We start from the raw sequence: 288,358 nt of genomic DNA on the forward strand, positions 1-288,358 counted from the left end.
GGCTCAGGTCCTATCTGCTCTGGATCCCTGAGACTGGATGGTAGCGTTGGACTTGCAAGGCGCATATTTCCACATTCCCGTCTTGCCGTCCGACAGACGTTACCTACGATTCGTGGTAGGTCACGAGCACTTTCAGTTTACCGTGCTTCCCTTTGGCCTTACCAGTGCCCCTCGGGTGTTCACAAAGGTGATGGTAGTGGTGGCAGCTCATCTGTGCAGCTTAGGGGTCCCAGTCTTCCCCTACCTCGACGATTGGCTGTTGAAGGCGAACTCGCCCCAGACAGTCTTCTCCCACCTCCAGACTACAGCAAAGCTTTTGCATTCGCTCAGGTTCACTATCAACGTGCCGAAGTCACACCTGACTCCTTCTTCGACGCTCCCTTTTATTGGATACAGTGCAGTTTCGGGTTGTATCCTCCCAAAAAGCGAGTCCAGGATATTCAGGCTATGATACCGATGTTTCAGCCTCCGTCCTGGATTTCAGTGAGAATGACTCTGAGGCTGCTGGGCCTCATGCCCTCTTGCATCCTGCTGGTTCAAAATGCCGGATGGAATATGCGGGCTCTGCAGTGAGACCTGAAGCTCCAGTGGGCTCAGCATCGGGGAAATCTCTCCGACATGGTCCAGATCTCGGAAGGGACTGCGAAAGACCTGCAGCGATGGTTAACGAATCAGCAGTGGGTCAAGGGCAGATCCCTCTCCTTTCCCCAACCAGATCTTATGTTTGTCACAGATGTGTCACTCTTGGGATGGGGTGGCCACATGGAAGAGGCAGAGATCAGAAGCCTTGGTCTCTGGCCGAAACCGGGCTCCACATCAATCACCTGGAGCTACGAGCGATTCGACTAGCATTGAAAAATGTCTTCCCTCCCTCATAGGAAAGCAGTACAAGTGTTCACAGACAGCACCACCGCCATGTGGTATTGCAACAAACAAGGTGGAGTGGGGTCGTGGACCCTTTGTCAAGAGGCCCTTTGTCTCTGGACTTGGCTTGAACATCAGGGCATTTACCTGGTGGTTCAATACCTGGCAGGCTCCTTGAATGCCATGGCAGACAAACTCAGCCGACGATGCATTGTCGACCACGAATGGCGTCTCCATCCGAAGGTGGTGCAAGGTCTCTTCCTGCAGTGGGGAGAACCTTGGTTAGACTTGGTCGCCTCCGTAGAGAATGCTGTGATGCTAATAATGGAGTTTGACCAATTACTTTGTGTTTCACCACTGCGCATATTAGTTGCTCAATGTTCACCAGTAGCACATTGTATGTTTTGTTCAGCCTAGCCGCCTATTGGCTTTGAAAGGGCATTAGCCATTACTTTCTGTATCCAGTTTAGCCGCCTACTGGCTTTGACATTGCATTAACCATTACATTCTGTATTCTGCCTATTGGCTTTGACAGGCTGTATTCAGTTCAGCTGCCTATTGGCTTTGACATGATATAACCCAGATCTGTGACTGGGGGTGAATGTTTGATTGGTTCCGTATTCCGTCCATCCAGTTACGCTATCCCACAGCGTTTGTGTTTTGCTTTGCTTTTGCCGCTCTAAGTGCGCCGGGTATGCCCAGACGTGGGTCCCGGGCTCACTGTGCCACTGGATTCAAGCTAGCCTGGCTGATGAGGGGTGAAACCCCGAAACCGGTCCCAGGATGCTTGTTTCCGGTCCAGGGAGAACCTGGCCTGGCAGTTCGGGCTGGACTGTTCCAATGAGGAACAGGGTCAAGACTGATTTGCATATGGCTGGGTTCAAACTGGGGTGGCATGGTGAGCAAAATAATGGATGGATTAAACCCAGATCTGTGACTGGGGGTGAATGTTTGATTGGTTCCGCATTCCGTCCATCCAGTTACGCTATCCCACAGCGTTTGTGTTTTGCTTTGCTTTTGCCGCTCTAAGTGCGCCGGGTATGCCCAGACGTGGGTCCCGGGCTCACTGTGCCACTGGATTCAAGCTAGCCTGGCTGATGAGGGGTAAAACCCCGAAACCGGTCCCAGGATGCTTGTTTCCAGTCCAGGGAGAACCTGGCCTGGCAGTTCGGGCTGGACTGTTCCAATGAGGAACAGGGTCAAGACTGATTTGCATATGGCTGGGTTCAAACTGGGGTGGCATGGTGAGCAAAATAATGGATGGATTAAACCCAGTTCTGTGACTGGGGGTGAATGTTTGATTGGTTCCGCATTCCGTCCATCCAGTTACGCTATCCCGCAGCGTTTGTGTTTTGCTTTGCTTTTGACATGATATTAGACATTGCATTCTGTATTCAGCTCAGCTGCCTATTGGCTTTGACATGATATTAGACCTTACATTTTGTATTCAGCTCAGCTGCCTATTAGCTTTGACATGACATTAGACATTGCATTTGATATTTAGGTTAGCTGCCTATTGCCTTTAACGTGGAGTTAGACATTGCAATTGAGAATCCAAGCTGTATTTTTCCAAGCTGTGTTTTGCCACAAGATGAACCAAGCTGTTTTCTTCTCACACCTGATAAGAGAGGGTACATTGGGTGTTTTTCCTTCCTGCTCAAGCTTGGGAAGAGGAGCAGTCTAGGAGATCTGGCCAGTCTCCAAAGGCTTGCGTAGTTTTCCCGGGTCTGAGAGGAGGGGGAACGCTTTTGTAACGGATGACACGGGCTTCAGAGAATTAGATTCGAATCTGCCTGACTTCGGACTGGAACTTGGCGCCAGTTGCCAGTCTCCCGTGTGGGTAGATAATCTCTTTCTCGCAGTTGACTGGAGTCATCAACTTGCAGACCCCAGAAAGATGAAGCTGTAAATAGTTTCTCACACGGAGAAGTATTTGTTTTGCTTTGCATTCAATATCTTATATATATAACCTGCTGTGTACATTGCAAATATATTTTGTTTTCATTGAACGTGTGCTTGAAATCTATTAATTCGTCTCTTACGAACTTGTGGGTGGGGAAGAATTAACAACAATAAAAGTCTTCTTTGAACTCAGAAGTGCATTCTTGATATGTTCTGTAAACTCTGATTACGAGATAAGTAGGAAAGCAGAACAAATGCGCAATGTCAGCTGTTTTGCGTGTTGGAGTTTCCAAGGCGGCACTCGCTCGGCAATGCTTTTTGTTGCAAGTGGAATTCAGGCCTCCTGTACGCCTTCCTGCCAATACCACTTCTGCCCTGAGTTCTGAAGAATATCAGGCAAGACCGGGCCCAAATAATGCTGGTGGCTCCGGACTGGGCACGAAGAGTCTGATATCCCGAGCTTTTGAACATGGCCATAGCTCCTCCGACAGACTGCCCCTTCGGGAGGATCTTCTGTCACAGCAGCAGGGGAAGGTCCTCCACCCGAACCTGTCAACTCTGCGACTTCATGAGTGGAGATTGAGCAGCAACAGTTGACGTCTTTTGACTTGCCATCCGAAGTCTGTGATGTTATCTTGGCAGCCAGGTGTGCCTCAACCAAAACTGTGTACGCCTGTCATTGGAAGAAATTTGTGGCATGGTGCATCGACAATTCTGTTGATCCTCTATCTGCTCCTCACTCTCAAGTTCTTCTCTTTATTCTTTCCCTTGCCCGGCAGGGTTCAAACTCTGGGCACTCTTAAGGGATATCTCTCTGCTATCCCTGCTTTCTTGAGGTTACCTGATTACCCTTCCTTATATAAATCCCCCATAGTTGGGAGGTTTCTTAAAGGCCTCACACATCTCTTTCCTCCTATCCCATTCATCATGCCCCAATGGGATCTCAACCTGGTCTTAACTTACCTTATGCGTACCCCGTTTGAAATGCTTCAAAACTGTCCTCTAAGGCGCTTAACTATAAAGACTATCTTTTTAGTTGCCATCTCTTCTGCCCGCAGAGTTAGTGAACTCCAGGCTCTGTCATCCAAGCCACCTTTTCTTGCCATACATCCTGACAAAGTGTTGTTTCACTCGAGGGCTTCTTTTTACCTAATGTAGTGACACCCTTCCATGTTGGACAGTCCATCACCTTGCCTACTTTTTATGTACCCCCACATCCCTCTCATGAGGAGGAGAGACCCCACCGTCTGGACCCAAAAAGAGCGTTGGTGTTCTATCTTGATCATACCAAAGACTTCTGGGTGGTCAATCAACTCTTTCTGGGATATGTGGGTGCAAAGAAGTGGAAGGCGGTGCAGAAGAGGACCATTTCAAGATGGGTACTCTTATGCATCAAAATGTGCTACGCTCTGGCTAAAAAGCAACCTCCTGAAGGTTTGCAAGCTCACTCCACCAGAGCTACTGCTGTTGCCACTGCGCTAGCACAGGGCGTTCCAGTCCGGGATATTTGTCAAGCAGCAACGTGGGCATCTCTGCACACTTTTTCCAAGCAATACTGCCTGGACAATCAGGTCCGAAGGGACGGCTACTTTGGCGGTTTGTTCCTGCAGGACATTTTGGTGTGATCCTGGTTCGCAGGTCCAACACCGGGGATGGTATTGCTCGGGTATCTATTCAAAGGGAAGGAATCTGCAAAAAGAAGTCTCTATCAGATGTACAAGTTACTTACCTTCGGTAACAAAATATCTGGTGGAGACATATTCTAGTTGCAGATTCCTTACCGACCCGCCCATCCTCCCCCCACTGTGAACTGATTTCTAGGGACAGGAACTTTCCCTTGAGGGCCCTAGTCTTGGTGCCACCACTCTCAGTGTTCTTCATGCTCTGCAGTACTGGCGTGGAAAGTCGTGAAAAGAAACTGATGTCAGCGTGCCGGGGTAGGGCCTGTATATGACCGTGGCATTATCACAGCGAGCACGACGCCAACCAAGCCTGTGGAGTCGACCGACCCCACCTGATGGCGCGCAGAGGTGCGGCTCGAAGAAAAATCTCCAGACGCAGTCTGACGCCTGGGTAAATTCAAAGGTAAGGAATCTGCAAACAAGAATATGTCTCTATCAGATATTTTGTTACCGAAGGTAAGTAACTTGTACTATTGGCACAGAAATGCTCACACCCCTCACTGTAATTTACAAACCAGTTTATACGACAATGTAGGAAGTTGGCTCTGAATATACTACCTCAAAGTAAGAGATAGTGTGCACAGAGTCCAAGGGTTCCCCTTAGAGGTTGATAGTGGCAAAATTAGATAATACTAATGCTCTATTTTGTGGTAGTGTGGTCGAGCAGTAGGCTTATCAGAGGGTAGTGTTAAGCATTTGTTGTACACACACAGGCAATAAATGAGAAACACACACTCAAAGACTTAACTCCAGGCCAATAGGTTTTTATTTAGAAAAATATATTTTCTCTCGTAGGGTATTTCCATGTATAGTCATAAGCTGTGAATATTCCCCACCCGTCTGTGGGGACCCTGGAGCACTTTTTCCAATATAACTTCTTAAGTGTCAATGTTCACCTTACTTCAGAAAGGCCTGCCAAGTCACTTAAGAAGGTTCATATGCAGCCTAGGGGAAAGGTTACAGTGTCTGAAATTCTTTATCCAGTCTATCTTTAAAAGGGTCAAATTTGAGATATCTAAATGCCTGAATGAATGGCAAATTTTGCAGAAAGATTCCTTCACAAACATTTTCTATATTGTAAAACACTGATGAAGAATTGCAGGGCAATGTAACCCATAGGCTGCCATAGTAATGAAGAAAAAGGTGACTTTGCCTTTAAGAGCAGCCAGTCCTCCAGTGTCCCATCATGCCTAGAGAGAGACAGTTACCTCAGTTCTTTTTTCCGGCTCCTGCTGACAGGACCCTGGAGCATTGAGCTCGACCTATTTATGTTTTTTCTTCAGAAATACAGTTTATATTTCGAAAATAACTGCTACATTCAACGTCTTTTGACTTTCTCTCTAGATTTTTGTCGTTTTCTGACTGGACTTAAGGCTTCTTTACCACAAAAATGCCTTCTCTATTTGACAAATGTCCAAAATGTAGCAGGAAAAAGGCCAAAACAGACCCCCCACAAGGTCTGCATCATCTGTCTGCCGCCTTCTCATATACCTGCCTCCTGTAACATCTGTAAGACATTTTCCAGGTGCACTCTGCGTGACAGGGAGAAGATTCGCCTTCAAGGGAAAGCAGAGAGATAACACCAGGAAACCAGTTGGACCTCTGAGCGAAGGGAAGGTAAGTCTTCCACCAGGGCTCTTAGCTCAGCCTCCAGTGGTCATGGGAGGTCTGAGAGGCTTTCTTCTACCAGAAAACGCTTTAGGTCCCGGTCGACGTCGAGGAGATCGCCGTCAAGGAGGTCAACTCAAGGAGATCGACGTCAAGAGGAGGTACAGCGCCTACATGCTCGCCGTCGAAGCCTGGCTCGACGTCGCATAAGCGTCGCCGTTCGACGTCAAGACACTGCACGATGTCGAAGACTCCACGTCACACAGCATGTCGGCGTCATTGGAATCGACGTCGAGATGAAAACGCAGGCGTGATTCAACATTGAGGTCCCGCTCAACGTCTACGTTAAGACGTATTTAAACACTAGTGGGCGTGTGTCCTGTAATTACCGCCATCTGAAGAAGGCACTTCGCCGAAACGCGTCATGCTGGGGTGAGGAAGTGGAATCCAAGAGTGCCCCTGGCTCTGTAGTGGAGCTGCTTGGTTTGGACATTAATTACGTACAGTGCTGCTTGCATGAAGGATGCACCCACCTGATAGAGTTCGGTAACAATGAGCAGCATTTGGGTGATCATCCGAAAGCAAAATCCAATAAAGACACTTACTCTGGATTGCAGAGGAGATCTAAGTTTATTGCACCCAGTTCAAAACACTTTTCGCCCTACGTACAGACTTGATCACATAACTTTTCTCCATGTTGCAGTAACATATAAATGTGAAAAAAACACAGAACTAAACATAGGACTCGCCTGATATCGAGTCTGTCACAATGGCGGCAATCTTAGAATTTAGTAAATCTCATCTACACGTTCCTGAGTACTAGACTCTACTTTTCCCCGTACACATATAATGTTAATGATTAGCTATTAAATGCAAAATAAATCCCACCATGAATACATGCCATTCTGAGACAGCATGGTGAAATGTGACAACATGTCAGCAAATCCCCTGATGCTCGATATAAATACCAAGCAATCAACAGGTCACAGATGAAACTTGTAGGAAAACCAACTCTTTGTACGGCATCTAACATCTATCCAAATACATGCAACCTGTAAACGAGTAAACTATCAATACACAGAAATGTCCATGCTGTAATCAGGGTTCAATCCTACATAACCCATAGGCTCCACATTATTCTGCCCCAAATCCTAGGAACATAGATAAACTGCTTAGTGCGGGTAGAGCAGAAAAACAGGGGGTGGGGGGAGACCAATAAAAGTAATGGGGAAAATAGGGGGCCCTATCTGACAGTGCTGATTGAAAAGCCAGTGAGTCAAAGGGAAGGGAGGGTCCATCTTGCAAGTAGACTTCATGCATTCTTGTGGATCCCTTCCTTTATTCCTGAAACAAACCTAATAATTATAATAATGAAAAAGAACAGTGCAATAACAAAATACCCATGCAGAATGAAATCACATAATCATAAAGTTCATTAAAAATATATTCAATCCATTACATCATGTCTACCTCATCCTAACTCTGTATCGTAGACACTGAGACAAAGAAGGCAACCTATCTCTTAATCCTCGTATAAATGTATTCCTAATGCCTCATCTGAATTCAGGCCTGTCGGGGCTTAGTCTCAAATTCAAGTATGTATTTCGATTCCTGTTTTCTCAAATGTAGGGTCCTGTTTTCTCCTTTTGTCCTTTGTGTTATGTATTCCATGGCATAAAAGGACAGAAGTGCACCGTTTTCCTTCTGTTTTTTCATTAAAATGTCTTGCTAGTAGATAATGTAGATCCACTTTCGTAATTACCCTCATATGCTCCATTACTCTCATTTTGATCATCTGTGTATGTAGCATATATATCTCATTTGGCATGGGCATTCTAGTACGTATATCACAAAGGTGGCACTACAAGTAAGAAATTGTTTAATTACCCATTCCCCACCTCCGTTGGGTCTGATCATTTTTGTACCATTTTGCTGTTTCTACTTACCTTGCAATGTCCACAGGGGAAACAAACCCTGTGATGTATGGTCCCTCATGCTTTTCGTTATAGTGATATCACTGCACATTAGCATATCCTTAAAGCTGCACCCTTTCTTGTAGGTAATTTTAGGTGATTCTCCTACCTTTCTGACAATATTAGGATCACTTTTTTTTGTATATCCCAATGTTTGCAAACAATGCCCTGAATCTCTCTGGCCTCATTATTAAAAAGTCATTATAGCCAGTGTATTCTCTTGTTTGTCATTGTTAGCTGTATTTTCCTTTCCAGCTAAAGTCTCCTTTCTTTCAATTTTCCTGACTTTTTTGCAGGCTTCTTCCAGATTCCACATTGGATATCCTCTCTCTTTGAACCTGTGGATCATAATATTTTCCTCCCTTAAATAGGAGCCTTCATTTCTACAGTTTCTCTTGGCTCTCAATGGTTCCCCAAAATAAATTTTCCATTTCAGGTTTGTCGGATGACCACTAGGAGCGTGTAATAAGCTGTTGCCTGCTGGGATTTCCTATGGAGTCTAGTCTCAACTTGCTTAGTCACTACTTCTACCTCAACATTCAAGTAAATCACACTTTTCTTGCTGATGCTTTGTGTGAATACCAGGTTGTGTGGATTATTATTTAATTTTAGTATGAACGCTTCAGCCTCCTCAGTTCTGTAACGTTATTATCACAGCTACAGATATTTCCACTGGGAGTTGTGGGCAGGGCCATTGATGTCCTCCTACCTATTGGCAAGAGCAACAAGGGGGATGCAGATTATTGCAAAACACAGAGCTTAAACATATAGGAAGAGGGGGCACCCCAAATTGTCCGGTGGGGGAAGACAATGATAATACACTACATTGATAATCATAAGAACTGAATAGATTAGCTAGCTCATCCCCAAAAACTCAAGCGACGGAAGAGATACATTTTTTTTACTATATTTAAGTGAATAGATTTCTTAGAGAGGCTTGCTGCACTTAGGCATCTGTGTTCACATCTGAATCAAGACAATAGTGTCTTGTAAAGGCATGAACAGCTTTGCAAATTTCAGAAATTGGAATATTTATAAGTAAAGCATCTACAAAAAAGCAGCAGTAACTGCTTTACCTCTGGTTGAATGGTCTTTAGGCTTCCCAGATAAGGTTTTGTTGGGTTTCTGGTACCGCAGGATTATACTAAAGACAATCAATCTAGACACAGATTATTTTGAAGTAGCAAATTCTATTTGTAAAGGACCATTGTTTACAAAAAGTTGTTTAAACTTCCTCAAATGTTTAGTCTTATCCAGATAAAACTTCAACACCCTCCTAGCATCAAGACTACAAAGAGACCTTTCTGCAGGAGATGATGACTTTTAAAAAAAGATAGGTAAGCAGATAGTCTGATTGACATGAACATCTAACTACGATATGGAGGAATTTATGATGGGTCTTCATCACCACCCTATTACTATGAAATATATTGTTTGTTGTATACAGGACCCGTATCTCACTAACTCTAGATGCCAAGGTCATGGCGACAAAAAAGGAAGTCTTCGAGGATTGGTTTTGAAAGGAGTCTTTGTGTATAGGCTTGAAAGGAGAACCCAGAGGGTGAAAAAAGACAACATTTAACTGCCTGGGGGAGAAGGACTCCCAAGAAGAGGATATATCTTCCTAATGTATTTGAGGAAATACTTGACCACTTGCATTTTGAAAAAAGACACTTCGATAGGATAGTTTTGAAAGGCTGTGATTGTTGCAAGATGTACTTTAACAGAAGAAAATTACATCTTTGAAATGGCCAAATGAAGAAGTATTGAAATCTTTCTAAGCACACCAGATGGAGGTTCTTTTCCATTTAAAAGAATTAGATTTTCAAGTAGATGGTCGCCTGGCTTCTTTCAAAAACATCCATGCACTCCAGAGGGTGGGTCAGGTAGGCATATTGTATGTGCTTAACTGCCAAATTCAAAGATTAAAGGTTGGGTTGTTGAATTTGGCCTCCGAACGTGTGATGAAAGTGTTGCCTGCACTGAAGCCTCCCATGTGGAAGTTCTCGGTGGTGAAGGAGATCCATAAACCACTATTTTCTGATGGATACAACTACCTGTGGATTCCTCACCTCATGAATACTCCCATGGCGCCAGCATTCGACGGAAATCTTCTTACTAGTCTCTGCACGTCGACGAGGACGTCACTGTCTCGCACGCGACGCCGTCTGACGTCATACAGGCAATAAGAGGTCCTCGACGACGTGCGGACATCAGTTCCCTTTTTTCCGTGCATTCGAAACGGTTATCTTCGAGGGAGCAACTGTTACTCTTGCGGTTACAGTGTATATCTTGCTGCGTACTCTTTCTCTGTGGAAATAATGTCGCAGAGAAAGTCTGGATTCAAGCCTTGTCGTGAGTGTGGAGGCAAGATGTCGGTGACGGATCCTCATTCCGATTGCCTTTGGTGTTTGAGCTCCGACCACGACGTCTCGACTTGTGATTCGTGTCAGCACATGAATCCGAAGGCCATTAAAGAACGCGAGGCGAAGCTGTTTATGGCCAAGTCAAAGGAGAAGCATCACAAGAAAAAGTCTTCTCCAAGACATCGGCGTCATCGAGACTCCCGGCGCCGTAGAGAATCTCGGCGTCATTCAAGGGAGGCTCGTTCCAGGTCTCCGGATCGGCGCCGGAGGACATGGGAGGTCAGCCCCACGGTGACGCCGCATCCTTCGACGCCGTTGCTCTCTCCGACGTCTCCAACTTCGCCTGGACAGGCGTCGGTGATTGAGGTATTGGAGCCTCAGGTGTTTTCTCCGGCGCAGACGCCGAGGCCGGCGTCGGGGTCGCCTCCGAGTCAGGCACCCCAGTATCCGGCTTTTCCCACCCCTGGAGCCGATAGTTCCGCATTCTTGAATGCGATGTATGCCATCTTCCAACAGATGGCTCCAGGGGGTGCTCCGGCTGGGCCTTTGGCTTTTTCTTTGGGTGATCCTGCGCCTCTTCGGCCGGCACCCTTTATGCCCTTTCTCCCTTTTGGGAACGTGGGCTCGGCGCCAGTGTCGGCGCCGGTGGCCGCTCCGATGGCTTCGGAGGGATTGGCCCCAGGGATTTCCATCCCGTCGACGTCGAGATTTCGGCCTGTGACTCCGGTGGGTCCATCCGTTTCATCTGCTCTTCAGTTGGCGCCTAAGTTACCTGTGGCGCCGGATGCGGCGTCGGTGGCTTCGGAAGATCGGCGCCGATCTCCGACTTCGGCGGAGGTGTTGTCGACTCCGCGGATTGAGCAACGACTGCATTCAAGGAGGCGTGCTCTCCGGGTACTAGAGGAGCAGGAGTACCAACGAGCCCTAGAGGAAGGAGAGCTAGAGGACTCGGGTGATGGGCTGCGTGGACTGGAGTCGGCCAGTGGGCTGGACACTTCCCCTGAGTGGGACCTTTCGTCCCCGGGGGAATATACCGAGGAAGCTGCTTCCTTTCATACAGTGGTACGGAAGGCAGCTAGTTTTTTGGACCTGCCTTTGCCGGTGGTGGAGGCGAAACAAAACCTTTTGACAGAGGTGTTGCATCCGGCCTCAGCCGCGGCGGAGCCTCTATTACCTTTTAATGACGCTCTGCTGGATCCGGTTTTAGAGGTGTGGAAGAAGCCGGCATCTTCCCCAGCAGTTCACAGAGCCGTGGCCAGGAGGTATCGGACGGCTCCAACTGATCCTGGTTTCCAATCTAGGCACCCTACGCCGGAGAGCTTGGTTGTGCAGGCCTCCTGTTCGTCCAAATCAGCGCCTGGTTCTTTCCCGACGGTGCCTGGGGACAGAGACTCAAAAAAGCTAGAGGCGCAGTCGAAGAAGATTTTTTCGTCCTGCAGTCTGGCGTTAAAAGCCACTAATGCGACCTGTATCCTGGGGAGGTATATTCATGCTCTGATGGATGACATCTCCTCTTCGTTTACAGAGCTTCCCCAGGGTCTTTTGGATCTTGTCTCTGATGCCCAGGCTGCTGCGACCCAAATTATCCAGACGGGACTGGATACCACCGACTCGGTAGCCAGAGCAATGGGCACAACTGTGGTGGAAAGGAGACAGGCCTGGCTACGTAACTCGGGCTTTTCGGCAGATGTACAGTCCACATTGTTGGATCTCCCGTTTGATGGGGACAAACTGTTTGGGGCTAAGGCTGATTCGGCCTTGGAACGTTTTAAGGAGAGCAGGGCCACGGCTAAGTCGTTGGGACTCCAAGCTCCTTCTTCCACGGCCTCTTCCAGATTCTTCAGGAGGTTTCGTGGATTTGGGCGTGGCTCTTCCTCCTCTTCCTTTCGGGGAAGATATCAGCAACCTGCCTCTTCCCATCCCTATAGATCTTTTAGGGGGAGGGGTAGGGTCCGCACCAGGGGAGCCTCTCAGCAGCACTCTGCCTCTTCCTCATCCTCTGGCGGGGTGCAGCAGGGGAAGCAGCCTTAGGCTTCCACCATTTCCCACTCACTCCTCTCCTGTAGGGGGAAGATTACAGCATTTTCTCACCAAATGGGAGACTGTTACGTCGGACACTTGGGTTCTCAGTGTTGTGGGAAAAGGCTACACCCTTCCCTTTCGGGAGTTTCCGCCCCTCATCCCGCCCCGCCCTTCGTATTGTTCACAAGAACACCTCCTGTTGCTAGAACAGGAGGTAGAAGTCCTCCTTTTAAAGGGCGCGGTGGAGTTGGTCCTGGAGCAGGAAAGGGGTCAAGGAGTTTACTCAAGGTATTTCCTGATTCCCAAGAAGGATGGTCGTTTGAGACCAATTCTGGACCTGAGGATCTTGAATTGGTTCCTCAAGCAGGAAAAGTTCAAGATGCTGACCCTAGCACAGGTGCTTTTGGCGTTGAACATGGAAGACTGGATGGTGTCTGTCGACTTGCAGGATGCTTACTTTCATATCCCGATACTCAAGTCACACAGGAAGTATCTCCGGTTTGTGGTGGGATCGCAACACTACCAGTTTGCGGTCCTTCCGTTTGGTCTTACTTCAGCACCTCGAGTCTTCACGAAGGTGATGTCGGTGGTTGCGGCAGAGCTCAGAAGGAAGGGGATAGCAGTATTCCCTTACTTGGACGATTGGTTGATCAAAGCCAAGTCCCCGGAGCTTGTGTTGCGTCATCTGCAGTCAACAACCCAGTTGTTGTTCGACCTGGGCTTTTCGGTGAACGAGCCCAAATCTCACCTGGAGCCCTCTCAGCGCCTCCTGTTCATAGGGGCAGTACTGGATACGACATTGGGTCGGGCCTTTCCTCCGCCTCAGCGGATTCAAGATATTCAGGATTTGGTTCCAATGTTTCGAAATGGAGCGGTAGTTCCAGTCCTCAAGGTCCTTCGTCTGCTCGGTCTTTTTGCCTCCTGCATTCTGTTGGTCACGCATGCTCGCTGGCACATGAGGGCTCTTCAGTGGTGCCTCCGAAGGCAGTGGTCTCAACACAGAGGGGATCTAGAGGGTACTGTCAAGATCTCCAGAGATGCTGCTGTGGATTTGAAATGGTGGATTGCAAGCAACAATCTTTCACAAGGAAAACCGTTCCAGCAGTCGCCACCAGTGGCCACAGTCATAACGGATGCTTCCACTCTAGGGTGGGGAGCTCATCTGGGGGATCTGGAGATCAAAGGTCTTTGGTCTCCAGAGGAACAGATTTTTCACATCAATCTGTTAGAGCTACGGGCTGTACGTCTGGCTCTCAAGGCCTTCCTCCCTTCCCTTCGTGGTCAGTCGGTACAGGTCCTAACGGACAATACTACCACGATGTGGTACATAAACAAGCAGGGAGGAGTGGGGTCGTACCTTCTCTGCAGAGAAGCTCTTCGACTATGGTCCTGGGCAAAGGACCATCGGATTTGCTTGATAGCAAACCATCTGGCCGGAGTCTTGAACGTGCGTGCGGACAGTCTCAGTCGCCACTTCTCGGCAGACCACGAGTGGCGTCTCCATCCAGATCAAGTCCATTTAATCTTCCAGAAGTGGGGGTTTCCTCGGGTAGATCTGTTCGCCACTCGAGAGAACGCGCATTGTCCGTTGTTCTGCAGCCTTCAGTATCCGATGCAGGAAGCGTTGGGGGACGCGTTTCAAATGACCTGGTGCGGCCAGTTGCTTTACACGTTTCCTCCCATACCCTTGATTCCTCGAGTATTGAGGAAGATTCGCCAAGACCGGGCTCTAGTAATCGTAATAGCTCCAGATTGGCCAAGGAGGGTGTGGTACTCCGACCTTCTCCAACTCTCAACGTGCCCGCCGCTCCGTCTCCCTTTCAGGGCAGACCTCCTCTCGCAGTCGCAGGGGCAGGTTCTACACCCCAACCTCCAGAGTCTGCACCTACATGCCTGGAGATTGAACGGCGCAACCTGAGTTCCTTCTCTCTCCCGCCTGAGGTAGTGGATGTTATATTAGCGGCCAGGCGACACTCCACTAAATCTATCTACGCTAATAGGTGGTCTAAATTTGTTGCGTGGTGTGGAGAGAGGCAGATTGATCCTTTACAAGCTCATCTATCGGACGTTTTGTCTTTTGCTCTATCTCTGGCGCAGAAAGGTTGTGCAGTGGCTACCATTAAAGGTTATTTATCGGCCTTGTCAGCCTTCATATGTCTTCCAGACCAACCATCTTTATTTAAATCCCCTATTGTTATCAGATTCTTGAAAGGTCTTCTAAATCAATATCCTCCAAAGCCATTCGTTATGCCGCAATGGGATTTGTCCTTAGTCCTGACTTTCCTTATGGGGTCCCCTATTGAACCTATGCATTCTTGCCCCTTGAGGTATTTGTTTTTAAAAACAGTCTTCCTGATAGCTATAACATCAGCAAGGAGAGTGAGTGAGTTGCAGGCCTTATCAGTAAAACCCCCTTATACAACTTTTTATGGGGATAAGGTGGTGTTGAGGACAAAGGCTGCTTTCCTCCCGAAGGTTGTTTCACCCTTCCATTTGGCTCAGGCAATTACTTTGTCCACGTTCTATCCTCCGCCTCATCCTTCCAAAGAGGAAGAAAGACTGCACCGTCTGGATCCAAAGAGAGCGTTGAGCTTCTTTATCGATAGAACAAAGGATTTCAGGCTGGAGGATCAGCTGTTTATTGGATACGTGGGCAAGAGGAGAGGAAAGGCAGTCCACAAGAGAACACTATCCAGGTGGGTTGTTCTTTGCATTAAAATATGTTACTCTTTGGCAAAGAAGGATCCTCCTGAGGGCATTAGAGCTCATTCCACCAGAGCTAAGTCGGCCACTTCGGCCTTAGCCAGAGGTGTTCCTGTGGTCGACATCTGCAAGGCCGCAACTTGGTCGTCCCTTCACACTTTTGCAAAACATTACTGTTTAGATTCTGAGGTTAGAAGGGACGGCCATTTTGCACGGTCAGTGCTGCAGGATTTCTTGGTTTGACCATTTAGGCACCCACCGCCGGGCGTGGTACTGCTTTGGGACTCTATTCATGAGGTGAGGAATCCACAGGTAGTTGTATCCATCAGAAGAACGAGTTACTTACCTTCGGTAACGACTTTTCTGGTGGATACATTAGCTACCTGTGGATTCCTCACGGTCCCACCCGCCTCCCCGTTGCCTTTATGGTCTTGCCAAGTAATCCTTGAGTGCGCTCCTCTTGATCTTTGAGGGTGCAATAGATGTATATATATAATATATTTATATATATATAGGTATATGTGTATATATCTTTATGTATATACTTGGTGTGTGTATATATTTTAAAAGAAAGAGTTTTATATATATATATATATATATGTACATAAAAAAGATTTACAGTTATTCATACAATGTGGTGTATTTTTACAATATAATGGATGTTGCTTTGTTCTTTCATTGCATTGCCTGATTGTTCTCATGCACGTAAAAAATGATTGGTACTGACGTCCGCACGTCGTCGAGGACCTCTTATTGCCTGTATGACGTCAGACGGCGTCGCGTGCGAGACAGTGACGTCCTCGTCGACGTGCAGAGACTAGTAAGAAGATTTCCGTCGAATGCTGGCGCCATGGGAGTATTCATGAGGTGAGGAATCCACAGGTAGCTAATGTATCCACCAGAAAAGTCGTTACCGAAGGTAAGTAACTCGTTCGTCTGAGCCATTCCAGAATCATTGTGGCCTTTGAGTGTGACAGCTTGATATGATCACTGTTGGCAGCAGGGAAATTAGAGGAAGGCATAAAGAAATTTCCCTGACCAGTAGATCCAAGAGTATTCCCTAATGTGCGTAGTGGGTGGAAGTTCGAGACAAAGGGGGTCATTCCGACGGGCCGGGGATGCGGGAGCACCGCCAACAGGCTGGCGGTGCCCCGCAGGGCATTCTGACCGCGGCGGTTTGGCCGCGGTCAGACCAGGAAAACCGACAGTCTCCTGACGGTTTTCCGCTGCCCTGGGAATCCCCCAAGCTGCGCCGCCATGGGGGATTCCGACCCCCTCACCGCCATCCTGTTCCTGGCGGTTCCGACCGCCAGGAACAGGATGGTGGTGAGGGGTGTCGTGGGGCCCCTGGGGGCCCCTGCAGTGCCCATGCCAATGGCATGGGCACTGCAGGGGCCCCCATAAGTGTGCTTTGCAGACACTGGAATTCGTGACGGGTGCCACTGCACCCGTCGCACATCCTCCACTCTGCCGGCTCCATTCGGAGCCGGCTTCCTCGTGGGGAGGGGTTTCCCGCTGGGCTGGCGGGCGGCCTTCTGGCGGTCACCCGCCAGCCCAGCGGGAAAGCCAGAATGGCCTCCGCGGTCTTTCGACCGCGGAGCGGCCATATGGCGGCTCCCTCCAGGCGGGCGGCTCCCGCCGCCCGCCGGGGTCAGAATGACCCCCAAAGTCTGGGCAGTTTGTGTTTTCGCTGTGAAAAGAACAACTTGAGGGAAACCTCAGTTGCAAAGATGTCTTAAAGGGCAGAGGCGGTCATTCTGACCTCTGCGGTAAAAGGCGCTTACCGCCGGCCAGGAGACCGCCATAACACCGCCGTGGCCGCGGTAAACCGCCACGGTCATTCTGACCCGCAACTGGCAAACCGCCAAAAACCCGACATCCACAAAAGTCCGCCACACTAAAGGGCAGCGAAAAAAAGGCGATGACCAAACCTCCACCGTCATGCCAACAGAAATACGCCCATACCATTACGACCCACAAATCCACGCGGCGGTCTTTCAAACGCGGTATTCCATTGGCGGTACACACCGCCACGCTCAAAATACACACACCCTTACAAAACACAACCACATTGGACAATTTGAAATACACACACCTGAGACACATACACACACCACCCCCACACACCCAATACAATATAAAACACACACCCACATTACCCACAAATCCTTACTTCCACAATTGCGAATCAAGGACTGAGAGAGACAGCACTGCTTAGAGTAGACCATCACACAGAGGCTAATCACAACATCACCCACACAATTACAACGCACAAAACACCATACACCACCACACTCACCACAGTCCACAACACATACAACATCCCTCACCTCATCCACACCACCCCATGGCACCCCAAAGACACCCCAGGTTCTCTGACGCAGAACTCAGGGTCATGGTGGAGGAAATAGTACGTGTAGAGCCCCAGCTCTTCGGGGCACAGGTGCAGCATACAAGAATTGCTAGGAAGATGGAGCTATGGCAAAGGATAGTCAACAGGGTCAACGCGGTGGGACAGCATCCACGCAATCGGGAGGACATCAGGAAGAGATGGAACGACCTACGGGGGAAGGTGCGTTCCATGGTATCAAGGCACAACATTGCGGTGCAGAAGACTGGCGGCGGACCCCCACCTACTCCCCCCGAATTCACAGCATGGGAGGAGGAAGTCTTGCACATCCTGCATCCTGAGGGCCTCGCAGGAGTAGCTGGAGGAATGGACTCTGGTAAGTCAAATCTTAACTACTACTTCCCACCCCCACCCCATCTGCATGCCAGCACATAGCCTCACCCTCACCCCCACCCCCATCACACCAACTCCTTCCAAATGTCCCACCATCACAACCCACCCATCCCAACACCTAGACCTGCATGCGACCACAAAGCATGGACACCCATCACCAAAGCATGCCCACTGCACATAACCATCTCCCCCACAAGCCACCCTCACAAAAGCCCCCACACGGGAATGCCTGTACTTGGGTACACGGACACCCATCCATCCCACGAAAAGCCACACACAGAACCAATAACCATACCCTTATACCCCTGCAGGACCCGAACGCCACCACACCGCCACGGAGGGTCCAGAGATGTCCATCCCACCCCCAGAAGAGGCCCCCAGCGATGACAGCAGCTCTGTCGACCTGGACCCTGATGACCAGCCCGGCCCATCGGGGACCTCTGGACAGTCGGTTCCCCACAGACAGCCACAGGCTACACCAGACCTAACCCCCTCTGGGAACACCAGCACAGCTCCCACCCAGCGGGCCCATGCCTCTGTCTCCAGGACACGTCAATCAGCGGTGTGTCCGCCACTACAGGGCACCCAGGTTGACCCACCACCCCAACAACAACAGGGACCTGGGGGCAGTGGTAGTGGGCACACCGTCCAGGGGACAGAGGCCCAGGGAAACAGGGGAACTGGGAGGGCTGCTGTGCGACAGGGGGGGACAGGCCCAGGGAACCGACTCTCCAAGAGGCCCTCACCACCATCATGGGAGCATACCACCACTCCCAGGAGACGATGGCGACGGTACTGGCCAGGTTCCAGGAGATCCAGGCACAGCAGGAGGAACGGTACATGGGGTTCAGAGAGAAACTGAGGAACATCAGTTCCGCAATGGGGACCATCGTCCTGGCCCTTAACAAGATAGTCACCACATTGCGGGACCATGTGGCACCCCAAAGGGGCCCTGTCACTAGCCCAGGCCAGGAACAGCCTACCACCTCCGCCGGCGCTAGTGGACAGGAGGCCCCCACACAACGTCAGGCCACCAGAACCCCACCTCCTGCTGAAGAACAACCACCCCGCAAGCGGAACCTGAGATCACACAAGAAGACAGAGTAGGATTGCAAGACCCCCGCCAGCATAAAATACCCCCTGATGTCATCCCAGTGTCCCACATTGTCACCCTGTCCAACCTTGAACTGCCCCTGCTCCATCCTTCCACAGGCATATGGACAATGCACCTGTGCGACTGAGAACTGGACTCTGCCATGGACATTTCTCCACCCCCACCCATCACCGTTTTACTATCATGTACCTATATGTAGCACTTATAATAAATCACCTATTGCACTTACAATTTCAGGAGTCTGCTTTTATTTTACTATTATGTTTCACACATAACGGTGCAATTATGTTCTGTTACATTGTAATGACAACATACCAATGACAACAAGCTGTAGTCCATGGGCAAACAAAGCAGAAGTCACGCAGTTGGTCAAACAGCTCTGAAAAGTGAAGGGAAAGTCACAATTCAGCTAAAAGGAAATGGTGGGAAACACAGAAAGTAGAGACGCAGGAGGCCTCAAGTAAATGTAAAATGGCGTGGGTGAATCTTACCTGTGTGCTACTGAAAATACTGTTGTATAACTGTATCCCTGTTGTCCGTGTCGTACCCGTCGTCTTCCTCCTCTTCACTCTCCACAGGCTCCACAGCTGCTACAACACCACCATCTGGACCATCCTCCTGCAGGAAAGGCACCTGGCGTCGCAATGCAAGATTGTGAAGCATACAGCAGGCCACGATGATATGGCACACCTTCTTTGGTGAGTACATTAGGGATCCACCTGTCATATGCAGGCACCTAAACCTGGCCTTCAGGACCCCGAAGGTCCTTTCAATTATCCTCCTAGTTCGCCCATGGGCCTCATTGTAGCGTTCCTCTGCCCTTGTCCTGGGATTCCTCACTGGGGTCAATAGCCAGGAGAGGTTGGGGTAACCAGAGTCACCTAATAACCACACACGGTGTCTCTGTAGCTGTTCCATCACATAGGGGACGCTGCTATTTCGCATAACATACGCGTCATGCACTGACCCAGGGAACTTGGCATTCACATGGGAGATGTACTGGTCTGCCAAACAGACCACCTGGACATTCATAGAATGATAACTCTTTCTATTTCTGTACACCTGCTCACTGCCTTTGGGGGGTACCAAAGCCACATGGGTCCCATCAATGGCACCAATGATGTTGGGGATATGTCCAAGGGCATAGAAATCACCCTTCACTGTAGCCAATTCATCTCCTCAGGGAAAACAATGTATCTCCGCATGTATTTCATCAGGGCAGACAACACTCTGGACAAAACCTTAGAAAACATAGGCTGAGACATCCCTGATGACATGGCCACTGTTGTCTGAAAAGACCCACTTGCCAAAAAATGGAGTACTGACAGAACCTGCACCAGAGGGGGAATCCCTGTGGGTTGGCGGATGGGGGACATCAGGTCTGGCTCCAGCTGGGCACACAGTTCATGAATAGTGGCTCTGTCAAGTCTGTAACGAAGTATAATATGTCGTTCTTCCATTGTCGACAGGTCCACCAGCGGTCGGTACACGGGAGGATTCATCCTTCTCCTCGCAAGTCCCAGCGGACGGTGCCTAGGAAGGACAACATGGAGTACAGAGTCAAGCAACCCACAGGTTCGTTCAAACAGCTTGCACAGTAAAAGAATCGCAATGCAGTGAAAGGCGTGTATGAGTCGCAATGCACGGCCTAGGCTTGTGTGACGCAGTAGAAATTAAGCCATGTGGGCCTTTGAAATGGCGGCTGCCTGACCTGTGAAGTGTGACAATGGGATGTGAGGTCAATGCGCTGGCGTGGCACACCGTGGCGGTAGGCGGTCGGAGACCGCGGTGCGATGCCGCATTGGTTAACATTGAACCCTATGGGTCTCAGTAGCCAATGACGATGTGCGCCGGCGGTCGCGGTACGCACCGCGGCGGTACGCACTGCCGCGGGCGTGACCGCCATTTTCTATCTGCTTAATCACTCGAGACCTGATCACCCACAGGAGAGGACCTATACTGCAAGTGCTGCTGTGACCTCGGTCTGGGAGATACTATGGCTGCTGCGACTGGGGAAAGGGCCCCTGCCTTCACTTCAGAAGAGTTGGAGAAACTTGTTGATGGGGTCCTCCCCCAGTATGCGCTACTCTACGGTCCTCCAGACCAACAGGTGACTACACTGGGTGCACGTTGAATGGGCTATGCCTGTGTTGAGGGGGTGTATGGAAGATGGTGGGGAGGGGGAGCGAATGAGGACTGCAACGCACGACAGATGAGAGCATGTGCCACATGCCAAGGTTGGGGAGGGGGGGCCACTCACATCTACCATGCAGAAAAGTGATGATATTTTGTTTCCCACCCTGTACATGTCACATAGGTCAGCGCCCATCAGAAGATTGAGATTTGGCGTACCATCGCCAAGGACGTCCGGGCCCTGGGGGTCCACAACAGACGGGGCACCCACTGCCGAAAGAGGTGGGAGGACATCCGCCGCGGGACCAGGAAGACCGCCGAGTCTCTGCTCGGGATGGCCTCCCAACGTAGGAGGGGTGCCAGCCGCCAATTGACCCCCCTGATGTCCCGGATCCTGGCGGTGGCCTACCCCGATTTGGATGGGCGCGTGGGGACATCACAGCAGACACAAGGGGGTGAGTATCAGCACATTCTGCTATCTTTGCGCGCAGTGGAGGTGTCTGGGTTGGGGAGGAGGGCTGTGGGTGACTTTAGGCCAGGGCGCTTTCTGTAGGCTAGTCCCCTCCTTTGGGCATGGCCCTGTGCCCCCGCCCCCCACCTCTGTAGGGTGCCAAGTCGAGCTATCCATGGTCCTGCATCACCCATGTGTGCATTTGTTGACCATAAACCTGTAGGCCTAGTCACAAGTACTGAGTAGTGTACCCCGATTGCGCGGCGTAGTGCAGGGGGCTTCTGTGTCTGTCCTCTCTGCCAACGGTGTTGCCAATGCATGCACTCAACCTGTCTTTATTTCTCCCCCCACCCATTTTCTTTATCTTCCTGTGCATGTGTGCATTAGCATCATCAGGCGGAGGAGAATTGGCATCGGAGCACGAGGGAGCTGCAACTCACATGGCCCCGGAGGGCCATGCTACAGACACCGAGTTCACCAGTGAGACGGAGGGCGAGGGGAGCTCCACAACGGGGACCCGTGGAGACGTCAGCGACACCGACACGTCCTCAGAAGGGAGCTCCCTTGCGGTGGCGGCAACATCCGTGCCCACTGCCACAACAGGTACAGCCGCCACCCAGCGCACCAGCCCCGCCCTCCCAGCAGCCCCTCGGCCTTCGCTCCGTGCCCGCTCGCCCAGTAAGGCGGGCATCTCCTTCGCCCCAGGCACCTCAGGCCCTGCCCCAGTTACCCCTGCTGCCCTCAGTGAGGAGGTCATTGACCTCCTCAGGACACTCATTGTTGGGCAGTCTACCCTCTTGAATGCCATCCAGGGTGTAGAAAGGGAGGTGCATCGGAGCAATGCATACCTGGAGGGCATTCATTCGGGTCAGGCTGCCCATCAACGATCGTTCAATGCTCTGGCCTCAGCACTGACGGCAGCCAATGTCCCGGTTTCCAGCTTCCCTCTTCTAACTGACTCCACCCAGTCCCAGTCTCCTGTTCCTCTGCCTATCCCATCCACACCATCAGACCAGCCTGCACACACCTCAACACCCAAGGGCAGCTCATCCAGACATAAGCACCACAGATCCCACAAGCATTCACACAAACCACATCCAGATGCAGACATGGCAACAGTCACTACCACCTCTGTGTCCCCCTCCTCCTCGTCTCCCTCCTCCCTCCCTGTGACGTCTCCACTCACACCTGCATGCACACCACCATCAGCCAGTACTTCCATCACCAGCACACCCTCCAGTACAGTCCGCACACGTGCAGTCACCACCCCCACTGCCATTTACACGTCCCCTGTGTCCTCTCCCAGTGTGTCTGTCACCCCCTCTTCCAAACCACACAAACGCAGGCAGCCACCCACCCAACAGCCATCCACCTCACCACAGCCTACGTCACAAGCACCTGCACCCAAAGACAGCACACTTGACTCTCCTACAACCACATCCTCTTCCTCCACTCCCATACCCACTGCATCTACCATTCCCATTGCTCCTAAAAAACTTTTCCTCTCCAAAGTTAACCTCTTTGAATCACCTGACCCACCCCCTCCATCTGGTAAGAGTCCTAAGAGCACCTCAGCCACCACCAGCCCTGCATCGAGGGCGACCATTGTGCACAGGTTTTGGAGTCCACCTTTCCCGAGTGCAGATACATCGGCCAGCAGCAAGGGGACAGCCAGCCCACCCCCTGGGAAGAGAACCCGAAAAACAAAGGGCCGGCGCGAGAAGGCTGAGACGGCTGCCACCAAGGAGCGTAGTCGTGGCCCGTCACCTGCCACAACATCAAGGGGAGGCAAGGGCCAGAGAGCTTCATCGAAGGAGGCCAAGGGCAGCAGGGCGGAGAAGTCAGCCAGCAGGCGCGCGGACCAGGAGGGCCCCACCAGCCCCATACCGGGTGTGACGGAGGACACCCACGGGCCCAGGACTCCATCACAGGAGGGGCCACCAACCGCACGGTCTGAGGGCGACTGAGCGGGGAGTCCTGGCCAGGTCTGGCTCCCTTGAAAGACAGGACAAGCACCGCTGAAGAGGGCCCCGCCAAGACAGGCACCGCTGAAGAGGGCCCCGCCGTGAAGAGCACCGCTGAAGAGGGCCCTGCCAAGACAGGCACCGCTGAAGAGGGCCCCGCCAAGACAGGCACCGCTGAAGAGGGCCCCGCCGTGAAGAGCACCGCTGAAGAGGGCCCCGCCAAGACAGGCACCGCTGAAGAGGGCCCCGCCGTGAAGAGCACCGCTGAAGAGGGCCCTGCCAAGACAGGCACCGCTGAAGAGGGCCCCGCCATGAAGAGCACCGCTGAAGAGGGCCCCGCCAAGACAGGCACCGCTGAAGAGGGCCCCGCCAAGACAGGCACCGTTGAAGAGGGCCCCGCCGTGAAGAGCACCGCTGAAGAGGGCCCCGCCAAGACAGGCACCGCTGAAGAGGGCCCCGCCGTGAAGAGCACCGCTGAAGAGGGCCCCGCCAAGACAGGCACCGCTGAAGAGGGCCCCGCCAAGACAGGCACCGCTGAAGAGGGCCCGCCATCTCAAGCACCGCTCCGCTGGGCCCTTCCTGTCAAGCACCGATCCGCTGGGCCCTTCCTGTCAAGCACCGCTCCGCTGGGCCCTTCCTGTCAAGCACTGCTCCGCCGGGCCCCGCCGTCTCAAGCACCGCTCCGCTGGGCCCTTCATCTCAAGCACCGCTCCGCTGGGCCCTTCATCTCAAGCACCGCTCCGCTGGGCCCTTCCTGTCAGGCACCGCTCCGCTGGGCCCCGCCGTCTCAAGCACCGCTCCGCTGGGCCCTTCAACTCTAGCACCGCTCCGCTGGGCCCTTCATCTCAAGCACCGCTCCGCTGGGCCCTTCCTGTTAAGCACCGCTCCGCTGGGCCCCGCCGTCTCAAGCACCGCTCCGCTGGGCCCTTCATCTCAAGCACCGCTCCGCTGGGCCCTTCCTGTCAAGCACCGCTCCGCTGGGCCCTTCATCTCAAGCACCGCTCCACTGGGCCCTTCATCTCAAGCACTGCTCCGCTGGGCCCTTCCTGTCAAGCACCGCTCCGCTGGGCCCTTCATCTCAAGCACCGCTCCGCTGGGCCCTTCATCTCAAGCACCGCTCCGCTGGGCCCTTCCTGTCAGGCACCGCTCCGCTGGGCCCCGCCGTCTCAAGCACCGCTCCGCTGGGCCCTTCAACTCTAGCACCGCTCCGCTGGGCCCTTCCTGTCAAGCACCGCTCCGCTGGGCCATTCATCTCAAGCACTGCTCCGCTGGGCCCCGCCGTCTCAAGCACCGCTCCGCTGGGCCCTTCAACTCTAGCACCACTCCGCTGGGCCCTTCCTGTCAGGCACCGCTCCGCTGGGCCCCGCCGTCTCAAGCACCGCTGGCCCATTGACAGTGCCGGTTCTGTGTCGAGCTGGTGTTCACGCTGCACTCTGAGCACCCTGCCTCCTCCAATACCAGTGGAGTCGGTTATCCATCTGATGGACTGTGGCTTTGAACTCCCCAGGATGGCACAGTGGGCAACCCACCCACTGTAGAGACTTGAGAGACTGTGGCTTTGCACTCCCCAGGATGGCACAGTGGCCATGGAGGCCCCTCGTGGATCTGGCGTCGTGGACTCCTGTGGCTGAGGTGCCCCCCCTTCCCTTCCCCCTGAGGTGCCTGTAGTTTTATCATCTGATGCCCCAGCAGTGTTCTCTCCAACGGTATCTGGTCTCCTGTGTGGGCTTTGCCCATGTGTTTGTGGACATTGGCCCACGGACTGTGGAACTTTAACAAAATGAGCTGGACTTCTTGCCTATGTATTTAGATTTAGCACTGTTCATTTGTCTTTTTTAAATATTTGAAATAGATGATTTGCCATGACTTCAATGAACCTCTGAGTTGTTGCTCTGCATTGGTGTGTAGATTGTTTGGGGGGGGGTGTATGGCGTATGTGTGTGCCCGTAAGCTTTCCTCCTCCCCCCTCCCCTGTGTCGTCGGTGCAGTACTCACCGTTGTCGTCTGCGCCGGCGTTCGTACTCGTGGTAGATGAGCAGGTAGACAATAGCTGGTATGATGTTTAATTCGGGTTCCATGCTGTCCTCCGTCCTCGTGGAGTGTGTAGAGGTGAGCGTTTTCCCGTTCGTAGTCTGTTTCCGCCGTGTTTTTATCAGCGGGGCTCCCGCCCCGGAAAAGGTGGCGGATTGGTGAGTTGTGATAGGGTGGGCGGTACATTGTCTGCCGCCTGCCTGTTGGCGGTGACCGCCGCGCTGTTTGTCTGTCCCGCCGTGGCGGTCGGAGTGTTAAAGTGGCGGGCTGTGTTGGCGGTTCCCGCCAGGGTCAGAATTCCTTTTTTTTAACCGCCTGCCTGTTGGCGGGTTGGCCGCCGCTTTATCACCGACCGCCAGGGTTGGAATGACCCCCAGAGTCCTTTAATACCCATTTTTGATTCTCTTGGATGGCTCTGCTGAGAGTATCCACTGGAATATTATGGATTCCTGGAAAAATGACTGCTGTGACCCTGAGATTCCTGGAGGCTAACCATTTCCAGACTGTTGATCCGTCTAGAAACAGATGTCTGGATCTCGTTCCTCCCTGCTTCCTCAGATAATGCATGGTTGTTGTATTGTCTATTTGAACAAGGAGGGAGTTAATCTTTAAGGGTGGGAGAAAAGCCTTCAGGGCTAAGTGCACTGCTCTCAACTCCAGTAGGTTGATATAGTATGACTGTTCTATAGGAGAAAACATGCCTTGAATTTGAAAGTATTCTATGAGAGTGCCCCATTCAGAGAGGGAAGCATCCTTCTCTATGGTTTGAGTTTGGATGTTGTATTGAAATTCATGCCTTTCAGAAGGTTCTCCAAGTGACACAGTTGAATGATTATTTAGTATGAGTTGTTAGTATCACCTCGTCCTCCCATATTTCTCAGAGTTGATCTATTAGTTCTCCTGACTGTTGCAGCAGCTTCATGCACAGGTGTGTATTCAGGACCAGAAAAAGACATAGGGCCTCATTCTGCGCCCGCCAAAGTACCGCCGTCAGAAGACCGCTGCGCGGTCAAAAGACCGCCGTGGTAATTCTGAGTTTCCCGCTGGGCTGGCGGGCGACCGCCAGAAGGCCGCCCCCCAGCCCAGCGGGAAACCCCCTTCCATGAGGATGCCGGCTCCGAATGGAGCCGGCGGAGTGGAAGGGGTGCGATGGGTGCAGTTGCACCCGTCGCGATTTTCCATGTCTGCTTGGCAGACACTGAAAATCCTGTTGGGGCCCTGTTAGGGGGCCCCTGCAGTGCCCATGCCAATGGCATGGGCACTGCAGGGGCCCCCAGGGGCCCCACGACACCCGTTCCCGCCAGCCTGGTTCTGGCGGTGAAAACCGCCAGAACCAGGCTGGCTGGAAGGGGGTCGGAATCCCCATGGCGGCGCTGCATGCCTGGCCGCCATGGAGGATTCCCTGGGGCAGGGGAAAACCGGCGGGAAACCGCTGGTTCCCCTTTTCTGACCGCGGCTTTACCGCTGCGGTCAGAATGCCCCGGAAGCACCGCCAGCCTGTTGGCGGTGCTTCCTCTGCCCTCTGCCTTGGCGGTGAGACACCGCCATGGTCAGAATGAGGGCCATAATGCCATTGATCCTAGAAGAGAGAATACTAGTCTCGCCGATGGATGGATGTTGTCTTCGGAGAGCAACATTTCGGAAAAATAGATAATCCTCTTTCCTCCAAAGGAAACACTGTTATGTGCACTGTGTCTAGGACTGCTGCCAGATAGTGAAGGGATTGATCTGGCACTGAAATATAATTTTCATTATTAACATGCAGTCTCAGTTGTTGGAGTTGAGGGTAGATGTGATGGAGAGCCAGCTTTCTAAACCTTTCTTTGCCTTTGCAAACCCACTTGCACACACCTCTTAGGTAAAAAATGGGTGTGTACTAATTTTTGGTCCCTTATTTTTCATGAGAAAGTAACAGAAATAAATAGCCATTCCTTTAAGAGGAGTTGGGACCCATTCAACTGCAAAAGTATGGAGACTTCCTGCCATAGTTCTTCCCGGTGGAAGAGGGATGAGATCTTTGGTGGCATAGCTGGGGAGAGGGAAAACCTGAATCTGAGACAGTATCCATTTTATACAATATTCAGAAGCCATCTGTTGTTGGTTATATTTCTCCACTCTTCCAGATAGGATGTTATGCTTCCCCCTACTGGAGTGGGTAACAGAGGAGGGGGAAGAAGGCACTCATTGCTTGCCACTAGTGGTTGATTTGGTGGCTTGGGCAGATGGTTGCCGACCTCCTGTGAAGGACATTTTTTAAATGTTACTTTTACTTATTTTTAGTGACTTTTAAAGGCTGGATGTTCTTTTCTCTATCATTTAGAGTAAATCAGCGGAATTGGCAATATAGCCTGCCTTAGGGCTGCACTTATTTACTTTATTGTCACATAAACCTCCTGGCCTTCCTGAAGTAAGATGAATAATCTATGAAACTGTGACTTTAAAGGAACTGCTCCGGGGTCCCTGCATGTGAATGGGACTATTCATTTATTTATTAGTTTGGAACAATATCTCCAGATGTAGAGTCTTGCTGCCCATTTCTATCCCACATCTCCAACATTTATCTTTAAACTCTGGGTATATTATTCATAGTTTCTGCAGAATTAGATACTAATGAAATGTACATTTATAAGAGTTTTTTTGTGTTGGATACTTCTACCCACTTGTAGGATATCTCACCATAGGTATTCCTACTCATCTTCCTTATTTCTCTGCTCAGTGCATGGTCCCTGAACTCATGATAGGGCCACATCTGATGCCTCCCTTGCGCTTTCAGATTTGCTACATTAGACACATTAGATGGAGAATCTATGCACCCCCCTCCCCCCTACCAGGACACTATCAGAACCTGACCACCAACTGTAAAAAAGAAAAACAAGACAGTGGGCCTTTCTTTTTCATCCAGACACCCAAGCTCTGGAGCAATATCCCATATCCATTAAGACTGGCCTAACATTGCTTCAGTTTAGGAAAGAGTTGAAGACTTACCTCTGTTACGAGCACTGTATCACAATGCATTAACCATTCAAAACCCAGCTTACTCTATTCTTTCTCATTGACTTTATGCTTGTCTTTGACCATGTACGGCACTCTTCTGCCTTTTGGCTAGGTTAATGCTGTAGAAATACCATATACATACAAAAAATCATACAATCCCTTAACTTAGTCAGTCCAATTCTCTAATCTGCTATTCTTTTTAACATGGAGCAAAGGGCCTATTGTTTCATTTAAGAAACATATATTTTATGATACAGCAGTTGACTTCCTTCCGCTTCAAAACAGCTGGCCTCCACATTCTGATGTAATTTTGGGGTTCTTGTGAATTTGCATTGCGTAATGAGACAGTTGTCAGGCTCAAGCCAGTGAACAGTGCTTTCCATGTCTATGTCATTGTTTTTGTGAGGACATTGGCACGTAGGCTGTTAGGTCTGGACATCTGGGGTGCCCAGAGAAGTTCCCACAGTGTCCTGTCCGCCACCATCCTGTCCATGTGGATTCATCTTTTATCCGTTTCTCTCATCACGCACACTTGTAATAACCTTAGTTATGCCACCTGGCAGTACCGTAAGAGGTACAGGCTAGTCAGTCCTCCCTTAGAATAAGGAACCATCACGATTTTCCTGGAGACTCTTGCTCAAGACCCTCTCCAGATAAGGTCATCCAGTTGATTCCCCAAATAAAGTTAGCTTGTAGATCTACAGTTGTCTTATTTCTTTCCTTGAGATAAGGATCAGCATTGTTTGAAATAAATATAAGAGTTTGGGCAGGATATTAACAGGTAATAGCCCTCTCCAGGAGTTATATTGTTGTCTCCAAGTAAAAGTGGCTTAATTTGTGTCGGACAGGAAAGACTGTGTTCCCTCCTAGATGTGTGTTTCATTGCCTTTTCTGTTAAATGGATCAATAAATATGTATTTCTTCAGTTTTCATCTAGATCTGCCATTCTTGGGTCCCTTCCCTCTGGTTCCAAACGTGCATGGGCATAATAAGCAATTGTACCTATCTCAGTGTCCTGAACCCTTCCCAGCATATTGTTGCTAACAAATAGCTAACTAATGCACGTATACATTCTGTGGACTGTGAAAAGTAAAATAAATCTTTGTCCATTGATTGAAGACGGTGTAAATATTTACTTGTCCTGATCTTGTTTGCCATCTGCCCCGACCACCCCCAGAGGGTTGCACCTGTCCCAACCCGGAACCTACATCAGGTTTAGGTTAGCACCTATCACAATGGTGCCCTCGAAAGGTTGACTTAGAACAGATAGTGTACCGAAGATGTATGTGTGTTGGCCTTGATCCAGAGCATATATTATGTGCAATGTCAGTATTTTATCTAGTTGAATTTGACCAGAATGTACCTGCATTTCCCATCTTTACTAGATATAGAACATTGTAAGAGGGGCCACTCCTGTCTAGGATTGCCGCTCCTGTCTTTTTTGAGGATTGTGATGGGAAAAAAATGATCTGAATTTTAGGCAGTGTTGGCTATGTATTTTTATGAGGATGATATCTGGATTTTTTAAACATACATACTGCCATGGCCTCTGACACTTGCTTGGCGAATTGAGGTCTCTAACATTTAAAGTATTAGCCTAAAGATTGTGCAAATTACAGTGTCTCTTTGTAGTATATGATAGTTCTTTGCAGTGTGCCTACCTCAATGCAATCCCGCTTCTTCCTTTTAACCCCACCGTAATTCCCATCATATAAAATAAATTTGCCAATATTACATTCAGCAGTAAAGAAATCAATGGATAGCTAGAAGGGTGTAGTAACCTAGACCTAGCAATGCACCCCTGCCTTCCTCCTGCTTGGGTGTATTACACATGCCTTTTGACTGTGGTAGGATGCAAGATAAGAGCCACAACCCTGGTACCCAATAAAAGTATGGCTTCATAGTAATATCACTCTACTGCAGTCTCCCACAGGGATGCTCATGTAAGAACTGGGTTGTTGGTTAACTGGGGTGTGAGCCATGGTCCAGCAGTAACCACAACCCTTGTCAGGGTGAGGCACAAGCCAACCCTAAATTAACCTGTGCTCAAGCCTTTGGTAGCTTGGCACAGAGCAGTCAAGCTTAACTTGGAGGCACTGTGTAAAGCAGGTGTCTCCAACCAGTCGATCATGAGCTACCAGTAGCTTGCAGAAACCTTCAGAGTAGCTCCCAACCACTAGTTCATTTTTAAACTAAGAAATACAATAAATAAGTGTTGTGTTTTCCTTGTAAGGTTAAATAAAAGATATGTCTATTTTACATTATCAGGCTGCAGATAGCAGAGGCTGATAATGAGCAGTGCTCCGCTCAGATTCATGACCCTTGTGGGTCACAGAGGTTCAGTACTGAATCAAAGAGGTATTTAACTTTTAAATAAAATTCACCATCAACTCAATATTGGATTGTGAGAAGTAAGCATTATTTTGGAATGCTTTTAACTAAGAAAAAATCAAAATGAAGTGTTATTAATTTAACTCTTCATTTTAATTTTCTTCAATTTCAAAGTGTTGCAGTTACAAACAGCAGGAATCCTATGCCTAGTGGCTGGTATACACAGTGCTGTATTTACAATCCAAAAACACAGTATTTTTTATGGGAGAAAAATGTTTCTATGAAACATTAAGGGCCTGATTTAGACATTGGTGGATGGGTTACTTTGTCACAACGGTGACAGATATCCCGTCAGCCGAAATCTAAATCCCATTATTTCTCATGGCATTTAAATTTCAGCGGAGGAATTTCTATCACTGTTGTGACAGAGTAACCCATCCACCAATATCTAAATCAGGCCCCCAGTATTAATGTTTCTGATGGATACAACTACCTGTGGATTCCTCACCTAATGAATACTCCCATGGCGCCAGCATTCGATGGAAATCTTCTTCCTAGTCTCTGCACGTCGACGAGGACGTCACTCTAGCCCACGCGACGCTGTCTGACGTCATACAGGCAATAAGAGGTCCTCGCCGACGTGCCGACGTCAGTTCCCTTTTTTCCGTGCATTCGAAACGGTTATCTTCGAGGGAGCTACTGTTGCTTTCGAAGTTACAGTGTGTTTTTCTGCGTGATTTTTATCTGAGAGTTACTATGTCTCAGAGGAAGTCTGGTTTCAAGCCCTGTCGGGAGTGTGGGGGCAAGATGTCCGTGACGGACCCACACTCGGACTGTTTATGGTGCTTAAGCTCCGACCACGACGTCGCAACATGTGATTCATGCCAACACATGAATCCCAAGGCCCTAAAAGAGCGAGAGGCTAAACTCTTCATGGCAAAGTCGAAGAGGAAGGAGAAGAAGCATCATAGGAAGTCCTCCTCGCCGAAGACTCATCGGCGCCATCGAGATTCCCGGCGCCGTAGGGATTCACGGCACCATTCCAGCCAGAGGTCTCGATCGAGGTCGCCTTCGGCTCGGCGTCGTAAGACTTGGGAGGTCAGTCCCACAGTCACTCCACATCCATCGACGCCGTTGCCTTCTCCGGCTTCGCCGACTTCGCCTGGGCAGACATCTTCGGTGATTGAAGTGACGCAGCCTCAGGTGCTCTCTCCGGCGTCGCAGACGTCGAGGCTGGCGTCGGGGTCGCCTTCGATCCAGGCACCCCAGTATCCGGCTTTTCCTGTCCCTGGAGCCGATAATAACGCATTTTTGAATGCGATGTATACCATCTTTCAGCAGATGGCTCCAGGAGGTGCTCCAACTGGTCCTTCGGGGCCGTTGGCTTTCACTTTGGGTGCTCCGGTGCCGCTACGGCCAGCACCCTTCATGCCCTTTCTCCCCTTAGGGAATGTGGGCTCGGCGCCGGTGTCGACTCCGGTGTCCGCTCCGGTGGCCCCAGAGGTTTCGGCCCCGGAGGTTTCCATTACGTTGACTTCGGGGTTTCGACCAGTGACTCCAACAGGACCATCGGAGGCTCTGAGACGCGCCTCTCTGCATCCGGCGCCTACCTCGGCGTCGAAGCTGCCTGTGGCGCCGGACATGGCGTCGGATGGATCCGGCGATCGGCGTCGTTCCTCGAATTCGGCGGATGCCATGTCGACGCCGCGTATTGAAGAGAGGCTACATTCTAGGAGGTGTGCTCTCCGTCTCCTAGAGGAGCAGGAATACCAACGGGTCTTGGAGGAAGGAGAGATAGAGGATTCTGGCTAGGGTCTTCATGGACTGGATACAGCTAGTGGGCTGGATACTTCCCCTGAGTTGGACTTGTCATCTCCAGGGGAGTATACTGAGGAAGCAGCCACTTTTCACGCTGTGGTAAGAAAGGCAGCTAACTTTCTTGAATTGCCTTTACCTGTAGCGGAGGCGAAGCAGAATTTGTTGACTGAGATCCTGCATCCGGCCTCTACTGCAGCGGAGCCTCTTTTACCATTCAATGAGGCTTTGCTTGATCCGGTGTTGGAGGTGTGGAAGAAGCCGGTATCTTCCTCGGCTGTTCATAGGGCTGTGGCCAGGAGGTATCGGGCTGCACCATCTGACCCTGGCTTTCTGTCCAGACACCCACGCCGGAGAGCTTGGTGGTCCAGGCCTCCTGTTCTTCTAGATCTGCGCCTGGATCTTTTCCGATGGTGCCGGGGGATAGAGACTCCAAGAAGTTGGACTCACAGTCCAAGAAAATATTCTCATCCTGCAGCATGGCGTTGAAGTCCACCAACGTGTCATGTATCTTGGGGAGGTACATCTATGCTCTTATGGACGAAATAACATCTTCACATACGGAGCTTCCCCAAGGGCTTTTGAATATCGTCTCCGATGCCCAGGCTGCTGCAACCCAGGTTATCCAATCTGGGTTGGATACGACTGACTCAGTGGCTAGGGCGATGGGCACGGCTGTGGTTGCGAGGAGACAGGCTTGGCTTCGCAACTCAGGGTTCTCTGCGGACGTGCAGTCGACCCTGTTGGACCTCCCGTTTGATGGGGACAAACTGTTTGGGGCCAAGGCGGATTCAGCCCTGGAGAGGTTCAAAGAAAGCAGGGCCACAGCCAAATCATTAGGACTACAAGCCCCTTCTTCTACCTCCTCCAGATTTTTTAGGAGGTTTCGTGGATTTGGACGTGGCTCTTCCTCCTCTTCCTTTCGGGGGAAATTCCAGCAACCCGCCTCTTCTCACCCCTATAGATCATTTAGAGGGAGAGGTAGGGCCCGCACCAGAGGAGCCTCTCAGCAGCACTCTGCCTCTTCCTCGTCCTCTGGAGGGGTGCAGCAGGGAAAGCAGCCTTAGGCTTCCACCATTTCCCACTCACTCCTCTCCTGTAGGGGGAAGATTATGGCATTTTCTCCACAAGTGGGAGACTATTACAACGGACACTTGGGTTATCAGTATTGTGGAGAAAGGCTACACCCTTCCCTTTCGGGAGTTTCCGCCCCCCCTCCCGCCCCGCCCATCTTATTGTTCAAAAGAACACCTCCTGTTGCTAGAACAGGAGGTTCAAGTCCTCCTTTCAAAGGGCGCAGTGGAGTTGGTTCCAGAGCAGGAAAGGGGTCGAGGTTGTTACTCAAGGAAACTTCCTGATTCCCAAGAAAGATGGTCGGTTGAGACGGATCCTGGATCTGAGGATCTTGAATTGGTTCCTCAATCAGGAAAAGTTCAAGATGCTGACCCTAGCACAGGTGCTTTTGGCGTTGAACAAAGAAGATTGGATGGTGTCTGTCGACTTGCAGGATGCTTATTTTCATATCCCGATACTCAAGTCGCACAGGAAGTATCTCCGGTTTGTGGTAGGGTCGCAGCACTATCAGTTTGCGGTCCTCCCGTTTAGTCTAACTTCAGCACCTCGAGTCTTCACGAAGGTGATGTCAGTGGTTGCGGCAGAGCTCAGAAGGAAGGGGATAGCAGTATTCCCTTACTTGGACGACTGGTTGATCAAAGCCAAGTCCCCGGAGCTTGTGTCGTATCATCTGCAGTCAACAACCCAGTTGTTGTTCGACCTGGGCTTTTCGGTGAACGTGCCCAAATTTCACCTGGAGCCCTCTCAGCGCCTCCTGTTCATAGGGGCAGTACTGGATACAACATTGAATCGAGCCTTTCCTCCGCCTCAGCGGGTTCAAGATATTCAGGAATTGGTTCCAATGTTTCGAAATGGAGCGGTAGTTCCAGTCCTCAAGGTCCTTCGTCTGCTCGGTCTGTTTGCCTCCTGCATACTGTTGGTCACGCATGCTCGCTGGCACATGAGGGCTCTTCAGTGGTGCCTCCGAAGGCAGTGGTCTCAACACAAGGGAGATCTAGAAGGTGCGGTCAAGATCTCGAGAGATGCTGCTGTGGACTTGAAGTGGTGGATTGCGAGCAACAATCTTTCGCAAGGAAAGCCGTTTGCGCAGGCGCCACCAGTGGCCACGGTCATAACGGATGCTTCCACTCTAGGGTGGGGAGCTCATCTGGGGGATCTGGAGATCAAAGGACTTTGGTCTCCAGAGGAACAGATGTTTCACATCAATCTGTTAGAGTTACGGGCTGTACGTCTGGCTCTCAAGGCCTTCCTCCCTTCCCTTCGTGGTCAGTCGGTACAGGTCCTGACGGACAATACTACCACAATGTGGTACATAAACAAACAGGGAGGAGTAGGGTCGTACCTTCTCTGCAGAGAAGCTCTTCGACTATGGTCCTGGGCAAAGGACCATCAGATTTGCTTGGTAGCAAATCATTTGGCCGGGGTCTTGAATTTACGTGCGGACAGTCTCAGTCGCCAATTCTCGGCTGACCACGAGTGGCGTCTCCATCCAGATCAAGTCCGTCTAATCTTCCAGATGTGGGGGTTTCCTCGGATAGATCTGTTTGCCACTTGGGAGAACGCGCATTGTCCGTTATTCTGCAGCCTCCAGTATCCGGTGCAGGGAGCATTGGGGGACGCGTTTCTGATAACCTGGTGCGACCAGTTGCTTTACGCGTTTCCCCCCATACCCTTGATTCCTCGAGTGTTGAGGAAGATTCACCAAGACCGGGCCCAAGTCATCTTAATAGCTCCGGATTGGCCAAGGAGGGTGTGGTACTCCGACCTTCTCCAACTCTCGCTGTGCCCTCCGCTCCGTCTCCCTCTCAGGGCAGACCTCCTCTCGCAGTCGCAGGGGCAGGTTTTACACCCCAACCTCCAGAGTCTACACCTACATGCCTGGAGATTGAACGGGGAAACCTGAGTTCCTTCTCTCTCCCGCCTGATGTAGTGGATGTTATCTTAGCGGCCAGACGACACTCCACTAAATCTATCTACGCTAATAGGTGGTCTAAATTTGTTATGTGGTGTGGAGAGAGACAGATTGATCCCTTACATGCTCATCTGTCAGATGTTTTGTCTTTTGCTCTGTCTCTAGCGCAGAAAGGTTGTGCAGTGGCTACCATTAAAGGTTATTTGTCTGCCCTGTCAGCCTTCATTTGTCTTCCAGATCAACCATCGTTATTTAAATCCCCTATTGTTCTCAGATTCTTGAAAGGTCTTCTAAATAAATATCCTCCAAAACCATTCGTTATGCCTCAATGGGATTTGTCCTTGGTCCTCACTTTCCTTATGGGGTCCCCTTTTGAGCCTATGCATTCTTGCCCCTTAAGGTATTTGGTTATTAAAGCAGTCTTCCTGGTGGCTATAACATCTGCAAGGAGAGTGAGTGAGTTGCAAGCCTTATCGGTTACAACTTTTTATGGGGATAAGGTGGTGTTGAGGACCAAGGCTGCTTTCCTCCCGAAGGTTGTTTCACCCTTCCATTTGGCCCAGACGATTACTTTGTCCACGTTCTATCCTCCGCCTCATCCTTCAAAGGAGGAAGAGAGACTACATCGATTGGACCCAAAGAGGGCGTTAAGCTTCTACATTGATAGAACGAAGGACTTCAGGCTGGAGGATCAGCTGTTCATCGGATACTTGGGCAGGAGGAGAGGAAAGGCAGTCCACAAGAGAACACTCTCCAGGTGGGTTGTTCTTTGCATTAAAATCTGTTACTCTTTGGCAAAGAAGGATCCTCCTGATGGCATTAGAGCTCATTCCACCAGAGCTAAGTCGGCCACTTCGGCCTTGGCCAGGGGTGTTCCTGTGGTCGACATCTGCAAGGCCGCAACTTGGTCGTCCCTTCACACTTTTGCGAAACATTACTGTTTGGACTCTGAGGTCAGAAGGGACGGCCATTTTGCACGGTCAGTGCTGCAGGATTTCTTGGTTTGACCATTTCGGCACCCACCACCGGGAGTGGTACTGCTTTGGGACTCTATTCATTAGGTGAGGAATCCACAGGTAGTTGTATCCATCAGAAGAACGAGTTACTTACCTTCGGTAACGACTTTTCTGGTGGATACATTAGCTACCTGTGGATTCCTCACGGTCCCACCCGCCTCCCCGTTGCCTTTCTGGTCTTACCAAGTAATCCTTTTGGTCTTCAAGGTTGCAATAGATGTTGTATATATGGATACTTGTATATATTTATATGTATATATATATGTATATATCTTTGTGTATATACATGATTTGCATATATTTGTTGTTTTAAAAAAAAAAAGAGTTATATTAAATCTACAGCCATTTTATTGCAATGTTGTGTATTTTACAATGTTATGGGATGTTTCCTTGCTCTTTCATTGCATTGGGTTGTTGTTCTCATGCACGTAAAAAAATGTTGGTACTGACGTCGGCACGTCGGCGAGGACCTCTTATTGCCTGTATGACGTCAGACGGCGTCGCGTGGGCTAGAGTGACGTCCTCGTCGACGTGCAGAGACTAGGAAGAAGATTTCCGTCGAATGCTGGCGCCATGGGAGTACTCATTAGGTGAGGAATCCACAGGTAGCTAATGTATCCACCAGAAAAGTCGTTACCGAAGGTAAGTAACTCGTTCTTTTCAGTTAAGACAATTGAGTCTTAGGCCTATACTTATACTTTTTTAGTGCCTCATTTGTGTCATTTTTTGATGCCAAAGCAGCGCAAACGTACAAAATACAATTGTGTTTTGGAAGTTTGCGCTGCTTTTGTGTCAAAAAGTGGCGCAAATGGGGCGCCAAAAAAGTATAAATATGGGCCTTAATGTTTTATGCAGAATATTTCTGATGGATACAACTACCTGTGGATTCCTCACCTTATGAATTCGTCCTTGCGTCAGCATTCTACGGAAAGTCTTCTTCCTAGCTGTCCACATCAACGAGGACGTCATAATGGCACGGCTCCAAGTGACTCCGTCTGACGTCAACGTGCCAATAAGAGGTCCTCGTCGGCGTACTGACGTCAGTTTTCCTTTTTTCCGTGCCTTCGACGCCAACGGTTTTTCTTCCTGGCTCGTTGATAACTGTAGCGCTTTTTGGTGGTTACAATGTCGCCTCCAAAAAAGTCCGGTTTCAAGCCGTGTAGGGAATGAGGGGGTCGGATGTCAGTGAGCGACCCCCATTCGGATTGTATTTGGTGCCTTAGTTCGGAGCATGATGTGGAAGGATGCTCTTCGTGCCAGAGCATGAATCCAAAAGCTCTGAAAGAGCGTGAGGCGAAGCTTTTCTTGGCAAAAGCAAAGAAGAAGGGCCATAAGAAGGATTCCTCCCATGCTTCACCCAAAAAGCATAAGAAGCGGCGTCATCATGACTCTCGGCACCGTCATGACTCTCGGCGCCGTTCGGACTATTGCTCGTAGTTGCTGGTAGTCACGCTGCCATATTTATAACTGAAAAATACAGCCATTGTTCAAATGGCAAAAGTTTAAAGTGCAGAAAAATGTTACATTAAGCATAGAAAAATGCTCTTTATTAAAAAAAAAATTGTAGAACATTTTTTTGCAGTTTCTCCCATATGAAAAAAATGGTTGTATGTTTGTGTTGTGCATGTAACGTATGGCAAAAGGTATATCCTGTGCCACCAGTACATAACAACAGGCTCTCAATTTCCCATACATATATTTCCCATTCATTCACACACATGATCATTCATTCCCACAGACCACACACTGGTGCACATTGCAGACCTCTCAGAGAACCCCTAGTCGCAGTATTTTCTTAAAACCATAGTATTGGGCTCCATGGACATTGGGTCTAAAGTCAAGCAACCTGGGCAAGGGGGTGCCTGGTAACAATGCGCCAGTTGCTTGACCTTCAGTAGCTCACAGCAGTTTTCATTGATCAAAAGTAGCTCTCATTACAAAAAAGGTTGAGTACTCCTGGTGCAAAGTATTTGTGCAACACTTCAAACAGAAGTGAAAACACCACACAAAAAAGATCAAACACCACACTAGAAAAATAGAACTGTCTTTAATAAATAAAACAAGACCAAAATGGCAAAAATCCAATTAGTAAAACTGGAGATATTTAATTTTAAAGATTTGGGTAAAAATAGCACCAAAAAAGCACAAAATGACAACTTTGGATATTTGGTCCTACTGGACTGGGACAAAGTCACAAGTTCAGGCTGACCATGATGAAGTGCAGGCCAGCTACAGAGACCAAGTTAGGCCTGCCTAACAATGTACCTTAGCTCCTGGTTTGCAGAACATTGCAAGGATCCATGACAGAAATTATTCACACAGCTAAAGCGATGCATCAGTTCCGAGATGTGGCAAGGCATTACTGTGGTACAGTGGTTCTGAAGAGCTGTGATGTGGGTCTTTGTGGTGAGTCCATTCCAAGCAGCAGCAGTGATCCTTCGGTTGTGCTCGAGTTTCCGCAATGCAGCAGATGCGCTGCATCAGTTTCGCTGGAACCACAGAGGCTGGCTGAGCATCTTATACCCACTTACAAGGGTCAAGGACTGGGTGGCACCACTTGGCAGGGTAAACTCAAAGATGCCAGAGTCTAGGTGCAGATGCAAGGTTGCTGGAAGCCTGCTGTGTCCCTGAGGCTTCAGATGAGGAGGCCATTCAACTAGCCCTTGGAGTCACTCTGCGTTCTGGGTTCAAGAAATACAGGTCCAATCCTTCTCATTCAGGCAAGAGGGCAGCAGGAAGCAGGTCAACACAGCAGTGCAGCAGTTTCAGAGCAGCAGTCCAACAGAGTGGCATTCCTTGAAGCAGCACAGCAGTCCCTCTACCTGGCAGAGCATTCACAGGTCCAGTAGTGTACTGAGGTGGTGGTGTCTGAGGTCCAGTGTACGTATGCCTCGTTGTGCCTTTGAAGTAAGGAGAAGCTTCTAGAGGCACGCCTGTGACGTGCACAAGTGTCCTGCCTTCCTTGCTCTGGCTCCAGCGTAACTACAAAGAGTCGGCAGCCCTTTGTGTGCAGACAGGACATAGCCTATTCAAGGTTAGTGGGGCTGGGTCCAGCCCCTCTTTCCCATCCTGTCAGTGATGGCTCATCCAGTCACACCAAAGCTCCCTGTTGTGTGTGGCTTCTAGGAGGAATACACAAACACCATCTATCACCCACAACCAGTCATGATACCTAGAGACAGGCTGCAGGCACCAAATGGCTGAGGCAAGAAAATGACAAGTTTCTAAAAGTGGCATTTTCAGAATTGTAAGTTAGGATCCGCTTTACCATAAGTTAAGATTTTAAATTGCGATCCCAGAGACACCAAACGTGAAGGGAATACTTCTTCCCATTTGGAAACTACACATATAAAATGTAATAAGGTATTTCCATTATTATGCTATGGAAGAGGTAGGCCCTGCAGTAGTGAAAAAAACATTTAAGAGTGATCCACTACCAGGACCTGTATAACTTTAAAGTACATGTCCAAATTTTTGTATACATTGCACCCTGCCATCTGGGCTGTCTGGGGTCTACCTTGGGGGTAACCTATATGTATAAAAGGTTTGGGCCTGGCAAAAGGGCTTACTTTAATAGAGGTTTGAAATTGCATGCATAGGCTCTGCAATGGCAGGCCTGAGAAAGAGCTGCGGACCTACTAGTAGCATTTAATTTACAGGTCCTGGCCCCAGGTAGTGCCACTTTACTAGGGTCTTACAAGTAAATTAAAGATGCCAATTGGGTATAAGCCAATTTTACAATTTTTTAAGGAAGAAGCATAAGCACGTTAGCATTGGAAGGCAGTGGTAATGTGTGTCCTAAGGCCAGCAAAAACAAAGTAAGAAAAAAAGAGAAGGTTTGACCTCAAAAAGTCAGGGGAAAACCACGCTAAGGATGCCAGGTCTAGCATGTGTCCTCCCCCCCCCCCAACTGAAAGTGGGAAGAACTAACCAATCCTTGGGAGTTCTCTTCACTATGGTGGAAGAACCTGGACAGACCATCAGCATTAGTGTGGTGTTTCCCAAGACAGTGTTCCACTATAAAGTCCATTCACCATAGGGAGATCGACCGCCTCAACAGTTTGGGATTCTCATCCATCATCTGCATTAGCCATCTGAGGAGTCCATGGTCTGTCTGAACTTAGAAGTCAGCGCCAAACATGTATGGTCTCAGCTTCTTCAGCACCCAGACCACTGCAAAGTCTTATCTCTCTTTTGCACGCCACCTCTGCTCCCAGGGAAGTAACTTCCTACTAATGAAGGCTTCAGGTTGATCCAGGCCCTCTTCGTTCATCTGTGAGAGCATGGCCCCAATGCCATGCTCTGAAGCCTTTGTCTATTCAAGGAACTCCTTGGAGAAGTCAGGGATCATGAACACTGGAGATATACACATGACCTCCTTCAGTATGTGAAAGATTTCCTTGCATGCCTCTGTCCAGATCACCTTATCGGGCTGCTTCTTGGAAGTCAAGTCCGTTAAGGATCTAATAATGGTGCCATACCCTTTGGCAAATGTCCTGTAGTAGTCAGTGAGGCCTAAGAAGGCTCTCAACTCTGTCCTGTTTTTGGGGGGTTCCCAGGCCAGAATGGTTTTACTCTTCGCTCATGGGGGCTGTACTTTACCTCCCCCAATTTGGTGACCCAAGTAGAGCACTGATCCCTGCCCTATCTAGCACTTACTGTCCTTGGTAGTCAGTCCTGCCCTCTGCAGATCCTGAAGCACTTCTCTAATGTGGCATAAATGGTCCTCCCAACTAGAACCCCAATGTCATCTAGGTAGGCAGCACTGAAGTTCTCTAATCCATACAGAACCTGGTTGATCAACCTCTGGAAAGTGGCAGGGGTATTCTTCAACCCAAAGGGCATTACCCAGAACTGGGATTGCCCTTTTGAGGTAGAGAATGCAGACCTCTCTTTAGCCTCCTCAGTCAAGGCAATCTACCAGTACCTAGCTGTTAAATCAAAACTACCAACGGACGTGGCAGCTCCAATCCATTCTGTGAACACTTCAGCTCCGGAGATAGGATGTGCGTCCGTCCTGGTGACTGCACTGAGCCCCCGGTAGCACATACAGAATCTAAGTTCTAGAGTGGCACCTGGAGGGGTAACCTTGGAGACCAACAACTCTGAACCTTTGAGTTTGGTGAGGAACAATCAACTCACTGCAATGCATCTGCCAGCTCTGCAGAACTTGAAAACAGACACATTAAACCATCATCTAATTGAGCAACACAAGGGGGTTTTAAATAAAAACTCCTTTGCACAAATCTTCTAATATTGGGGACTGTTAAAAATTTATCGTTTTACTACAGAAAAATCTTTAAAATGCCCCACCTGCAACAGCTGGTTTCCTGATACACTATCTTTAGAATATGTTCTATTGTTGAGAGGATTTTTCTGTGCCTTTTCTTAACTTTCTGTACTTCCTGACCTTATCACCAACATAAGGCAAAGCAAATCTAAGGTGATTTTTAATGCTCCGGAAAGGCTCCCTTCAGATATGCCTTCTTCTACACATGAGACTTCTGAAAATGTTAGATCCAGCTTTCTAGAATGTCCGGCAGGATCTTTCAACCCAGTTTTGAATTGTTTAATTTGACCACTTGAATCCTGAGTTGTATGGACAGTTACGGCTTCCCAATGATTACATGACTGTCTTCATTGATGAAAGCAACACGTCTTTCTGTGAGATCATTGTATGCCTTCAAGGTGTAGGTATTATGCTGATGATAGCGATTGGAGCTGACAATATGTCGGGAAGGAGTAGTACTACGTCATTTTCTTTACCTGGCTAAATCTGGTCTGCAGTTTTCCTCTATCAGAGAATCTTTGGTTGTTACCAGTGCATATTGTAAGTCTCCATCTCAGGCATCTTTTATCATTATGCAGGTATTCATTATTTCCTAGAAGACCCAAGAAAAGTATTCTTTCTTGCCATGAAGCCACCTAATCCTTGGAAGCAGAACGTTGTGTTTTTTATACCAACAGGATGAATTTTGGAGCCAATGCATAAATCCAACTTGCAACATTGTAATTAGAAAGTTGCTTTGTTGATGGCTATTTCTTCAGCCATAAGGGTGACTGAGATGAAGCACCTAAGTACAGACCACCTTACTTGGTTTTCCATTATAATAAGGTGCTGTCAGGACCTCACCCCACCTTTCTACCAGAGGTAATTTCTAATTTCCATGTTAACAATTTCCTTACTAACTTTCACCCTTCTCCAGTCTGCCAAAATCTAGCAGTAAGGTCTTTGAGTACTCTGGATGTTAATAAGCCTTTACCTCACTATCTAGAAAAGACCGAAGAGTCATGAAAAAATAAACTTCTCTCGTAGGGGATTTCCATGTATAGTCATAAGCACTGAATAGTTCCGCACGCCTGTGGGGACCCCGGAGCACTGTTCTGAAGTGTATTCTTAAGTGTAGATGTTTGCCTTTATTGAAAAAGGACTGTAAAGTCACTTAAGAATATCAATGTGCAGCCTAGAGGAAAGGCTACAACGGCCAAATTGTTCATTCTTTTGGTTGGTAAGAAAGGAAACTGTAGTACAGATATACCTTTAAAACATATTTATTCTAGAAATGTGGTAAAACACATGTTTTCCAACCTTATTTTCAACTTCAAATGAGAATGAAACAATGCAGGGCAGTGTAGCCCATAGGCTGCCATTATACCGAATGTAAATAGAGCTGTGCCTTTAAGAAAATAAAGTCTTCCTGTATCCCATCATGCACAGCAAAAGGCAGTTGCCTCAGTTCTTTTTGTAGGCTTGTTATATGACATGAAGAAATCTGAGTATCTCTTTCATTTAACAATATCGTTATTATTATGGTTATCCTCATGTCAACTCCACCGGGGAGGAGGGACGGATGCTTATGACTATCATGGAAATACCCCTACGAGAGAACTGGAGTTACAGGTAAGAAACCATTCCTTCTCTCGTAGGGGATTTCCATGTATAGTCATAAGCACTGAATAGATTAGCAAGCCCATCACAAAAAATGCGGTGGAGTAGACATAACAATAAAGAAACACTAAATCACGCAAAGAGATTCTTAAGAGAGGCCTGTCCAACCTGAGCATCTGTCCTAGCATCTGAATCAACGCAGTAATGCTTAGTAAAGGTGTGGACAGATCGCCAGGTAGCTGCTTTGCATATTTCTGCTAAAGGAATGTTTCTCATCCAAGCAGCAGTTGCTGCCTTCCCCCTAGTAGAATGGGCTTTTGGCCTGCCATCGAGGGATTTATTTGCTAACTGATAACAGAATACGATACATGAGACAATCCACCTGGATAAGGATTGTTTGGAGGTGGCCAGACCTGTTCTAACTGGGCCATAGTTAATAAACAGCTGTTGTGATTTGCGCAAAGATTTTGTTCTATCCAAGTAAAATTTTTAAACCCTTTTTACATCGAGAGAATGTAGGGTCCTCTCAGCAGGAGTAGATGGATTTTGGAAGAAAGTCGGTAAGGAGATAGTCTGGTTTACGTGAAAGTCTGAAATGACTTTAGGAAGAAATTTAGGATGTGTTCTCATTACTACTTTTGAGAAATGAAAAACCGTATAAGGTTCCTGAGCGCAAAGGGCCTGGATCTCACTGACCCTGCGAGCTGAAGTGATTGCAACCATAAAAGCAGTTTTCCATGTAAGATGCTGGAGTGATGCATTGTGTATTGGTTCAAAAGGGTGCAGCATCAGACGCAAAAGGACAATATTCAGCTCCCATGGAGGAGATGGCCATCTAACAGGAGGAAAAACCTTTTTCGAACCTTCGAGGAAATCCTTTATGATTGGAATTTTAAAGAAAGAGGATTGGGAAGGACTCTTCCTATATGCCGTTAGAGCTGCCAGGTATACTTTGATTGATGACAACTGTAAGCCAGACTTCGCCAGGTTTAACAAATATGGAAGAATAGCTTCTTCTCCGCATGTTATTGGGTCAATGTTCTTGTCCAAACACCACATGCAGAACCTTTTCCATTTTAAGGCATTAGCTGTTCTTGTGGAAGGGCTTTTTGCCTCCCTTAGAATCTCCATGCAGTCCTGAGGGTGACCATATTGTACTAGCTCAGGAGCCATGCTGCCAAATTCAACGACGAGAGGTTGGGATGTCTCATCTGGCCTCGAAACTTCGTGAGAAGGTCGGGCGGCAAGGTAATCTGATGTGTGGTCTGAGTGACCGGTGAAGGAGGTCTGGAAACCACCACTGGCGTAGCCATTCTGGGGCGATGAGAATCATCTTGGTGTTGGAGTGGGACAGCTTGAGGAGGACTGTTGGTATCAGGGGAAGCAGTGGAAAGGCGTAAAGAAATGCTCCTGACCAGTTTATCCACAGAGCATTCCCCAAAGTTCCTGGATGGTAGTACCTGGAGGTGAAGACTTGGTATTTTTTGTTTTCTGGGGTTGCGAATAGGTCTATAGAAGGGGTATCCCACATGGAAAAGATGGAGCGGACAACGTCGTCGTGCAAAACCCACTCGTGGTTCTCGTCCATTGCTCGGCTGAGGGCATCCGCCTGGGCATTCTGTATGCCCGGAAGGTGAGTTGCCACTATTGATAGGTTCCTGGCTAGAAGCCAGTGCCAAATTGATAGCTTATGACTATCATGGAAATACCCCTACGAGAGAACTGGAGTTACAGGTAAAAAACCATTCCATCTCTTTGTAAACTATTAAGCAGGTAGTTCAGACGTAGCCTCTTCTTCACAAACTGAACAGGAGCAGCTTGTGGGGCATGGATGGGGCGGGGTGGCGTCCAAGAGGGGCTGGGGGGAGGTAAATTTTTCTTTTTTTTTAATTACACTTACCTCCTTTGCCACGCCATGCCACACCGCTCCATCCGCTCCTTCTCTGCTGACTGCAGGCACAGGCTCCCAGCCTGCCCTGAGGCCAATTCTGACACTGCTCAAAGCAGCATCAGGATAGGCTGGGAGCGCCCAGCCAGGGCGTTCCCAAGCAGACTGTGAGCCTGTGCAGGCTCTCTCCAGCCTGGCAACTGTGTTGCTGGGCTGGAGAGAGCCTACTGCGCATGTGTGTTTGGCCAGCCCGAGACAGCCAGCCAAACACACATACGCTCTGAGGGGAGTGCTCTGTGCAATCCCCTCATGTCCTTGTCACCCCCGTGGCCCAGTCCCTTTTCGAGAAAACAATACTAAAACACAGTTTATTATTGTTTTCTTGAAACGGTTTTGCAGCTGCTGCTCCTGGCGGGGGGCGACACTCCACTGCCCAAATGGAGGAGCCGCTCCTGAGACTATGGGGGTTATTACAACTTTGGAGGAGGTGTTAATCTGTCCCAAAAGTGACGGTAAAGTGACGGATATACCACCAGCCGTATTACGAGTCCATTATATCCTATGGAACTCGTAATACGGCTGGTGGTATATCCGTCACTTTACAATCACTTTTGGGACGGATTAACACCTCCTCCAAAGTTGTAATAACCCCCTATATCCAGATAAGCAGTATCATGCATTGTTGCTTGTTTTCTGTAAAGCTAATAGACCTTTGTTGGGTAAGGCAAAGGCTTACTCAACGGGTGAAATGCAATTACAGCTGCTATAATAAGAAATGTTCCCATTTCTGGTGTTTGTAAAGTTGGAACATAGAGATCGGCCCATACCTTCGCCAAGCATTTTTGTTCCAGCTTGGCCATTTGAAGTGAAACATAAGTAAGATAAACTTTGGTACACAGCTTATTTGCTTCAAGGTTCATTGTGTGACCCTGACCACATGTTTAGCTTGAAGTTTGGTGAGCTTGCAACTATTTCCTTTTTTAAGAATAGCAAATAGAACCCCATGGCGAAGAAGTGAAGTTCCTAATCGTAATCTGTTCTTCACCATGATTATTGTCTCTCAATTCATAAAAAAATACCACTCCTGCTGTTTCAGGGCTGCAGTTTCAAACCTAGAACTTAATGGCTCGTATCTTCCTTGTGCTCTGAAAATAAATCACTGCTGGGCATGATAGTAAAATCCATTAAAGATCTTCAAGAAGCAGTTTGCACTGTTTTACAGTGATTCTATTTGGATACTATTTTCGTTTACTTATACTCTGAATGCCATTTAATAGCTGTGTTTTTAGCCAAATGTACTATTATTTCTAGCACCTTGACTAATTAGAAGGTAGTAAATGTTGCATATTCAAACATATTTCTATTAAATCTGAAAACAGGGGTCTCCAACCCTTTCTGCTACTTCTGATTATTGGAAATTGTTGTGCGCCACTGAAGGCCAAGCAAGGCAAGCATTGCTACTGGACACCTCTTGCCCAGTTTCCTTGACTTTAAACCTAATGTCCATGGAGCCCAATACTATGGTTTGAACAACATACTGTGACTAAGAGTCCTCTGACAGGGCTGCCATGCGCGTTGGTGTGTGGGGATGTATGAAAGTGTGTGTGAATAAATGAGATATATATGTATGGATGACTGAGAGCCTGTCATATGTACTGGTGGCACAGGACATGCCTTCCGCCATACATGGTGCTGTTACATGCACAACACAAACACAACCATTTTTTTCAAAAGGAAGAAATATAAAGTGCAGAAAAATGTTCTGCAAAAATGACCTTAATCAAGAACATTTTTCTGCACTTGATTGGTCATTTTTCTGCAAGTTAAATTTTTCCAATTTGAAATTTATTTCAGTTATAAGTATGGCAGGATGTCTCCCTGCAACTATGAGCAAAATGCCTTCTATATGTAAATGCAACACTTTGAAATGGGAGAACATTCAACCAAAAGTTAACTTTGTTTATATGTGTAGGAAGTTTGCTTGGTGTGCTGTGAGCACCTACGCAGTTATCACCTTATACCAGGTCCAGGTATCCCCTATTAGTGAAGTGAAGTGGGGTTTCTAGGAAGCCAGGGCTCTCTATAGGTAGCTGCGGCTGAGCAGCCAAGACTTATCCAGGAGACATGCAAAGCTTATGCAATACCTCTACACACATCAAAGAACCACACAGTGTTACAAAAATAAAGGTACTTTATTACACTAACACAAATACTAAAATACTGAATGGGCAATACTCCAATAGGAGGTTAGTAAACACACAATTATGTACACATTAGGAGTCAGTGATTAGCATAGAAAGCAATAGCAAATGGTAAAAACAATAGCAAATAGTGAGGGGCCTGGGGGGGAGTCCAAACCATATACTAAGAAAGTGGAATGTGAAAGGCAGTCCCCCGCCCAAGGAAGTGGAACCAGTAGAGGGGAGCTGGAGAAACTAGGGACCCTTAAAGGTAAGTACCAGGGTGCCCTCCAGCAAAACAGGAGAGAAGAGGTAAGTATGTGGTTTTTCCGAAGCCCACAGGAGAACTTTAAAAAAGGACTATGCAAGACCCAGACAAGACTGGAAGAAACCAAAGGTGGTCTCTGAAAAAGAGGACCTACAAAAGAAGGGGACCTATTCCAGTTCGAGATGGAGTGTCCAGCTGTGGCAGGAGCCACTACCCACCCTTCTGCGGATGCAGGTCCAGGACGACGATGGATGAAGAAAGTCAGCAGTGCAGCACAGACGCCGAAGAGGAGTCCTGGAAGTGATGCATGTGATGTCCCACGTCAGGTTGCAGTCAGTGAGTGGTGCTGGAAAACCAACAACAAGCCTTGGCAAATGCAAGAGTTGGAGAAGAAGGTTTGCAAGACTGAAGAGGACCAGCAAGATTTAGGGGGCTTGACCCAAGAAGGGGAGTCAGAGCTGACCCTCAACAGCTGGAAGAGTCACAGAAAGGAGGCAGTCCCCACAGGCAGCAAGCACAGGAGTCACAGTGAGGCCCACGCAGCACACCTGAGGAGGAGTCCCACGTGGCTGGAGCAGCAGGTGGGAGTCTGTACTTTGCAGGAAGAAGTGCAAGGGGCCGGGGCTACACGGAGCCTGAAGATCCCTTGGAGGAGGAACAATCAAGCCTTGCTAGCTGCAAGAGATGTGGTGCACAAGGGTACTGTGCTGCAAGGAGAAGCAAGGGCTTACCGTCTCCCAAGTTGGAGAGCTGGTAGAGAGGGCCAAAGGGACCACTCCAGACCACCACTTGTGATGCAGGATGCATGAAGCTCTGGAGGAGGGAAGATCCACGCAGCTGGTCGTCATTGCTGTTGGTGCCTGCAAATGCAGGGGAGTGACTCCTTCACTCTAAGGGAGATTCTTTCTTGCTTCTTGTGCAGGGTGAAGACTTGTTGCCCTCAGAGGATGCACAGCCGGGGAAATGTTGCAGTTGCTGGAAGGAGCTGAAGAAACAGTGTTGAAGAGTGGAGTCAACACTGTAGTTGCAGATTTTCAGTTCCTGGAAGGTCCAGTTTCAGTCCCAGTGGCCAGAAGTTGAAGTAAATGATGCAGAAGAGTCCTGCTGGAATCTTGCATGTCCCACCCGAGAGGGAGACCCCAAATAGCCCATGAAGGTGGGATACAACATTTTCTAGCTTTGCAACAAGAATTTTAGATTCTATTAAGGACAGGGAGGGGAGGATTATGCTTCTCAATCTTTACTATTCGTATAAGCAGCAGCTAATAAAAAAAACAGTAAACACAGTAAACATACTTTAAACCATGAGGTTTTGAACCATGCCTCTATTAAATCCACCAAGGGTAGTCCACTAAAGCCTACAAAATAGGAAGGCACCATCTTGACCTCCTCTTTCTTTGCAGAAGCAGTCCATAATACCAGTCCTTGAAAGAACAGAGGAAATCCAACAAGGACTCTAAAACAACATCAATCCAACCAAATAGAAACAAAAATCCGGATTTCAACACGCTCAACAAAGGATTCAGGTCTGTTTAGTATCCGTACCTGAAAAAAGAACAAGAATTAATCCTATCTCAGCCCTTATAAACATAACAAGGGAGGGCAATACATAATATGACAGCATAACATATCACTTATCATAATCCCAACAGTTTACCGATCCCTTTGGGTGGGATAATCCTCTTCTCCGTGTCCTTAATAGAATTTAAAGTTCTTGTTGCAAAGCTCGAAAATGTTGTACTCTATTTCAGGACCAGAGGCTCCGATTATGCTGGTTCAAAGCTGTTCAACAACCAAAGAAGAAACATGTACAATTGGTTTATAAAAAAAATATTTTAAACATTGAGTCACTCGACAAATCTGCAGCATGAAGAATATCTTCCAACCTTGAACCCAGCGTAAAAGCTTTTGCATCCATAGCTTTTCTAGTGGAATGTGCCCATAAATTGAAACATCAATACTGGCTTCAGACATGACCCAATGGACCCAGTGGGTCAGGGTCGCCGCTGAAACAGGACGAAAAGATTTTTGAGTCACAATGAGGAGATGTCCACAGGGATTGCTCCTATGACGAGCAGCATGTTCTTCGTAAGCCTTTAATCATTTGACAACACACATTTTATCATTGTGAGGAAAAGCAGGGTAATCAACAGAGGACGATATGCATTTGGTCCTTTTAGAAATGACAAATGAAACACTCGTAGGTGAAAACAACCTACCTGCAAAATCCAATCCTCTCACATCAGAGACTCTTCGACATGATATCAAACACAGTAGCATAGTCAATTTCGCAGATAATTGTTTCAAAAATAACAAATAACTGTCTGGCCAAACATTCAAAAACGATAATACCACATTCACATCCCACAACTGGGAATAACACGGTTGAGGTGGGTTGACCACCCTAGTGCCTTTTAATACCTTGCACACCAATGTGTGTGCGCGCACTGGCTTACCATCTATCCATTTATGTCCAGCTGAAATGGCTGACCTGAAATTATTTACCAACCTGTAACATAATCCAGATACAGTGCATTCAGTCAGAAAATTCAAAATGTCTTTTAGCTCGGATCCCATGGGATCCACCTCCCCTCGAAGGCACCAACCCACGCACCCAATTCCTCCATGCCAAAGAATATTGTTTTTGGGTGGATGGCGCCCAAGCTTGACGTATAAATGAGGCAGTTGAAAATGAAATGCCTTCCATCTGGCTGGATCTCCTGAAATCTTCCAAGCCATAAGGGTCAAATGTCCCTCCAATAGCAGAGGATAGGGCGAGCCCACTGGGTCCAGGAGGAGATATGGAAATACTGGGAGTAGCATGGGAAGGGCTATGGACATTTCCAGAATGGCAGGAAACCAGGACTGACTCTTCTATACAGGACTAATCTAAACCATGGCTACAGATTGACGTCTGGTCTGTGCCGCTACCCTCGGGCTCATGGCAAAGGGGGGAAAGGCATAATTCATCTGACCTGACCAATCCTGCAGGAAAGCATCCATTGCCAGGGCCATTGGGTCCGGTCTCCAACTGTAGAACCTCAGGATTTGACAGTTGAACCGCAATGCAAACAGGTCTGGATGGCAAGGGCCTAGAACCGACATGATCTGTTGAAAGAATGAAGAATGGAGCTTCCAGTCGTTATAATCTAAGAGGTAGCGAAAGTTCCAGTCTGCCACCAGATTGTCCTTCCCATGGAGGAGTTCCGCTATTGCCGTGATCTTCTACAAAAGGCAGACATGCAAAAAATCTCTCGCAATGTTCGCTAACAACCGTGACTTGGTCCCCCCAGGTTTGATGTAACGGACCGCCAAAACATTGTCCATCTTCAGTAGAATGCAACAATTGCTCTTGATGGGAGAAAGGGACTTAATGGCGAAGGAGTCCGCCAACAGTTCCAGGCAGTTTCAGTGGAGATGTAACTCGTCGGCTGACCACCGACCTTCCTTCGAGAACTCTCCACATCTCGCACCCGAGCCCCAACAGCTGGCCTCGGATTCTATCACCATATCTGTGGTGGTTCCGAAGACGGCCCTGCCATTGCAAGCCTCTAAATGCAGAAGCCACCAGTGGAGTTCTTCTTCGACTTCGGCAGATAAAGGGATCATATGATCATAAGAGAGGCCCTTTTGAAGATAATGAATCTTCAATCTCTGTAAAGCTCTGTAGTGTAACAGTCCCAGTAATACAGCTTGAATCAAGGAAGCTAGCAACTCAACAATCTGGGCCAGGGATCTCAAAGATACCGTCTGTTTCCAGAGATTCGCTCTCAACTCTCTCTTGATCGTCTTTATTGTCGGAGATGGCAACAGCAGTTGGGCTTTGATAGAATCCATCTGAAACCCCCAAAATTCCGGGTGCTGGGAAGGAATCGTAGACAACTTCTTGCGGTTGATCAGAAATCCCAGTTCCTGAAGCAGAGACACTGTCAACTTAAGGTGAACTAGCAGTAGCTGTTGGTCTTGCGCAAAAAGAATCATATTGTCTAGATATATGATCATGCGTACTCCCCTTCCCCAAAGGTGTTCAACCACAGGTTTTAGAAGCTTGGTGAAGACCCAAGGAGCTAACGATAGGCCACACGGGAGTACCTGATATTCATACCAATTTCCCCTACAGCGGATTTGAAGATATTTTCTGTGAGAGGGGGAAATGGGAATCAACAGATAGGCATCCTTGAGATTCACCTGAATCATCCAATCTCTCACCTGAAAAAGGTCCCTCAGAAGATGGATACCTTTCATCTTAAAGTGCTGATATTCTACAAAGGGGTTAACATTTCTGAGGTTGAGCACCAACTGCTGACCTCCCCGTTTCTTCTGCACTAGAAAAACATTGCTGCAAAAACCATGGGATAGATAGGAAGTTCGGGAAATAGCATGTTTTCCTAACAACTCTTGAATTTTGCAATCGATAAAAGACATGCCTTGTTGGCAAAGATGGTTGGGATTTGGGAGACATGGGTGACAAGAAGATGTCATTGGTTCTTTAGAATAATCTTGTACAGAGTTTAACACCCATGCATCTGTGTAATTTTTTCCCCACTTATCATCAAAATGTCTTAATCTTCCCCCAATGGAAGAGAAGGAATAGAAAGATTAATTACCTGCTGGGTTGTTGTCAATCGCTCTATACCCTCTGTTGGAGCTTTGGAAGGTGCATCCACATGCCCCTTTTGCTCTGGTGTGGTAGAAGCCTGCTTGTGTTGTATCCTGGTGATAGCCGTGGATAGTAGCCCCTAGGAGGGCCTTGTTGGTAGCCACAGCTGATCTGCAGTCCTCAAAAGTGACCGGCCATTCCAAAAAGAGGGTTGAACATTCTTTTAAGAGAAGATTGTGACTTATCCAAAGAAGTGAAGGTGTTTACAAATTTTGCAATGTCCTTCACAAAACGGTTGCCAAAAAAGAGGCCAATTCTGCAAGTTGAGGGTGTATCCTTAACAGAACAGATTTACGGCATTCAGACACTAGAGCGCAGTTCGCATTGCTCAACAAACATATGGCTTGTTGGGTGAATCCGGCAAGGGTCCTCAGGAGAAATAGGAGCACCCGTTGTTTTGGCATTGAGGGCCAGTTCCAAAATTTTTGCCAAAGGGCCAGATACATCAAGGAGTTTATTGTGGCATACCCGAAGGGCTCTGTCTATCCCCGTCTTTGAATCTTTATTACATTTCTTCAAAAAGGTCAACATAGTTTTATCAACATCTGGGGTCACAGCCGTCTTGTGAGGAAGATCAGGCAGAGGACATTCCGATTTTAATCGGGATCTTACCTCCTTTTCAAAGCTCTTTTTAGTATGCGCTTGCATATAATCTGCAACCACCAGAGCGGAAGCCCAGTCAGAGTATCTGGGATGAATGATCTCAGAAGGCTCAAAGTTAAAGAGGAATGGGGTGGACAGGGAAAGGGAGCGTTTGCATTTCTTTGAGCTCTTACAGGCTTTATGAGATTCATGAGATGAAGAGGAGGAATCAGAATCCAGACCTGAGGTAGGGGAGGCAGGAGGAGGAAAAGATGGTTTAGGGGCAGCAGCCGCTGCATTGGTATGTTCAGGGAGACAATTCCTCCAGACATTTGGACAAGGGTTCCAGAGCAGAAGACAGGACCTTGTCTACGGATTTCTGGATGGAGGAATCAATGACTTGTTCCATGCAAGGGTCGTAATAATAGTCTTCATCCTCGTAAGGGCCATACATCTCTAAACCCTGCTCATATCTCTCATAGTCAGACAATCTCAAGGTATATAAATATACATCCACAATCTTAAAGTCCCCAGAGGGAAGCAAGAGTCACTTGGAATTATTCAGATGGAAATGGAAAATCAGGATTAAAATCCAGTGGCCCAGGAAGAATCATTGCAGCCCTAGCTTAGATAGGCCTAGGACTTCAGTGAGAGTCAGAGCTGGTAAAAGGCAGAACTGAGTAGTTCCCAAAAATTATATTGTCAGCTGACAAAGTTCAAATGTACAAAAACCGCCTCACATAGAAAGAAGCTGAGGATGTAAGAAAGGAGTATTTGCCTGAATGATCTTCTTCCCCTGTTATTGAAGCCCGGGGCTAGGCATCTCCAGTTGTTATCTGACGGTCGGCCGAGCGCAATAAAGTGTCTTGGCGGCACTCTCTGAAACCAGGGTGCGTAGTCCAATTGGGTTACTTTACGCGGTCTCGCGGTGGGGCAGATTTGAGTCTACTTTGCGCCTAGAGTGCTGACTGAAGGGGGAAGAGAGGGAGTGGAATAATCTGCGGGGCACAATAAAGAGGGAACTCAATGACAGAAATAAATTACATCTACAATGCAGAAGACGCAACACGTGCCCAATGAGGCTGGGAAAAACCCGGACTGAAACGGCCGCATAGAACTAGCACTGTGAAGTGCTTTAGAGAACAAATGCAGGAAGCAGTAGCAGCTCGCATTAAGTTAACCTCACGGTAATAGAACAATAAATAGAAAGGCACTTATCTTGACTGCGGAGCAGCAAAGAAAGAGGAGGTCAAGATGGTGCTTTCTATTTTGTAGGTTTTACTGGACTACCATTGGTGGGTTTCATAGAGGTGTGGTCCAAAGCCTCATGGTTTATATTATGATTACTGTTTACTGATTTTGTGTTGGCTGCTGTTTATAAGAGTGGTAAAGAATGAGAAACATAATCGGATCCTCCGGTCCTGACATAGAATTGGGCACCTAGCAGGGTGGCAACCTATCAGGAAGTGGCTGGGACATCACCTCCCTGACCTGACCACTCAGATGCTCCCAGGGGACTCTGCCTACCTTGGATTCAACATGGCAGAATCAAGTGGCCACCTGAAGGATCTCTGGGCACCACCCCAGGGCTGGTGATGGACAGGGGAGTGATCACCCCTGTTTCCTTTGTCAATTTTCATGCCAGAGCAGGGACCAGGGGTCCTTGGACTGGTGCAAGCCAGTTTATGCTAGGAGGGCACCAAATGTGCTGTTCAAAGCATACCGGTGGCTTCGGGAGGCTACCCCTCCCAAGCCATGGAACACCTATTTCCAAGTGAGAGGGTGTTACCACTTTCCCTACAGGAAATCCTTTGTTCTGCCTTCCTCTGCCTGAGCTGGTCAAGCAGCAGGAGGGCAGAAACCTGTCTGAGGGGTGGCAGGAGCGCAGGCTGCCCAAAACCCACCAGAAGACTTGTAGGAGCAATGCTAGGGGGCCTCTAAGGAGCCTCAGAGTGCATTGAATCATACCACCAATACTGACAATAGTATTGGGGTATAATTCTAACATGCTTGAAACCAAACATGCCCAGGTTCAGAGTTACCATATGTAACTGGACACAGGTACTGACCTGTGTTCAGTACACGGGTAAAACGGCTTCCCCGCACTTACAAAGTCCAGTGTAATGGAGCTGGAGTTCGTAGGAGCACCTCTGCTCATGCAGGGGTCCCCTGACATACACTGGAGACACATTTTGCAATGGCTCCCACGGGTGGCACAATACATGCTGCAGCCCATGGGGACCCATAGGGACCCAATGCCCTGGGCATATCAGTACCATATACTAGGTACTTACATGGGGGCACTAGTATGCCACTTGTGGGATGTGATAAGTCATAAGCAAACACATTTAGAGGGAGAGAGCACAGTCACCGGGGACCTGGTTAGCAGGATCCCAGTGAACACAGTCAAAACACACTGACAGCAGGCAAAAAGTGGGGGTAACCATGCCAAAGAGAGGGTACTTTCCTACAATATGCATTCCATAAAACTCAACATTTTAATTTTCTCTCATGTCAGTATTGCATTTACAAACAATAGGCATTTTGCTCCCAGTAGCATGTAGACTAGGTGTCATATTTATTTATAACAGAAAAATACAGGCATTTGTTTAAATGTGAAGAAATATACTTTATAAAACATTAAGGGCTGTGATTTAGGGCCAGATGTAACAAGATTTTGGTTAGCACATCGCAAATAGCGAATTTTAAGAAAACGCTATTTTCGAAATGCAAAATGGGATGTATCAAAATTGCGAGTTGGAAACAGCGATTTCTTAAAATTCGCTAACTCAATTTGCGAGGTCCAAATACCGAATTGCTAAATAAATAGCGATTCGGTATCTGGAAATCGCAAATTGTGAAAACGGCGAACCGGAACAGCATTATGACATCACAACCAGGAAGTGAGTCAGCCCATGCTGTTTCCAGTAGCCACACCCACAGGAGCAGGCAGGGAGACACAGCCCAGCACCAGGGAGCCAGTTCAGTGAGCATGCCAGGATCAAACTGCACCATGGCCAATGATGGGAAGGAGAAGGACCAGGGAGATAGAAAGCGCAAGATCAAATTCAGTGAGCAGGAACTGGAGGTGCTCACTGAAGAGGCTGTCATGAACCATGACAGACTGTTTGGCAAGAACTCACTACAGGTGCCAGAAAGTGAGAAAAGGAAACTCTTGTTGGAAATCCAGACAAAAATATGTGCAGTGGGTACTGCGCAGCGCTCTGTGGAGGAGATACGCAAGAAGTAGTATGACCTGCATTCCCGCGCCAAAGAAAGGGTAGCCAGGAGGCTACAGGAGGCAAGGAGCACCAGTGGAGGAACAACCACCCACCCACCATCCACACCACTGGAGGACATGATGGAGTCCACACTGCTCCCTGAAGCTGTCAGTGGGGTCACTGACATTGACACCTCAGGCACACCCAGCACCAGCAAAGGTAAGGCCAGTAATGATGTGTATCCCCATAATGCCCCTTACAAAATAGCTATCAGTGCAATGCAGTGTGATAAGTAGTTCAAGCCACATCATACATACAACGCACCAATGCATTATGGGTGTGTTAGTCCACAACTCTAACCTGCAAATAACACATACATAGATAGCAAGTAAGTGTACAGCCACACAGTGGAACAACACACACAAGTCACAGTGATACGATGTAAGTGTACATTTATTAAAATTGTGCAACATATTGTGGTACAACCATAAATGACATGCTGCACATTGTCGTTGCAGATGTCTCAGGCCCTGCCGCAGCAGAATGTGGAAATGTGGGTGTCTTATCCAGGTGACTGGTTGACACCTGTTCAGTATAAGTCAATAAGGACGCTCAATGAAGGACCACACGCCAATTATAAATGCAATGTAGCTTTACTAGAATTGCAGATAAATGTAGGCATTTAGTACATTAACAATAGTAGAATAAGAATAGCAATGAAAAGCATCTATTTATATATAAGTACACTACAAAGAGCATCTAGGCATATATATACATATATAAGCAGAGAGTTCATTGACAGATATAAGTTTTGATTAACTGTATACCAAAATGCATCACACTACGATATTCAGGAAGCAGAATATAAATGAGTTGAATACTTCAGATAAGCTTTAATTTACTGCACACCAAAAAGCATGTTTCAATTACTGCAGCAGGCTCTCACTACGATGTTCAGGAGGCAAAATATAAACAAACTGAATACTTCAGATAAGCTTTGATTTACTGCACACAAAAATGCATGTTTCAGTTACTGTAGCAGGTTCATACTACGAGGTTTAGAAAGCAAAATATAAACGAGCTGAATACTTCAGGTTATAAACACAGTGCAAGCATAAATAATCAGTCATATTAATAAAGCAGAGAAATAAAGGCCTTTCATCTCTGTGTGGAACTTAACTTAGTCCACAAAATGCCGAGGAGCCCTCTACCGCCTGCTTGGACCGCTCTCCCCCTCAAGCATAACGGTCAGAAAAACAGGGAGGCAGCGCTGGGCCATGGCAGCTTCCACAATTCCATCTGCGAGCTTCCAATCCCTCACCCACACTTCAGTGCTTAAATAACTCGAAGCTTGGATTCTATCTCATTCTGGCATTTTCTAGCTATGTTATCAGTACTTGGCTGCTCTGCCCTTCTCCTGCCTTTGTTTTCATTCCATCTTCTCCCTGTAGTCTCGTTCTCAAGGTTGAGACAGAGTCTGCTACACAAACAAGCTTGAAAATAATATCAAGAACTTTTCCATGTTGTTTGGGGGGGGTTTTCAACAGGCATCACACCCATCTACACTGCTCAAGCTAATTAACCCTTTGCGTCACAATGTCTTCCGCACCTTTCCCTATACTGATCACTCCACCCCTTAGATGGGCGTGATGCATGTTGAAACGGATATCATTTACTTTGACATTCCGCTGGCTAGATTGCTACTAATACTGGTCAGTGTTATTCTAAGCGCCTGCATCTTTAGTATGAATCTGTTTTGTGCATACATATAATCTACATAGTATAGTCATTAGTGTAACACAAACAATCAATAACCAGATTAGCTATTGTAACACTATATTTAGCGTCTTCATAGCTCCTAGTGCCCAGCCTAAGAAGATGTCATACCAATGATGCTCAGTTATTTGCTGGATGCATGAAGCAGTGTGCATAAGCTGTTTAGCATTTATGGTCATTAGTATGGCTGTATCCTTGGTGTATTTAGCTGCCATATCAAATTTAGCAAAAGTAACATATGTGTTGTGCCTGATTGCCTCTAATGTGGGTAGCTTAACAATAAGCAAGATGTTCCACTCTAACTGTGCACGTATTTGCGTCTGTAATGTGGTTATGGTGAACTTAGTCGATCGGTACAAGATGTGAGTGTTTATGTCAATGATGCTGGTAATATTGCACATGCACATTACTTGCTCTCCGGTGGTTTGTATAAATCCGTTAATAAGTAAGGGATGATTAATGACATAACATATACTCTCTGTCCCTATCTGAAATAAGTCTGTGCCATTTAATAGGATAAGGAAACCATTCACATTCTCCCGGTATTGTGTGAAGACATGAATATAGCACACGTCCAGTGTGGGTACATACCCACCCCTTAGACCAATCTGCACATCTAGTGGGATCTACAGTGTGATTTGTTTAATCAATCTACTTTTTGTCAGTGTGAGGTATCCACCATTCTTTTACTTATCACTACGGGGAGCAATATAAAGGGGCACTATATGTCAGGAGGAAAATCACTTCTTACTATATCAAAAAGAGCATAACAAATTTCTTCCTCACCGTGAAACTGTATGGGCTTTACCCATATTTCGTCAGGCAAATGCAATTGTTGTCTCCAATATTCACCCTGAGGCTGTCCCCATTCTGCGTTAAATTCAGCATAGTGTAGATTAACAATGCTTTGCCATAGTATGCACTGGATGCCCTTGGACACTGCTTGTCGGTTTTAAAAGGCCTTTTTTTTTTTCGAATTGTTCATAAGTGAAATTATGCCATTGCCAATAGCGATACAACCCACACAGGACTTTCCATACTTCTTGTGAGTGTGTTGGCCCCCGTTGAGGAATTACTTTTATGGCCTCTCCTGTACTATATCCTGTAGAAGATAGCTTATTCCTAATAGCTTCATCATCAAAAGAATACAGGGCCCCTACCCCGATTCCGGTGACCCCAGCTATCAAGGATCCTAGATCTCTTCTAATGCGTAACTTTGGCAAGGGCCATAACTGTGTTGTCCATGGTGCACTTAATGGATCATACTTTGAGACATTCCCCTTGGTAATATTTATCTGTAACACAATACAATTAATTATGCTTGCATGCAGAGCTTGCTTACATCCTATTCTATATCGAACTATAGAAACGTTGCTTAAGTTGCTAATCATGCGTCTTTCGTTTACATAAAACATGAAGGCTGGTGGTTTGGAGTATCGAACTCCTTTGGTTTTCATAGTTCATTGTAACGACCACCAGGTGTCCTGGTATCACAATATTTACATATCATGTTTAGCATATAACTCAAAGCCTGTACTATTGCAGGCGTCCCCTGCACCTCGTTTAGTCCGTAGGCATGTCGGATTTGCTGTCCAGTTACCTTCCAAGTTACAGCTTTGGCAGCCATCCACTTGCCTCCCGGTACCTCCACGTTGCAAAGTGAAACATTTCTCTGGTCATCAGTAACGTTAGCGGCTTGAGGTGCACAAGTCACATGAAGGTCCGTAACGGCATTCTCTGCTATCATCAACGCAGATGTCATCGTTTATGACCGTGGGGTAAGTCTCACTGCAGGTACAAATACAGATACATTAGAGTTCTTTAAAAGTACAATATACGTACTCCTCACCCCCTGACTCAATAGCTCTCCTGTCTCTGTTTTTTTTTCTGGATGGTTCACCAATACTTTATACTTTTCTTCCTGTGTTTCCAAATCCTCCCTCACCTCTCTGGGTGTTATCGGGGGGGCAGATCTTTTCTTCAATGTGGGAGGTGTACGCTGGTTCACAAATCACTTGTGCAAGTCTGTCATGTGCTTGATACGATACAGCAGCATCTCCTTGGTTCAGTAATACTACTTTAACCTCTCCTCTAAAATCTGGGTCTATGACTCCCCCTAGCACCGACACTCCCTTGATGGCTAGGCTGGATCGAGGGGCAATTCTTCCATATGTTCCAGGTGGTACTCTCACTCCTATTCCTAAGGGAACAGTTTTCACCTGCCCTACGGATATTTCTCCATCCTTTGGAGCAAACAGGTCCAGGCCTATACTGCCAGAAGTATCCTGTAAAGGTAATCGAGCTCGAGGGTCTGTTTTCCAGACAATCATTGTGTGGGTGATTTCTTTATCATGCCCTGTCATCCGAATGAAAGGAGTCTGCTGCCCAACTGGTCTATCGTTCAATTCGAACAAGGCTTTGTCTAAATTACTACTCCATCCTTTTAGAGTCTGATGTGCTGATAACTTTTTTAGCTGTTCTTTAAACAATCTGTTATATCTCTCAATCATGCCTGCAGCTTGTGGACAATAACTACGGTGTAAAATCCACCACGTTCCCTGTTACTGCGCCCAGCCCGGCACTGTTTTCCCTGAAGCGTGTGTGCCCCTATCTGTTTGCATCTCAACAGGTGCCCTATAATGTTTTATCAGGTAGTTTAGCCCTCGCAAAGTGGACTTTTGGTCTGCAGATTAACAGGGCCTACCCAACATAAGGCCAGAGTAGGTGTCCACCATGGTCAATACGTAGCTTTTTCCTCCTTCCTTTGGTAGCGGCCCGATATAGTCCAATTGCCACACTGTAGCAGCTACGGTTCCTCTTCTGATATGGCCGCTAGGCCTCTTTTGCAGGGGCATTTGTCTTATCAGTTGCATGTGGGGTACTTTTTTACTGCTTGTTGCACCTGTTCTTTAGTAACTTGAATCTGTTGTTGCTGTGCCTATGCATAAGTGCCATTCTCTCCTAGATGTCCAGATGTTACATGGGCCCAGTTTGCTAGAGCAGCTCCAGCCTCCTCATTGATGACCACTGTTCGTGTTTTCGCCATCTGATCTGCGGTGTTGTCGAATAGAGATGCAAGTGAGGTGTCCGATGGGGACAATGGGCATCACATGTCCCACACAGATTTGACATTTTTGCCCTTTCTCCCACATCTCTTCCCATAGCTGCTCGCCTCCCCAAATGGGGGTGCCTTTGATTTTCCATCCAACCTTGCGCCAAGTCGGGGCCCAGCTTGCTAGTCCTTGGTAAGTGGCCCGACTGTCAGTGAACACAAATGTTTTCTCTCTGATGGGGGCTTGTTCGATCACTGCTGCTACCCCCTGCAGTTCTGCAAGCTGGCTTGATTCATTATCCCCTTCTTGCAGCAACATCGTTTCTGTAGCAGGCTGGAATACGACTGTTTGCCTTTGTCTTTTTCCTTGATAGTACCGGGCGGTACCATCTGTGAACCATGCATTTTGCCGTTCTTCGGTGAGTTGTTCAAAAGGCGGGGCTGTCTTAAATGGTGAGGATTCCATTTCAGAGGGCTCTGGCGAAGGGTCCATTGCCTGCAAGTCCACTGCCCCTAGTTTATCTTCTTGTAACTTCGACACTCCTGCTGGTCCTGGTTTTGCCCTCTGCTGCAGATACCATTTCCACTTCACTATGGCAAACTCCTGCACTCTGCTTACTTTATTGCCAACCCCTCCGTCTCTTGTCCAACCTAGTAAGGGGACCATGTTTTTAAAGTAACCGGCCGATCATCAGTTATGCGATCTATTTCCACTAAGGCCCAATCTTGTGGCACCCTCTTTTTCCCCTGCCTCTGCCATAGGCTCCACATCACTACATCATCTACATCATCCTGTACTATCATGTCCAGCTCAAACGGGTCTCCTTCTGTGATGGGACCTAACGTAAAAGGATTCCTGTAGTGCATCTTTTGCTTCAGTATCCCACAATCTCACCAACCACTTAAACAAAGGCTCTGCAGGCATTTGCCTAAACATACGGGTTCTTTCCAACAACTCACTCTGCGTATAATCTCTTACCAAACAAGATTTCTGTATTTGCCCACCATTCACTCCCTTTTCACCTTCAGTTTCACCTACACGTCCTTCTCCACTTTCAACTCCACCTAGTTCTGTTACACGTGCTTCCACCTCATCCTCCCAATTCTAGTCATCATTATCTGAGACTGTTCCATCCCAAGTATATGGATCCCAATTTTCTTTGCATATCAATGCCCTCACTTGCACAGTTGAGGGTATTTTAGGCTTCTGCCTACTCTTCTGTTTTGCTACTCGAACTGCTAATGCGGTGCACCTTGCCTCCATTTGATCAACCCTAGTCACTGCACTTTCTATAGTTTCTTTCATAAGTAACTGCATTTCTTGCAAGGCTGCAACCTCATCCCGCAGTTTTCTGATTTCTGCATCTTGTGTTAATGTTTTCCTGTATACCGTACGGAGCGCAGACAGGAAAAGCCATCCCTCTTGCCCTGCTGCTTTCAGCTCCAGCTTCGCCCCTTTTAGCTTCACACTCTCAACCGCATCTTCCACTAAAAGGGGAGTCACTTTCTGATCTAATGCCTCCCATAACACCGGCGCTGCCCACCGGTTCAGGAGCCCTGCCACACCAGAGAACGGGTCAGTTGCTAACCATCCGGGAATGGATCTGGCTTCTGCCCCATGCTGTCTTCCGCTCTCTGCCTCACTTTTTTTACGTCCCCAAAGAGGCATTATTGACTTATGCCCCACTTCTGGTACCAAATGTCTTATCCAGGTGACTGGTTGACACCTGTTCGGTATAAGTCAATAAGGACGCTCAATGAAGGACCACACGCCAATTATAAATACAATGTAGCTTTACTAGAATTGCAGGTAAATGTAGGCATTTAGTGCATTAACAATAGTAGAAAAAGAATAGCAATGAAAAGAATCTATTTATATATAAGTACACTACAAAGAGCATCTATGCATGTATATATATATATATATATATATATATATATATATAAGCAGAGAGTTCATTGACAGATATAAGTTTTGATTAACTGTATACCAAAATGCATCACACTACGATATTCAGGAAGCAGAATATAAATAAGTTGAATACTTCAGATAAGCTTTAATTTAATGCACACCAAAATGCATGTTTCAATTACTGCAGCAGGCTCTCACTACGATGTTCAGGAGGCAAAATATAAACAAACTGAATACTTCAGATAAGCTTTGATTTACTGCACACCAAAATGCATGTTTCAGTTACTGTAGCAGGTTCATACTACGAGGTTTAGAAAGCAAAATATAAACGAGCTGAATACTTCAGGTTATAAACACAGTGCAAGCATAAATAATCAGTCATATTAATAAAGCAGAGAAATAAAGGCCTTTCTTCCCTGTGTGGAACTTAACTTAGTCCACGAAATGCTGGGGAGCCCTCTACCGCCTGCTTGGACCTCTCTCCCCCTCAAGCATCACGGTCAGCAAAACAGGGAGGCAGCGCTGGGCCATGGCAGCTTCCACAATTCCATCTGCGAACTTCCAATCCCTCACCCACACTTTAGTGCTTAAATAACTCGAAGCTTGGATTCTATCTCATTCTGGCCTTTTCTAGCTATGTTATCAGTACTTGGCTGCTCTGCTCTTCTCCAGCCTTTGTTTTCATTCCATCTTCTCCCTGTACTCTTGTTCGGAAGGTTGAGACGGAGTCTTCTACACAAACAAGCTCGAAAATAATATCATGAACTTTCCACGTTGTTTGGGGGGGGGGGTTCAACAGGTACACACCCATCTACACTGCTCAAGCTAATTAACCCTTTGCGTCACAATGTCTTCCGCATCTTTCCCTATACTGATCAGTGGGGGATGTTGAAACACAGCCACAGTCCGACCCCAACACCAGTGAGTCATTGAGTATTGCACCAACTAGGCGCAGGGCAAGGGTATTACCTCTCCCAGAGTTGAACATGGACTCAGACGGAATGCCGGTTGAAATCCACACACCAACCCCAGAAGCTACATCCACAGGAAGACAGCAGTCCCTGCCCCAGAGTCAGTCAACTCCCCTTAGGAGGCGTCACGAAGCAGGCAGACAGTGCACAGATGAAGGAGAGGGCCCATCAATCTTTGGCGGCCTTGAAGCGTCCATGCTGAAAGTGCAGCTCCTGTAATGCAAACACATGAGGCTAATGCACAGGCAGTTGGTGTCAATTGATCATAACATGGGCGCAGTGCACAGGCAGTTGGAGTCTCATAATGACAATATGGGCGCAGTGCACAAGCAGTTGGAGTCTCACAGAAAACACTAAGGAGTTGTCAAATGCCATTAAGGAACTCTGGACTGAGATGAAGCATGAGCATGTCTTCCATCGCAGGCGCCATCACCAATTCATGGGAATGCTCAATGGGTTCTGCCGATCCATCAGTCGGCTAGCTAGTTCAACTGCCTTGATATCACGGCGTGCTGTGGCTGCACAGGTTGAGACGGCACATAGCATTCAGGACGTTGCACAGGCATTGGTGCAAATAACCAACGTTCTGGATGCAATGCAGACAGCACGCAGTGCTACAACCAGCGAACTGGGCGTTGGGGATAGTGAGGAGTCATCTAGCCTCAGCAGTCTTACAGTCCCTGTGATGGATCCTAGACGTCGCAGTGCCAGACACAATACTGCCTTTCACCCCTCTACAGGAGGTGCCAGCGAGGGCACTGCGCACACAAGTGGAATGCGTGGGCGTAAGAAGTGACATTGAGGGCTACAGGGGACTACCTTCACAAGTAGCAATACAGTTATACTATGATGTTAATAGTATGACACTGTGAATCGCTCATGTCTGCCTATAGTACATAGCTATTTCTTATTGACACATATGTTACCTGAGGTCAAGGTAATAAAGATGCTGACTGCAGGAATACATATTATTGAGGTTGTGTTTTCATTACTTACTTCAGAAATGGTTGCACGTGATGTTAGCACGCCTCTGCCTGCCCTCTGGTGCACTGGTCCTGTCTGCTGGGTGAAGGGGTGGTATGGGATCATCATCCTCATCTGAGTCTGGCTCCGTTATTTCCACTGGTATGCCCAAGGTGGTTGCAATATTGTGCAAGATCGCACATGTGGCCACTATTTACATGTTGTCTCTGGGCTGTACAGTAGTGCTCCTCCACTTTTGTGTATACACTTGAAGCGGATCTTCAGCAGCCAGAAAGTGCGCTCCACCACATTGCAGGTTTCCCTGTGTGCTGAATTGTACCTCCGCTCTGCTGGTGTCGCAGGGTTCAGACAGGGCGTCATCATATAGGTGCGCGCTGCATAGGCACTGTCTCCTAGAAGGAACAGAGAGTAAAATGAGTACTTGTGCCATCTGACGCCACACTGACATCAGTGCAACATTGTAAAGTGGCAATTTACCTAATAGATAGCCTTCACCAAATTCCCCAGCTAGCAGTCTTGTGTGAATCCCGCTGTGGCGGAATATGTACAGTGGTGTATTTTTGGAGTTAATAAGTAGCAATGACACAAAGACATTTATATTTGCAGTGTATGTTTGTAACAAGAGATAAACAAAAGAAAACTACACTACACAAGTAAAGTTTAATGAAATGCACTTTCAAAATGCAGTTGTGAACAAAAGACTGTAATAAGATCTTGTGACTTTAAGACCACAGGATAAAAGGGTGGTCAGTTCTATCATGTGGCCATTTTCAAACTGGACCAATTATGTACCTATGACTCAGGCTTCTGTTGAAAGCCGAAACGTGTCAGGAAAGGAAAGAACTTTGGCTTAGCAGTTTGAATTTGGAACTAAATGCCTTACATTGCTACAAACGACAGGCGTACGGTGCTTTTCTTCGGAAGGAGAAGTTGGTTTTGATGTTTAGCGAGGGTGCTCCGTCCCCGCAGCACCGAAGGCCACCCTGTGTGTGATTAGGCTCCATGCAGAGTAATGGAAGTATGCTGGATATATATATATATATATATATATATATATATATATATATATGCAGCCTATAAAAAATTACCAGATTACATTTACTTGCCCCCTTTAAAACAACATGAGTCAATACAATACATGTTAATAATGAAAAGATGAAGACAGTAGATAACCTTTCAGAAAAACCTTTTTTCAAAAGGGAAAATGAAAGGGAATATGGGACATTGTCACCCAATAGTCTGCTGTTGTAATAGAAAGCATAAAACTGTCACTGTCCCTTTATGAATCTTACAGCACCCCCTGTATCCCATCATGCACCACAGGTGACAGTTGGGCACTTAATTTTTCTGGCTCCTTCATTTAGGATCCTGAAGTACTGAGCTCTCCGTCTTTTGACTGTCAGAAAAACTCTTAGAAAACCTTTTCAAACTAATTTGACTCTCAAGTAATAGAATTTGCTGTACTGTTAGCCTGTTTTTTGACATAAATAATGTATTCTTTCTGTCTAAAAATGCCTTCATTTTTTGTGAAGTGCCTTTCATGTGGCAAGAAAAAGGCACAAACTGATCGTCACGCAGTTTGTTTAGCCAGAATCTCATTGCCCTGATTCCTGTTCTTACTGTCAGAAGCTTTTCAAGAACACTTTGAAGAACAGAGAAAGTTCAGGCTGAATGGACTACAGGAGAGAGGAACAGCAACAGGCATTGAGGGATACCATTCTTCCTCTAAAGAGTCCTCCTGTCATTCAAAAACACCCCACAGAGGAAGAATTTGAGAGAATCATCAGAGAACTAGATCCAGGTCAATGTCAAGAACTAGGATGTAAAAAAAAAATCCTCTCTGTTCATTGTCGACGTCAAGGACCCGTCAATGGTAGGGATGACTCCTCCGTCAATGTCGGAACATGCCTGACACTTGACGTTGAGAACATGAGGTTACATCACCATTCGATGTCAGCAACCATCGCCGGTGGTCACCCAATAGTCTGCTGTTGTAATAGACATGAAGTCGCCGGTGAAGTCAACACTGGCAGCTCATAGACATTCCTCAACATGAAGGCATACGGCTTTGAGGCATTCGACTGCAGAGAATATTGCATCAACATCAAGAAAACAGTTGACGTTGAAAACAAAAGAAACATAACACCTACAGCACTGAGAGAGCAATTTTTGACATCAAGAGAAGCACATGCTACAAAACCCATTCAAAAGTCTCTAGAGGTCCAATCTATTTCAATAAATCTGATCTCTACAAGTCCTCGATCCGTTTCTAGACCTGCATCACCTGTGAATGTTTCTCCAAGGTGGCTTCAAAGTCTAAGGAAGAGGCCACTGCCTGCAACATCAGAATATTTGCAGGTTTATTCTCTTTCTAGAACTATTACGCCATCGCTTAAGAGAATGTCATCACCTAGAGTTTCTTCCATTGCAGTAAAAATACCTCCAACAGCTTCAGGTACTACACTTTGTGGAAGCCCTCAAGCATCTGGAAGATCTAGAAGTTCACTTCAACGCTGTTCTATATTTTGGAGAACAACTAGATCTAGATCCAGAAAATCCAGATCTCACAGAACACAAACACCATCCTGGTCTTCAACTTCAAGGTGAGGAATTATTCTCCCACTTTCTCAGATACTCCTCCGAAATGAGTCACTCCAATTGATGACCTATTGACATTTAATGATGTCTCGATGCTACAAAACTAAGTATTGACATTCCGATGGCAACGGCATCATCTTCTGTGATTTTTGAGACACTACAACACAAAACAGCCTCTAGACCCTCTTGCCTCTAGTCTCTGGCCTGCTAAAATCTGCCATGCAGTTTGTAACTTCAGCTTCTTTAAGATCAGTGCCATATAGAACTCTAAAAAAGTATAAGGCTCCTGATCAAAATCCACTTTACTCCAAGCTGATCCTACTCCAGACTCGGTGATAGTTGCAGCTGCAAGAAAAACCCGTTCTGCTTCTTCATCCTCTTCTTTGGTCCTACCGGACATAGAAAGTAAGCACATTGATGTACTGGGCAATAGATGTGTGGCACAGAAGCATATTTTATGAAAGTGGCTAGTTCTTCTGCTCTCTTGGGATACTGTGATAGATCTCTCTGGGCTTCACTGACCAGATTTACTAAAAAAGTACCTGCAGAAGATAGGAATGGAATTCTTGGAGGTGATAATGAAGGATGCCTAGTATCGCATCAAATTATAAGCTCTGCTGCAGATAGCACCAATTTGGTAGCACATGGTTATGCACATGGCATATGTGCTAGAGGATCATCCTGGTTGCGCCTCACGGGACTGAAACCAGAGGCTCAAATCGGATTTTGAACCTTCCTTTCTCAGGAAACACTGTTTTGGGCTTACATGCTTCTAAGGAGATGTCCAGGATGAAGCCTGAATTGGAAACTCTAAAAGCGGTAGGCCTGGATATAAAGATGGAATTCCACAAGCGTTACAGGCCCTACGACAGGAGATACTTCCAGCACAGTGGTCAAGCTCGTCACTGGCAGCAACATCAACAGCAATATTCACATTCCCATTTCCATCCTCGAAGGCCATCTAGTGGAAGAGGTACTCAGCAACAACAGCAACCTACAGCTACAGGAAAGTCTTCTGCCAAACAATGAGAGTTCATTCCCCCTTCATTGTTACTCGCTCCAGTGGGGTAAGTATTGTACATGACCTGGAAGAGTGGCAGTCCATTACCAAAGACAGATGGGTCTTGAATATTGTACAGAACAGCTATTGTCTTTCCTTTAATTCCCCTCCTCCAAAAGTTCTACCATCAAAAACATCCCAATATCAGATAGACAACTTGCAGTCAGAAATCAACACCCTTTTTCTCAAAGAGGCTATAGAGGAGGTCCTGTGTCAAAAGTGATTTGGGAATCTATTCCTCTTACATTCTACTAAAGAAGAAAGGACTGAAGCAACAATTCAAACCCATTCTGGATCTCAGAATTTTAAATAAATATATACGCCCAAAAAAATTCAGGATGTTGGCTCTACACCAAATGTATCCACAATTATAGCAAGGAAATTGGATGTGTGTGATAGAACTGAAAGATGCATATTTTGATATCCCGAGTTCTGCAAAAGATCACAAGTTTCTCAGTTTCAAAGTGGTATCGCAGCATTATGAATACAATGTTCTCCCATTCGGCCTCAAGTCAACCCCTCTGACATTTTTAAAATGCATGGCCATGGTTGCAACATTCTTAAGGAGCAAAACGATCTTTGTATACCCTTACCTTGATGACTGGTTGATAAAGAGCTCCTCTCAGATGAGCATTCTCACATCTGTGTACAAACTCTTAAACGGTTTGGTCTTCAAATCAACTTTCTGAAGTCTACAGTTCATCCTGTACAGAACTATACTTAGGGGCTATGCTGGGTACACAGTCTGCAAGATTGTATCCTTCAGAGTAGAGACTATCATCCATCACACTGAAATATCGCAATGTTCTGCAGGTTCGTCATCTTTCTGCAAGACAAATGGCATCTCTGCTGGGGTCGATGGCCATGTGCATCTTCATAGTCCTGAATGCAAGGTTACACATGAGGCCCTTTCAACAATGTTTGGAAGACCAGTGGAACCAGCTCTTCAACCAATGGGAAGACAAGTTGATGCTATCTCAAGCTGCACATCAGTCTCTTAAATGGTGGACACAGCGAGGCAATGTGATGGTGGGGTGCCATTTCATCAGGACCCACCCAGGCAGGCTTTGATCATGGATGCTTTCCTCCAAGGGTGGGGAGCTCACATTGGTTCTCTTCACACGCAGCATGTTTCGTCAGACAAGGAAAAGACTTATCACATCAACATACTAGAACTGAGAGCAGTCCACCTTGCTCTGAAGTTTTTTCTTCTAGCAATCACAATCAACAGCGTCCTTGTCAGGACAGATAACACTATGACCATGCATTACCTGAACAAGCAAGGAGGAACTCCCTCTCTCTCTCTCTCTCTCTCTCTCTCTCTCTTTCTCTCTCTCTCTCTCTCTATCTCTCTCTCTCTCTCTCTCTCTCTGAAATTACAGGCAGTTTGTAATTGGCTTCTATCCAGGAATCTTACAATAATAGTCATCCATTTGCTGGAAATTCAAAACATTCAGGCAGATGACCTAAGTCAAAATTTTCAAGACAATCACGACAACCCCTTGGAAGAAATTATTTCACGAATGGGGACATCCTCAGATAGGCTTGTTCGCAGATGTCAACAACAAAAAATGTCAAGACTACACGTCCAGATTCTCCCAGCCAGGGTACAAGGGGAATGCCCTTTTGATAAACTGGTCAGGGAAATATCTCTATGCATTTCCACCAATTCCTCTAACTCTACAGGTGATCCTCAAACTCTATCGATCCCAACCTGGAATGATAGTCATAGCCCTAGAATGGCCTCATCAGTGGTGGTTCATAGACTTTCTACATCTGTCAGAGAGGCCCCACAAGACACTCCTATGTCGTCAAGATCTTCTGATCAAGTCAGGAGTAAAGATACTGCATCGCAACCTCCCATCCCTGAACTTGACAGCATGGCTTCTAAATCCCTCTAATATGGACATTTATGTCTCTCTACAGAATGTATGGATAGTCTCAGGGAGGCTAGGCATCCTTGCACTATAAGATCGTGCACATTCAAATGGAAAAGATTCTTCCTATGGTGTACATAGGATAGCTACAATCCAATTTCATGTCAGGAAGATGTAATTATTCTACATTTACTACACTTGGCTAAATCTGGCTTACAAACTTTCTTCAAACAGAGTATATCTTGGAACCATCACGGCTTACAGGAAATCCCCATCTTAAACATCTTTCTTCCAAATCTCAGTAGTAAAGAATTTCCTTGAAGGTCTCAAAAAACTGTCTCCCCCAGACAGGAATCCTTCTCTTCCATGGAAACTAAACATTGTACTTTCCAAGTTGGTGGGCCCGACATTTGAGACAATACCTAAAGCCTCTTTGCAACATCTCACCTGGAAAGCGGCTTTTTTGGTGGCAATCACTTCTGCCCATAGGGTAAGTGAAATTCAAGCTCTATGTTCAGAGTCACCTTACAAGGTGTTTCATTCCAATGGAGTTGTTCTGAGGACTCATCCTAGCTTTCTCCTGAGGGTAGTATCAGATTTTCACATCAATCAGAACATATTACTACCTACTTTCTTTCCAAACACTTCTAATCCATCTGGGAGGTCTCATCATTCACTAGATGTCAAAAGAGTGTTAAAATTGTACTTAGATAAGACCAAGAATATAAAAAAATTGACTCACCTTTTTGTAAAATAAAGTCTGGTGAGAACAGGCTTAGCCTCATCTGAAAAGTCTATTTCCAGATGGATTGTTTCTTGCATTACACTGTCGTATCAGCTGGCTAACAAGTTGTTACCTGTTAAACCTAGAGCACACTCTATAAGAGGAAAAAGTTGCTACTGTAGCTCTGTTGAGAAATGTTCCAATTGCTGACATTTGTAAAGCTACTACCTGGAAATCTACTTATACATTTACTAGACATTATTGTTTAGATTCAGATGTTAAGTCAGGTACTCAAGTAGGACAGGCTTTATTGAGAAATATTTTTGGTTAAATGTTAGAACTATGTTTAGGCTTCTATGTCCGCTTCTTGTGGGATGGGCTTGCTATTCTATTCAGTGCTTATGACTATTAATGATGATCCCCTGGAAGAGAGGGATATTTTGCTTACCTGTAATCTCAGTTCTCTTCCAGTTGAATCCTCATCCAAGTCACAAGCAACCTACCTACCTCCCCAGATTGAAGATATTACAGTTCTCAACAACTTCTGTATACAGGATTCTTTCGTTGTTTATCTGTAAATATGACCTGACCTAACTGTCACATGTGGGGCATGATGGGATACACGGGGTGCTGTGAGATTCTTAAAGGCACAGTGTCCCATATTCCCTTTCCTTTTTTCCTTTCGAATAAAGGTTTTTCTGAAAGGATTCCAATGGTCAGCTTTGTATTAACATGTATTGTGTTGAGTTCTGTTGTTTCAAAGGAGAAGAGTAAATGTAATCTGGGCATTTTCTACCTTTTCTCTAGGTTGCAATTATCTATCTATCTATCTATCTATCTATCTATCTATCTATCTATCTATCTATCTATCTATCTATATAAATCTATATAGATAGATAGATAGATAGATAGATAGATAGATAGATAGATAGATAGATAGATAGATATATGTGTGTGTGTAGATAACTACGTATAATGTTTCTACATACATACATATATTTATTATATAAATATTATATATGTATGTATGTATACATATGTGTGTGTGTGTATATATATATATATATATATATATATATATATATATATATATTAATATAATATTAAAGAAGTGCTCTAAGGATACCGGCACGTGGGCAAGACTATTCAGTGCTTATGACTTTGATAAGGATTCCCCTGGAAGACAGGTAGGATTACAGGTAAGCAACTTATCATTCTTATACTGCAACAGCCGTGACCCGGAAGAGTTGAATGCAAACAATAGCCATATTGAATAGAGAATGTGCCAGTTGTAGGAAAGTACCCTCTTTTTCGCATGACTACCCCCACTTTTTGCCTGCTGTCAGTGTGTTCACTGGGATCCTGCTAACCAGGACTCCAGTGACTGTGCTCTCTCTCCTCCAAAATTTGGTTGTTCCTGATTTAGTACACCCTACAATTGGCATACTGGTGCCCTCATGTAAAACCTTAGCATATGGTACCTAGGTACTCAGGGCATTGGGGGACCAGGGGTTCCCCATAGGAAACCGATCCTCCTCTGCCCATTCTCATGTCTCCTCAGTATCTCAAGGGACCCACTGCTCCACTTCAAGGGGAGGATTCCCTAGATAGGGAACTCAAGGAACTGATGCTGTAGGAGGCCAAGCTGAAGCTGCAGCAGCAACAGATGGCTCTAGACAGGGAGGCCTTGGCAGTGGAGAGAGAAAGGCAGGGTATGTGGTTATCACCCCATGATGGCAGCATTTTCCGTTTCAGGGACACCAGGGTCAGGGAGGATACGTTTGACTCTAGAAACTTAAACAAAGTAGTCCCATCCTACAAGTGATGAAATGTACAAGTAGTTTACTGCTTTGGAGAGGGCCTGTAAGGTACAGAGGGTCCACCAAAGGCAGCGGGCAGCAAGTTTGTGGCTCTCCTTCTCTGACAAGGGTAGCGACAGGCTCCTTACTGTTGGAGAAGAAGATGCATACAACTACACAGTTTTAAAGACAGCACTGTTAGATGGGTTTGGTCTGTCTACTGAACAGTATAGGATCAAGTTCAGAGAGACCAGGAAAGAGTCCTCTCTAGATTTTGTGGACTGTTCTGTAAAGGCTCTGGAAGGATGGTTGCATGGGAGCAAAATTAGTGGTTACCAGAGCTTGAATAACCCTAAGACAGCACATGGGGAGGGGGGGGTTACAGGCCCTAAAAAAGTTGTGGTATCCTCAGACGTACCTGTAGAGTGCCTATTAGGGAATTACTTGGAGACTTCAACATGGGTTAAAGTGGAACTGGAGGCCCATGCAGCAATGCTGGGCATCCCACGGCATATCTTTGCCCTCACAAGAGCACAAGCAAAGAAGCAAAAAGAGCAAGCAAACAGTTTGGAGCCTGGACCATGGTCCAAGAGCTTCCTAAAACCAAGAGTAGGAAGAGTAGGAAAATACTCCCTGCTCCAGCCTCCAGTGAGGAATCAACTCCTGAGGGAGAAGAATCCACTCCTTCAGTGAAACCTACACCAGAAGAGCTAATGGGGGCAGAGCTAACCACTGAAGATGGCAGCAGCATACAGGAGTAGCTCTGGACCGGCCCTCAATGTATCCTGAAAAGCCCAGTGCCGCTCCCAGCACAGCAATGCAGCATAAGCGATAGAGGAAGCCAGAGGCCTAGGCCGACTGGGAAGGATTGGTGGCAACCCCCCCACCAGGCGCATAGCAGTGATGGAGACATGGTGCGCCAAGTTCGCACCACTGCCCAAGATGGCAGGCGCGTGGCAGCGCTAAACAGATGTGGGCGCTGGACACGGGTGGTGGTGCTGGCGCCCCAGTGCTTGCAGCCCCACAGAGTGAGGAGGGCACTGGGGCCCCCAGGACCCATTGGCGAGGTGGCGAGGGATCGATGAGAGGTAAAGGAGGCAGAACGGGCCTAGAGAGTAGAGTACGGCGGCTGCCCTGAAAGCGAGTTGCGTGGGGGTGGGAGACCCTCAACATACAGGAGGGGAGGCAGGCCAGAAGTGGTGCATGGCTGGTGTGCCTGCCAGGAGCGTCCCTATTGCAAAACACTATCAATAATGGTGACCACACCTCCCAAGCTAGGACTGAGAGGATGCGAAGACAACCGGGTGACCTGTTTAGGTTACCAAAAGGTTAGTACTGACAATCGGAGACGACTGCAAGGGCACGTGGGCAGTGGGCTTGGGTCCTCGAAGGCCCCACGCTGTAGGGGAACTGAAAGAACTTCTGGGTCATCGGAAGCCCCTAACGGCAGGGAGGGGACTAACATTGGTGGCAAGAGGTACCCCTCCAACCTGCATGTGAGTGCGCTGACTAGAACCAGTCAACCATTGCAGAGCGATCCTAATGGGGAGCAGCGCTCTAAACCGAAGGGGTCAAGAGCGGTTAGCCCAGAAAACGGGCAGAGTGCCAGAACAAAGATGCTGAAGATGGTAACCCAGCTATTCCTAATGCGCAACACCTTACAGAAGATATTGGAGGCGATTAAGGACTCTAAGAACACCGTCTGGCAGGAGACAGGGAAAGTGTCGGCTGAACTGGGCATTCCGAGAACTGACCATTGGATATTGACTGATAGAGTGAAAAACACAGAGGAAGACCTAAACGAACTGGGCACATCACATAGTGAGCAACAAGCCCAACTTGCCCACCTTACAGACAGAGTTCAGAGGGTAGAGCACAGGGCAGAAAATGCAGAGGGCCGAAGCCGGCGTAACAACGTACATATCAGAAGACTACAGAAAGGATTTGAGGGCACAGATATGGTGGTCTACCTGGAGCCATGGATAAAAGAACTTATGGGCAAGCAACAACTCACACCATTCTTTGCCCTTGAAAGAGCACACAGAGTCCCAGTCAGACCTCGTGCACCAGGAAGACCCCCCAGACCGGCTGTGGCCAAGCTACTGCACTACAAGGATCGGGACTTATTACTTCAGAGAGCATGCAAAACACCTGCTTTGCGGTGGAGAACAGCCGAGTCAATATGTTCCCGGACTATACGGCAGCAGTGCAGGCTAAAAGGACGTCCTATACGAAAGTGAAGAAGGCCTTAAGAACAGAAGGATTTTGATACGCCCTGTTATTTCCTTTGAAATTAAAGATAACATGGAACGACCACACCCATTTCAGTTTGAGCCCTGAAGAGACATGGGCCTGGCTTGAAACGTATAAATCCCAGAAGGATGACCTGGGATCGCATGAACCCACCACACTTAGACAACAAAAAAAGAGACACCACTCCAGGGATCAGCTTTGCAACGAAAGAGTGGTGAGGCCAACATACATGCAAGCAAGGCAGGGAAAGCGTGCGGGGATTAGGGCAGCGGCGTCCCTGACAGAGTCGCCCACATCGGACAAATATAAAAATAGCCACACAGATGCCCGAGAGACAGAGGACTCATCAGACCATGAGTCGGTCACAAGTATACTTGAAGATCTCCCACATGTGAGAACCCAGACAGCAAAAGATATTCTTTAGTGGATGATATCTCAAAACAGTGTAAAGATCTAAATCGGGAGCGGCAACCAGCATACGGACCTGGGCTGGTCCGGACACCATCGAAAATCGACAATATTAAGATGGCACACGGCGAGCTCACCCCCCATTCACCCTTGGACTGCTCCAGCCGGGTGAAGATAATGGGCTGTCACAGACTGACATCATAGGTTTGTGCGGTCGGCCATTGTCGTACTGCCCTGGAGATGGGGAGTTGGGGCTGGAATTGTCCTGTTATTGTTGATGCCCAAATTTGTGAGTGGGGTGTGGGATTGGGATTCCGTCAAAGCACCATAAAACAATGACATACATGAAGAGGAGAGGATTCCACATTGCTGTCACAGGAGTCACACCATGCTAGGGTGGAAGCAGACTGCCTCCATAAACGTTGGCGGGGGCAACTGTTTGCCACTTCTTACTCTGTGGAAGTAGAAATGTACATGGAGGCCTATGAGAAGGGAGGATTGCCCCATTCCAGTAGGGAGGCATTGGTAATACCCCTTCCCATGGGGAAACAGGACGAGGTGACAGTTGCTGACTTCCGCCCACTCTAAATGCTAAACACTGACTTCAAGGTGCTTAGCAAAATGCTTGTGAACTGATTGCTCCCACACATGTGGGACCTAATTCATGAAGACCAGAAAGGGTTTATCCCTGCGCGGAGCACATCACACAATATACGGCAGCGCTACACGCTATTCTATGATGACCAACACCTGCCTGACCTAACAGCAATGATAATATCAGTAGACCTGGAAAAGACCTTTGACACTGTATGATGACTTCCTGGAGGCTGTGACGTTGCGCATGGGACTGGGACCTGACTGGGGGAGATGGGTTACTTTACTTTACACTCACCCTACAGCAAGAGTCAAGACCGGGTGCACGATATCCAACAGTTACGATACCTACAGGGGGACCAGACAGGGCTGCCCACTCTCAACCTTGCTGTTCGCCAAGGCCATAGAACCACTAGCAGGGAGTTTCAGGGCCAGGGAACAGGAGTGAGGCGACATCTCCCTTTATGCAGATGACCTCCTTATATACGTTTGAAACGGGACTGGTGTGCCACCCTAGGTGCTCCAGATGCTGGAGGACTTTGGTAGGCATTCGGGCCTACAACTCAACAGAAGGAAGACGTATATTTCCGATGATCGAAGGAGTGTCACGCCCACTTTCGTGCCTGGAAGACATACTCTGGGCTGGCTCCCCAAATGTTTCGATATCTGGGAATTCAGATCTATCACGATCGAAGGGACCTTAGAGAGGGAAACCTGGGTGGGGCGTATCGCGCACTAAAAGCTGCAGTGGCTTCTGGCGCTCAATAAAGTTATCTGCCATGGCCAGGGTCACACTTTCCAAGATGGTGATGCTCCCCTTACTCCGTTACTATTTTACCAACCTGCCGCTACACATCTCGGCATCATGGTTCCGAACCCTAGACGTATTACTGAGTGAATTGATCTGGGACGGGGGACGTCACCGGGTAGTGCTGGGAACTCTCTGCCTGTCACCAGAGAGAGGGGGACTTCGAATCCCTGACATAGAGCTATACTACCTGGCGGCCCAACTTCAGTGGCCGGCACAACGGCTAAATGGTTTAGACTTATTAGAGACCACCATGGATGGAGAGGCTGAGCGGGCAGAGGAATTCTTTGCACTAATGCTACAGGGGTGGCAAGCACCCCCCATACCAAACATATTGGTATCCACGCCAATTGTTGCATGGCGTAGAGCCCTTAGGAGAAAAGGCACGACTACCCCTTATGCCCCAGCACTAACTCTTATTGGAATAATACATGGCGAATGTAAGAAGTTGGCTCTGTATATACTATTTCAAAGTAAGAAATAGTGTGCACAGAGTCCAATGGTTCCCCTTAGAGGTAAGATAGTGGCAAAATTAGATAATACTAATGCTCTATTTGTGGTAGTGTGGTCGAGAAGTAGGCTTATCAGAGGGTAGTGTTAAGCATTTGTTGTACACACACAGGCAATAAACGAGGAACACACACTCAAAGACTTACTCCAGGCCAATAGGTTTTTATATTGAAAAATATATTTTCTTAGTTTATTTTTAGAACCACAGGTTCAAGAATTACATTAAAAACTTTAAATGCAAGGTACTTCACTTAGATACTTTAGGAACTTTGAATGAACACAATATCATGTACAGTCTTTTTAAAAATGGCAATAAGCTATTTCAAAAGTGGACACAGTGCAAAAATCAACAGTTCCTGGGGGAGGTAAGTAAAGGTTAGTTTTGCAGGTAAGTAAGACACTTACAATTCTCAGGTTTGGGGCATAGGCAGCCCACTGTTGGGGGTTCAAGGCAACCCCAAAGTTACCACACCAGCAGCTCAGGGCAGGTCAGGTGCAGAGGTCAAAGAGGTGCCCAAAACACATAAGCGCTTATGGGGAACAGGGGTGCTCCGGTTACAGTCTGCCAGAAGGTAAGTACTTGCGTCCTCGGGGGGCTGATCGGGGGGGTTTTGTAGAGCACCGGGGGGACACGAGAAGGCACACAAAGTACACAGCACACGGGCAGTCCGGGTGCAGTGAGCAAAGCAGGCGTCGGGTTTTAGATTGAAAACAATTGAGGGACCCGGGGTCACTCTAGCGTTGCAGGCAGGCACGGGGGGGCTTCTCAGGACAGCAACCACCTGGGCTAGGCAGAGGGTCGCCTGGGGGTCGCTCCTGCACTGAGGTTCGGTTCCTTCAGGTCCTGGGGGCTGCGGGTGCAGTGTTGGTTCTAGGCGTCGGGTCCCTTGTTACAGGCAGTCGCGGTCAGGGGGAGCCTCTGGATTCCCTCTGCAGGCGTCGCTGTGGGGACTCAGGGGGGTCGTCTCTAGTTACTCACAGGCTCGCAGTTGCCGAGGAGTCCTCCCTGAGGTGTTGGTTTTCTCCAGGTCGAGCCGGGGGCGTCGGGTGCAGAGTGTAGAGTCTCGCGCTTCCGGCGGGAAACGTGAAGTTGCAGGTTTTGAACAGGGCCGCTGTTCACTGGAGTTTCTTGGTCCTGTAGTCCAGGGCAGTCCTCTGAGGCCTCAGAGGTCGCTGGTCCCTGTCGGATGCGTCGCTGGAGCAGGTTTTCGAAGTTGGAGACAGGCCGGTAGGGCTGGGGCCAAATCAGTTGATGTCTTCCTCCTTCGCTGCAGGCTTGTCGGTCAGCAGTCTTTCTTCTTTCTTCAGGTTGCAGGAATCTGATTTCCTGGGCTCTGGGTGCCCCTAAATACTAAATTTTGGGGTGTGTTTAGGTCTGGGAGGGTAGTAGCTAATGGCTACTGTCCTTGAGGGTTGCTACACCCTCCTTGTGCCTCCTCCCTGAAGGGAGGGGGGCACATCCCTATTCCTATTGGGGGAATCCTCCAAAACCAAGATGGAGGATTTCTAAAGGCAGGGTTCACCTCAGCTCAGGGCACCTTAGGGGCTGTCCTGACTGGTGGGTGACTCCTTGTTTTTCTCATTATCTCCCCTTGACTTGCCGCCAAAAGTGGGGGCTGTGTCCATGGGGTGGGAACCTCCACTAGCTGGAGTGCCGTGGGGCATTGTAACATGAAGCTTGAGCCTTTGAGGCTCACTGCTAGGTGTTACAGTTCCTGCAGGGGGAGGTGTTAAGCATCTCCACCCAGTGCAGGCTTTGTTTCTGGCCTCAGAGAGCACAAAGGATCTTACCCCAGAGGGTCAGAAACTCGTCTCTCAGCAGCAGGCTGGCACAGACCAGCCAGTCCCTCACTGAAGGATTGGGTAAAATACAGGGGACATCTCTAAGATGCCTTCTGTGTGCATTTTTTAATAAATCCAACACTGGCATCAGTTTGGGTTTATTATTCTGAGACGTTTGTTACCAAACTTTCCAGTATTCAGTGTAGCCATTATGGAGCTGTGGAGTTCGTTTTTTACAAACTCCCAGACCATATACTTAATATGGCCACACTGTACTTACAATGTCTAACAATAGACTTAGATACTGTAGGGGCATATTGCTCATTCAGCTATGCCCTCACCTGTGGTATGGTGCACCCTGTCTTAGGGCTGTAAGGCCTGCTAGAGGGGTGACTTACCTATGCCACAGGCAGTATTTTGTGGGCATGGCATCCTGAGGGGGGTGCCATGTCGACTCTGCCTTTTTCTCCACACCAACACACAATCTACAATGGCAGTGTGCATGTGTTGGGTGAGGGGTCCCTTAGGGTGGCACAACATATGCTGCATCCCTTAGGGACCTTCCCTGGTCACAGGGCCCTTGGTACCACTGCTACTTTTTACAAGGGACTTATCTGTGTGCCAGGGGTGTGCCAATTGTGGAAACAATGGTACATTTTAAGGGAAAGAACACTGGTGCTGGGGCCTGGTTAGCAGGGTCCCAGCACACTTCTCAGTCAAGTCAGCATCAGTATCAGGCAAAAAGTGGGGGGGGGGTAACTGCAATAGGGAGCCATTTCCTTACAGAGAACTCTGTACCTCTTTCACTCTCAGGCAACTCAAATACTGGACAGAGGTAAGGATCAATACAGTGGGTGACCTCTACCAAGGGGGGATGCTGGTACCTTTCAGGAATTTAATGGAACAAAAGGGGTTACATGATGGAAAATTCTTAATTTATGAGGCTGTCACACGTGCCCTAAAGAAGTTGTGGGGTGACAGCAGCGAAGAACTGAAACCCCCACAACTGCATTCCTCCAGACTATGCTGGTTATCGGTTGGCGATCTTACCTAGTCACATGGATCTACAGGGCACTGAATGGGATTATTGAATGACTACTAGATGGACTGCGACTCAAATGGGACACAGATATAGGCAGAGACATGACGGATAGTGAATGGGCTAAAACTTTAGCGTTCGCTCACAAGATTTCACAAAACACACACCTGAAGTATATACAGCACAACTATGTTCACATGACCCACCTCACCCCACACAGAATCAATCAGATATATAGGGTGATGACAGGAGCATGCCCCCGACATCAGTTGACTGACGCAAACCTCTGCCATATCTCTTGGGAATGTCCAACACTAACACACTACTGGGGGGAGTCATTGCACGGATCAACAATGTTTTAAACAGACAATTAGATGATGAGCCGGCAATTGTGTTTACTAGGCCTTTTCGATAGGCCTCTAATACAAAAGGTGGGGAACAGGTTTGAGGACCTGGCAATGGTGCAGGCACACAGGAGAGTAGCAATGGACTGGAAAAATAAGCATGGGCCCAGGCTGGCCACATGGGTAGCGGATGTTACACACTGGGCGAGGGCAGAGTAAAGGGCACTACAGAGGGTGGAAATGAGGGTATGGAGGACTCAGACCAATAGCACCAATGTGGGCAGAGGTGGTAGACACCCGGGAGACATTAGATGCTGCCACAGATGATAACTCTGAGGGGGCACCAAATCAATATGAGCCACAGATCGATGAACACTAAACCCTGGTCTATCCCCAGCGATCATACACATTTGGCAGAGGCCCACCCCCCATCTACTTCCTCCCCCACCACCCACTGTACATGGCCTACCTAGTGGTCTCCCTTGCCCAGGCTCCCCATCTACTTGAGAAAAGGCACCCACCTGACGGTGACCAGTTGCAGAGCCTGTAGAGATGCTCAATGCTCAGTGATCCGGCAACTGCAACCACATACCACATGGGCGTATTACATATATATGCGCAAGTTAATAGGTTACCTGAGTATTTAGTTATGTTTACTCATATTTCTTTATTGGTTTACGCTATAGGGGAAGATGGATATACAGGTTTGCAAAGCTATAATTGATGGAAAACAACTCCCTGTCTCACAAACATACCAGTAAGACATTGAGACACCTAAGATGTTGCCGGTGCAATTCTACATGTTCGGATATGACTGTATTAAAAGTTATCTTGAGGTAGAAGTATTATAATGCATGTATTAGACACTTAAAGACTGTACAATAAAGTGAATGATATACCCATGTACCATGGTATGGCTTTGTGAAAACAGATATGCACTATTTGAAATACCAATAAACAAATTTGTTTAAAAAAAAGAGCTGCAGGCTGAGCCAGCTGAGGTCTTGGGTTCAGGGGGGCCCACCAGGGAGGAATGCAGTAGGTAACAACTTTTCCCACACTGGAGAGTTGAGGCAGCAAGTTGCAGCGCCAGAGGCAGGGGACATAAGTGGCGCTCATAAGGTATAATGGGAAGGCAGTCTCCTGCACTCAGAGTCAAGGGATCCCAAAACTGGTATCACCAGGAGATTGGTGGTCCCTCTGACGTACTGGGAATTTCTGCTGACCTTGGCCCATGATATTCCAGTGGCAGGTCACTTGGGGCAAAGCAAGACTTGGGGCAGGCTCGTCCCACACTTTCACTGGCCCCACATGTCTGAAGACACAAATGAGTTTTGTCACTCCTGTGTCACCTGTCAAGCCAGTGGCTAGACAGGTGGCACCTAAAAGGCCCACTTAATGCCACTTCATGTGGTTGGGGTAACCTTTGAAAGGTTGTGGAGGATATTTCCTAGATCCTCCAACAGTCTCTGGGAACAGAGTCATACTGGTGGTAGTAGACCACCCCAAACAAATGGCTTAGTTGAGAGGTTTAATGAAACTCTCAATTGTATGATAATGGGACTCTCTGAAAAATGCAGAAGGAAGTGGGATGTACTGTTACCATGCCCCTTCTTTGCCTATAGGAAGATTCCTCAGAAGGGTGTGGGATACAGCCCATTTGAACTATTGTTTGGGCACCCTGTTAGGGGTTCCCCTGCTCATGTTAGAGAAGGCTGGGAACAACCTCTCAAGCCTCCCAAGCAAGACATTGTGGGATGTATGCTTGGCCTCAGATCAAGGATGGCCTAGTACATGAAGTGGGCTGCTAAAAACCTTCAGGCTAGCCAGGAGTTACAGAAATAATGTCTTGACTAGAAGACTGTGCTGACTGTCTACCAGTCAGGACAGAAGTGTGGGTCCTGGAGCCTGTGGCTCCCAGGGTACTCCAGGACAAGTGAAGTGGTACCCACACAGTTGTGGAGAAAAAGGGTGAGGTTACCTTCTTGGTAGACTTTGGCAATCCCAGAAGCCCCCTCAGGGAGCTTCACGTGAATCTCCTTAAGCCCTAATATGACAGGTCTGATGTGACTCTGCTCATGGCAACTGATAAGGGACAGGAAGAAGAGACTGACCCTTTCCCTGACCTCTTCTCCCCCAGTGAAGCTGATGGCTCGGTTGATGGGGTAGTGCTTGGTGACTGCCACTGTGAGTCCCAAAAAGAGGACTGCAGAAACCTCCTAGGACAGTTTCCACAACTGTTCTCCCTGACAACTGGTCAAATCACATGATGTGAACACACCATTGACACAGGGGACAGCTTACCTACTAAAGCAAAACAAAATATACAGGCAGCCTGATCATGTCAGAGACTGCGTCAAGGCTGAAGTCCAAAAAATGCTAGACCTAAGAGTCATAGAGCCCTCAGACAGCCCTTGGGCTAGTCCTATATGACTTGTCCCAAAACCCCACACCCAGAATGGAAAAAGGGAAATTAGGTTTTGTGCAGACTACAGAGGTCTGAATACTGTTACTGAAATAGATACTTATCATATCCCTAGAGCAGATGAGCTTATAGATACACTGGCATCTGCCAAGTATCTAAGCACCTTTGATCTGACTTTTGGCTATTGCAGAGGATGCTAAACCTAAAACTGCATTTTTACCATTTGTGGGCACTATTACTTCACTGGGATGCCCTCTGGGTTAAAAAAATGCACCTGACACATTCCAACAGCTGGTGAATACAGTTGTCCAAGGATTGGAAGGCTTCAGTGCAGCTTATTCTGATGATATAGCTGTCTTTAGCTCCACCTGGCAGGATCAACTGGTCCACCTGTTGAATGTTTTGGAGTCCCTGTCACAGCCCTCACTATCAAGGCCTCTAAGTGCCAGATAGGGCAGGGGAAAGTGGTATTTCTGGGCCACCTGGTAGGTGGAGGCCACATTCAGCCACTATAGGGGAAAATCCAAACTATTTTAGATTGGACTGCCCCTATTACCCAGCCCAGGTTAGAGCCTTTTTAAGCCTCACTGGGTACTACAGGAAGTTCATTAAGAAGTATGGCTCCATTGTAACCCCTGCTAATGACCTCACCTCCAAAGAGATGCCCAAGAAAGTTTTGCAGACAGCTAGCTGCCAAAAAGCTTTTTACGAACCTAAGCAAGCCATCTGCTCTGCTCCTATGTTAAGAAGCCCTTACTACTCCAAGCAGTTCATAGTACAGACAGATGTTTCTGAGGTAGGGGTTGGGGCAGTACTGTCACAACAGAATACAGAGGGCCAGGATCAACCTGTAGCTTTTATAAGCAGAAGGTTGACCCCCAGAGAAAAGCGTTGAGGTGGTCCATATCCCTCCAGGGAATGGACTATACAGTGGAACATAGTCCTAGGAGTAACCACTCCAATGCAGATGGATTCTACAGATATTTCCGCTTACACAATGAAGACTCATCTGGACAAGGTCAGCCTTATTGTCCTTCGTTTGTGGGCGGGATATCTTGGAAAGTACCTTCTTTTTGCCATGGTTACCCCACGTTTTGCCTGCTGTCAGTGTGTTTTGACTGTGTTCACTGGGGTCCTGCGAACCAGGACCCCAGTGATTGTGCTCTCGCCCCCTAAATGTGATTGTTCCTGACTTAGTACACCCCACAATTGGTATACTGGTGCCCCATGTAAGTCCCTAGTATATGGTACCTAGGTACCCAGGGCATTGGGGCACCTGGGGTTCCCCATGGGCTGCAACATGGATTATGACACCCATGGAAGCCCATGCAAAATGTGTCTGCAGACCTGCCATTGCAGCCTGCGTGAAAAGGTGCATGTGCCCGTTATTTACAGGTCACTGCACCAGTTCACTGTAAGTCACCCCTATGGCGGGCCCTCCTAGCCATGTGCCCATTATTTACAGGTCACTGCACCAGTTCACTGTATGTCACCCCTATGGCGGGCCCTCCTAGCCCAGAGGGCAGGGTGCAAGTACCTGTGTGTGAGGAGACCCCTGCATGAGCAGAGGTGCCCTACGAACTCCAGCTCCATTTTCCTGGACTTTGTAAGTGCAGAGAAGCCATTTTACCCATGTATTGGACATAGGTCACTATTTGTGTCCAGCTACATAATGGCAATCAAACATGTTTGAATCATAACCCAATACTGTTGACAGTATTGGTTGTATTAATCCACACACTCTGGGGGCTCCTTAGAGGACCCCTAGCTTTGCTCCTACCAGTGTGCAGGGTTCTACTGGGCAGACCGTGCTGCCATCCTACAGACAAGTTTCTGCCTCCTGTTGCTTGACCAGCTCAAGCTCAGGAGGGCAGAACAAAGGATTTCCATTGGAAGCCGGAGGCAACATCCTCTCCCTTTGGAAATAGGTGTTACATGGCTTGGGAAGGGTAGGATCCCCAAGCCACTGGTATGCTTTGAAGGGCACATTTGGTGCCCTCCTTCCATAAACTAATTTGCAGTAGTCTAGGGACCCATGGTCCCTTCTCTGGCATGAAACTGGACAATGGAAAGGGGAGTAACCACTCCCCTGTCCGTCACCACCCCAGGGGTGGTGCCTAGAGCTCCTACAGATAGCCACTTGATTCTGCCATCTTGAATCCAAGGTAGGCAGAGGCTCCTGGGAGCATCCGAGTGGCTAGGTCTGGCAGGTGAGGTCAGAGCACCCTCCTGATAGGTGGTCACCCTACTAGGTGACCAATCCCCCTTCCTGGGCTATTTAGGGTATCCCTCTTGGGTGGGCCCTCAGATTTGATGTGCAAGATTCCAGCAGGACTCCTATGCATCATTTACTTTATCTTCTGGCCACTGGAACTGCAACTGGACCCTCCAGGAACTGACAATCTGCATCCACAGTGATGACTCTGCTTGCAACATTGTTTACACGGCTTCTTACAGCAACTGCAACATTCCCACAGCTGTGCATCCTCTGAGGGTGACAAGTCTTCAGTCTGCACATGAAGCCAGAAGGAATCTCGTTTGGAGTGAAGGAGTCACTCTCCTGCATCCGCAGGCACCAACTGCAACAACTATGGGCCGCATGGATCTCCTCTCCTCAAGAGCTGCATGGATCCTGTATCATGGGTGGTAGTCTGGAGTGGTCCCCTTGGTCCTCTCTCCCAGCTGTCCAACCTGGGAGACGGTAAACCCTTGCCTCTCCATGCAGGACAGTACCCACATGCACAGTGTCTCTTGTAGCTACCAAGACTTGTTGGCATCTCTTCCGAGGGATATTCAGGCTCCGTGTAGCCCCATCCCCCAGGACTCTTCCCTGTGAAGCACAGACCTCTTTGTGCTGCTTCTGAGATGTGGGACTCCTTCCAAGGTGTGCTGTGTGGGCCTCACCATGACTCCTGTGCTTGCTGCCTGTGGGTCGCCTGTGGGGTCTGTCTCCTCTTCCTGTGACTCTCCTCACTGCTGAGGGTCACCCAGGACTCCTCTCCGTGGGTTGAGTCCCCCTGTACCTTGCTGGTCCCCAGCAGTTCTGCATTTCTTCTTCCACAGTATTTGCCTTTGCCATGGCTTGTTGGTGGTTTTTCCACACCACTGTCTGACTTGAATCCTTCTTCTGGCATTGGACGTCAAATGCATCACTCCAGCAACTCTTCAGCTGCTCTGGTGCTGCACTGCTGCCTGCCCACGGTCGACCTGGTCCTGCATCCAAAGATGGGTGGGTAGTGGCTCCTGCCACCACCGGACACTGCAACATGAACTGGACTTGGTCCCCTTCCTTTACAGGTCTTCCTCTACCAGGATCCAAAAAAGGGGCCATGAGATTATACATGTGTGTAATTCCATGTTGTTTTTTGTAAGCCCTTTTTTTGGTAGAGTAGAGAGATGAAGTAAGGCAGGGCAGTATAGCCTATAGGCTACCATTATGCAAGTTAAAACTGAGGCTGTACCTTTAAGAACCCGGAGACCAACAGTATCCCATCATGCTCACCAGGTGGCAGTTGCTTCAGTTCTTTTTTCGGGCTCCTGCTGACAGGATCCTGGTGCATTCAGCTCTGCCAAATCTTGGATTTTGTTCTTTAAAATTCAGTACTGAATTTTATTGACCACTGATTTATTTGATGTATTTGGTCTTTGCCAAGCTTTTTTTGTCTTTTCCTGACAGGAATGAAAGTTTTTTTCCACTTAAAATGCCCTCCCTTTTTGATAAATGCCCATCCTGTCGGAGGAAGAAGACGAAGACAGGCCCTCATGAAGTGTGCATTCTCTGTGTTCCTGAGACTCGCATTCCTTCATCGTGTCAACACTGCAGGACCTTTTCCAGATGCACCCTGAAGGACTGAGAAAAGATTTGCCTCCATTGATCAAAAGAGAGAAGGAAACAACAGACGCCGTCTGAAGGAGAGACCTCATAGCAAGGAGAGGGTCAGACCTCTACCAGGGTTCTTCCATCTGTCTCTGGTGAGTGTTTCAGACAGAGAAGGTTGGAAAAACTACATAGGTCCTGATCGATGTTGTGAAAATCGACGTCAAGGAGAGGTACGTCCCTAACCTGTTTGCCATCCATCCATGACACGCTGTTGAGAAAACACCGGCAGTCACCATCAAGACATGCAGTGTCAATATCGAGAACAACACTGTTGACAAGGGGTCTTCTATCTCTGTCGAGGAGTCCAATGCCACCGTGACGCTCACAATCGAGGTCCAGATCACCATCAAGAATCCAGCAAAGATCAATATTGACAACCATACTGACACTGAAGCATCAACGTTGATCACTGTCCACAAGCTGGTTGACATCAGGATGTAGAGAAAGGTCGATGTTGAGGAGTTTCACAATATCTTCAAGGCTACAGGAGGCAAAAGGAAAGGGGAGGCATATCTATACTTCCCCAGATCCAGAGTATTCAAGAACATACTCCCCTTCAAGGGCTGCTCCTGCCTCTCCATTGTTAGAGCCACCTCCTCAACCACCTGCTACACCATCTCAACCTCTGCCTCTGCCTCCACCACTCCCTCCACCTTCAGCGCCAGTAATTCCACAGAGCTCCACAACTTGTTCTAGATTGGGCCATCATTCCAGACACCGCAGGTCAAAGCGCTCATCTCCATCAACTAGGCACTCACATCATTGCCACCATTCAAGGAGATCTCACTCAAGGCACACCCTTGACTCTTCATCCATCACAACCAGATGTTACTCTTCAACACTGTCCCCACCACCACGTATTTCACCTGTGGATGATATCTCTACTTTTCAGAAAGTCTGGGTGAGAGGACCTGCAAAGCTAAATATATCAATGTCGACTCCAACGCCATCAACTTCAGTCATGTTTCAGACCCTACCACATAGGTCTGCATCAAGGTCTTTCTTACTACTAGTGCCGGGGCTATTAGAACCTGGTATGGACTTACTTTTAACTTCAGCCTCCATCCCGCCAGCACCATCCAGGCTTCAGAAGAAGTACTGCACTCCAGAGCAGGATCCTGCTTTTATATGGATGGACCCATCACTGGACTCTGCTACTGTAGTGGCAGCCAAAAAACATCATGCCACTACTTCCACTTACACGGTTCTTCCTGATAAGGAAAGTCGGAGGATTGACTCAATGGGTTGCAAAGTTTGCAGCACAGCGACAACCACAATGAAAGCGGTAACATTTGATTTTTTTATTCCATTTAATTTTGCTTTTAAAATTGGTTGCAGTTGTGGTGGTGTCCTTTCACCTAGGAGCATTTACATTTCTTAGCACATTTTTTTCACTCTGTGCTTTTTTCAAGGCTGCAACGGGACAGGATTGTCGGCACAAGTGGTGCACTGCGACTATAACACTTCACAGAAACATATGTATTTTCACAGAGGGACTTTTTTTCAGCATTTAATTTGACGCAACAGCAACAAATGGTAGCTTAGAAGGAAGTGACTTATGTTATGCTAAACATCGAGAAGTTAAAAAGTTGCCTTTTACTGTGGCTGAAATACCATCTGCTGAATGGTTAATACAAGGAGTAATCAATCTGCCTGTTTCAACACTGCAATTCACATCCTGCTTAGAACACATTCCACTGGGCAGATATGAAAGGCTAGGAGATAGTTATATTTATGAGGTGTGGGAGCTACCCTTTCCGCACAAATATCTCAGTGGCATGAAAGAGGTATTTCTTAGCGGCAGTGAATGCGAGACTTTGGTGAACCATTCAAGGGTTTGCAAGCAGTTGTCTTTGCATGGGGCGTGCAGTGCTGCAGCCGCCAATTTAGCTTGCTATCTGAAAGGAGTTTCAGTCCCTTTTATTAGACCAGTGTTCAAAATGCTTTTTAATGAAAGATATGTGCTTCTTAATAGTGAGAGCTGTTGTTGAATGTGAACTGGAATTGCTTATGTAGTTTCAGTCTCCCAAATTGTCACCTGTTGCGGTAACAGTCTTTTTACCCCCATGCAACAGATGAAAAGTAGCAGATATTTGACCTCACATTGCTAATTCAAATGGGAATTGTGACAAGTTAAGCAGACTAAAAGCTCTATTGTTTCAAAATCATGTGGCACTGTTTTTACTTTAAGTAGCGAGGTCTTCTGCAGAAAAACAGTCCCTTTTAAAAACAAACTTTATGAGACACTTTTGTGAACTTGTGAGATGGTTTTTTGAAGCGTCTAGTACTTCAGGGATTGCATATTTCCTTAAGGCTGTTGGTTCTGGTTTCGTTAACACTGTCTCCATTATATTTGGCATAATAACATCAGCCATACAATCGATATTTTTTTGTATTTTGGGAGGATTTTCGCTTACTTTGGCTATAACAGGTGGCATCTTGTTGTTTCTGTTTTTTATTCTCAGTGGCTGTCCCATCGCATCAAGGAGGATTGATTGTGCTTTCCACCAGCAAAACTGTGTTGTGAATTCATGATGCAGTATTTTGGAGCACCACTCCTGGAAGAACTAGAGTGCAACTGGTCTCTGTCATTTAGACCGGTTTTGGATTGTGTGCAACCCGTGTTTTGATGCCTCTGGTGCCTGTTCAAATGTGCACTAAAAGTTTGTCTTTCTTCGCGGCGGACATTAATCTGTTGATGTTTTTGCTGAGGGCTCATTACCAAACATGCACGTTGACAGTGTGTTTGCTATGGGAAGTCATCTAAGAGCTACCCTTTGTGGATCATGCTACTCTTGCTTCAACATTGGGCACAACACAGAATGCTGCTGCCTCAGCTGGAGCTCAGTCCTTGGAAAAAGAGTGCTCTTAGGTCTTCCTTGGCAATGATTTGGTCACATTACCACCTGCCGAAGTGGAACATTTCCTTGAGTCAGTTGTCCCGGATGAATTGGAGATTTTCAAAATGACACTGACCGTTAAATTTGGCTTTACTGGCACCACTGCTACGTTTTTAAATTGTCCATTCCAATTTTTTAATGCACCTGCTCGAATGTGTTTTGACTTGTCCCATAAGGGGAGGGTAATGCAAAGCCACTTCAGTGATGAATGTGGGCACATTATTTTAGCACCTAGGCCTGCAGCTTGTGCCCTCTAGCCTAATGAACACATTTTAAATCATTTTATTTGAAATTTTTATTTTTAGAATCGGCCACATTTGTGGTAATGTTTTATTTTCCTTTCTCTTGCTGTCCTTTCGCCTAGGAGTGTTGCATTTCTTAGCACACCATTCTTTTCACTCTGCTTTTTTCGAGCTGCAACACAATAGGATTGTTGGCACAAGTGGTACACTGCGTCTCTAACACTTCACAGAAACATAAGTATTTTTAAGTGGGGACACTTTTCTCAGAACACTAGCTGTTTTATTATAAAAACATCTCTTTGTCCCATGCACTTTAGAAGGAGGTTCCAGCCAGATGAATATAACTGCATGCTGTCTGACTTTTTCTGATGGATACAACTACCTGTGGATTCCTCACCTAATGAATTCTCCCCAATGTGCAGCATTCGACGGAAACTTCTTTCCAGCTCTGCACGTCGGCGAGGACGTCACAATCACCCGACTCCACGCAGCTCCGTCTGACATCATCGTGGCAATAAGAGCCCCTCGCCGGCGTGCTGACGTCAGTTTCCTTTTTTCCGTGCCTTCGATAACGGTTATTTCTCCAGCTCTTGTATTGTTTGCTGTTGAAAGGGATACTTTGTGTTTTTTCGGGATGTCTGCTCCGAAGAATTCAGGGTTCAAGCCTTGCAGAGAGTGCGGAGGTCGGATGTGAGTCACTGACCCGCACAACGAATGTCTATGGTGTCTGAGCTTGGACCACGACGTCCAGGAGTGTGGTTCGTGCCAGAAAGTGAACCCCAAAGCTCTGAAGGAGCGTGAAGCCAAATTATTTTTAGCAAAAGCTAAAAAGGAGAAGAGTAGTCACCATAGGTCTTTGTCGGGGAAGTCGGCGAAGAGTCATAGGAAACGGTGCCATCGCGATTCCCGCCGTCGTTCCAGAGGAAGTTGTTCTAGGTCGAGGTCTCCATCTGCTCGGCGCCATAAGTCATTGGAGGTCAGCCCGACGGTGACTCCTCAACCTTCGACTCCCCAGTCTTCTCCGGCACCGTCGGTCTTTGAGGTAGTGGAGCCTCAAAGTCCTCGCTCATCTCCGGCGCATCCGGATGTCCAGGATCCGAGTCCGGTTCCGGCTCCAGCTCCAGCTCCTCAGTAGTATCCTGCTTTTCCTGCTCTGGGGACGGATCCAGTGGCATTCCTTAATGCCATGTTTGCCATGTTTCAGAGCATGGCGCCGGGAGGTGGTGCGCCGGCTGGCCCTACTGGTCCCTTGGCATTTAATTTAGGCATTCCCGCTCCTTATAGACCGACGCCGTTCATGCCATTCTGTCCAGCAGGGGACACTAGCCCGGCGTCGGTACCGGCAGTGCAGCCGTTGACGTCGATGGAAAGGCCTTCGACGCCGGTTTCTATACAGATGGAGGCGTCCCGAAGTTGGATGGCATAGATGGGTGGAGATCGTTTGGCCACGGCGCCGATGGATCCATCTCTGGCATCGGAGGGGTCCGGAGATCGTGTGGTGACGCCTTCTCGACGCCGCTCTCTGACGTCGGCCAACTCTTTGTCGACGCCTGGGCTGGAGGCAAAATTGCGTTCCCTAAGGAAGGCCCTCAGATTGTTGGAGGAGAGAGAATACCAGAGACAGCTCCTTGTGAAAGGGGAGATTGTGGAGCCCCTAGGTGACTTTCAGGGGTTGGACACTGCCAGTGGGATTTGGCCTCGCCAGGGGAATATACCGAGGAGGCAGCCTCATTTCATTCTGTCATCAGGAAGGCTGCTGATTTCTTAGAACTCTCGCTTCCGGTGGCCCAGGTCAAGACGAATATCGTGACGGAGGTGCTACAAACTGCCACTGCTGTTGCGGATCCATTGTTGCCTTTTAATGAAGCTCTTATGGATCCCATAGTTGAGGTCTGGAAAAAGCCTGTTTCATCATCGGCGGTGAACAGGTCGGTGGCCAGAAGGTTTAGATCCGCGCCTAGGGACCCTGAATTCCTTTAGAAACATCCGTCTCCTGAGAGTCTGGTGGTACAGGCATTGTGTTCATCGCGGTCTGCTCCTGGTTTCTTCCCTGGTGTGCCATCCGACAGGGAGTCCAAAAGGATGCAGCAGTCTGCAAAAAAGGTTTTTTCGTCCTGCAGCATGGCACTTAAATCAGCAAATGCCACGTCTATCCTAGGAAGATACATTCATGCTATAAAGAATGGAGCTAAAGTAGCGTTGCCTGATATGCCCCAAGACTTGCAGGGATTCCTCACGGATTCCCAGGCTGCGGCGACGCAGGTCATGCAATCAGGACTGGAAGCCACAGACTCGGTTGCTAGAGCCATGGGAACCTCCATCGCTACCAGACGTCATGCTTGGTTGCGTACGTCTGGGTTTTCATCGGATGTCGAAGCCACGCTGTTAGACTTGCCCTTTGATGGCGATAAATTATTTGGCACTGAAGCTGACTCTGCGTTGGAGCACTTTAAAGAGTGTAGGGCAACGGCAAAATCCTTGGGCCTGCAAGCTGTTTCAACCCCTTTTAGATCATTTAGACGTCTTAGAGTGTTTGGACGAGGGGCGTCCTTTCGTGGGAGATCGCAGCAGGCAGGCTAGCAGCTCTCAAGTCTCCCGTACAGATCTTTTAGGGGGCGGGGTAGAGTCCGTACTAGAGGGGCCACCCAACAGCAGCACTCTACCTCTTCCTCTTCCTCAGGGGGGGATGCAACAGGGAAAGCAACCCTAGTCCTCTAACCATTGCATCCCATGTATCTCCGGTAGGGGGAAGGTTGTCTCTTTTTCTTCCCATGTGGGAGTCAATAACATCAGACTCCTGGGTCATCAGTGTGGTAAGGAAAGGCTATGCCGTTTCCTTTCGGGGGATTCCACCTCCCTTCCCTTCCTGTCCTTACTTTTGTTCAGAAGATCATCTCCTGTTGTTAGAAGAGGAGGTTCTATCCCTACTGTCAAAAGGTGCAGTGGAGTTGGTTCCCGAGCAGGAGAGGGGTCAGGGATGTTATTCAAGGTATTATCTGATCCCCAAAAAGGATGGACGTTTGAGGCCTATCCTGGACCTGAGAAGTTTGAATTGGTTCCTCTAACAGGAGAAATTCAAAATGTTGACACTAGCACAGGTACTTATGGCGTTGAACAAGGAGGATTGGATTTCTTGGTATGATCAGTCAGACTCCCACCTCCGAGGCAGTACTGCTTTGGGACTCTATTCATTAGGTAGTTGTATGCATCAGAAGAGCAAGTTACTTACCTTCGGTAACGTTTTTTCTGGTCGATACACTAGCTACCTGTGGATTCCTCACGGTCCCACCCACCTCCCCGTAGTCTGTCTGGTCATACCGATATTTCCTTGGGTGTGTACATGTATATTGGTTTGTTTCTGCATTATGAGAGTATACATTTATAGATATTTGTATGTATTGGTGTACATTCATGGCTATGTATTTTTTACGAATATGCATTGATACTGTTTCCTATTATTATTTGTTTACCTTTTCTATAAAAGTTTTCTTGAATACGGTCATGATGAGTATGGAATGTTGATATTCACCTGTTCGCCTCAAAGGCATGTAAAAAATGGTGTAAACTGACGTCAGCACACCGGCGAGGGCCTCTTATTGCCATGATGACGTCAGGCGGAGCCGCGTGGATTTGGGCAATTGTGACGTCCTCGCCGACGTGCAGAGCTGGAAAGAAGTTTGCATTGAATGCTGCTCATTGGGGAGAATTCATTAGGTGAGGAATCCACAGGTAGCTAGTGTATCCACCAGAAAAAGCGTTACCGAAGATAAGTAACTTGCTCGTTACAGCTGCTTGCTGAGACTACCAGTTCCCTGGCCTATATGCGGATGGTATCTCTATAGACAACAGGCTTCTCTGTTACTATCATACTCTGGTATGGGGAATGATGTCTTTCTGGGGCGATCCTGAAGGGCGGATTAGGGCTTATTCTGGAGGGCTCTAACATAAAACATTAGAAGCGTAGATAGGAATCACATACATCATACGTACTGACAGTATGGTGGGATTTTTCTTGTGTTTCACTTTCCTTGTCACCATTTAGCTTCTAGTATGTTTCATCATCATCATTATTGCATTTCATGTTATTTTGTCTAAGATGCAGCTGATTCAATAAATCTTATTGAACCATTTCCAGGTCCTGTTTGTCTTTTGCATGTATGAAGCGAATGTAACTGAGAGAAAAGGATGAGATCTGATCCACCATGATTTTCCTGAGAAGTCACAATGTCATGCGCTCAGTTGGCCAAAATCACCTCTGTTCTTGGGCATAGGTGAGGTGCTGCTTACTGGCCGGAAACAGATTAAGCCGACAATTGTTGCATGGTGTGGAATTGGACTCAGTTCCCCATAATCCAGTTGATGCTGCCACCCAAATCCAACAGCCTCATTAGTACAATGAGAGCTAATGCAACACCAGAACATTTTCAAAGTGCATGGCAGTGGTGGCTGCCCATCTGAGGATGCACAAAATATTTGTCTACCCCTACCTAGAAGACTGGCTGATAGGCGTGAATGTCTCAGGAAGCTCAGCTTCACTACAACTAGGCTTACAGTTTTCTCCATAGATAAATCCTCCAGGTCAACCTCTGCAAGTGAACTTCTGTCCCAGTTCAAACCTTACACTACCTGGGAGCTTCCATTGATACAGTACAGGAAAGAGTGTCCCCTTTGGAGGAGAGAACTTTATTGATCCTTCAGAAATGCCACTCTATCATGACAGCTTACGATCCAACAGTTATAACAATCTCCTCTCTCCTTGGCTCAATGGCATCTTGCATCTTCCTAAAACCGAATGCTTGCCTCCACATGCAACCTGTCCAAGAATGTCTCGAGGACTAGTGGGACCAGCTGACGAGCAAGTGGGATGACAGGATAGTACTATCTCATCATGCTAAGCTGTCCTTAAAGTGTTGGTGCTCCCCAAAAAACCTACTTCGAGGGATGCCTTTTCATCATGAGTTTTCTCCTCAAACAATAGTAGCAAAATGCCTCACTGATAGGCTAGGGGCTCACGTGGACCATCTCCAAATCAAGAAATAATGGTCAGAGAGAGAGTCAACATAACATATCAACCTCCTGGAGTTACACGCAGTCCATCTAGCACTAAAAACGTTTCACCTGTTGTTCAGATCCAACTCCCTGCTTGTCGAGACGAACAATACGGCAACCATGGACTCCTTCAGCAAGCAGTGATGGACAAAGTCCAGGCCTCTATCACACGAAGCCCAAGCAATCTGGAAATGGCTAATAGCCAGGGATCTAACAATCACCGCAGCTCACCTTCCAGATGTGCAAAATGCACCGGCAGACTCAGCAGGATTCTGCAAGAAAACTACGAGTGGGTCTTGCACGACAAGTTCGTTCACAACATATTTCATCTGTGGTGCTTACCTTCTATCGACCTATTCCCCACCACAAAGCAAAACATTTCGAAGCTTCACCTCGAGGTGCTACCAACCAGGGATGCTGGAGAATGCCCTAAGGATCGACTGGCCTGACAAATTTCTTTACGCCTTTCCAACGATTCCCCTGATCCCAGCAGTCCTCATCAAACTGTCCCACTCGAGGGCCAAGATGATCTTAATTGCTCCAGAGTAGCAACGTGAATGGTGGTTCACAGATCTTCTTCACGAGTCCATCGATTCACATCTCAGACTATCATGCAGGACAGACCTGTTCAAGAAGTTCAGAGGTCAGATCGTGCATCCCAATCTCTCCTCCTTGAATTTGGTGGCATGGCTCATAAGCTATTGCAGTACGGACAGTTGAATCTGCTGCAGGACTGCATGGACATCATCAAAGAGGCTAGACGGCCTTCTACTTGTTCTGCATTTGTCTTCAAGTAGAAGAGAGTCTGCATCTGGTGTTCTTCCAAGAATGTGGACCCCACTTCTTGGCAGGAAGATGTCATTCTGCCATACTTACTCCATCTGGCAAAATCTAGTTTGCAGTTCTCTTCTGTAAAGGTTCACCTGGCAGCCCTTACTGCCTACAGAAGATGTCCTTTACAAATCTCTTTTTTCTAAAATCCAGTTACTAAGGATTTTCTATAAGGTTTAAAAAAGTTGTCCCTCCCATTAGGAGCCCTTCACCTACCTGGGAGCTTAATATTGTACTCTTGTCTTATGCAGGATCCCTTTAAACCTATTTCCAAAGCCTCTGTGAATCACCTCTCTTGGAAGACCACTTTCCTTGTAGTAATAACATCAGCTTGCAGGGTTAGCGAGGTCCAAGCGCTTTGTTCTCACAACCCATACACAGTATTCCATTCTAACAAAGTGGTTATGAGAACACACTCGAAATTCCTCCCTAAGATCATTTCAGACTTTCACGTTAACCAGACCATATCTCTACAGACATTCTTTCGGAACCCCTCTACTCCAGCGGAAATATCTTTCCATTCCCTGAATGTGAGGAGAGTTCTGAAGTTCTTTCTAGACAGGACACGTAGCATCCGAAGGTCAAAACAACTGTTTATTAACCATGGTCCGGTCTGGACAGGCTTAGCCACTTCCAAACAGTCTATTTTCCAATGGATAGTTTCTTGCATCCTGTCGTGTTATCCCTATCCCTGATATTTGCAAAGCAACAACTTGGAGATCTGTCCATTCATTTACCAAACATTGCTGCCTGGATTCTGATGTCAGAGCAGGCACTCAAGTAGGACAGACCAACATTAGGAATGTTTTTGCTTAATTTACCTTCTCTGTCCTTTCCATCGCCTTAAGTAGGGATGGGCTTGCTGCTCTATTCATTGCCTATGACTATAAATAGAAATCCCATACAAGAGAAGGAATAGTTTCTTACCTGTAACTCCAGTTCTCTCACAGGTGAATTTCCATTATAGTCAAATGCAACCCTCTATCCTCCCAGGTGGAGTGGACAGAGATCCACCAGTAGATTGATATATCACACAGAAGTCACCTTAAAAAAAAGGAAGCAACTACAACCTACTGAGCATGATGGGATACTAGTGGTCTTTGGGTTCTTAAAGGTGAAGCCTCTATTTTAACTCTTTAACTCTTATAATAGCAGCCTATGGGACTACACTGCCCTGGCTTTTTTCATCTCTCTACTCTACCAAAAGAGGGTTTGTGAAAGACATTTACGCTGTTTTACAAATTACAGTATGAAATTGGGCCATTTTAGCCTGTTTCCAGGAGGCTGCATAATAGTTTTATCTCTTTAGTGATTCTGCAGGCCATCTGCTCTTAAGAAAAAATGCCCTGGGGTCCCCGCACGTGTTATATGTTATGACTATAATAGAAATTACCATATTAGAGTGGAGGTACAGCAAGAAACGAATATATATATAGATATATATATATATATATATATACACATATATATGTATTTACTTACCTACATATATATTTCTGATGGACACACCTACCTGTGGATTCCTCACCTAAAGAATTCTCCCCCTTGCGCCAGCCTCAAAGGAAATTTCTTCTAGCTCTGCACGTCGACGATGAGGTCACAATCGCCCGACTCCACGCGACGCCGTATGACGTCATCTAGGCAAAAAGATGCCCTCGTCGACATGCAGACGTCAATTCCCTTTTTTCCGTGCCTCCGAGTAACGTTTTTTCTTCGAGGCTCACGGGGAGCTACAGTTGCGTATCGACGGTTACAATGTCGCAACCAAGGAAATCCGGTTTTAAGCCTTGTAACCAGTGCGGGGTCGAATGTCGGTTACCGATCCCGATGAGAATTGCCTCTGTCTGGTGCCTTAGCTCCGACCATGAGGTCGAGTCATGCTGCTCCTGCCAGCGCATGAACCCTAAGGCACTCAAGAAAAGAAAGGCAAAATTGTTCTTGGCCCGTTCCAAGAAAAAGAAGGAGAGGCGTCATCGGAGAGAGTCCTCTTCAAGATCCTCGAGGGCTCATCATCGCCATGGTGACTCTCGGCGCCGTCACGACTCCCGGCGCCGATCGAGTAAAGGACGGTTCAGGTCCAGATCGGCATCTCCGTCAGCTCGGCGCCGTCCGACGTGGGAGATTAGCCCGACCGTCACCCCTCCACCTCCTACGACTCCGACTTCACCTGGGTCGGTTTTCGAGGTAGAGCCTCTTCAGAGGCCAGAGGGTTCTCCTAGCCAGGAGTTGCCTGGCCCATCTTCGGCGTCTATGCCGGCGCAACAGCAATACCCAGCTTTCCCGGCGCCACGTACGGATCCTGCGGCTTTTTTGAATGCCATGTTCCACATTTTTTCCACCATGGCGCCGGGTGGAGGACAAGCAGGTCCGTCTGGCCCTTTGGCCTTTAATTTGGGTGTTCCGGCGTCTTATAAGTCGACACCTTTCACGCCATTTTTGTCTGCTGCAGCTGAAGCGGCGCCGATGCCCTTGACGTCGCCTAGGAGACCTGCTACACCTGCTACGGTGCCGATGGATGTGCCTCGGATCCAATCCACAGTCAAGGTTCCTGTGGAGCCGGAGGTCCGGCGTCGGATGGATCCGAGGTTCGGTGCCGACGAAGATCTTCGGCGTCGGACGACGCCTTATCGACGCCGGGTCTCGAATCTAGACTTCGATCCAGACGTCTGGCTTTGCGCCTTTTAGAGGAGGAAGAATACAGCAGACAACACCTGGAAGAGGGTGAGATCTTGGAGCCTTCCGGTGACTATCAGAGACTGGATACTGCAAGTGGCATCGATACTTCCCCTGAGTGGGATCTTGCTTCCCCTGGGGAGTATACTGAGGAAGCTGCGTCTTTTCATGCAGCAATATAGAAGGCTGCAGACTTCTTAGATCTTCCTCTTCCGGCTGCGGAGGTGAAGAGGAACCTTTTGACAGAGGTGTTACATCCAACTTCTGTGACGGCAGAGCCCCTCTTGCCTTTTAATGACGCTCTTCTAGATCCTATCATAGACATTTGGAAGAAACCTGTGTCTTCTGCAGCTGTCAACAGGGCGGTAGCACGACGCTATCGGACGGCACCAGGTGACCCTGCCTTGCTCTCCAAGCATCCGACACCAGAGAGCTTGGTAGTTCAGGCCTCCTATTCTTCCAGGTCCTCTCCTGGCTCGTTTCCCGGAACCCCTGCGGACAGGGAATCAAAGAAAATGGACCATTCTGCCAAAAAGGCCTTTTCTTCTTGTAGTATGGCCTTAAAGTCAACCAACGCAACCTGCATATTGGGACGTTATATTAATGCCCTTATGGAGGAAGCAAAAGGCCATCCGAACTTGTCACAGGAAGTGTTACAATTGCTGATGGACGCTCAGGCGGCGGCAACCCAGGTGATCCAGTCTGGGTTGGACATTTCGGACTCAGTGGCAAGAGCTATGGGCACGTCCATAGTTTCCAGATGACAATCTTGGCTACGTTCGTCTGGCTTTTCAACGGATGTACAGGCGACTCTCCTGGATCTGCCCTTTGATGGTGAAAAACTCTTTGGAACGAAGGCAGATTCTGCTCTTGAATGATTTAAAGAGAGCAGAGCCACAGCAAGGTCGCTAGGGCTTCAGTCAGCTGCCTCCTCCTCCTTTAGATCTTATAGGAGGTTTAGGTTTTTGGATGTGGCTCCTCCTTTCGTGGCAGATTTCAAGGACCACAACAAACTGCAAGCTCCCTGCTATACAGATCCTTCAGGGGCAGGGGCAGAGTCCGTACAAGAGGAGCCACCCAGCAGCACTCTGCCTCTTCCTCTTCCTCGGGAGGGGTGCAGCAGGGAAAGCAACCTTAGTCCTCGACCACTCCCTGTCCATTTGTCTCCGGTAGGGGGAGACTTGCCCATATTCTTCCAATATGGGAGTTTATAACAACAGACTCTTGGGTCATCGACATTCCCTCCCCGCCCATCCTTCTGTTCGGAAGACCATCTTCTGTTACTACATCAGGAGGTGTTATCCCTATTGGCAAAAGGCACAGTGGAGTTGGTTCCCGAGCAGGAGAGGGGTCAGGGCTGTTATTCAAGGTACTTCCTGATCCCCAAAAAGGATGGTAGGTTAAGACCAATTCTTGACTTGAGGATTTTTAATTGGTTCCTCAGGCAGGAAAAGTTAAAAATGCTGACCCTTTCACAGGTTCTTTTTGCGTTGAGCGAAGGAGATTAGATGGTGTTTGTCGATTTGCAGGACGCATATTTCCATATTCCGATCCTCAAATCGCACAGGAAGTATCTCCGGTTTGTGGTGGGATCGCAGCATTATCAGTTTGCGGTCCTCCCTTTTGGTCTTACTTCGGCACCTCGAGTCTTCACAAAGGTGATGGCGGTGGTAGCGGCAAAGCTCAGAAGAAGGGAGATAGCGGTGTTTCCCTATGTGGACGATTGGTTGATCAAAGCCAAGACTCCGGAGCTTGTGCGGCGTCATCTCCAGTCGACAACTCAATTGTTGTACGACCTAGGTTTTTCAATCAATTTGCCCAAATCTCACCTGGAGCCCTCTCAATTCCTCCTGTTCATAGGGGCAGTATTGGACACGACATTGAATCAGGCCTTTCCTCCGCCCCAGCGGGTTCAGGACATCCAGGCGTTGATTCCAATGTTTCCAAATGGAGCGGTAGTTTCAGTCCTCAAGGTCCTTCGTCTGCTCGGTCTGTTTGCTTCTTGCATACTGCTGGTAATTCATGCACGCTGGCACATGAGGGCTCTTCAGTGGTGCGTCCGCAGGCAGTGGTTTCAGCACAAAGGAGATCTCGAGGAATCGATAAAGATCTCCAGAGACACTGCAGTGGATCTTCAGTGGTGGGCAGCGGTCGACAACCTGTCACAAGGAAGGCCGTTCTCGCTACCGCCACCAGTGGCCACAGTAGTAACGGATGCTTCCACTCTAGGGTGGGGAGCTCATCTGGGGGACCTGGAGGTCAAAGGCCTTTGGTCTCCAGTGGAACAGAGATTTCACATCAATCTGTTGGAATTGCGGGCAGTACATCTGGCTCTCAAGGCCTTCCTGCCTTCCATTCATGGTCAGTCAGTCCAGATCCTAACGGACAATACTACCGCGATGTGGTATATAAACAAGCAGGGAGGAGTGGGATCGTATCTTCTCTGCAGAGAAGCTCTTCGACTCTGGTCCTGGCTTCAGGATCACAAGATCTGCTTGGTAGCACATCATTTGGCCGGGGCTCTGAACGTGCTTGCGGACGTTCTCAGTCGACGCAACTCGGGCGACCACGAGTGGCGTCTTCATCCAGATCTGGTTCTGTACATCTTCCAGATGTGGGGATATCCACAGATAGATCTGTTTGCAACTCAGGAGAATGTGCAGTGCCCGCTATTTTGAAGCCTCCAGTTTCTGATGGATACACCTACCTGTGGATTCCTCACCTAAAGAATCCATCCGACGCCGGACCCTCCGGCTCCACAGGAACCTTGACTGTGGATTGGATCCGAGGCGAATCCATCGGTGCCGTAGCAGGTCTCCTAGGCGATGTCAAGGACATTGGCGCGGCTTCAGCTGCAGCAGACAAAAATGGCGTGAAAGATGTCGACTTATAAGACACCGGAAAAACCAAATTAAAGGCCAAAGGGCCAGACGGACCTGCTTGTCCTCCACCCGGCGCCATGGTGGAAAAAATGTGGAACATGGCATTCAAAAAAGCCGCAGGATCCGTACCCGGCGCTGGGAAAGCGGGTTATTGCTGTTGCACTGGCGCCGGCATAGACGCCGAAGATGGGCCAGGCAACTCCTGGCTAGGAGAACCTTCTGGCCTCTGAAGAGGCTCAACCTCGAAAACCGACCCAGGTGAAGTCGGAGTCGTAGGAGGTGGAGGGGTGACGGTCGGGCTAATCTCCCACGTCAGACGGCGCAGAGCTGACGGAGATGCCGATCTGGACCTGGACCGTCCTTTACTCGATCAGCGCCGGGAGTCCTGACGGCGCCGAGAGTCACCATGGCGATGATGAGCCCTCGAGGATCTTGAAGAGGATCTTGAAGAGGACTCTCTCCGATGACGCCGCTCCTTCTTTTTCTTGGAACGGGCCAAGAACAATTTTGCCTCTCTTTCCTTGAGTGCCTTAGGGTTCATGCGCTGGCAGGAGCCGCATGACTCGACCTCATGGTCGGAGCTAAGGCACCAGAGGCAATTCTCATGGGGATCGGTAACCGACATTCGACCCCGCACTGGTTACAAGGCTTAAAACCGGATTTCCTTGGTTGCGACATTGTAACCTTCGATACGCAACTGTAGCTCCCTGTGAGCCTCGAAGAAAAAACGTTACTCGGAGGCATGGAAAAAAGGGAACTGACATCTGCACGTCGACGAGGGCTTCTTATTGCCTAGATGACGTCATACGGCGTCGCGTGGAGTCGGGCGATTGTGACGTCATCGTCGACGTGCAGAGCTAGAAGAAATTTCCTTTGAGGCTGGCGCGAGGGGGAGAATTCTTTAGGTGAGGAATCCCCAGGTAGTTACTGTATCCACCAGAAAAAGCGTTACCGAAGGTAAGTAACTTATTCATCCGGTGCAAGGAGCTTTGGGGGACGCGTTTCAGATGTCTTGGAAGGGTCAGTTGCTTTACGCGTTTCCTCCCATACTCTTGATTCCTCGAGTTCTGAGGAAGATCCGCCTAGACCGAGCCCAGGTCATCTTAATAGCTCCGGAGTGGCGAAGAAGGGTGTGGTATTCAGACCTTCTCCAACTCTCTCAGTGCCCTCCGCTCCGTCTTCCTTACAGGGTGGACCTCCTCTCGCAGTCGCAGGGGCAGATTCTCCACCCCCACCTCCAGAGCATGCACCTTCATGCCTGGAGATTGAACGGGGCAATCTGAGTGCTTTTTCTCTCCCAACAGAAGTGGTGGATGTTATTTTATCGGCCAGGCGACACTCCACCAAATCGATCTATGCAAGTCGTTGGGCTAAATTTGTATGCTGGTGTGGAGAGAACAGAGTTAATCCTGTAAAGGCTTGTTTGTCTGACATATTGGGGGTCATTCCGACCCCGTCGGTCATGGACCGCCGGGGCCGGGGATGCGGGAGCACCGCCAACAGGTTGGCGGTGCCCCGCAGGGCATTCTGACCGCGGCGGTATGGCCGCGGTCAGACCAGGAAAACCGGCGGTCTCCCGACGGTTTTCCGCTGCCCTGGGAATCCCCCATGGCGGCGCAGCCATGGGGGATTCCGACCGCCAGGAACAGGATGGCGGTGAGGGGTGTCGTGGGGCCCCTGGGGGCACCTGCAGTGCCCATGCCAATGGCATGGGCACTGCAGGGGCCCCCATAAGAGGGCCCCACAAAGGATTTCAGTGTCTGCTGTGCAGACACTGAAATCCGCGACGGGTGCAACTGCACCCGTCGCACCTTCCCACTCCGCCGGATCCATTTGGAGCCGGCTTCCTCGTGGGAAGGGGTTTCCCGCTGGGCTGGCGGGCGGCCTGCTGGCGGTCGCCCGCCAGCCCAGCGGGAAAGCCAGAATGGAGCGGCCATATGGCGGTTCCCTCCAGGTGGGCGGCTCCCACCGCCCGCCGGGGTCTGAATGACCCCCATTGTCATTTGCTCTTTTTCTGGCGCAGAAAGGTTGTGCGGTTGCCACTGTCAAGGGTTACTTATCTGCATTGTCTGCTTTTCTGTGCCTTCCTGATCAGCCTTCCTTATTTAAGTCTCCTATTGTTTTAAGGTTTGTTAAGGGGCTTACTAACAAATTTCCACCATCACTATTTGTTATGCCTCAGTGGGACCTTAATTTGGTGTTAACATTTTTAATGGGGTCCTCTTTTGAGCCGATGCGTTCTTGCTCTTTGCGGTTGCTAGTTCTCAAGACTGTGTTCCTGGTGGCCATAACATCGGCCAGAAGGGTCAGTGAGCTTCAGGCTCTTAGTGTAGAGCCCCCATTTCTTTCCTTCTATAGAGACAAATGGGGTCATTACAACATTGGCGGTAAAAGCCGCTTACTGCCGTGCAGAAGACCGCCAATACACCGCAGCGGAATTCCGCCACAGCTATTATGACACACATACTGTAAACCGCCGAAATTCAGACACCCACACAAGTCCACCACACCAAAGGTCAGTGTTAAACTGGCGAAAACAAAACCTCCACCGGCACGCCAACAGAAACACGCCCATGCTATCACGACCCATGAATCCACACGGCGGTCTTTCAACCGCGGTATTCCATTGGCGGTACACACTGCTGCGCTCAAAATACACACACATCTCCAAAACACCGCCACATTGGACAATTCGAAATATACACACCTGAAACACATACAAACACCACTCCCACACAATCAATACAATATAAAACACACACCCACATCACCCACAAACCCCTACGACCAGAAATTTTGAGGAAGCCGAGAGACAGAGAGCACAGCAATTGAGAACCCCACCACACAGAGGCACACAACACCATCACCCATACAACATTCCACGCACAAAACACCACACACCACTACACATCACCACACTCATCAACACATACACCACCCCACACATCACCCACACCACCCCATGTCACGCCAAAGACACCCCAGGTTTTCCGAGGAGGAGCTCAGGGTCATGGTGGAGGAAATCATCCGGGTAGAGCCACAGCTATTTGGCTCACAGGTGCAGCACACCTCCATAGCCAGGAAGATGGAGCTATGGCGCAGAATCGTGGACAGGGTCAACGCTGTGGGACAGCATCCAAGAAATCAGGAGGACATCAGGAAGAGGTGGAACGACCTACGGGGGAAGGTGCGTTCTGTGGTCTCCAGACACAACATCGCGATTCCGCGGACTGGTGGCGGACCCCCACCTCCTCCCCCACAACTAACAACATGGGAAGAGCAAGTCTTGACCATCATGCATCCTGAGGGCCTCGGAGGAGTCGGTGGAGGAATAGACACTGGTAAGTCAAATCTTAACTATCATATCCCCCACCCTACCTGCATGCTATCACACACCCCCACCCTCACCCCATCCCCTATCACTCCAACTCCTCACTAATGTACTATTAACACTACCACCCATCCCAACACCAAGCCCTGCATGCAACAACTAAGCATGGTCACCCCTCACTAAAGCATGCTCACTGCACATACCCATAACAACCCCCTAACCATCATCACACAAACCCCCACACAGGAATGCTTGCACTGGGGCACACGCACACCCACCCATTGCACACCATGACACACACACATGCAATAATCATGCTCTTATACCCCTGCAGGACCACTACGGAACGTCACCACACAGGAGGGTCCAGACATCTCCACTCCACCCACAGAAGAGACCCACAGTGACAACAGCAGCTCTGGCCAACTGGATCCTGATGACCAGCCTGGACCATCGTGGGCCTCGGGACAGTCGGTTCCCCTCACACAGGCACAGCCCAACACTGAGCTTCCACCCTCTGGTAACACCAGACCAGCACCCACCCAGCGGGCCCATAACTCCGTACCCAGGACACGTCAATCAGCGGTGTGTCCACCTCTACAGGGAACTCAGGATAACCCACCACCCCAACAACAACAGGGACCTGGGGGCAGTGGTAGTAGGCACACGGTCCAGGGGATGGAGGCACAGGAACACAGGGGAACTGGGAGGGCTGCTGTGCGACAGGGGGCGGACAGGCCAAGGGAACCCACTCTCCACGAGGCCCTCTCCTCCATCATGGGAGCATACCACCACTCCCAGGAGACGATGGCGACGGTCCTGGCCAAGTTTCAGGAGACCCAGCGCCTGCAGGAGGAACAGTATTTGGGGTTCAGGGAGGAGCTCAGAACCATCACCTCCGCCCTGGGCACCATCGTAGGGGTGCTGAAGGACATACAAAAGACCATGAGGGACACCGTGGCACTCCAAGGGGCCCCTGACACTAGCATGGACGATGAACTGCCCACCACCTCCGCCGGCGCCAGTGGACAGGACGCCCCACCACACCAGCACCCCACCCCCTGCAGACGGACAACCACCCCGCAAGCGGTCCCTGAGATCCAGGAACAGGACAGAGCAAGATGGCAAGACCCCCGCCAGGAAATGAGACCACCCTGATTGTCCTCCCACTGTCCCACTTTGTTAACCTGTCCAGATTGGAACTGCCCCAGCTCCACTTCCTATGCCCATATGGGCAGTGCACCTGTGTGACTTATAGACTGGACTCTGCCATGGACATACCTCCACCATCACCCATCACCATTTTGCCACCCCCTCCAATAATTAGCACTTCAATAAACACCCTTGAACCACAAAACAATCTGGAGTCAGTCTGTGATTTTGAAATGTTGTATTAGCAATGACAGTGTCAAAATGCGTTTTCAATTGTAATGCCAACATACCTATGTCACACATCACAAGTCCATGAAGGATGCAAGCAGATGACACCCGTTGGTAACCTGTGAAACCGTAATGGAAAGGGCAACTCAGTTACCAAATACTGCTAATAATTGACAGACAGGATAGAGGTAGAAGTGTGAAAGTGAATGTAATAGTAAAAAAAAAATTTCTCACCTGTGTGTCACTGGAAATATTGCTGTATGACTGACTCCCTGTTGTCTATGTCTTCTTCCTCAGCTTCCTCCTCATCACTGTCCACAGGCTCCACAGGCTCCACAGCTGCCACAACACCGTCATCTGGACCATCCTCCTGCAGAAAAGGCACCTGGCGTCGCAAAGCAAGATTGTGAAGCACCGAGCAGGCGATGATGATCTGGCACACCTTCCTTGGTGAGTAGAATAGGGACCCACCTGTCATATGGAGGCACCTGAACCTGGCCTTCAGGAGGCCGAAGGTGTGTTCGATCACCCTCCTAGTCCGCCCATGGGCCTCATTGTAGCGTTCCTCAGCCCTGGTCCTGGGATTCCTTACTGGGGTCAATAGCCATGACAGGTTGGGGTAACCAGAGTCCCCTAATAGCCACACCCGGTGCCTCTGGAGTTGACCCATCATATAATGGATGCTGCTATTCCGCAGGATGTAGGCGTCATGCACTGAGCCAGGGAACATAGCATTTACATGGGAGATGTACTGGTCTGCCAAACATACCATCTGTACATTCATGAAATGATAACTCTTCCGGTTCCTGTACACCTGTTCACTCCTGTGGGGGGGGACCAGAGCTACATGGGTGCCATCAATAGCACCTATGATGTTGGGGATATGTCCAAGGGCATAGAAGTCACCTTTCACTGTAGCCAAATCCTCCACCTGAGGGAAAACGATATAGCTCCTTGCGTGTTTCAGCAGGGCAGACAACACTCTGCACAACACGTTGGAAAACATAGGCTGGGACATCCCTGATGCCATGGCCACTGTTGTTTGAAATGATCCACTTGCAAGGAAATGGAGCACTGACAGCACCTGCACTTCAGGGGGGATTCCTGTGGGATGGCAGATTGGTGAGATCAGGTCTGGCTCCAACTGGGTACACAGTTCCTGGATTGTGGCACGGTCAAACCTGTAGGTGATGATCAAATGTTCCGCCTCCATTGTTCACAGGTCCACCAGCGGTCGGTACACCGGAGGATTCTGCCATCTCCTCAGATGTCCCAGCTGACGGTGCCTAAGAATGACAACAGCGACCACAGAGTCAACAAATTCCCAGGTATGTACCCACAGCTACACAGAACACGACACCAAATACAAAACTCTTCCTGTATGTGTGTTGAGTGTAGGCCTAGGTATGTGTGACGCAGTGGTAAATGAAGCCATGTGGGCCCCTGAAATGGCGGCTGCCTGACCTCTAAACTAGGACAATGGGATGTGAGGTATCTGCGCTGGTGTTGTACACCGTCGCGGTAGGCGGTCGTAGACCACGGCGCAATGCTGCATTGGTTAACATTGGACCCTATGGGTCCCAGGAGCCAATGATGAAATGCGCCGGCAGTGATGATACGCACCGCCGCGGACGGGCAAACCACCCACTGTAGAGACTTGTGAGACTGTGGCTTTGCACTCCCCAGGATGGTACAGTGGGCAACCCACCCACTGTAGAGACTTGAGAGACTGTGGCTTTGCACTCCCCAGGATACATCAATGGGCATGGAGCCCCGTCGTGGATCTGGCGTGGTGCTGTAATCCGGCTGAGGTGCCCCCCTTCCCTTCCCCCTCTATCTGATGCCCCTGCAGTGTTCTCTCCGTTTGTGGACAGGTATCTAGTGTGGGCCATGCATTTTGGGCCCAGTGGTGCACGGACATTGAATGGTGCATACCTGCACTACTAATCGTGATGTATAAATTCTGGAATGTGTATATATATCTGTATATATATTTGGTTACTGTATTTTGATACATTACAATGGTTGAACTGATTTCCTTTTGTCTTTGCATTCTTCCGGAAGTGTTGTGGGTTGTTACTGTGCTGTTTGGACATGCATTGGTGTGTGTGTTGTAGTGGGTGAGGGTCGTGTTGGGGGTGGGGGTGTTGCTTGTGTGTGTCCCTGACTTTTGCCTCCCCCCTCCCCTATGTCGTAGGTGCAGTACTCACCGTTGTCTTTGGCGCCTACGTAGATGGTGATCGTAGAGGAGCAGAAAGACAAGCGCCAGGAGTATTTGTAGTTCGGGCTCCATGGTGGATTCCTTCCTCGTGGAGTGTGTTAAGGTGAGCTGTTTCCGCCGTGTTTTTCTCCACGGTAAATCCGCCCCGGAAAAGGTGGCGGATTGGCTGGTTGTGATACTGTGGGCAGTACATTGTCTCCCGCCTGTCTGTTGGCGGTGACCGCCGCGCTGCTTGTCTGTACCGCTGTGGCGGTCGGAGTGTTAAAGTGGCTGTCTATGTTGGCGGTTTCCGCCACGGTCATAATTCCCTTTTTTTGTCCGCCGGCCTGTTTGCGGTATTACCGCACCTTTAACACCGTCCGCCAGGGTTGTAATGATTCCCAAAGTGGTGTTAAGGACCAAGGCGGCTTTCCTCCCGAAGGTTGTTACACCCTTTCACTTGGGGCAGTCTCTTACTCTCTCTTCCTTTTACTCTCCACCTCATCCATCCAAGGAGGAAGAGAGGCTCCACTGGCTGGATCCACGAAGAGCCCTGAGCTTCTATGTCGACAGGACGAAGGAGTTCAGGCAAGATGATCAGCTCTTCGTTGGATACGTGGGGAGGAGGAAAGGTAGAGCTGTCCACAAGAGAACGCTATCCAGGTGGGTCATTCTATGTATTAAAATCTGTTATTCTTTGGCGAAGAAAGAACCACCTGTGGGGCTTCGTGCCCATTCCTCCAGAGCTAAGGCTGCTTCTTCGGCTTTGGCTAGGGGTGTTCCTGTGGCTGTCATCTGCAGGGCGGCGACTTGGGCGTCCCTCCATACTTTTGTTAAACATTACTGTTTGGATTCTGAGGTTAGGAGGGATGGTCATTTTGCTCGCTCAGTGCTGCAGGATTTCTTGGTTTGACCATTCGGGCACCCACCTCTGGAGGTAGTACTGCTTTGGGACTCTATTCTTTAGGTGAGAAATCCACAGGTAGGTGTATCCATCAGAAGAATAAGTTACCTACCCCTAACGCTTTTTCTGGTGGATACAGTAACTACCTGTGGATTCCTCACGGTCCCACCCGCCTCCCCGTTGCCTGACTGGTCATACCATGAAATCCATGGGTGAGCATCCTTTGTTTTGTATATATGTATACACCTGAATTTTGTAGATGGTTGGAGCATGTATATATACATTTCATTCACCAATTTAGATAGTTCAAGGAACACATGTCTGGTCTTGTCTGACATATTTTCCTTTCATATAGAGCAATGATTGCTGTTACCTGGCTTTGTCTTTATCTTTATTGTAATAAATGTTGTGATTTCATTCCATTTGTTGTGATTATGTTCTCTTTAAGGTCACTGTTCACCTGTTCGCCTCTTTGGCACGTAAAAAATGGTGCCAACTGACGTCTGCACGTCGACGAGGGCTTCTTATTGCCTAGATGACGTCATACGGCATCGCGTGGAGTCGGGCGATTGTGACGTCATCGTCGACGTGCAGAGCTAGAAGAAATTTTCATCGAGGCTGGCGCCAGGGGGAGAATTCTTTAGGTGAGGAATCCACAGGTAGTTACTGTATCCACCAGAAAAAGCGTTACCGAAGGTAAGTAACTTATTCATCTATATACACATATATATATGTGTGTGTATATATATATATATATATATATATACCAAAGGTAGTTATAGTTAGGACCATGTTTCCATAGGAAAAGCGTTTTTTGACATGCCTATATCTTTGGCACCGTTTGACGAATCTTCACAAACTTTTCCCAAAAATGTGTTGCAGTGATTATTGTTGCCCAGGGAAAGTAGTTTTGGGGGGATCCGTTAAATCGGTGCCGAGAAAAAGGGGACTCAAAAAGGATATGTTTCCCATGTTAATTTCCATAGGATTCTTTAGACACAACTACAGGCCGAACCACTGGACGGAATTACACCAAATTAGCAGAAAGCTAGCTGTCGGTATGCAGATTACGCTTTCGGTTATTTGGTCTGAATCTGTTCAGTAGTTTTTGATATATTGAAGTGAAACTATATATGTAGATCTCTGGGCGCAAATAATTTGTGACATTTGTGAATCTTTGGCAAATATGCATGTGGAAATAACCGTTGGAATTGTCTGACCGCAACCTCACTACAAAGTTGTGGCTGCCATTTTATTTCATGGGACATGGTCCCCGTGGTCGAAAATCCAAATTGAAAGTGGCATATGGGGTCAGAGTGAAGGTACCCTGACGCCAGGGGTGTGACATAGGTGTATGTTAGTTGCAAATTATGAGTTGAAAATAATTTGGCATCACCATGCACAATATGGAAAATAAATGTTTAAAACCACGTGCTCATTCATACTCTAATTCATTCACTCATACATACACTCAGAGATTCATGCGTCCACTCACACACCCACTCAGACAGTCATGCCCCCACTCACACCGACTCAGACGCACACACCCACATTCAGACCCACTCAAACACTCACACACCCATTCACAGATCCACTGACAGAGACAGGCCCTGTGGCCAACCTGTGGTGCTCACAGTCAAAGGACATACGTAGCGTGGGTTTGCGTGGTTATAAGGGCTTTGCTACAAGGCCTGGCTGCAGGCTAGGCCTTATTACCAACCGTGCGTGGCAGGGGTTGGAATAACGCACAGTAGTTAAAATTGCTTTATGTTAAAAAAACATCAAAATTCACTGAAAAAAACAGAGGTTACAGTGATGTTATAGTTAGGTACTGAATTTACTTATGCAAAACCATAGAAATTCCGCAGTTATAGTTAGAGTTCTTTTAAGTAACTAAAACTCGCATCCTAAGGTAACTATAACGCGCGCCTTCACCATGCACAGATAATTACTTCACATATCATATCATTGATGAACTCTTGTATGGCATCTTTGATATTATCACTGCAACATTTCCAATACAATTATTGATAAGAAAACTGTGCATGGCAATGACGCAAGTTATAGTTACCTTAGGGTGCGAGTTATAGTTACTTAAAAGTGCTCTAACTATAACATCTGAATTTCTATGGTTTTGTACAAGTAAATTGAGAACCTAACTATAACGTCCCTGTAACCTTTGTTTATTTTAGTGAATATATATATATATGATTTAGAAAAGTCATACTTTTGGGGGAAAACATCTATCAGAAATATGAATTGGCTTAATCTGTGCATGTTCTACAAAAAGAAGCCAATTCTATTTTAAATATGTTACTAGATGGGCAAAGGTGGCAAGAAAAACTTGCTTTCAAACTTTATTTTAGAGGAAAAGTAACAGAAAAGTAGTGCAGTGTACTCAGGCTTCTGCCTAACGTGGTGGGAAAACTGACTCAGCTTCTTTATTGAGGCACGCTTGAAAAGCTTCCCACCATGTCCTGTCAGTGACAGTTGCTCCATTTCTGTTTTTCCGGCTCAGGAAACACTGAGCTCAGTCTCTTTTGGCTTTTTTTCTAAATACCTTTCCAAACCTTTTCAAAACAAATTTACTTGACTTGACGTTTTTATAAGGCAGAGAGCATATTAATAAAAGAGTAAGACTATTCAGTCATGTTTGGGAGTTTGTGTCTGTGTAAATGGGCATTTGGTGACTGTAGAATTGAGGCAATAAGTGAGTGAATGGATGCAAAGGTGACCTGCTGTATGGACTAGGTGATGGGGGATTGCGTGCATGGACAAATGAATAAGGTTCAATGAAAGCATCCAGGCACATTCAGCTGTAAGACTGACCTATTTGATTTTCCAATGCATGTTGCTTGCATTACGTGTATCATAATATGTTTCCAATTTGCTTCTGTTTTTACCTCCGTGTCCCTGACTAACGTTTTTTGTGATAGGAAGATTCGAAAGAGTTCTGGTGTCTGTTGCTCATAAATACGCATCACAGCTGGAGCACGAGTGTGACATTCCCACATTTGAAGGCCTGCTTCACAAACACTTTGTGTGTGAGTCATACACCTTGTGAAGCCTAGTGGAAGGGTAGTGGCTACAAAATAAGGTAAGCAAAGAACTATAACTTTCGGGTACTCACCAACATTTACAATGCCTGTCCCACAAGAATCTGCATTTCCAAACAGACAGCTAAATTAGCCAGGCTTACATGTTGCAATAAATGTTGGAAAGTGCACAGAACACTTCAGATGTACCGACAGAAAACGTGAAAAGTTAGCTGCAAAATTAAGTCCTGCTTCACATAGGCTAGATCAGCAAAGATCTGCGGCTCATTCATATTTTTCCGCAATCATGAATTCTAGGGGTGGTGTAGTGGGTGTTCCCATGTAGTGTAACGGGTGTGGGCTGCTCCATGTAAATGAGGTGAATACTAAAATGAACCAGAGGCAAGTAGTGCAGTAAGTCTGGCAAATTGCTCAGACTACTTCGAGAGCGGAAGTTGTTGCACAAAAATGTTTCTTAGGTGAAAAAAAAAAAGGTTGATTGTGAATCCTTTGTAAATGCCTTAACTAAAGATTTAGGGCCAGATGTATCATTTTTGAATAGAGATTACCTAATTGCGATTTTCAGTGAATCGGAATTAGGTAATCGCTATCTGAATGTTCGAAACTCCAGGAGTTTCATTTTGCATTTCCCAAAGGCTTGCAAATCAACCTACCTCATTAATATTCATGAGGTAGGTAGAAATTTATGACCCCTTAGGAAACGCTGAAATCACAGGGATGGTGGCAAGCTGGGCTCAGCAGACCACCATATCTGTGATTGCTTTTAAATAAAGCAAGCTTTTTTTTGTTTAAATGCATGCCGTTTTCCTTAAAGGAAAATGGGAAGCGTTTAAAAAAGAAAAATGAAAAGTTCTTAAAAAACGTTTTTGCATGCATTCACAAGGAGGAAGGGGTTCCTTGGTGACCCCTTCCTATTTGTGAATGGGTTACCACCTTCTTGAAATAGGTAGTAAAATGTGAATGTTTTGCAACCACATTTTGGTCACAAAACATTCCTTCCTACCTCTGTGATTCAGTATTAGGAAGGGACACCCTTGACATGCCCCATCCTAATACCGAATTAGTATGTGGTCGCATTTCCAAATTGCGATTTGGTAACATGTTACCTAATCGCAAATTGGAATTCATACATACCAAAATTCATTTTTGTGGTCACAAATGGCCTGATCATGCCATTTGCGACCACAAAAATGCATTATACATCCTGCCCTTAATGCATGCATAAAATGTACAGTCAAATAGAGAAACAGACATACGGTACAGACATTACCGGATTGGGGATCACTCGAGAAGTTGTACACCAAGGCAAGTCAGGACTTTTGGTTGATCGGGCCTTGAATCATGAATGTCATTTAGGGGCCTGGCACTGCCTTTGTGACCCGTGGCCTCAAAGGAGGCAAAATCTGTGCCAGGGACACAAGGGCAGCTCCACTTTCCTTGTTTTATGTTAGTGTTTTATTACTATAATAATGAATAGCTTTTTAGTATTCACTAATAGTGTTATGAAGAATGAACTACAATTTGCTGGAATATAGCCCTTCCTGGCAGCTGAGGTAAGTAAAAAAATATTTTAAAAGTATGTTGTGTGTGTGCTTGCGAATGGGAGTGTTTAAGTGAGAACGAGTGTGTGCATGTGTAAATGTGCATGTATGTGTAAGCATGTGTGTGTGAGTGAAAGTAAAGGCTAAATGGCGTGTGATGTCACCTCCGCTACCCCTGTAATTTCTGTGAATTCACGTTCATGCCTTGAATGTGTAAGGATTGGGCCAGGTGAGTATTAACATCAGCTTTTACTCTCGAATAACTCCCCACATGCTCTGTATGACTGTTTGGAAGCATTTATGAGCGAGTATAGACATGAGCTTTTTTTCTCAAGTAACTCCCCATACAGTATGCTCTCTATGACTGTTTGGAAGAATTTATGATGTAACCTAGCGCTTGTAGGTTACCTCCAGAATTGTCAAATATTGGGCACACATTGTCCCACCCAAACGCACCCTTGGCCCATTCAGATATAAATTCCTGGAACTGGGCCTGTTTCTGGTGTGTAGAGTGTATTTCAAGGTGGTGATCTATAGAGCGAACCGTGAACACGAATACAACCATGAACTTTTGGTTTTCTACATTCTTTTAGTCCTTTTGATCTTTTACCATTTACTTTTTTTTGTTGGCTGAGGGTGATGTGCACACACTAGTTGAGCTGGAGCTAGGAAAGTGTTTTGATACAGAAAGGCTTAGTTAGTTCCTGAGGTTGCTTGTTAATTCAGTTGGAAACTGAACCAGGGTGTTTCCCAAGGTGTTAAAAGACTGATTAAGAAGAGTTGATGCTTGGCTGCTCGCACTAATTGAACTAAGGTTGTTTTTAGATTCTATGCTTAGCAACAAGCTTGGAAATTGTAGTCAGCTATTCAAATGTTAACAAGTTGAATTAAATTTAGCTAGCAAGCAAGCCGATTGTGGATAAGACTGTTAATTTGAAATATGAAGAACACATCGTATATGTTTTTGCTTAGCAATCAATCGGCCAAAGTATCCCATGAGAGATAAAATAATAACACCTGCTGTGTCTACTCCTTAAGGAAACAGGCTGTTACTTATGGGTAGAAAATTGAGTCTTTCTAGCATGGACAAATAAACGTGCTTAAAAAGTGCAAAATCAAAAAAGTTTAGACACACGGCTCTCCTTTTCTTAAGTAAAAAATGAATTTCAGAAAATAAATTCTGCAGAAATCTAAACTACAGACTTATTTCCGTCGTTTTGCAGCACTGAATAGTCATAATACCTGCAGTGCTCCTGTGACACAAGCAGTATATCTTGGGCCCTAATGCAATGAAGGGAATAGCCCCCCTGATCGCAGTCTGAACTGTTAAATACAACAATACTCAGGGTTCATTGGACCCTTCAGGGCTCTGGGCATCGGTGCCACTGCACCTGCTGCATCAAAGGTAGCCAATTCTCCGAAAACCCTCTCTTTATCGCTCACGCAATAACTCTCTTAAGTGGTTAATCCTCTAGATATCAGCAAGTCATGTGCTCGGTTACATTGGCTCTCAGAGGTAGGAAATTTACAAATGGCAAAGCCAATGGTGTTGTTTTTTTGTGTAGTACTTTCGCTTAAAGCCTTGCAACATTAAAACATGAACACTTACGAACGTAACTGCAACGACACATTTTCAGTAACTGCAAAAGAGATAAAGGCATCCACGTACACAGACCAACAATGTTGTATAACCTTGTGCAGAGGGAGGCAAAATGTGACAGCATAGGATGGCAAGTATAAGGGGGTACAAGGTGATGTCTATCAGGAGGCCACATGGTATTGAACATCATTGAACTGAGTAAAGCACATGAGTGAAGCACACAGGAATGTGCACCAAGGGAGCACAGAACGACGAGCATCATGGAAGCACTGGGATTCATCAGTGAGTGATGTCCTAAGGGAAGTACTACACAATGTATCTCATGGAAGAACAAGGCCTTGTGAGAGCACTTGATGATGTGCCTCAAGAGTTATCTGGTGATGCGCCTTGGGGAGAAATTGGAGGCATATTTATACTTTTTGGTGCAAAACTGCACTAATGCAGTTTAGCATCAAAAGGTTTTGCACCGGCTTGCACCATTCTTGAGTGCCGTCCAGGCACCATATTTATGGAATGGTGCAAGCCGGTGCAAAGGGTAGGCTAGCGTAAAAAAAATGACGTTAGCCGAGTGGGGGTGGCGGTATGGGAGAAGGGGATCTCACCCCAAAAAATGACGTTAGACAGGTTAGAGTGAAAAAAAAGAGTCTAACCAGCCTAGCGTCATTTTATGACGCAAAACCATCCATACCACATGGAAATAGGCCCACAGGTCTCCTAACACCTGCCCTGACCCAGGCGTTAAATAATGGTACAGAGAAAGCTTTGCACTATTTTAGACCCCTCCCCCCGTGCATGATTTTAACATGGGGGCTAAATATGGCGCTAAGGCCATAGAGTCATTTTTTGCACTGGAACGCCTACCTTGCATCTCATTTACGCAAGGTAGGTTTCCATGTACAAAAAAAGAATTTAACTCCATAACATTGGCGCTAGACAGGTCTAGCGCCAAAGTATAAATATGGAGTTAGTTTTGCACTGAATTTGCGTAAACAAAAATGATGCAAATTCGGCACAAATGAGGTATAAATATGTCCCTTAGTGCTTTACAGTTGAGATGGGCTGTGCTGAATGCACTATGGAAAAATAAGGCTTACTATATATTAAATAATTAGGTGAGTGACTAGCCTTCTGTTTGTTTTTTAGCGTTACTCAAACAAAAGAGAAATTGCTTAAGGAAAGGTTACACACCTGTAGACATAGTTCTGCATCGAAGGAATCGTCATTGAAGTCATAAACCTTCAAATATTCCATGCTATCTGCGCGGACTGCAGAACACCTTCGATATATATATATATATATATATATATATATATATATATATAGTTTAAGAATCCAGGAAAATATCTGCATAGTATTAATCACTGGAAGCCATTTTCCATATAATTGCAGTGTAGACTGTCAGAGATGTATTTTCCTGAAGGATGCAGGAGGATAATAGGAGACTGTGTATACTGAAAAGGTGTTTTTGGACCCTTGCAACACATTGTCACAGGAACGGCTCCCCAATACTAGATACAGCGTAAGAAGGAAAAGACAGCCTGATATGCTGACACTGGAAAGTTTAGAAAAAAGGAGCTGTACGTTTGAAGACCCTAGAGAGACTCGATGCCACAATGCGCTGCAGTGGCAGTTTGCCTGAAAATGTCAGTACTTACTTACTCATGCACAGGATAAAAATACACTTTGAATGCCTGGGAGGAAGGAGGGTTTTTATGACTTCTCTGAAGATTCCTATGATGCAGTACTATGCCTACAACTGTGTAACTTTTCTTTCCACATAGTAGAATTTTCATTGATAGTCATAAACCTTAAACAGAGTAGCAAGCTAAGAGAAGACACTCCCCCCAGTAGTTGTCGAGCTGTAGTTTCCTGTGAATGAATAATGTGTACAGGCTCAAGGGGACCAAGAATTTATTAGAATACCTTTCTTAGTGTTGCTTGGCCAAATCTAGATTCGGCTTGCACACCAGTGTCGAGGCAGTAGTGTCTTGCAAATGTCTAGGATTGGTACTTGTCCAAACCAAGCTGTGGTTGCAGCCTTTCCCCTTGAACAGTGGGCCGTAGGCTTGCCTGTTAAAGGCTTGTTTGCAATTTGGGATTGCGGATCTAGAGCCCAAGACGCGTAGTCTCAGCATTTTTTGTTTTGGGCAATGGCAAAAAATCCGATGTTGGAGTGCCCCATTCTTCGAAGATGATGTAGTCAACTACTTCATCGTTGAGGACCCATTTGTGATTTTCCTTGTGGAAACAACCAAGAAAATCTGCCTCTACATTTTGAGCTCCTGTTATATCAAAAAGTGTGATTGAAAGGCCTCTTGCTAAGTCCAATGCCGCATTGATTGAGCTTAGAGAGACAATTGTCTCAATCGTGTTCCACCTTGTTTGTTTATATAATACATTGTAGTGATGTTGTCTGTTTGAATCATGAGGTCCGTTGGCTTGAGAGACGGTAGGAAAGCTTTGACAGCTGGATGTACAGCTTTGAGTTTCAACAAGGTGATATGATAGGTCTGTTCCTTTCGCGACCAAAGATCTTAAACTGTACGGTGGTTCATATGAGCGCCCCTTCCTTTCAGTGAGGTGTGTTTTAAGATGGTGTTACTTTCTGAAAGGGAACCCTCTTAAGAAGATTCTGAGGGTTGTTCCACCAGGAGAGAGAGGGACATGCATTGTCTGTTAGGAGAATCCGATCTTCCCATAGGCCCATGTAGGAAAGTACCATCTATTTGGCATGGTTACCCCCACTTGTTGCCCGCTGTCAGTGTATTTTGACTGTTTTCACTAGGATTCTGCTAACTAGGACCTCAGTGACTGTGCTGTCTCCCTCTACATTTGGTTGCTTAGGACTTAGCACACCCCACAATTGGCATACTGGTGCCCCCATATAAGCCCCTAGTATATGGTACTTAGGTACCCAGAACGTTTGGGCACCAGAAGCTCCCCATGGGCTGCAGCATGTATTGTGCCACCCATGGGAGCCCATGCAAAATGTGTCTGCAGGTCTGCCATTGCAGCCTGTGTGAAAAGGTGCATGCACCCTTTCACAACAGGTCACTGCACCAGGTCACTATAAGTCACACCTATAATCGGCCCTCCTAGCCCAGAGGGCAGGGTGCCGGTACCTGTGTCTGAGGGCAGAGCAGAGGTGCCCCTACAAACTCCAGCTCCATTACACTGGACTTCGTAAGTGCGGGAAAGCCATTTTACCTGTGTAATGGACATAGGTCACTACCTGTGTCCAGCTACATAAATATAATTCAGAACCTGACCATGTTTGGTATCAATCATATCAGAATCATAACCCAATACTGCCAGGATGCCAGTATTGGTTATATGATTCCATGCCTTCTGGGGGCTCCTTAGAGGACCCCCAACAATGCTCCTACTAGTCTTTTGGGGTTTTCTGGGCAGCCCGCGCTGCTGCCACCACTCATACAGGTTTCTGCCCTCCCGCTGCCTGTCCAGCTCAGGCAGAGGCGAGCAGAACAAAGGATTTCCTGAGAGAGAGGAAGGTAACACCCTCTTCCTTGGAAATAGGTGTTACATGGCTTGGTAGGGATTGGCTCCCCAAGCCACCGGTATGCTTTGAAGGACACATTTGGTGCTGACCTTGCACAAACCAGTTTGCATCAGTCCAGGGACCACTGGTCCCTGCTCTGGCACAAAACTGGACAATGGAAAAGGGAGTGACCACTCCCCTGTCCATCACTACCCCAGGGGTGGTAGCCAGATCTCCTCCAGATGGCCACTTGAGTCTGTCATCTTGACTCCAAGGTGGGCAGAGGCCCCTGGGAGCATCTGAGTGGCCAGGTCAGGCAGGTGATGTCACAGCCCCCTCCTGGTAGGTGGTAACTCTGCTAGGTGACAAATCCCCCTTCCTGGGCTATTTAGGGTCTCCCTCTCTGGTGAGTCATCAGATTTGATGAGCATGATTCCAGCAGGACTCCTCTGCATCGTTTCCTTCATCTTCTGACCACTGGACTGCAACTGGACTCTCCAGGAACTGACAATCTGCAACTGCAGCGACGGCTCCGGTGTGCAACATTGTTTCTCCGGCTCCTTCCAGCAACTGCAAGATTTCCCTGGCTGTGCATCCTCTGAGGGCGATGAGTCTTCAGCCTGCACAAGAAGTAAGAAGGAATCTCTCTTGTAGTGAAGGAGTCACTCCCCTGCATCTGCAGACACCAACTGCAACAATGACTAACTGCATGGATATTCTCTCCTCTGGAGCTGTGTGGATCTTGCATCACAGGTGGTGGTCTGGAGTGGTCCCCTTGGTCCTCTGTACCAGCTATCCAACTTGGGAGACTGTAGCCCTGGCCTTTCCTTGCTGGTCAATACCCCTGTGCACCGCGACTCTTGCAGCTACCAAGGCTTGTGTGTTCCTCCTCCAAGGAATCTTCAGGTTCTGTGTAGCCCTAGTCACCAGCACTTCTTCCTGCAACGCACAGTCTCCTGCCTGCTGCTCCAGTGACGTGGGACACCTCTTCAGGTGTCCTGAGTGGGCCTCACTGCGACTCCTGTGCCTGCTGCCTGTGGGTCACTTGTGGGGGCTGCCTTCTCTTCTTGTGACTCTCCCAGCTGCTGAGGGTCACCCCGGACTCCCCTCTTTGGGTCAAGTCACCTGGACCTTGCTGGTCCTCTTCAGCCTTGCAAAGCCTTCTCCTCCGACTCTTGCATTTGCCAAGGCTTGTTGGTGGTTTTGCCAGCACCACTGACCAACTGCATCATGACTGCCAACGTGGGACATCACTTGCATCACTTCTGGAGGTCCTCTTCTGCTCCTGTGCTGAACTGCTGACTTTCTTCATCCACCGTTGACATGGTCCTGCATCTACCGAAGGGTGGGTAGTGGCTCCTGCCACAACCGGATATTCCAACTCAAACTGGACTTTGTACCATTTCTTTGCAGGTCCTCTACTGTCAGGATTCACCTTTGGTTTCTTCCAGTCTCCTCTGTGTCTTGCACAGTCGTTTTGCAAAGTCTGCCTGTAGGTTTTGGGGAAAACCAGGTACTTACCTCTTCTCTGCTGGTTGCTGGGGGGCACCCTGGTACTCACCTCTTGGTGTTCCTAGTTCCTCCAGCTCCCCTCTACTGATTTCACTTCCTTGGGTGGGGGACTGCCTTTCACATTCCACTTTTTTAGTATGCTCCCTTAGCACCCTCACTGTTTGCTATTGCTTTTACTAATGCCTATTGCTTGCTATGCTGTTTACTGCTTGCTAATGTGTATATAATAGTGTGGTTACTTATTTCCAGTTGGGGTATTGCATATACAGTATTTTAGTATTTGTTTTACCATACATAAAAAAGTACCTTTATTTCTGATGGATACGACTACCTTTGGATTCCTCACCTTACGAATTCTGCCAATGCGCCAGCATTCAACAGAAATTTTCTTCCCAGCTTTTCACGCCGACGAGGATGTCACAATTCCACAGATCCGCGTGTGACTATGTCTGACGTCATCGTGGCAATAAGAAGTCCTCGCTGTTGTGCTGACACCAGTTCCCTTTTTTCTGCACCTTCGACGCTATTGGTTTTTCCTGGCTCTCGAACAGTTACTCTTTCGAAGGTGTTCTTGTTGTACTAGTTACAATGTCTACACCGAAGAAATCAGGTTTTAAGCCTTGTCATGAGTGCGGGGTCGCATGTCGGTCACAGATCCTCATGAGGACTGCTAGTGGTTCCTAAGCTCGGACCACGACTTGGAGGGGTGCGTGTCCTGCCAGCGGATGAACCTGAATATCTAAGCCAAAGGACTCTTCCTCACATAAGTCCTCGAGCTCTCATAAGAAGCTGCGCCGCCACGATTCTCAATGCTGTTTTTCCAGAGATCGGTCTCAGTCCCCTCCAAGATGGCGCCTTACAGCATGGGAGGTCAGTCCAACGATCATGCTTCAGAGTCCACAGGCTTCTCCGGCGTCGTCATTGATTGAGGTCGGTGAGACCCTGGCGAGTCCTCCGATTCACTGTTCACCTGTGTTAACTCAGGAGCTGATGGCACAAGCTTCGGATTCGACCCAAGCACCTCCAGATGAGCAGAGGTTTCCTGCCTTCCCTACTCCTGGGGTGGATCCAGTGGCGTTTCTTAGTACTATGTTTAGCATTTTCAACAGGGCTATGGCCCCTGCTGGTGCACCGGCTGGTCCCACGGGTCCATTAGCTTTCTCTCTGGGTTCGCCGGCACCGTACAAACAGGCCCCATTTGTACTTTTCTATCCAGCTGAAGGTGCTGGTTCGGCACCAATGACGTCGTCGCCCCAGATGATGTTCCCTACGGTGCCGATGGAGTCAATGCCAGCGCCGGATGGATCACTATCGGGACGCAGTATATCTCCACCATCTCCTCCGCCAGAACATTCATCTGCCCTGAAACCAGCGTCATCGACGTCAGATAATTCTCTGTCAACACCGCAATTGGAGGCTAGACTGAGGTCAAGGAGGAGGGTCTTGAGGCTTTTGGAGGAACAGGAATATCAACAACAACTGTTGGAGGAAGAGGAGATTCCTGAGCCTATGGGGGAATTTCAGGGTCCGACGAAGTCGCGTGCGGAACCATGCAATTCTTCCGTCCTCGACGACGTGAAGAGCTGGGAAGAAAATTTCCGTTGAATGCTGGCGCAGTGGGAGAATTTATAAGGTGAGGAATCCACAGGTAGCTACTGCATCCAGCAGAAAAAGCTTTACTAGAAGTTAAGTAATGTGTTCTTTTGTAACACTGTGTGGTTCTTTCATGTGTGAGTGCTGTGTGACTATAGTGATATTGTACAAGCTTTGCATGTCTCCTAGATAAGTCTTGGCAGCTCATCCACAGCTATCTCTAAAACGCCCTGGCTTCCTAGACACTGCCTACAGTTCACTAATAGGGGATACCTGGTCCTGGTAGAAGGTGATAACACCATAGGTGCTCACCACACACCGGGTCAGCTTCCTACAGCCTGTTCTTTGTGACCACGGATCCTATAGACACATTTTGAGATGTTACATATAAAGATGAGCATTCAGGACTATGGAAATACAGGATGACCTTGATCTTAGAAGAGGTGCTATCTTGAGAACTGTTGGTCTTTTCTCAAGCAGAAGGTGTGCACGCTTTGTTTGGATTGATAACACTCCCTGCTGAAGGAAACACTTTTTCTTTTTGGGTGTCTAAAGTTGGTGCTAGTTACAAAAGAAACTGTACTGGTGTGCAGATTGACTTTTCTGAATGGACCTGTAATCCCGGGTTTGCCAGAAGAGATGTTGTGGTAGCATAATCCTTCTTTGCCTTGACTAGAGAGTCTGCTCTTATTAGCCAGTTGTCGAGGTATCAATATACAGAAATACCTTTTGTAGGAAGTTGGCTCTGTATATACTATCTCAAAGTGAGAGATAGTGTGCACATAGTCCAAGGGTTCCCCTTAGAGGTTGATAGTGGCAAAATTAGATAATACTAATGCTCTATTTTATGGTAGTGTGGTTGAGCAGTAGGCTTATCAGAGGGTAGTGTTAAGCATTTGTTGTACACACACAGGCAATAAATAAGGAACACACACTCAAAGACTTAACTCCAAGCCAATAGTTTTTATATAGAAAAATATATTTTCTTAATTTATTTTAGAACCACAAGATTCAAGATTTGAAGTTAGTACATAAAATGCAAGGTAATTCACACAGGTAAGTACAGAACTTTGATTTAAAACAGTAGTACACAACGTTTTGGTTAAAATGGCAATACGCTATTTTAGAAGTGGACACTGCAAAAATCAACAGTTCCTGGGGGAGGTAAGTTTGGTTAGTTTTCTCAGGTAAGTAAAGCACTTACACAGTCAAGAGGTTGGACCTGACCTCTACAGTAGGTAGCTCAAGGCCAAGGACCTCGGCCGCCCTACTGACCACCATACCATAAGTCGCTCCCTCTGCCGTAGCTACGGTAGGAGGAGACAGTATGCCAGCATCTAGAGAAGTGTCCACTCCACTGGCATTGCCCAATAGGTGCACCCAGTCCAAAGATGGGTCATCCTGGTATTAATAAGGCTCCAGGGACACCTCCTATCCTTCCCCGAATTCATACTCATAGGAAAAAGGGTCCAAATCCGACGTGGGGTGAGGAATCCCCATTGAAGACAAAGGTGGCGTCGGCTTGGAGGTGTCCCTGGAGCCCAGGGGCTTCCACATCTGAGCCCCCTTTACCTTTCAATGAAGCCCTCACCGATGTCCTTTTGGGTACTTGGTCCAAACCCAACACAGGGGCTCCTGTGAATAGGACTATCGCTAAATTCCTATCCTAACACCCCACGCCTGAGAGTCTTGTCATCCAGGTTTCCTCTTCTTCAGGCACATTGCCTTCTGCACCCCCGGATAGGGAATCAAAAAGGCTGGAACAATTTGGGAAGAAGTTGTTTTCTTCCTCCAGTCTTGCTCTGCGGTCCGTGAACACTGCATGCCTTTTGGGCCGCTATACCCACTCTCTGTGGGATACTGTTGCACAAGTCCTGCCGCAGAACCTGGAGGAGGCCTGTGCTATCGTCTCCCAAGCTGTCAACAATGGGAGAGATGCTGCGAAGTCCACAATCCGATGTGGGCCGACACGACCTACTCTCTGGGCAGATCGGTTGCTACAACAGTGGTCTTGAGACGCCACGCCTGGTTGCGTACTTCTGGTTTCTCTGGGGATGTACAACAGTCTCTTATGGACGTGCCCTATGATGGCTCCCATCTCTTTGGAGACAAAGCGGACTCGGCCTTGGAGAGATTCAAGGATTTCCGGGCTACGGCTCGGGCCCTTGGTCTTTCCGCTGCCCCTCGCAGTCTGCTTTTCGCCCCTTTTTTGGCCACAGAACGGGCTCCCTGTCACGTCCCCCACCCAGCCACCGTGCCACACAGCTGCTGCGTGACAGGGGATGCGGAATCCCACATGAACATGGGACGGGGAACCAGAGGTCTGCCTAGTCCACCTCTGCCCCCGCTGCAGCCACCAAACCCTCCTAGTTTGTCCCCTTACTCCCATCCAGTTGGTGGCAGGATTCGCCATCACCTGTCCCACTGGGAATCCATCACTACGGACAGGTGGGTTTTGCATATCGTTCGAAAGGGCTACTCACTCCCATTCGAAAATGACCCACCAACCATGCCTCCATCACTCAGCCAACTCCCGGAGGATCATTTGGCACTTCTCCACCAGAAAGTCGCGGCTCTCTTGGCCAAGGGAGCTGTAGCGGAGGTCCCTGTGCCAGAAGTAGGTTATGGTTGTTATTCCCGCTACTTTCTGGTGCCAAAAAAGGACAAGGGCTTACGTCCTATCCTAGTCCTTCAGGAACTCAACTACTTCCTGAAGAAGGATAAATTCAAAATGCTCACCCTGGCTTAGGTTGTGTCTGCCTTAGACCCAGGAGACTGGATGGTAGCGTTGGACTTGCAGGACGCGTATTTCCACATCCCCATCCTGCCCACAGACGTTACTACAATTCATTAAGGTCACGAGCACTAACAGTTTACTCTGCTTCCCTCTGGCCTTACCAGCACCCCTCGGGTATTCACGAAAGTGATGGCAGTGGTTACAGCTCATCAGCGCAGGTTAGGGGTCTCAGTCTTCCCATACCTTCACGATTGGCTGTTAAAGGCGGACTGGCCCCAGAAAGTCATCTCCCACCTTCAGACTACGGCGAACCTCCTGCACATGCTGGGGTTCACTATAAACGTGCAGAAGTCACACCTGACTCCCTCTCAAACTCCCTCTCCCTCCCTTTCATTGAAGCTGTTCTGGACACAGTGCAGTTTCAGGCTTATCCTCCTGAAAAGCGAGTACAAGATATTCAGGCTATGATTCTGATATTTCAGCCTCTGTCTTGGGTTTCGGTGAGATTGAGTCTGAGGCTTCTGGGCCTCATGGCGTCCTGCATTCTGCTAGTGACACATGCCAGATAGCATATGTGGGCTCTGCAATGGAACTTGAAGTTCCACTGAGCGCAGCATCAGGGGAATCTTTCCGACATGGTCCAGATCTCAGAGGGGACTGCGAAAGACTTGCAGTGGTGGCTTTTGAATGTGCATTGGGTCCAGGGCAGATCCCTCTCCGTTCCCCAGCCAGATCTATCAATAGTGATAGATGCATCACCACATGGGAGAGGCGAAGATCAGAGGCCTCTGGTCTCTGGCGGAGTCTGGGCTCCATATAAATCTTCTGGAGCTCCAGGCGATCAGGTTTGCGTTGAAAGCATTTCTTCCCTCTCTCAAAGAGAAAGCAGTGCAGTTGTTCACGGACAATACCACCGCAAGGTGGTACTGCAACAAATAGGGTGGAGTAGGGTCCTGGACCCTTTGTCAAGAGGCACCACGTCTCTGGACATGGCTGGAACATCAGGGCATTACTCTGGTGGTTCAACATCTGGCGGGTTCTCTCAACGCCAGAGCGGACAAACTCAGCCGTCGATGCACAGCCGATCACGAATGGCATCTCCATCCGGAGGTGGCGCTAGGTCTCTTTCAGCAGTTGGGAGAGCCTTGGTTAGATCAGAGAATGCACAATGTCAGCTGTTTTGTACGTTGACATTTCCAAGGTGGCACTCGCTTGGCGACGCTTTTCGTCTCGAGTGGAATTCTGGCCTCCTTTCTGCCTTTCCGCCTATACCACTTCTGCCCAGAGTTCTCAAGAAGATCAGGAACGACCGGGCCCAAGTCATCTTGGTGGCTCCGGACTGGGCACGTAGAGTATGGTATCCTGAGCTATTGAGTATGGCTATCAATCCTCCACTGAGACTGCCTCTTCAGGCAGATCTTCTTTCGCAGCAGCAGGGGACGATTCTCCACCCAAACCTGTCCAATCTCTGCCTTCATGTGTGGAGATTGAGCGGCGACAGTTAACGACTTTTGATCTTCCACCCGAAGTCTGTGATTATATCGTGGCAGCCAGGCGTACCTCCACCGAAACAGTATACGTCTGTCGTTGGCATAAATTTGTGGCATGGTGCACCAACAAATCTGTCGATCCCCTCTCTGCCCCTCTATCTGAGGTTCTTTTGTTCATTCTTTCTTTGGCCCAGCAGGGCTCTGCTTTGGGCACCCTTGAAGGGTATTTATCTGCCTTTTCGGCCTTTCTTAGGTTACCTGATCAGCCCTCACTCTTTAAATCTCCTACTGTGGGTAGATTCCTAAAAGGTCTCACCCATTTATTTCCTCCCACTCCATTTATCATGCCTCATTGGGACCTCAATCTTGTCCTTACTTATTTAATATGTACTCCCTTTGAGCCAATGCACAATTGTTCCTTATGGCTCATCACCTTCAAAACTGTCTTTCTTGTTGTCATCTCCTCTGCTTGCAGGGTGAGTGAGCTTCAGGCCCTTTCGTCCAAACCTCCATACTTGTCTGTTCACCCTGACAAAGTGGTGTTGCGCACTAAGGCTTCTTTCCTTCCAAAGGTGGTTACGCCTTTTCATGTAGGCCAGTCCGTCACCCTGCCTACTTTCTATGCACCCCTACATCCTTCCCATGAGGAGAAGAGACTCCACCATCTGGACCCAAGAAGGGCGTTGGCATTCTATCTTAATCGTACTAAAGATTTCCGGGTGGACTATCAACTCTTTGTCGGGCATGTGGGTGTGAAGAAAGGGAAGGCAGTGCAAAAATGTACCATCTGCGCTGAGGCGGCGTCTATGTACTACTTCCACCGGGGACTATGATGCCAACAATGCCCGCAGAGTCGACCGGCTCCACCTACCGACGAGCAAGGGTATTGCTTGAAGAAAAATCTCCAGATCCAGTCTGACGCCTGGGCGAAATTCTAAGGTAAGGAATCTGCAAGTAGAATATGTGTCTACCAGATATTTCGTTACCAAAGGCAGGTAACTTGTACGTTTAGAAGAACATGTGGAACAAAGGGTTTGTGCTATCCTTCCTGACAATTATGACCTTCCACAGTAACAATCACTCATTGCTCATTGGCTTTTATGTCCACTATAGGTTTATTATGGCCATTTCTTTTTGAATATTTCTGAACCGTTTCAGTATACAGAAGACAGCCCAATATAGGTATATTTCTGTTCCTATTTGTTTACACACTTGTGGTGGTGGTTCTACTGTGTCTTATTTGGTTTTTATAAACCGTTCAGAGACTTGGTTTCTCTATAACATTAAGACATGGAACCGGGTGTAACACCACTACTATATGCAGGAGTTTATTACTCAAAATTAATAAATATTTTATTATCCTTTGAATTTTGGCATAAAAATAAAACCCTGGTTACTGAATAGATCATCTGATCTGTGGTGAGAGATACCATTGAACTTCTGCCTATTCATTTTCAGGGGTCCTTTTATTTACCCTTTGTTCTCCTCTATTTAAGAATACTGTAGACAGCAAGGATTTTACAGTATGTTTGGACCCTTGTTTCACCATTATATGATATGTCTTTTGGTGTAGTCTCTCCGGTTTAACTTCACTCCACATCACACTGGGATATACACTTATTCACCTCTCTGAACTGTGGTTGATTCTTTGGATTGACATTACTATTCTTTCACTGTTCTGCGACATGAGTTTTATTTTACTTGGAACCTTTGGACACTGCAATCACGCTTTGAATGTATACTTTATCTTCTAACTGTGTATAATGCCACTATCTAGCACTATGGATAGCAAGAGGTAGTAATAATTTCTGTTTAAATTTAGAACAACCCTCCCTTTGGGGGTCACTCACTTCAATAATGGCAAGTGAAGTTCACAAGTTGAAAACTAATATTTGTTTTTTTGGAACCTTAACAACATATATGATTCCCTGTTATCGTCCGTGTATTCTATTGAACTTTCTTTCATGTATTAACTCCTGCAGCCTTGAGAAAGTCTTGATGTGAAACACATGTTAGCTGTTGTGATTGGATTCATCGTGCTTTGGAAGGAATAAATCCTAACCATCCACAAGACGTGTTCAGAACTTTTATTGACATGCTTTATAGAATATAAACTTTGTGGACTACTTCGGTGTGCCATGGTGATCCGAAATAATTTAGTTCAGTCCCAATTGAATTTCCAGTCGGTACAGCCACACCCTTGGTGGTTGGGTGTGAATACCAGTAGGGCATCCAAAGGACATCTTGTAAAATTATAAGTTATAACTTCCCCCAGTAATTGTATGTATACTTAGCATGTTCGAACCTGTAAGCACAGCCACCTTTCTTTTGTAGTTCGAGAGTAATGATGGTGCCAGTGCTGACAGGGAGACCTTTTGGACTCAGGGCTCCTTTTGTGGGAGTCAGTACCTGTTTTTCACCATTTATTGGAGAGCGGGGTGAAGCAAACCTCTCCATTCTATTTATTTTCTTCCTTTCCTGGTCTGCTTTTATTTCCTCCATCCAGCCACGTATCCTGATGCCTTCCCTGTCCTTAAGGGTTCTTTTTGACATTTTGCTGCAAATGTCACAGCCCTTGGAGAGGTGTTAAGGAGATTAGCACACCACACATACCTTGTGGACATCAGACAAAGCCTTCTTTCTGGCACAAGAAGGGCACTTAGTGAAGAGAGCAGGCATTCTGAGAGACAATTCCTGAAAAATTGGTAGTACTTGACAGAAGAAGTCTTAAAATGTCAAGTAAAAAGCTTTTGAATGCTTTGAGAAGATTTTTCTCCCAAAAGTCTTGTTGAAAACACCAGAGGTGTTCTGAGATCCTGTCTGATGGAGCAGGAAAAGAGAACTATCATTCTCAGGCACACTGCCACTGCAGTATATTGTGCAATGGAGTCTCTCTATGGTCCTTAAAGGTACAAGTCCTTTTTTCTAAGATTCACACTTTTAGCCTATCGAGCTGTCTTTTTCTTCTTATGCTGTTTCTAGTATTGTGCAGTCTTTTCTATGACAATGTGTTGCAAGTGTCCAAAAAGGCCTTTTTAGTATACACAATCTGCTGTTCTCCTCCGGCATCCTTCAGAAAAATACACCGCTGACATTCTACACTGTGATGATATGGAAAATGACTTCCAGTAATGAACACTATGCAGATATTTTCCTGGATTCTTAAAATATATACATTGAAGAAGGTGTTCTGGGGTCTGTGCAGGCAGCACAAATTATTCATGGTATATGACTATCAATCAAAGATTCTACAATGCAGAACTAAGTACACAATATGTTATGTATAGGGTTAAGTGGCACACGCTTAGTGTAATTGACTAGTTCACCTGTACCTAGGAAACTGAGGAGCAACTGGGAGTGCTTGCAACACGAATAGTATAAAAGGATAGCTTTACTTAATGTGGCAGATAGAAAAGTTAGCATTACATAACAGGTACCATGCACCTTATCCATAATGGGTCCCACCGACAGTCACATACACATTCCTCCTGAACCCGAAAGTCATCAATGGACCCTGACCAATATGTGACACACTTATGCTCTTCACTCAGGAAATGACATCGCCACTGCACCCTCCCCCACATACCTTTATCCAGAAGTGTCCCTGACAGTGAAAGTAACATCACCATGAATGCTGACCCAAAAGTGAAGTCCACATTGACTCTCCTAAGACCTAAGTAAAAAAGGGTGTAGAGGGAAGGCACTCCAATATTTGGGTTCTCATAGAGTCAAAGCACACTCACCCTTCAACCCATCTCACTTTTCAATTTGCAGGAAGTGATGCAGCAGGAAGTAGCCATAGGTGACGGAATCGCACTCACCCACCAACCCATTCCACCATGTAAAGCACACGTTGTGACGTTAAGGAAAGGGACAATGGGGTACACTCCTTTTTAGGTCCCACAGTAGATATATCAGTAGCTTTTGACACAGTTGCAGTCAAAGCACAGATCTTGCTACAACTAGCAGAACTATGTGGAAAAGTGCCTGTTGTTCATGAAGTGAGTACTGTTGGTAACTTACTGTGTGCATATGAACTGTATAAACCATAGCTAATACTGTCACTTTTTACTACTTATGCTGTTGAATATTTACTATGTATGCTGTTCAAAAATAATATACTTTTTTCAGCGAGACCTGATCCTCGGGGTTTGCGCCTGTTCCCAATATGTCCACCTCTTGGCAGCTCCAAACTCTACTAGCCGTTATAGCACAGAGTTAAATAATGGCCAAGCGGGGGATGGGGTTTAGGTTGGGAACAGCGGGGAAGGAGACCTGTGGAAGCAAGAGTTAGGAACACAATAGCAAGGTCATTCACATTAATCTTCATGAACTTTGTTTTAACTCTTTATGCTCTAATAACATGAGAGATCAAGAACTTTTCAATACATGACCTTTTTATAATCATATACTCTGAACATTGAACTTTCTCAAGTTAATCCTTAAAATAGCAATTACATCACAACAAGAGTCAATGAGTACATTTGTTCCCAAATAATTAACTGCTATATGATTCATGAATGATACTGTAAAATTGGCAAACTGACTCAACTTGTTCTGTCTAGAAATATCACACTCTGTTTGATCTAAATTACAAGATTCAATTGCCCAGAAGTGATTGCGCACTATATTGTGAGACTGCGCATCAAGACTCAAGTACCTGGAATGATCGCGCGCACTGCCGATCTGAACTGCAAGGGTTAATTGCTAAGAATGAATCGCGCACACTGTTGCCGATTCAACCATCAAGATTCAAATGCCTGAAAATGATCACACACTCTGCCAATCCGAACTGCAAGGGTTAATTGCCAAGAATGAATCTCTCTCACTGTTGCCGATTCAACCATCAAGATCTAAATGCCTCAAAATGATTGCGCGCTCTGCCGATCCGAACTGCAAGGGTTAAGTGCCAAGAGTAAATCGCACATATGGTAAATCACAAAGCCAAAAACTCAAATGTTTCTAGAAAACGGAGTCGAGGTGTATCCCGAACGCCGTCTTACCGCCCTGCTTGAAAAATCAGCAAGTAATGAGGACAGGGCCAGGAAATGTTGAAGTAGGCCTTCGGAACAGAAGCCCTGGACAATGCTGCTGCTCTGCACCAGGACCTCTGAATAGTCAGCACGTGGAGCTGGGCTGGGTTCCTTAAATAGACCCCAGCCCCGCCCACATGCCAAACCCTAGCCAGGCTGCAGGAAAGGCTTTGCAAATGAACAAGCTTGAAAATGAACAATACATTATAAACATCATTAATGACATTTCAAGATAAATACCTGTAAAGCAAAAAGTATGCAATATCAGCACACAATGCATGAATTATTACATTGCATAAGGTTTGTCATTCTGCATTATGCTGCCCGTAGAGCCCGTACTGTCCTGGTGTTGACAACTTTAGAGACCCAAAGTAGAGTGATGTGCAAGAACTTTAGATATTTGGAGAGTATGATGATTATGAAAATTATGCCTTGGGTATGGCTCTCAATAATATCTGGGAGGTAAAAGTTCTGCAACATTTGATCTTTTACAGATCCACATGTTTGGTGTACATACTTCAATATGTCTATTCGTCAGGCTAGGAATCCTTAGTACAACAGTGTTAAACATAAATCTGTTTGCTGCAACCACTAACATTGAAAATGGCCTTAAACTACACATAATCTGTCCTCCTCAATATATTACCCCTCAAATCTTTAAAAAATCTGCTTACCTAAAGTTTAAACCTGTCCTGTTGAAAACCAAAATGTTTACACAATAGGAACATATTTTAATGTAGAAAAGTCTAAATGCAGAACATGAGAAACACCCAAAAAACTGCATAGCTAGCTCATGACTATGCCAGAGTGGAAGCCCTCCACACGTGGAAAACAAATTCATCCTTTCGAAAACTAAGTTTTCACACTTTTGTCAACTAATAAATCACAAATGAAAGCACACTTTATTTGCAGTATCAACAATATTTAGACATTTAGAACTGAATTGTTAAAATGCAAAAAACCAACCTGAAACCCGGCTCAAACTAAAATCAAGTAAACAATTAACACAAAAACTGTAACTATAATTGTAGTTATAAAATGTAAATGTTTCAAAATAAATCATGCTTATCCATACAAACCTATATAATTAATAAAATACGAATAATCAACAACTACTGTAACCAAAGGCACTGTACTTTTTAAGTTGAAAAAATAGTTGTAGCCAAAAGTAATGAACTTGTCCAAGCTGCTTTACGTCGTGCAGCCACTTCAGGGTGTCACGTGGTGTCAGGCGTGGTATGCGGCAGGTAATTATGACAGCTGCTACATATACCTTTGTGTAACATAAGTCAGGTTGAGAATAGTAGAAAAGTTCATTGTAAACAGTGCACAAGCCCCTACAACACGTTTCGGCACCGCAGCCTTGTTCACGCATAAAGGGTTATGTGATACCACCAACTTAAAAACACCAATGTGATCATAAAAGCAAGACTAGCAGTTTACATATGTAACCGCAAACTGAAAATAAAACTTTCAGCCATCTTGGAAAGGAGTGCATGGAATAATGTGTAAAACATAAGACATGGTTCTAGTGCAGTTGGACGCAATACATATAGATGTTCAAGATAGTTCTACACTCTGAACCAATAGTATACCTGTCAACAATAAGTAAGTAAACAAATAATAACAATAACAGGTGAAGGGGTGAGCATGTTAATTAATCCCAAGTGGGAAATTGCATATCCCACAATTAATATTAAATCATTTTGAACAGTTTGATAGTGTTCAGTCCATAATATAATTTGATATGAGTGATTGGTTCTCAAAAATTAACAAAACTATTGTATGAATGACAAAAGCGCATATCAGAATGATACTGCAAAGGAAAGGTACTCATAAACGAGAACTGAAAAATACAGATTCAGGGGGAATAAGCACCATCACAGAACACAAAATGCTCGCTCTAAAAGACTACATAACTTAATAAAAAATAAAGTGTTAGTATTTGGCTCACTTAAAGCACTACTTTGACCAGGTACACAATGATGAAAAAATAATGAAAACTTGGAAAACCCTCAATGCTACCCAAGTGGGCAAATACTCCAAAAAATATAATGCACTCCTATATACACCTTGGATAGTAACTACCAGCTAAAAATTGTGCACAATAAAAAACCAAATCATATCACCCAGTGTTATCATCCGTAGTGTCATAGAAGAGTACGGTAGGATACCCCAGCCGGGGCCTCCTCTCGAATAACACCAGAGCTAGGTGAGAGTCCCTTCCTCTCCTCTGTAAAGTAAAACCAGAAAGAAACAGGTACAAAAAACCTTTAAATACTACTGTAACATGAAGGTAAACTAGTCCATGTGAACATAGAGCTCCTCCTCGGTATTCAAACCACTGGGTGTTTTTATGTTCAGTTCAATAATGTACTTAGATTCCCATTTTTTTAGCATGGACACACTGTCCCTTCCTCTGGGATCCATGGTGACATGTTCTTTACCAAAGTACTTGAGTAACTAACAGTCACTATAGTGGTTTGTTTCAAAGTGACATGCTACTGGATAATGCTTATCCTGATAGGCAATGGCCCTGGTATGTTCCAAGATTCTTTTACACATAGGATGTATTGTGCTACACACTTACCAAAGACCCCAGTGACATTGTAATAAATACATGACAAAACCCATACTACATGTGATAAAGTGTATTATTGGTTTGTGCCTGGTAGTATGAGGGACAGCAATCACATTACAATTAGTACAGAATTGGCAAGCTTTACATTTCCCACATACATAAACACCTTTGATTTGGGAGCCGATTTTGTTAGTACAACCTTTCTCCTGTATTATCTCACTATTCACTAAAAAGTACCTAAGAGATCTGGTTCTTCGATAAGTGATGCAGGGTGTATCTCTAATAGTATTGTCAATTATTGGGCCACATTTCAGGAGACTCCAGTTGTTTGCTGGAATCCCCTGCACTGTGCCCGATTCACTGTTAAAAGTCCTACTAAGGGGCATATTTATACTTTTTGGTGCAAAACTGAACTGGCTTAAACCATTCTTGAGCGCCAGTCGGGCACCATATTTATGGAATGGTGCAAGCCAGTGCAAAGGATAGGCTAGCATTTAAAAAAATGACATTAGCAAAGTGGGGTGGCGGTATGGGAGAAGGGGGTTTTGAACCAGAAAATGACGTTAGGCAGGTTAGAGTAAAAAGAAATGAGCCTCTGACCAGCCTAGTGTCATTTTCTGATGCAAAAAAATCCATACCACATGACTCCTGTCTTAGAAAAAACAGGAGTTATGCCCACCACCTCAGCGGCCAGCACAGGGGGCAAGGGTCTCCTGGGCATGGCCATTGTACCCAGTGCCATGTAGGGGGGCCCATTTCAGGGCCCCCAGTGGCACTTAAAAAAAAATACTTACTTTTACTTAGCTGGAATTGGTCCCCCATCCTCCGCTGTTCCTCTGGTGTGGGTGGGGGTGTCTCTGAGGCCTTGGGAGGGCACCTGTGGGCTTATTGCATGGTGTTCCACCATGGAAATAGGCCCACAGGTCCCCTAACGCCTGCCCTGACCGAGGCATTAAATATTGGTGCAAAGCTTGCTTTGCACCATTATTTGACCCCTCCGCCCGTGTGTGAGTTTAGCACAGGGATAAATATGGTGCTAGAGCCATAGAGTCATTTTTTGCACCGGAACGCCTACCTTGCATCTCATTGAGGCAAGGTAGGTTTCCACGCCCAAAAAATTACTTTAACTTCATAACCTTGGCGCTAGATGGATCTAGCGCCAAAGTATAAATATGGAGTTAGTTTTGCACTGCATTTGCATTTAAAAAAATGACGCAAATTCAGAACAAAACAATTATAAATATGTCCCTTAGGGGCATATTTACCCTTTTTGGTGCAAAACTACACTAACGCAGTTTTGCATCAATAAGTTTTGCACCGGCTAGCATCATTCTTGAGTGCCAGCCGGGCACCATATTTATGAAATGGTGCCAGCTGGTGCAAAGGGTAGGCTAATTAAAAAAACAATTACGTTAACCGGGTGGGGGGGCGGTATGGGAGAATGGGGTTTTGCACCAAAAAATGACATTTGGGCAGGTTAGAGTAAAAAAAAAAAAGGACTCTAACCAGCCTAGTGTAATTTTAGGACGCAAATCCATCCATACCACATGACTCCTGTCTTAGAAAAGAAAGGAATCATGCCCACCACCCAGTGGCCAGCCCAGGGGACCAGGGTCCCCTGGGCATGGCCATTCCACCCAGTGCCATGTAGAGGGGCCCATTACAGGTCCCCCAATGGCACTTTATAAAAATACTTACCTGTACTTACCTATACTTACCTGGGATGGGGTCCCCATCCTCCGCTGTCCCTTTGGTGTGGGTGAGGGTGTCCCTAGGGGCTAGGGAGTGCACCTGTGGGATTATTCCATAGTGTTCCACCATGGAAATACACCCACAGGTCCCCTAATGCCTGCCCTGGCCCAGGAGATAAATAATGGTGCAAAGCAAGCTTTGCACCATTATTTGTCCCCTCCTCCCCGTGAGTGATTTTAGCACGGGGGAAAAATATGACGCTAAGGCCATAGAGTCATTTTTTGCACATCTCATTGATGCAAGGTAGGTTTTGACGTCCAAAAAGTTACTTTAACCCCATAACTTTGGCGGTTAGTATTGCACTGAATTTGCAGTAAAAACAAATTTGGCACAAAACAAGTATAAATATGCCCCTTAATTTCTGGTACATGTGCTGATCCTCACATATGATGTGTATTGTGTACAACTGACCTAGAGCCATGCCTTATGTATTACACATTGTTTCATGTGCTCCTTTCTAAGATGTCCAAACGTTTTGTTTTCAGTTTGCTGTGACATATGCATACTGCTAGACCTTCTTTTATGATCACATTGGTATTTTTAAGATGCTGGTATCCCTTTATGTGTGAGCAAGGCTGTGGGGCCGAAATGCATTGCAGGGGCTGGAGTACTGTTTACAATAAACTGTTCTAATATTCTCATCCTGATTGCGCATGACTTAAGTTACACAAAGGTATGTGTAGCAGCTGTCAAAAGTAATGAACTGCAACTTTTTTATATATTGCCACCATATAACTGAACATATAAAATGTGAAACCACAAAAAAAATGGAAACCCAGCACAACCAAAAGTAACCCAATAAAAGAAAGAAATCTAAAATGTTTAAAATATTTTATTGGTAACCTATATTTAATTACAAATTAAATTACATGGTATACATTTTTCATATTTATATTATTCAAAGACACCAATATGTCCAATACAGCTACGTGCATAACTTCACTAGAATGGAAACCCCTACAAAGGCACATGGCATGTACAAATACTAAACAAAGCACTGCCAACAAAACGGTGCTCCATCTGCTAGTAGGATCGACCAACTACCATTAACTGCACAAATAAAACCATAAAAAAACATCATCATCCTCTTAATATAGTCAAACCGCAAGTCTGTAGTGTAGTGCAAGACTTAGGAGAAGATATACATAATTCCTTTATTAGGATATTTTTTTTGAATGACTAACTTTTTTAATATTCTGAAATAAAGGTAACTATTTATATGAAAGTCCACTAAAAAACCACAGTGACAAGAAATAAATATATATCTATATCATAAAAATATAGGCCCTCATTACAACCCTGGTGGATGGTGTTAAGTCGGCAGTAGCACCGCCAACATGCTGGCAGTAACTACCACCAAATTATGACATTGACGGTTTGGCACATGCCAAGCTGCCAAAGTACCACACCGTCCGCCACAGCGCAAACGCCCGCCCGGCGGCCGTTACTTGTCTGCCTGCGGCATCATGACCACACATACCGCCATGGATTTCGTGGTTTTTGAACCGCCATGAAAACCATGGCGGTTGGCACTATCAGTGCTAGGTAAACTCCTTCCCTGGCACTGATAGGGGTCTCCCCCGCCCCCCTCCCCCTTCCCAGAGTCTACTCCCCAACACCCACGACCCCCCTACCACCTCCCAAAAGGTGGTAGGGCCCCATCCCCTCCCCCGCCCCCTGGCCGCCAGGGGCCCCCCAGACATACCCCCCATTCACGCACGCACACACCACTCACACACATATACATGCACATACATGCACACATACATACACGTTACATCCCCACTACACACATCACACCCCCACAAACATACAAACACCCACTCTAAACATTCACACTCACACCCCCATTCACGCACACACCACAAAATACCCCCCCCACCTCCTCCCCTGTCGGGCGATCACCTTACCTTCCTCGGTGGTCGTCCGGGAGGGAACAGGTTCCATGGGGGCTGCTCCGCCGCCAGCACCTGGTCACCAGAACACCGCCACGCCGAGTACTGAAGCGTAATTCGGTTGGCGGTGTTCTGGTGACGTGGTGGTGACGGAGGAGCAATCTCCACTGCACCGCCGACCACCAGTATGGCTGCTGGCAGCTCTCCGACCAAAAGATGGCGGAGGGTCGCCACCAGTCATAATATGGTCTTCGGTCCGGCGGGACCTCGGCGGTCTTCAGTGAAGACCGCCGAGGTCATAATGAGGGCCATAAGGCCACAGAATACAATTTAAACCACAAAAAATTATTAAAACATAATTAGAAAATTAAAAAACATAACCAAGTAACTTTTGAATTTTTTTTAAACGTTGGCATATTAATAATTGAAGATATTATAATGTCTGTACTTCACTATTATGTATACAAAAGAAAATTGACTTCAATTCATACTGTGAACCTTAAAAAAAAAAAAGTGAAATAAAAACGTTATAAGGAAATTATACTTTAATAAAATATTTTACAGGAAAATATATAAAGCTTAACAAATGGGGAGTGTGTTTTTCTCCAGTATTAGATCTGTAATAGATTCACCTGCTTGAATCATCCCCATCGTCAAGCTGGGAATTTCACAGTAACATTATAATAGCAGTCTCATGTTCAGCATATCTGTAACAAAGGCCCTTGAGAAGCTTAGTTACATCATTAAAAAGAACCAGAACACTACAAAAAAAGAGTCTTTTTTTACCTGTAAAAAGAGGCTTTATTCTAAGGCCCTTATACAGAATTTATTGCCTCCACCCAGCTCATAAGCCTAAGCAATACAAAATATGTGAAGCATTTTTTATCAAAAACTTTAAACACAGTGAGACTAGGCTTCAGAAATCAAAAGAGTGAACTGCCTCAGCTGAATACTCATATTGATGGGTACCTAAAAAGGACTATAGGAGGTCTCAGTCTAAAGAAAAAATAGTATCTGTAATGGTCTCAGCAAAAGATCACCATGTCACCATTCTGGCCATACTAAATATGACCTTCCTACTTCTTTCAGATCAGCAGCTACCACTCAAACAATGTATGAGGGCAGCCCCAATGTTAGCCTATGAAGGGAGCAGGACTCACAGCAGTGTAAAACGTTTTTATGGGTTTTACACTACCAAGACGTGTAAACTACATAGGTACATGTCCTGCCTTTTGCCTACCCAGCACCCTGCGCTATGGGTTACCTAGGGCATACCTTAGGGGTGCTTTATCTGTAGAAAAAGGGGAGTTTTAGGCTTGGCAAGTACTTTTAAATGCCAAGTCGAATTGGCAGTGAAACTGCACACACAGGCCTTGAAACGGAAGGCCTGAGACAAGGTTAGGGAGCTACTGAAGTGGGTGGCACAATCAGTGCTGCAGGCCCATTTGTAGCATTTAATCTACTGGCCCTGGGCACATATAGTGCACTTTACTAGGGATTTATAAGTAAATTAAATAGTCCATTGGGTATGATCCAATGTTACCATGTTTAAAGGGAGAGAGCATAAGCACTTTAGCACTGGTTAGCAGTGGTAAAGTGTGCAGAGTCTGAAAACCAGCAAAAACAGTATCTAAAAAGTGGAGGGAGGCAGGCAAAAAGTTAGGGGTGACCACCCTAAGGCTGTCAGGTCTAACAACCCATCTACCTAAAAACAGGTTATTAAAAAATATAATCCATGCAGTGGATCCTCTGAAGCAACCTATGCCTTGAAAAGCCAAAGGTTCAACTTAAACCTTTCTCTTCAAAGATGAAACATTCTCAATCAAGAGCTTCATCCCTGGATCCATTGAAAATACTACTCTGAACATGATTTTTTCTCTTACTCTCATTGAAGATGTTTGCCTCTATCAACCAAACCACTATTGCCTATTCTGTCAATGTCATAAACAATGACGTTCATGTCGACAAGACCTGTGAAGCACAAAACCAAAAGATATTGTTTGTCTATAATTAAGCTGCTACATCATTGATGATACCATTGTTACTATCAACAAAGTTACCATCAGCTACATCACCATTGACAAGACACACTTCACTGATAGTTCCACCAAAAACACCATCAATGACTGAAGAATCCTTCTCATCTCCAGTAACTTTCATTTCAGAGACTCAAGTACCATCAGCATACTTCCACAAACAAGATATCTACATAATCAACTTTAAGACTGTTTGACACATAAGGCTCAGAGAAGAAAGGGCCATCCAGTCCTGCATACAGTCCCAGTCAACTGACAGTTAAATGCAAGGAGTATAAATAAGAACAGGATTATCTCATCGCATGGCCCCCAAAATGGGAACATGAGGAACTACATCATTCAAACCTTTCAATGAAGTCTCACACCCACACCCTTGACATTTTCATCAGGTATTTGACACTTGTTATCAAGTGCAACAGTGTCATATCAAGGAGAGGATACAAATCTGCAAAGCCTTGATATAGCCTTGGTATGGCTAATTGCTTTGGTCTTGTTATGGCCTTGGTCTTGGTATGGCCTTCTTATGGCCAATTACTACAAACTTTTCCCAGAAACAACACCACTGTAGGTAATGCCTACTCATAAAACTATGCGGAGAGTGCCTTCAACAACGCCTACTGTATCTCATCATACAGAACCAGTTGCATAGGTTGCATCTCCAGGTTGGATGCCACAACTATCCTCTTTGATTATATCGCTAATCCATACAAGCTTCACAACTGATGACAACCATATGGAAGTGCAGCTAGTAAGACATTTTTCAAAACCAAAAATCCCAGAATGGGATGATTACATAGCTCCTTTGCTAGAATATCTGGTGCTAGCACCTGTGGACTCTCCACTCCACAACATAGCAAGTTTTCATGATATTATTGAGAAGGCCTCTAAACAATTACATGTAAAAATGCCCGCAAATTATGTAGACTATTTCATTTATGAGTCCACAGATACTCCAAAAAAGACATTCAAATCCATACCTATAATTGACCACATACAAATCTAGTGTCTTGAAGTAATTGCAAAGCCTAGCTACAGTGTCAGCAGTGGTTCCACAGCTGGATAAGAAATACAAGGTGCCAGATAATAAGCCAGGCTGGTTAAAAGGCCATCTCAACCTGACTCAACAGTTAGGGAAGTGGCTCACAGAAGGTCTAGAAATCCTATCCCTTGTACTATACCTCAAGAAGGTTGATGCTTCAATAACATTGAACAGGGGGTTTCCCTGGTGGCCACAACATTGGCCAAGTTTGCCAACTCTCTGACTAGTTTAGGCCTTTTTTGGCAGATACATATGGTCCAATATTGCAGGTCTTTTAGAATATTTGCCAGAAGATACAAAGAACGAGGCAAGAAACATACTACCGGACTGAGGAAGAACCTCCGTAGCTGTAATTGATACATCTAGAGACATAGGCCCTCATTCTGATTCTGGCGGGCGGCGGAGGCCGCCCGCCAGAATTCAGCCCTCCATAATACCGCTCCGCGGTCAAAAGACCGCGGAGGGTATTATGAGTTTTTCCCTGGGCTGGCGGGCGGTCTCCAAAAGACCGCCCGCCAGCCCAGGGAAAAACTCCCTTCCCACGAGGATGCCGGCTCGTAATCGAGCCGGCGGAGTGGGAAGGTGCGACGGGTGCTACTGCACCCGTCGCGTATTTCACTGTCTGCTATGCAGACAGTGAAATACTAGCGGGGCCCTCTTACGGGGGCCCCTGCAGTGCCCATGCCATTGGCATGGGCACTGCAGGGGCCCCCAGGGGCCCCACGACAATCCTTACCGCCATCCTGTTCCTGGCGGGCGAGCCGCCAGGAACAGGATGGCGGTAAGGATTGTCAGAATCCCCTCGGCGGCGCAGCGAGCAGCGCCGCCTTGGAGGATTCTTAGGGGCAGTGGAAAACCAGCGGGAGACCGCCGGTTTTCCCTTTCTGACCGCGGCCAAAGCGCTGCGGTCAGAATGCCCAAGGGAGCACCGCCGGCCTGTCGGCGGTGCTCCCGCCCCCGTTGGCCCTGGCGGTTCTCTACCGCCAGGGTCATAATGAGGCCCATAGTAACCACAGGCTTTAGACAGCTTGCTGGAGCTGCAGCCTTAAAAAGACCAGGTTGGCTTGCTGGTCATCTTTTAGACCACAGATTCAGAGTAAGAACTTGGGTACGCCATTCAATGGTAAGTCTCTTTATGGCAAACATGTGGACAAAGACAGACACTGAAACATCTAGGTAGTTTATAGTCCTCTGACAGTACAGACAGCATCTTTTTTTCATCTTACAGAGGGAGAGTACAAACAGCCTATAGAGGTGGATATCAACAATACAGGTATCAGTTGTATCATGTTCAACACCAGCCACACCATCAACAGTATTGGCCTCATTAAAGATCATTATCCACAGCATACTCCAGAACCACTACAAGAAGCAGCACAAGTACCCAGTCCAGACTGCAGAACACTGAAAGAAGGTGTAGACAAAGTACATGCACCAGTCAGGCCATTCCTCAGATCACTGCATTTGGTCAAGTAGGTGAGAAAATGTCCACCAGCTTGGATTTTTTGAAGATGATCACTATAGGAAGATAAGTACTCAATTTAGTAAAGACTGCATACTTTAGAATTTATAGAGAAACATCTGCTAACACCACTAACAAGAATGCAACATCTACATTTGCTGAAATTTCAAGACCAAACTCTCTCATCATAAAGAAAGAGGCAATAGAGAAGGGCTTGGTTACCAATAAAATCAGGATTTGATTTTGTATTCTTTTTTTTTCACATGGAAAAGTCCTGGGAATCAAGACCAACTTTGAACCTGTTCAATACTTTCCTAAAAAAAACACAACAGATGAGAATGCTGTTCTTGCATGATTTTCTCCATATGCTACGAGAATCAGAACTCATGACTTCCAATCCATTTGTTGGTTGTGGGGGCTATATTATTTTTACAATAATATTTGAAGGCACTTATTTATTCAGGAGAAAAAGATGCATGATGTTAATTTGTAATGAAGCAGTCAATGTTTGTCTTCTAAACATATCACCTAATGTTGGATTAATATACTGACAATTCAAACACAAGAGACCAGTAGGATACATATTTTCACATCTCTGATTACCCCGCATTGGAAATATTTGTATTTCCTGGTGGCTGGCTGCCACTATGAATTCAGGGTGCAGCTATTCGTACGGAAGTCAGCCCCAAGGATATTTACAAAATGCATGTCACCAGTTGCAGCGCACTTTTTTCATATCTTTTTATTGAAAGTAACTTATCAGACTTCAACATGGTCATGCCACAAAGGAAAATAGATTTTTTTTAAAACATCAAAACAATACAGCTGCACTTAAATGGTTTAGATCACATTGTATCTGTGAGGGTGCTAACAATCCACATTACAAGCATACATGATATATGTCATTGTAGGACTCTGAGGGATATATCAAATCATACCACAATTTAAGGCGCGATGAATGGTGTAATTGTGGGAGGTTCAGGTGAAAATGGGAGGCTAATAGAAACTCCAAGAAGAGCAAACATCAACTGAGCCAGGTAGATGCCAGGCCGTGGGAGTCACCAAAAGCGGTGGACGCAAAGATCGGTCCGCACACCCCATAGTATAAGGTATAGCAATATGTCTCGCCACAAGGCAATGTATGTCACATACTAGCAAATAAATTATCGAATTGTTACGTGAGCCATCTTGGGGGCAATTCTCACTATTCAGGGTGGATAATCATCATTTTTGGCCTCCACATTAAGAATATATGTGTCTCATTGTCCTATCCCATTTCTGAGATAGCCCTTGTTTTGCAGTGTGTGCCCGGGCCCATATCAGCAGGGTCCGCAGCCACTGTTGCACATCTGTCACCACTACAGCCTTCCACATCATGGCAATCTAGCGCTTGAAAAGAACAAATGCAAGATCAACAAATCTTTGTGTTTCGAGCCCTTGGCCTTAGGTCTGATTCCCAACAGACAGGACTCCGGAGTGGGAGGTAAGGTGTGATCCGCCAGTTTGGATGTGAGTGCTATAACTTCATCCAAGACCCTTCGTAATGCGGGGCACTCCCACACCATATGGTAGAACCCAGCATCAGATAGCCTACATCTCAGGCATTCAGTGTGGGTGTCAGGAAACAAGCGGCCAATTTGATGCATGGACAGATATGTCTGGTGAATTAAATTAAATTGTGTATATCTGAATCTGGGGTTACGGGATACTCCCATAACCTGATGGAGTGCAAGCATCCAGGCCCCATCCGTCAGATGAGGATCCAAAACATTGTTTTACCTAGACTTCGCCCGGGTTAGGGTAGTTAGCGGTGTATCTAGTAGAGAAGAGTATAGCATGGATACTGCTCAGCGTGCGGTCCGGAGTATATGTAGAGCGGGCGTCAATACAGGCTTCTCCCCCCATGTAGCTTGTAGATGGCGTTTAATGGCATAGTAAGAGAGGAACTACTGTCCTGATGTCCTGAAATGGCAGTAAGGCACCCTGTCAGAAAAAGCTGCCCACTTTAGTGAATCCTGCCAGGGTTGTGAAATCATGCTGCGACATTATTCGGCGTATGCCCAGCACTTGATCTGTTGGCATAAGAGGTGAATAGGGAGTGGGACGCCCCTTTCCATGTAGGTATCGCAGGCAGCACCATTGAGCCGTACGCATTTGGATCGCCTCATATTGAAGGTGAATCTTGCGGTCTGCCAACCAGAAGAATATGTTAGAGTCACCCACTTCCATTCAAGGAGCTGTTTCTTCTGGGGTAGCAACCTGGGAGAGCCAGTTCATTGACCACTGCAGCTGTGCCACAGCATAATATAATTCATAGTCTGGTACACCCAACCCTCTCTCTCTCAATAGGCACTGCATGATTGATGGGGCTACCCTGCACCTTCCTACCCCCAACACCAATTTCAATAGCAATTTGTCAAGGTCTCAAAAGCAGGAGTGAGGAGGCACCATGCTCCTGGATCAGCATTTTAGATATCGCTACTCGTACCAACGCCAATAACAGCAGTGAGCACCAGAAGGGCATAGAGCCTCGAGTGGCACACAGAACTTGGGCCAAGTTGCCCTCCCAGAGGGCATCCTCCTTGTGGTATATATGTACTCCTATGTATTTAAATGTGTTGTAACACCATCAGAGTCCGACACTGAATTCCATCCTCCTATTAAGTACAGGCATGGTTGTCACTGGGAACAGACCAGATTTGCCCCAATTAATCCTGATGCCAGATATCAAGCCAAAATCATCTAATAATGTCATCAAGTTCAGTAAAGTCGACTCTACCTCATGTCGGAATACCAACGCTTCGTCAGCATCCAAAGACCCTATATGATGAGTATTCAAGTCTCGGATCCCCCAATCCTGCGCCAGTAAATGTAAGCTAAGGGCTCTATTGCAAGTGCAAATAGAAGAGGGGAAAGTGGACACCTCTGGTGAGTGCCACGTTGAATGGGGAATCTATCAGAGATCATGCGTCCTGTTTTAACTCGGGCCGAGGGATTAGTATATAAAGTGCGTATTCACCGCACAAATCTGAAGCCAAAGCCCATATGTTCCAATGTGCTTTTCAAGTATTTCCAGCCAAAGGTGTCAAACGCCTTTTCAATATCAAGAGATACTGCTACTCTGCCATGTGTGTCGGATGGTGTATCTTGGACCAGTCGCAGTAGGTGTTTGAAATTCAGGAACGTATTTTGTCCAGGTATAAACCCCAACTGATCTGGGTGATGAGGGGAAGCAGTCTGTTGGCGAGGACTTTCCCCAATATTCAGCAGTCCAAGTTCAGTAAGGAGAGGGGATGATACGAATGGTCATCTAGTGGATTGCGACCCTACTTGTGCAATACTTCTATTATGGCTTCTCTCACAAGGCAGGTAAGCAGGTAGCTGAATGAGCCTCCTGGAACACCTCTTGCAAATGTTGAGTTATGTTCCCGAAAAGGCCGCTATAGAGCTCAAATGTTAAACCATCAGAGCCAGGAAACTTATTCCTAGCGATCTGTGATAGCACTAGTCTGTCCTCTTCTAGGTGTATGGGGGCATCCAGGTCAGCTTGTTGAAGGGAGAGTAAGGTGGGCAAGTGGCAGGTTACAGAGGGACTTGGATACACCGTCAGGGGGAGGGGTTGGTCGCACCGCAGAGAGCATATGGTAGTAATCGCAAATTTCTTATTGATCTCACTCTGTGTTTTCAGTAGTCTACAGTCACAGTTTTTTTACGGCCCCTATAAAACTTTGTGGAGTATCTTTAAGCAGCCAGGCTAGTAGCCTGCCAGCTCTGTTGTCCTCTGTGTGCAACCTAGAGATATGTTGCTGTAGGAGGCTGTCCTGGTTTGTAGTGGGTACCTTGGGTACTTACACCTTATAGCAGCTCCAGTTATCCCTTATTAGTGAAGTAGTAGTATTCTAGCAGCTTAGGCTGATAGAGGTAGCTATAGCAGAGCAGCTTAAGCTGAACTAGGAGACATGCAAAGCTCCTGCAATACCACTTATAGTTACACAGTACTTATACACAAGTAAAAATAGTACTCAGTGTTACCAAAAATAAAGGTATTTATTTGGGTGACACAGTACCAAAAATATCTTAGAGACAATACTCCCTCTGGAGGTAAGTATTATACACAAAAATATATACACTAGAAACCAAAATTAGACAAGTAAATAGTCATAGAACAATGCAAACAATAGGAATTGCTATAGATGGCACTGGGAGAAAAATAGGTCTAGGGGCAACACAAACCATATACTAAGAAATTGGAAATTCCCCCCTAGACAAGTGTAGTGTCTGCAAAATCACTGGTAGAGTAAGAATACAGTAAAGGTAAGTAAATTTTCTGATGGATACAACTACCTGTGGATTCCTCACCTCATGAATACTCCCATGGCGCCAGCATTCGACGGAAATCTTCTTACTAGTCTCTGCACGTCGACGAGGACGTCACTGTCTCGCACGCGACGCCGTCTGACGTCATACAGGCAATAAGAGGTCCTCGACGACGTGCGGACGTCAGTTCCCTTTTTTCCGTGCATTCGAAACGGTTATCTTCGAGGGAGCAACTGTTACTCTTGCGGTTACAGTGTATATCTTGCTGCGTACTCTTTCTCTGTGGAAATAATGTCGCAGAGAAAGTCTGGATTTAAGCCTTGTCGTGAGTGTGGAGGCAAGATGTCGGTGACGGATCCTCATTCCGATTGCCTTTGGTGTTTGAGCTCCGACCACGACGTCTCGACTTGTGATTCGTGTCAGCACATGAATCCGAAGGCCATTAAAGAACGCGAGGCGAAGCTGTTTATGGCCAAGTCAAAGGAGAAGCATCACAAGAAAAAGTCTTCTCCAAGACATCGGCGTCATCGAGACTCCCGGCGCCGTAGAGAATCTCGGCGTCATTCAAGGGAGGCTCGTTCCAGGTCTCCGGATCGGCGCCGGAGGACATGGGAGGTCAGCCCCACGGTGACGCCGCATCCTTCGACGCCGTTGCTCTCTCCGACGTCTCCAACTTCGCCTGGACAGGCGTCGGTGATTGAGGTATTGGAGCCTCAGGTGTTTTCTCCGGCGCAGACGCCGAGGCCGGCGTCGGGGTCGCCTCCGAGTCAGGCACCCCAGTATCCGGCTTTTCCCACCCCTGGAGCCGATAGTTCCGCATTCTTGAATGCGATGTATGCCATCTTCCAACAGATGGCTCCAGGGGGTGCTCCGGCTGGGCCTTTGGCCTTTTCTTTGGGTGATCCTGCGCCTCTTCGGCCGGCACCCTTTATGCCCTTTCTCCCGTTTGGGAACGTGGGCTCAGCGCCAGTGTCGGCGCCGGTGGCGGCTCCGATGGCTTCGGAGGGATTGGCCCCAGGAATTTCCATCCCGTCGACGTCGAGATTTCGGCCTGTGGGTCCATCCGTTTCATCTGCTCTTCAGTCGGCGCCGAAGTTACCTGTGGCGCCGGATGCGGCGTCGGTGGCTTCGGAAGATCGGCGCCGATCTCCGACTTCGGCGGAGGTGTTGTCGACTCCGCGGATTGAGCAACGACTGCATTCAAGGAGGCGTGCTCTCCGGGTACTAGAGGAGCAGGAGTACCAACGAGCCCTAGAGGAAGGAGAGCTAGAGGACTCGGGTGATGGGCTGCGTGGACTGGAGTCGGCCAGTGGGCTGGACACTTCCCCTGAGTGGGACCTTTCGTCCCCGGGGGAATATACCGAGGAAGCTGCTTCCTTTCATACAGTGGTACGGAAGGCAGCTAGTTTTTTGGACCTGCCTTTGCCGGTGGTGGAGGCGAAACAAAACCTTTTGACAGAGGTTTTGCATCCGGCCTCAGCCGCGGCGGAGCCTCTATTACCTTTTAATGACGCTCTGCTGGATCCGGTCTTAGAGGTGTGGAAGAAGCCGGCATCTTCCCCAGCAGTTCACAGAGCCGTGGCCAGGAGGTATCGGACGGCTCCAACTGATCCTGGTTTCCTATCTAGGCACCCTACGCCGGAGAGCTTGGTTGTGCAGGCCTCCTGTTCGTCCAAGTCAGCGCCTGGTTCTTTCCCGACGGTGCCTGGGGACAGAGACTCAAAAAAGCTAGAGGCGCAGTCGAAGAAGATTTTTTCGTCCTGCAGTCTGGCGTTAAAAGCCACTAATGCGACCTGTATCCTGGGGAGGTATATTCATGCTCTGATGGATGACATCTCCTCTTCGTTTACAGAGCTTCCCCAGGGTCTTTTGGATCTTGTCTCTGATGCCCAGGCTGCTGCGACCCAAATTATCCAGACGGGACTGGATACCACCGACTCGGTAGCCAGAGCAATGGGCACAACTGTGGTGGAAAGGAGACAGGCCTGGCTCCGTAACTCGGGCTTTTCGGCGGATGTACAGTCCACATTGTTGGATCTCCCGTTTGATGGGGACAAACTGTTTGGGGCTAAGGCGGATTCGGCCTTGGAACGTTTTAAGGAGAGCAGGGCCACGGCTAAGTCGTTGGGACTCCAAGCTCCTTCTTCCACGGCCTCTTCCAGATTCTTCAGGAGGTTTCGTGGATTTGGGCGTGGCTCTTCCTCCTCTTCCTTTCGGGGAAGATATCAGCAACCTGCCTCTTCCCATCCCTATAGATCTTTTAGGGGGAGGGGTAGGGTCCGCACCAGGGGAGCCTCTCAGCAGCACTCTGCCTCTTCCTCATCCTCTGGCGGGGTGCAGCAGGGGAAGCAGCCTTAGGCTTCCACCATTTCCCACTCACTCCTCTCCTGTAGGGGGAAGATTACAGCATTTTCTCACCAAATGGGAGACGGTTACGTCGGACACTTGGGTTCTCAGTGTTGTGGGAAAAGGCTACACCCTTCCCTTTCGGGAGTTTCCGCCCCTCATCCCGCCCCGCCCTTCGTATTGTTCACAGGAACACCTCCTGTTGCTAGAACAGGAGGTAGAAGTCCTCCTTTTAAAGGGCGCGGTGGAGTTGGTCCCGGAGCAGGAAAGGGGTCAAGGAGTTTACTCAAGGTATTTCCTGATTCCCAAGAAGGATGGTCGTTTGAGACCAATTCTGGACCTGAGGATCTTGAATTGGTTCCTCAAGCAGGAAAAGTTCAAGATGCTGACCCTAGCACAGGTGCTTTTGGCGTTGAACATGGAAGACTGGATGGTGTCTGTCGACTTGCAGGATGCTTACTTTCATATCCCGATACTCAAGTCACACAGGAAGTATCTCCGGTTTGTGGTGGGATCGCAACACTACCAGTTTGCGGTCCTTCCGTTTGGTCTTACTTCAGCACCTCGAGTCTTCACGAAGGTGATGTCGGTGGTTGCGGCAGAGCTCAGAAGGAAGGGGATAGCAGTATTCCCTTACTTGGACGATTGGTTGATCAAAGCCAAGTCCCCGGAGCTTGTGTTGCGTCATCTGCAGTCAACAACCCAGTTGTTGTTCGACCTGGGCTTTTCGGTGAACGAGCCCAAATCTCACCTGGAGCCCTCTCAGCGCCTCCTGTTCATAGGGGCAGTACTGGATACGACATTGGGTCGGGCCTTTCCTCCGCCTCAGCGGATTCAAGATATTCAGGATTTGGTTCCAATGTTTCGAAATGGAGCGGTAGTTCCAGTCCTCAAGGTCCTTCGTCTGCTCGGTCTTTTTGCCTCCTGCATTCTGTTGGTCACGCATGCTCGCTGGCACATGAGGGCTCTTCAGTGGTGCCTCCGAAGGCAGTGGTCTCAACACAGAGGGGATCTAGAGGGTACTGTCAAGATCTCCAGAGATGCTGCTGTGGAATTGAAGTGGTGGATTGCGGGCAACAATCTTTCACAGGGGAAGCCGTTCGCGCAGTCGCCACCAGTGGCCACGGTAATAACGGATGCCTCCACCCTAGGATGGGGAGCTCATCTGGGGGATCTGGAGATCAAAGGGCTTTGGTCTCCAGAGGAACAGGTGTTTCATATCAATCTGTTGGAGTTACGGGCTGTACGTTTGGCTCTCAAGGCCTTCCTCCCATCCCTTCGTGGTCAGTCGGTACAGGTCCTGACGGACAATACTACCACGATGTGGTACATAAACAAACAGGGAGGAGTAGGGTCGTACCTTCTCTGCAGAGAAGCTCTTCGGCTATGGTCCTGGGCAAAGGACCATCAGATTTGCTTGGTGGCAAATCATCTGGCCGGGGTCTTGAATGTACGTGCGGACAGTCTCAGTCGCCAATTCTCGGCAGACCACGAGTGGCGTCTCCATCCAGATCAAGTCTGTTTAATCTTCCAGATGTGGGGGTTTCCTCGGATAGATCTGTTTGCCACTCGGGAGAACGCGCATTGCCCGTTATTCTGCAGCCTCCAGTATCCGATGCAGGGAGCGTTGGGGGACGCGTTTCAGATAACCTGGTGCGACCAGTTGCTTTACGCGTTTCCCCCCATACCCTTGATTCCTCGAGTGTTGAGGAAAATTCGCCAAGACCGGGCCCAAGTCATCTTAATAGCTCCGGATTGGCCAAGGAGGGTATGGTACTCCGACCTTCTCCAACTCTCACTGTGCCCTCCGCTCCGTCTCCCTCTCAGGGCAGACCTCCTCTCGCAGTCGCAGGGGCAGGTTTTACACCCCAACCTCCAGAGTCTGCACCTACATGCTTGGAGATTGAACGGGGCAACCTGAGTTCCTTCTCTCTCCCACCTGATGTAGTGGATGTTATCTTAGCGGCCAGGCGACACTCCACTAAATCTATCTACGCTAATAGGTGGTCTAATTTTGTTATGTGGTGTGGAGAGAGACAGATTGATCCCTTACATGCTCATCTGTCACATGTTTTGTCTTTTGCACTGTCTCTAGCGCAGAAAGGTTGTGCAGTAGCTACCATTAAGGGTTATTTGTCGGCCTTGTCAGCCTTCATTTGTCTTCCAGACCAACCATCGTTATTTAAATCCCCTATTGTTCTCAGATTCTTGAAAGGTCTTCTGAATCAATATCCTCCAAAACCATTCGTTATGCCTCAATGGGATTTGTCCTTGGTCCTGACTTTCCTTATGGGGTCCCCTTTTGAGCCTATGCATTCTTGCCCCTTAAGGTATTTGGTTATTAAAACAGTATTCCTGGTAGCTATAACATCTGCAAGGAGAGTGAGTGAGTTGCAGGCCTTATCGGTAAAACCCCCTTATACAACTTTTTATGGGGATAAGGTGGTGTTGAGGACCAAGGCTGCTTTCCTCCCGAAGGTTGTTTCACCCTTCCATTTGGCTCAGGCAATTACTTTGTCCACGTTCTATCCTCCGCCTCATCCTTCCAAAGAGGAAGAAAGACTGCACCGTTTGGACCCAAAGAGAGCGTTGAGCTTCTTTATCGATAGAACAAAGGATTTCAGGCTGGAGGATCAGCTGTTTATTGGATACGTGGGCAAGAGGAGAGGAAAGGCAGTCCACAAGAGAACACTATCCAGGTGGGTTGTTCTTTGCATTAAAATATGTTACTCTTTGGCAAAGAAGGATCCTCCTGAGGGCATTAGAGCTCATTCCACCAGAGCTAAGTCGGCCACTTCGGCCTTGGCCAGAGGTGTTCCTGTGGTCGACATCTGCAAGGCCGCAACTTGGTCGTCCCTTCACACTTTTGCAAAACATTACTGTTTGGATTCTGAGGTTAGAAGGGACGGCCATTTTGCACGGTCAGTGCTGCAGGATTTCTTGGTTTGACCATTTAGGCACCCACCGCCGGGCGTGGTACTGCTTTGGGACTCTATTCATGAGGTGAGGAATCCACAGGTAGTTGTATCCATCAGAAGAACGAGTTACTTACCTTCGGTAACGACTTTTCTGGTGGATACATTAGCTACCTGTGGATTCCTCACGGTCCCACCCGCCTCCCCGTTGCCTTTATGGTCTTGCCAAGTAATCCTTGAGTGCGCTCCTCTTGATCTTTGAGGGTGCAATAGATGTATATATATAATATATTTGTATATATATAGGTATATGTGTATATATCTTTATGTATATACTTGGTGTGTGTATATATTTTAAAAGAGAGAGTTTTATATATATATATGTACATAAAAAGATTTACAGTTATTCATACAATGTGGTGTATTTTTACAATATAATGGATGTTGCTTTGTTCTTTCATTGCATTGCCTGGTTGTTCTCATGCACGTAAAAAATGATTGGTACTGACGTCCGCACGTCGTCGAGGACCTCTTATTGCCTGTATGACGTCAGACGGCGTCGCGTGCGAGACAGTGACGTCCTCGTCGACGTGCAGAGACTAGTAAGAAGATTTCCGTCGAATGCTGGCGCCATGGGAGTATTCATGAGGTGAGGAATCCACAGGTAGCTAATGTATCCACCAGAAAAGTCGTTACCGAAGGTAAGTAACTCGTTCACCTCACCCCAGAGCCCAGAAAAGCAGGAGTAAGGAACTGAAAGTTTCCTTAGGACACATTATACCTCGAGATTGGGACTTTGCAGCAACCAACCAAGTCTGCAAAGAACAACTGCTGAATTCCTGGACCTGAAGACCTGCAAAGGAAAGGGACCGAGTCCAGAAGTCGAAATAAGTTCCAGGAAGGACAGGAGCCCCTGCCAACCCAGAAGAAGGGTGCAAAAGAAGAGTCCACGGTTAGGAGGGGTCTCTGACGTCACCTGCTGGCACTGGCCACTCAGAGCCCTCCTGAGTGCCCCCACACCTTGCAAAGCAAGAAAGCTGAAGTCTGGAACACACTGGAGGAGCTCTGGGCACCACCCCTCGGGTGGTGATGGACAGGGGAGTGGTCACTAACCTTTCCTTTGTCCAGTTTCGTGCAAGAGCAGGGGAGAAGGGGTCCCTGAACCGGTGTAGACTGGCTTATGCAAGGAGGGCACCATCTGTGCCCTTCAAAGCCTTGCCAGAGGCTTGGGGAGGCTACCCCTCCCCAGCCTGTAACACCTATTTCCAAAGGGAGGGGGTGACACCCTGTTCTCTGAGGAAATGATTCATTCTGCCTTCCTGGGACTGGGCTACCCAGACCCCAGAAGGGCAGAACCCGGTCTGTGAGGTGGCAGCAGCTGTAGCTGCAGTGCAAGCCTCAGAGAGCTGGTTTGGCAGTACTGGGGCCCCCAGGATGCATGGAATTAGATCCCCAATACCAAATTTGTTACATGGCCCTATTCAGAGTTACCATTGTGAAGGTACATATTGGTATTGACCTATATGTAGTGCACGTGTGTAATGGTGTCCCCGCACTCACAAAGTCCCGGAAAATGGCCTTGAACTATGTGGGGGCACCTTTGCTAGTGCAAGGGTGCTACCACACTTAGTAACTTGGTGCAATCTGTTCCCCACCTACCAGGTGGCCCCGATAAACCCCTTTCCCCTGCCCTATCTGGCACTTTCAAGCCTTGATAGTTAGGCCTGTCTTTTGCAGGGCCTCCAAAACATTCCAGAGGTGGACCAGGTGTTCGTCCCAGGTGGAGCTAAAGACAGCAATATTGTCTAAATATGCTGCATTAAAAGCTTCCAAACCTTGCAGGACTTTATTCACCAGCCTCTGAAAAGTGGCAGGTGTATTTTCCAAACCAAAGGGCATCACTGGGAAGTGATAATGCCCTCCTATGGTAGAAAATGCAATTCTTGCTTTAGCATCTTCTGACATTTTGATCTGCCAATACCCTGCAGTCAAGTCAAAAGTGCTTAGATACTTGGCATATGCCAGTGTATCTATTAGCTCATCTGCCCTGGGTATAGGGTGAGCATCTGTTTTTGTTACAGTATTGAGACGTCTGTAGTCCACACAAAACCGCATTTCTCTCTTTCCTTCTTTGCTATGTGGTTTGGGGACGGGCACCACTGGGCTGGCCCACGGGCTATCAGAAGGCTCAATAACTCCAAGGTCTAACATTTTCTGAACCTCTGCTTTTATGCAATCTCTGACATGGTCAGGTTGCCTGTACATTTTACTTTTGACAGGTAAACTGTCTCCAGTGTTAATTGTATGTTCACACCAAGTAGTTGTACCAGGCGTGAGGGAGAAGAGTTCAGAAAACTGATCAGGGAGATTTTTACAGTCTTCCTTCTGCTCAGCAGTAAGTCAGTCTGCCAGACCTACTCCCTCCACTAAACCATCAGTTTCAGTGGTGGAGAAGAGATCAGGGAGAGGGTCACTCTCTTCTTCCAGTCCCTCATCTGTAGCCATGAGCAGGGTTAAGTCAGCCCTGTCATAATAAAGCTTTAGGAGATTGACATGAAACACCCTAAGGGGGCTTCTGGCAGTGCCCAGGTCCACCAGGTAGGTGACCTCACCTTTTTTCTCTACATTTAGATGGGGTCCACTCCATTTGTTGTGGAGTGCTCTTGGGCCAACAGGCTCCAATACCCACACCTTCTGTCCTGGGTGGTACTCTGTCAGGACAGCCTTTTGTTCAAACCATTGCGTTTGAAGCTCTGGGATGGCCTGAAGGTTTTTGCTGGACTTTTTCATGTACTCAGCCATTTTACTTCTCAGGCCAAGTACATAGTCCACTATGTCTTGTTTTGGAGCCTTTAAAGGTTGTTTCCAACCCTCCTTAACAAGAGCAAGGAGACCCCTAACAGGGTACCAAAGAGGAGTTCAAAGGGGCTATCGCCCACTCCTTTTTGTGGTACCTCCCTGTAGGCGAAAAGAAGGCATGTTATTAGGACATCCCATCTCCTTCTGAGTTTTTCAGAGAGTCCCATAATCATACTTTTAAGAGTTTTACTAAGCCTCTCAACCAGTCCATTAGTCTGTGGATGATAAGGGGTGGTGAACTTGTAGGTAACACCACACTCCTTCCACATTGCTTTTAGGTATGCAGACATTAAGTTACTACCTCTGTCTGACACCACTTCCTTAGGGAAGCCCACCCTAGAAAAGATTCCTAGGAGGGCTTTTGCCACTGCAGGAGCTGTAGTGGTCCTTAAGAGAATAGCTTCTGGGTACCTTGTGGCATGATCCACCACCACAAGGATAAATCTATTGCCAGAAGCTGTTGGAGGGTCAAGGGGGCCAACAATATCAACCCCTACCCTTTCAAATGGCACTCCAACCACTGGTACTGGCATTAAGGGGGCCTTTGGAGTGCCACCACTCTTTCCACTGGCTTGGCAGGTGACACAGGAACAACATAACTCCTTTGTGTCTTCTGACATATGGGGCCAGTGAAAATGTGGAACAAGTCTGTCCCATGTTTTCCTCTGGCCTAAATGCCCAGCTAAAGGGATGTCATGAGCCAGAGTTAGGAGGAATTCCCTGTACTGAAGGGGGATGACCAATCTCCTGGTGGCACCAGGTTCAGGGTCCCTTGCTTCGGTATAAATGAGATTATTCTCCCAGTAAACTCGTGGGTGTCAGTGACATCACCATTTTGCTGCTTGACAGCTTGCTGTCTGAGGCCCTCCGATGTGGGACAGGTTTGCTGTGCCACACTCAGCTCTTCTCTGGCAGGCCCCCCTGCACCCAAAAGCTCAGCTGTATCAGATTCCAGCTCCTCTGGTGTAGGTTCTGCACAGGGAGAAAATTCCTCTTCCTCAAAAGCGGAATAATCTGTGGAGGGAGGGATAGTAGACAAGGGTCTGCCCTTCCTACTCTTAGTTTTTGGGAGCACTTGGTCCATTGTTCCAGGATCCAAGTTTCCCTGTACTCTTTGCTTCTTGACCTGAGCCCTGGAAAGAGCAAATATGTGCCCTGGAATGCTCAGTATTGCTGCATGGGCCTCCAACTCCACTTCAGCCCAAGCTGAAGTCTCCAAATCATTGCCTAGCAGACATTCTACAGGTACATCAGTGGCTATCACAACTTTCTTTGGACAGTAACCCCTCCCCCCCCCAGCTGAGATTCACAACAGCCATGGGGTGGCTTACAGTGTTGCTATGGGCGTCTGTCACTTGGTACTGGTGACAATTTAGGTGCTGCTCAGGGGCAACCCGTTTGTCCATCACCATTGTGACACTGGCACTTGTGTCCCTGTAGGCCTCAACCTGAACACCATTAATCAGGGGTAGCTGCTTGTACTTATCCATATTAAGGGAACAAGCAACTAAAGTGGCTAGGTCAATGCCAACATCAGAGACTAAAACAGCCTCAGTGATCTCCCTAAACAGACCAATCTCAACTACATTACCAATGGTGAGCCCAGCTACACCCTTTGACTGGCTATTAGTTATGTTCTTCCCATCACCATTGCTATTACTAGGGTCACTAGTGGTTGCAGTTAGGGTTGTGGTGGTGGGAGGCTTGGTGTTTCCTTTTGGACAATGAGGATCAGTTGCCCAATGGCCTTTGGCTTTACACATAGAACATCAAGATTTCTTATCTTTGTGAGAAGAGGATTTAGACCCACCACCCGAGAGGATTTTTGTGAGCCTGATGGAGACTCTCATGATTTTTTATCTTTGTCCCCACCCTTGTCATGTGACTTACCATCCTTCTTCTTGCCATCCTTGTCACCCCCTGTATGAGCTTTTCTACTCACCCTTGTTCTGACCCATTTGACTGCCTTCTTTCCCAATTCTTGGGGAGAGGACAGATCTGAGTCCACAAGATACTGATGCAACAAGTCAGACACACAGTTATTCAAGATATGCTCTCTCAGAATCGAGTTATATAGGCTTTCATAATCAGTCACCTTACTGAAATGTAAACAACCTTCTAGGGCCTTCACAGAACAGTCTACAAAGTCTGTCCTGTCCTGTGATGACTCCTTTCTGGTCTCTCTGAACTTAAGTCTATACTGTTCAGTGGTTAATCCCAGACCATCCAAGAGTGCATTTTTAACAATTTGGTAATTATCTCCATCATCCTCTCTGACAATATGAAGTCTGTCTCTCCCCTTGCCAGAGAAGGATAACCAAAGGATAGCAGTCCACTGTACAAGAGGGACCCTCTGAACTTTGCAGGCCTTCTCAAATACAGCAAACCACTTGTTGATGTCATCACCATCCTTGTAAGGAGGGACGACTTTGTGCAGATTTCTAGAATCAAATGAAGATTCCCTAACATTTGTATTTCTAAACCTGCTACTGCCACCATGGGGGACTAACCCCAAACCCTGCCTCTCTTTCTCCACAGCCAGGGATTCCCTGTCTGAGGACAACTCTTGCTGCATTAGCCTCAGTCTGGCCTCCTCTAACCTCAGCTTTCTGAGTTCTCTATCTAGGGATTGGCCCTCAAGGTTAGAATTATGTGAAGCCTCTGAAACAGAGGTAACATGAGAGTGTGCAGAGGCAGACCTATCTATAACAGGGGCCACTCTAGTGACCTGGCCTCTATGGGTGAAGAGAGCCCTACTTGTGTGTGAACCCTTCCCACTAACAGTTATACTAGGGGGCATGTTGACAGATAGGTCTGTGGAAGGACCCTCCACAGGATTGTCATCTTGCTCCTCTGAGGACTCCTGGTTGGAGTCATCCTCTATCTCTTCCCCTGTCTGATCTGGACCAGTACTGAGTCCCTGGTCATCTTGGAGGAGAAGATTTAAGAGGAACTCCTTATTGGGGTTCTTCCCAATCCCTAAACTTCTTTCAATGCAGAGACCCCTCAAACTTTTAAAGTTTAGATTCTCATAGGTAGTCTTGACAACTCTAGGGGTATCTTCTACAGAAGACATATTGAAAGAAAAACAGTTTAGGAAAGTGAGTAAAAAGTTAGTAGAATAACAGAGCTAACTTTTAGAGAAAAGAAGAAAACTTTTAAGAACTTTCTAAAAACTTTTGCAGAGTTTAAAGAACGTTTTAGAAAGTTAGAAAATTGTTTCTAGGTATATATTATACATGCTCTAAGTATTGGAGCAAGCTTTTCTTCTGAAGAGCACAGGTAAAGTGGTAAAGCATTTGCAAATACTTAGCCCACCGCTGCACCACCAATGTAGGAGGCTGTCCTGGTTTGTAGTGGGTACCTTGGGTCCTTACACCTTATACCAGATCCAGTTATCCCTTATTAGTGAAGTAGTAGTGTTCTAGCAGCTTAGGCTGATAGAGGTAGCTATAGCAGAACAGCTTAGGCTGAACTAGGAGACATGCAAAGCTCCTGCAATATCACTTATAGGTACAGAGTACTTCTACACAAGTAAAGACAATACTCAGTGTTACCAAAAAGAAAGGTATTTATTTGGGTGATACAGTACCAAAAATATCTTAGAGACAATACTCCTTCTGGAGGTAAGTACTATACACAATATATACACTAGACACTAAATTAGACAAGTAAATAGTCATAGAACAATGCAAACAATAGGAAATGCTATAGATTGCAATGGGAGAAAAATAGGTCTAGGGGCAACACAAATCATATACTAAGAAAGTGGAATGTGAATCACAAATTCCCCCCTAGACAAGTGTAGTGTGTGCAGAATCACTGGGAGAGTAAGCATACAGTAAAGGTAAGTACATTTTCCCAACCATAGAGCCCAGAAAAGCAGGAGTAAAGTACTGCAAGTTTCCTTAGGACACACTACACCTAGTGATTGGGATTTTGCAGCAACCAACCAAGTCTGCAAAGAACAACTGCTGGATTCCTGGACCTGAAGACCTGCAAAGGAAGGGGACCAAGTCCAGAAGTCGAAAGAAGTTCCAGGAAGGACAGGAGCCCCTGCCAACCCAGAAGAGAGTGCAAAAGAAGAGTCCACAATCAGTCGAAGATTGCAGAAATGCACCCTAGGAAGATGCCAGGGGGTGCCTGCATGATGCAAAGGATATCCCACGACGTGAAGATAGTTGCAGATGTGATTTCGCGTTGGAGGTTGCCAACAAGCCTTGGCTACGCCAAAAGTACATTTTGCATCAAAATGGCGCTGGATTGACCCATGAGGGACCTGGGGGCCTCAACTCTGTGTGAGGAGGAAGAGGGGGCTCTCAGCACTTTAGAGAGCCTCAGGATGCCAGCCAGCACCCCCGGAGGTCCCAGGACACGGGACAAAGGAGGTTCAAAATGCGGTTGATGCAGCACAACAAAGGAAGGTCCTACGCCGTCGGAGAATAACTCAGTGAGTTGAGCGTCACAGAATGGAGTGCTGGGGACCTGGGCCAGTCTGTGCATGAAGGAATTTTGCAAAAAGTGGATAGAGGCCTCAGGAGGTGAAGAAGACGCAGTACACATGGGTACAGTTGCTCTCTGGGAAGGCAAGGTCTTATCTCCTCCAAATTGCATCAGCAGGACCACAGGACAGCCTATGTCGATGATGTCCATCCCCTTTGTCCGTAGGGGCACGCTCGTCGCTGTGAGAGGAGTCCAAGGGTACTGGTTGTTGCCTTGGAAGGTGCATGCTGCAGCAGGGGCGAGACTCCATCACCCCACAAGAGTTGTTTTTAGTCCTTCCGGTGCAGGATGAAGACAGGGAGTCCTCACAGAGTGTGCACACCGTGGAAACTGTTGCAGTTGCTGACTTGGAGCTGAGGTTGCTAAAGAAATGTATCTCTTGTGGATACTTTGTTGCAGTTACAGCGTTTCTTGGAGCAGTCTGCGTTTGATCCGAGGTCAGAGGATGCTGAAGTTGTTGCAGAGGATTCCTGAAGGAAACTTGCAAGCTGAATCTGAAGAGAACCCACAGGAGAGACCCTAAATGGCCCAGAGAGGGGGACTGGCTGCTTATCAGGTATGGACCTATCGGGGGGTCTCTGACGTCACCTGCTGGCACCGGCCACTCAGAACCCTCCAGAGTGCCCCCACATCTTGCAAAGCAAGATGGCTGAAGTCTGGGACACACTGGAGGAGCTCTGAGCGCCACTACTAGGGTGATGATGGACAGGGGAGTGGCCACTCCCCTTTCCTTTGTCCAGTTTTGTGCCAGAGCAGGGAAGAAGAGGTCTCTGAAATGGTGTAGACTGGCTTATGCCAGGAGGGCACCATCTGTGCCCTTCAAAGCATTTTCAGAGGCTGGGGGAGGCTCCCCAGCCTGTAACACCTATTTCCAAAGGGAGAGGGTCCCCTGCTCCCAGAGGAAATGCTTTGTTCTGCCTTCCTGGGACTGGGCTGCCCCGACCCCAGGAGGGCAGAACCCTGTCTGTGAGGTGGCAGCAGCTGTAGCTGCAGTGCAAGCCTCAGAGAGCTGGTTTGGCCGTACTGGAGGTCCATGGTGGAGCCCCCAGGATGCATGGAATTGGCTCCCCAATACCAGATTTGGATTTGGGGGACAATTCTATGATCTTAGATATGTTACATGGCCATATTCGGAGTAACCATTGTGAAGCTACATATAGGTATTGACCTATATGTAGTGCACGTGTGTAATGGTGTAACTGCACTCACAAAGTCCTGGGAAATGGCCCTGAACTATGTGGGGGCACCTTTGCTAGTGCAAGGGTGCCCTCACACGTAGTAACTTTGCACCTAATCTTCAGCAAGTGAAGGTTAGACATATAGGTGACTTATAAGTTACTTAACTGCAGTGAAAATGGCTGTGAAATAACGTGCGTTATTTCACGCAGGCTGCAATGGCAGGCCTGTGCAAGGGTTTGTCTGAGCTCCCTATGGGTGGCAAAAGAAATGCTGCAGCCCAAATGGATCTCCTGGAACCCCAATGCCCTGGGTACTTAGGTACCATGTACTAGGGACTTATAAGGGGGGGGGTTCGAGTATGCCAATTAAAATTGGTAAATGAAGTCACTAGCCTACAGTGACAAATTTAAAAGCAGGGAGAGCAGAAGCACTGAGGTTCTGATTAGTAGAGCCTCAGTGACACAGTTAAGCACTACACAGACACACACATTAGGCCATAAACTATAAGCACTGGGGTCCTGACCAGCAGGATCCCAGTGAGACAGGCAAAAACAAAATGACATACAGGTAAAAATGGGGGTAACATGCCAAGGAAGATGGTACTTTCCTATAGTTGCCTATAATCATGACAGCTTAGCTGTGTCTCCTCTTCCTTTGTCCTGTTTACTCATACCTCTGAAGATTTATAGAGCTCTTCGGGCAACCAACCACCTTCTGCTCCAAGGCTCACAAATTGCGCCCCAGATACTCCAATTCCATGACAAGAGTACAGCGAGCACCCCACGAGGCAGACATACAGTGTTCCCTTCATAACCACTTTATGAGCATCCCATTCTGTAGCCCTAGTGGGTATAGAACCCTTGTTTTGTGTGAAGTAATGGGTTATGCATTGAGACAGGTCAGCCTTTAAACGGGGATCCTGTAAAGCTTCATGTTGCAGTCACCATGTGGGAATGGGCGGAATAGGTCTTCCCCATTACAGCACTACATGCAAGGGACAGTGGTCTGAGAGGGTACAAGATATATATCTGGTTTGAGTGGTGAGTGTGAGTATCATGCCCGTACCAAGTAGTAAATCTAATGATGTATGCAAATTATGGACTTGAGAATAGAATGAGAAGTCCCAGTCATTTGGGTGAAGCGTACGCCATATGTCATGCAGGTGTTGATGCTCCAGCCATGCATGAAGGTATTGAGAAGTCTTAATGCGGGGGTGGGGGGCAACAGATGTACGGAAGGGTCCAGGGTAATGTCCACTACACAATTGAAATATCTCCCCCATATGCTGGGTGTTTGAGGTTCAGTGACTAATGCTGCAGAGAGGGTGTCAAAGAAAGAAGATTGATTAGAATTCGGAGCATACAGACCCACAAGTGTAAGGGTGGAGCCATCCAAGTGTCCTTCAACAATTACATACCGCCCTCCTAGATCTATAAGATTCCTGTTCATTGTATAGGACAACCCCGTGGCAATCCATATAAGTACCCCTCGGCACATGCCGAGGCTGTGGTGCCGTATACCTGTTCCCTCCATTTTGTGTGCAATTTGCGTAAGTCAACCTCCGTAAGGTGGGCTTCTTGTATCATAGCAATGTGTGTATAGTGATGCTTGAGAAATGCATGCACCTGGTTGTGCTTAATGGGTGTAACTATGCCCCGCATTATATTGTGGTATTCGGTTGTATGGTGTACCAGTCATGGGGGAGGGAACCCAAAGAAGCAAGGGATCTGATCCCATTGCCCCGTGGTAAACTAAGGTGACCTTGTGTCCGTCCTTCACATCCAGGATTAGGAAAAGGCTGCAACCTGGGTGTACCCTTTGCATAAGCAAGTGTGTGCAGCAACTGAAAGATGATGTAACAATAATCGCAACAACACAAAAGGAGAAAGAGCATGCATTCCCTCCTCGGTCAGTTGGCAAACCTGTTCCCGGCCATTCAATCTCGATAATACAACAGTAAAATATGAACAACAACAAACAAAATCATAGGTTCACTTTGAAAGCCTCGAGGCATAAAAAGTTAAGAGCCCATAAGTGCATGCTCATCTCCTATTACACATGTCGTCCCATCCAAAGATGAAAGTAGAAAACGGGCTGCCTAAGCCACTGCTCCCTCACCTTATGCATCTACCATTACTGTCCATTAATCTGGTCAAGGGCTTCCCCCCCATCAGAGGTCGTCAGCTGATCTGGGCGTCACTATGGGCTCCCCGGAGGGACTCTGCTGTTGATAATTCACATGCCTCTACCTCTGAGTTGTAGTCTGACTGGATGTCTTTCGAGAGGAAGGCAAAGGGATTGCCACTGAGCTGCTCCCTAGACCGCTCGTCGGCTACTTGATCATGAGTAGGGCGATGCTTTCCATCCGGTTTACACTTTCTGCGTTGTCTATGAGAAATCAACCTGTCTTCTGTGAGTGCTGTGTCAGTTGTCCGCAGCGCCATTCCCTTGGCATGTAGCCAGGTCCTAACAATGTGGTCCCATCGTATATGACTCTCAGCTTTGCCGGGAATAGGAGGGCATATTTAAATCAAGTTCTCTGAGTTTCTGCTTCACTTTATAGTGTGAATTGCAGAGTTGTTGTACTTCAGCCGTGAAGTCTGGGTAGGCCGTGATCAGAATATTCTCATATTTCATGGAGCAGTGTGCCCAAAAAGTCTGGAGCACTACATCACGATCCCAAAAATTAAGAAATCTGCCAATGATTGCTCTTGTGGCGCCCCAGAGGCTGGGTGTCTGCTCAGAATCCGATGTGACCTCTCTATGGAGAAGAATTTTGGGACCATGCCTGTTAGTACTGTCTCGATCAGCCAATTCTCCACAAACAGTTCCACGTTGGGGCCCTCAACTCTTTCAGGAAATCCCAGCAATCGAACGTTGTTGTGCTGGGAACTGTTCTCAGCGCGGCGGTGTAAAGTGACCATCTCGTCTCTGAGAAATTTCACTTGGTCTTGTAGGTCTTGCACTGTGGGATGAAGAGAGGTCAGTGATGATTCTGCGTCAAAAATACGATCCACTAGCTTGTCGTGATCAGTCTGTAAAATTTTGACTTCTAGGGAGATAGTGGCTATTCTTGACTCCAAAGAGGTCTTGGTCTCCAATATTCCTGCAGTATCTTATTAAATTGAGTGGAATGCGTTTTGAAAGTGTTTTCCAATTGCTGCAGAACCCGTCATGTCCAGCGCCGCAGTTTTTGTGGATTTTGGTTTTACAATGAGGAAGGTTGTGGTCAGAAGCTGCCGGGGGTTGTAGAGGCCCCAGGGACCCCTATAGCAATGCGAATAAACCACACTCCTGTTGCGATGATTCTGACAGAACCACCCTGGGGACCAGGGAGGCCAGCACTGCCTGCAGCTTGTCCATGATCTCCCCACACACTTGCAACTTCTCGCTTGGGGTAGCCTCCCGCATTATACAGAGTATTGCGGAAATACATGAATAGTTAACAGAACATTAAGGAGACAATAATGAACAGCATCATGGTCCGTTAAACAGGGGAAACCTCTCAGAGTATCAGTTCTGACGCCCACGGTGGCGCAATGCTGAGTCGGCTGGCGGGGGAGCGGACCACTACCCCGGCAGGGACAGCCCCTCAGTGCCAGAAAAAGTGTCCCTCCCAGCACCAATATGAGCTGTCGGTGAGCCCCCAAGGCTGTAACCCCATGGCCTAGGGGCCAAACAAGTGCAACAACACAACGCAAAAAATTACAAGTGGGAACTAAAGCAATCCCTTGTCAAAAAGGTGTTCAGAATATGGAACAAACTAAAGACCTGTCTCTTTTCAGCAGGCATCAATTGCAAATGCCAGTAGTGCGAAAACATGTGGATGTCCCCACGATCGTGGGGGAGTGGCAAATCAATTGCATGGGACATTTGCATACATATTTGTACCTCTTCATGACATTATACAGGTACTGATGACAATTAGAAGAGAACCATGCCAAATATTTCGGATTGCGTCAGCATAGTTGAAACAGTTATAGAGTTACAGAACTCCTACTGCTCTTAGAAGTTTCACAATCTCTGTTAACGCCACAGCCGAACCTTCTGGACAGATTCAGCGTTCAAATCCAGTATCCAGACTCAGCTCACTTAAGCTGCACACTGGGCTCCTGAGCATAATGAATTTTCAAATCAAAAGATCCCAGAAGCCTGCAGAAACATTTTAGTATAGACAAGATCTCTAGCAAAAATTGAACTGTGCAAAATGGAAATTATGTTGTTCCTGGTGCGAACAACATAATCTACATCCTATGTTTGCAGTGCCGGATTTAATTCTTCCCGGTTTGATAATTGTCACCTTGTCGAGCCTAGTTCACGCACCTGTTAAAGTTCTGGTAGGCTATAAACCTTCTATATGTATTAGTGGAGTGATTACAAATTCATGGCAGGGCTCTTCAGATCTTCCCCTCTGATGAAAAAGCTTCCAGTGGTTTAGCAACTTACTGCAGCCCTGTTGCAGCGTATGCGAATACCATTTGAACCGATTCTTAGAATGTGTATTAACTAAATTTCCTCTCATGGAAATTAGCCGTAGTTCTAGTGTTGACATCAACTCGCAGAACTCAGTGAAATACAGGTCTTCAAAATTAAAGATCCTTGTCTCCAAATTCGTAGTGACTTTCAGAACTACTCCAAGGTTTATACCTAAAGATCCTTCAGACCTCTACTTAAATCAACCGGTTATACTAATGACACATAGAAGATGTCTGAAATTCTACTTTGACAGAACTAAGGCCCATATTTATACTTTTTTGCGACGCATTTGCTTCATTTAAACGGCAAACTTACAAAATATAGGCCCATATTTATACTTTTTTAGCCCTGCATTTGCGTCACGTTTTGATGCAAAAGCAGTGCAAACTTACAAAATACAATTGAATTTTGTAAGTTTGCCGTTTTTGTGTCAAAAAGTGACGCAAAAGCAGCGCAATAAAAGTATAAATTGGGCCATAATTGTATTTTGTAAGTTTACGCCGCGTTCGCGTCAAAACGGGACGCAAATGCAGCACAAAAAAAGTATAAATATGGGCCTAAGAGTCTTAAAAGGTCACATCAGCATTAAATCACCTTAGGCAATCAATGTAAAGGAAAAACCATTTCTAAACAAGGTGTAGTCTAATGGGTTGCAGCTGCCATTTCAAAGTGGTGTGACATCCGCAGCTTTGTTCGCCAGAGTATTTTTAACAGACGTATGCAGAATGGCCACATGTAAGAATGCACTCACCTTTAATTCACCAACATTGCTGTCTTGAAGAGACAGTGCTAAGATGCAGCAGTGAGCTCAGCTCTGTTACCTAATCCTTTTCATTAAAGTGAGACATACTTTAACTTCCCTCCATCCATTGCCTAACTTAAACTGTATATTGTGTACTGCCTGTTACTTTGATTCAGGAATGTCATTTTATGAATGATCCAATGTTGGAATTAAAATTTTGGCAGCAATGGAGTTCTCAGTGTTCGTATCTTTCATAGATTCACGTGTGACCCACCCAAACACTTTGAAAGACGTTCATCTGAACTGATATCTCTTCACTTGAGTGCTATGAAATCTGAAGGATGATAGCCTCTCAGGAGTGCTCATTATTCCAATTGACTCCAAATTGCTGATGTTTGGTACTTTTCAAATGATGTAACAAGGCTTCTTGACAGCCATTGTTACAACTTCTAGGGTATGTCTTGAGCTGCTACTATAGGGTTACAGTGGGCCTTCCAGTTTGACAATGTGTACGATGCAAGCATGCAAAACAATGGCAAATACCATTACAAGAAAGTCATTTTTTTCATACTCTTCTCACCCCAGCCCAGCTACCATTAAGAAAAATGTATTTTGAGGAGTTCAGCTTTATTATTCTCACTCCAACCCAACTAACGCTGGGGAAATATTTAGGTCTTGGGAGTGCAGATTTGGTATCTTAACTCCTACCCAACTTGCAGTGGCAGTTCCAAGGATTTGCATGGCTGTGATGTGAGATCCTGCTTCGAGGAGTTGTTGTGCAGCAGTGGTTCCAAAGAACAGTGGGGTCCAATATTTACACTTTGTCCAGCTTGAAGTAGGAGGGGGTTCTAGATGTTTCCATCCCAGAGGTGTTTGGAATTTCCTGCCTGCGTGCCCTTGCCCCAGCTTGTCTGGGGGCACAAAAGACTAGTGTGAATCCCTTTGTGAGTGTGCTGGGGCAGAGCCTGATATGCCCAGACGTGGGTTCTGGGCTCACTGTGTCACTAAAACCAAGCTATACCTGGCTGAAGAGACTTAACTAGGGCAAACCTAGTCCTAGGTTGCTCGTGTTCTGATTCAGGAGGGACCTGGCCTGGCAGTTTGGGCTTGACTGTTCTCATGAGGAGCAAGGTAAAAAATTATTTGCGTATGGCTGGGTCCAAACTGAAGGGTCATGGTGGGCAAAACAATTATGGATTGGGATGCTGCCCCAAGTGATTGCGAGTGGCTGAGATTAATTAAAGCATTCCATCCATCACTTTGTTCTTTTTGAACTTTCTAAAAGTGGCATTTTCAGAACTATGATTTAAAATTTAACCACATCATTGAATAGGTTTTTAAATTACATCAAACTCAAAATTCGTACCTGTTCCCAATTGAAAGTTATCATGTATTAAATGTAATAAGTATCCCAATTTTATCCTATGGGTGAGGTAGGCCTTGCAGTAGTGAAAAACGAATTTAAGAGTTTTTCACTACCCTTTGAGCTATCTAGGACCTATACTAGGGGTGACTTATAAGTATTAAAAGAACGGTATATGCCTGGCATAATGTTTGCTTTGCCAGGTCAAAATAGCAGTTTAAACTGCTCACACAGGCTGCAATGGCAGACATGAAACATGTTTAAATGGCTACTTAAGTGGGTTGTATGTTCTGCAGGTCCACTAGTAGCATTTAATTTACAGCCCCTTCGCACAAATAGTATCACTGTACTAGGGACTTACAAGTAAATTAAATATGCCAAATGGATAAATGACCAACTTTACTATTCTTTAGGGAGGAGCATATGGACTTTATTGCTAGTTAGCAGCTGTGCTGCTCAGCAAGACGGACTGCTACTCTGTTGCCCTGCTGAGTGGGGGCTGGAACTGCATCTTGAACCCAGGACCCTCAAAGTGACTCCAAGAGGTAGGTGGCTGACCTGATCAGAGCCTCAGGGACAGGAACACCTCCAACCACCTGAATCCCGCACCTAAACCCTCTCTACTGTGGGTACTACTGCCTAGGTGGTGCCACCCTGGTTTTGGACTATTGAAAGTGGGACTGAAGGTGTTCTGCCAGGCCAGCTGAGGTTTCTTTGGCCGAACCGATGCAGCGCTATGCATCTCTTTGCAGCTTTGCATCACAACCGCTGCTGCGCTATGCATCCCCAAACGCAGGATTTTGCATTGCAGTGCACAGCTTCTCGGAATCACGGCTGCACAATGCATCCCCGATGCAGGACTTCAGATTGCTAACCTTTGTTGACAGCATCCTCGATGATGGCGTAGGATCTTGCATCAATGAATCTCTAGCGCAGGAGTTGGTATCACCACCTGCAGCCCTTCAGAACCACTGCTGTGGGACACATTCTCAAAGTGTAATTTCGTAACACTCTGCAAAGAGGATTTAAGATACTTTGTTCAGTGGACCTAACTTGGTCTCTGTATCCGGCCTGCGCTCCATCATGGTCATCCTGAACTTGTGACTTTGCCCAGTTCTGGTGGGACCAGATTACCACAGTTTTTGTTTTGAGCTTTGAACCACTGTTTTCACCTAAAACTTCAAAGCTTCACATCATTGGTTCTAAATGTTACACTTTTTTTCTCAATTGGTGTGAGATATTTCTTGTTTTGTGCTTTCAGTTTATTACTATTTGAAGTGATGCATAAATACCTCACACATTGCCTGTAAGTTTAGCCTGACTGCAAAGCTACCAAAGGCTTAAGCATATGTTAGTTTGGGGTTCGCTTATGTTTCACCCTGACAAGAACTGTAGTAGCTGCTTGAGTATGGTTTCACCCTCCTCAACTAATAGCCCAATTTCCTTTAGTCATGGTCAATAGGATTTGTTTTATATTTGTTTTTAAATTGCTTCTAGCCTTAATGAATGATTTATGTGGACTTTGGAATTAAACACTTTATTGAGAAGTATTTTAGCTTTTGTATGAACAATGTGGAAGGAAATAAAATACCAAAGGAACACGAAAATTAAACAGAGAAATATGCACAGTGATTATTCAAAGTAAAGTAGGAGAAATGATATGATGAATCAGAGGACTAGTCCATTAATATTTGCTGGTGTGCTGACATCTGTTCTGTTAAGTGTTGGATAGCAATATTCAGGATGATTGGACACTGAACAACGCAGTGTCCCTGACTACTGCAGCACCCACTAGAATATTGGTTAAGTGTTGTTAGCTTGGATTACAGCAGTCTGTATCTTGCGAGGTGTGTGACATAATTCATGTACGTTGTATCTAATGTAGGAAGAAGACACATACTTATCTACATGTTTCTAGATAGTCTGTCTCCCTGATTCTCACTTTCCAGAGAAGTGTCCCTACTTTCAGAAAATGTTGAGGAGTACTTCCAAGGACAGGGAGAAGAACTGCCTCCATAGACCCCAGCAGACCCAGCACTGACAACAAGATTTGACATTAAGGTGGTGTGAGGGCCATAGGGAGGGAGCTTGTTCTACCACAGCCCACACCTCCTTTTCAAAGGACTCCTCCAAAGGAAGATCCAGAGATAGAAGTCCAGATATGGAAAATAATATCATTCCCAGTCAACGACAGAGGCAGTTGCCACCTGTTTACAATCAAGAAGGAGTTTGCCATTGAGACACATTACTTTAAGACACTCAGTGTCAAAATTTGGGAGGCACTCAATGTCGAAGGGCCTAAGGCTATTGATTTCAAAAGCTACCTTGACATCAAGAAAATCAGCACCACCAAAGACGTGGAGTAGGTTTCTGAACTTCTCGGCAAACTGGATTGGGAAACTGAAGAAAAGAAGGATTCATGATATTTCATATTTAGAATATTCCCAAGTGTACTCTCTCTCTCATAATGTGATGTCTCCAATCAATAGTTCACTATCTCTGACTCCTCCTAGATCTTTGTATCTCATGTGCATATCACCACATGCCTGTATGCTTCTATTCACAATTCCTACTTTGCCACAACAGCAGATGGATCTAGCAGAATAGCCTCTGGCTTCCTCTCTTTCAGCTGGATTCACAAGCAATACAGAACCTTGCAGAAAGTCATAGTCCCATCTCAGCTCGACAAATGTTATTCCAGGCACTCTAGATGGTTAGATAGTAGCACAATTGTGTCTTTTACACCATATACTGGGAGCCATCACCTTTATATCTCCTGTTTCTTTTTTGAGGTACTGAAGATCTTTGCCAATGCTGAATAATCTCCACAATCAAAGGTGTCCCCTATTGACGATTTCCACATCCTCAATTGAGTATTGATCAAAGGTGCAGAAAAACTTAATATCCTAGTGCCTAGGTTTGCAACATCTACTTTCATGATTTTTCAAACACTCCGCCACTTGAACCAGACAAGGAATTGCTCTTGACTCCAGCTTCAGCCAAAAATGGCTCCCACCAGACTGCAAAAGAAATACAAGGTTCTCAAATACGATTCTTTTTGTGGGCTGTTATGTGATTTTTGCTGTTGTTTCTGCAGCTTATAAATACCATTCTAAAGCCCCAGTATTTACACTCTCATCTTAAAAAGAAAGTAAGTGCTTTGAAGAAGGATGTGTGGCACACCTGTTTCTGCTTTGAAGTTGCCAGTCCAATTGCTTTATATGGCTGGTATGATAGATCCCTCTGGGACTCATTAAACAGTTTCACCAAAAGACCTCCTCATAAAGATGGAAGAATTTCAGAAGGTATTTAGATGATGGTTTCAAAACACATTTAGGTGATGGTTTCAAAACAAATCACCCAAGTCAAGACAATAAGGGGGTCATTACAACATTGGGGGTAAATGCCGCTTACCGCCGTGCAGAAGACTGCCAAAACCCCCCCGCGGCCGCGGAATTCCGCCACAGCTATTACGACCCACAGCTCGGAATATGCCAAAATCCAGACACCCACACAAGTCCGCCACACCAAAGTCAGTGATAAACTGGCGATAACAAAACCTCCACCGTCACGCCAACAGGAATACGCCCACACTATCACGACCCATGAATCACTTCGGCGGTCTTGCAACCGTGGTATTTCATTGGTGGTACACACCGCCGCGCTTAAAACACACACACATTTACAAAACACTACCACATTGGATAATTCCAAATACACATACCTGATACACATACACACACCACTCCCACACACTCAATACAATATAAAACACAGACCCACATCACCCACAAACCCTTACGACCAGAAATTTAGATGAAGGCCAGAGAGACAGCACAGCAAAGACAACCCGACCATACAGAGACACACAACACCATCACACATACACATCCATGCACAAAACACCACACACCCCTAAACATCACCACACACATCACAACACACACCTCCTCACACATCACCCACACCACCCCATGGCACCGCAAAGACACCCCAGGTTTTCTGAGGAGGAGCTCAGGGTCATGGTGGAGGAAATCATCCGAGTAGAGCCACAGCTATTCGGATCACAGGTGCAGCACACCACCATAGCTAGGAAGATGGAGCTATGGCGCAGAATCGTGGACAGGGTCAATGCAGTGGGACTGCACCCAAGAACTAGGAATGACATCAGGAAGAGGTGGAACGACCTACGGGGGAAGGTACGTTCCATGGTCTCAAAACACCACATCGCGGTTCAGAGGACTGGCGGCGGACCCCCATCTCCTCCCCCACAACTAACAACATGGGAGGAGCAGGTCTTGGCTATACTGCATCCTGAGGGCCTCGCAGGAGTAGCTGGAGGAATGGACTCTGGTAAGTCAAAGCTTTCACTACTTCATCCCCCACCCTGCCTGCACGCCATCACATACCCCCACCCTTGCCCTCACCCCATCACTCCAACTCCTCACATATGTCATACTATCACAACCCACACATCCCAACACCAAGCCCTGCATGCAACACCAAAGCATGGACACCCATCACCAATGCATGGCCACTGCACATACCCACACACACCCCTAAACAATTATCACACAAGGTCCTACACAAGAATGGAAGCACTGGGGTACAGGGTCACCCAGCCATTGCACACCATGGCACACGCAGATGCAATAATTATGCCTTTACACCCCTGCAGGACCCTTACCCAACGTCACCGGACAGGAGGTTCCAGACATGTCCACTCCCCCCACAGAAGAAGCCCACAGTGATGACAGCAGCTCTGTCCAACAGGATCAAGATGACCAGCCCGGCCCATCTGGGACCTGGGGACAGTCGGTTCCCCTCACACTGGCACAAGCCACAACAGAGCCTCCCCCCTCTGGAAACACCAGCACAGCACCCACCCAGCGGACCCATACCTCTGTCCCCAGGACCCGTCAAGCAGCAGTGTGTCCACCACTACAGGGAACCCAGGCTAACCCACCAACCCAACAACAGCAGGGACCTGGGGGCAGTGGCAGTGGGTACACGGTTCAGGGGACAGAGGCCCAGGAACACATGGGAACGGGGAGGGCTGCTGTGCGGCAGGGGGAGGAGAGGCCCAGGGAACCCACTCTCCACGAGGCCCTCTCAAACATCATGGGAGCCTACCACCATTCCCAGGAGACAATGGCAACAGTACTGGCCAAGTTTCAGGAGACACAGCGGCTACAGGAGGAACAGTATTTGGGGTTCAGGGAGGAACTCAAAGCCATCAATTCCACCCTGGGCACCATTGTAGGGGTGCTGAAGGAACTCGTGAACATTGTGGCACAACAAGTGGCCCCTGACACTAGCCTGGACGATGAACTGCCCACCACCTTCGCCGGTGCTACTGGACAGGAGGCACCGCCACAGGACCACCACACCAGCACCCCACCCCCTGTAGATGGAGAACCACCCTGCAAACGGTCCCTGAGATCCAGGACAAAGACAGAGAACAATGCCAAGACCCCCGCCAAGAAATTAGACCACCCTGATTGTCATCCTTTTGTCCCACTTTGTCACCCTGTCCATCCATCAACTGCCCCAGCTCCACTTCTTATTCCCCTTTGGACAATGCACCTGTGAGACTAATAGACTGGACTCTGCCATGGACATTCCTCCACCATCACCCCTCACCATTTTACAACCCCCTCCACTATTTAGCACTTAAATAAACACCCTTAAATCACAAAACTATGCTTTCGAAAATGTGTATTTGCAATAACTGAGTAAAAATGATATATCCATTGTATTGTCAACATACCTATGTCACACAGCTCTAGTCCATGAGGAAACAAAGCAGATGTCACACAGTGGGACCCACATCTGTGAAATCGAAAGGGAAAGTGACAACTCAGGATCCATACACTGGGTGAAAGTGACAGACAGATGAGAGGTAGAACAAGTGTATTAGATGTAGCAGGCAGTGATGTCTTCTTACCTGTGTCTCACTGGAAGTATTGAAGAATCACTGTGTTTCCGTTTTCGATAACCTCTTCTTCTGCTTCCTCTTCTTCACTGTCCACAGGCTCCACAGCTGCCACAAGACTTCCATCTGGACCATCCTCCTGCAGAAAAGGCACCTGTCGTCGCAAAGCCAAGTTGTGAAGCATACAGCAGGCCACGATGATCTGGCACACCCTCTTTGGTGAGTAGAATAGGGAACCACCTGTGTCATATTGAGGCACCTGAACCTGCCCTTCAGGAGGCCGAAGGTCCTCTCTATAACCCTCCTAGTTCGCCCTTGGGCCTCATTGTAGCGTTCCTCTGCCCTTGTTTTGGGATTTCTCACTGGGGACAGTAGCCATGACAGGTTGGGGTATCCAGAGTCACCTGCAAATGTTGAGGGACAACTGTTAGACTCACACTAACCCTTAGGGACAACCCCAGACCCAGACACATAGTCACACTGTATAGGGTCCATGTCCTCACCTAATAGCCACACACGGTGCCTCTGGAGTTGACCCATCACATAAGGGATGCTGCTATTCCCCAGAATGTAAGCGTCATGCACTGAGCCAGGAAATTTGGCATTCACATGGGAGATGTACTGGTCGGCCAAACACACCATCTGCACATTCATAGAATGGTAACTCTTCCAGTTTCTGTACATCTGTTCACTCCTGCGGGGGGACCAAGGCCACATGTGTCCCATCAATGGCACCTATGATGTTGGGGATATGCCCCAGGGCACAGAAGTCACCTTTCACTGTTGGCAAATCCTCCACCTGAGGAAAAACAATGTAGCTGCATGTGTTTCAGCAGGGTAGACAACACTCTGGACAACACATTGGAAAACATAGGCTGGGACATCCCTGATACCATAGCCACTCTCATCTGAAAAGACCCACTTGCCAGGAAATGGAGTACTGACAGCACCTGCACTAGAGGGGGGATACCTGTGGGATGGCGGATGGCGGACATCAGGTCCGGCTCCAACTGGGCACACAGTTCCTGGATTGTGGCAAGGTCCAGTCTGTAGGTGACAATTACATGTCGCTCTTCCATTGTCGACAGGTCCTCCAGCGGTCTGTACACGGGAGGATGCCGCCATCTCCTCACCTGCCCCAGTGGACGTGCTCTATGGAAGAGAACAGCTAGCAGAGGGTCAGGCAACACTGAGGTACGAAAACACTACTTTATTTCACACATTTTTCAATCAGCTATGTCCCTCTCTTAATGTGTATGCAAGGCCTAGATATGTGTGACGCATTTAAAATTAATGCTATGTGGCCCCCTGAAATGGCAGCTGCCTGACCTGTAATGTGGGACAAGGGGATATGAGGTAACTGCGCTGGCGTTGTACACCGTCGCGGTAGGCAGTCGAAGACCGCGGCGCAACCCTGCATTGGTTAACATTGGACCCTATGGGTCCCAGGAGCCAATGACGATGTACGCCGGCGGTGACGGTACGCACCGCCGCGGACGTGACCGCCGTTTTCTATCTGTTCACTCACTTGATACCTGATCTTTGACAGGAGAGGACCTACACTGCAAGTGCTGCTGTGACCTCAGTCTGGAAGGGACAATGGCTCATGTGTCTGGGGAAAGGGCCCCCCCCGCCTTCACCATGGAGGAGTTGGAGAAACTAGTGGATGGGGTCCTCCCCCAGTACACGCAACTCTACGGTCCTCCAGACAAACAGGTAAGTACACTGTGAGCATGCTGTATGGGCAATGCCTGTGTGGAGTGGTGTGGATGGAAGATAGGCAGGGGTAGAATGAGGCGTGCATGAAATGACAATGAGTGCATGTGCGTCTTGGCAAAGGTAGGAACGCGGGCCAATGACTGTGACGGTCCGGATGGTTATATCTTTTCCTTTTCCCCTGTACTATTCCTTTAGGTCAGCGCCCACCAGAAGAAGGATATTTGGCGTGCCATCGCCAAGGAAGTCCAGACCCTGGGGGTTCACCACAGACGGAGCACCCACTGCCGGAAAAGATGGGAGGACATTCGCCGCTGGAGCAAGAAGACGGTGGAGGCCCAGCTGGGGATGGCCTCCCAACGTGGGAGGGGTGCCCGTCGCACCATGACCCCCCTGATGTTCCGGATCCTGGCGGTGGCGTATCTGGAGTTGGATGGGCACTTGAGAGCATCACAGCAGCCACAATAGGGTGAGTACACTCTCATTCAGCTGATTCAGCGCGCATTACAAGGTGTCTGGGTGGGGGAGGTGGGCTGTGGGTTCCCCTAGGCCAGGGTGAGTATAGTAGGCAAGGTCCCTTTATAAGGCAGGCCATGTGGCACCCCACCCCACCAGTGTTCAGAGGCAACTACACCTAGTCAGGCTCGTGTGACTTCCATGTGTGCATCAATCGGGCATTGTACCCCATGTCCCTGTGATTAATTAGGGAACTCTAAGTGCATGGCGTAGTGCAGAGGTCTTCTGTGTCTGTAGTGTCCGCCAACGGTAGCGGTATTGCATGCACTCAACATGTCTTTCTTCTGTCTCCCCCCCCTTTTTTTTGGTCTCCCTGTTCATGTGTGCAATAGCATCACCAGGCGGAGGAGCAGTGGCACCGGAGCAGGAGGGAGCTGCATCCCACATGGCCCTGGAGGGTGAGACAACGGAGTCTGAAGCCACCAGTGGGACGGAGGGCGAGGGGAGCTCCACGGCGGGGACAGGAGCTGAGACCAGCGACACAGACTCCTCCTCTGATGGGAGCTCCCTTGCGGTGGCGGGCCCCTCTGTGCCCCTCTGTGCCCCCCGCATCTACAGGCACAGCCGCCATCCCCCCTACCAGCACCGTTCTCCCAGCAGCCCCTCAGCGTGTGCCCCGTGGCCGCTCATCCAGGAGGGTGGGCATCTCCTTCGCTCCAGGCACTTCAGCCCCTGCCCCTGCCCCTGTCAGCCCTGCTGCCCTCAGTGAGGAGGCCATTGACCTCCTCAGATCCCTCACTGTTGGGCAGTCTACCATTCTGAATGCCATCCAGGGTGTAGAGAGGCAGTTGCAACAGACCAATGCATACCAGGAGGGCATTCATTCTGGTCAGGCAGCCCAACAGCGAGCTTTTCGGAATCTGGCCTCAGCACTGATGACAGCCATTGTCCCTGTGTCCAGCCTCCCCCCCCCAACTTCCTCCACCCAGACCCAAACCCCTGTACCTCATCCTATCCCAAGCACACCATCAGACCAGCATGCACACACCTCAACACTCAAGGGAAGCTCTGGCAAACATAAGCACCACACACCCCACAGGCACTCACACAAGCATCATACCCATGCAGACATACCAACAGCCACTGCCTCCACTGTGTCCCCTTCCTCCTTGTCTCCCTCCTCCCTCCCTGTCACGTCTCCACTCACACCTGCATGCACTACATCTTCATCCACTACGTCCATCACCAGCACACCCATCACCACACACGGCTCACGTGCAGTCACCACCCCCACTACCATTCACACATCTCCTGTGTCCTCTCCCAGTGTGTCTGTGAGCCCACCTCCCAAGGTACACAAACGCAGTCACACACCCACCCAACAGCCATCCACCTCACGACAGCCTCCAGCCCATGCACCTTCACCCAAAGTCAGCAAACATACACCTCCTACAACCACTACCTCTTCCTCCACTCCCAAACCCCCTCCATCTACCCGTCCCAGTGTGTCTAAAAAACTTTTCCTGTCCAACCTTGACCTCTTCCCCTCACCTCTCCCACCCCTTCAGTCCCCTAGGGCACGGCTTTCAGGTCCCAACCCAGCACCTCAGCCACCACATCAGTGGGAACAGTGGTGCCAACAGTAACCGGCTTCTGGAGTGCGCCAAGCAGCAGGGCAGCCAGTGTGCCAAGGAGCCAGACCACGGACAGTCCCCCACCTCAGAAGCATAAGAAGTTGGCCACTGCCCGGAGGGAGAAGGGTAAAACACCTGCCACCAAGGGCCCTCCCAGGACTACAGTTGGGAGTGGGAAGAAAGCTGCGCCACCATCCAAGGTGGGGAAGGGGCACAGAAAGAAAGGGAAGTCCTGCACGGTGGACAAGACCGCTACCAGCACCGCTACCCAAGACACCGCCTTCACCAGCCCTACTGCCAAGTACACCACCGCCACCAGCCCCGCTGCCAAGGACACCGCCACCACCAGCCCCACTACCCAAGGACACCACCACCACCAGCACTGCTGCCAAGGACACCGCCGCCACCAGCACCGCTGCCAAGGACACCGCCGCCACCAGCACCGCTGCCAAGGACACCACCGCCACCAACACCACTGCCCAGGACACCGCCGCCAGCAGCACGCTCACTGAGCCACCCACCAGCACCGCAGGCCAATGAGCGCCGCAAGCACCGCCGCTACTGAGGCAGCCACGAGCAGGATGAAGCACTCTGGGCACAAAGCCCCCTCCAGAACCAGTGGAGATTCACATCCACTACCTCTGTCCTTGGCAGGATGAAGCACTCTGGGCACAAAGCCCCCTCCAGAACCTGTGGATATTCACATCCACTACCTCTGTCCTTGGCAGGGTGAAGCACTCTGGTCACGAAGCCCCCTCCAGAACCAGTGGAGAAAGGCATCCACTACCTCTGTCCTTGGCAGGATGAAGCACTCTGGGCACAAAACCCCCTCCAGAACCAGTGGAGAAAGGCATCCACTACCTCAGTCCTTGGCAGGATGAAGCACTCTGGGCACAAAGCCCCCTCCAGAACCAGTGGAGAAAGGCATCCACTACCTCTGTCCTTGGCAGGATGAAGCACTCTGGGCACAAAGCCCCCTCCAGAACCAGTGGAGACTGTTATCCACTTGAGAGACTGTGGCTTTGCACTCCCCAGGATAAAGCAGTGGGCAAACTACCCACTTGAGAGACTTGAGAGACTGTGGCTTTGCACTCCCCAGGATACACCAGTGGGAAAACCACCCACTGGAGAGACTTAAGAGACTGTGCCTTTGCACTCCCCAGGATACAGCAGTGAGCATTGAGCCCCCTCGTGGATCTGGCGTCGTGCACTCATCCGGCTGAGGTGCCCCCCCCTCCTTTTCCCCTGAGGTGCCTGTTGTATTTCTATCTGATGCCCCTGCAGTGTTCTCTCCATTTTGATCGGGCATTGAGTGTGGGCCACGCCCATGCCTTTTGGGCCCAGTGGTCCACGGACTATAAATGGTACAATACCTGGACTTGTATTATTGGTGTATATATTTGTTTATAGTGTATATATATTTTTGAGTACTGGATTTTAATAGATTACAATTGTTACAATCATTTCCTTTTGTCTTTGCATTCTTCCGGAGGGGGTGGGGGTGTAACTGTAATGTATCAACATGTATTAGTGTGTGTGTTGTAGTGGGTGAGGGTGGGGGTGGGGGTGTTTCGTGGTGCGTGTGTGTGTCACTCTCTTTTCCCTCCCCTCTCCCCTGTGTCGTAGGTGCAGTACTCACTGTGGTCTTCTCCGCCGGCGTTCGTGCTCCTGGTAGAGGAGCAGGAAGACAAAGGCAGGTAGAATATGGAGTTCTGGCTCCCTGGCGTCCTGGTTCCTCGTGGGGTGTGTAGTAGAGGTGAGCGTTTTCCCTTCCAAGTCCTGTTTCCGCTGTGTTTTTGTTCGTGGTGAAACCGCCCCGGAAAAGGTGGCAGATTGGCCTGTTGTAATACTGTGGGTGGTACATTGTCTTCTGCCTGTCTGTTGGAGGTTACCGCCGCGGTGTTTGTTTGTACCGCCGTGGCGGTCAGAGTGTTAAAGTGGCTGTCTTTATTGCCGGTTTCCGCCATGGTCGTGATTCCATTTTTTTGTTCTGCCGGCCTGTTGGCGGTTTTACTGCCGCTTTAACACCGACCGCCAGGGTTGTAATGAGGGCCTAAGTCTTGCTTGAACTCTGACCGTTGGGAACAACAATTTACTTAACTTCGACAGCAATTCAATCACTTGCATCGTGGTGTTTCACCAAGACTTTCCAACTCGGGCAATTGTAATGGATGCCTCACTAATAATTTGGAGTGCTCATGTGGAAAATGTCTGCAAACAAGGCACACAAAGGGAGTTTGTGGCATTTCAGCTTCCTAGATTTAAGAGCAGTTCACCTGGTGCTGAAATCTTTTCTTCAAGTAATAAGAATTGATTTAATGCTTGTTGAACTAGCCATTAAGAATGCATTAACTGAGCAGGTGTAGTGACAGAGTGGGTCTGAGGGAAAGATGAATGAGATCCGGACTGATTAGGCAATGACTTATAGCCTTAGAGTTGCAAACTATGGTTATTCACTCCCAGCTGTTCAAAATGCAGAAGCGATCCACTCAGCAGGATTTTTCAGGAGAACTACAAGTGGGTCATAAATGACAAAGTGCTCTAAGAGATTTTCAATGCTTGGAGGTATCCACAACAAGATTTAGTTGCGGATACCTCCAAGCTTTGAGGATACCTCCAAGTTCAAAACACAGAAAACAGGATGTACTTAGACCTTGCTTTTATATACTACCAACCAGCAACCAATAGAATGCAGAATGGTGGGCATCTTGAAATGATCAATTCTGTACTTTCACAATGGCCACCACAATGTGTCATGTCTTACGTGTCTTCTCGTAACATGGCAGCCATCTTCAAAGTATAAGTAATAAACTTTCAAGGTGGCCAGTTAGCTCTATTTCCTTTGCCAATGCTGCTGAATTTTAAAAACACCTGACGTTGTCAAAGCCAACAGTGGCTTTTCTAATGTACCAATGCTTGTTAACATGATGTCAAATACACTTGTGTCCAGAAGGTCAGTTCTGCCTGATTAATTTGGGCTCACATATTTTTTTGCGTGGTCGTGGCCTTTTGCGCCACATTAGCATTAACACAAAATGTACATTTTCAGTAGTAAAATTAGGTATGTTCTATAATTTATGGCTGCAGTGAAGAAAAAGATTGAAACATGTGACTACTGTTGTTATTTTGCAATCCCACAACATATAAATACAGCAGCAACACACACAAAGGTGTGACAGACAATGATAAATAGGCATTGTTTTCGGTGTGAGTTTTATTATAAGATATTCCTCTTGTTCTATAAAGAAAAGAAAATGCCTTTGAGTTTCCACGTAATGTACTATCTCTTCATAATTTGTTACTCCTAGTCCCATAATTTAGTGCTCCACTGCTGCATATTCCCATAGTTCCCCAACTATAGTTGTCCCCTTATCAGCCTCACCAATGTTTAAGATACACTGTTTTAGGTGGGTGAAACACGGGGCCCAGGAGTATGCCATGAGTGCAATGACTCCACCATGAGTGTGGAGGTTCCGCAATGCTAAGGACCTATAATGAATCCCCAATGGGAATCTCGTTATCTCCGTGGTGAGATACTGGGATCAGTAGCAACAATTCCAGGCAGTATTTCAACATGAGATAACAGGGATTGCAAGTTAAAGTCCCTGGAATGGAAAATAACCTGCTGGTCCTGGAATTACCAAGCTCTGTAGCACAAGGTTTCACCAATTCCAGGTACCATTTTCAAAGTGTTGTTATTAACATTTCCAGTAAGGTTGCACAGTAAAAGTATTGTCATGTGTCACTTGTACAGCATACAAGTACAACTGTTATTGGGCACAAAGATCTGTATCGTCCCCAAAGACCACTTATCAATAGCCCTTAGTCATCTCAAGTATCCTCTTTGATCTATCTTAACAATATTATCAACCAGCACAACATTCCACTTCATTGCCAACTCCATGAGCTGCCTGCAGTTTTCAGTGCCTGCTCCCCTCCTACGGTACACTGCCTACCTATCCCCAGATTTGAATTCCAGGTACCCAGGTACTTTAACACAAATATCTGCCACCGTACCTGAGCAAATGGTATGCATCTGTGAGCCTGTGCTGGGCATCAGGGAGATGGGACAGTTGATGGGAAAGGAGTGTTGTGGAGTAGGAATGTTAAAGGCTTTGGTTGCTTCCTTAATGGTGCTTGAGGGGGAAAGTGACCGGGTTATGGCTGTGCTTTACCACCCTGTCCTGTTTTTTTTCAGGTGCAGTAAAACCTGCGGAGTGTTTCCGGACCCTAAAATGTAAGATCTGGAAACACAAGACATCTCAGATTTACCTAGAGAGTGCTGATGTGGGCAACTCGTAATGGATGCTTAAGTTGTCCAGTTAAATCCAGTGACACCCCACCTGTATTAGATGGGTGTTCAACACTAGAGATTTATCGGAATCATTTTTGTCTTGACAAAGGGTTAGAATTCATATCTGCGTAGCCCAGATGGCCGTGCTGATTTCTTCCATAGTAACTGCTATTTAAAACACCTAACAATAAGTTATGTTACCGGCGGCCACGCATTACTATGGCCCTCATTCTGACCTTGGCGGGCGGCGGAGGCCGCCCGCCAAAGTCCCGCCGTCAGGTTACCGTTCCGCGGTCGAAAGACCGCGGCGGTAATTCTGACTTTCCCGCTGGGCTGGCGGGCGGTCTCGTTCAGACCGCCAGCCAGCCCAGCGGGAAAGACGCTTCCACGATGAAGCCGGCTCGGAATCGAGCCGGCGGAGTGGAAGCTGTGCGACGGGTGCAGTTGCACCCGTCGCGTATTTCACTGTCTGCGCAGCAGACAGTGAAATACATGTAGGGGCCCTCTTACGGGGGCCCCTGCAATGCCCATGCCAGTGGCATGGGCACTGCAGGGGCCCCCAGGGGCCCCGCGACCCCCCCTACCGCCATCCGGATCTCGGCGGTCCGACCGCCGGGATCTGGATGGCGGTAGGGGGGGTCAGAATCCCCGCGGCGGTGCAGCAAGCTGCGCCGCCGCGGAGGATTCAATGGGGCCGCGGTACACTGGCGGGACCCCGCCAGTGGTGCCGGTCCGACCGCGGCTTTACCGCCGCGGTCGGAATCCCCATTGAAGCACCGCCGGCTTGTCGGCGGTGCTCCCGCGGTCCTCCGCCCTGGCGGTCAAAGACCGCCAGGGTCAGAATGAGGGCCTATGTCCTTTCTGCTTTGGCAGACACAAACATTCTTGAAGCAAAGCTTGCATAAGGCATAATTGTGAAAAATGGGGTTTTGACTCCCTGTGATCCACTCGCGTTTTGGTTTGGAACACCCAGTTTTAGAATTGCTGCCATGAGTGAGTCTCACTGAGTCTCATTCAGTGTAAGCTCTGATGAAATGGTTTGAGTGCTAGGAGATCAGTCAATCCTCTGTCTCCATTCTCTTCAGGAGGCCCCTTTTAAGTTTTAGTTGAGAGGAAGCAGTTTGGCTGTGGCTCTTGGGAGCATGCATAAATCTCCCAGAGTGCTGTGACTATTGACCACTTGAAGACTTAGGGGGTTATTCTAACTTTGGAGGAGTGTTAATCCGTCCCAAAAGTGACGGTAAAGTGACGGATATACCACCAGCCGTATTACGAGTTCCATAGGATATAATGGACTCGTAATACGGCTGGTGGTAAATCCGTCACTTTTCCGTCACTTTTGGGACGGATTAACACCTCCTCCAAAGTTAGAATAACCCCCTTAATATTGAAACATCCCAAAATGCTGTGCAGGAAGAATGGGGAAAGCGTGGAGTGATGATGGATTATTTTTTAACTGGGCAACGGTGTTCACTTTCTCTAACTTTACACTTCCACGTAAAGATCTCTGCACAAGGGGATACTAAGAGAAGCACTGAAATCTGCAAGACCCAATAACAAAAGGACCCTTTGTGGCTGAATCCCTTTCTGAAGTGTTGGGACACTCTGGACTTGTTCTGACTTGGACTGTGTGGTTCTGTGTCTCCAGGGCCAGTGGCACTGGGTGCCCCACTCCTTCTAGGGCACAATAGAGCAATGGGCATGCTGAGGACCCCAGAGAAGTGGGTTACCCTCTGTGGACTGGTCCTGTTTGAGGTGTTACTCCTGCTTGACACATAGGCACCCTGCGAGTGGCCAAGGAGGCTGTGTAGCCTAGAGAGTACCAGCACGGAAAGTAATCTGCCATTTAGGGCTATGTGGTGCTGCTGAGGATGCCCCTGGGACCAGGAAAAGTGCCAGAAGCCCACACAGAAGAGCAGATGCTGGGTACTGCCAAAAGGCCATAACTGGCAGGCATCAAGGAGCTAAGGGGCAGGAGGAAAGGCCCTGAGTTCTCCCTGATTCGAGGGAGAGTAGCTAAAATTAAGCTCCTGAAAGAGCTATACATTTTAGTTGCCAGGAGTCCAAAAATTGAATATTCCTTGTGGCTAGAGGCCCCCTCCTGGAGCAAAATGTACTCCCTCTGTTAAAAAATGTGAGTTATCACAATTGAGCTGCTCGTGAGAAGCTTCCTTAGGCTTGCCAGGTGAGAAAACAAGCAGCACGATCACCTGTTCACAAGATGCTCTCCCGAGGACAGTCAGCGTTCTGGAGGATTCACCTGTGAAGGGCACAGGTAGCTGCGTGGGCTACCCTTCTTTTACCGTTCCCTCCCTTGGACAGGGCCAGTGAGGTGTCTTAGAACACGAGAGCCCTCAGGCCCTGAGGAATGGCTATGCTGGAGGAAAGGGTCCCCCTGGTCATGCTGGCTGTGTTTAACTCTACTGCGTTAGAGCATGTGGCCAAGTGGCGCTACTTCTCCTGTCTGCATTCGTGCTGGAAGGTGGGAAATTGAGTTTGCTTCCTTGCAAGCACCAGGCAAAAAGCAGATCAGGTGGGAGTTGATCAGGCTGAACAAGGGTGAGATCCCCTGTGGCCCTGTGCAGCAGTGGGTGCTAGACACATGTGGGCACATGCTAGGATGAAAAACAATCACCCAGGAGCACATTTTCCAAAAGGTAAAAAGGAGAAACCCCTTGCAGCTTGTGACTGCTTGAAAGCAATCAACTATGAAACGAAGAGCGCATCTGGGCATTGAGGTCACTTTTTAAAATCTGCATATTTTGTGTAGTGCCCCATGAATGCCTGGGCACTGTAAGGAAAAGCTGTTTATTTTGAGCAGTAGCATCCAGACGCATTGAAGCCCCTGCCCCCATAAGTGGAATGTAACATTATTTTGACTTTTTATTTGCCACACTAACTCTCCCAGTATCAAGAACACATGTACTGGGGGAAGGTTTGCTCTTTCCTAGTGCTGGTGTATCTGGTTTTAGCCTTATGGAGCATGTCATTGTTATTTCTAGGTTTACGGCTGTTTTGCAGCTGGTGCAAATATAAAGGGGCATCTGCATGAATAAATCAGTTTGACACTGTTTGCGATTCCCAATGGGTTGCAAATAAACCTGCCTCATCAATATTCATGAGGCAGGTCACACTGTGCGACCCATTGGGAATGGCCTGATATCACAGGGATGGAGGCCTGCTGCGGTCAGCAAACCACCATGCATGTGTTTTTTTTTTTTTAAAGCAATTTTTTTAAGTGCAGCCCGTTTTCCTTAAAGGAAAACAGGATGCATTTAAAAATTAAGTTTTCTTTTCATTTTATAAGAGTAGGCATGGGTACAAGGGACCACTGCCTGCTCTTAAAAAATGTTGGCACCTACATTCAGAAAGGGGTAGGTGTCCCATAGGGACCCCTTCCTGTTTGCAAATGGGTTACCACCTCCTTCATGGAGTTGGTAAAATGTGAATGTTTTATGACCGCATTCCAGCTGCAAAACATTCATACATTCCCCTGCGACTGGCTATTAGGAAGGGGACAGCCTTAACACACCCTTTCCTAATAGCGACTCATAACCCCTATTTTGCAATTCGGTAATAAATTACTGACTCACAAAATGGGGTTAGTACATGTCAGTAGGCTATTTACCCTCTGCAAACTCCTCGATTTCCCGTTAAATCCTTTTGTACACGTGGCCCGGTATCATACAATGCACAGTGTGAAACATTGGCATCTTTATTGACAGTAATAGTGAATCATTGCACATGATTTTTAATGTTAATATAGTTTTGTACCATCCTGAAATGTTAATATTGCTTGCACAGTGTTTTGACCTAATAATTCTAACCTTAAATATTGAGATGATCCCCCTAATAAATGGTAATGTGCTCTCACCTTATACTTGGTAGTGCACAGGCCATTAGAGGCACCTTCGGTTCAGGGGTTACAGAGAACATTTTGTGGCTCTCCTGATCTTTGGGACTTATCTTTAGTGTGCTTCACCTGGTGGGTGAGTGGTCCTTTAGAGAGTGTCACCATAGGCATTTCCACTTGCCATTTTGTTTATATTTGTAAATGTGTGCATCGTGTTGTTTGTTTTGTTGCTGAGTGCTGATTCTCTAGCCCACAGGACTTCCCTTGAGTAAGCTTTGCTTTGTTTGCCTTTCCACCCTGAGAGTCGAGTGCTTGATTCCCTGGCAAGGGCTCTGAAGTTCGAGGGCCCATGAAGTGCTTAATATGTAAAAATATAAGTGCCAAGGCCCTTGTCAGGTGGCCTCTGCAGCTTGCACCAGGGCTGCAAATGATGGTACCAACACAACCACTGACCATCACACTTATACAAGTGTGACAATCAGACTATTCCAGGCCCCTAAAGCTTTAAGACTGACTTGGGCGGCAGGCATTATTCATTTTTTATGCATATTGAATTATTTTCTGTTGGTGTGGTCATCTCTAAGTTAGATAGGCAGCTCCACAATGTGACAGGCTGTCATAAGTGCTGGTATTGACAATTAAATGAGAATGCCGAGCACCTGAAACCACCGACTTAAATTCAGCACTGGGTCCCAGGACAACACTAGTTGAAGACGCCAGTTATTATCACCCAACCCGGATTCCACTATCTAGCTTGCAATCCTCGTGATTTCCTAAATAACCATAATAGAAATGCATACAGTTATCTGCACATAGAGGGACTTTCGGTGAGCCCTCTTCTTCCACTGCTTTGTCCAGGTATCCTTCATGGTTTCCTTCTCTCTGCCACAGAATACAGCATGTGGAAATGGCTCAGGCCACTTTAGCCGCTGGCTCTCTTCACAGTTAGTGATAGCAATATGTTCTTTCACTTGAGCACATCCACCTAAAATGTAGTCCACTGCAGTACGAGTTAGGACATACCTGCTTTCATTGCTTTGTATTATTTATTTTTCCAGTGGGCCAGTTTGAACTATTCTTGCGAACATAGGCATCCCACCTTTATATGTCGGCATTTTTTTTGTACATTTTTTAAAAATTAATTTTTACATTTTTAATGTTTGTTGTTTATCCTTACAAAAATGACAACTTTGCCAAGGACAGATCTATGTGCTTTGCCAATGCTTGTTTAAATCTGCATGAATTACAAGGAATCGCTGTCCCCATTACACAAACAAACGCTTTTTGAGTTCTAGTATCGAAAACATATTATAAGGTGTTTGTACCTTTTTTCTACAGCATAAAACTTAGTGCAGAGGCTGTTTGCAACGATGTAAAGCATGCTTATCTATCTCAGATACATTCAGCCCCACACCATAAATCTGACCAGCAGAATAGCCCGTATCTTTTGGAAACCACATGTTCAATGAGAGGCCTGTCTATTATTATTTTATACAGTTACTGACACATTAATTTGCTTAAACAAAAGAAAGATGCATTTTGAAACGCCTAATATTATGGGTTCCATAGTCTTAGCGAGTACAATATGGCCCCTGTGTGCGTGTGTGCCATTTCCAAACAGAATATACGTATAGGTATTTATTTAAAAAAAAATATTCCGTAGTGTCCCATTTTTTTTAAGAATACGCTCTATTTCCAGGCTGTGGAACTTGTGTTTTAAATTATTAAAAAAACATGGGACACTGGCATTTTAATAAAAATAGTACATGATGTATTATATATCAAGTAATGTTATATTTTCTTGGAATCTGTTCATTGGTTAAACCTGTCACGATACGAAACGAATTGAACATCAACTAAATGATACGTTTTACCTACTGGCCGTCCTGAGTCCATGCTGCTTCTTCCGGTATTGCTGATCTGTCCCTTGGCGCAGGGATTACCAATGCCTTGCAGTTTTCTCACCAACTAAGGAAATGCTCACAATGGGCTTTTCATGAGGAAGCAGGGGACATACACCCCTTACATTTTTCGGACCTCTTTTGAGACTATTCTTTAGGTGAAAGTGAAAACAACGTCGTTTTTGCTCTCTTTTCGTATGTTATGCTGCAACAACTTGAACATATTCTGTTTAACCAAGAGTCATCATTTCTCTTTGGGGCGCATACACACATACTGTTTTTTTTTTATATATAACGGCTTCGTCCTGTCCCCTCTTTTCAGCTCAGCACGCAACTTTATTATTCGTGAGAAATGGAGATAGGCTATTTTTCGGGCAGTTGTCTCATGGTTGCTGTAATGCCAATGTATTATGAGTATGGATCAAGAAACTTTTTTTCAGCCACATGAATACTTTTTAAGACGGTGGGCTGCTTACTACCTAGTGCTGTAGAATAGGCTTTGTGCTGTGCCTCGCACACTCACACATGCACAAACAAACACACAGATTATTTTATTATGTAGAAATGTAAGCCACAAGCATACAGTAACCCGTTTTAACTTTTACGCGCATCTCAGGAGAGTGAGGGAGATAAACCAACGCACATCCTCCCTGATTAACAGATTTATACACAAGTGCATAGGCTCGTAATCCGGGAATATCCTATTACCTAACGTCCTGCCACATAACTGATTTCATGAAATAATAGCAGAAGCTCCTCATCCACACTTAGTAGTGGTATGCTCCATCATAGGTTTTCTACTCCTCACCCGTGTACGTGGATAACACTCAGATGGCCTGAACCATTTGTTGGTCGTTTGTGATACATTTTATTCTACAAAAAGCAGAGATCCAGTTATTTCTGTATAAAATGTCTCATTGTATACCCACAAGATTTCTCTTTTATATAAAAAGCTTCTTTTGTGGTACATGTGATGATTCCCTAGAGAATAAGATGGGCAGCTACTTTCATCTTCTTCCTGCAGAAGTGAGACTAGAAGTTCTGGATATTTTTACAGGAAGATAGTTGATTTCCAATTACATTTTGAGAGCATCAGCAGATTTATCGGATCTTGCCACCAGGTATTTGTCCCATGGAGTTTCTCTGTGCATTTTCTCTTATATTGCAGGTGTGAAGACCTATGTTCTGCAGATAATTTATCTGCTTGTATAACTGATGGCCTTTCCTCTCCTGATTATTTATCTTTATAACCTCTCAGGTGCAGACTAGGACCCCTGGTTCTTTTCCTACAACCTGGGGTCTCAGAAAGTGAAGTTGCACTGGCCTTCCTCAATGATAACGGGGCATGATAGGGCCTATCATGTAAATAGCATTGCTCCACCCACAACTTTCATTTTCTCTTTCTGGAGCGTGTCTATAAAGTGTCTAGAATTATTGTTTTGCCTACGAAGTTTTGCAAAATCTCAAAATTTGCCAAAACTTCACTGTGGGCTAAAATCCTTCCAAAAATAGCTTTTGCAGAAGTGGGTTTTGTGAGAGTTGTTGACTATAAAACTATTACGAGCTTCACTTTTTTTTCTTCATAGTTCACAATCATAATGAACTTCACATAGCTTGTGAAGTTTTAAATCGAAATCCACAAACTTTGTACACATGACTGATATTCATGATTTCTTCAGCATTAGTTCTTTCATACATTTACATGCTTGAATCATTCGCCGCCATTAAGATAAAGGTCCTAAGGTAACCTTACAAAAGCAGTATAAGAGCTTAAGAGGCTCAAAAGTCCTAAAACCGTGTCAATTTAGTAGACCAACCACTCTCATTAAAAAAGACTAAAGCCCTCATTACAACTTTGGTGGTCTTCCCGGAAGACCGCCAAAGCCAGGGGCACCAGGAGACCGCCATTGCTGGTGGTCTCCCGCCCACCATACCACGAGTACTGCTGGATTTCCGCCACACTTCTGGGGGAAATCCAGCAGTAGTCGTGCTGGCAGGCGGAGGCGCTCTGACGGTTCCACCACCCCCCTCCAGTGGGACACCACCTGCCATATTATGGGCCATAATACGGCCTGGCAGCGTCCTGCTGGTGGGGCACTGCGGGCAGTGGAAGCACCCCTTCCCATTCCCTGCCAGACGACCCTCTCCCGGGTACAGGTAAGGTGATCGTCTGACAGGGGAAAGGGGGTGTTGGTTGGTTGGTTGTGCGTCTATGAGTGTGTGGTGTCTACATGTGTGCATGAATGTGTGTATGCGTGGCTGTATGTGTGTCTGAATGTTGAAGTGAGTGCATGTCTGCATGTCAGTGTGTATGCGTGTGAGTATGCATGTTTGGATGGGTGTGAGTATACATACTTGAATGCGTGTATGGATGCTGTTTTGAATGCATGTATGAGTGTTGTGAATGCGTGTATGAATGTTGTTGTGAATGCATAAAAGAATGTTGTGAATGCGGCATGGATGCATGTGAGTGGATGCGTGTCTGTAAGTGTAGGTGAATGGGTGTATGGGTGGTGTGTGTGGGTGTCTGTGTGTATGTATGCAGGGGGGTGGGTGAAGAGGTGCAATGTAGCTGAAGGGGGACATGTGGCTGAAGGTGGGGAGGGGAGGTCTAGTGCTTTCTGGAGGGGGGGGCTGTCTACCGGTGACATGGAAGGAATTCCGTCTCACCGGTAGCCCTCCGGCCATGGTTTCCGTGGCGGTGCTACAGCCGCAGAAACCATGTCAGAAGGCCAGCTCCTAATACCGCTGGCGGTCTTCTGTGGACCACTGGGTCGGAGATGATCATCTCTGGCCCAGTGGTTCAGACCATAATGGTGGTATGAGTGGAGATGTAGTGGGTTGGCCTCTGCCAGCCCACCACACTCATAATGTGGCTGCCCTCATCCAACAACATTATCTCCTTCATCTGCCATCACCAGGTTTGGCACAGTCTAAAAAATTAAAGTCATCAGCAATGCTTCTGTTGCCGAGAGGTTCACTGTCACCTAAACTGTAGTCAGCAACGCTGTTGCCTGCACCCGTTGATACTCCATTTGACCCGGATTCACAACATTAACACCCTAATTACTCACACTTTAGGGAAGAGCATGAATCACCAACACAGAGACTCCATTGACCGTTACAAAGAGGGCTATGAGAAGTACCATGAACCACCAACAGTACCAGTGCCTGTGATCCTACATAAAAATCTCAAACATATGGGCCCTCATTCTGACCTTGGCGGGCGGCGGAGGCCGCCCGCCAAAGTCCCGCCGTCAGGTTACCGTTCCGCGGTCGAAAGACCGCGGCGGTAATTCTGACTTTCCCGCTGGGCTGGCGGGCGGTCTCGTTCAGACCGCCAGCCAGCCCAGCGGGAAAGACGCTTCCACGATGAAGCCGGCTCGGAATCGAGCCGGCGGAGTGGAAGCTGTGCGACGGGTGCAGTTGCACCCGTCGCGTATTTCACTGTCTGCGCAGCAGACAGTGAAATACATGTAGGGGCCCTCTTACGGGGGCCCCTGCAATGCCCATGCCAGTGGCATGGGCACTGCAGGGGCCCCCAGGGGCCCCGCGACCCCCCCTACCGCCATCCGGATCTCGGCGGTCCGACCGCCGGGATCTGGATGGCGGTAGGGGGGGTCAGAATCCCCGCGGCGGTGCAGCAAGCTGCGCCGCCGCGGAGGATTCAATGGGGCCGCGGTACACTGGCGGGACCCCGCCAGTGGTGCCGGTCCGACCGCGGCTTTACCGCCGCGGTCGGAATCCCCATTGAAGCACCGCCGGCTTGTCGGCGGTGCTCCCGCGGTCCTCCGCCCTGGCGGTCAAAGACCGCCAGGGTCAGAATGAGGGCCATGATGTCTTATTACATCACTCCTTCCTGATGGAAGCTCTGGCCCACCCATCTCACTGGAGTCGGCTAACACCCCAGAATATTCCTCCTCTCCCTCTAGAAGCACCTCAACACCAGCCAGCTGAAAACCCACGCTTTCGAACTGCCACTTCGACACCTCAACCCCTTAATTTGCCATCAGGGCCAATGGTGTGAATACATCGGGTGACAATGATTATTATTCAGATGATTTGGAAGTAAGGGACTTTCTGGAAACGACTATGTTATGTTATAGTTTTATAAAGTGCATTGTTGCCTATAAAGTGCCCTGGTGCTGAAGAGTTAGAGAAACAGTTAAAAAAGTGATCTCTTCACTATTCCATCTCTTTCCTACGTTGCGTGAAAATAGTTATTCAGCCAGCCGATCCACATGGTCCATCATGATGATGCTGTTGCCGGGTCGACCAGAGTACTGAAGGGAGGCAGCATCATCAGAGATGTGGGGGGGCTTGGGGTCTCTGGCCATGGTGGGACCGCCGGCATGCATTACATTGGTTCTGGTCATGTGACATACTGGGCTTACTGAGAAGACATCGTCCTGGAGGTCACCCAGGTAAACTGATGGCTGCTGAGGTAGTGAGCATGATACACATGGATATGCAGGACTGGGGCTGAGGTGAGTGAAGTGTACCCACCGAGGTGGCCATGAATGGCCCCGGATTGCCCTCGGTTGGGAAGTTGACTGGGATCTGCACCTTTATTTTGTGTTGGCAAGTGCAGTTCTTTTTTACGGCCATCTGATGGCGCAGGCAGTTGTTGTTCTCCCATGTAGTTTTATTTCAACAGCACTCCTGCGGGGAACAGGAGTCACACACGGTCAGTAACGGGCAGTGGAAGGTTGTTTCTCTTGCCTCTCAGCATCAGAGGCAAGAAAGCGGGTAAGTGCCTTACCTTTGCCAGCACGGCTGGGCTCTGGTCGGATTCTCAATTAAGGTGTGCTACTGGGTGTGCACTAGCCCTGAGCAAGGCACAACTTGGGAGACAGGCAGGAGCTCAGCAGCTCCAGGTAGTGCAGACAGGATGGGACCGTTGTCCTCCTCAGTGGAAACACCACAGCAGGGAGGAAGTCACACAGGAACTGGTAACACCCCTTTTTACCAATGTAAAGGGTGCACAGACCTCAGGGTGATGGTCTGGAATGGGGCAGAATGCCAACACACAGGACATGGGTGTATGCTGATTGGATGTGGCCACAAGCAGTCCACAGCCCCTTTATTTGCAACCTTTGGCTGAACCAGGCTGGCGGGGTGAGTGCTGCTTAGCTGCAATCAAGGTAGAGGCCAGGTGGCACTTTGAAAGTGTAAGGTGGTCTTATCACTAACTTCCTAATTTCAACAATTCCATCAAATAATCTTCACTAAGCCAGTGCCACCAAGCCTGCTTCACAAGAAAAGTCTACTTCACAAAAAAAAACGTTTTTATCCTCTGCTGTATCCTGGGAATACCATCACATCATCTGACACTGATCTTTTCGTTAAACAAAAGACACAGTGCTTGGTTGAGCAGTCACATTCCCACCCGCAGTCTTTTGTCTTTCCAGGTCCTTTACCAGCTTATTTGTGCCTTTTCTTCATGGTCAGATAGCCAGCATTGTTCAGTCTCTTGGGAGCATTACAAGTCTGTGGTAACAGGCCACAGCACCACAACTACTTTCTTCTGGTCAGAGGATCTGTGAAAAAGGCAGGTGTTCGAAGTATTGCTTTGTAAAATCACATATTTTTATCTGAAACACCATCAGAAGAAGTGGAAGGTAATGTCTATAGTCTGATCATCCCACCCACAGTTCACTGCAAAACCTCACTTACCATAGTAACTCTGTTTAGTGAGTGGTCAGTTCAAAGCTTTCATAAGGTCTCAGTAGTAAATTTCAAAAACTTGGCTGTCATTGTGTAGTCCATTTACATTAATTCAATCCCATGGAGTGCCAAGACTGGTCTCACCAAAACAAGTTTTGTTACTCTTGGTTTTAGGATTATATGAAATAGCCCAGAACTATACTTGCCTTAATTCATGTATCCCAGCTTTGCTAGTTCTTAGAACTGTTAGAGACTTCTTGTTGCAGATTCCTTACCTTTGAATTTCCCCAGGCGTCAGAATGGATCCGGAGATTTTTTTCCGAGCAGTACCTCCGCTTGCCGTCAGGTGGCGCAGTTTGACTCCGTCGGCATTGTTGGCGTCGTGCTCCCTGTGATGACATTGCGGTCTTATATAGGCACAAACCCGGCGCACTGAAATCCGTTATTTTCTTTCTGAGCAAGCCTACGCGCACATCCGTAGAAGAGCTACCTCAGTCATTTTTTTACTACATCAACATTTTTCTCGTATTTTTGATGAGTTTGTGGATGCATCGAGGGATGTCCCGCAAGACTGGATTCAAGCCCTGTGACTCCTGTCACCGAACTATGTCAGATCTGCACCTCGTGTGCTTATGGTGTTTGTAGCGCAATCACGACTCAAAGTCGTGCTCCGAGTGTTGGGCCATGAACCCGAAGACTTTGACGGAGCGGTTCCTAAAGCTCATGGCGGCCCGAAACTCGACTCCGCGGCGCTCACGGTCCCATTCGAGAGGAAGGTCTGGAGATCGGCCGCGGAGTCACCACCACTCTTCGTCCTCCAAGTCATCGGGACATTCGGGTCATAAAAAGAAGAAGTAGAAGAAAGACAATCGTTCTTTGACTTCACCCCGTCGATCGGATGATACGACGCGGGAAGAGCTTCGACGCTCTAGGCCTCTGTCAACAGAGCCTTCTTCTGGGTCGGCTCCGCACTTCCCGACTTCCCAGGAGCTGGAGCCACCCCTGCCCAACTCAAAGAATTTTACGAGGCCATTCGCCTCATTTTAGGGTTGTCCGACCCACCTTCGGAGCCTTCAGGCACAGGTTAGTCGGTTGGGTACTCTTCGGTTTCAAAGCCATCGACTTCGGCTCCGTAGAGCCACTCCCGATCCAATCGTGGATCCGCCCGAAGCCCGTCGTGCCACGGTGACCTTCCCCGACGTCGGGTCACACTTTGAAGCTCCCGACGTTGGTTAGGACCACAATCGACATCGATCCCATCCTCATACCCAACAACCCGGAGGCAGAACGACGTCGATCGACGCCGATTCCATTCTCTATGGGCTCTCCTGGGCCCAGGGTTGATCCATACCCTTATTCTTGTGGGTATGGATACGGGGAGAGTATGGAGGGGTAGCTGGACCCTTTAGAATACCAGCTTGACCCACGAATGGACTGGGTAAAGGATTTGGGTGATAGCGAGCAGAGGTACTGCTCGAAGAAAAATCTCCAGATGTAGTCTGACGCCTGGGGAAATTCAAAGGTAAGGAATCAGCAACTAGAATATGTCTCTACCAGATATTTATTTACCGAAGGTAAGTAACTTGTACTTTACAATCAAAAACCCCTATCTGAAATTCTCTAAAGACAAGGTGATACTGAGTACGAATGTAGGAAGTTGGCTCTGTATGTACTATTTCAAAGTAAGAAATAGCATGTACAGAGTCCAAGGGTTCCCCTTAGAGGTAAGATAGTGGCAAAAAGAGATAATTCTAATGCTCTATTTTGTGGTAGTGAGGTCGAGCAGTAGGCTTATCAGAGGGTAGTGTTAAGCATTTCTTGTACACACACAGGCAATAAATGAGGAACACACACTCAAAGAAAATTCCAGTGCAATAGGTTTTTATATAGAAAAATATATTTTCTTAGTTTATTTTAAGAACCACAAGTTCAAGATTTACAAACAATACTTTAAATGAAAAGTATTTCACTCAGGTATCTTTGGAACTTTGAATCATCCCAATAGCATGTACAGTTTTGGCAAAAATGCCAATAAGCTATTTTAAAATTGGACGCAGTGCAAAAATCAACAGTTCCTGGGGGAGGTAAGTATTTGTTAGTTTCACAGGTAAGTAAAGCACTTACAAGGTTCAAAGTTGGGTCCAAGGTAGCCCACCATTGGGGGTTCAGGGCAACCCCAAAGTTACCACACCAGCAGCTCAGGGCCGGTCAGGTGCAGAGGCCAAAGTGGTGCCCAAAACGCATAGGCTTCAATGGAAATAGGGGTGCCCCGGTTCCAGTCTGCCAGCAGGTAAGTACCCGCGACTTTGGAGGGCAGACCAGGGGGGTTTTGTAGGGCACTGGGGGGACACCAGCAGGCACAGAAAGTACACCCTCAGCGGCACAGGGGCGGCCAGGTGCAGAGTGCAAACAAGCGTCAGGTTTGCAATAAGATTCAATGGGAGACCCGGGTGTCTCTTCAGCGATGCAGGCAGGCAAGGGGGGGGGCTCCTCAGGGTAGCCACCACCTGGGCTAGGAAGAGGGCCGCCTGGGGGATCGCTCCTGCACTGGAGATCGGATCCTTCAGGTCCCGGGGCTGTGGGTGCAGTGTGTTTCCCAGGCGTCGGGTTCTTTGAAGCAGGAAGTCGCGGTCAGGGGGAGCCTCTGGATTCCCTCTGCAGGCGTCGCTGTGTGGGTTCAGGGGGGGGTCAACTCTGGCTACTCACGGACTCGCAGTCGCCGGGTAGTCTTCCCTGTTGAGTTAGTTTTCCGCAGGTCGAGTCGGGGGCGTCGGGTGCAGAGTGGAAAGTCTCACGCTTCCGGCAGGAAACGTGTGGTCTTTAAAAGTTGCTTCTTTGTTGCAAAGTTGCAGTCTTTGTGGAACAGGGCCGCTGTCCTCTGGAGTTTCCTGGTCCTTTTAGATGCAGGGTAGTCCTCTGAGGCTTCAGAGGTCGCTGGACCCTGGGGGACGCGTCGCTGTTGCAGTTTTTCTTGAAGTGGTGAGACAGGTCGGTACGGCTGGGGCCAAAGCAGTTAGTGTCTCCGTCTTCTCTGCCGGGCTTCAGGTCAGCAGTCCTCCTTCGTCTTCAGTTTGCAGGAATCTAGTTTCCTACGTTCTGGGGTGCCCCTAAAGACTGAATTTAGGGGTGTGTTTAGGTCTGGGAGGGCAGTAGCCAATGGATACTGTCCTTGAGGGTGGTTACACCCTCTTTGTGCCTCCTTCCTGAGGGGAGGGGGGCACATCCCTATTCCTATTGGGGAATCCTCCAAAATCAAGATGGAGGATTTCTAAAGGCAGGGGTCACTTCAGCTCAGGACACCTTAGGGGCTGTCTTGACTGGTGGATGACTCCTCCTTGTTTTTCTCATTATCTCCCCTGGACTTGCAGCCAAAAGTGGGGGCTGTGTCCAGAGGACGGGCATCTCCACTAGCTGGAGTGCCCTTGGGCATTGTAACACGAAGCCTGAGCCTTTGAGGCTCACCTCTAGGTGTTACAGTTCCTGCAGGGGGGGAGGTGTGAAGCACGTCCACCCAGAGCAGTCTTTTGTTTCTGTCCTCAGAGAGCACAAAGGCCCTCACCACATGGGGTCAGAATCTCGTCTCTCAACAGCAGGCTAGCACAGACCAGTCAGACCTGCACTGAACAACTGGGTAAAATACAGGGGGCATCTCTAAGATGCCCTCTGTGTGCATTTTTTAATAAATCCAACACTGGCATCAGTGTGGGTTTATTATTCTGAGAAGTTTGATACCAAACTTTCCAGTATTCAGTGTTGCCATTATGGAGCTGTGGAGTTCATTTTTGACAAACTCCCAGACCATATACTTAATATGGCGACACTGTACTTACAATGTCTAACAATAGACTTAGACACTGTAGGGGCATATTGCTCATGCAGCTATGCCCTCACCTGTGGTCTAGTGCACCCTGCCTTAGGGCTGTAAGGCCTGCTAAAGGGGTGACTTACCTATGCAACAGGCAGTAGTTTGTGTGCATGGCATCCTGAGGGGGATGAAATGTCGACTTTGCCTTTTTCTCCCCACCAACACACACAATCTGCAATGGCAGTGTGCATGTGTTAGGTGAGGGGTCCCTTAGGGTGGCACAACATATGCTGCAGCCCTTAGGGACCTTCCCTGGTCACAGGTCCCTTGGTATCACTGGTACCTTTTACAAGGGACTGATCTGTGTGCCAGGGGTGTGCCAAGTGTGGAAACAATGGTACATTTTAAGGGAAAGAACACTGGTGCTGGGGCCTGGTTAGCAGGGTCCCAGCACACTTCTCAGTCAAGTCAGCATCAGTATCAGGCAAAAAGTGGGGGGTAACTGCAACAGGGAGCCATTTCCTTACACAAGCTCCCCCCAGCCCACAGGCCAGGAGACTCAGCCAAAGCTGGGAGAGTCTTCCTAGTCTATCAGGCGAGGAAGAGTAGAGGAAATAGGCTGGTTTGTTGCAGGGCCTACTCTGCCTTACATCCTCCTGTTCAGGTCATTCCCTCTGGGGAACTGACCCACTTCCACAGTGATAGGACCTAGTCTGAATTGCCTCTTGTCTGTGCTTTTAATGTCTTCTCCCATTCTCTCTATTTTGGGGTTAGAGGTATCCACCTCTGCTAATCTTATCTTAGCCAGGGTCACCCCTAGCTTACCCAAAGAGGTTACCCAGAGCTGGAGTAACCCCACCATGACCAACAGGGTCAGAGGGCCTAACTTGCTATTTGGCATGGGGTCAGACCACCATGCCAAGGATAGTGCAGCCATAAAGGCTAACACCCAGCAGAGGCCACTGACAGCTGTCAGTGCCCAGAACTAAACCTTTAGCTCTTCACCTACAAGGGAAGGAGCTAAGTTACAGGCTTCTTTGGGTTCAGGGTGCCTGTCTGCTGTGTCAGAGTGGGGGGTTACTACATCTTGTAGTAAACACCCTTCTTCCACTCTTTCTTCTGTTAACTGAGGAACCACCCACTCAGGTTTAACAGTTGCCTAACTAGCCAGGACTTATTGTGGGTCAGGTTGGACTTTACCAGTGCCACTTTCGGAGCTCTCCTCTACTGGAGCAGAATCTCCTTGGCTTGCTGGAACCTTGGCTAAAGGTTGTCCACCCTTCCTAATCTGTTTTCTTCTCTTTTTCTTCTGGGGCCTACTTGCAGTAACTGCAGGGGTAGCACCTCCAGAATCCTTGGGAGAGGGCTGACACTGGACCTGTTCCTCTCTTGGGCTCTAACTAACCTCTGGGTAGTCATTTTCAAGGAGGCAATCAAGGGGTAGGTCTGTACTGACTACCACCCTTCTCCAGCTAAACGTCCCACCCACTTCTATGGGCACAAAAGCCACAGGCCTATCAGTGACCCTGTCTGGGCTAACTCTTACTCTGGCAGTCTCACCTGGGATGTACTTGTTTGAGAACACCAGCCTGCCATGCACAATAGTATGACTGGCACAAGTGTCTCTCAGGGCAGTGGCTGGGATTCCATTCACCAGTAGGTGGTTGAAGTGTCTACTTCCCTCTGGAATCTCCAACTCACCTGTTGGGCCCTTTTTCCAGTTGAAGGCTATGAAGACCTCCTCATCTGAGGAGTAATCTCCAATGGCTACACTGGTCACCCTTGGGATTTTGCTAGGGGGTTTGTTTTTGGGACAAGAAGTGTCCTTGGTGTGGTGTCCTGTCTGTCTACAGTTTTGGCACCATGCCTTAGTGGCATCCCAGTTCTCACCCTGGTACCCACCTTTGTTTTGGGTTGTGTCTTGGGGCCCACCCACCTGGTCTGGTTTTTGGGTCCGTACAGAGGACTCTGTTTCTTTGTTTCTAGTGTCACCCACTTTCTCCTGGGGAGGCTTTGTAACCCCTTTCTTTTGGTCACCCCCAGTGGAAGTTTTGGTTACCCTAGTCTTGACCCAGTTCTTGGGGAGAAATTGGACCTAGGTCTACCAGATACTGATGCAACTTTTCATTAAAGCAGTTACTTAAAATGTGTTCTTTCATAAACAAATTATAAAGCCCAACATAGTCATGCACTTCATTTCCAGTTACCCAACCATCCAGTGTTTTCACTGAGTAGTCTACAAAATCAACCCAGTTCTGGCTCGAGGATTTTTTAGCCCCCCTGAACCTAATCCTGTACTCCTCAGTTGAGAATCCAAAGCCCTCATTCAGGGTAGCCTTCATGAGGTCATAGGATTCTGCATCTTTTCCAGAGAGTGTGGGGAGCCTATCCCTACACTTTCCAGTATACATTTCCCAAAGGAGAGCTCCCCAGTGAGATCTGTTTACTTTTCTGGTTGCACAAGCCCTCTCAAAAGCTGTGAACCATTTGGTGATGTCATCACCATCTTCATATTTGGTTACAACCCCTTTGGGGATTTTTAGGATGTCAGTATTCTCTCTGACCCTAATTAAGTTGCTGCCACCATTGATGGGAGCTAAGCCCATCTCTTGTCTTTCCCTTTCTATGGCTAGGAGCTGTCTCTCCAAAGCCAATCTTTTGGCCATCCTGGCTAAAAGGAGGTCATCTTCATTGAGGGGACCCTCAATGCTTCCGGAGCTGTTGGACTCTCCTGTGAGAGAAGCAACATCTCTGACTATCACTTCTGGAGTCAGGGTTGGAGAAACCCTGGTCTCCCTAACTAGGACTGGAGGTGGGAATTCCTCCACATCACTAGTTTCCCCCTCTGTGAGGACATCATCAGAGGGGTTGTTTTTAGCAAACTCTACCAAGAGCTCCTGGAGCTGTACTTTGGTAGGGTTTGAACCAGTTTTTATCTTTTTGATTTTGCAGAGAGGCCTTGACTCTGACATCCTAAGATGCAGGTAAGGGGTGAGGGTGAGCTCCACCACCATCTCTTCTGCAGTAGACATTACTTCTCTAAAAGCTGGAATACTTTTTAAGAATCTAAAACTATCTTTAGAACTTAATCCAAACTGTTACAAAACTTTTAAACTCTAAAAGAAATGCTAACAGGGACTAACACAAGGCCCCAGCAGGAGTTTTCAAAATTTAGAAAAATAGCTCAAATTTCAAAAATCAGTTTCTATTGACAATTTTGGGAATTTAGTTGTGTGATCAGGTATTGGCTGGGTAGTCCAGCAAATGCAAAGTCTTGCACCCCACTGCTGATCCACCAATGTAGGAAGTTGGCTCTGTATGTACTATTTCAAAGTAAGAAATAGCATGCACAGAGTCCAAGGGTTCCCCTTGGAGGTAAGATAGTGGCAAAAAGAGATCATTCTAATGCTCTATTTTGTGGTAGTGTGGTCGAGCAGTAGGCTTATCAGAGGATAGTGTTAAGCAATTGTTGTACACACACAGGCAATAAATGAGGAACACACACTCAAAGACAATTCCAGGCCACAGGTTCAAGATTTACAAACAATACTTTAAATGAAAGGTATTTCACCCAGGTATCTTAGGAACTTTGAATCATCACAATAGCATGTACAGTTTTGGCAAAAATGGCAATAAGCTATTTTAAAATTGGACACACTGCAAAAATCAACAGTTCCTGGGTAAGGTAAGTATTTGTTAGTTTCACAGGTAAGTAAAGCACTTACAAGGTTCAAAGTTGGGTCCAAGGTAGCCCACCGTTGGGGATTCAGGGCAACCCCAAAGTTACCACACCAGCAGCTCAGGGCCGGTCAGGTGCAGAGGTCAAAGTGGTGCCCAAAACGCATAGGCTTCAATTGAAATAGGGGTGCCCCGGTTCCAGTCTGTTAGCAGGTAAGCACCCGTGACTTCGGAGGGCAGACCAGGGGGGTTTTGTAGGGCACCGGGGGGGACACCAGCAGGCACAGAAAGTACACCCTCAGCGGCACAGGTGCGGCCGAGTGCAGAGTGCAAACAGACGTCGGGTTTGCAATAGATTCAATGGGAGACCCGGGGGTCTCTTCAGCGATGCAGGCAGGCAAGGGGGGGGCTCCTCGGGGTAGCCACCACCTGGGCTAGGAAGAGGGCCACCTGGGGCTCGCTCCTGCGCTGGAGTTCGGATCCTTCAGGTCCTGAGGGCTGCGGGTGCATTGTGTTTCCCAGGCGTCGGGTTCTTTGAAGCAGGAAGTCGCGGTCAGGGGGAGCCTCTGGATTCCCTCTGCAGGCGTCGCTGTGAGGGCTCAGGAGGGTCAACTCTGGCTACTCACTGGCTCGCAGTCGCCGGAGAGTCCTTCCTCTAGATTTAGTTTTCCGCAGGTCGAGCCGGGGGCCTCGGGTGCAGAGTGGAAAGTCTCACGCTTCCGGCAGGAAACGTGTGGTCTTTAAAAGTTGCTTAATTGTTGCAAAGTTGCAGTCTTTGTGGAACAGGGCCGCTGTCCTTGGGAGTTTCTTGGTCCTTTTAGATGCAGGGTAGTCCTCTGAGGCTTCAGAGGTCGCTGGACCCTGGGGGACGCGTCGCTGTTGCAGTTTTTCTTGAAGTGGGGAGACAGGCCGGTAGGCCTGGGGCCAAAGCAGTTGGTGTCTCCGTCTTCTCTGCAGGGCTTCAGGTCAGCAGTCCTTCTTCGTCTTCAGGTTGCAGGAATCTAGTTTCCTACGTTCTGGGGTGCCCCTAAATACTGAATTTAGGGGGGTGTTTAGGTCTGGGAGGGCAGTAGCCAATGGCTTCTGTCTTTGAGGGTGGCTACACCCTCTTTGTGCCTCCTCCCTGAGGGGAGGGGGGCACATCCCTACTCCTATTGGGGGAATCCTCCAAAATCAAGATGGAGGATTTCTAAAGGCAGAGGTCACTTCAGCTCAGGACACCTTAGGGGCTGTCCTGACTGGTGGGTGATTCCTCCTTGTTTTTCTCATTATCTCCCCTGGACTTGCAGCCAAAAGTGGGGGCTGCGTCCAGGGGGCGGGCATCTCCACTAGCTGGAGTGCCCTGGGGCATTGAAACACAAAGCCTGAGCCTTTGAGGCTCACTGCCTGGTGTTACAGTTCCTGCAGGGGGGGAGGTGTAAAGCACCTCCACCCAGAGGAGGCTTTTGTTTCTGTCCTCAGAGAGCACAAAGGCCCTTACCACATGGGGTCAGAAACTCGTCTCTCAGCAGCAGGCTGGCACAGACCAGTCAGTCCTGCACTGAACAATTGGGTAAAATACAGGGGGCATCTCTAAGATGCCGTCTGTGTGCATTTTTTAATAAATCCAACACTGGCATCAGTGTGGGTTTATTATTCTGATAAGTTTGATACCAAACTTTCCAGTATTCAGTGTTGCCATTATGGAGCTGTGGAGTTCATTTTTGACAAACTCCCAGACCATATACTTAATATGACCACACTGTACTTACAATGTCTAACAATAGACTTAGACACTGTAGGGGCATATTGCTCATGCATCTATGCCCTCACCTGTGGTCTAGTGCACCCTGCCTTAGGGCTGTAAGGCCTGCTAGAGGGGTGACTTACCTATGCCACAGGCAGTATTTTGTGTGCATGGCATCCTGAGGGGGATGCCATGTTGACTTGGCCTTTTTCTCCCCACCAACACACACAATCTGCAATGGCAGTGTGCATGTGTTAGGTGAGGGGTCCCTTAGGGTGGCCAACATATGCTGCAGCCCTTAGGGACCTTCCCTGGTCACAGGGCCCTTGGTACCACTGGTACCTTTTACAAGGGACTTATCTGTGTGCCAGGGGTGTGCCAATTGTGGAAACAATGGTACATTTTAAGGGAAAGAACACTGGTGCTGGGGCCTGGTTAGCAGGGTCCCAGCACACTTCTCAGTCAAGTCAGCATCAGTATCAGGCAAAAAGTGGGGGGTAACTGCAACAGGGAGCCGTTTCCTTACAACGAACCAACAATTTATAACCAAGATCTCTATGGAAATTCACTTTAATGAGCTAGTAATACTAGCTTCATTCTTTCAGAATCCTACGGATACAGCAGAAACTCTTTAAACTTTGTGGACCTGTATAGATGTATAACTTTCTGTCTAGACAGAATGGAAGCATGCACAAGGTGTTATTAATCACTGGTATAGTTCTTCAACATGAGGAAGGGCTACACTTTGTCAAGGCAAGAAATTTCAAGATAGGTATCGGCAGAAGCAATCCTCTGTCACTCAAAAAATGCAGGACCTGTGCTTCTGAGGATAGCAGATTCCACCAAGAGCATGGCTGTGTCTTGCACGCAGCAGTGCCATTATTGGTGTCTGCTGAGCAGTTACTTGCAAGAATTATCATACCTTCACTCAACATTACTTCCTCGATCTTGTGGCAGATAGAGACAAATCAGTTGGACGAGCGGTGCTTTAGTGTCATTTCAGATGAGGGTAAGTTAGTCTAATCCTACCTATCATCTGCAATATTCTGAAATAAAACATTTATGCAGCGCTCTGTTTGTTAATTTTTGTATCTGATAGAGACTTCTAGCTGCAGATTCTTTACCTTTGAATTCCCTGGCGTCAGCTTCGAATACGGAATCTTTTGCTGAGAAATACCCTGTGCGTGCCATCGGGTGGCGTTGTTCAGATCTGCATGCGTTGTTCGGCTCCACATGGTGTGGTCAGCATCTTTGGAGTCGTCTGTGACATTATGGTTGCCTATAAAGGCACCACCCTGGCACGTGTACTTCATTTCTTTTCCTTCCGTGCTGGTTAAGCACAGGTCTGGGATCGAGCTACCCTCTGCCTTTTTTGGCAGGCTTTTTTCAACACTTTTGTTGAAGATATTTTTCATCTGTGTGAGATGTCCTCAAGGTAGACGGGGTTCAAGACGTGTAGCGCCTGCCATTGTGCCATGTCGGTGACGGACCCCCACCAGGTATGTCTCTGGTACCTCGACAGAGACCACAACTCAAAGTCGTGTTCTGCTCCAGGCGTCCCAAATCTTCTTCTTCTGATTCGAGGCACCAAGAAGAAGTCCAAGTGGACTTTGACTTCGCAACGTCTGTCGGCAGACGAGGCAACTCAGGAATGTCGACAATTTGAGCACGGTTCCGCAGAACCGATGCTAGGGCTGACTTTGTGTCTCCCCCAATATCCAGGAGCCGGAGTGACCCCCGCACAATTTAAAGAATTTTGTGAAGCCATGTGCCTCAAATTTGAGCGGGCTGCCCCAGCTAGTGGGTCTTCAGGCTCCAGGGGGTCAGCAAGGGCCCCATCAGGTTCAACGCTGACTGCTTCGGCCTCGGTGCCGTTGGGGACCCCAGGATCCAATACTGGATCCGGAACGACGCCAGTTCCACTAAGTCGCCTTCCTCCGCACCGGTCCCGATTTCGACGCTCCCCCCCACTGTTGGCACCCACCAGTGATTCAACCTCCATCCTCATTCGGGATGATCCAGAGCCGGAACAACATAGTAAAACGTTGATTCCGACTTCGACGGCTCAGACACGGCCCAGATCACAGTCTGAGGCTTATTTTGAACAGCCAGGCACAGGCAAGGAATGGGAGGGATCTGAGGGCCCTTTAGAAAATGGTTTGGAGGAGGACTTGTATGAGGATCTAGGGGAAGCCAATGGACTGGATACTTCTCCAGATACTGCCATGGTCTCACCTCCTTCTGTGGCTACGAAGGAGGGAGTTTCATACACCATGGTGGTGCGTAGAGCAACTGAAGCATTGGACCTAGAGTTGCCTACGGTGCTGGTCAGGACTAACATCCTGACAGAGGTGCTTCAGCTGGGGGTTGCTACATCGGAGCCCATGTTACCTTTCAATGAGGCCCTTACTGGTGTCCTGCTGGGGACAACCCAGCACAGGGGCTCCTGTAAATAGGACAATCGGCTGCTGCCATCGACCAGCTCCTACTGACCCTAGTTTCCTCACCCAACACCCCACCACAGAGAGCTTGGTGGTCCAAGCCTCCACTTCCCATGATGCCTTCGCTTCAGCTCTCCACGATAGGGAATCCAAGACGCTGGACCAACTTGGCAAGAAGATGTTTTCGTCCTCCAGCCCAGCATTTAGGTCCGTAAATACCTCATGCCTATTGGATCGTTTCTCCCATACTTTATGGGATACGGTGGTGCACGTGCTGCCCTAAGCCTCGGAGGGCATGCAAGACACTCTCACACAAGCTGTCAAAGATGGGAGAGATGAAGCCAACTTTACAATTCGGTGTGGTTTGGATACAACCGACTAGCTGGGCAGGGCGATTTCATCAACAGTGGCCCTTCGTCACCACGTCTGCAGTTGAGCGGTTAAAGGACTTTAGAACTACAGTCAGATCCTTGGGCTTTTCGGCGCATGCTGGCCAGCAGTCTGCCTTTTGAGGCTTTGGAAGGGGTGTGGTACCATGCCACCCAAAGATCAGCCACTGTCCTCCATCATCTCAGCATCCAGTGCAAGGGCGACGTTGTGGTACCTTCAGACCCATAGGGTCTAGCCAGAGGTCGCCCACCACCCAGCCCTCCTCTTCCACAGCGCCCACGCCCTCCTAGTATGATTCTGCAAGACCATGCTCGTCCAGTTGGAGGGAGGATTCAATTTCATCTCCCTCACTGGCGGTCCATAACATCGGACAAATGGGTCGTGCAAATCATACAGAAGGGCTATTCCCTCCCCTTTCAGTCTTTCCCTCCTTCTATCCCTCCATTGAAAGAACAGCTGATGGAGGATCATTTAATCTTGCTCCACAAAGAAGTTACGGATTTCTTGGCCAAGGGAGCCATAGAAAGAGTCAGAAGTAGGCAGAGTTTGTTATTCCCGCTACTTTCTCATTCCACAAAAGAACAAGGGACTTCACCCTATCTTGGATTTAAGGGATGTCAGTCTCTTCCTCAAGAATGAGAAATTCAAGATGCTCACTCTTGCTCAGGTCTTGTCTGCCCTAGACAAAGGAGACAGGATGGTAGCGCTGACTTGCAGGATGCATATTTTCACATCACCATCCTGCCCGCCCACAGTTGCTACTTGCGGTTCATGGTGGGCAACAAGCACTTTCAGTTTACCGTGCTCCCCTTTGGTCTCACCAGTGCCCCTCGGGTGTTCAACAAGGTGATGGCGATGGTAACAGCTCATCTGTGCAGGTTAGAGATTTCATTCTTCCCCTACCTCGACGATTGGGTGTTGAAGGATCCTCTGCCCCAGTCTCTCATCAACCACCTTCAGACGACGGTGAACCTCCTGCATTCACTGGGGTTTACTATAAATGTGCCGAAGTCAGACCTGACTCCCTCTCAAAAGCTTACTTTTATCAGAGCCGTTCTGGACACAATGCATTTTCGGGGTTATCCTCCCGATCATTGAGTCCAGGGTATTCAGATTGTGATACCGATGTTTCGGCCTCTATCCTGGATTTCCGTGAGACAGACTCTGAGGCTGTTGGGACTCAAGGCCACCTGCATCCTGTTACACAAACATGCCAGATGGCATATGAGGGCACTGCAGTGGGAACTGAAGTTCCGGTGGGGGCAGTGTAGGAAGTTGGCTCTGTATATACTATGTCAAAGTGAGAGATAGTGTGCATAGAGTCCAAGGGTTCCCCTTACAGGTTGATAGTGGCAAAAAACGATAATACTAATGCTCTATTTTGTGGTAGTGTGGTCAAGCAGTAGGCTTATCACAGGGTATTGTTAAGCATTTGTTGTACACACACAGGCAATAAGTGAGAACAAACACTCAAAGACTTAACTCCAGGCCAATAGGTTTTTATATAGAAAAATATTATTTTATTAATTTATTTTAGAACCACAAAATTCAGAATGTAGGTAAGTACATACATTGTAAGGTACTTCACACAGGTAAGCATAGATCTTTGATTAAAAACAGTAGTACACACAGTTTTGGTAAAAATGGCAATAAGCTATTTTAAAAGTGGACACTGCAAAAATCAACAGTTCCTGGGGGAGGTAGGTATTGGTTAGTTTCTCAGGTAAGGAAAGCACTTACAAGTTCAGTCTCCTGGGCATAGGCAGCCCACAGTTGGGGGTTCGAGGCAACCCCAAACCCTCAGCACCAGCAACACAGGGCAGGTCAGGTGCAGAGGTCAAAGGAGGACCCAAAACATCTAGGCACCTATGAAGAACAGGGGTGCTCCGGTCCTAGTCTGCTTACAGGTAAGTACCTGCATTCTCGGAGAGCAGGCCAGGGGTGTTTTGTAGAGCACTGGAGGGGGGACACACAGGCACACAAAATACACCCTCAGCGGAACAGCGGCGGCCGGGTGCAGTGTGCAAAGTAGGTGTCGGGTTTGTCATTGAAAACAATGGGGGGACCCGAGGGTCACTCTGGTGATGCAGGCAGGGCACAGGGGAGCTTCTCGGGCCAGCCACTGACTGGGCTAGGATGAGGGCCACCTGCTGGTCACTCCTGCACTGGAAGGTGGTTCCTCTCGGTCCTGGGGACTGTGGGTGCAGTGCTTGGTCAAGGCGTCGGGTTTCTTTGTTACCAGGTAGTCTTGGTCAGGGGGAGCCTCAGGATCCTCTCTTCAGGCGTCACAGTATGTGTGCAGGGAGGTCGACTCAGGGTGTCCACGTAGTTGGAGTCTCCTGGGAGTCCTCTCTGTGGTGTTGGTTGTCCTGAACTCGAGCCGGGGGCATCAGGTGCAGAGTGTGAAGACTCACGCTTCTGGCGGGAAGTTTGAGTCTCTTTAAAGTTACTTTCTTTACTGTTGTTTCTGGACAGAGCCGCTGTCCTTGGGAGGTTCTTGGTCGTTTAGGTGCAGGTCAGTCCTCTGAGTCCTCAGAGGTCACTGGTCCCGCTGGATGCGTCGCTGTGCAGGTTCTTTGAGTCGGGAGACAGGCCGGTAGGGCTGGGGCCAAGTCAGTTGACATCTCCGTCTTCTCTGCGGGGCTTTCAGGTCAGCAGTCCTTCTTCTTTCTTCAGGTTGCAGGAATCTGATTTCCTGGGTTCAGGGTAGTCCCTAAATACTAAATGTAGGGATGTGTTTAGGTCTGGGGGGCAGTAGCCAATGACTACTGTCCTGGAGGGTGGCTACACCCTCTTTGTGCTTCCTCCCTGGGGGGAGGGGGGCACATCCCTATTCCTATTGGGGGAATCCTCTAAAACAAGATGGAGGGTTTCTTAAGGCAGGGGTCATCTCAGCTCAGAACACCTTAGGGGCTGTCTTGACTGGTGGGTGACTCCTCCTCCTTGTTTTTCTCATTATCTCCTCTGGACTTGCCGCCAAAAGTGGGGGCTGTGTTCGAAGGGGTGGGCATCTTCACTATCTGGAAAGCCCTGGGGCACTGTAACAACAAGCATGAGCCTTTGAGGCTCACCGGCACGTGTTACAGTTCCTGCAGGGGGAGGTAAGATGCATCTCCACCCAGTGCAGGCTTTGTTCCTGGCCACAGAGTGACAAAGGCACTCACCCCATGAGGCCAGAAACCTGTCTGGTTGTGGCAGGCTGGCAGGAACTGATCAGCCTAACACTGGTGTTTGGACTGGTATACAGGGGGCATTTCTAAGATGTCCTCTGTGTGCATTTTTCAATAAATCCCACATTGGCATCAGTGTGGATTTATTGTGCTGAAAAGTTTGATACCAAACTTCCCAGATTTTAAGTGTAGCCATTATGGAACTGTGGAGATCATATTTGGCAGACTCCCAGACCATATACTCTTTATGGCTACCCTGCGCTTACAATGTCTAAGGTTTGGCTTAGACACTGTAGGGGCATAGTGCTCATGCAACTATGCTCTCACCTGTGGTATAGTGCACCTTGCCTTAGGGCTGTAAGGCCTGCTAGAGGGGTGACTTGCCTATGCCACAGGCAGTGGAATGTGGGCATGGCATCCTGAGGGTAGTGCCATGTCGACTTAGTCACTTTCTCCCCACCAGCACACACAAGCTGTGAGGCAGTGTACAGGTGCTGAGTGAGGGTTCCCTAGGGTGACATAAAACATGCTGCAGCCCTTAGAAACCTTCCCTGGCCACAGGGCCCTTGGTACCGGGGGTGCCAGTTAGAAGGCACTAATCTGTGTGCCAGGACTGTGCCAATTGTGGGAACAAAGGTACAGTTTAGAAAAAGAACACTGGTGCTGGTGCCTGTTTAGCAGGGTCTCAGCAAACTTTCAATCATACTTAGCATCAACAAAAGGCAAAATGTTAGGGGGTAACCATGCCATGAGAGGCATATTCCTACACGCAGCATCAGAGAAATCTTACCAAAACAGTCAGATCTCGGAGGGAACTGCAAAAGACCTGCAGTGGTGGTTAGTGAACTGCGATTGGGTCAGAGGCAGACTCCTCTCCCTTCCCAAGCCAGATCCCACAGTCGTGACAAATGAGTCACTTCCGGGATGGGGAGACTATATGGGAGAGGTGGAGATCAGAGGTCTCTGGTCTCCAACGGAATCCAGACTTTATATCAACTTACTGGGACTTCGGGCGATCCGACTGGCATTGAAAGCATTTCTTCCTGTTGTAAAAGGGAAGTTATTGCAGGTGTTCACGGACAACACCACCACAATGTGGCACTGCAACAAAAGAGGGCGGTGTGGGGTCATGGACCCTTTGTCAAGAGGCTCTGCGTCTCTGGACATGGCTGGAACAGCAGGGCATAACCATGGTGGCTCAACACCTGACAGGTTCTCTGAATGTCAGGGCAGATCATGAATGGTATCTCCACCCGGAGGTGGCACAAGGACTCTCACCAGTGGGGGGAGCCTTGGTTAGATATGTTTGCCTCTGAAGAGAATGCGCAAAGTCAGCAATATTGTGCATTGGAGTTTTGCCTTTCCACCCATACCTCTGCTGCCCAGAGTTCCCAAGAAGATCAAGAACGACCGGGGCCAAGTAATCCTAGTGGCTCCGGGTAGGGCACGGAGAGTGTGGTATCCTGAGTGTCTCAAAATGAGCATCAATCCTCCAATCAGGTTGCCCCTTCTGAAGGATCTTCTGTTGCAGCAGCAGGGGAAGTTCTCCACCGAACCTGTCAACTCTGCGTCTACATTCGTGGAGATTGAGCTGCAAAAGTTGATGGCTTTTGACCTTCCTCCCAAAGTCTGTAATGGTATTTTGGCAGCCAGGCATCCCTCCACTAAAACTGTATACATCTGCCATTGGAAACGCTTTGAATATTATTGTAGAGAAAGGTATATTGATCCTCTTTCTGCTTCTCTTTCTTCATTTTATCCCATCCCTTGTCCAGCAGGGTTCTTCCTTGGATACTCTCAAGGGCTATCTTTCTGCCTTATCGGCATTCCTTTGGTTGCCTGATCAGCCTTCACTTTTCAAATCTCCCATTGTACATGGATTCCTCAAAGGACTTGTACATATGTTACCCCTACACCCTTTGCTATGCCCCAATGGGACTTAAATCTGGTACTTACATTTCTTATGTGTGTCTCTTCGAGCCCTTGCACAATTGTCCCCTCCGACTGCTCACTATCAGGACACCCATCTTAGTGGCAATAACATCTGCCAAGAGGGTGAGTGAGATGCAAGCTCTTTTATCAAAACCACCATATCTCACTATCTATCCAGACAAGGTGGTACTCAGAACTTGTGCCTCTTGCCTTCCTTCCAAAGGAAGGCAAGAGGCACAAGTTCTGAGTACCACCTTGATGTTCTGATCCCATTTCATCTGGGTCAGAACATCACCCTGCCCACCTTCTTTGCTCCCCCGCATCCCTCTTAGGAAGAGTGCGCCGACTGTTTAATTGCTGTTTAAATTATTTTCAAGGAATTCTTTTGATATTCTTTTCAAAGAAATTAAACAGTCGGCACACTCGCGGACAACAGAGTTTCAAAAACAGATACTATTGGAAATGCGGTGAGATACATATAATATAATATAAGTGGAACCGTCATATGGAATGAGCCACAATTTATGTACATTGAAATAAGATAAAATGAAACAAAGTGCTGTAGGTGGAACACAGCTTTGGATGAAAAGGTCCTGAGGAAGTCCAGGGGTACCCCCTGGATGAAACACGTGTTGACGGACAAGTAAGACGGACAAGTAAGAGAGTATTGAGAACAGATAAGCAAGAGAACTCTGATGTAAAGATACATGAGTTAATCTATGGAACATCAAGAAATGAAACTGTTTGATACATGATGGATTGGAAAGAGCTTTTGGAACTATGAACTTGATAGTGTGAATCATTATCGAAGGAATATACAATTTGGACTGCTGATTTTCGGCCTGGGACTGAGTATTGACTCTAAATTGGAATTTAATTTAATTTGATTCATATGTTAATATTAGATTTTTGAAATATATTCTTGGGAAATCCTATATAATATAATTGCAAGTGTTGCATATCAATTCTTTATGTGTGCCTTCACATTCTCTATATTTCAGTTCTAATTCTGCTGCCTTCAATGCACATCCTGGTGTCATGAAGCTATTTGTGGCATGTGCGCTTAATGAAGAGATCTTTAATGTGAAATAATGGCAGTGCAGTAGTTTTTTTCATCCATGAGGTGTCTATAGAAGTTAATGCTCCTGGTCCATTGTATTCCTTATTTGCATGTTCTTCCTGGTTCATTGATTCTAAAGTTTGGTCCCTAATTTTTACCTACACAATATTAGATCGCCAAGACATGTGGGAAGAGCCACCACAGACTTGATTTACGCTGTGACTAACCGCCCAAGAGACCAGAACTTTCTCACTCTTAAAAGTTAGGAATCCTTGTCTCATGCTTGGCAAGTCGACTTAATCAATAAGGCTTTCCTTACAAATGTGCAAAGCAAAACTACACAGTACACAAACCAACAAGTTAGGAAGTAAAGTAGGGATCAGTAGTAATGACAAAATCAAGCACCTTTCTTTTAAAAACTGGAAAGTAAAAATCCAATTCTGTTCTTTGGGGTGTTGAACATTGGGGCCTGGTCATCCTTCGAAGCCCACTCAGAATGGATGAGCAAAGATTGCTGTCCCTTCTGGTGAAAAGTGTTATCTTCAGGCTCGTGGTTAAAACTCTTTAGTTGGGCAAGGTGGAAACCTATAGCAGAGCAGAACTCTTATGATCAGATATCTGTGTTGAGTGATTCCGCCAACCCTGCGCCTAAAGCTCAGAGTGATCAAAAATCATAAGATTAAGCTAATGCTGTAGCATGTTTCAGATAAGCTTTGGACCCTGAAATCCTAGCTTTTTAAAAATATATTAACGTCTTTTTCTGGTTTCCACAATTCTCTAAGTTATCATTATGGCTTTGGGCTGCATGAGGACTACTCAGGCAGATCAGGTCCAGACAAAAATATCCACTTCTAACTGGGTCCCAGGATTTCTTTTTAGGTCTGCAGGGCCATCTGCAGTGTCCAGGCAGTGGGAAGGAGTTTCACACGAACACATCAGGTAAATGTCTAGTGGTAAATGTCTACTGCATTTCTTGAAGCAGCCAAATATTCGTCTATTCCCAGAACTTTCTTAACTCTAGCCACAAAAGAGAAGTTCAGAGAGGCAGGTAGGTTTCAGTGTTGGGACCTGGAACCCTCTACTCATAGGGCCAACAAGAAACTACTGCCACTATCCCTGGAGCAGATTTTTGTTAAAAGCTTCGAAACAGATTAGGAGACGGTTCCCTCCACAGGTTTCTGTGAGCCCGTGTGGAATTGTTCAATTCAGCATAACTGCATTATTAATTTTTCCCTTCTTCTTTTCCAGACAGCCCTCTGCTGAGATTAGGCCTAACCAGGGTTTTCCAAGGTTAAAACTAATCAATGATTAGCGATGACCTCTAAACTAGTCGGACTAAAGTTCCCAGCCCCCCCTCATACTTTACAGCAACAGGACTCTGTTCCCTTTGTAGGCTTATGTTGTACTTTATTTCGTAGAAGTGTTATTTAGAGCACTGGCTTGAAAGAGAAGACTTTCTTACTCCTTTCGATGAAACCCAAACTCACCCCCACAAACAATGGGTCTGTGCCTGTAGACGTGTTTAGAGTTTTGGAAGATGGTTACGTTTCTCCCTCGCTCTGAACTGCTTAGTGCTTTCAAACACTAGGCCTCTGCTGCACCCACCGCTGAACATCTGTGCAGCAGGTTCTAGCAGCTTCTCTCCCTGGTTGCACTATTAGGGAGTCTCGTTCTTATGTAGTCCTGCCAAGTTTACAAAAACATGGGAAAGTGTCTTTGAACAACTTTGTTTTCAGTATTTTCCTTGAAATAAATTATGTATCAGACGTTTCTGAGGTTAATGAGTTGAGCATCTTCCGTCCTGTTTGGCATTTCTACTTGCTTCTTCTGACAACTGAAACTGGCTTATTTGATCGGTTTTGTTGCATGACCTCAGAATATGGTTGAGCATATGACTAACCTAAAAGCCACTCCAGCTTCCTTGCATGTGCAAGAAAAGCCTTCATACGCGGGGCCCATGTGTATAAATAACAGTGAGCTTTATGGGAGCAGGTGATTTTGCACTAGGCAGGATCACTAGAATGTGAATATCCTGAAGAGCAAGTACTTCTGCTTGTACTGAAGCACATACTTGTGTACTAGATAAACTAATATTACGCAGTTGTGAGACTTGTTTCTGCTGGGTCAGTGGGCAATAAAAATGCGCTTCTAGCGAAACTTATTTGTGAACATGAAAACTGGTTTGTGGACAACAGCTGGTTCCATGGCAGTCACAGGTAATTGGGATCCAGTTGGAAATCGTAATCTTTTACGTCTGGTATCCTGGAGCTACATTACTGTTAGACCTCATTTGAGCACCAAGAACACCCTTCGATCACTTGACCCTTGGGGTAATGAAGTGGTGGATGGTATGCTTAAAATAATCTCAGCCATTGGTAATTATTTGGGCCGCATCCCAGTCCATTGTTAGTTTGCGCAACGTGCACCTCAGTTTGGACACAGCCATATGCAATCAGTCTTGACCCTGCTCCAGTATGAACAGTTTGATCAAAACTGCCAGGCCAAGTCCTCCCTGAACCAGAACACAAGCAACACATGAACGGTTTTGCCCCTATGGGCCTTGTCAATGGTTTCTGCAGGGTTTCAGTGGCACAGTCAACACAGGACCCACATCTGGGCATACTCATCACTCTTAGGGCATCACAATAAAGCATACAAAAAAGTGATTGGTAGTATACTTGAATTGATCTGAGCCACTCATAATTACTTGGGTCTGCATCCCAGTCCATCGTCATTTTGTATACCATGCCACTTCAGTTTGACCTAGCCATATACAAATCAGTCTTGACTATGCTCCAGAAGCAACAGTCACGCCCAACCTGCCAGGTCCTTCCTGGATCAGAGCACAAGCAGGTCAAAGATGGTTTCACCCTAATTGGGGTTCATTCGTCGCATCTTGCTTCTTGTAGCATAGTGAGTACGGTGAGAACGGGATCCACGTCTGAACGTACTTGTCTCACATAGGTCCCACAAAAAAGTTATGGATGGTATGCTTGAATTTATCTCAGCCACCGCTAATTACTCGGGCCACATCTCACGCAGCAAAGCACACATACAAAACGAAGCGTTATAGGTAAGTAATTTTACAGTATTGCACTAAGTGATCTGGAATTCTTATCCATTGATATGCTACAGAGTAGCTATGTGAAGCCATGGGTGGCCAAAGCATACTAATTGCATGGTAGAGAGCCATAGTTTCTCAAGCTACATTAAATTGATTCTGAAAGAAACAATATAATATAGTTTCATGTATTCATCATCAGTGTATCGGTAACATTGTGCTAAATCCTTGTTAGATATGTGTATTGTTTTCATTGTGGCTTCAGTGTTTCTAAAATGTGTTATTTGTCTCAAAAGCAAGTAAGAAGCAAAAGAAAAATAAAGAAATTGCAAATGGAGGTGGCACAAGCGAAGCAGGATGCTGCTCTCACTATCATGGAGTTAAAGGAGAAAATACAGGCTATGTATAAAGCAGTACAATCCCCAAAAGGTCAGTTTGACTGTTTTAACGTTTGGCTTTGAGAAAATGTTATTGCAATTTACAAAATTCACAATTATTACATTAATGCAGAGTTTTATTGACAGTCCTGCACCCACCCCCACACTGCCCAGGGGACTGCCACCTCTCCAGTGTTTTTTCTTTTAAAATATTTAAAAAAAGAAAGGGGGTTCCCATGCGGCCCCCCTCATGAAGCAACTGATGACCCCTCGTCGTCGCCCCCCCACCCCCAGGGCCAGCTTGTGCTATGTCCCGGGATGCTAACCCCTCTGACATAGCTGTTTGCTCTGGCAGTGCTACAGCTCTGCAGCTGCAACCAAGCCACAGCAAACACTTTGGGTTTTGACAGTGGGACTTCAAAAGCCAAAGCTTTCAACATTTAGGGGACAGAGATGAAATTTTTCAGCAAGCAGGGAGCTGCTGTTAAAAGGGGGTTAATTAAAAAAAAAAAATAATAATAATAATAATTACAAATATATATATAGGGACCGCAGGGGAGCCCTTGAGGGTTCCCTTGCGGTTCCAGGTAGCCCATGAAGGGTTTACAAAAAAAATGAATAAATAAAAACCCCGTAGCTCAGTGTGAAGGTCTTAGACCTTCACACTGAGCTTTGGGGGTTCGAGTCCAGCTGGACTAGATTCCATTATTTTTTGAAATTATTGTATTTAAAAAAAATGCATTTAATTTTTTTAATTGGAAACAAATAACTCATTTTAAGTATATATCTCTCCCTCTTACATTCTTTTGATCTCTCCGTCTCTCTTTCAATTATCCCACTCACACTCACTCACGTACGCACCCACTTACTGTCCTACTGAGACACTCAATGCACCCACTCACAGACCCACTCAGACCTTCATGCACTCACTAACAGCCCCAGTCAGACCCTGAAGCACCCACTCAGACCCACTCAAACAGTTACGCACCCACTCACACACCCACTCAGACTGTCACACACCCACTCACAGACCCACTGACACCCTGACTCACAGACCTAGGCACATACTGACCCACCCAGTAAAATACTGATGTATGCACTCTCACATCCAAACAGATACTCTGACAATCACTCTTACCCCCGATACAGCCTCTCACACCTATTCTCACACCCAGTGAGGATGCAGACAAGTTCCGCCGTGCCTGCCCAAAGGGCTGTGCACAGCACGGGGTTGTGTGGTTAGGGAGGTTGGCTGGGGGGACTGGCTGCAGGCCAGCCCTTGCGGGCAAGCCCTGCTGCATACAGGAGAAGGCCATACGTGGTTGGGTGCTTATAGGGGGTTGGCCATGTGGCCTGGCTACAGGCCAGGACTTGTGGCCAACCACTTCAGCTGTTCACACAGGCTGTTAATAAATGCCAATATGTCTTCATGATGAGTCACACCTTGTGACAGTTTCAACTTCCTTTTTGAGACTATATGATGAATTTGAATATTGTTTTGAAGCCTACATTACAGCATTTAATGTACAGGAAGTTGAAAATGTACGAAGAGAAGGAAAAGAAAATGCAGCCTGATAGGCTATCATCGTATAATGAAAAACACTATTCTTTCTCTTTAAGAATCCAGGCAGACAGTTCCTCTACACATAGTGCAACCTACTGGCAATTATTTGAGATGGCAGTTCTTATTTCTGACTCATATGAGCAGGACCTTGGCTTCGTAACTCAGTTTTGAACAAAAATCTTTACAGCATCGCTCCACACCTTTAAACCTTTTCTGTCAGGTGACACCATTTTTTGCAGATTCATTACAGATCTTCTCCACAAAATATGCCTTCCCTTTTTGAGAAGTGCCTGTCATGTGGCAGAAAAAAGGCTGCCTCAGATCCCTATGAAGTCTGCATTGACAAGAACTGTGACATTTGGAAATATATCTTCTAAATGACCTTGAGGAATGACCCAATTGGCATATTTAGTTTACTTGCATATCTCTAATAAAATGCACTGTATGTGGCAAGGGCCTGTAAATTACATACTACTAGTGGGCCTGCAGTGCTGGTTGTTCCACGCACTTAAGTAGCTCTTTAAACATGTCTCAGGACTGCCGGTGCAGAGCCTGTGTGTGCAGTTTTGAACTGCATTTTCGGTCAGGCCAAGAAAACATTTTGCCAGGCCCAAATCTTCCTTTTTAATATATATGTCACCCCTAAGGGAGGCCCTAGGCAACCTCAAGAGCAGGATGCAGTTTATTTAAAAAGTTGAACGTGCCTTCCTAAATTTGTCTTTCATTACTGCAAGGCCTATCTCTCCAATAGGTTACCATTGGCATTTTCCTTACCATTATATAAATGTAATTCACAATCTGGAATAGACAGACTTTTCAGGTTTGGTGTCTCTGGAATCCCAATTTAAAATCCTAACTTATGGCGAAGTCATATTGTAAATTGTAATTTTAGACAGTTTGCATTTACTTGAGTTAGCTATTTAGTTCCTGTTGCCTGTCCTTGAGCATGAGGACCTGTCTGGGGTGGGGGACAGCTGGGCTTTGTGTATTTCCTCTAGACCACCACACACAAAGGGAGCTTAGGTGTGGTTCATGGGCCATTTGTATCCTAATGGGGCATCCTGGGCAGAATGGGAGGAAGGAGTTGCACTTAGCCTCACTTACACCTGAGTAGGCTATTTTGTCCACATACAAAGGACTACGGGCCAGATGTATCAAATGATTTTGCACTCGCAAACTGCGAAATCGGCCGTTTGCGAGTGCAAAATCGTGGTCTGCAATGCATCAAAGGCATTCGCAGACCCCAAAATGAAAATCGCAAAAAATTGTGATTTTCTGCGTTGCGACCTCGATTTTGCGAATCGCAATTTGCGATTCGCAAAATCCAGGTCGCAAGGCAATTCTGCAAAAAATCGCAAATTGCGATTTTTCGCAGAATGGTATTTTGCACATGCAGAATACCATTGTCTGCAACCAGGTGGTAACCTGGTGCAAAATTTAAAAATGCAGTAAAACTGCATTTTTACATTTAACATGTAAAGCACACATGCCCTTTTTGCATGTGTGTACTTTACATGGTAACAAAAAAACAAATTGGGGTGCAGGAGAGGGGGCCTCTGCAGCACCCTGGCCTTTTGCATTTCCCAAATTGCAATTTCTGTTTCAGAAATCGCAATTTAGGAAATGCAAAAAATTTGCAGCTATGGGCCGACAGGCCCATAGCTGCGAATGGGGCCAGTATCGCAATTTGCGATTCGGTAATTGCATTTGCGATTTCTTAAAAATCGCAATTATCGAATTGCAAATGTGATACATGGCCCTTTGCGAGTCGGTAATTGCGATTTCTTAAAAATCGCAATTACCGAATCGCAATGGGCCAGATTCATACATCTAGCCCTACATGCCCCTTGTAGTGAGCCTGGAGCCAGGGCAGAAAGGGACATCTGTACACTTCAAATGAATGTCTTTTAAGTCTTCCCCACATCAAAGGCACCACTGGGTATCAGTATTGGACTTCAGACACCACCATTTCAGTGCATTTCTGGACCTGTGGATACTCTGCCAAGAAGAAGGACTCCTGTGCTGCCTAAGGCCTGACACTCTGCTAGATTGCTGTTTTGCTGGACTACTGCTTTGCTGTGCTGACCTGTGCCTGATGCTGTCTTGCCTGAAAGTGAGAAGAACCTGACCTGCATCTCTTCATACCAGAGCCCAGAGTGACTCCAAGGGCTAGTCGGCTGGTCTGCTGATCTCAAGACTCAGGGACAGAAAAAACTTCTGAACACCCTGCTCCTGAACTCTGCTCCCTGTGTGTCTGCCCTGCCAATTGGTGCAACTCCAGTCCTGGATCTTTGGAAGTGGGCCTGAGATGCTTTGCTTGAGCGGAACTGATGCAGCCTCTGCTGCGGAAGCAGAACTGACACATCGCTGCTGGTGCGTGGAGAAAATTGACGCATCACCTCTACTGCATGGGCCAGAACCGGCACAATCAGAATCGCATCACTAATGTACCTCTCATCTCAACACCAGCACATCACCCTCGGAACCAGCACTGCAGCATTTTTCTCGGGCATGTCTTCACATCCCTGTTGCTGGCAGACTCGACACAACGCAGAAACTCTTTATCGCAACCTCTGAGCACATCGGAACCGACGCATCGCCTCAACTTCACTGCATCTCAGCACCGATGCATTGCTGCTGTTTTGTGCAAAAAAGCAACATACCCCTTCTGCTGCATGGAGCAGAACTGATGCATCGCTCTGCAACCTGAATTTAAGGTACTTTTGTTCAGCAGGCCTAAGTGGGTCCCTGGTGCCAGCCCGTGCTCCATTGTGGTCGGCCTAAACACTTGACTTTGTCCCGGTCCACTGTGACCAGATATCCCTGCTTGGTGCTTCTGGCTTCTAAGTGGTATTTCTCAGTTTAGTCTTTAAAAATTCATAACTCAAGTTCTGCTTATTGGAGTTTTGTCATTTTTGTCTTGTTTTATTTATTAATACTAGAGTTATGTTTCTAACCTAGTGTGGAATCTACTGGCTTGGTTTTTCCTGTTTTACTGTTTGAACTGTTGCACAAATACTTTATATATTTCCTCTAATTGAAGTCTGATTACTCTGTGCCAAAGTACCAAAGGGTGAGCATAGGTTCATTTAGAGTTTGCCTTATATTTACCCTGACTAGGATTGTGGTTGCTGCTTGACTAAGGTTTACACTCCAATCAACAACCCAGTTTCTAACAATTATCGTTTTTAGCTTGCTATTCTTGTTTAGTGTTTATGACTATCAATGAAGAGCCTACGAGGCAAAAGAAAAGGTTATCAGAGGCAAAAATGCAGCTCCTCCACGTGCCCACTGCGATGGCCAATAATTCTGGTAGTTGCAATCCTCCCAGCTGCCTCAGGCCTTGTTGGGGTCTGGCCATCCTATATCACTGCAAGTCAGTTTGGTTTGATTATCATCTGACTGTGTCACAAGGGGATGGACAATAGGCTGGAATTTGCAAAGAGCCCACTGCCTGTTAAAAAAACAGATGAATGGTATGCAAAGGCAACACGTTCCTGCAAGTTTTGAATCACTACAAGGTGAGGTCTGAACCTGTTTCACATTGGCTATGTTCGTATGGGGCCAACCAAACCGAATGGGTTCATGTTCAATCTCTCTATACCCTCTGAATGGTTACATCGGTGTGTTGATCTGCTTCTGTACATGCACTTTCTCACTGAATAAGACTACATGACCCATATAGCTCTTGATGATTTGACTGACCAAGAGATCTTGAGCCCAGCTGTTCATCTGGCTATTTCTGGAGTGGTTTGTGAAGACAGAAATGTCAGCTTATTCCTGGATTGCAGCAAATGTAATGTAGCTATAAAAAATGTAATGACCCAATACCCTTTCCCTTTCTGATTTTCTCCAAATTGACGTACTAAGGACAGCCTTTTCGTCTGGTGTATTGCCCCTGCTATCCTGGCCACTTAGTACCTGCTGTAAACCCTAAAAAAGCTATTTCTGAAACTGCAAGATTCTTTGCTATTCTTTTTCTGAACTATTTGATGGACCTATCTGATATGTAGATTCAATGGGTACTGGAGGAAGTGGCCAGTTCTAAAGTGAGTAATCTGAACTTAAAAGTACCCAAATAGTGGCAAGGGAAACTGTTATTTTGTAAGTTGGTACCTGGGGGAATTCAAGTAAATTTTCCACTAAAAAGAGTATTATCAGAGTTACGTGACTTGTTCACAATGGCAGTACCTAATTTAAGTGGGTGGTAGCAGTGGAGTGTCCTTTGGTTATCCGGTAAAAATGTGAATTTCATAATAATCCTAAATATTATAAATATCTGATAGAGCCTTCTAGCTGTAGATTCCTTACATTTAATTTTCCCAGGCATTAGCCTGGACCTGGAAACTTTTGCTGAGCAATAGCAATGGCTCCATTCGGATCAGCGTAGTGTTGGAGTTGGATGTGATGCCGCAGTCAACTATATAGGTGCCACCTAGGCATGCAGCCGTCCGTTCTTTTATTTCTGCACCAGTTAGCCCAGATTTGGAGGGAGATACCCCTCTGTCGCTTTTTGACAGGCCTTTTTGTGACCTTTTTCTTTGTGTGTCAAGATGTCATTCAGGAAGGCCGGGTTTAAACCATGTGGTGCCTGTCACTGCACCGTGTCGGTTACAAACCCCCATCTTGTTCACCTCTGGTGCCTCGAGCACGACCATGGCTCCAAGTCGTGCATGGACTGCCAGGCCATGGCTCTGAAGACTTTGAGGGAACGGTCCCTGTGAGGAAATGCTTCCTTGGCATGGTTACCCCCTAACTTTTTGCCTTTGCTGATGCTAAGTTATGACTTGAAAGTGTGCTGGGACCCTGCTAACCAGGCCCCAGCACCAGTGTTCTTTCCCTAAACTGTACCTTTGTCTCCACAATTGGTACAACCCTGGCACTCAGGTAAGTCCCTTGTAACTGGTACCCCTGGTACCAAGGGCCCTGATGCCAGGGAAGGTCTCTAAGGGCTGCACCATGTTTTATGCCACCCTGGGGACCCCTCACTCAGCACATGCACACTGCCTCACAGCTTGTGTGTGCTGGTGGGGAGAAAATGACTAAGTCGACATGGCACTCCCCTCAGAGTGCCATGCCAACTTGACACTGCCTGTGGCATAGGTAAGTCATCCCTCTAGCAGGCCTTACAGCCCTAAGGCAGGGTGCACTATACCACAGGTGAGGGCATAAATGCATGAGCACTATGCCCCTACAGTGCCTAAGCAAAACCTTAGACATTGTAAGAGCAGGGTAGCCATAAGAGTATATGGTCTGGGTGTTTGTCAAACACGAACAATACAGTTCCATAATGGCTACACTGAAAACTGAGAAGTTTGGTATCGAACTTCTCAGCACAATAAATGCACACTGATGCCAGTGTGCAATTTATTGTAACATACACCCAGAGGGCATCTTAGAGATGCCCCCCGAATACCTGCCTACTTCTAGTGTAAGCTGACCAGTTCCTGCCAGCCTTCCACACACCAGATAGGTTGATGCCTTTGTCACTCTGTGGCCAGGAACAAAGCCTGTACTGGGTGGAGGTGCTTCTCACCTCCCCCTGCAGGAACTGTTAACGGCTCACCCCTTTTGTTACAGCGTCCCAGGGCATCCCAGCTAGTGGAGATGCCCGCCCCTCCGGCCACTGCCCCCACTTTTGGTGGCAAGGCTGGAGGAGATAATGAGAAAAACAAGGAGGAGTCACCCACCAGTCAGGACAGCCCCTAAGGTGTCCTGAGCTGAGGTGACCCCTGCCTTGAGAAATCCTCCTTCTTGAGTTTGAAGGATTCCCCCAATAGGATTAGGGATGTGCCCCCCTCCCCACATGGAGGGGGAACAAAGAGGGTGTAGCCACCCTCAAGGAGGACAGTAGCCATTGGCTTCTGCCCTCCCAGACCTAAACACACCCCTAAATTCAGTATTTAGGGGCTCCCCAGATGCCAGGAAATCAGATTCCTGCAACCTGAAGAAACAAGAAGGACTGCTGACCTACATGCCTGCAGAGAAGGAGGAAGACGACAACTGCTTTGGCCCCAGCCCTACCGGCCTGTCTCCAACTTCTAAAACCTGCTCTAGCAACGCATCTGACAGGGACCAGTGACCTCTGAAGCCTCAGAGGACTGCCCTGGACTAAAGGACCAAGAAACTCCCGTGAACAGCGGCGCTGTTCAAAACCAGCTACTTCTTTGCAACAAAGAAGCAACTTTCAGAGACTGCACGTTTCCTGCCGGAAGCGTGAGACTTCACACTCTGCATCCGACGCCCCCGGCTCGAGATCCAGAGAACAAACACCACAGGGAGGTCCCCCCGGTGTCTGCGAGCCCGTGAGTAGCCAGAGACGACCCCCTGAGCCTCCACAGCGACACCTGCAGAGAAACTTCAGAGGCTCCCCCTGACTGCGACTGATTGTAACAAGGGACCTGACGCCTGGAACCAACACTGCACCCGCAGCCCCCAGGACCTGAAGGAACCGAACTTCAACACAGGAGTGACCCCCAGGTGACCCTCTGCCTAGCCCAGGTGGTGGCTGTCCCGAGAAGCCCTGTGTGCCTGCCTGCACCGCTAGAGTGACCCCCGGGTCCCTTCATTGATTCCTACCTGAAACCCGACGCCTGCTTTGCTCACTGCACCTGGCCGCCCCTGTGCCGCTGAGGGTGTACCTTGTTTGCCTTCTTGTGTGTCCCCCGGTGCTCTACAAAATCCCACTGGTCTGCCCCCCGAGGACGAAGATACTTACCTGCTGGCAGACTGGAATCGGAGCACTCCTGTTCCCCATAGTCGCCTATGTGTTTTGGGCACCTCTTTGACCTCTGCACCTGACCGGCCCTGAGCTGCTGGTGTGGTAACTTTGGGGTTGCCTTGAACCCCCAACGGTGGGCTGCCTATGCTCCAAACTTGAGACTTGGAAGTGTTTTACTTACCTCCAAAACTAACCTTTACTTACCTCCCCCCAGGAACTGTTAATTTTTGCACAGTGTCCACTTTGAAGATAGCTTATTGCCATTCTTACAAAGACTGTATGTGATATTGCTTTCATTCAAAGTTCCTAAAGTATCTAAATGAAGTACTAACTGTACATCTTGAACCTGTGGTTCTTAAAATAAACTAAGAAAATATATTTTTCAATATAAAAACCTATTGGCCTGGAGTAAGTCTTTGAGTGTGTGTTCCTCATTTATTGCCTGTGTGTGTACAACAAATGCTTAACACTACGCTCTGATAAGCCTACTGCTCGAACACACTACCACAAAATAGAGCATTAGAATTATCTACTTTTGCCACTATCTTTCCTCTAAGGGAAACCCTTGGACTGTCTGCACACTATTTCTTACTTTGAAATAGTATATACAGAGCCAACTTCCTATATTGGTGGATCAGCAGTGGGATCTAAGACTTTGCATTTGCTGGACTACTCAGCCAATACCTGATCACACAACAAAATTCCAAAAATTGTCATTAGAAACTGAAATTTGAGATATTTTTCTACATTTTTAAAAGTCCTGCTAGGGCCTTGTGTAAGTCCCTGTTAGCATTTCTTTTCGAGTTTAAACATTTGGTAAAAGTTTGGATTAAGTTCTAGAGATAGTTTTAGATTCTTAAAAACTATCCCAACTTTTAGAGAAATAATGTCTAGCCCAGAAGAGATAGTGGTGGAACTCAACCTCACCCCTTACCTGCATCTAAGGATGTCAGAGTTAAGGACTCTCTGTAAAATAAAAAATATAAAAACTGGATCAAATCCTACCAAAGTACAGCTCCAGGAGCTTTTGGCAGAGTTTGCTAGAGACCACCCCTCTGAAGACAACCTTTCAGAGGGGGAAACTAGTGACCTGGAGGATAACTCCCTCCATCCTGTCCTAGTTAGGGAGACCAGGGTCCCTCAAACCCTGACTCCACAGGTGATAGTCAGAGATGCTGCTTCTCCCATAGGGGAGTCCAGCAACTCTGGAAGCATTGAGGGCAGCCCCAATGAAGATGACCTCCTGTTAGCCAGGATGGCTAAAAGATTGGCTTTGGGGAGACAGCTCCTAGCCATAGAGAGGGAAAGACAAGAGATGGGTTAGCTCCCATCAATGGTGGCAGCAACTTAAATAGGGTCAGAGAGAATACTGACATGCTAAAGATCCCCAAAAGGATTGTAACAAAATATGAAGATTGTGATGACATCACCAAATGGTTCACAGCTTTTGAGAGGGCTTGTGCAACCAGAAAAGTAAACAGATCTCACTGAGGTGCTCTCCTTTGGGAAATGTTCACTGGAAAGTGGAGGGATAGACTCCTCACACTCTCTGGAAAAGATGCAGAATCCTATGACCTCATGAAGGCTGCCCTGATTGAGGGCTTTGGATTCTCTACTGAGGAGTACAGGAGTAGGTTCAAGGGGGCTCAGAAATCCTCGAGCCAGACCTGGGCTGTATAATTTGTTTATGAAGGAACACCTTTTTAGTAATTTGTTCAATTATAAAGTGCATCAGCATCTGTTAGACCTAGGTCCAATTTCTCCCCAAGAATTGGGAAAGAAGGCAGACCACTGGGTCAAGACAAGGGTGACCAAGACTTCCACAGGGGGTGACCAAAAGAAAGGGGTCACAAATCATCCCCAGGGGAAGAGTGTTGAGACATCCAAGGGAAAAAGTAAAGAGTCTTCTACAGGGCTCCAAAAACCTGCACAGGAGGGTGGGTCCAAAGCCTCTTCACAATCCTCATTTGGGTACAAGGGTAAAAACTTTGATCCCAAAAAGTCTGGTGTCGCAGCTGTAGTCAGTATGGACATCACACTGGAGATGCAAGAAAGGTTCCACTTCAACTACTACTCCAGTTAGCACTGGAATAGCCAGTCTCCAGATGGGATCAACAGTGTGCCCAGAGCAAATCAGTGTTCACACTGAAGCTACATTAGTCTCTGCGGGTGGGGTGGACTTAGCCACACTAGCTGCCTGACCGCCTAACATACAAAAATACAGGCAGCAGCTCTTTATTAATGGGACTAGAGTAGAGGCCCTGAGAGATACAGGTACCAGTGTCACTATGGTGACAGACAAACTGGTTTCCCCAGGACAGTACCTGACTGGACAAACTTATCCAGTCACCAATGCTGACAATCAAACTAAAGTACATCCCATGGCTATGGTAACTTTAGAATGGGGAGGGGTCACTGGCCTGAAACAGGTGGTAGTCTCTTCTGCTTTACTAGTTGAATGTCTGCTTGGAAATGATCTGGAGTCCTCAGCATCGGCTGAGGTAGAACTCAAAACCCATGCAGCCATGCAGGGAATCCCTGAACTGGTGTGTGTCAAGACTAGGGCACAGTGCAGAGCTCAGGGTGAAAAAGAGGTGTTGGAGTCTGGAATAATGGCCCAACCCTCCAAGAGAAAGGAAAGATAACTGGGGAACCAGCTTCATCACAGAAAAAGAAACAGAACCTTTCTTCTCAGGAAGAAGTTCTATCCCCTGAGGGAACTGAGCATATAGAGTTAGAACCTTATCAGGTTGAGCTCTTGGGCCCAGGGGACCCTCAAGGGAACAGCTGTGCAAGGGGCAAGAAACGTGTCCCTCTCTTGAAGGCCTAAGGCAGCAAGCTGCTGACCAAGAAAAAGGAAATGTCAGTGGAACACACAGGGTCTACTGGGAAGATGGACTCCTTTACACTGATGCAAGCGATCCCAAAACCTGGTGCCACTAGGAGAGTGGTAGTGCCTCAGGAGTTTAGGGAGTTCCTTCTGACAGTAGCCCGTGACATTCCCCTTGCTGGGCATTTTGGGACAAATCAAGACATGGGAGAGGTCAGTCTACCATTTCTATTGGCCCAATATATCCCAGAAAGTGAAGGAGCTTTGTGCCTCCTGTGCCACCTGTCAAGCCAGTGGTAAGACAGGTGGCCATCCAAAGGCCCCCCTTATTCCACTTCCAGTGGTGGGGCTCCTCTTTGAAATAGTGGGAGTGGATATAGTGGGCCCACTTGAACCTCCCACAGCCTCAGGTAATCAGTATATCCAAGTAGTAGTAGATCATGCTGCTAGGTACCCCAAAACAATTCCCCTTAGGTCAACTACTGCCCCTGCAGTAGCCAAAGCACTCATTGGTATTTTTACCAGAGTGGGATTTCCTAAGGAGGTGGTTTCTGACAGAGGTACCAACTTTATATCAGCTTACCTAAAACACATGTGGAATGAGTGTGGGGTGACTTACAAATTTACCACACCATACCATCCACAAACCAATGGTCTTGTTGAGAGATTTAACAAGACATTGAAGGGCATGATCATGGGGCTCCCTGAAAAACTCAAAAGGAGATGGGATGTCCTCTTTCCATGCCTGCTTTTCGCCTATAGAGAGGTGCCTCAGAAGGGAGTAGGGTTTTCCCCTTTGAACCTCTGTTTGGCCATCCTGTTAGGGGACCACTAGCTCTTGTGAAAGAAGGCTGGGAGAGACCTGTCCATGAGCCTAAGCAGGATATAGTGGACTATGTACTAGGCCTACGTTCCAGGATGGCAGAGTACACGGAAAAGGCAAGTAAAAACCTTGAGGCAAGCCAACAACTCCAGAAGACGTGGTATGACCAAAAGGCTGCTATGGTTGAGTTTCAGCCAAGGCAGAAAGTCTGGGTTCTGGAGTCTGTGGCTCCCAGGGCACTTCAGGACAAATGGAGTGGCCCTTACCCAGTGCTGTAGAAAAGGAGTGAGGTCACCTACCTGGTGGACCTAGGCACTACCAGGACCGCTAAGAGGGTGATCCATGTTAACCGCCTAAAACTCTTCCATGACTGGGCAGATGTAAACATGTTGATGGTTACAGATGGGGACCAGGAAGCAGAGAGTGAACCTCTCCCTCATCTCCTCTCCACTGATCCTAAAGATGACACAGTAGATGGAATGATCTACTCAGACACCCTCTCTGGCCAACAGCAAGCTGACTGCATGCTCGTCCTCCAGCAGTTTGCTGAGCTCTTTTCCTTAACCCCTGGTCAGACACACCTGTGTACCCATGATGTGGACACAGGAGACAGCATGCCTGTCAAAAACAAAATATTCAGACGGTCTGACCAAGTTAAGGAAAGCATCAAAGTGGAAGTCCACAAGATGCTGGAGTTGGCAGTGATTGAGCACTGTGACAGTCCCTGGGATAGCCCAGTGGTCTTGGTTCCCAAACCTCACACCAAATATGGCAAAAGAGAGATGAGGTTCTGTGTGGACTACAGAGGGCTTAATTCTGTCACCAAGACAGATGTTCACCCCATTCCAAGGGCAGATGAACTGATTGATAAATTGGGTGCTGCAAAATACCTGAGTACCTTTGGCTTGACAGCAGGGTACTGGCAAATAAGAATGGCAACAGGAGCAAAAGAGAAAACAGCATTCTCTACACCTGATGGGCACTACCAGTTTACTGTGATGCCCTTTGGCTTAAAGAATGCCCCTGCCACCTTCCAAAGGTTGGTGAATCAAGTCCATGCTGGCTTGGAGTCCTTTAGTGCAGCTTATCTTGATGATATTGCTGTCTTTAGCTCCAGCTGGCAGGATCACCTGGTCCATCTGAAGAAGGGTTTGCAGCCCCTGCAAGCAGCAGGCCTCTCTATCAAGGCATCTAAATGTCAGATAGGGCAGGGTACTGTGGTTTACTTGGGACACCTTGTAGGCGGAGGCCAAGTTCAGCCACTCCAACCCAAGATCCAGACTGTTCTGGACTGGGTAGCTCCAAAAATCCAGACTCAAGTCAGGGCATTCCTTGGCTTGACTAGTTACTATAGGAGGTTTGTGAAGGATTATGGATCAATAGTTACCCCCCTCACAGAACAAACCTCCAAGAAAATGCCCAAAAAAGTTAACTGGACCTTGGACTGTCAAAAGGCCTTTGACACCCTGAAGCAAGCACCGGTTTTGAAAGCTCCAGATTACTCTAAGCAGTTCATTGTGCAGACAGAGCCTCTGAACATAGGATAGGAGCAGTCCTGTCCCAAACAAATGATGATGGCCTTGACCAACCTGTTGCTTTTATTAGCAGGAGGTTACTCTCCAGGGAGCAGCGTTGGAGTGCCATTGAGAGGGAGGCCTTTGCTGTGGTCTGGTCCCTGAAGAAGTTGAGACCATACCTTTTTGGTACTCACTTCATAGTTCAAACTGACCACAGACCTCTCAGATGGCTCTGTCGCGTGGGCTCTCATTATCCTAAATGAGACTACTGGATTTCTAGGTAGCAGGGTTGTTCCTGGTGTGGGGGACTAAGTCTTACCCACTTGAAGGACCACTGTCACCTCAAATCCGGTTTTGCTCCGGCTAACTAGCAGTGCCTCATCTCTCCCAAGGGGAAGAGATGATTGGGCAGCCGAGCGCAAGACATCTTTGGAACTTCTCAGGGAAGTCGTGGTCACTCAGATCCAAACCAGCTCTCTCATTTACAGTATGATCTCATATACAAATGACAAAGGCAGTTTGAGTTTTATAGATTGTTTTAATAAAACGACTGCATTTTCGATATTAAGGAGTGAGCCGCAATAACCAGAACCATACAACACAGTAGGATTGAAATAGTCACGAGGAGAGTGAAACATAAGAATAACGCTATCATGGTGTTAATAAATTCTACTCTCTCTCAGTTAGTTCTATTTCGAGCACAGCATGTTAAGCTTCTAACTTGCCTTCTAGATTCCCTGGGAAGCCATCAACCCTCATACCTGAGCAAAGGCCTGTGATCTGGTTCAGCATCTGCAACGAGGCAGTCAGCGTCTAGTTGTGGTTCCCTGGTCGGAATCTCCCTCTCCCTTGTATTAGGACAAGGAAGTGTTTTTATAACTACCATGTCAGTGTGATCACAAAATGTCCCTACGCAAGAATGCCAAAGACTAAACTCCTACCACGTCTATCGGCAATGTACCAGACTGTATCCTTGACTGAAGCACAGAGTGAACAGGAATGTGTTATTGAAAACTCCAGTACTGAAGTAGGCTAAACAGTGTGATATAAAAAATAAAACAAGACCGTAGAACTGGCTATTTGAAAAATAACAGTATGAAGCTGAATAAAAAGCATTTAGTCAAAGTGCACAGAGGCTCTATGCTGCGAGCAAAGGAATAAAATACAGTACATCCAGGGCAAAGTGCACAAAGGCCTAACGCCTGAAGCTAAGGCGCAAGGGATACATAAAACTGACCACACTACACCCTCCCCTTTTCGGTAGCAAGTGGTTCTAAAATAAAAAATATGCCCCAGATACAAAAATATACAAAATACATTTCGACAAGTCAAGAGGACACCAAAGCATAGAACTAACTTTAAATCTGTAAGCATGTGACGGTAAAGCCAAATCGTTACAATGTCAATTACAAAAAATCCAATTCTTAAACGAAAGCCACGGAAAGCAGGAGATCCTCCACTTCGACAGATGTCAACACTGGAAAATCCACGCCAAATACTATCATGGAGCAGGTGTGTTCCAAAGCCCCAGAACCATCCAGGGCGGCACCCCGTGCAGGGCCTCTGAATGAGACAATACCATCTTCCTCCAGGAAGGGAATCTCATAAACTGCCTCACGAAGCAAACGCAACCGCAGTGCACAAGTCTGGGAATGAGCCCTAATCGGGAACATCAACAGATTAGCATCAACCACCGGGGGGCACTGCAGTGAGAGACAGAGAGCCAGTGCATGTTCAAACGAGCACCAAAGGCACCGAAACACGGGTTGCACACAATCCAAAACTGGTCGGAATGACAGAGACCAGTCACACTCCAACTGTCCCAGGAGTGTTCCTCCAAAATGCTGCATCACGGGTTCACGACACAGCTGCGCTGACGGGAGCGCCAATATTGGAGCTCGTTGCGGTGGGACAGCCATTGCGGAAGAACAGCAGCAACAGCAAAACACCAGCCAATAAAGCCAAAGTAAACGGAAATCCCCCAAAAATGCTTCGGAAAATAGAATGAATAGCCGAAGGTATCAAACCGAATGTGGAGGAGAAGGTATGAGCAAAACCAACACCAACGGCTTTGAAAAAATGTGCAATTCCAGCAGTGCTGGACGCATTAAATATACGTCCCACGAGTTCACCAAAGTGGCTCGGAAAGTTAGTATTTAATAGGGACTGTATTTCTGCTGATGACCTCGCCACCTGAAGTGCGTAGGTCTCGCGTGCAGATGTAAGGGCCACATGCTTTTGAAACAATAGAGCCTTCAGTCGACTCAACTTGTCGAAATTCACCTTGGAAGTAGCAATGTGAGGCCAAATGTCCGCTACCTCCCTAAATTGAGTGGGGGGAAACAACACATTCCCGCAGCACGTAACGGCCTTGGTGACAACGACTACGTAAACTATTCCGGCACGCATGCCACAACAGGCTTCACTGTTAAGAAGGACGTAGCTGCCGTTTGAAAGCACCTGGAAAGTGTTTTTAATCACTGGGACTGGAACTCCCTTAAGATAGCAAGCCAAGTTCGCAATCGAGGCATTACACGCCCCATGCAAGGACAGCTGCTTACAAACCATTGAATGGCTGACAGAAGTTTTGCATTCACTATCGCTAAGAAAAACCTCCATCATACCATTAAGACATCTGTATAAAAAGGGAAGCTCCCACACCTCATGTATGTAACTGTCCCCCAATTTCTCATATCTGCCCACCGGAATATGCTTCAAACAAGAAGTGAATTGCAGAGTGGAAATAGGCAAATTTATAACCCCGTGTACCAACCACTCAGCTGACGGAATCTCAGCCACAGTAAAAGGCAACTTTTCCAACTTTTCAATATTTAACATAACATATGTTGCTTCCTTTTTAGCCATTAGCTGTTGTTGACGTGTCAAATTAAAGGAAAAAAATATTTCCCTGGCTCGGATGTGCTGCCACGGAACGCGACCTGCCTTCAATGTCTGTAAAGTCCAACCCAACTGCATGATTAACCGCGTTTGACTCTGCCCATGATATAAAAAAGACATATCTGATTTAATAATGTCTATAGCAGAGGAAACAATGTTATCAATCGTATATACACGGTCGGATAAGGTATGCATTCCATTATCTACAACAGACAATGCTTGTCTCAAATTCTCCTGATCTATCTGCCTCAACCGGGCCGCCGCCTCTTGTTGCGAAAGTTTCCAAATCTCATTGTACACTTCATACAAAAAACGTTTCTTCCGGTGTAGTCTTGGACCTGACAAAAAATCTTGCAAGTCAGTATTATTAGACAGTAACGTGAGATGTGACTTAACTGCATCTAGCGTGGATGACTTTAACCATTGTTGACAAAGTTTCCCCACACTATATGTAGTAATGGTATCAGCATTTTCTGGTGATATGTAGCGAGGGTCTGCCCTACTAGACCTGAACCCCCCGAAGAGGTGACAAAACGTCGATGACACCCATTAGAGTCTATGGGCCACAATAACCACCCGCCCGGACGTGTCAATCAAGTGTTAAGCGTACCATTCTGGACCCAGTCTGTAAGCTCACTAAACGTGGCATTAATATATTGCTGCCAATTTTTCAATTTGGAAGGGACAGGTATGCTAGGCAAATTCAAGTCTCTAATTGTTGCTAAGCCCAAACAGCTAGTCTGTTGTACAGTGTCATTTAAAAAAATCATTTGGACAGGAATAATACCTGCCCTAAACAATGTGTCCCTACCACGCATTTGCCAATTTTTTGTTCCCCTGACACTTTTCACATCAACAGTTTTGGACCAGTATTCATACCCCTCAACCGAAAGTTGGGATACAAACAAATTTGAATACAGTAATTTAGTATCAGTCAATAACATTTGCTTATTAGCATGCGGAGTAACCTTAAAATAGTAAGACTTAGCACTCTGTTGATTATGCCCAGAAAAATATGCAAATTTATCAGAGTAAGTTTTAGAACTCCCCTGCGGAGGAGTCGGGCAATGTTCCCATTGCATATACTCAAATATTGATTTAGGGCTACTAGCTTTATGAATAAAGTGGTGTCCATAATAATTGTAGCAAACATGTCACCATAATTATCTCTAAATTGGTAAGCATCTTCATCTTCATAGACAGTATAATATTGCAATTCTGTCAACATAGAATCAACTGTCTTCACATCCCAATCATCAGATGCAATGCCTGGTATAATGATATCACTCATTGACAATTTGAGAACATACGGTATTTGAATTATTTCAGTGGGACCATATATATCAAACATTACTCTATCCCACACAATCTGATCCGGAATTGGTACAGCAGAAATGTTCACAAAGGACAAGTCTCTTCGAACCATATGTGATGAAAAATGCGGTTTCAACACCTTCTCCACGTGCTCAATCTCAGATCGTTCAGGAAGAAAATGACCATGTATCACCAGAAAAAAAGTAACAACAAACCCCAATCACAGAAAAAAAGTCATCACAGCCATGAAAAGCCACAGATAGTTCCAAGGAACAACAAAATATGTATGTTTGAGCCAACACAGCATCTTACGTGGACCCAGGGCTGATGTTGAAGAGGACGAGGAGTCCGACACGGTATCATCAGTGGTGTTAAAGCAGCCGGAGGCAGTTCTCGCAAAAGGTGCAACCGAAAACAAAGGAGCAGATTGTGGCTCTCGCCTTGGTACGCTGTAGACTACACTTTCAGTAACATCAGTAGTACTCACAGCAACTTGATCAAAAGATTCCAAATTGTTCGCCGTTAGTGGAACAATCGCAAGATCAGCTTCCTCCCTCCCCAAGCTCGGAGAGGAAATATCGTCGGTGCAAATCACCTGCAGCAGAACTTCTTCCCCAGTAGTGAGAGGGATTCTGGAACTACTGGGCGTCCCTCTTGGTCTGCTGTGCAGAATCGGCCACATGTTGTAACTTGACATTGTCAATGGAAACAAAGCGATTTCCCTTGGCCCCTTGCAGCGGTGGCAAAATCACAGTTCTTGTGCCGTGGATCCCTAGCACAGGGACTGGCACTCGATATGAAGGGCCAAATTCTTTTTTCACCGCGACCTTTTCATGCACAAGATCCCCAATTCTGGGAATCCAACCAGTAGGCATTACTGGTTCATCCTTAATTCCTGTGGAGGCAGCACTGGCAGAAGAGTTATCTTCAAGGAATTGTTGTAAATCCTGTAAAACAGTGACACGATCATTTATGTCAAAGGGCGCATCTGCCATCTCCACACCAGGACCATCTAGATCAGGAACATACATTTGTGTTCCAAACAGGCACTCATATGATGTATGACCCCCCAGGGACCTTCTAGGCAAGTTATTAAGTGCTCTCTGTACTCCATACAGGTGGGCTAGTCAACTACGACCCGTACCTATAACTCTTGCCGTTAAGGATTGCTTTAAATCGTGATTTAAATGCTCCACGACAGAATTTCCCTCGGGATGAAATGGAGACGAGAACTGGAGCTGGACCCCCAACAAAGCCATGGTGTCCCTGAATGCCTTAGAGGCAAAAGCAGGGCCCTGGTCCAAATGAAAAGCCGCAACTGCATATATATCGACAAAGATGCGCAAATCTTTAATAACAGTTCTAGCGTCAACCGAGCTCTGTGGCCAGACCCACACAAATCTGGAGCACAAATCTACAGCTACCAATATATATTTGTATGCACTATCTGGTGTCAACGGACCACAATGATCCAAGTACACACACTGTAAAGGTTTATTCGATATCAGAAGGGGCGTCTGCTGCGGGCGTCTAGCCGTGGAAACTCTAATCTGTTGACAGACATCACAACAAAGGACATACTGCTTCGTCTCCTTATAGAGACCAGGCCACCAATAACGAGCCTGTAAGAGTGAAATTGTGGCAGCCATGCCTGCATGCGCAGATGCCGCCCCCTCATGTGCTGCTGTAATTAATCGAGGTCGCTCAATTTTATTGGGCATTTCACGTACACCAACGCCTGGGATTTTAACTACAGCGTTCAGCATACCACCCATGCAGTAACTATATTTAGAAGGGAATCCCTTAGGAAATGGCGTGCCATCAGCCGTAGCCTTTATGGCAGCCAAAATCTCTGTGTCTGGTTTGGAACTCGAACGAGTTACTGCGGCTACAGTGGCAATAGCCACTGCCGATTTTGCGGCTTCATCAGCCAAATTATTCCCAGCAACGTGTATTCCAACGCGCTGGTGTCCAAGTGTATGTACAACATGGACTTTAGGAAGCGTTTCCTTCAGATTCGCAGCCTTCCCCCACAGCAATTTGTGTTTTATGGTGTTACCCTTGGAATCTCTGAACCCATTTTACCTCCAGTAATGTAAATATTAATTGAAAGACTGAACACAGTAATAGGAATCACAAACCAGCAGTGTAAATATTGCCGGATTCGCATGTTCCAAGGCTAACAATAGAGCTTTCAGCTCAGCCAACTGTGCCGTACAGTCTCCCAAGGTCTGTGTATAAGTATGTTGGGGGCAGAACTTTTCCCCCTCCACATGGCCGCTCACCACCGAACATACAGCAGAATACTGTTGTTTAGTCTCAACTTCTGGTTGCGCAGAGCCATCGGTGTACATGACCACCTGATATTGATCAATAGGCAACGTGCCCGCGGGAACTGGGTACTCCATTTCATATTGAAGAAATTCTTGAGTCTGCAATTTAGGGTCAAATATGTAATCTACATCAGTGGCTGTCAAAGACGTTGCCCATTGTATCCATCGCAGGTGTAATGCTTTCGAATTAGGAACATTCGCCTTCGTAACAGCCTCTAAAGCTGGAATTGGAGAAACAACAATGATGCGTTGGCCCAGGGCAAGAGGTCGTTCTTTAATCACAGCCATCTGTACAGCAGTGAGAATTTTCTCAGTCTGTGAAAAACGTTGTTCTGCAGCAGAGTACAAGTGGGACTTGTATGCTATCGGGACTGTCCCACCCTCATTAAAGGTGACATATGTAAACCCAACGGCCCCAGGTATAACCCTGATGACCAGATGCGTCTTATTGTCCAGTGTGTGTAAATGCTTTACTGCTAAGAGATCAGTTTGCAAATCTCGAAGAATATGTGTATGCTCATTCGTCCAAAATCTACTCGAAAAATTCGGGCGAATCAACTCGTATAATGGTTTTATACATGTAGCATAATCAGGAATGTAAGTTCTGCCAAAATTTAGAAACCCCAATAACGACTGGAGTTTCCAAATCGTATTAGGAGGTTTCAACTGTGCACATTTCTCCAAAAAGTGTGGTGCTAAGCTCTTGCCCTCATTCGACAACTCATATCCCAGGAAAATGACGCTGAGAAAAGCAGTTTTTGATTTTGTAAAATTAAATTTGTAGCCAATTTCGGCAAATCCCACAACAATGCGGGCTACCCGCCTTAAATGTTGTAGTAACTCATCCTCTGTCAGATATATATCATAACATTTGACAACGCTTCAGGGTCCAACTCGTGCAGAATTTCAGTCACACGAGCCGAAAACAGTCCTGGGCTATTCTTATATCCCTGAGGCAAACGACAAAACATTTGCTGAGAGCCAAATGCACTAAAGCTCGTAAAGTCTCTACTTTCGGGCGCTATATTTTGGCAGAAGAATCCATTCGAGATATCTAACGTTGTTTTGTATTTCTTACGCACAATATTATTCATGAGCGCTGCGCTGTGTGAACTTTGTATTGCATATGTGCGTGTATATCCATTTAAATGTCTGTAATCCACCACTATCCTATAAGAATGGTCCGGTTTAGCTACAGGAAATAAGTGATTATTCATCGGCGAGACACAGGGTTCAATAACTCCCTGGTACTCCAATTGTGTAAGTATTTTCCGTACCGATGCCCTTGCCTCAAATTTTATAGGATATTGCGGTTGCGGCTGAGGTTCGCCCTTTATCGAAATTACATGATAAGATGAATCCCTATCCCACCCCACATGATTTCTATATAAGGCGGGTGCCTGTGCCAGAGCCCATGTATTACTATAGGACTCTGCTAGTTCTCCCGGAACAAGTGGCGAGAATGAAGGTGTAATAACCTCCTCCCCAACTGGACAGTCACGAACAAAGTCTGGGGGCCAATCCTGTTCGGCCAGCAGAATGTCATACAATTTGACCACACGATCCCAAAAGATGGCATTTATAGTGCGCTCAATGTCCCCTTCTAATTGCAAAGTTACTGTATAAACTCTATCAGGATCAGAGACACACATATCTGCTGTTTCGACTTGTATGAAGTCATCAGTTGCTTTCACCTCCAGATGCTCTAGAAGATTCCGGCGAACTATTGTGACCTCTGACGCGCTGTCTAACAGTGCTAACGCCCATGTCTTGTTCTTCAAGAGAACTCTCTTCTTGTGTGGCATGTCTAACTGAGACTGCTGCCACCTTCTTCTTTTTAAATTGCCGTTTTTGTTGGGTCGGTTTCTCTTTTTTCTTGACAGAAACCTCAGTTGAGCGTTGTGATTCCTGTCTCGGTTTCACGTACTCTGTCCTCCGCTCTGACCGCCCACTCTCTCATTTCTCTTTTCCGATGAGTCCTGAAAGGAACGAGATTGGCGTGTATCAGTATATTGATATCTATCAGGCGTCTTCAAATTATCCCTATTTCTGAGATTATATTTAGCCTGCGGGGTCTCCGGTCGCGGAGATTCTCCACTTTCTTTTTTAGGTGTTTGTTGTTTTTTCTCCCAGCGCTTTTTAGTACCCTCAGGTTGCTGTTATTTAGTAGTATCCTTACTACTCTTACCTTGTAACTGTGGTTTCTGCGGTCTAGCCCTTAGGCTATCATGACTGATACTCAAATATTCGCTATTATTCTCAGCAGCTCCCGCTCTTGATTAAGCTGCGGGACGTCTCAAAGACGCATACGCACCGCTAGTGCCACTGCCTCCCCTTTGAGATTACTCAATATAATAGAAGAAACTGAAGCAAAATTGCCCATCAGCTGCATCCCTAAATCTAAGGCTGGGGCAGCCCCATATTCATCTTGAATTTGTTTTAGTACTTCCGGTAGATTAGCCAATGTCGGTGACCCGTGTGCTGTAGTGTAGAGCGCGGCAAACACCGTGCCCCATGTATTACAATGGTCCACAGTAGGAACCATCCCATACGGCAAACACATCGTCAATATTCTATGTTTATCCTGAGGTCCCATATGGGGAAATACTGCTTCCAGCGTATTAATTTTTTGCGCCAACCAAAATGGAGTTTCCTCTCGTTTTGCCATTACTTTACCCATAACCGAGTGTACAGTGGCCGGATTGATACCCGGAACCACCGCATGTGGTTGCGCCGGAGCAGCACGTGCTGCGTTTGTATTCAGTGTCTGCATTACAAAGTGAACTAATTGTCTATATGTAGTCGCTAAGTCTATATATAAACGACGAACTTCAGCCACCGCCAAGTTAGCAACTGCAGGATATGGTGTATATGTAGCCAATAAAGGCCAGGTAGGACCATCATTACTCAGTGGACCTAACCTAACTTGTGTTACTGTGTGTGGGAGGGCGCCATCAAGCCAATTATGGTGTTCTTGATAAGATAAAGGTATCTCTAAATATGCATATGCCCTGTATTGTCCAGGGACATTCGCAATAGTGTATTCATGAAAACTGCTGGAAATACGACCCAAGAATAAAAAAGCTCTGTTCTATAGGCTGCATGGGCGTCCACCACAAACGTGACCGGACCCCCCTGGTTCGTCAGACCATGTGCTATCAGATGTCCTGTGAGCGGTTGTCGCATATTAAGCGCGATGTTCACTACTTGAGGATTCGCCATTATGAAAACAGCACTAGGTCAGAGAAGGCACATCAATATCGGGGTTTTCCTTTCAGAGTTCAAGCTTGAACAACCGACCACAAAACAATAGGACGTACCTATATTGTGGTGGCGGAAATCCTCAGCGCCACCGGCATCTCCGTTAACGGAACCGAGGAGTCAATATATATATGAGACCGAGAGAGTCAGCCGGACCCGAAAATTAGAGCCAGACCAATCGTTGGCGGCGCCATGTCGCGTGGGCTCTCATTATCCTAAATGAGACTACTGGATTTCTAGGTAGCAGGGTTGTTCCTGGTGTGGGGGACTAAGTCTTACCCACTTGGAAGGACCACTGTCACCTCAAATCCGTTTTTGCTCCGGCTAACTAGCAGTGCCTCATCTCTCCCAAGGGGAAGAGATGATTGGGCAGCCGAGCGCATGACATCTTTGGAACTTCTCAGGGAAGTCGTGGTCACTCAGATCCAAACCAGCTCTCTCATTTACAGTAGGATCTCATATACAAATGACAAAGGCAGTTTGAGTTTTATAGATTGTTTTAATAAAACGACTGCTTTTTAGATATTAAGGCGTGAGCCGCAATAACCAGAACCATACAACACAGTAGGATTGAAATAGTCACGAGGAGAGTGAAACATAAGAATAACGCTATCATGGTGTTAATAAATTCTACTCTCTCTCAGTTAGTTCTATTTCGAGCACAGCATGTAAAGCTTCTAACTTGCCTTCTAGATTCCCTGGGAAGCCATCAACCCTCATACCTGAGCAAAGGCCTGTGATCTGGTTCAGCATCTGCAACGAGGCAGTCAGCGTCTAGTTGTGGTTCCCTGGTCGGAATCTCCCTCTCCCTTGTATTAGGACAAGGAAGTGTTTTTATAACTAACATGTCAGTGTGATCACAAAATGTCCCTACGCAAGAATGCCAAAGACTAAACTCCTACCACATCTATCGACAATGTACCAGACTGTATCCTTGACTGAATCACAGAGTGAACAGGAATGTGTTATTGAAAACTCCAGTGCTGAAGTAGGCTAAACAGTGTGATATAAAAAATAAAACAAGACCGTAGACCTGGCTATTTGAAAAATAACAGTACGAAGCTGAATAAAAAGCATTTAGAGTAAAGTGCACAGAGGCTCTATGCTGCGAGCAAAGGAATAAAATACATCCAGGGCAAAGTGCACAAAGGCCTAACGCCTGAAGCTAACGCGCAAAGTATACTTAAAACTGACCACAAGACAGCACCAGCAAATGAAAGGAGAAAACCCTAAACTGTTGAGGTTGTCCATATCCCTACAGGGAATGGACTTTATAGTGGAACACAGACCTGGGACTGCCCTTGCCAATGCAGATAGCCTTTCAGGTTCTTCCACTTAGAAAATGAATAATCTCTTGGGAAAGTTTAGTCTCATCCTCTTTCGTTTGGGGGGGTTGTGTGAGGAAATGCCTCTTTGGCATGGTTACCCCCTAACATTTTGCCTTTGCTGATGCTAAGTTATGACTTGAAAGTGTGCTGGGACCCTGCTAATCAGGCCCCAGCACCAGTGTTCTTTCCCTAAACTGTACATTTGTCTCCACAATTGGCACAACCCTGGCACTCAGGTAAGTCCCTTGTAACTGGTACCCCTGGTACCAAGGGCCTTGATGCCAGGGAAGGTCTCTAAGGGCTGCAGCATGCCTTATGCCACCCTGGGGACCCCTCACTCAGCACATGCACACTGCCTCACAGCTTGTGTGTGCTGGTGGGGAGAAAATAACTAAGTCGACATGGCACTCCCCTCAGAGTGCCATGCCAACCTCACACTGCCTGTGGCATAGGTAAGTCACCCCACTAGCAGGCCTTACAGCCCTAGGGCAGAGTGCACTATACCACAGGTGAGGGCCTAAGTGCATGAGCACTATGCCCCTACAGTGCCTAAGCAAAACCTTGGACATTATAAGTGCAGGGTAGCCATAAGAGTATATGGTCTGGGAGTTTGTCAAACACGAACTCCACAGTTCCATAATGGCTACACTGAAAACTGGGAAGTTTGGTATCGAACATCTCAGCACAATAAATGCACACTGATGCCAGTGCACAATTTATTATAACATACACCCAGAGGGTATCTTAGAGATGCCCCCTGAATACCTACCCGACTTCTAGTGTAAGCTGACCAGTTCCTGCCAGCCTTCCACACACCAGACAGGTTGCTGGCCACATGGGGAGAGTGCCTTTGTCACTCTGTGGCCAGGAACAAAGCCTGTACTGGGTGGAGGTGCTTCTCACCTACCCCTGCAGGAACTGTAACACCTGGCGGTGAGCCTCAAAGGCTCACCCCTTTTGTTACAGCGCCCCAGAGCATCCCAGCTAGTGGAGATGCCCGCCCCTCCGGCCACTGCCCCCACTTTTGGAGGCAAGGCTGGAGGAGATAATGAGAAATAAAAGGAGGAGTCACCCACCAGTCAGGACAGGCCATAAGGTGTCCTGAGCTGAGGTGACCCCTGCCTTGAGAAATCCTCCATCTTGAGTTTGGAGGATTCCCCCAATAGGATTAGGGATGTGCCCCCCTCCCCACAGGGAGGAGGCACAAAGAGGGTGTATCCACCCTCAAGGACAGTAGCTATTAGCTACTGCCCTCCCAGACCTAAACACACCCCTAAATTCAGTATTTAGGGGCTCCCCAGATGCCAAGAAATCAGATTCCTGCAACCTGAAGAAACAAGAAGGACTGCTGACCTACAAGCCTGCAGAGAAGGAGGAAGATGACAACTGCTTTGGCCCCAGCAATACCGGCCTGTCTCCAACTCAAAACCTGCTCCCGCAACGCATCTGACGGGGACCAGCGACCTCTGAAGCCTCAGAGGACTGCCCTGGACTAAAGGACCAAGAAACTCCAGTGAACAGCGGCCCTGTTCAAAACCAGCTAATTCTTTGCAACAAAGAAGCAACTTTCAAAGACTTCACGTTTCCCGCCGGAAGTGTGAGACTTCACACTCTGCACCCGACGCCCCTGGCTCAAGATCCAGAGAACAAACACCACAGGGAGGACTCCCCGGCAACTGCGAGCCCGTGAGTAGACGGAGACGACCCCCCTGAGCCCCCACAACGACGCCTGCAGAGAGCATCCAGAGGCTCCCCCTGACCGCGACTGCTTGTAACAAGGGACCCGACGCCTGGAACCAACACTGCACCCGCAGCCCCCAGGACCTGAAGGAACCGAACTTCAATGCAGGAGTGACCCCCAGGCGATCCTCTGCCTAGCCCAGGTGGCGGCTGTCCCGAGAAGCCCCTGTGCCTTCCTGCACCGCTAGAGTGACCCCGGGTCCCTCCATTGATTCTTACCTGAAACCTACGCCTGCTTTGCTCACTGCACCTGGTCGCCCCTGTCCCGCTGAGGGTGTACTTTGTGTGCCTTCTTGTGTCCCCCCTGGTGCTCTACAAAACCCCCCTGGTCTGCCCCCGAGGACGCAGGTACTTACCTGCTGGCAGACTGGAACCGGAGCACCCCTGTTCCCCATAGGTGCGTTTGTGTTTTGGGCACCTCTTTGACCTCTACACCCGACCGGCCCTGAGCTGCTGGTGTGGTAACTTTGGGGTTGCCTTGAACCCCCAACGGTGGGCTGCCTATGCTCCAAACTTGAGAATTGTAAGTGTTTTACTTACCTCCAAAACTAACCTTTACTTACCTCCCCAAAGAACTGTTCATTCCTATGGATACAACTACCTGTGGATTCCTCACCTAATGAATACTCCCATGGCGCCAGCATTCGACGGAAATATTCTTCCTAGTCTCTGCACGTCGACGAGGACGTCACTCTAGCCCACGCGACGCCGTCTGACGTCATACAGGCAATAAGAGGTCCTCGCCGACGTGCCGACGTCAGTTCCCTTTTTTCCGTGCATTCGAAATGGTTATCTTCGAGGGAGCTACTGTTGCTTTCGAAGTTACAGTGTGTTTTTCTGCTGTGTGATTTTTATCTGAGAGTTACTATGTCTCAGAGGAAGTCTGGTTTCAAGCCCTGTCGGGAGTGTGGGGGCAAGATGTCCGTTACGGACCCATACTCGGACTGTTTATGGTGCTTAAGCTCCGACCACGACGTCGCAACATGTGATTCATGCCAACACATTAATCCCAAGGCCCAAAAAGAGCGAGAGGCTAAACTCTTCATGGCAAAGTCGAAGAGGAAGGAGAAGAAGCATCATAGGAAGTCCTCCTCGCCGAAGACTCATCGGCGTCATCGAGATTCCCGGCGCCGTAGGGATTCACTGCGCCATTCCAGCCAGAGGTCTCGATCGAGGTCGCCTTCGGCTCGGCATCGTAAGACTTGGGAGGTCAGTCCCACAGTCACTCCACATCCATCGACGCCGTTGCCTTCTCCGGCTTCGCCGACTTCGCCTGGGCAGATCTCTCCGGCGTCGCAGACATCGAGGCTGGCGTCGGGGTCGCCTTCGATCCAGGCACCACAGTATCCAGCTTTTCCTGCCCCTGGAGCCGATAATACTGCATTTTTTAATGCGATGTATACCATCTTTCAGCAGATGGCTCCAGGAGGTGCTCCAACTGGTCCTTCGGGGCCGTTGGCTTTCACCTTGGGTGCTCCGGCGCCGCTACAGCCAGCACCCTTCATGCCCTTTCTCCCCTTAGGGAATGTGGGCTCGGCGCCGGTGTCCGCTCCGGTGGCTCCAGAGGTTTCGGCCCCGGAGGTTTCCATTCCGTCGACTTCGGGGTTTCGACCAGTGACTCCGACAGGACCATCGGAGGCTCCGAGACGCGCCTCTCTGCATCCGGCTCCTACCTCGGCGTCGAAGCTGCCTGTGGCGCCGGACACGGCGTCATTCCTCGAATTCGGCGGATGCCATGTCGACGCCGCGTATTGAAGAGAGGCTACATTCTAGGAGGCGTGCTCTCCGTCTCTTAGAGGAGCAGGAATACCAACGGGTCTTGGAGGAAGGAGATATAGAGGATTCTGGCAAGGGTATTCATGGACTGGATACAGCTAGTGGGCTGGATACTTCCCCTGAGTGGGACTTGTCATCTCCAGGGGAGTATACTGAGGAAGCAGCCACTTTTCACGCTGTGGTAAGAAAGGCAGCTAACTTTCTTGAATTGCCTTTGCCGGTAGCGGAGGCGAAGCAGAATTTGTTGACTGAGATCCTGCATCCGGCCTCTACTGCAGCGGAGCCTCTTTTACCATTCAATGAGGCTTTGCTTGATCCGGTGTTGGAGGTGTGGAAGAAGCCGGTATCTTCCTCGGCTGTTCATAGGGCTGTGGCCAGGAGGTATCGGGCTGCACCATCTGACCCTGGCTTTCTGTCCAGACACCCTACGCCGGAGAGCTTGGTGGTCCAGGCCTCCTGTTCTTCTAGATCTGCGCCTGGATCTTTTCCGACGGTGCCAGGGGATAGAGACTCCAAGAAGTTGGACTCACAGTCCAAGAAAATATTCTCATCCTGCAGCATGGCGTTGAAGTCCACCAACGCGTCATGTATCTTGGGGAGGTACATCTATGCTCTTATGGACGAAATAACATCTTCACATACGGAGCTTCCCCAAGGGCTTTTGAATATCGTCTCCGATGCCCAGGCTGCTGCAACCCAGGTTATCCAATCTGGGTTGGATACGACTGACTCAGTGGCTAGGGCGATGGGCACGGCTGTGGTTGCGAGGAGACAGGCTTGGCTTCGCAACTCAGGGTTCTCTGCGGACGTGCAGTCGACCCTGTTGCCCCTCCCGTTTGATGGGGACAAACTTTTTGGAGCCAAGGCAGATTCGGCCTTGGAAAGGTTTAAAGAAAGCAGGGCCACAGCCAAGTCATTAGGGCTGCAAGCCGCTTCTTCTGCCTCCTCCAGGTTTTTTAGGAGGTTTCGTGGATTTGGACGTGGCTCTTCCTCCTCTTCCTTTCGGGGGAGATTCCAGCAACCTGCCTCTTCTCTCACCTTTAGATCATTTAGAGGGAGGGGTAGGGCCCGCACCAGAGGTGCTTCTCAACAGCACTCTGCCTCTTCCTCGTCCTCTGGAGGGGTGCAGCAGGGAAAGCAGCCTTAGGCTTCCACCATTTCCCACTCACTCCTCTCCTGAAGGGGGAAGATTACGGCATTTTCTCCACAAGTGGGAGACTATTACAACGGACACTTGGGTTATCAGTATTGTGGAAAAAGGCTACACCCTTCCCTTTCGGGAGTTTCCGCCCCCCCTCCCGCCCCGCTCATCTTATTGTTCAGAAGAACACCTCCTGTTGCTAGAACAGGAGGTTCAAGTCCTCCTTTCAAAGGGCGCGGTGGAGTCGGTTCCAGAGCAGTAGAGGGGTCGAGGTTGTTACTCAAGGTACTTCCTGATTCCCAAGAAAGATGGTCGGTTGAGACCGATCCTGGATCTGAGGATCTTGAATTGGTTCCTCAATCAGGAAAAGTTCAAGATGCTCACCCTATCACAGGTGCTTTTGACGTTGAACAAAGAAGATTGGATGGTGTCTGTCGACTTGCAGGATGCTTATTTTCATATCCCGATACTCAAGTCGCACAGGAAGTATCTCCGGTTTGTGGTAGGGTCGCAGCACTATCAGTTTGCGGTCCTCCCGTTTGGTCTTACTTCAGCACCTCGAGTCTTCACTAAGGTGATGTCAGTGGTTGCGGCAGAGCTCAGAAGGAAGGGGATAGCAGTATTCCCTTACTTGGACGACTGGTTGATCAAAGCCAAGTCCCCGGAGCTTGTGTCGTATCATCTGCAGTCAACAACCCAGTTGTTGTTCGACCTGGGCTTTTCGGTGAACGTGCCCAAATCTCACCTGGAGCCCTCTCAGCGCCTCCTGTTCATAGGGGCAGTACTGGATACAACATTGAATCGAGCCTTTCCTCCGCCTCAGCGGTTTCAAGATATTCAGGAATTGGTTCCAATGTTTCGAAATGGAGCGGTAGTTCCAGTCCTCAAGGTCCTTCGTCTGCTCGGTCTGTTTGCCTCCTGCATACTGTTGGTCACGCATGCTCGCTGGCACATGAGGGCTCTTCAGTGGTGCCTCCGAAGGCAGTGGTCTCAACACAAGGGAGATCTAGAAGGTGCTGTCAAGATCTCCAGAGATGCTGCTGTGGACTTGAAGTGGTGGATTGCGAGCAACAATCTTTCACAAGGAAAGCCGTTCGCGCAGTCGCCACCAGTGGCCACGGTCATAACGGATGCTTCCACTCTAGGGTGGGGAGCTCATCTGGGGGATCTGGAGATCAAAGGACTTTGGTCTCCAGAGGAACAGATGTTTCATATCAATCTGTTAGAGTTACGGGCTGTACGTCTGGCTCTCAAGGCCTTCCTCCCTTCCCTTCGTGGTCAGTCGGTACAGGTCCTGACGGACAATACTACCATGATGTGGTACATAAACAAACAGGGAAGAGAAGGGTCGTACCTTCTCTGCAGAGAAGCTCTTCGACTATGGTCCTGGGCAAAGGACCATCAGATTTGCTTGGTAGCAAATCATCTGGCCGGGGTCTTGAATGTACGTGCGGACAATCTCAGTCGCCAATTCTCGGCCGACCACGAGTGGCGTCTCCATCCAGATCAAGTCCTTTTAATCTTCCAGGTGTGGGGGTTTCCTCGGATAGATCTGTTTGCCACTCGGGAGAACGCGCATTGTCCGTTATTCTGCAGCCTCCAGTATCCGGTGCAGGGAGCATTGGGGGACGCGTTTCTGATAACCTGGTGCGACCAGTTGCTTTACGCGTTTCCCCCCATACCCTTGATTCCTCGAGTGTTGAGGAAGATTCGCCAAGACCGGGCCCAAGTCATCTTAATAGCTCCGGATTGGCCAAGGAGGGTGTGGTACTCCGACCTTCTCCAACTCTCACTGTGCCCTCCGCTCCGTCTCCCTCTCAGGGCAGACCTCCTCTCGCAGTCGCAGGGGCAGGTTTTACACCCCAACCTCCAGAGTCTACACCTACATGCCTGGAGATTGAACGGGGCAACCTGAGTTCTTTCTCTCTCCCGCCTGATGTAGTGGATGTTATATTAGCAGCCAGGGGACACTCCACTAAATCTATCTACGCTAATAGGTGGTCTAAATTTGTTATGTGGTGTGGAGAGAGACAGATTGATCCCTTACATGCTCATCTGTCAGATGTTTTGTCTTTTGCTCTGTCTCTAGCGCAGAAAGGTTGTGCAGTGGCTACCATTAAAGGTTATTTGTCTGCCCTGTCAGCCTTCATTTGTCTTCCAGACCAACCATTGTTATTTAAGTCCCCTATTGTTCTCAGATTCTTGAAAGGTCTTCTAAATAAATATCCTCCAAAACCATTCGTTATGCCTCAATGGGATTTGTCCTTGGTCCTCACTTTCCTTATGGGTCCCCTTTTGAGCCTATGCATTCTTGCCCCTTAAGGTATTTGGTTATTAAAACAGTCTTCCTGGTGGCTATAACATCTGCAAGGAGAGTGAGTGAGTTGCAAGCCTTATCGGTAAAACCCCCCTATACATCTTTTTATGGGGATAAGGTAGTGTTGAGGACCAAGGCTGCTTTCCTTCCGAAGGTTGTTTCACCCTTCCATTTGGCTCAGACAATTACTTTGTCCACGTTCTATCCTCCGCCTCATCCTTCAAAGGAGGAAGAGAGACTTCATCGATTGGACCCAAAGAGGGCGTTAAGCTTCTACATTGGTAGAACGAAGGACTTCAGGCTGGAGGATCAGCTGTTCATCGGATAAGTGGGCAAGAGGAGAGGAAAGGCAGTCCACAAGAGAACACTCTCCAGGTGGGTTGTTCTTTGCATTAAAATCTGTTACTCTTTGGCAAAGAAGGATCCTCCTGATGGCATTAGAGCTCATTTCACCAGAGCTAAGTCGGCCACTTCGGCCTTGGCAAAGGGTGTTCCTGTGGTCGACATCTGCAAGGCCGCAACTTGGTCGTCCCTTCACACTTTTGCGAAACATTACTGTTTGGACTCTGAGGTCAGAAGGGACAGCCATTTTGCACGGTCAGTGCTGCAGGATTTCTTGGTTTGACCATTTCGGCACCCACCACCGGGAGTGGTACTGCTTTGGGACTCTATTCATTAGGTGAGGAATCCACAGGTAGTTGTATCCATCAGAAGAACGAGTTACTTACCTTCGGTAACGACTTTTCTGGTGGATACATTAGCTACCTGTGGATTCCTCACTGAACCTACCCGCCTCCCCGTTGCCTTTCTGGTCTTACCAAGTAATCCTTGAGTGCGCTCCTCTTGGTCTTCAAGATTGCAATAGATGTTGTATATATGGATACTTGTATATATTTATATGTATATATATATGTATATATCTTTGTGTATATACATGATTTGCATATATTTGTTAGTTTAAAAAAAAGAGAGTGATATTAAATCTACAGCCATTTTATTGCAATGTTTTGTATTTTACAATGTTATGGGATGTTGCCTTGCTCTTTCATTGCATTGGGTTGTTGTTCTCATGCACGTAAAAAATGTTGGTACTGACGTCGGCACGTCGGCGAGGACCTCTTATTGCCTGTATGACGTCAGACGGCGTCGCGTGGGCTAGAGTGACGTCCTCGTCGACGTGCAGAGACTAGGAAGAAGATTTCCGTCGAATGCTGGCGCCATGGGAGTATTCATTAGGTGAGGAATCCACAGGTAGCTAATGTATCCACCAGAAAAGTCGTTACCGAAGGTAAGTAACTCGTTCTTTTTGCACTGTGTCCACTTTGAAATTAGCTTATTGCCATTTTTACAAAGACTGTATGTGATATTGCTTTCATTCAAAGTTCCTAAAGTATCTAAGTGAAGTACCTTACATTTAAAGTATTAACTGTAAATCTTGAACCTGTGGTTCTTAAAATAAACTAAGAAAATATATTTTTCAGTATAAAAAACCTATTGGCCTGGAGTAAGTCTTTGAGCGTGTGTTTCTCATTTCTTGCCTGTGTGTGTACAACAAATGCTTAACACTACCATCTGATAAGCCTACTGCTCGACCACACTACCACAAAATAGAGCATTAGAATTATCTACTTTTGCCACTATCTTACCTCTAAGGGAAACCCTTGGACTCTCTGCACACTATTTCTTACTTTGAAATAGTATATACAGAGCCAACTTCCTACAGTCCCCAAAGCTGCTTGCAGCCCGGCAGACAGCAACAGTGGCACAATCAACTCGGGGAGGGTCTCAGTCCCGGTCGGGAAGGAGGTCATGGGACCGATCTCTGAGCCTCAAGTCCTCTTCTTCCCATTTGAGGTCCTCAGGACACTTGGGAAAGAGGTATACTAAAAAGAAGTTCAAGCAGACTTCGTCTTCACCTCGTGTGTCGGCGGGCAAGGTGAGCGTGCAACATCGGCGTATCTGCAGAGTCATTAGCCTATTCGACTACACACTTCCCACCCTTTGTGGGAGCCGGTTCAACACCTGCTCAAATAAAGGAGTTTTATGAAGCCATACACTGAGAATTCAAGCAGGCTGACTCCACTGGTGTGCCTTGGGGCCCCGGAGGACCGTATGAGACTTCACGTGGATCTACGCTGGTGGTTTCAGCCTCGGCTCTGGTAGAGTCTCATTGATCTGAGTCTGGATCAGGACTGGCTCTGGTTGTATCCAGGCTACCTTCTCTGGTGCTGGTCATAACTCATGCTCCTGGCACCACCGGTGGTGCCAGCCCCATTCTTACAACCAATAGTCCTGAGCCAGAACGGCATCACACGACACCGATTCCGGCACAAACGGCTCCCACAGGTGCCAGATCATTGCCTGAACTTTAGTTTTCAAGACTAGGCATGGGTGAAGTGTGGGATGGTACCCTGGACCCTTTAGAACATCAGTTGGAAATATCTTTGGACTGGTATGAGGAGCTAGGAGAGGCCAGTGGTCTGGCTACCTCTCCAGATCCTGGCTTTCTCTCTCTCCCCACTGGGGCTACAGAGGAGGGAGCATCTTATGCAATGGTGGTGTGTAGGGCAGCAAAGGTCCTTAACCCCAAACTGCCCTCATTGGCTGTCAAGACAAACATCTTGACAGAAGTGCTACAGCCTGGGTCTTCTACATCTGAACTCCTTTTGCCCCTCCACGAAGCACTTACAGATGTCCTGCTGGGAACTTGGTCCAAGCCTAGCACATGGGCTCCTGTTAATAGGACGATTGCCCACAGCTATCAGCCAGTTCTGGGTGACCCTAGCTTCCCAGCCAACATCCCACCCCTGCAAGCTTGGTAGTCGAAGCCTCCACGTCCCACAGCACAGTCCCTTCCACTCCCCCGGTTAGGGTCTCTAAGAGGCTGGACCATCCTGAGAAGAAGTTGTTTTCTTCCACCAGCTTGGCACTGAGTTTGGTGATCACGTCATGCTTATTGGGCTGTTTCTCCCATATCATTTGGGTCATGGTTTAGATCTGCAGGACCATGCCTGCCCAGTTGGAGGGAGAATACATCATCATCTCTTCCACTGGAAGTCTATAACAGCAGACGCATGGGTACTGCAGATCATCATCAAGGGCTATGCCCTGCTTTTTCAATCCCTTTCTCCTCCTATTCCACCAATATTCGAACAGCTAGCAGAGGATCATTTGTCACTGTTCTGAGAGGAAGTTATGGCTGTCTTGGACAAGAGAGCAATAGAAAGGGTCCCGATATCAGAAGTAGGCAGTGCTTGTTATTCCCGCTACTTTCTGATACCCAAAAAGAACAAGGGTCTTCACCCTATTCTAGACCTATGTCCTTTAAATCTCTCCCTCAAAAAGGAGAAGTTCAAGATGCTCACGCTGGCTCAGGTCTTGTCTGCTTTGGACCTAGAAGACTGGTTGGTAGCTCTGGACTTGCAGGATGCATATTTTCATATCCCCATCCTGCCAGCCTACAGGCGTTACCTGAGGTTGGGTAGGTCATAAACAGTTCACAGTATTGCCATTTGACCTTACCAGCATCCCTTGGCTGTTCCCCAAGGTGATAGTGGTGGTTGCAGCTCATCTGCGCAGGTCAGGGATTTCAGTCTTCCCCTATCTCAATGACTGGCTGTTGAAGGCTCACCCCAGGCTGTCGTCTCCTACCTCCAGACTACGGCGAACCTCCTGCATTTGCTGGGGTACACCATAAATGTGCCAAAGTCACACCTGACTCCCTCTCAGATGCTCTCTTTCATAGGAGCTGTTATGGACACAGTGCAGTTTTGGGCTTATCTTGCCGAGCAGCGAGTTTAGAATATTCAGGGAATGATGACGATGTTTCGGCCTCTGTCCTGGATTTCGGTGAGACTGACTCTGAGGCTGCGGGCTCCGTGGCCTCCTGCATCTTCCATTGGATGTGTGAGGGTTTTTGCTTCTAATTTTAGAAGTGTCTTGAGGACCCGTGTTCTTGTTTTACCTTCTTTTAGGAACAGTGTACCTTAGAGCTTTTTGTTATCTCTCTTCTCTATCAGCTTTTCTGAGGCTGCCTGGTCAGTCCTCTCTTTTGAAGTCCCCTATTGTAAATAGTTTTCTTAAAGGGCTTGTAAATATGTTTCCCTCTATGCCCTTAGTCATACCTTAGTGGGATCTCAATGTAGTTCTCACATACCTCATGTGAGCTGCTTTCGAGCCTTTCAACACTTGTCACCCCCCTGGCTGCTCACCATCAAGACAGCCTTCTTAGTGGCAATAATATCTGCCAGGTGGGAGAGTGAGATACAGGCATTATCATGTAAGCCGCCATATCTCACAGTGTTTCCAGCAAACGTTGCACTACGCACCCGTGCTTGTTTCCTTCCTAAGGTGGTGACCCCATTCCATCTGAGTCAAACTGTCACCTTGCCCACCTTCTTTGCTCCCCCACATCCCTCTAAGGAAGAAGAGTGACTCCACTGGCTGGACCCCAAAATAGCATTGTCGTTTTAACTTGGCCGCACAAACAAGTTCCAGGTGGACAACCAACTCTTTGTGGAGTATGTGGGAGCAAAGAAGGGACAGGCAGTACAGAAGTGGACCATTTTGTGCTGGATCATTCTCTGTATTAAGATCTGCTATGCCCTGGCTAGAAATTATCCTCCCAAGGGCTTAAGGGCTCATTTCACTAGCGGAAGAGCTGCAATCATGGCGCTAGCATATGGAGTTACAGTCCTGGACATCTGCTAGGCAGCAACGTGGGCATCACTGCACATGTTTGCCAAACATTACTGCCTGGACAGTCAGGTATGAAGGGATGGGTATTTCACCCGTTCAGTCCTACAGGACTTTTTAATCTGAAACATTGTCTGCACCCTACTGCCAGGAGGATATGGCTCGGGTATCTAACCAAATGTAAGGAATCTGTAGCTATAAGTCTCTATTAGATGAATACGTTATTTACCTTTGGTAGCGCATTATCTGGTACAGACTCTATCTAGCTGCAGATTCCTCACACCCACCCATGCCTCCCTACTCTGCAGACTTGTTATTAGGGTTAGGGTGATCCCTTTTTCAGCCTTCTAGTTTTGACACAGATTGCACCAGTTTTTGTCATGGGCCTGTGCTTCTGCAGTGGAAAGTTATGATAAAAGTAACTGATGCCCGCTCATCAACTTCCGCCACCAACAATGCCATGCTGAACCAGATGGAGCCACCCGATGGTGCATGCAAGGGGTATTGCTCAGCAACAGTTTCTGGATCCAGCCTGACAGCTGGGGCAATCAGAGGGAAGGAGTTTGCAGCTAGATAGATTTTCTACTAGATAATGCCTTACCAAAGGGAAATAACTTGTCGTTTACAGCAAACTGAGGAATATTAACTATTTTCTCTCAAAATGCAGAAAGTCTCTTTTCAGTGATGTTTGAACTCTTATGCAGAGGAAATACCCAGAATGTCTGGTAGCAAGGCGTTCCTATATAGAGGATGCAGAAGATGAAAAGATGAGAACTTAGTGGTGACAGAAGATCACAATATTTTAGTTGATCGATTGTAAGTATCCAGTAGGTGTGTATTGGGACAGGATCTTAGAGAGTTAAGTTGGAGCAAGACAATTTACTGGTTTGAATAAAAGTGCCAGGAACCTGTATAACCATGATTATCGGCAGTCATCTATTTTGCCTGGTAGCATTGGGCAGCTGTGAGGGTACCTTTGGGTAGAGTGTTCAGGTTATACACTGTTACACAGTTTCTCTTGGATACAACTACCTGTGGATTCCTCACTCTATGAATTCTCCCAATGCGCCAGCATTCAACAGAAATGTTTCTCCCCAGCTTTGCACGTCGATGAGGACATCACAATTGCCCGACTCCACGCAACTCCTTCTGACGTAATCGTGGCAATAAAAGGTCCTCACTGGAGTGCTGACGTCAGTTCCCTTTTTTCCATGACTTAGAAGCATAACGGTTTTCTCCTAGCTCTTGGGAAAGGCTACTGTTGTCAAAGGTGTTGATTGTTGTTACAATGTCTCCCCCTGGGAAATCCAGTTTTAAACCTTGTCGGGAGTGCGGGGGTCGGATGTCTGTGACCGATCCACACAATAATTGCTTGTGGTGCTTGAGTTCTGAGCACGACGTGGTGTGTGGGTCCTGCCAGAAGATGAACCCGAAGGCGATCATGGAGAGGGAGGCCAAATTATTTTTGGCCAAGGCGAAGAAGGACGGGAGTCATTGGCGGTCTTTTTCTGGGAAATCCTCGAAGTTGCACAAGAAACGCCGTTGACATCATACCCGACATCGTTTGGATAGAGGTCGGCCTCGGTCTCGATCGAGATCTCCATCCAGTCGGCGTCGGGCGACATGGGAGGTGAGTCCAATGGTGACTCCACAGCAGAGTCCTCAGGCGTCTCCGGCGCCATCAGTCTTCGAGGTGGTTGAGCCTCAGGGAAGTCCTCCCTTCTCACCTGGAGCACAGTCGGGAGCGGATCCGGCGGCATTTCTGAATGCCATGTTTAATATCTTTAACACCATGGCTCCTGGTGGTGCACTGGCTGGTCCCACAGGTCCTTTGGCTTTTACATTGGGCGCTCCGGCTCCATACAATCCAGTGCCGTTTATGCCCTTTTATCCTGCAGAGGGTGTTGGTCTGGCACCGATGCCGATGGTATCTCCTGGAAGACCTTTGACGCCGATGTCTTAACCTGCTAGACCAGTGGAGCCGTTGACGTCGCCCCAGGTTCGATTGATGCCGGTGAAGCAGCCCCGAGAGTCCACGGCGCCGATGGATTCGGCTCCGGAGCCGGATGAATTAAGAGATTGCGGTGTGTCTGCTGGTCATCAGTCAAACTTGAAGCCGATGTCGTCAACGTCGGCGAAATTCATGTTGATGCCAATATTAGAGGCCAGGTTAAGATCTAGGAAAAGAGCACTGAGGCTCTTAGAGGACCAGGAATATCACAGACAGCTCCTGGAGGAAGGAGAAATTGCTAGGCCCCTGGGGGACTATCAGGGCTTGGACTCGGCAAGTGGTGTAGACACTTCCCCTGAGTGGGATTTAGCCTCTCCAGGGGAATACACAGAAGAGGTGGCCTCTTTTCATTCAGTGGTAAGAAAGGCAGCAGAGTTCCTGGACCTCCCACTTCCTGCTGCAGAGGTTAAGACTAACATCTTGACTGAGGTCCTGCATCCTGCTTCAGCTGCCACGGAACCACTTCTTCCTTTTAACGATGCTCTTACGGAGCCCATTTTGGATGTCTGGAAGAAGCCTGTGACGTCATCAGCTGTCAACAGATCAGTGGCAAGAAGATACAGGGTGGTTCCAGGAGATCCGTGTTCCTGTCACAACATCCGACTCCAGAGATTCTGGTGGTCCAGGCTTCTTGTTCCTCTTGTCCGGCCCCAGGTTCCTTTCCTGCTACACCTTCAGACAGGGAGTCCAAAAGGATGGAGTAGTCGGCCAAAAAGACCTTTTCATCCTGCAGCATAGCCCTCAAATCTGCCAATGCGACTTGCGTATTGGGCAGGTACATTCATGCCCTGATGGACGCAGGCAAAACTGTGGTACCTGATCTGCCTCTAGAATTGCAGGGACTCCTCTCTGATGCGCAGGCTGCAGCTAGGCAAGTCATACAGTCAGGCCTGGATACTACAGACTCTGTGGCCAGGGCGATGGGCACTTCTTTTGTCACCAGGAGGCATGTGTGGTTGAGATCTTCAGGATTCTCTACGGATGTCCAGATGACCCTTTTGGACCTACCTTTTGATGGGGACAAATTGTTTGGAGCTAAAGCTGACTCTGCCATAGAGCTTTTTAAGGAAAGCAGGGCTACTGCCAAGTCCTTGGTCCTGCCAGCTTACGCTATCACATTCAGGTCTTTCAGAACGTTTAGGGGGTTCGGGAGAGGAACTTCCTTTCATTGGAGACCACAGTCGGCAGCCCAGCAACCTTCAAGCCTGCCCTATAGGTCCTTTAAAGAGCAGGGTATGGTTAGAACAAGAGGATCCACCCAGCAGCACATTGCCTTCTCCTCTTCCTCAGGGGGGATGCAGCAAGGAAAGCAGCCTTAGTTCTCCACCCATTATGTATGTATGCTTCTCCTGTAGGGGAAAGTTATTTCATTTTCTCTGCGAGTGGGAGTTAGTCACATTGGACTCCTGGGTTCTCAACATTGTGGGGAAAGGTTATGCCCTTCCTTTTAGGGAGTTTCCTCCTCCTTTCCCTATCCACCCATCCTTTTGCATGGAAGACCATCTCCTGTTGTTGCAGCCGGACGTTCTAGTCCTTTTATCGAAAGGGGCAGTGGAGTTGGTTCCAGAGCAGGAAAGGGGTCAGGGCTGTTATTCAAGATACTTCCTGATCCCCAAGAAGGATGGTCGGCTGAGGCCTATCCTGGACCTGAGGGTTTTGAATTGGTTCCTCAAACAGGAGAAATTCAAAATGCTGACCCTAGCGCAGGTGCTTCTGGCTCTCAATGCCTTACTCCCCTCCCTTCGCTGTCAGCCGGTCCAAGTCCTGACGGACAACACTACCGCGATGTGGTACATCAACAAGCAGGGAGGTGTAGGGTCGTACCTTCTCTGCAGAGAGGCTCTGGTCCTGGGCTCAGGACCATCAGATTTGCTTAGAAGCAAACCATCTGGCCGGAGTTCTGAATGTGAGTGCGGACAGTCTCAGTCGGTATTTCTCGGCCGATCACTAGTGGCGGCTCCATTAAGACCTGATCCATTACATCTTCCAGATGTTGGGGTTTCCTCAGGTAGACCTGTTTGCCACACGGAGAACGTGCACTGCCCGTCGTTCTGCAGCCTCCAGTATCCAGTACAAGGAGCGTTGGGTGACACGTTTCAGATGTCCTGGAATGGCCAGTTGCTTTACGTGTTTCCCCCATACCCTTGATTCCTCGGTTTCTGAGGAAGATTCACCAAGACTGGGCCCAACTTATCTTAATAGCTCCGGATTGACCGAGAAGGGTGTGGTACACAGACCTTCTCCAACTCTCACTGTGCCCTCCACACCGTCTCACTCGCAGGGTAGACCTCCTCTCGCAGTCGCAGGGCAGGTTTTACACCCCCACCTCCAGAGCCTGCACCTACATGCGTGGAGATTGAACAGGGTAATCTGAATTCTTTTTCTCTTCCACCAGAAGTGGTGGACGTTATTTTATCGGCCAGGTGACACTCCACCAAGACTGTCTATGCCGGTAGATGGGTGAAATTTGTTATTTTGTGTGGAGAGAGACAAATTGATCCCTTAAAGACCCATTTATCTGATATTTTGCTTTTTGCACTTTCATTGGCACAGAAGGGTTGTGCAGTTGCAACGGTGAAAGCTATTTATCAGCGCTGTCGGCTTTTCTTTGCCTTCCTGATCAACCTTCCTTATTTAAGTCCCCTATAGTTCTTAGGTTCCTTAAAGTGTTAACCAACAAGTTTCCTCCCACTCCATCTGTTATGCCTCAGTGGGATTTGAATTTAGCTCTCACTTTTCTGATGGGTTCACCGTTTGAACCTTTGCATTCTTGCCTATTAACGTTATTGGTTTTGAAGACAGTTTTCCTCACAACCATCACGGCTGCTAGACGTGTGAGTGAGCTACTGGCTCTTAGTGTAAAAACCCCTTTCACATCCTTTCATGCAGACAAGGCGGTGCTGAGAACCAGGGCGGCTTTCCTACCAAAGGTAGTTACTCCATTTCATATGGGGCAATCCATAACACTCCCGTCTTTTTACCCTCCTCCCCATCCATCGAAAGAGGAGGAGAGACTGCATCGGCTTGACCCAAGGAGGGCTTTAAGCTTTTATATTGAAAGGACCAGAGAGTTTCGGGTGGACAATCAACTCTTCATTGGCTATGTGGGGAAGAGGAAAGGAATGGCAGTCCACAAGAGAACACTGTCCAGGTGGGTCATTCTTTGCATTAAACTCTGTTATTCTTTGGCAAAGAAGGTTCCTCCTGTTGGTATCAGGGCCCATTCCACCAGGGCTAAGTCTGCCACTTCAGCCTTGGCAAGAGGTGTCTCGGTTGCTGAGATCTGTAAGGCTGCAACTTGGGCTTCCCTCCACACTTTTGCTAGGCATTATTGCTTAGACTCAGAAGTTAGGAGGGACGGCCATTTTTGTAATGAGGTGATCAGTGTTTATATTTTGTTTGTGCAGTAATGGAAACATACCGCAGTAGTTGTTTTTGGTGATATATTGGTCCGGATACCAAGGTTTCTGGCTGAGGAGGGAAGTGCAGAGAGTCAAAGGGAAAGTGGATTGGAGAGGTTGAATATGGAGAGTTTAGGTTCTCTCCTAGAGGGTTCCCATGTAGAGTTATAAACACTGAATAGTCCTGCACACATGTGGGGACCCCGGAGCAGTTCTTCAATATATCTTCTTAAGTGGAGATTTTTGCCTTTCTTCATGAAGGCCTGTAAATATACTTAAGAAAAAGATGGATAGTGAAGCCTATATATCTAGGTTACGATAGCCCAATTCCTCATCATAACATCAAAAAGGGCCAATATGTTAAAACTGAGTATGATTTAAGATATTTTTAAAGAGTATAAATCTTCTTCACAAACCTCTTTTGTTGATAAAGATAAGGGAGAGCAGGGAAGAGTGGCCTCATAGGATGCTATTATAAAATAGAGGCTGTGCCCTTAAGAACCTAGGTACCTCCAGTATCCCATCATGCCCAGCTTGTGGCAGTTGCTTCAGTTCTTTTATATGGCTCCTGCTGACAGGGTCATAAACAATGGGGATCCCTTAAAACTCACTTTAACGTCCGTGAGAAGGGGGAAATAAACCAAGACAAAATACACAACTCCCACCTGTTCTTATACTCTTTTATACTCAGAGTAAATCCCCTACATTATTATTTCAAGGCCTGAACATTCCTCTAGATAAATCACAACATTCAAAGATTAAAAAATAAAAAATATATGTCATACAAAATTGCTCATCCTGTTATATTTAAAGTTCAATATTTTCTCTTTTCTCTTGTGTATATAGGTTTTCAATATTCAACTTAATTACATACACATATAGTATAACATCATTTTATTTAAGCTCATTAAACACACAACAAAAATGAAAAAAAGATTTTTTAAAGATAAAAATCACTTCAGGACCATATCTAATTCAATCACACACTCCCACATCCAGACCCATTCACTCTCATTCACTCTTTTTGTTTATCTCCAGTCACAAAAAGCAAGCATTTTCCACAACGGGCGATAATCCCTAATTTTTTTGCAGTTGTTGTGCTGCTGACCAGAGTCTTCAATCCATCAACGTGTGTTTCGGTGGTACTCAATAATAACTCTCCACCTTCTTCAGGACCATATGTATATCACAGACCAATACCACGGTGGATCAGAATATGGAAACTCTCCTACATGATTGCTCATAAACTTGTTGTATATCCTGTTGTGGTTTTACGCTTCCTATTTAAATAACCACTGTCTTTGCCGACCTGTTTAAGTCTTCGATGGGCTAAACTTAACCTTCTACTGGCCCCCAATATATTGCGCCCTCTCTCAGACTATTTCTTTAATTTGCCATACATTATTGTTTGGGGCTGCCATCTTAGGCATATTGCCTTGTGGTAGGAGACTCATGTAATGTACAGAATGTGAGTACCCTAAGTTTGTGGTTTTAAGGTTGATAATATCTTCACAGTAATGAAGGAGCAGTTCATCTAGTTCTCAAGGCCTTTCACCTATCATTCACCACCAACACCCTGTTTGTTCAGGCAGACAATGCAACCTGAACAAGTAAGGGGGCACTAGGTTCAGGGCCTTGTCACTAGAGGCCCAGATAATTAGAAAATGACTTTTGACCAGGAACCTGAGGGTAATAGCAACTCACCTCCAAGGCATACAGAATGTGCAAGCAGATGCTTGCAGGAGAACTCTCTATTAAATACCCAAGTGGGTCTTGCACAAATAAGTTGTTCAAGCAGTATCTTCTGCTTGTGGGACAACCCTTATATCAACCTCTTTGCCACAGCAGAAAACACAAAATTGTGCAACTTCACCTCCAGGTGTTACCATCCAGAGCCACTGACAAATGCCCTGTGGATCGACTGGTCAGGGAAATTTCTTTATATCTTTCCACCAGTTCCCCTGATCCTGATAGTCCTGATCAAGATGTTCCACTCCAAAGCCAAGATGATCCTCATTGCTCCAGAGGGGCCATGGCAATGGCGGTTCCTGAACCTTCTTCACCGGTCACAGCGTCCACATCTCAAGTTTCCAAACAAGCCAGGTCTACTGATGAAATTCAGACCTACTGATGAAATTCAAAGGACAAATGGTACACCCCAATCTCTCCTTCTTGAATTTGGCAGCATGGCTCCTGATCTTGTGCAGTATGGACGTTTGAAATTGCCACAAGTCTGCATGGAGATTTTCAAGGAGGCTAAGTTGCCTTCCACTCACTCCGCTTACACCTTCAAATGGAAGAGATTTTGCACCTGGTGTTTCTCTAAGAACGTGAACCGACTACTTGCCAAGAGGATTTGATTCTCCCATACCTTCTACACTTGGCTAAATCTGGCTTGCAATTCTCTTCCATAAAGGCTCATCTGGCAGCTCTTACTGCCTACAGGAAATGTCTGTCACAAACCTTTTCTTTCCAAATTCCTGTCATAAAGGATTTCTTAGAGGGGTTGAAGGTTTTCCCCTCTCATTATGCATCCTTTGCCTCCCTTGGCACTCAATATAGTGCTTTCTGATGGATACAGCTACCTGTGGATTCCTCACCTAAAGAATTATCCCCATGCGTAGCATTCGACGGAAACGTCTCTCTAGCTCTTCACGTCGGCGAGGACGTCACAATTGCCCGACTCCATGAGGCTCCACCTGATGTAATCGTGGCAATAAGAGGCCCTCGCCGGCGTGCTGACGTCAGTTCCCTTTTTTCTGTGCCTTTGATAACGGTTACTTTTCTAGCCACCTGTATTGTTCGCTCTTCAGAAGGGATACTTTGTGTTTTTTCTCGATGTCGGTTCCAAAGAAGTCAGGTTTTAAGCCCTGCAGAGAGTGCAGAGATCGGCTGTCGGTGACTGATCCCCACAACGACTGCCTTTGGTGCCTGAGTTCAGATCATGACGTCCAGGAATGTGGGTCATGTCAAAAGATGAATCCGTAGGCCTTAAAGGACTGTGAGGCTAAGCTATTCTTAGCCAAGTCGAAGAAGGAGAGGAAGCGGCACCATGGTTCGTCTTCAGGGAAGTCGCGTCATAAGAAACGGCGTCATCATGACTCTAGGCGTTCGTCCAGGAGTTGGTCGGAGTCGAGGTCTCAGTCGACTTGAAGCCGTAAGACTTGGGAAGTGAGCCCGACGGTGTCCCCACAGCCAGTGACTCTGCAGACGTACCCGGCCCCGTCAGTCTTCGAGGTTGTGGAGCCTCAAAGTCATCAGGCTTCTCTGGCGCATCCAGGTGCGCAGGAGTCCAGTCCGGCGCCTGCCCCGGCTCCTCAGGGCTTTCCTACGTTTCCCGCTCCGGGAACGGATCCGGCGGCATTCCTGAATGCCATGTTTACCATATTCCAGAATATAGCTCCGGGAGGTGGTGCGCCGGCTGGCCCCACCTGTCCCCTGGCATTCAATTTCGGCGTTCCGGCTCCGTACAGGCCAACGCCGTTCATGCCGTTCTGTCCGGCAGGAGACTCTAACCAGGCGCCGATGCCGGCGGGGCAGCCGTCGACATCCAGGGAGAGACCTTCGACGCTGTTGTCGGATGAGATGGAGCCTCGAGGCCGGATGGATCCTCGAGGCCGGATGGCCCCAGAGAGTCTGGTTGTGCAGGCATCCTGTTCTTCGCGGTCTGCCCCTGGCTCTTTTCCGGGAGTTCCATCTGACCGGGAATCCAAGCGTATGGAACAGTCAGCCAAGAAAGTGTTTTCATCGTATAGCATGGCGCTAAAATCTGCCAATGCTACCTGTATTCTTGGCAGGTACATACATGCTATAATGGACGAGACATGCCCCAGGACTTGCATGGCCTACTTTCGGATGCCCAGGCAGCGGCTACGCAAGCCATTCAGTCAGGGCTGGATACCACAGACTCTGTTGCAAGAGCCATGGGGACCTCTGTTGCCACCAGGCGCCATGCTTGGTTGCACACTTCTGGATTTTCTTCGGACGTTCAGACCACGTAGTTGCATTTGCCTTTTGATGGGGCGAAATTGTTTGGATCTAAAGTGGACTCTGTGCTAGAGCGCTTTAAGGAATGTAGGGCCACTGCTAGGTCGTTGGGCCTACAGGCTGCTTCAACCCCATTTTGATCATTTAGGCGGCTGCAAGTTTTTTGAAGAGGAGCTTCCTTTCGTGGGATATCGCAGCAGCTAGGGCAGCAGTCTTCGAGCCTCCCTTATCGATCATTTAGGGGGCGGGGTAGGGTCCGCACTAGAGGGGCCACCCAGCAGCAGCACCCTTCCTCTTCCTCAGGAGGGATGCCACAAGGAAAGCAGCCCTAGTCCTCTAGCCATTGTCTCACATGTCTCTCCATGAGGGGGAGGCTTTCTCTTTTTCTTCCCATGTGGGAGTCCATAACATCAGATTCCTGGGTCATCAGTGTGGTAAGAAAAGGCTATGCTCTTCCCTTTTGGGAGATTCCCCGTGCCTTCCCTCCCCGTCCTTCCTTTTGTTCAGAAGATCATCTCCTGTTGCTAGAACAGGAGGTTCTGTCCCCATTGTTGAAAGGCGCAGTGGAGTTAGTTCCAGAGCAGGAGAGGGGTCAGGGATGTTATTCCAGGTACTTTCTGATTCCCAAAAAGGATGGTCGTCTGAGACCTATCTTGGACCTGAGGATTTTGAATTGGTTCCTTAAACAGGAGAAATTCAAAATGCTGACTCTAGCACAGGTGCTTATGGCGTTGAACAAGGTGGATTGGATGGTGTCGGCCGACTTGCAGGATGCTTATTTTCACATTCCCATTATCAAGTAGCACAGGAAGTATCTCCGGTTTGTAGTGGGATCGCAGCACTACCAGTTTGCGGTCCTTCCTTTTCGTCTTACTTCCGCACCTCGGGTCTTCACGAAGGTGATGGTGGCTGTTGCAGCAGACCTCAGGAGGAAAGGGATAGCAGTATTCCCTTACCTGGATGATTGGTTGATCAAAGCTGAGTCTCCGGGGCTTGTGTTGCATCATCTGCAGCTGGCAACCTAGTTGTTGTTCAGTCTTGGTTTTTCAATAAATGTGCCCAAGTCTCACCTAGAGCCCTGTCAATGCCTCCTGTTCATAGGGGCAGTACTGGACACTACATTGAATCGGGCCTTTCCTCCGCCACAGCGGATAGAGGACATTCAGGCATTGATTCCAATGTTTCAAGAAGGAGCGGTGGTTCCAGTCCTCAAGGTCCTTTGTTTGCTCGGCCTGTTCGCTTCTTTCATTCTATTGGTCACTCATGCACGCTGGCACATGAGGGCCCTTCAGTGGTGCCTCCGCAGGCAGTGGTTTCAACACAGGGAGGATCTCGGGGAGTCGATAAGGATCTCCAGAGACACTGCGGCAGATCTCCGATGGTGGGCTGCTGACGGCAACCTCTCTCCAGGAAAGCCGTTTTCGCTGCCTCCTCCGGTGACCACAATTATAACGGATGCCTCCACTTTGGGGTGGGGAGCTTATCTGGGGGATCTGGAGCTCACGGGTCGTTGGTCTACAGTAGAGCAGATGTTTCATATCAATCTGCTGGAACTGCAGGTGATTTGTTTGGCCCTCAAGGCCTTCCTCCCTTCTCTTCGTGGTCAGTCGGTTCAGGTTCTAACGGACAACACGACCGCAATGTGGTATATCAACAAGCAGGGAGGTGTAGGGTCGTACCTTCTTTGCAGAGAGGCTCTGCGATTCTGGTCCTGTGCTCGGGACCATCGGCTTTGCTTAATAGCAAACCATCTGGCCGGGGCTCATAACATGCCTGCAGACAGTCTCAGTCGGTTCTTCTCAGACGACCACGAGTGGCGTCTTCATCCGGATCTGGTTCTTTACATCTTTCGGATGTGGGGTTTTCCCCGAATAGACCTGTTTGCCACTCAGGAGAACACACACTGTCCGTGGTTCTGCAGCCTACAGTATCCGACACAAGGAGCGTTGGGGGACGCGTTTCAGATGTCCTGGTGCAACCAGCTGCTTTACGCGTTTCCCCCCATACCCTTGATTCCTCAGGTTTTGAGGAAGATTCACCAAGACCTGGCCCAAGTCATTCTAATAGCTCCGGATTGGCACGAAGGGTGTGGTACGCAGACCTACTCCAACTCTCGCTGTGCCCTCCGCTCTGTCTCCCTCTCAGGGCAGACCTCCTCTCGCAGTCGCAGGGGCAGGTTCTACACCCCCACATCCAGAGCCTGCATCTTCATGCCTGGAGATTGAACGGGGCAACCTGAGTGCTTTTTCTCTCCCACCGGAGGTGGTGGACGTTCTTTTATCGGCCAGGCGACACTCCACCAAATCGGTCTATGCTAGCAGATGGGCTAAATTCGTTAATTGGTGAGGAGAGCAGCAAATTAATCCCTTAAGTGCCCATATTTCAGATATATTGTAATTTGCTTTGTCGTTGGCGCAGCGTGGTTGTGCTGTGACCACTGTTAAAGGCTATCTTTCGGCCCTATCGGCCTTCTTATGTCTTCCTGGTCAACCTTCTCTGTTCAAATCCCCTATTGTATTAAGGTTTTTGAAGGGGCTTACTAATAGGTTTCCTCCCACTCCTTTTATCATGCCCCTTTGAGCCACTTAATTTTTGTCCCTTGAGGTATTTGTTTTTAAAAACGGTGTTTCTGATAGCCATCACGTCTGCTAGACGTGTTAGTGAGCTCCAGGCTCTTTCTGTTCATCCGCCGTTTACAACTTTTTATAAAGACAAGGTGGTTTTGAGGACCAGGGCGGCTTTCCTCCCCAAGGTAATCTCCGTTTCACTTGGGACAATCCATCACTCTCTCGACATTCTACCCTCCTCCGCATCCATCTAAGGAGGAGGAAAGACTCCATCGTCTGGACCCCAGGAGGGCTCTCAGCTTTTACATTGATAGGACGAGAGAGTTCCGCTTGGATGACCAAATCTTTGTTGGATACGTGGGAAAGAGGAAGAAGAAGGCCGTCCACAAGCGAACGCTGTCCAGGTGGGTCGTTCTTTGTATTAAAATATGTTACTCATTGGCGAAGAAGGATCCTCCTTAGGGGATCAGGGCCCATCCCACCAGGGCCAAGTGGACCTCATCGGCTCTGGCCAGAGGTGTTCCTGTGGCGGACATTTGTAAGGCCGTGACTTGGTCTTCCCTCCACACCTTTTTAAAGCATTATTGCCTGGATTCAGAGGTGCGGAGGGATGCCATTTTGAGCGGGCTGTGCTGCAGGAGTTCCTGGTGTGACCAGACAGACACCCTCCTCCGAGGTGGTACTGCTTTGGGACTCTATTCATTAGGTGAGGAATCCACAGGTAGCTGTATCCATCGGAAGAGCAAGTTACTTACCTTTAGTAACGTTTTTTCTGGTGGATACACTGGCTACCTGTGGATTCCTCACGGTCCCTCCCGCCTCCCCGTTGTCTGTCTGGTCATACCGGGATCGCCTTGGGTGTGCATTTCTGTGTTTTAATTTTGTATATTTGTATATATGTGCATACATATATGGTTGCATTTCAGGTTATTTCCAAGTTTTCAAATTTGTTCATGATGGTGTACATCTTTTACGGAGGACTATTGGTGTTGTTTCTGTTATTGATGTTTGCGTTTCTATAAAGGTTTATTGCTTGTGATCATGGAGTGTTTGGATTATCGATGTTTATCTATTCGTCTCAAAGGCACGTCAAAAATGGCGTAAACTGATGTCAGCACGCCTGCGAGGGCCTCTTTTTGCCACGATGACGTCAGGCGGAGCCGTGTGGAGTCGGGCAATTGTGACGTCCTCGCCGACGTGCAGAGCTAGAGAGAAGTTTCCGTCGAATGCTAGGTGAGGAATCCACAGGTAGCCAGTGTATCTACCAGAAAAAGCATTACTGAAGGTAAGTAACTTGCTCTTCTTGCCTTTTGTGGGCTCCCTTTGAACCCATCCACAAAGCTTCCTTACAACACCTTATGTGGAAAACAGCTTTCCTGGTAGGGATCATATCAGCTCGGGTGAGTGAGATACAAGCACCATGTTCTCACGAACCATACACTGTCTTTCATTGTATCAAAGTGGTTATGAGAACTCACCCAAAATTCCTTCCTAAAGTATTATCTGACTTCTATGCCAACCAGACTATCTAATTTCCTTCATTCTTACAGAATCTCTCTACTCCAGCAGAAAGATCTCTCTATCCACTGGATGTTAGGAGGGTTCTGAAGTTTTATCTCGCTAAGACAAGGGATATTCAACAAAAGGACCAATTACTTATTAACTATGGTCCAGTCCACACGGGATTCCACACCTCCAAAGAATCCATCTCCAGATGGATAGTTTCATGTACTTTGTTGTGCTACCAAAAAGCTCATAAATCTCTATCAGCTAATCCTATAGCACTTTCCACTAGGGGGAAAGCGGCTCATGTTGCTTTACTACGCAATATCCCTATTCCAGAAATTTGCAAAGCAGCTACTTTGAAATCAGTACATACTTTCACCAAGCATTACTGCCTAGATTCTGATGCTAGAGCAGATGCTAAAATAGGACAGGCTTCCCTCAGAAATCTGTTTGCTTAAGCCATCTAATTGGCCCTCTGTCTTCTCCACTGCAGTATGTGGGTATGGGCTTGCTACTCTTTTCAGTGTTTATGACTATACATGAAAATCTCCTATGTGAGAAGGAGTAGTTTCTTACATGTAACTCCTGTTCTTTTGTAGAGGAATTTCCACGATAACTCATAAGCAACTCTCCCTCCTTCCCCCTCAGTGGAATTGACAGAGGTAATCTTTAAATGTCCCATATAGCCTTCAAAAAGAACTGAAGCAACTGCCACCAGCTAAGCATGATGTGATACTGGTGGTCCCTAGGTTAATAATGGCACAGCTTCTATTTTAGATATATAATGGCATTCTATTAGGCTACTCTGTCCTGCTCTCACTCACCTCCATCATAAAAAGGAGTTTGTGACGGAGATTTATACTGTTTCACAACATCTTAAATTATACTAATTTTTAATGTATTGGCCCTTTGTGATTTAATCATGAAGAATTGGGACACTGTAGCCTAGTTTTTAGGCTGCATTATCTGTCTTTTACTTAAGTGTCTTTAGGGGCCTTTATGAAGAAAGGCAAAAATCTCCACTTAAGAATATATGTTGAAGAACTGATCCAGGGTCCCCACACATGGGCAGGACTGTTCAGGGCTTATGGCTTATCCTGGAACTTCCCCTACGAGAGAATAGGAGTTACAAGTCAGAAACCATTCCTTCTTTGTTTTTTAGGACTTTAACATTTGTGATCAAAATCCATGTAATGACTGATTGCATTGAGGCAGTATGTAATGTGTAACTGAATTTGAGATATAAATTAGGGAAGGAGAAAAAGATTTGGGTGTTGTCAGGATAGAGTTGAAAGTATAAGCCAAACCAGGAAGTAATGAGGGAAGAGTTGTGGAGTGAGGAAGGTTCCAATTACCAAGCACTAGGTAAGACCGCCTGGCAGAGAAGTAAGTGATGATTTCTTTGAGTTGCATTTAACAGAAAATTAGCAATCATAGAAGTATGAGGTGAACTAGTTGCCTGCGAGGCCACTGATTGCTAGCTAACTTTAGAGTAGAGTATACTGCTGGAAAGTAGTCGAAAGCAGTGAATAGGTCGGTTGTGATGGTGATGTTCGGCATGTGTGAAAGAGAGACTTCTGTGGAGTGAAAGGTACTAAAGACAGATTGAAGGAGGTTAAAATTACTCAAGAAACACTATATTAGGAGTTGAATAAAGACCAGTCGCTCCAGTGTCTTTGAAAGAAGTGAGAGTTGAAATACTGGGCAATAGTTTGCAGCGAATGTGGGATGAACTGAAGGTTTTTTGAGGAGAGGGCAGGACAACTGTACAGTTAAAGCAGATTGGATGTATGTCATTGGAGACAAAATGGCTGAAAATGTAGGTGCTGCAGAGCAGTACATTTGATGTAAGTGTGAGAGATCTGAGAGTCTGAGGGGTGAAAGGGCCAGATGGTAGACAGGGGTTGGATTTTTTTTTAATGATAGGAATGAGTTCTCCTGGCCACGTTGTGAACTTTGACAGTTTGGCAAAGTGAAGTTATGTGTATTGGGGCATTAAAGGCTGTGGCACTGTCATAAGTATAGTTGGTGTGATTCTTTCAGTAGTAGTTTTTGAGAAGTTACTAGTACAGTTATTTGCTGATAAAGATGAGTGATTTTTGGATGGTCGTGGAGGAGAGAGGAGGTTTTGAATGGGTGTGCTGACCTTTGTGGGTGAGGCTGGAGTAAAGTGATGAGGTTATGATTGTATGATGATTGAACATTGCTGAGGTTTTAGAGAGAGTGCTTCTTTGTATTCTATGTTATCCAATTCCCTTTTCCCATAACATTCAAATTTTGTTCATCTTCCCCAGTGAATTGTTCCTGTACAGTACAATTCCATAGTTAAGATGTAGAATGTTGAAATCTTGAGACTATCCACAGAGTCCTGCTGTGTGGGAAGCTTGCTCTATATATACTATATCAAAATGAGATATAGGCCCTCATTAGGACGTTGGCGGTCTTCCATGAAGACCTCCAAAGCCGCAGGCGCAAGGAGACCGCCAGTGCTGGCGGTCTCCAGCCCACCATATCACAGGTACTGCTGGATGTCCACCACACTTTGGGTGAAAATCCAGCAGTAGTTGTGCTGGCGGGCAGAGGCGCTCTGGCGGTTCCACCACCAGCCCACCCTGCCAGTAGGACACCTCCTGCCATATTATGGGCCATAATACAGCTTGGCGGTGTCTTGCTGGTGGGGCTTTGCCGGTGGTGGAAGCACCCCTTGCTGTTCCCTGCCCGACGACCTTCTCCCGGGAACAGGTAGGGTCATCGTCCGACAGGGGAGAGGGAAGCCGGGTGGGGGATGTTGTGTGTATGAGTGTGTGTTGTCTGCATGTGTGCATGATTGCATGGTTGTATGTGTGACTGAGGGGGTCATTATGAACATGGCGCTAACCACTGTCTCCCGCTGTGGCGACAATGAACAGAATCCTGCCATTGGCGGTGAACAGAAACCCGCCATATAAAGATGCAAAAAACAGAATCCGCCAAAAATATTCCTGCCACCGCCAGGGCCTTGTCGGTGAAGAAGCGGCACATCCCACTCCGCCACCACCGAGCACACAAATCCCACGCCCTTCAAATAATGATGCACAAATCACTGCGGCGGTCAGTAGATGTCGAACGACCATTGGCGGTACAGATAGCCACGGCCAACAGTATGAAATGCATACATTGGCAAGTTTGAAACCCACATACCTGACACACATCCACAACACTATAAAACACTCACAGACACACCCCACAATCCTTTGCATGGCCAATAGGAGAAGCCAAACGGACAACACTATAGGCAGACACTGAACGCCACATCACACGACTCACACACCCAACCACACAACAGCACCCTCACCAATATCCACACAACACACCCCCCACAACACACAACATGGCACCCCCCAAGCAGCCACGCTTCACAGAAAGGGAGCTAAGGACCATGGTGGATGAGATACTCAAGGTCGAGCCACAAATATTCGGGGCACAGGCCCAGCACACATCCATCACCAAGAAGATGGAGTTATGGCAGACCATTGTCAACAAGGTCAACGCAGTGGGAAACCATTCATGCACGAGGGATGACCTCCGCAAGAGATGGAATGACCTGCGCAGGAAGGTGAGGTCCATGGCATCTAGGCACAACATTGCGGTACAGAAGACTGGGGGAGGACCTCCACCAACACCCCCGACTACATTGACTGGGAGGAAAAGGTACTGGCCATCCGGCACCCGGAGGGCCTCACTAGACTCATTGGAGGAATGGAATCAGGTAAGTCATCCACAATTACCCCATATCCATCAGATCTTGAATGCATGCAACACCCCACCCCTCCAACTACCACCAGGACCACTACCCCATCCAGGCCACAATCACTAAATCCAGTCACACTGCATGCCCACAAACCCACCAACAGGCCCACATCCCTCCCCTGTGCACAGCCACCTACCCCTGGAAGGCATCACACTAGCACTACACCACCCACAATGCACCTCCACATCCCAAGCAAATGCAATGGCAACCTCACCAAAGCACCCTGCATGGCCCACCAGTGGAAGCCCTGCACAAAATAGGCCTGCCCTGTGCACCCCATCCGATTTTGCTATTCTAACATACATGTCCATTCCCCCCAACAGACACCACCACCCATGCCACCCTGACGGACAGGACAAGGAGTGGCAGTGGCCCACGTGGAGACAGAGGCACCAGGACACTGGAGAGGGAACTCTGGACAGTGAGGAATACCCTGGCCCTTCACACAGTCCTGGGCTGTCACTATCCAGCAGCCCCACCCAGGACACCACTGATACCCCTACCACCCAGCCACCAACATCAGCTCCGGGCAACCGGCCCCACACCTGTGTATTCAGGCCACAGACTGGTGGAACACAAGGACAGAGGCCACAGCCACCACCTACCAATAGGCAGGAAGATGATGGCCTCAGTACAAGTGGCACCACCGGTGCAGGGGAGACAGGCACAGGGGGCTAGGCCCAGTGGGAGGGCAACAGTGGCCCAGGGGAGAGGGCAAAGGATGGATGCTGCAGCCCAGGAGGTCATCTCTGAGGTCCTGGGAACATACCACCATACGCAGGACAGGATGGGCCAGATCGTGGCCACCCTGAAGCAGAATCAAAGGCTGCAGATAGCACACCACCAGGAGGCCAAGGAGCAGTGGAAACAGCGCAATGCCACCATGGTCACTATTGCAGGGGCACTGCTGCACCACTTCCCAACCCAGCCTGAGACCCCCACAGACCAGGAATCCCCTACCACACACCAAGATACAGACCAGCCATCAACAACAGCACCAGCAACTGGACTGGTGCCACAATCTAAGGACACACAGGAGACCAGCACCTCCACCCGTACAGGCCAACACCAGGCACCCAAACGGTCCCTGAGGCCCAGATATGGCACAGGAATACCTGCCAAGACCAAGGCACCCTCAAAGAAGTGACTGTGACAAGAACTGTCCCCCAAGTGTGCCACTCAGATGGACATATTACCACTGCCAACAATCGCTAAGACCATGTAGCCAGTATGGACATCCACCAGCAGCCCACTCCCATCACTGTAATGAACACCCTGGCATCCCTGACACCTAATAAAACACATGCACACCAATGTCAATGCCTCCTGTCAGTATGTTGAATCAAATCAAACTGTGCATGCAATTGTCATTGTAATCATATAATCATACCTTTATTGCAGGAATGGCACCCCACGTACAACATGGGGTGGTGTCAACAGAAATTCTCAACAAGTTGTTCATTATGTCACATGTCACAGGCAAACCTTGGTAGAGTGAAAATGTCTATTGACCCAACACCCACACAGGGGATAAGTCAGACAAACAGTATGCAGAACAGACAACAACAGCAGCAAATGGTAAATCTTAGTCACTGGAAGTATAGTTGGATCAGTTGGTTCCTGGAGTGTATATCTTCCTCCTCTTTATCATCACCATCACTCTCATCCCCTCTTAGTGGAAGCTGGTCTGGATATACAGCACCCTCCTCCTCCAAGAGGGGAATAGATTTCCTCGCAACCACGTTGTGCAGCATGCAGCAGGCCACCACTTTTCTACAGACCTTTTTAGGGCCATAGGCCAGGGATCCCCCAGAAATATGGAGGCAACGGAATCTAGCTTTTAGGAGACCTATAGTGCGCTCTATCACCCTCCTAGTACGTCCTTGGGGCTCATTGTAATTCCTCTCTGCATCTGTCCTAGAATTCCTCACTGATGTCAGGAGCCAATGCATGTTGGGGTAGCCAGAATCACCTGCAAAAAGTGGGCAAAACAGTACTGTAACTAACAACCCTCAGTTGCAGACAGGCTGGCTGTCAGCTGTGTGTAGAAAATGTGTCAGACACACTTACCTATGATCCATCCTCTGTCCCCTTGTAGTTGTTCCATCATGTGTGGCACACTGCTGTTCCTCAGCACAAAGGAATTATGGGCTGATTCCGGGAACATGGCATTCACATGTGAGATGTACTGATCAGCTGTACACACCAATTGAATGTTCATAGAGTGAAAGTTCTTCCTCTTTCTGTATGCCTGTTCACTTACTCTTGGGGGGATGAGAGCTATGTGGGTGCCATCGATGGCACCAATCACATGAGGGATGTTGGCAAAGGCATAAAAGTCTGACTTGATGGCAGGGAGTTCAGCACTTTGGGGAACCCTCACATATGACTGCAGGTGTCGTACAAATGCATTCAGGAATCTGGATAGTATGAGGCAGAACATTGGCTGTGAGAACCCTGTACCCATGCCCACTGTAGCCTGAAATGAGCCCGTGGCCAGGAAATGGAGTGCAGAGAGCACTTGCCCTTCAGTAGGGATGACATGCTGATTACGATTAGCCGGTCTCAGTGCTGGATCCAGTAATGCAGAAAGTTCATGAATAGTAGCACGAGTGAGTCTGTAATTGATTATGATGTTAAGCTCCACCATGGTCTCCAAATCAACAAGTGGTCTGTACACCAATGGGGCCCTCCCTCGCCACATGGGTCTGTACCTAGAAGGAGTAGAGAACACATGTGTGGGACACATATCCATCTTCCCAACATGTTGATTATTCATCACTGCTGGCAAACAAGTCGATGACACATATGCATTGTAGGATGTTAAACTGGAGTGACATGTCCTCACTGATACATCTGGACTGTTGTGATGAGTAAATGTTTTTTGTCCATGCATTTGGTGGATGGGGTCCTTAGGGCCTGAATGGGGCCAATGAGAAATTCATAACTGCGTAGTAGTGTGCAAAATGTCTGCCCACAGTAATCCAGATATGTAGCAGTGGAAGTCACCTCATACCGCTAGCGGTTGTCGTAATGGCGTAAGGCGGTGTTTACTGCCGTGCACCCATTCATTGGTTAACATGGTTGTCAATGGGGAATATGAGCCTATCATGATCGCCGCTGGCGGTGATGGTGCCCACCGCTGAGCAGCGTACGCTATCTCGTCACCCCAACTTCACTTGACTTCCGGATTACGCACATGCAAGTACTCCACTGAGTGTGCTGCTGTGTCCTGACCCTGGTCCTGGAAGTGGCACGAGGGGCAGGGGAAAGGGCCCCGGCCTTCACCACCAAGGAACTGGAGAAGGTGGTGGACGGGGTCCTACCTCTGTACGCCAAGCTCTATGGTCGACCAGAGGTACAGTGAGTAGGAGGATTGGGGTGCATGAATGTGTGAAATGGTGGTAAATGTCTGTGAACATGTGTGCACGATTTGACACTATACAGCTGTGGAATGCATGACATACTGCGTGTGTGAGGTGTTGTAATGCTGTTTTAAGTGTCCGTCCCATAGGGGACGTATAGCCAGTTGTGTCAAATGGGCATTGTCTGACCTCTGTGTCACTTTTCTGTGTGTCCCCTACAGGTCAGCGCCCATCAGAAGAGGGAACTATGGCAGGCCATCGCCAGGGAGGTGCGGACCCTGGGGGTCTACAACTGGCGGATCACCTACTGCAGGAAGCGGTGGGAGGACCTGCGGCGCTGGGCCAGGAAGACCTGTGAGGCCCAGCTGGGGAAGTCCTCCCAATGAGGAAGGGGTGCCCGTCGGGCAGTGACCCCCCTAATGCGTCACATTCTATCGGTGGCGTATCCAGACTTAGATGGGCGCTTGAAGGCTGCACAGCAGATAAAAGGGGGTGAGTACAGAGACCATTGTATGCCTCCTTGATGGATGTCTGAGGGTGCTGTCGTAGGTATGCTGTCTAATGGTAGGGACTCTGACAGATGTAATTTGGCATAGTGATGATAAGATGATAAGGGACAGGTGTGCAGTTCTTCAGGTCCTTCTGTGATGTTGGAGATGGATGTATACCTGGGTTGTGGCCAATAGCCAGGGGCATGGCCGTTAGTATAGCTGTAGGTGCTGGATGGTGGTATACTTGCTGGGTAAGAGTATGTGTGAACCAGTTATGTACATCCATTCAGCTATTAACAGATGTCTCTCCTGTTTTGTCTCCCCACCCCTGTTCTCCTGTGTTGTCTATGTACATCAGCATCATCTGGAGAGAGAGTAGTGGCACCGGCGAGTGGGGATGCAGTGGCCCATGGTTCCAAGGAGGTGAGCGACGCCAAGGGGACCAGTGGGTTGGAGGGCCACGGGAGTACCACAGGGGAGTCAACTACCACTGAATGGAGTGATTCTGACACCTCCTCCGATGGGAGCTCCCTGGTGGTAGCGGACCTTAGTGGTCCCACCCATTCTTTGTCATCATCCGCCACCCCCCATACCATCACCGCTCTCCCAATTGCTCCCCACCCAGTTGCCCGTGCCTGCTCACCCAGAAGGGTAGGTGTCTCCTTCGTCCCAAGGCACCTCATCCCCTGCCCCAGTCAGCCCTGCTGCCCTCACGGAGGAGGCTATTGACCTCCTGAGGACCATTTCTGTAGGGCAGACAACCATCGTCAATGCCATTCAGGGGCTTGCATCACAGGTGCAGCAGACCAATGCCTAACTAGATGGCATTCACGGTGCTGTGTCTGGCCTACAGAGATCTTTTCACGCTATGGCCTACTCTTTGACAGCAGCCAGTATCCCTGGTCTTTCTGTCCCACCTCCCAGCACCTTCACCCCTTCTAGCACCCCACTCCCTTCACCCGTTCCAAGCACACATTCTGACAGCCATGCACACACCTCAACACACAAGAAGCACACAGAGGAACATAAGCACCACAGGCATACCCACAGCCAACATACAAAGGCACACATACCAACATCCACTTCCCCCAGTGTGTCCACCTCTCCCGCCTCCCTGTCTTTTACCTCTACATGCATACTCACAGGCACTGCACCTTCATTCACTGTTTCTGGCCCCATTCTTGCAGTCACCACAACATCAGACATCCAGTCATGCACCCCAGACACCACACCTGCACTCACCACAACAACATTGACTGTCACATGCAGCACACTCATCAGACCTGCAGACACCCAGACAACATCCATTTACACTGGCAGCCTGTCTTGTCCCACTGTGTCCCCCCCCTCCTCCCAAGACACTCAAACGTTCCCAGACACCCACCACACCTCAGCATACTGTACAGTCACCTGCATCCACATCACGCACACCTGCACCTGTTATGACCACTCCCTCTACCTCCACTGCCACACCTTCCTCCAGGTCCACGCCGATTGCCCCTAAGAAACTTTTCCTATCCCGTGTAGACCTTTTTGAAATCTCCAGCCCACCCCGACTCGTCCCTAAACGTGCCCACCTCCTTGTCCTGTCCACTCCTCCCACGTCCAAGTCAGCCCCTGTCTGCCTTTCACATTCCTATGCACCTTCCCCTGTGAGCAACAGGCCCCGTGCTGGCCCAGGTACATCTGCTGCACCACTGTCAAAGGACGCTCCCCCACGTTTCAAGACAAAAACCAAACCCCCTCCACCTCCCAAACATAAGTCCCCACCCGCCACCCCCTACCCCTGTTCCCTGAGGTGCCTGGCTGCCCCATTGATGCCCCTTTATGGTGGAGTACCATGTCCACATGTGAGAGTCATGGCCTAATGGGGATGTTCTTTTGCTCATAGAGCGTTAATAAAGTTTGTGTGGCCAGTGTTGTTGTTTGCACACTCTGGATCCGTGGTTACTCGTTTCATTGTGGGGTGGGGGGGTGTTGTGCACATGTGTGTACTTTGGGCAGGTTTAAATTGATTTGTGTTGGGTGAGTACCTCTGGCTCTGGGGTGTATGGCTTGTGCTGTTGTGAAGGGTTGTGGGTGCGTTGAGGGGTGGGTGGAGTGGGTGGGTATGTAACTGTGCCCTTTGTTCCCTTGTTTAGTAGGTTGTGGTACTTACCGTCGTCATCTTTGTCGGCGGTATCGGTCATGGAGGTATATGGCAAGGAGCAGGACTGGCATGATTTGCAATTCTCTCTCCTTGTCTGCTTCGGTGTGTTGTCTGAGCCTCCGGTGAGTGTTTCCTTTTATTTGGTTCGTTTCTGCCTGGCTTTGCATGGCGTTGGGTCCTGCCCTGGAACTGACGGCGGTCTAGTGCTTCATTATTTGTTGGGCAGTTTGGTCCTTTCCGTCGGCCTGTGGGCGGCCTATTCCGTAGTTGTCGGCACTCCTCTGCTGGTGGTGAGTGTTTTTCAGGCTCCCTGTTTTTCATGTGCTTCATTATTTGGCTGCCCAGACCGCATGACTGTTGGCGGCAGTTACTGCCACCGCCGGTGATGCGGTCTTTCTCGCCGTGTTCATAATGAGGGCCCGAATGTTGAAGTGAGTGGGTGTCTGCATGTCAGTGTGAATGCGTGTGAGTATGCGTGTTTGGATGAGAGTCAGTATGCGTGCTTAAATGCGTGTATGGATGTTGTGAATGCATGTATGAATGTTGTTGTGAATGTGTGTATGAATGTTGTGAATGCGTGTATGAATGTTGTGCGAGTGGATGCGTGTATGTAAGTGTAGGTTAATGGGTGTATGCATGGTGCGTGTGGGTGTCTGTGTGCATGTATGCAGGGGGTGGGGAAAGGGGGCTGATGTGGCTGAATGGGGGGTGTTGTGACTGAAGGGGGGGCGATGTGGCTAAAGGAGGTAGGGGGCGATGTGGCTGAAGGGGGTGTCTAGTGCCTGCTGGGTGTGTAGGGGAGCTGTCTTCTGGTGACAGGGAAGGAATTCCCTGTCACCAGTAGCCCTTCCACCATGGTTTTCGTGGCAGTGCTACAGCCACGGAAACCATATCGGAAGGCTGGATCCTAATACCGCCGACGGTCTTCTGTGGAACGCCGGGTCGGAGATGATCATCTCCAGACCAGCGGTTCAGACCGCCATGGGGGTACGAATGGAGATGTGGTGGTCTGCACTGCCAGCATGTTGGAGGTGGGACTGCCACATTTACCCTGGCGGTCAGAAGACCAGCAGGGTCAAAATGACCCCCTTAGTGTGCACAGAGTCTAGGAGATCCCCAGAGGCTTAACAGAAGCTAAAGTAGATAATACTAATGCTCTTTTTTGTGGCAGTGAGGTCGAGCAGTTAGGCTTATCTGAGGGTAGTGCATAGCATTTGTTGCACACATACAGGCAATAAATGAGACACGCATTCAAAGATTTAACTCCAGACCAATAGTTTTTATTTAGGAAAATATCTTTTGTTCATTTATTTTCAGAACCACAAGATTCAGTTTGAAAGTAATTACTGTTGCAATTAAGTATTCAACATAGATATCAATGTAACTTTGTTTCACTTTAGCAAGTTACACGGTTTTTAAGAAAACAGAGAATATCTATTTCAAAAGTGGACACAGTGCAATTTTCTGAAGCAGTTCCAGGGGAAAGAAAATAAAGGACAGTTTTAGAGGTAAGTACCAGATGTACAGTTCCAGTCTCCGGGGGTTAGGATGTCCTTCGGTCGGGGTTCAAGTTAAACCCAAGCACCTACTACCAGCAGCACAGTGCCTGTCAGATGCAGAGGTCAAAGTGGCTGCTGGTTTTACAATGGGCTCCTTAGGAGACTGGGGGCACTTAAAGTCAGGCCTGCTTGCAGGTAAGTACCCGCGTTTTCGGAGGGCAGACCTGGGGGTTTAGAGGAGCACCCAGGTTAGCACCAAACACACACCCTCATCGGCACTGGGGCTGCTGGGTGCAGGGTGCAAGTGCAGAGTCTGGCTCCCAATCCTTTCCTATGAGAGGACCCAGGGGGTCACTTAGATGCTGCAGGCTGTGTCCAGGGGGTTGGTCCTGGAAAACCACAGTCTGGACAAGTAGGAGGGCCGCCTGCTGAACATTGCTGCACTGGAGGTCGGGTTCCCCAAGGCCAGGGGGCTGCGGGTGCAGTGTACTATTTGGCTTCGGGTATCTTTGTCTGGTGCTGTCACAGTCAGGGGGGTCCTCTGGATTCACACTGCAGGGGTCATCATGGAAAACAGGAGAGGTGAACCCAGGGTGGGCACTTGCTCAGAATCACCTGGGGATCCTCTCTAGTCAGTTGGGTCACCTGGACAAGGGCCATGGGCGTTGGGTGCAGAGTGGTCAGAACTCGCAGAACCGGGGAGGCTCTAGGTGTTGTTTCTTTTTGAACAGGGCCACTGTCCACAGGATTTCTTGGTCCTCTGTGGTGCAGGCAGTACTCTGAAAGCTTGGCAGAGGTCGCTAGACCCACAGGACACGTCACCTTCTTTTGCAGGGCTTTTGAAGCAGGAGACCAAGTCAGTTTTTGTCTTCCTTGTTCCCTGCTAGGGATCTGACGAGCTAGGTTCAGGGGAGCCCTTAATTCCTGGATTTAGGGGCATTACAGGGCTCAGGGGGCAGTAGCCAATGGCTACTGTCCCTGGAAGTGACTACAACCTTCAGGTGTCCACTCCCTTTGGGGAGGGGGACACAGACCTAACCCTATTGGTCCCTGTCCTCCAAACCAAGATAGAGGATTTTCCAAGTAGGGGGTCACTTCAGCTCAGGACACCTTAGGAGTGGTCCTAGCTGCAGTGGTCACCCCTCCTTGTTTTCCCTAATTTTCCCACTGAACTTGCCACCCAAAAGTGGGGCTTTATCCGGGGGGGGGGCGGGCACCTCCACTAGCTGGAGTGCCCTTGGGCACTATAACAAGAGGCCTGAGCAGTAGAGGCTCACCACCAGGTGTAACAGTTCCGTCTTGGGGGAAGTGTGAAGCACATCCACCCAGGAAAGGCTTTGTTTCTGGCCACCGAAAGCACAAAGGCTCTCACCCCATGTGGTCAGCAACTTGTCTGAAAGTGACAGGCTGGCACAGACTGATCAGTCCTGCACTAGCAGTGAGGTTAACATACAGGGGCTATCTCTAAGATTCCCTCTGGGTGCATTTTTCAATAAATCCCACACTGGCATCAGTGTGGGTTTATTGTGCTAAGAAGTTTGATACCAAGCTTCCCAGTATTCAGTGAAGCCATTATGGAGCCGTAGAGTTCGTCATGACAAACTCCCTGACCATATACTTAATTTGGCTACACTGCACTTGCAATGTCTGAGAATGGACTTAGACAGAGTAGGGGCATATTGCTCATGCAGCTATGCCCTCACCGGTGGTATAGTACACCCTGCTTTAGGGCTGTAAGGCCTGCTAGAGGTGTGTCTTACCTATGCCACAGGCAGTGGTTTGTGGGCATGGCACCCTGAGAGGGGTGCCATGTTGACTTTGCCTTTTTCTCCCCACCAGCACACACAAGCTGCATGTGCTTCGTGAGGGGTCCCCCACGGTGGCATAATACATGCTGCATCTTTTGTGGACCTTCCCTGGCCACAGAGCCCTTGGTACTATGGGTACCTTTTTTCAAGGGACTTACCTGTGTGCCAGAGGTGTGCCAACTGTGTAATCAAAGGTACATATTTTAGGAAAGAATACTGGTGATGGGGCCTGGTTAGCAGGATCCCAGCACACTCTCAGTCAAAGTTGGAATCAATATAAGGCAAAAAGTGGGGGGTAACCATGCAAACAAGGGCTCTTTCCTACATGCTGCTTGTACAAAGCTCTCAATATGAAATGCCTTTCAGTTGTCACAACACTGCTTTCCTGGGAGTGAGGCCATCCTAGCTTTCATTTCATCTTTGCACAAAAGACTTTAAAAATATTTTATCAGGTCTAAACCTTTAAAAATACTTCTGGTTGCCATATTTGTTTGGTTTGAAAACGACATCTGCATTTAGAAAGGACTGAACGAGCCAGAGAGGTTTACCTTCGGACGTCTCTAGGTCTCCTCACATAGCTAGATATAGGCAGTGTAAATGTATTCAGTGAAGGATTAAAAGTAAGTTACTTTTTCATTTTCTTAAAATTCTCCAAATAAATACACACCTAAACTCTTGCCGTGTGCCCAGGATCCGTCCCTTCCTGAATGATATAGGGGTAGGACGGCACAGTTCATGCTACCCGAGGTGAAAGGGACAGAGTTATAAGTAAATGCCATTTTAAAGTTTGTTTAGTCTAGTCCTTATTGTAAGCTGGACGCCACAGAATTTCATTTTTAAATTACTGTGAGCTTTATCCTCCTGCGATTATCTAGAAATATGTTTACTATGAAATATCTGAATGAAGTGCAGTGTTTATATTTGGGTCTTATCAGGAGGTGTGTTTTACTGAAGTAGACTATCGCAAATCTGTAGAAAGTGTCAACGGGAAAAGAACCTGCAAAGCAAATGATTAATTTAAGGCTCATCAAATGACCTTGTTTATGACATTTGTCTAACAATTCCCTAGCGTATAGTGAGTGCTATTTACTCCATTAAACATGCTGAACCTTATTGTTGACAACACAACCTTTTCAATTTTCTAACAGGAAGACAAAATACACAAAACTTGTAGTTTTTTTTTTTTTCACTTTGCTCAACTAATGTTGTAACCTGTACTGTACGTTTGCCAGAATGGGAGGAAATATGTGCTTCAGTGTTAGTGTCGATGATAAGCTTGATTTGTATATAAGAACAATGTCGTCTACCATACTATAAACAATGTTCTTACATGTTGACACAAGCAACATCGGCCATCAGCCCTTCAGTCCATCAGCCCTTCCTTTGGGGAAAAAAAATAATTGCAGAGCCATTAGCTTCTGACCTTGAAGTTTCAGAGTAGCGGTCTGTTTGGTAATAATAGTACCTGTTCTCACGGCCGAACGATAACTAATTTTAAAAATGTTCTCCCTAAGAACAAAACGGGTAAATTGTTGTGCAAAACCAATATTTACTATACTGCGCATCATAATGAGCTACTAAGTTGCTATTGATGTAATATCGCACCCAGTAATGACCACACAGGAGTAACAGAGAGTGTGCTATTACCGCATCATTTTACTGGGGCACTCTTATTGAGCCATTCAGATAGTTGGAGTTCATTTAATTTAATAGACTAAATCTGATTTATTTACATCTGTTAATCTAATTGCCCAGAGTGGGTGAACTGTTTCTCCATACCAATTAACACTCGAGGTAAGCAGTCACGAAGTGGAGCAGGTAGGTCAATCACACCAACTTTGCATCCTTTTTTTCGAGCATCCTGGGGATTCTGGAGGGAACTGAAAAAAATAAGCAAACTATAGCTACAATTTGAGTTTTTTGGCTAATAATAGGAAAAAAGTGCTCTGGATAAAATTATCAACTTTTTTTCCCTAAAAAAATGCAATCAACAAATGGTTTCATGAGCATGCAGAGCTGAATTTTTTTAAAGACTAGGGCCATCATTACAACATTGGCGGTAAAAGCCGCTTACCGCCGTGCAGAAGACCGCCAACACACTGCTGCGGAATTCCGCCACGGTCATTATGACCCACAGGTCGGACTCCGCCAAAATTTAGACACCCACACAAGTCCACCACACCAAAGGTCAGTGATAAACTGGCGAAAACAAAACCTCCACTGTCACGCCAACAGGAATACGCCCACACTATCACGACCCACTCTTTCAACCGCGGTATTCATTTGGCGGTACACACCGCTGCGCTCAAAATACACACACACTTACAAAACACATCCACATTGGACAATTCGAAATACACACACCTGATACACATACACACACCACTCCCACACACCCAATACAATATAAAACACACACCCACATCACCCACAAACCCCTATGACAACAACTGCGACTGAAGGCCACAGAGAGACACCACCATCTACAAAAGAGCATCCACCGGCACTCAACACCATCAACCACGTAACATCCACGCACCTCACACAACACACCACTAAATATCACCCCACACATCACAACACACACCAACCCACACATCACCCACACCACCCCATGGCACGGCATAGACACCCCAGGTTTTCTGAAAAGGAGCTCAGGGTCATGATGGAGGAAATCATCAGGGTGGAGCCACAGCTATTCGGATCGCAGGTGCAGCACACCTCCATAGCTAGGAAGATGGAGCTATGGCGAAGAATCGTGGACAGGGTCAGCGCAGTGGGACAGCACCCAAGAAATAGGGATGACATCAGGAAGAGGTGGAATGACCTACAGGGGAAGGTGCGTTCCGTGGTCTCAAGATACCACATTGCGGTACAGAGGACTGGCCGCGGACCCCCACCTCCTCCCCCACAACTAACAACATGGGAGGAGCAGGTCTTGGCTATTCTGCAAACTGAGGGCCTCGCAGGAGTAGCTGGAGGAATGGACTCTGGTAAGTCAAATCTTTACTACTATATCCCCCACCCTACCTGCATGCCATCACATACCCCCACCCTCGCCCTCACCCCCATCACTCCTACTCCTCACAAATGTCCCAATATCACAAACCACCCATCCCAACGCCAAGCCCTGCATGCAACAACAAAGCATGGACACCCATCACCAAAGCATGGCCACCCCCCTAAACCATCATCACACAAGGTCCCACACAGGAGTGCAAGCACTGGGGTACACGGTCACCCACCCATTGCACACCATGGCACACACAGATGCAATAATCATGCTTTTACACCCCTGCAGGACCACTACCCAACGTCACCGGACAGGAGGGTCCAGACATGTCCACACCACCCACAGAAGAGGCACACAGTGATGACAGCAGCTCTGTCCAACTGGATCTAGACGACCAGCCCGGCCCATCTGGGACCTCGGGGCAGTCAGTTCCCCTGACACAGTCACAGGCCACCACCGAGCTTCCCCCCTCTGGAAACACCAGCACAGCACCCACCCAGCGGGCCCATACCTCTGTCCCCAGGACACGTCAATCAGCAGTGTGTCCACCACTGCAGGGAACTCAGGCTAACCCACCACCGCAACAACAACAGGGACCAGGGGGCAGTGGCAATGGGCACACGGTTCAGGGGACAGAGGCCCAGGGAAACAGGGGAACTGGGAGGGCTGCTGTGCAACAGGGGAGGGCAGGCCCAGGGAACCCACTCTCCACAAGGCCCTCTCCAACATCATGGGAGCCTACCATCATTCCCAGGAGACAATGGCAACGGTACAGGCCATGTTTCAGGAGACCCAGTGGCTGCAGGAGGAACAGTATTTGGGCTTCATGGAGGAACTCAAATCCATCAGTTCCACCCTGGGCACCATCGTAGGGGTGCTGAAGGAACTCCTCAACACCAGGAGGGACACTGTGGCACACCAAGGGGCCCCTGACACTAGCCTGGACGCTGAACTGCTCACCACCTCCGCCGGAGCTAGTGGACAGGAGGCACCGCCACAGGACCACCACACTAGCACCCCACCCCCTGCAGAGGGAGAACCACCCTGCAAACGGTCCCTGAGATCCAGGACAAAGAGAGAGAACGATGCCAAGACCCCCGCCAAGAAATAAGACCATCCTGATTGTCATCCTTTTGTCCCACCTTGTCACCCTGTCCATCCTCAAACTGCCCCAGCTCCACTTCCAATGCCCCTTTGGACAATGCACCCGTGAGACTAATAGCTTGGACTCTGCCATGGACATTCCTCCACCATCACCCCTCACCATTTTAAAACCCCCTCCAATATTGAGCATTTAAATAAACACCCTTAAAGCACAAAAGAATCTGGAGTCTGTCTGTGATTTTGAATTAGTGTATTAGCAATTACAGTGACAAAATGCTCTTTCAAACGTAATGTCAACATACCTATGTCACACAGCTCTAGTCCATGAGGAAACAAAGCAGATGTCACACAGTGGGACCCACATCTGTGAAATCGTAAGGGAAAGTGACAACTCAGTGACTATACACTGGGTGAAAAGGACAGACAGTAGAGAGGTAGTAGTTTTAAAGTACATGTAGAAGGCAGGTTTGACTTCTTACTTTTGTCTTACTGGAAGTATTGCAGGATCACTGAGTTCCTGTTGTCGATGTCCTCTTCTTCTGCTTCCTCCTCTTCACTGTCCACAGGCTCCACAGCTGCCACAACACCTCCATCTGGACCATCCTCCTGCAGAAAAGGCACCTGTCGTCGCAAAGCCAAGTTGTGAAGCACACAGCAGGCCACAATGATCTGGCACACCTTCTTTGGTGAGTAGAATAGGGAACCACCTGTCATATGGAGGCACCGGAACCTGGCCTTCATGAGGCCGAAGGTGCGCTCTATAATCCTCCTAGTTCGCCCATGTGCCTCATTGTAGCGTTCCTCTGCCCTTGTCCTGGGATTCCTCACTGGGGTCAGAAGCCATGACAGGTTGGGGTAACCAGAATCACCTGCAAATGGCGAGGGACAACTGTTAGACACACACTAACTCTTAGGGACATCCCCAGAACCAGACAACTATTCCCACTGATTTGGTTCCAGGTGCTCACCTAATAGCCACATCCGGTGCCACTGTAGTTGCCGCGTCACATAGGGGATGCTGCTATTCCGCAGGATGTAGGCGTCATGCACTGAGCCAGGGAATTTTGCATTAACATGGGAGATGTACTGGTCTGCCAAACACACCATCTGCACATTCATCGAACGATAACTCTTTTGGTTTCTGTACACCTGTTCACTCCTGCGGGGAGGACCAAGGCCACATGTGTCCCATCAATGGCACCTATGATGTTGGGGATATGTCCCAGGGCATAGAAGTCACCTTTCACTGTAGGCAAATCCTCCACCTGAGGGAAAACGATGTAGCTCCGCATGTGTTTCAGCAGGGCAGACAACACTCTGGACAACACGCTGGAAACATAGGCTGGGACATCCCTGATGCTATGGCCCCTGTTGTTTGAAATGACCCACTTGCAAGGAAATGGAGTACTGACAGCACCTGCACTTGAGGGGGGGATTCCTGTGGGATGGCGGATAGCTGACATCAGGTCTGGCTCCAACTGGGCACACAGTTCCTGGATTGTGGCACGATCAAGCCTGTAGGTGATGATCACATGTCTTTCCTCCTATGTCGGCAGGTCCACCAGCGGTCTGTACACCGGAGGATGCCGCCATCTCCTCACATGCCCCAGCGGACGGTGCCTATGGAGGAGAAGAGCGAGCACAGAGTCAACCAACTCTGAGGTACGTAAACACAGCTTACTCAGAAAACTATTCATAAACCGAAATTTGCCTGTATGAGTGTTTAGCCAAGGCCTAGGTATCTGTGACGCAGTTAAAAATAAAGCCATGTGGGCCTCTGAAATGGCAACTGCTTGACCTGTAAAGTGGGACAATGGGATCTGAGGTAATGCGCTGGCGTTGTACACCGTTGCGGTAGGCGATCGAAGACCGCAGCGCAATTCTGCATTGGTTAACATTGGACCCTATGGGTTCCAGGAGCCAATGACGATGTACGCCGGCGGTGACGGTACGCACCGCCGCGGACGTGACCGCCATTTTCTCACTGTTCAATCACTCAATACCTTATCTTCGACAGGAGAGGACCTACACTGCAAGTGCTGCTGTGACCTCAGTCTGGAAGAGACAATGGCTTGTGCGTCTGGGGAAAGGGCCCCTGCCGGAAGCGTGAGACTTTCCACTCTGCACCCGATGCCCCCGGCTCGACCTGTGGAAAACTAACACTACAGGGAGGACTCCCCAGCAACTGCGAGCCCGTGAGTAGCCAGAGTTGACCCCCCTGAGCCCTCACAGCGGCGCCTGTAGAGGAAATCCAGAGGCTCCCCCTGACCGCGACTGCCTGCTTCTAGGAACCCGACGCCTGGGAAACACACTGCACCCGCAGCCCCCAGGACCTGAAGGAACCAAACTCCAGTGCAGGAGTGACCCCCAGGCAACCCTCTGCCTAGCCCAGGTGGTGGCTACCCCGAGGAGCCCCCCCTGTGCCTGCCTGCATCGTTGAAGAGACCCCCGGGTCTCCCCATTGATTCCTATTGAAAACCCAACGCCTGTTTGCACTTTGCACCCAGCCGCCCCTGTGCCGCTGAGGGTGTACTTTCTGTGTCTGCTTGTGTCCCCCCCCGGTGCCCTACAAAACCCCCCTGGTCTGCCTTCTGAAGTCGCAGGTACTTACCTGCTGGCAGACTGGAACCGGGGCACCCCATTTCCATTGAAGCCTAGGTGTTTTGGGCACCACTTTGACCTCTGCACCTGACCGGCCCTGAGCTGCTGGTGTGGTAACTTTGGGGTTGCTTGAACCCCCAACAGTGGGCTACCTTGGACCCAACTTTGAACCCTGTAAGTGTTTTACTTACCTGTGAACTTAACATTTACTTACCTCCCCCAGGAACTGTTGATTTTGCACTGTGCCCACTTTTAAAATAGCTTATTGCCATTTTGGTCAAAACTGTACATGCTATTGTGATAATTCAAAGTTCCTAAGATACCTGAGTGAAATACCTTTCATTTAAAGTATTGTTTGTAAATCTTGAACCTGTGGTTCTTAAAATAAACTAAGAAAATATATTTTTCTATGTAAAAACCTATTGGCCTGGAATTTGTCTTTGAGTGTGTGTGCCTCATTTATTGCCTGTGTGTGTACAACAAATGCTTAACACTACCCTCTGATAAGCCTACTGCTCGACCACACTACCACAAAATAGAGCATTAGAATTATCTCTTTTTGCCACTATCTTACCTCTAAGGGGAACCCTTGGACTCTGTGAATGCTGTTTCTTACTTTGAAATAGTACATACAGAGCCAACTTCCTACAACATGTCTTTTCTTGAAGTCAATATGTCATGTAGAAAGCCACATTTTATCACCTGGTTTATCTTGAGGTCCTTCACAGTGTTTCTTGTCGTGGTGCTCTGTCTGCTTTTGTCTGTCTTTTTCTAGATGCTGTTGGATCCGTTTCTGGGGTTGATGGAGTTGTTGAATTGTCTCCAACACTGCTGATGTGAGAGAACTTTCTTGTGGAATCGTGATAGGCAGGGTATCAGGATAATAGCCAAACAAACCAAAAAAGGGTGTAACACCCATGGAGGTGTGAGACAAGTTATTCTAGTCTAGTTCAGCTAACCAAAGCATTGATGTCCAAGAATGAAGTGCTTTCTCAGCGTAAGCACGCAGATATTGTTTCAAGGTCTGCCATTTTTCAATGGTAAAAGAATTACGGATTTATTCAAAGAAGTCTTCAGCTTTGATGATGCAAAGGACCTTGTCTGAAGCAATGATAGCTCTGGAAGACTGAATTGTGGGTAATATGGTAGATTCTAATCGGGACAAAGCATCTGCTTTGTGATTGTCTTTATTGCATTGCGATAACACGCCACCACTTGTTCTATCTGAAGTACCTGCTTCTACTATGACTTGACGGTCAAAATCTGGATGAGTCAAGACTGGGACGGTGGAAAAGTCTTCTTTTTCAACAGCTTTGGCTATGTGGGCTTGTTGAGGATCTGTACCACTGGATGTCTGGAGACAGCTTTCTGTGACAATGAGACTTTCAGCCTCTGAACGAGTCAAGATAGGAGTACTGGAAAAGACTTCCTTTAAAACCGAAAAGGCCTTATCGGTTTCTAGGGACCACAAGAAGGACTCTCCTTTCTTCCTTGACCCCTCTACTCCAATACATGATACGTTTTGTGAAGGCAATGTCTTTTCCTTTGTAGCGACTATAGCTAACTGAGATTCACTCAGATTTGGAACATTCAAAGTTTTAAGACATCTTGCCTTACAAAGGGATGACTGGAATATTATCTTTCTCTCCTCCCAGTCTATCTGAGGATTATGGTAACTCAACCAGGGCATTCAGAGGATGATTCCATATTGAGGAGCATGAATAACATCAAAGGTTACCAACTCAACGTGTTTAGTGTCATAAGTTTGTCCATTACAAATTACTGACAAGGGCAGGGTCTGCAGTGTCACTGGACCTCCCCTTAGGAACTTGCCATCAGCAGTTTCCACTAACTCTGGTGTTTTCTTTTTCTCACACGGGATCCCCCATACTTTCACCAATTGAGTGTCTATGAAATTCTCAGAAGCACCTGAGTCCACTAAAGCTTCTCTTAGGTAAGTTTGATCTTCTACTTGAATTTCTAGATCCAATTTCAAATACCGTGATTTTCTTAACGGTTGTGTCTCTTACTGAGAAGGGTCTGTGGTAACTCCCAAGACTAACCCCTCCTTACACCCTGGGTATTTTAGTTTTTCCTGTTCAATATTTATGTTTGTCATAACCTTTTTGGCAATGGCCAATTTGCTCTTTGGTTTTACTGGACACTCTTTAACAAAATGACCCTCCTGGCCACAATACAAGCATTGTCTCTTTTTCTGGCGTAGGTCTTTCTCTTCATTCGTTAAGGACCGCCTGATAGTTCCAATTTCCATTGGTTCCTCATTGTTACCTTTCTGAACTTGTGATTCTCTATGATCATGAACACGCCAGGAATATTTCTCAGTTTTTTTGCGTGTTCCCCTTCGTTCTGCAAGACGATGATCCAGTCCCAAAACAAGGTTTATTAGATTTGACAATCTGTAGGCTGCGGGTCTATCTGGGTAAGCATGTCTTTTAACTCGTCCTTGAGTCCTTGGTAGAACAAGGCTGCTTGCTTTTCTTCGGGCCAGGATGTCTCTGCTACCAGCCGATTAAAATTAGCTAAGTAGGAAACTAGATCTTGGTTACCTTGTCGCAAGTCTAATAGTTCACGATCTGCCAACAATGTCACTGTTCTTCGATCAAACACTTGTTCAAACTCACAAACAAAATTTCTCCAATTGTAAAGCAGGGGACTGTCTTTACGCACAAGAGGGATTGCCATGGTGGCTGCGTCCCCAGTCAGGTAAGATAACCAGAAGACCACCCTGGATATGGCATCGGGGAAAGTGTTTGGTCGGCAGGTAAAATGTAATTCCACTTGAACCAGGAAAGATTGCGCTTTCAGGGGATCACCTGAAAAACGTTCTGGAGGAGCTAGGGGAATAGCTGAGGGAACGTTGAGGGAAATGTTCGTAGGAGGATTACCTCCAGGAGCTTGAGAAGAGGGCCAGGCCAAGACACACTCAAAGGACTTTGTTCCTTCTTTTTTACCCTTTCCTGCAACTGACTCACTCTCTCAGCTAAGCTGGCTGCTACATCCTTTGACGACACTACCTCTACTTGGAGCTGCGTGATAACCTTGACTAGCTCATCCAATGTGGCCATGTAGAGAACACACGCAAACCAGGAGGATAATACATTTGTGGGCTCACTATTCTGTCAGGGAGACCAGATCCTCGGGGCCTGTGTACGTTCCCAACATGTCCACCACTAGACAGCTCAAAACTCTGATAGAAATATCACAGAGCCTGAGAGAGTCCAAGTGGGGGAAAAGGGGATTAGGCAGGGAACAGCTGGGAAGGAGACCTGTAGGAAGCAAAAGGTTGAACAACACAATATCAAGATATAATCACAGTGACTTTCACTAGACTATGGTTCTAAGCATTCTCATACTGTAACCATGGATAACCTAAGAAGTGACTAGCACTAGACCTCAAGGACTCTGGGTACCTGGAAAAAAATCAAGAATGGTTAATACAATGTTTCATATGGGCTTTCCATGAAATGTCATATACTGTCTAGGAATACAAGAACCTTCTAGAATAATGTTTCAGAACAAACATTGCATTTTAAACATGAGGACAAAGGCAATCTGAAATGTTCCCAGGAAAATAATAGGAATTGTACTAGGAACTTAATTTGCACAAAGAATGTCACATTTTGAATTTAGCGTCTTCACAGAAAATCCAGAAGCCCAGGATAAATGTGTGCACTTCAACAAACACTACACATCAAAGTTTTAATTGCCATGAAATGATCGCGCACACTGTTGCTGATCTGAACATCAAGTTTTACATGCTGGAAATGAATCTCCCACACTGTCAATTCTAACAAGGATATGCAAATGCCACGAAATGATCGTGCACACTTTTGCCGATCTGAACATCAAGTTTTACATGCGGGAAATGAATTGCGCACACTGCTGATTCAAACAGGAATATGCAAATGCCATGAAATGATTGCGCAAGCTTTTGCCGATCTGGACACCAAGATCTACATGTGGGAAATGAATCGCACACACTGCCGATTCAAACAAGAATATGCAAATGCCATGAAATGATCGCGCAGGATTTTGCCGATCTGAACACCAAGTTTTACATGCGGGAAATGAATTGTGCACACTGCCGATTCGAACAAGAATATGCAAATGCCATGAAATGATCGCGCAAGCTTTTGCTGATCTGAACACCAAGTTTTACCTGCAGGAAATGAATTGCGCACACTGCCGATTCGAACAAGAATATGCAAATGCCATGAAATGATCCCACAAGCTTTTGCCGATCTGAACACCAAGTTTTACATGCGAGAAATGAATCGCACACACTGCCGATTCGAACAAGAATATGCAAATGCCATGAAATGATCGCGCAAGCTGCCGCCGATCTGAACATCAAGTTTCACATGCGGGAAATGAATCGCACACACTGCCGATTCAAACAAGAACATGCAAATACCATGAAGTGATCGCATAAGCTGCCGCCGATCTGAACATCAAGTTTTACATGAGAGCAATGACTTGCGTACTCTGAAAGTTTCACGAGTAGGCCCAAAACTTAAGAGTCTTTGAGAACGGGGTCGGGGGCCCAGCCCGACTTCCACCTTACCACCCTGCTCAAGGATCACCAATATAA

Source organism: Pleurodeles waltl, chromosome 1_1 (genome assembly GCF_031143425.1).
Source record: "Pleurodeles waltl isolate 20211129_DDA chromosome 1_1, aPleWal1.hap1.20221129, whole genome shotgun sequence".
NCBI lineage: Eukaryota > Metazoa > Chordata > Amphibia > Caudata > Salamandridae > Pleurodeles > Pleurodeles waltl.